The sequence below is a fragment of the Lutra lutra genome, chromosome 7, assembly GCF_902655055.1.
Source record: "Lutra lutra chromosome 7, mLutLut1.2, whole genome shotgun sequence".
NCBI classification, from domain to species: Eukaryota; Metazoa; Chordata; class Mammalia; order Carnivora; family Mustelidae; genus Lutra; species Lutra lutra.
This window is the reverse complement of record NC_062284.1, coordinates 106,556,963-106,786,884: the sequence shown is the minus strand read 5'-3', so window position 1 is coordinate 106,786,884 and position 229,922 is coordinate 106,556,963. Positions and strand designations below refer to the sequence as shown.

At 41.2% G+C, this 229,922-nt stretch overlaps 1 protein-coding gene, 1 long non-coding RNA gene and 1 pseudogene across 4 annotated transcripts; 1 reads left to right on the top strand and 2 right to left on the bottom strand.

The window, feature by feature from the left end:
• Nucleotides 1-26,944: 26,944 nt before the first annotated feature.
• DAAM1 (dishevelled associated activator of morphogenesis 1) lies at nucleotides 26,945-192,405 on the bottom strand. Of its 3 annotated transcripts, none has more exons than XM_047737013.1 (25): nucleotides 192,285-192,405; nucleotides 126,400-126,619; nucleotides 107,571-107,660; nucleotides 82,781-82,852; nucleotides 77,491-77,585; nucleotides 74,682-75,015; nucleotides 73,985-74,095; nucleotides 73,764-73,867; nucleotides 72,271-72,337; nucleotides 71,955-72,072; nucleotides 71,377-71,515; nucleotides 71,010-71,068; nucleotides 67,625-67,812; nucleotides 66,803-67,102; nucleotides 66,387-66,494; nucleotides 58,752-58,858; nucleotides 51,218-51,302; nucleotides 46,107-46,213; nucleotides 44,021-44,109; nucleotides 43,029-43,197; nucleotides 39,392-39,499; nucleotides 37,790-37,850; nucleotides 34,797-34,928; nucleotides 30,731-30,901; nucleotides 26,945-29,641 (listed from the first exon to the last, which is right to left on the bottom strand). In XM_047737013.1, the coding sequence occupies exons 2-25, from the start codon at nucleotides 126,580-126,582 to the stop codon at nucleotides 29,432-29,434; spliced, it is 3,207 nt and encodes a 1,068-aa protein (XP_047592969.1). In that variant the 5' UTR covers nucleotides 126,583-126,619; nucleotides 192,285-192,405; the 3' UTR covers nucleotides 26,945-29,431. The 3 variants fall into 3 exon arrangements, with proteins under 3 accessions (XP_047592969.1, XP_047592970.1, XP_047592971.1); XM_047737014.1 differs by lacking the exon at nucleotides 192,285-192,405 and adding an exon at nucleotides 192,139-192,263; XM_047737015.1 differs by lacking the exon at nucleotides 192,285-192,405 and adding an exon at nucleotides 144,304-144,326.
• LOC125104358 (uncharacterized) lies at nucleotides 177,578-184,716 on the top strand. Its single transcript, XR_007128651.1, has 3 exons — nucleotides 177,578-177,714; nucleotides 179,914-179,962; nucleotides 184,431-184,716. It is a non-coding gene; the product is annotated as an uncharacterized LOC125104358 (long non-coding RNA).
• Nucleotides 192,406-210,526: 18,121 nt separating the features above from the next.
• On the bottom strand, nucleotides 210,527-210,623 carry LOC125105777 (uncharacterized; annotated as a pseudogene).
• Nucleotides 210,624-229,922: the final 19,299 nt, after the last annotated feature.

Here is a 229,922-nt window from a genome sequence, read left to right as displayed (position 1 = left end):
GTCAGCACCCCTGGCAGGGAGACACAAGAGGCCATTATGGAGCCAGGCTGAGGCGAACTTGCCGTAACTGCAGTTTGCCTCAGTGAGGCCATCTGAGGTGACAGCCTGCGGCAGGAACTGAGCCAACGTAAGCCGCATCCTCCCCGGGGGATCGAAAGACAGAGGTCACCCCATCCCAGCTCCCAGGGAGCAGCGTGACCTCCCCACCCACCGTGTGAGCCAACCGGGGCTCCGGGCTGCCTATCCACGTGTATGCAAACAGCTCTCCGGAGGAACGCAAGCTGGCCACACTGGAACATTTTTCTCCCATAGTATCATCCATCTCAGTTCTTCTGCTGGGAAATCTGTGAAAAGTCAAGGATAGGTCTGGTGAGAAGAAAATCAAAACAAAACAGATTCATGTGTCTTCGTTCTGCACATATACCTCCCTGAATATTGTGATCCCCACGGCTATATCTGAGGGCTTCCAACATGGTGGTCAGAAGGCTCTCTGGAGAAGTTCCATGCTGCTGGCTCATGTGTGGTTTTCTTTCTCTCCGTGTGTGGTAGAAGGAATTAGTTGGCGGGGGTCTCTTTTGGAATAATATGTTTTATGTTCCCATTGGACCTTGGGTTTGAAAACACAAGTAAATGTTTAGGAGGAGTGTTTGCAGCAAGGTAGAGCAGGGGCCTGCTGGCTGACTGGACCCCAGGGAAGAGCTTTACTGCCTTCACTTATGCTTCATTGGATTCCCCTCCCCAGGCCCAGTCGGTACCCCAGCAAAACTGGAAGGCAGAAACAGGGTGGCGGCCAATTCCATCGTTCCCATGAAGACGTTAATGTCATTCCCACCAAACTCATTTTAACACCAGCCAGAAGATCCGGGGCTGGCAAAGCATCCCCTCTTTTTCCTAGAGGAAGTAGAAGGCCTCGGTGCCTCAGAAAATGTGAGACTTGAGCCCATCCCCGGATAATTATGGAATCAAGGCAATTATCGTATCCATCTGGTCTAGGCTGTTCCAAAATAAATGTGGCTACGAGTTTCCGCAGAAGAGCAGTGTTCTTCTAAAGCAGCATCCTCTCAATTTGTGTCCTGGTTTCAAAATAACCTACGTGGGGCGCCTGGGTGGCTCAGTGGGTTAAAGCCTCTGCCTTCGGCTCAGGTCATGGTCTCAGGGTCCTGGGATCGAGTCCCGCGTCGGGCTCTCTGCTCAGCAGGGTGCCTGCTTCCCTCTCTCTCTCTCTCTGCCTTCCTCTCTGTCTACTTGTGATCTCTCTCTGTCAAATAAATAAATAAAATCTTTAAAAAAAAAAAATAACCTACGTGTACCAACAGCCAGAGACGTGCGAGAGACACCTTGAAAAGACTGATTACAAACTTGGATGCGGCTTTAACAAATACTCTCTCAGTCAGTCTGCAGAACCACCGATTCGGGAGAAGACCATTACGAGCCCCAGCTGACATACTCGAGAACTGAGGGGCAGTAAAGGTTAAATAACGTTCTCAAAGTTGCTCAGATGGCAAGCTGGAGTGCTGGGAATTGAACATAGGGTTTGGTTCCGTGTGAAACCACGCCGCAACACCACCAAGAAGAACCCTGTAAAGGGCTATGGGGGCCCACGGGAGCGACATTCACAGATGGGCTAGGTGTGGGGGCTGCGGTGGAGAGAATTCCCCTAGAAGTCGAAGCTTGTGCTCCGTCCTGGAGGATGGGAAGGAGTCGGAAAGGGGAAGAAGAGCCAGAGGCAGGAAGTGGAGAGGTTAACCCAGAACGGGCAATGGGATGTGTGAATATACGGAAGCAAGGGAGAGTATTGCAAGGTCAAGGAAAACTAAATGGGGCGGGGTGCTCAGGTCATTGCATTTTGCTTGAACTGAGCAAGGGAGTGCGGGGCAGGGGGTGGTTGAAGCAGAAATAGGAATTAAGACTAGAGAACTTTCTCAGTCAGGCCAAAAAGAATTTTAATAGCAAGACTAGTTAAAAGACGATGCCTTAATCCCATAAGAGATGATGAAGGTTCGGACGGACGAAGAGAGTGGCGATGGGGAGGAAGGAAGGGATGGCCCAGAGAAATGTGAAGGGAAGTGGGAGGACTCTGATGACTGATTCAGTGTGGAAGGTACAGGACCGGGTGGGGCGGGGGAGGGGGTCAATGGTGAAGTAATATTTGTGTAATCCACATATACATGATGGTGGTATTTGTTCAGCTGGAGAAGGCGGGGTAGAAAAAGGGGACAGACCTGGGGAGGAGAAGGAGAATGAGAGCAATTAAGAGTATGGTGAGTTTGAAGTAATTATGAGGCGTCCAAGTAAATACTCCAGCAGGGTGTTGGTTGAATGAGTCTGGGGCACAAGGGAGAGGCTTGGACAAGGGAAATAGCTCTTTGAATCCTCCTGTAGTTTTTGAGACTACAGGTTGTGCCAATTTCTATCTCTCCATCCAAATTCACTCTCTGTGATCATGTTCAGATGCTAGAGCTGGGCCTGGGAAAACCACATTTCTGTTTTGCTCGTTGCCTCCTTCTTAATCTCTGCCAATAGAGGGAGGCTCTGAACTGGAGGAGGGAGGAGGTATGAGCGCCCTTGACCTCGCTACTTCACTCCGCAACTGCTCATTTCAGGATCCGATATGCAGCTTGTCCACCTTCTTCTTGTCTCTACTTAGAGACACTCCAACACCCAGCTATACCCTCCAGCCTCCCAGCTACCCCCCTTTCCCACCCTGCCCCAGGTCTGCATCCCCCCCCGACCCACAGGAAATTTTTCTTAGTTTTAATAAATCCAGCATCTTCCTTTGTTTCTTCTGCCCAGAGGTGGAGTTGCTTCCTTTGGGTGCCATATCTCTGCCATATCTTAGGATTCTCTTTCTACCCTTTCAGTTTCCTAGTTAACAACTTTATGCCTAGTTAACAATTCTTTGTATTAATTTCTTTTTTTTTAAAGATTTTATTTATTTATTTGACAGAGAGAAATCACAAGTAAGCAGAGAGGCAGGCAGAGAGAGAGGAGGAAGCAGGCTCCCCGCTGAGCAGAAAGCCCGACGCGGGGCTCGAACCCAGGACCTGGGATCATGACCTGAGCCGAAGGCAGTGGCTTAACCCAGTGAGCCACCCAGGCGCCCCTCTTTATATTAATTTCTCATCATTAAAATAACTGGTGTGTTTCCACCTCCTGACTGGACCCTGATGGTTGTAGGGTGACTATGGATACCCAAGGAAAGTATAAAGAGTCCTGAAGAAGACAGCTTTGGAAAGAACCCGAAACCACCTGCATTTAAAGGGCTTTCAGCCCAAGGAGTGGACCAGGGAGGTGTTGGGGAATCCAGAAGAATCCATGTCTGCTAAGGAAAAGGCTCAACCAAGAAGGAGAGAGAGAACTCCAGACCAAGGCAATAGTAATGCAGCAAGATTCCCGAGAAAGGAGTTGTTTCTTGAGATGAAAGGAAAGAGGGCACCTGGGTGGTTCAGTCATTAAGCGTCTGCCTTGGGTTCAGGTCATGATCCTGGGGTCCTGGGATGGAGCCCCGCATTGGGCTCCCTGCTCAGCGGGAGGCCTGCTTCTCCCTCTCCCACTCTCCCTACTTGTGTTCCTTCTCTCACGGAATCTCTTTCTGTCAAATAAATAAAAATAAAATCTTAAAAAGAAAAAAAAAGAAACGAAAGGAAAGGAATGAAGATGGGTAAGGAGTAAAGCTTTTGAGTCCGGGGGTTGTGAGAGTCCAGGATGCAGGGAATAGATGGGGTCTGAGGGAGGAGGAGAAGGAGGTTTGCAATAGCCTCTGAGGAGGAGGGAAGAGATGGCTGGCCAGGGGCAACCTGTGGGACAGAGCTGAGGGTGAGGGAAGGTAGGGGGGCACTCAGGGAACTGGAATTTGAGGTGACTCCGATCCACATGACTGGGTATGTTCTTCATTTGTTTTATACCATTAGGGCACAGCAACATTTTGTAGGGCATTGAAAAGTCAGACAATGGGATTAACCCAAGGAAGAAGTTTGCCTGGAGCTCAAGACAGATGGGGTATCAGCAAGAGGGGTTTAACGCAGATAAACCTGGGCTAGGTTGGTAAGAAAATGGAGTGAGGCTCATGCGGGGGCAATGTACAGAAACACACGACTATGTGTGAGCACATGGGGCTGCTCTGTATTTAACTGTCTGTAACTAAAGCCATAACAGGAAACATTTTCAAATATGCTCTGGCCAGAGAGAAGAAAATCCCCCACAGGGACTGGACACTAGTTTTAATCTTAATGAAACATGATGGTCCATCTTTAGGCCTAACCTAATTTCCCAATTACCTTTGTCAAATGGCTTACAAATCTGTATGGTTTAATTTTTTTTTATTTCAGGCAAGGAACTGTGTTTTGAGAAGTGTGATAAAGAGCTTAGAAAACTTTAGAACACCTCAAACGTGAAGATCAGGGATATTGTTTTAATGAGGTAGGTCTCCTTTGAATGCCATTTTTCTTTTTACTACTTTACATTTTCTTAGGGCTGAGATCAAGTCTGATAAGCACTTTAACTTAGGCAAATAATGATGGTAATAAAATATTATGCCACTGCAAAATACGCTAAGTGCCCAGGCTTCTGAACCTTTCCGATTTTTTTTCCTTGTAAATGCATTTGTAGGGGGGTAGTTTTCCCCTAGGACAGACCATAATTTTAAAAACTTGTATTTATTACAGCCCTATAAATTACTGTTTCCCCTTAATGTTGGCAAGTAGTGATTTATTTTAGTAAAACTGCAGACCTCACTAAGCCTGCTTTATTGTGTATGTACTTCCCTTGGGCAGTGAAACTTTTTTAGCATATTGTTTGGGGGAAGCATAAAAGGTATTAAATTCCTAATTTAATTAACACATGAATTCTTAGTATGCTCTGATCATATATTTTGAACAAAATGGTTCTTATATTCATAAGAAACTAAAATACACAACTATTAGTAATTCTCCTATGTTTAGAATAGAGCTTTATTGCGGCTAAATATTTTCAAATTTATCTTTTTCATTTCTGCAATCCTGGATTATCAAAGGTATTTATATAATAAGTTATATCTAAGACTCATTTTTCCACTGATGAGACTTATTTTGACCCTTCTCTCATTACAGATTTATCTAAGAAAGGCACAGAAAAGAAAATTAAACTGAAATAGGTATAGATTTAACTCAACTACAGAGGCTTTTGAAAAGGATATGTATCCAGAAGAATATATGGAATAGTGAATGTAGCATAAAATGGTAAAATGCTGAATGATTTCAGGGGAAAACAATTCAATATCCATGAATTGCAACTACCCCATCAGCAGAAGAACCTGAGTGTTGCTGCCTCAGGGACCCTAACAAACATTGCAGGAATCTTCAACACGTCTGACAGAAGTTATTTAGTAGAAAAAACACTCAAGCTAGACAGAGGTTCGATTTCCAGCTTGGTCACTTACTAGATATTGGCCTCAGTCAACTTTAACTTTTCATAGTCAGTTTCCTTGTCTGAAAATTAAGAGATAAGGGTAATTACCTCTCAAGGTCCTTGGGAGAAACCACTGTGATTCCAGGTGTTGAGTGCTTGACCTCCTATCGTTATGGTCCCTGACTTCCTCCAGCCTCAGGGTCTGACCTTCCAAACGAACATCTGGGGAGACACAAGTAAGCTTAAGAGGTGGATGCCCCCAATAAGCCATCATCCCTTGACTGATTATAAACTTGAAAATGTGGAACTGTGTATCCTTTGATGACCTGATGCAAAACGTATGATAGGAAAAAAATGAGTTTATTCCGGAACTTTTCTCCAACAAAGAAAGGGACAGTGGATGGAACCACTGGGTCTATACTAGTGCCTTGTCATAAAAGTCACCAAGCAGGGCGCCTGGGTGGCTCAGTGGGTTAAGCCTCTGCCTTCAGCTCAGGTCATGATCCCAGGGTCCTGGGATCGAGTCCTGCATCAGACTCTCTGCTCAGCAGGGAGCCTGCTTCCTCCACTCTCTCTCTTCCTGCCTCTCTGCCTACTTGTGATCTCTCTCTGTCAAATAAATAAATAAAGTCTTTAAAAAAAAAAAAAAGCCACCAAGCAGGGAGCACCTGGGTGGTTCAGTGGTTAGGTGACTGCCTTTGACTCAGGCCATGATCCTAGAGTCCTGGGATCGAGTTCTGCATTGGGCTCCCTGTTCAGTGGGGAGCCTGCTTCTCCCTCTGACCATTCCACCTCTCGTGCTCTCGCTCTCTCTCTCATTCTTAAATAAATAAATAAAATCTTAAAAAAAAAAAAAAAGCCAGCAAGCATCATGACTTCATTTGGACACATGGCTACAACCGTAGACTCAAAAGCAGTTAGAATGACCAACGCAGTTATTGGAAGCACACAGTAAAAATTCTTTTGTCAAAAAAGAAAAAGAAAAAAAAAAAAAAGCTTGGTTTAAGGAATCCTTTGCTATCCCATCCGATCCAAGGACTGGCCGTGTGATTATTTCATCTGACTGTTTATCAGAACTATAAAAAAAAAAAATCACAGTTGTACCGCAGGTTCATGAAAGGACTCCCGCGACCGTCTCCATGGCAGCTGTGCATTCCTCTGCTTCTCACCAGTTTGAGTCTTTGCAGTACTTGACAGCTTGTGAAGGATTTGCCTCTGGGTCACCTCTTCAGGCACGCAGGGCTGGTTTCATCGGTCTCTCCTCAGCTCTGCTTTCTCTTCTTTATGGCAATTGTGACTCTTCTGTGAAGATGTGTGTCACCCACATGCTCCCTTCCATCCATCGTCCTTGGCAGGTAGCTCCGGGAGCTCTAGCTTGGATTTCTCTTTCACACTCCAGTCCCTGTTCCACTTGTCTACTAGGCACCTTCGCATCAGTGTCTCACAGGTTCCTGGAACTCCTCAGAGCTTTCCTCTGAACGCCCTCTTCCTGGTGAATGGCGTACTACTGACTCAGGGACACAGGCTCAAAAATACTGGCTTCTCTTTTGCCTCCAAAATGTAAGCAGTTGCTATATTCTATATAGTTGGCCATATATAACCTTTTTAATTAACTCATTTTTTTAAAAAAGATTTTATTTATTTATTTGACAGAAAGAGATCACAAGTAGGCGGAGAGGATCATGACCTGAGCCGAAGGCAGAGGCTTAACCCACTGAGCCACCCAGGAGTCCCTCTAATTAACTCATTTAAATTATACCTCCTGCCTTACCTCAGGTCCTCTTTACCTTTCTCTAGGACTGCAGCAACAGTGATCTGAAGAGTAGCCCAATTTTATCCCATTCTACATGCTCCTGTGCAAGCCCAGGTCCAATGACGGTGCTTCCCTACTCCAAAATCTTTGCAATTTCTTTTTGCTTAGTGATCTAAATTCTAAGTTCATCCCATATCAAAGCTTACCACATTATGGATCCAATTTTCTTTCTGCTCCTCTCTACCTACCTATATTCCATCCAAAGCACTTGAAACCAACATTTTATTGAACGCTTCTGTTTTAGACACTGTGATGAACATTGAAAATGCATTATGTTGTTTAATCCTTAAAACATGTAATGGTAGGGATGCCTGGGTGGCTCAGACAGTTAAGCGTCTGACTCTTGATCTTAGCTCAGGTGTTGATCTCAGGGTCATGAGTTCAAGCTCTACAACGGGCATGGAGTTTACTTAAAAAAAAAAGTCTCAGTCTGTTAAGGATCTGATACTTGGTTTTGGCTCAGATCTTGGTCTCAGGTTTGTAAGATCAAGCCCCACGTCAGGCCCCATGCTCAGCGGGGTGTTTGCTTGAGATTCTTTTTCTCTCCCTCTCTCTTTGCCCCTTCCCCCACTCTCTCTCTAGAGTAAATAAATAAATATTTAAAAATAGGTATATATAATGATATTGCTTACCCATTTTGCAAATGAATAAACCAAGGCTTGGGAAATTCAGGTAAATTGTCCAAAGTGTTATGGTTAGTAGGGAACAGTGAGGAAATTTAAATCTCAACTCTCTACATATACCTTAAATTTTTTGCTTATCTGCCTCTATTCATGCATTTTCCTTCATGTGAATTTCTGCAATGTCTTCTGCACGTTAACATTTGTGTGTCAAAAACTTATTCATCCTCTAAGACAGATGGCAAATGCCACCTCTTCCTTGAGGTCTCTCCTGATGTCTGAGCTAGTGGTACTTTGTCAAGCATCTGCATAGCCATGCAAGAATACAGACCTGGCTTCAGTGACTGGTGAGCTCATCTCTGGTGCTATTGGCTTTGTGAGGACAGTGGGCAAGTCTTCATCATATTTTTACCACAAACTTCCCCCCTCGCCTGCCCCATGCTGCACTGAAGATAAATCCTGGCATATTCTAGGTATTCAGGGTGGGAATTGAATTGTCTCACAGATAAACAGAAAAGATGCCACACTAGTGTCAGGACGATAATGGCAAAACATCCCTACGTTATAGTCCCTATGTCTTCTCTGGAAATCATCATGTTCTTTCTAGCAACTGAGCAATTAAGTATGACACAAAGGAGGAGAAGGTATCTTACTGAAAGCTTGACTATTGACATTGAACATCTGGTTTGTGTGGTTTGTATGTCTGAATAACATAGACACTTTCTTAATCAGTAGACATGGTTACTGACCAGCTGATTTGTCTTCTTTAAGTCAGAGCTGAGTTATTACCCAGTTCTTGTTTTGTCCAGAGAATTATGTAGCTATGTTGGAAACAAAATGTACTCTTTGCTTTGTCCATGAGAGCAACACTAACCAATACTTTCCCCTGTGTTCATCAGTTATTAAATCTGGAGGTGTCCTCATTTAACCCTGGAAAGCAGTCAAATTGATAGGACCCCGCAATTCCACTTCAAATGAAATATATGACAACGGGGTGCCTGGATGGCTCAGTGGGTTAAAGCCTCTGCCTTCATCTCAGGTCATGATCCCAGGGTCCTAGAATCAAGCCCCACGTCGGGCTCTCTGCTTAGCAGGAAGTCTGCTTCCTCCTCTCTCTCTCTCTCTCTCTGCCTGCCTCTCTGCCTACTTGTGATCTTTGTCTGTCAAATAAAGAAATAAAATCTTAAAAAAAAAAAAAGAAATATATGAAAACACATGTCCACACAAATACTTGTACGTTAATCATAGAAGCCAAAAAATGGAAACAACCTGTTCATCAACTTATGAATGGGTAAACAAAAGTGGTACGTCTGTATAATGGAGTATTCAGCAAGAAAATTAGCAATAAAAAGGAATGAAATACTAACGCATTCTCCAACATGGATGAACTGGGAAAACATGCTAGAAGCCAGACACAAAAGAACATGTATTATATAATTCCATTTCTATGAAATGTCCAACGGGGCAAATCTATAGACACAGAAGGCAGTGGTTGTCTGCGGCAGGTGGGGGAAGGAAGTGGGGAGAAATGAGAAGTAACCGCCAATGGGCATGGAGTTTCTCTGTGGACATGTGATGAAAATGTTTTAAAGGTGATTGTGGTGATGACTGCACAGTTTGGTGAATATACCAAAAGGCATTGAAAGGCACCCTTCAAGTAAGGAACTGTATGGTATGTGAGTGATATCTCAAGAAAGCTGTTCTTTTAAGAAATAGTCAAAATGATATCAAGGACTATTATGGGATGAGGAGATATGTTAGTCAATGGCTACATAAGCTGCTAAAAATTCTGTCTGAAAGGGGAAATTCAACATTTGAAGAGATTCCCACCAAACTTTCTCTTTCTCCAAATAGATTACAAGGAGAAAGAAGAGATTAAAAAAGGAAAAGGCATTTGGTGATTGGCTCAGTCCCCTGGTACAATTTTGCTTTGATCAAAGATTATACTTGGGCGTAGTTCATTCAGGAGATATTTTAAGGGTTTTTTTTTGTTTTATTTTTACTCTTCTGTATCTTGAAAAGGTAAAAATGAATAGTCTATTATTTGGATAATGGGGGACGTGTGTTTTTGGCTTTGATATTAATTTTGAAAGGCACTTAACACAAATGAGCTTTCTGGCCCAGCTGGCTATATATGTTTTCATACAAGCAGTTGTAAACTTATCTAGGCGCATTTCACAATGGGCTGTCCACCGAGACCATAAAACGAGCAGCTGTAACATTAATGACTATTATGCACTCCCCGCCAGCTGGGACTTGACAGAACGCTGGACCACAGAAACCCCGCAAGTGAATAACATGGGAAACAGTCTATAAATAGGAAGAATATCAGTTATTTGCCAAAACACACAGATTCTGGTGTGACCACACAGAAAGGAGGAGGAACGCCATCAGGCTCTCTGACGATTTGAATGATCCTTGGACACAAGGACAGCAAAAAAGACATTATGTTCTCTTGAGCAGATGTTAGGGGCTAGCTTAAAGGTTCTCCAATTTGGTTGCTTTCCAGCTTTCCCAAAGGGGAAATTGGGGGTCTGGGAACCCTGATTGTTCGGGCGTAAGATGTAGGACTTTGCCTTTTTGCGGGGCTCTCCGTGTGCTTAAGAGCCAACACATAGGAGTAGGGTTGGCTGGGTCTGGTTGGCGGGGACAGTCTACTTGTTCCAGAGATGTTGAAGGAGTCTGAGGAGAACCCTCCTGACCACTGTGTGCTAAGCAGAGTGGTTTTGTCCTGCCCCATCATCCTGAGTGGCCTACTTGACTTTCTCCTAAAAGCCCTACCCTTGAGCCCCATGGGAGTTCTCATTTTCCAAACATATTTTGTTTGATACTGTTGTGTTTGGTGCCTATTATTCCTTTTAGTCAGAATCTGACACCTTTTACTCATCCTTTTAATTTTGTCTTTTCTGTGGAGCCCCCACCCACCCACCGAGTGGCCCCAGGCAAAATTAGTCATTTCCATCTCTAGCCTCCTAAAGCCAGCTCCGTTATAGCTGGGAAACCACGCGTGGCTCTCCCTCTCCAGACAGTATCTCAGATATAAGGATTACATCTATTTTTATATCACTATCACTTAGCGTATCTGGCATATATAAGTACTTAATCATATTTGTTGAATTCCACCAGATTGAGATCCTGATAGGTTGCCTGAGACTATAGAGATGAGGAAGCCAACTTCCTGGTCTAGAAGGAGTAACGCGTGTGTGTGCGTGTGTGTGTGTGTGTCTGTGTGTGTGAGAAAGAGAGAGATGAATATTAAGTAAGAAATTATTAAACAGAACAGCAAAAACCAAAGGACCAACTGTTTCTGATGGAGGTATTCCAGGCTTGACCAAAGGGAGAAAGATTTGTTGAAACCATACTCTAGTGGGTGTATTTGTTTGCTCTGCTGCCATAACAAAGTACTTACTGAGTAGCTTCAACAGAATTATCTCATGATTCTGGTGGTGAGAAGTTGGCAGTTGAGGTTTCATCAGGGTTGTTTCTTCTGAGGCTTCTCTTCTTGGCCTCTTGGGAATGGCCATCAACTCTGTCCATCTCCATGTGGTCTTTCCTGTGTGCATCTGTGTCCTAATCTCTTTTTATAGGGACACCAATCATGCTGAATTAGGACCCACCATAGTGACCTCATTTAACCTTAATTAAGTGTCTCCAAATACAGTCACTCTCTGAGGTACTGGGGTTTAGGTCTTCAACATACAAATTTTGAGGAGATGCAATTCAGCCCATAACAGTGGGTAACTACCTACTTCGCCTGAGGTTAAGGCTTTTCTTGTACATCAGTTCTGCGAACTCTTTTAAGCCTCTTTGAACTGATCTTCACATCTAAGCAATGTTGACAGAGCCCCTTGAAGTGTACCCTGAGATGGTAATTGAAACTGGCACGTGTGGAGTCTGGATGTTAAGGAAGATTCCCTTCTCCGTCTTCCCAGTGCTGCACGGGCTGCAGACACCGAGCCTGGGGCCCCTTTCCTAGGCTGTCAGAAGGTCCATGGTCCCTGAGTCTACACGCCACAGCCTACGTTCACAGACTATTCTTGTATCACAAATGAGTGTGCCATTGGAAGCCTCTGCCCGCATTTGCCGTAGCTGCTCTCTGGTTAGGGCCAACCTAACACCAAACCAGGTTAGGGCTCGTGTGTGAGCCTCGAGCGGAAAAGAAGACCAGCCCCGGTTTACACACGAGGACTGTGTCCAGCTCTAATCCAGCCCCCATGCTGGACGGATAGCTGGGCTGGTACTGTGCACCATTCGAGGATTCCCACCTCCGAGCGCAGGTGTCCACTTCAAAATAGTACAAAATGATCACTACCACACTGGGAGACTGTTCAGAGCGGACTCCTCCTGGAAAGAGCAGTACTGGAGTAATTTGCTGAGATAAAATAAGTTTGGGTTTACGGGGTGGCACGCCAGAGATGTTCTTTCTTCAGTTTAATATTTCTTCAAGTGAGGTCCCTGGCCACCTATGTTGGACTCACATGGTTTTTATTTTTTTTTTTTTAAGACTATTTATTTATTTGAGAGAGAGAGTTCAAGCAGGGGGAGCAGCAGGGAGAGGCAGAGGGAGAAGCAGGCTCCCTGCCGAGCAAGGAGCCCCACGTGGGGCTCCATCCCAGGGTGCTGAGATCATGGCCTGAGCCGAAGGCAGACGCTAAATGACTGAGCCACCCAGGCGCCCCTCATACAGGGTTCTTAATAAAAATGTAAGTTATTCTGCGCTGCCTCATGCTGAGTCAGAATCTTTGGGTGGACCTAGAAATCTTGAGTTTTGATCTTGCCTTGTGTAATTTTTTCCAAATTGACATGGGCACACCACTGTTTAGTAACTCTGCCTGGAAACGGAGGACAGGCACTGCCAGGTGTGTGGTTCTGTGTGGAACTGCGGTCCCACAATCCACGCAGCCTTCCCATGGGAGTGCTTCACCAAGACCCAGAAGGACGGAGGTCACCAAGTCCAGGGACCACGCACCCAGCTCTGATTCACCCTCTCCAGGGCTCTGCCCACAGCTCTAATTTCTCTCTCCTCCCTGTCCCTTTGTTCTTTGAAGTCACAGCTTGGATCACCCCTAACTAAAAAAAAAAAAAAAAAAAAAAAGTTTTCTAATCCAGATGTTGCACAGTGGTGATGACGGTGTGGTTAGTAGAAGGGAACACTCACACCGAGAGCAAACTGCTGCAACCTTGTCTCAGAGGGAATTCTGGCAAGCTGCACTGAGAGACCATGACTTCTATTTCCAGAAATGAACCCCCAGGGAAAATGAGAGATGCTGGCAAAGGCTTATATTGAAGAATATTAGTCATCAGAGCCTTGTTTATAATACTGATAAATATTTAACAGGTAGGGAACTTCTCAAATTCATAAAATTAAAATGTGAGGTAGTCACTAAATAGTCTGCCGTCACAAAATACCTACCAGGTTAAAAAGTTCTTTAACCTATTTTTTTTTTGAAGATGAAAATCTCTCTATAGAATAATTCTAATTTTCTTCCCACAAATCTCTCAATTTCTATCTGCAGAAAAGTTAATTATCTTTACGTCGGGAGCCTCCACAGGCAGAGAAAAGAGCTGGAACCCTGAGGACGATGTAACCTAAATCTTCAGCAAATTCACATTAATTTATTGCCTTCATCTTCACTCCAGTGGAGATCAGCCAGCTTGAGTGAATAGAAATTTGGTTTCGTGGTCAGGTGGAAGTCGGGAACACGTAGGGCGGTGGCTCTCAAGCCTCAGCATGCAGAAGGATCATCTGGGGAGCTGACTAAAATGCAGATTCCTTGGCCCCACTTCTAGAAATTTCTATGTAAGAGATGGGGCTTAATAACTTCATTTTAGTAATCCCCCAATATAGTTTTGCAGGGGACCAGCAGTAGGAGCATCTGGGGGGAAGGGGTCGTACAAGCTGGAGAGAGAACCCCAGGGGAGACCTAGGGAAGCAAAAAGCACTGGGAAGCTAGGGGGAAGGGCAAAGAAGGAGGTGTCAAACATTAATATTGTTCCCGTACTTTCCATATAAACTAGTACTATTTACTATAATATCAGGACTACTGAACAGTCTGAAAGCCCTTTGTAGGCTAAACGTGAGAACATGGCTATCACTTAACCATGATTTCCAGTGGAAAATATGTTTCAAGTTTTAAATGACTAATTTCCATCTGAACTTTAAGGATTCAATTTGTTCCTATACAGGCAACTTGTCTGTTACAACTTCCACACCATAGGGTTCCAACTAGAGTTTGGAAAACCACCCCAACCCTGATGTAACAATTTAGAAGTCCTTCAATTTTTCACAATGACTTTGGCTCATTTATCAAAATAGGAAGAAGAAAAAAGATAAACCTCATTTTGAGGCAAAAGACAGATACCCATTATCAAATAGAAGATTACACCCAATCTCAACTTAAAAACAACTACAGGGGCACCTGGGTGGCTCAATGGGTTAAAGCCTCTGCCTTTGGCTCAGGTCATGATCCCGGGGTCCTGGGATTGAGCCCCGCATCGGGCTCTCAGCTCAGCGGAGAGCCTGCTTCCCCCCTCTCTCTGCCTGCCTCTCTGCCTACTTGTGATCTGTGTCTGTCAAATAAATAAAAATCTTAAAAAAAAAAATGACTACAAATCAGATTTGAGCCTCCTTGTGCTTTACGAAGAGCTGTGGATACCCACCGCTTTGGGGGAGCGATTGCATGAGGAATGAGGGATATAGCTTAAACCTTCTGTTCAACTTCCTTAGATTTAGTTTTGAACCTGGAACAGTCCCTTAAAATTTTATACATTTCAAATTCAGCAACTCTAAAGAATAAACGCTTGAACAAATCTCTTTTGGCAAGCGAGGAGGAGGAGATAATGAACGGTGCCCATGCTGAGTATGTACACAGATGTGCTGCTGCACATTTGCAATTTGAGGACGATGATACGCTGTTTAAAAGGGAGTTCAGATGTGAGCTGGAACCAAGTTTGAAAACGTTGTCCGCAGGAGGTGAGTTGGGATGGCGGTGGTTTCCACGTCTGTGTCAGTTGGGTACAAACGGGGACAGGATCCAAATAAAGTATCCAAATAAACCAATACAGAAATAGGTTCCTAAAGCGCCACCCTGTCCTCACATTTTAATTCATTTCCAAAAGGAATATAAAGGCCCAAATGAAAGGCCCTGAGCTGGATGGTCAGTTTGAGCTGCTGAGGACTGAGGGTGTTCGGGCTAGATGCGTGATGATTCCAGTTTGAGCGATAAAACCCTTGGTTCAAACAGAGTCCTTTGCTGAAGCAGAAGTAGAAGCCTGGTGCCTTGCTGGCCTGGCCCCTCAGTCCCTTGACCACAACAGATCAGACACTTCCATCCGTCAGGATTCTTCAATTCCAAGCAACAGACTCTGACTTGGGCCAGTTTTCAGACTGCTGGGGGAGCAAATGAACTAAGGTTCAGAAAAGCCTGGAACCAGGAGAGCTCTGGAATTGTGGGTAGCCAGAACGAAAGGGCAGCCTCTTCAACGATTGTCGCTGGAACCAGACCTTGTGCTCCTCAGCTCTGGTCGCCTTGGTTGGGTCACATGTCCATCCCTTGATCTAGAGGCATGGGGACATCTTTGGGTAGGAGAGGATGGTTAGCAGGAGGGGCGATTTGATCACAGGAAACTAAAACATGTGTCCAGTACGGTCCTTCAAGGTCCCTTCCAACCCCAGGACCCAGGATTCTAGGACTTCTGTTATTATCACTCTTTCCGCTTGCTCTTATCACAACTAAAAATTTCTGTAACTATGTTTGTGGTGGGTGTTGACTAGACTTATTGTGGTGGTCATTTTGCAATGCACACAAACATTGGATCGTTATATTGTACACCTGAAACTTACATAATATTTTATGTCAAATAGATCTCAATAAATAATAAAAAAAAAGAAAATGTTTCTTAAAATTAAAAATCTGTACTAAGATAGTGATAAAGATGGGAAAAAATTTGACCCATCTTTCCCCTGCCAAAAAAGAAAAAGATAATTTCCATGCAACAGCAATCCAAAGTGACTTCAGTGAGTTAACTGTAGGCTTTGTTCAAATTTTAAATTTTAATCTCAGAAAAGAGTAGCACTAATACAGAAGTGAAAACAAAATTGGGGGGATAATAGCAACTTTTGCAATTGCTTGTTTATTGAATATGTGTTAAAGGCTAGGATTTTTTTGGTCTGATTTTGCTTGAAATTGTGTGACACTGGGTACATTTCTTAATCTTCCCAAGCCTCAGTTTCCTTATCTGTAAAATGGGAGTCATTGGGTTTTTATTGGGTTGTTTTCTGGGAAATGCTTTTTACAGTGCCCTGCCTTCATAAACGTAGTTATTGTTATTACCCAAAAAGGGAATTTTATCTCAAACATTAATCATGAATATTTATAGTCACATTTTATTGAGTTCATTTCATAAATTCATTAAAGCCGGGAGACAGAATGAACAGATAGATATTCTCAGCTTCTTAACAACCAAGCCAGGGGACTAAGAAAGTGAATGGTGGTAACTCCCTGAATGTGTATTCTGTGAACACAAAGACATGTCACAGGGGTTGTGCCGAGGTACACAGCTGGTATTAGCATTTGCCAACAGCTGGGGCTATGCTGCGGGAAGAATATTACACATGCTTACTTCAGAGATTTACCCTGCCTTTTCCTGAAACAGTTTCCTGCCTAGTGACTTCCTCAAAACGGCACGGAGTCCATATTTCTGTAGGATTGTGATGTAATCAAATCTGTACATCCTCCGCCCTTTGGCAAAAGGGCGGGATTGCTATGACTCTTGGTTTCATCATCGTGATGACTCAAGTACAGATGATTTTAGACCAACTGTGTCTCCTGGGAATTATGAAACCAGGCTTCCGGAAGCAACTCACTAAAGGATTTTAAAACAAAGAGGTACTGAAGTCTGGGGAGAGAATTCCACTCACTTAGTTCATCATAAGCACCTTATTAGGAATGGGAAATGGGGAAAGGAACTGCTTCTAAAGCAGATTTACAAATTAGGCTGGTGTGACGGGAGTTATGTCTGAGAGAGAGAGATTCCTGCCCTTCCATTGACGGAACACACTTCCTTCCTCTGGGGGTCGGGAGCTGCAAATGCTAGTTGTTCAGAAAACTCCATGCCAATTCTCCTGAATTCCCCCATCTTATTCTTTCTAAAACCGATGAACCCAAAGCATTTGTTTACCTTTTGATTCCTCACTGTGCTGCTCACCGGCGCTCTCAGAAGAGGAGGGTGATCCAGTACTTCTAGACTCTGCCTGGGGAGACACACGAACACACGGAGTACTAAGACCGAGTAGAAAGCTGTGTGACACACGCACTCATTTTTGTGGCTCACAGGCCTGGTGGGGCTGGACAGCTCCGTGAACCCGGATGCACACTTGGCAAAACCCCTTGCTCAGCTCGGGGAGATTTCGATCAGCGAGCTTATCTCTGCTTGACGAAATAGCGTCCACATTTGTCACCAGGCAACTTGTTGAAGTCATTTCGGATGCAGGAAATCCTGTGTTTACTACCTAGGAAATACTACATAAAGATTGGGATTTTTTTCCCCTTGTAATGCTCTTTCCAATTGAAATTCAGCAACAGAGCCATGGCTGATAAGAAGAACATTGGTCAGGAAATGACAATACGGTGATAGCCAACTGTACACAATAGGCCTTACTTCTTTGTTTCCAACCTGGTTCTCAAAATTGCTTGATAGAATCACTTCCTTCAGGGAGTCCAGTCACTCACAGGTTCATGTCTCTTGGGTGCTCATGCCTTTCGAGAGGCATTACCATCTCCCTGTAAATGTCTGAAAGGATGGGTGAGGGAAATGCCTGGAAAATACCGGACTCATCTGTAAAGATGCTGGGGGATCATGTATAAGAGGGACAGGAATATCCTCTAGGGCTCAGTTAACCTAAATCATCTAAAGGGGCATGAAATCATTCCCTTTCGAAGTCACCAGCTTAAACAATAATATCTGTACTTATGACTAAAGAGCTTCCTCCAGCCAAAAGGTCAGGGAGCTATAAACAAAATCTGATGGACATTACATAATGTGATGAAAAGATGAAGTAATATGTTTTAAGGAAAAAGACAGCAATAGGGGCGCCTGGGTGGCTCAGTGGTTAAAGCCTCTGCCTTTGGCTCAGGTCATGATCCCAGGGTCCTGGGATGGAGCCCCGCATCGGGCTCTCTGCTCTGCGGGGGGCCTGCTCCCCGCCCCCACTCTCTGCCTGCTACTCTGCCTGCTTGTAATCTGTCTGTCAAATAAAGAAATTAAAAAAAAAAAAAGACAGCAATAGAAGGTATTGATAGAGCACTAGAAGAAGGATGAGCAGATGGAGAGCGTCGTTGGAAAGTGTCCAGCCTTGGGGCACCTGGGTGGCTCAGTGGGTTAAGCCTCTGCCTTTGGCTCAGGTCATGATCTCAAGGTCCTGAGATCGAGTCCCACATCAGGCTCTCTGCTCAGCAGGGAGCCTGCTTCACCCCGCCCCCACCTGCTACTCTGCCTGCTTGTGATCTCTCTCTGTCAAATAAATAAATAAAATCTTTAAAAAAAAAAAAAAGAAAGAAAAAGAAAAGGAAAAAAAAGAGTATCCAGCCCTGTCCAGGAGTTGTCAGGCTGAGAGTATTACTGTCCTGTTGGCAAGGCTAGAACAGGCAAGATTCTGCCTTCAACCTAACTTAGCTGTGAGATAGTCCTGTACTTGTTTTTTTTTCCCCCCTTTTGTTTTATTTTGGTTGTTTTCTCATTTGTAAGTTAAACTTTTAGTTCATTTTTAGTCATTTCTCTTTTTAAGAAATGAAGGCACTCACAAATTTGTCTTTGCCTTTGAGTACAGTTTTTGCTATACTCTGTGGGTAGTGGCTCTATTTTTATATGTAATGATGTTATATTCATAATTTTATAAATAAGACGACAGATTTAGCAAATAAAAATATAAGATCTCCAGTTAAATTTTAATTTCAAACAATAAATTTTTTAGTGTATGTCCCAAATATTGTACAAAATGTACTTATACTAAAAAAAAAAAAAAGGATTATCTGATATTACAAGTTAACTGGGTGTCCTGTATTTTTATCTGGCAACCCTATTATAAATAGATCTCAGATGTCATTTGGGTTCACTGTGACCCAGTATTTTTTGGAAGATGTTCCTCTCAAATGATTATGATGTTTTTTGCTTAAACTTTTAATGTTAAATTCTTTTCTTTTTGTGTATGTGTGGTTCATTTATGGGAATGTAACCATAGGTGAGTGGGTCCCAAAGAGGGACAGTTTCACTCCCCAGGGTCACATCTGACAAGGTCTAGAGAAATTTTTGGTTATAACTCGAGGAGGTGTGTTAATGGGTCGAGGACAGGGCTGCTGCTTAATATCCTACAATACACGAAACAACCCTCAAAATAAAGAATTTAATTTAGCATAAAATAAAACAGCTACTGTTGAGAAACATTACCATAAACACTTGAAAAGGGGTCTATCATTTCAACTGTATCTTTGCTTAAGATATGTCTATTGATCAGTTTCATCAAATGTATTATTCACATCATCTCTGTTCGTATATTCAATCTCTCAGAGAAAGAGAGTGATCCTTTATTGACATCCTCCAGTATGTTAGACCTTGTTCCTGCTGCTGCAAACCTTCGGTAAACACAACAAATTTCTCTGATTTTATGGAGCTTTAATTCTACTGGGTTGAGTGAGATTAGGTGACATATTAAACAAATGATACTATATATATATATGTGCATATATATATATAGTATACACACACACACACACACACATATATGTATACATATATCTTATGAAGAAAATAGATCAGAGAGTAGGAATAGGTGCTGGGAAGGGTATAGGTTGAAGCTGTAAAATGAGCGGCAAGGAAGTCATTACCAAGAAGTTTATGTTGGTTTCCGTAGTGTAGTGGTTATCACGTTTGCCTCACACCCAGAAGTTTATGTTGGAACAAAGGTGGGGAGGAGGTGACAGAGAAAGTGATGTGATATCTGGGGGAGGAGTGGCTTAGGCAAAGGAAACAGAAACGAGCGGCTCTGCTGTAGGTCACTGCTTAGTATATGATCAAGGAAGAAGAGGAAGCCAGTGCCGCTGGAGCAAAGGGAGGAAGAGGGAAAGTAGCGAGGATGAATGGGGTCAGAGGGGTAATGGCGCTGGCAAGCATCCAGATCATTTAGGGTGTAGGAGGCCATTGTGAGAATGGCCACATTGACCTCTAAGTGAGATAGAAAGCCCCTGGAGAGTTTAAGTAGAGTGATAAGATTTTACATACATTTGGAAAGCATCCCTTTGGCTGTTCGGTTGAAAACAAACCACAGGGGGACGGGGAGGTGGGGGAAAGGCTGAAGCAAAGAGACCAGTTAGGAGACCATTGCTATAACCCAGAAGGGAGAGGATGGTACTATGTCTGGATGGTAACAGTGGAGACTGTGAGACTGGATTGAATTCATCAGGCACACGTACACACTGCTGGTAGAAATACAAAATGGCTCAATCCCTATGAGGGGAATTTAGCAATCTTGAACGAAAAGACTTACTTGTCTTTTCTTTGACCCAACAATCCCACTTCTAGGAATTTAAGCTAGAAATACACCTTCAACAATAACAAATAAAGAAGCACAAGGTTATTCACTGCAACATCATATATAATTGGGAAATATTGGAGGTCAGTTGAATAAGCAGTGTTACCTGCACACAAGAGAGTAAAAAAAAAGAGCGAGGTTGAAGATCTGTATGAGTTGACAGGGAGGGTGATCCCCAGCAGGTATTAAGTGTAAAAGACTCACTGTAAAAAAGCACACATGGCATGCTATTTTTTTGTGCAAAAAAAAAGGAAAAATAGGGCGCCTGGGTGGCTCAGTGGGTTAAGCCGCTGCCTTCGGCTCAGGTCATGATCTCAGGGTCCTGGGATCGAGTCCCACATCGGGCTCTCTGCTCAGCAGGAAGCCTGCTTCCCTTTCTCTCTCTCTCTCTCTGCCTGCCTCTCCATCTACTTGTGATCTCTCTCTGTCAAATAAATAAATAAAATCTTTAAAAAAAAAAAAAAAAGGAAAAATAAGTAAACACACACATATCTGTTTATCATTACAAAAGAAACAAAGGAAAGATAAACCAGAAAACACTTAATTTGGATAACTGCAAGGAAGGGTGGGGATACGGAGTCGGGTAAAAGGATATAGGAGGGTGACACTTCTTGGAATATACCTTTTCATACAGTTCTGGCTTTGAAATTGTTAGTAGTCTACATGTTTTATTTACAAGTAAATAAAAATTAAATAAGAAGGAGACAAAACCCAAGTAACACTGAAAGAAAATGGACACAAATAAATCAGAGTATATTTTAAATGATTACTGTAACCATAACAACCAAAGGCAGAGGAAAAAAAGAATGAACCCATCCTTGTAATTTATGAGCACAGTGTTTGGTTCTACATCTTGAGTCTGGAACAGAGAAGGATGTAGGGAGGGGAAGCAGAAGAGGGCAGAGGTCGCTTCTGTACTCTCCAGTAGGTTAGTTTTTTGTCATGCTATGTAAGAGGCAATTTTGAAACAACATTTTGTGCCTCTGGTTGGGATTCTGGTAGGACCAATGGTGCATTCCAGCAGATGATGGAAAAACCTCAACATAACAAAAAAGAAACATCAGACACACACAAGACAAGACAGAGTTCAGAAAAGGGGAGGTGGGCTTGTATTCCCTGTCTTGTGTGCCCTTCCATCTTCAAAGCCAGGAATCCCAGTATTCCTACCTCTGCTTCTGTCCTCACATCTCCTTCTCTGTCTCTGAGCCTCCTGCCTCCCTCCTTGAAGGACACTTGTGATTACGCTGGGCCTGCCTGGCTGATCCAGGATCATGTGTGTCAAAATCCTTACTTACCTACCAAAGAGGACACATGCAATGTCCTCTTTGCCACGTAAGGGGATGTGTTCACAGGTTCTGGGGATTAGGACATAGGACATTCTGCCTCCCAGAGGACTATTGTTCAAAAATGTCACTATCATAGCACAGCAAGATCAGAGAGTGTCAGAAGCTGCGAGATATGACAACTACAGCACTACCTGATCTTGAACTAGGTCTTTTTTGGAGGAAAGGCTCCAGGATATTCGTTTTTCTATCAACTGACAAAATTGGAACTTGGGTCATTGGTTAGATGAAAGTATCAATATAAATTCACAAAGTCAGTTAATGTACTGAGGCTTGGTAAGAGCACACTCCCTACTCTTAGGAAAGGCACACTGGAATACTCAGGAATTTTAAGGACCATGATGTAAGCAACTTGCTCTCACATGGTTCAGAAAAAGTCATTATGTGTACACACACAAACGGAGAACAAGAGAAATGATGAAGCGAAGGGGGCAAAATGTTACCAATAACGAACCTGAGAAAAACGGCATAAGGTATTCCTTGCTCTATATTAATTTTTGCAATTTTTCCTAAGCTTGAAATTATTTCCAAGTAAAAAGCTTTAAAAAAAAATCATCGATCTAACCTGTTACTTAGCCCCAAACTTCTGAGTTTACAGGTTTGAAGGCCTCTAAGGATGGGTGAATTCAGTATCTTAGGAGGCAGCCTGACCAATGCTGGTCAATTCAAAGAGTTTGAAAGTTCTCTACAAGATGAACTCTAGGGGCACTTGGGTGGCTCAGTCAATTAAGCGTCTGACTCTTAATCTGAGCTCAAGTCTTGATCTCAGGGTTGTGGGTTCAAGCCCCGCATTGGGCTCCATGTTGGGCATGAAGACTACTTTAAAAAAAAAAAAGAAAAAGTGAACTCAATTTTCTGGTGACTTTCACCAGTTGGTTGTAGTTCTGCCATCTGGTGTAGACAGACTAAGTCTTCTCATCTTCAGATATGAGGCAAGCTGTCAAATCGCCTGAGTAATGTTTTGCAGGCTTCAAGTTTCTTGTCAGTGGCTGCTTCTGAGTCTGTTTCTAAACCTCCTCACAGGGATGCATTTTCTTTTGTCAGAGTTGTTCTTAAAATGCAGTGTCCGTGGGGCGCCTGGGTGGCTGAGTGGGTTAAAGCCTCTGCCTTCGGCTCGGGTCATGGTCCCAGGGTCCTGGGATCGAGCCCCACGTCGGGCTCTCTGCTCAGCAGGGAGCCTGCTTCCTCCTCTCTCTCTCTGCCTGCCTCTCTGCCTACTTGTGATCTCTGTCTGTAAAATGAATAAATAAAATCTTTAAAAAAAAAATGCAGTGTCCGTGAGAACACAGCACTCCAGTTGGGCCCATCCACTCAGTTTGATTTTTCCTTCCTCTTCCAACCACACTCATTCTGGGTTACCACAATCTCTGCAGGAAAAAGCCCTGTTAAGGACAGACATTGATTTTCGGACTAAATCAGTGCACATAAGCGGTGCTGGGGCAGCCCCAGTGGGACTCCTACCTCAGGTACCTGGTAAAACAAAAGGAAACCCTCCCGTGAGCTTCTTCCATCTTCCCTTCCCACACAGCCAGGGCGGAGACCAGGCTTCTCTGGCTGGGGCTGGTAAACCGTGCAATTGGGAGAGTGTGTTTAATTTTAGGGAGGGAGTTGGCTGCAGCAAAGCCCTAGCTCCTGGGGACTTGGAGCTTTAAGGCCGGAGGACAACATCCTAGAGTACAAGTTTTGGAACTTCCCAAAAAAGGTGTTTGGGAGACTTGCCTAGGGTTATAGCTCACTTCTGATGGCAGCAGACAAACTCTGGAAGCGAGTTCTTAGATTCTGCTGTTGCTCAGAAATCAGTGCAAGGGACCTTGGGAGCCGTCTTCCGAGGGGAATCCTTTAAAGACTGTACCTAGTTCCAGGATCGATTAGGCTCATCTTTGCCACATTCTTGTGGGGGAAAGTCCATGATGAGGGTCACCTTTGGCATGTTTTTTTGAAGAAAGTCAATGCTAATTGCCCTCGAAGCATTATTTCCCCAGATCTTGTGAGAGAATCTCCTTTCCTGAGGGCATTAGTCCTTTAGCGGGGACCTCACTCCTACCGGTGCCTCTAGCCTACCTTTTAGTGTGAACGCACCAGCTGTAAAAATGTCAGGTCACTAAACAGCTGTTGCTTTTCAGGGTGAACTATCTCATATCTCATCTCATTTCAACTATATCATATCTCATATCTCATATCAAAAGAAGAGCTGTTTTCTGTAAAAACGCATTTTATGAGAGTTCTAAGTAATGAAGCTTTTATTATGGTGGAGGTTTGAGGGAAGAAAGACAGGGAAAGAAAAAGGACAGGCTCTTCTTGTGAGCCTTCAGATGACAGTCAACTTGCGGAAACTATCTTAAACTGGAAAACCTAAAGGCTTATCTCTGAACTGCCTGAGTGTGAATTAGCTTACTAGTGATTTTCTGACCGCACCCCCACCCCTACTCCCCTGCTTCTGAAGAGTTAAGGAATGGATAGCAAGATCCCTTGGGTGTAAGAGATAATCTGGAGGTTTTAGAGACGGGCTAAAGCCGCAAAGGGTCCTGGTCTGAACGGAAGTTCAAGGAAGCATGAGAAGCGAGCCTGTTGGGCTTTACACACAGGGTGATACACACGGATGTGCGTGAGCTGGGGAAGTCAAAGGGCATAGTAAGTCATTGAAATGAATTTAGCTTAGGGGATATGTGAAAGGGAGTAGGACAACTTGATTTGGTTGGAAAGAGTCTTGGTCATCCACATACGGGCTTTTCTCTTTTTAAGCAACTGGTGGAGACACTTCCTTCTCCCCCTGTGCCTGTCTTCCTGAGTCACGGCTCAGCATTATGATCACTTCCTCTCTGTGCACCTTTCCCATTCCAGGAAAGTCAGGGAGGTTCCTAAATCTGATTGGACTCAGGAAGGTTTCTCCACACTGGAGGTGGGGTGGGGGAATGGGGTGAGGACACTAACAAGAGATGCTCACCATCCCATGGGGGCCTGCAGGTTCCTTTGCCTTAGCTATGTCCCCACATGACCATGATGGGTGTAAATGAAATGAGCAATGGTACCGAAGGTCAATACAGAACTGTTTCTTCCTCCTTCCAGTAAAAGAAACTGTAGGCATAGAAGCATAAAAAACAAATACTTTATGTAAATGACATGAGAGAATTTTACTTGGGGACCTCTCTTTTTCCCAAGGGGGAAGAAAAAAACATACCAAGGCTTTGATAAAAATAAAGATCTCCTTTGTCAAAAACCCCTAGTGTGCAATCCTATGTACATGTTGTTTGTTTGACACCATGGAAACATAGCTGATTGCAGTAGACAAAAGCATGTCAGGGAAAAGGCCAAAGGTTAGATCAAGGTTTTCCCCCCAAGACCAGTGAAAAATAATCCTGATTGGTCTTTGCTATGGAAAACATGAAAATCCTTATAAACAGGAAACTCCTTCCTCCAGGGCTTCCAAACTTTCTCCAAGATAAAGAAAATTATAGATTTTAAACCATCTCTTCATGGTAGACTCAGCAGGTTTTTGTACTTCAGTAGAGTTCATATTAATAGGGGCACAGGGATGTAGAGACAAACCAGTATACATATCACTTTTGAGAAAATGAGCACCAACCCCAACTTGGTGATGGTCTATAAATGAAAGCCCTAGAACCCTGACTTCAGATGTACACACAGTCCAGTGGTTCTTGAAGCTAGCTAGTGATTTGGAACTGAATGGTATCAAGCAGCCATTAAAGCTTGGGAGTTCTTATTTTAGGTTTACTACTTGGTAGGAAACAGCTGATGTTATTAAAAAAAAAAAAAAAAGGAACAAGAAGAAAAATTCAGAAAACTCAGAACTTGATCTTTTGAATAACTGTGTCTAAACTAGTTTATTTAAGACTATCCTTTTGCCTCACATAAGCCCATGTTAGATTACAGAAACCCTGGAGGGTTCAAATAGCTTCATCCCTTTAACAGAAGCACATTTTCCCCCAGCAATGATTTTTTTAAGGGAAAATGAAAACATAAAAGGAAACATAATGATCTGAAAGTTTCATATTTTTCTCTACTTCTATCAATACTCCATGAACAATGGAGTGTCTGGGTGGTTTTATACACAGCTCCACACTCAAATGTACAAACTGTTAACTGTATGTTCAGTTTGTGGGACGGAATGAAAAAAACTGCCTACAACGCAGAAGGCTCTCTTCCATCGGAATGCCCTGTGCAAGAGAAAAGCAGTCGTCTTTGGATACCATGCAGTATCCATGGACTAGATGAAATATTAGATGGTTGACAATTTTAAGACTATCATGAGTCCATTCCAAAGATCAGAAGTGCTTAAGTCTGCTATTCACCACAGGACAATCTGTTTTCAGCTTGACTTCAAACTGGGCTGAGGATGGCCAGGCAATGTGGGGCCAAGAAAAAGCCCCAATTTTCAAAGGATATAATACACATCCGTTGCTCTGTATAGGTGACACTTCTCATATTGACCTATATCATAAATTAATTTTAAAAAAGGAAATGCTGGGCACCTGGGTGGCTCCCAGGCTGGGTTAAGGACATGACCAGGGTCCTGGGATTGAGACCTGTGTTGGGCTCTCTGCTCAACAGGAGGGGCCTGCTTCCCTCCCCACTCTGCCTACTTGTGATTTCTCTGTCAAATAAATAAATAAAATCTTAAAAAAAAAAAAAAAAAAGGAAATGCTTCTGAGTGCTTGGGTGGCTCATTTGGTTGAATGACTGCCTTTGGCTCAGGCCATGATCCTGGAGTCCCAGGATAGATTGCCGCACTGGGCTCCCTGCTCAGCAGGGAGTCTGCTTCTCCCTTTGACCCTCCCCCCTCTCATGTTCTCTCTCTCAAACAAATAAAATCTTTCCCAAAAAACAAATAAATAAATAAAGGAAATGCTTCAGAATGAAAAAGATTTTCATTCTCAAGACATTCTTTTCTGTACTGCCAGCTGAACAATTTCACCAGTAGCTATACTGAGAAACCGTAACTCTATGGAGTCATACTAAAGAGGTTATAGAAAAGTGACAGAAAGAGGTAGCATATAGTAGTCTGTGAACATATTGAATATTACCAAAGCAGAAAACTACCATTCTAGGTCTGGTACATACAAGCTAAAAAATATGTATGTGCTCTTGACTTAGGAAACAATTGGCAATATTTAAATTTAATAGTACAAAGAAGTTTGATAATGCTGTTTTAGTAACTCATAGAAAGCATATACATACACCCAATGAATTCATCTCTTTATTGCATATTGTTTTTTTAAAAAAATGTACAATCTCATAACACATACAACATTTTTTTTCTTGGTACTATAACAACAGTCTTGCACCTAGAGACTAAGAGGTTCCAACTACTAAGCTAATAAGATACAAGACATATAATTAAGTTTACAAATTATAATGCTTTCTTTTTGGCATTAATTTAAAAAAACAAACAAAAAACTTTAAAATACACACCCAAGAGAGAAAAGTGGCTACTTACACCAGCACCAATCTAAAAAGTAGATTTTTTTCAACAATGGCACATGGAATTACCTGCACAAAGCTTTTGGGGAAAGAAACCAAAATGGAAACGGTAAAGGAGGCCTACCAGGATGGCCGAATCAAAATGAGGATGATTACAAAGGGCAAGAGGGACACGCTATGGGCTTGCTCCTCTATGTGACTCTCCATCCACTTGTCCATTCCTTAAACTGTAAAACAAAGCCATTTTCAAAATACAGTTCCAAAATTGAGCCAGACCAAATTTCTCTTATTATAAATAGAAAAGAAGATAGAGGCACTTTTGTTAAGGAATAGACACATCCATCATTGTCTCCCATTCCTCATCTCCAAGCCTCTTGGAGCAAAGTCTCTGTCTGCACCTTTAACCTGGTGGATTTGCAGACCTTGGTTACTGGGGGCTGGGGGGCACAACCTCTGCTGTGAGTTTATGACCTTATTTGCTAGTCATTCACTTCCATAAAATGGGTACAAAGTCTCTAAGTTTGCAATGAGGGGGGAAAATGTAAAAACCACTGCTCTTGACCACCCTTAGAGCACTATTTCACAGCTTTCAGATAGTGCAGAGACCTTCCCATCTGCACTAAGCATTATAGTTTCTACAAATCATTTTTAAATAGCATGATTCCTGTACAGTGCATATTGGTATTCTGTTCACCCCTTTATCCCCATTAGAACATAAGCTCCTTGGGGCAGGGACTTTGTCTTGCTTCTCACTGTAGCCTACTAAGCCTGGCACATAGTAGGTGTTTAATAAATATTTGTTAATTGACTGAAAAACTCAATTTAGTGAGTAAATAATGTTCTAGTGCAACAGGACAAACTATTCTCTCCACAGGAAACCCAACCACAACACGAATGATAGAAAGAAAAGAGAGAATCTTAGCCCCCTCCCCCACTACAAATAAATAAAGCAAAGCCAAAAAAAAAAAAAGAAAGTAACAGTCCTCTTTATATATAATTTAAGGATATTAAGAGTTGGTAGGTTAATGGTAAGCATCTATATTTTATTTTCTAATGTTCATTGTTTTTATTCATTTCTCCCTGAGAGCTTCATCTTTTGGACTGAAATTTTACAGGTAGCTTTACTGACACACAATTTAAAATGACAACATATAAACAACAAACCACTTCAAACATACTTAGAGATAAATAGATCTTGGCATCTCTGTCGATGTTGACATTTTGTGCATCCACTAAGTGTCCTTTAGTCCAGACCCATATTGACAGAAGATGCAGCTTGTCCTAGAAAATAGGGAAAAAAAAAAAAAAAAGGAAAAAAAAAAGGCACCCCATAAAAAATTTTAAATAATTTTTATCCCGTCAGAGAATTCCTCCTTTTAGGTCTTGGGTGGGAAATTTTATTTTTAAAGTTTATATATCTATATTGTTAGAACAACAAGCACATTCTGGCAATCTTGTTCTTTAACAAGAGCATGAATTGCATTTAGATATATAGTGTTCTTTTCAAAAGCAATGTAAATAAATCTTCAAGAGCGCTTGGCAGAGAACTTGATGAAATTAGGGGAAAAAATTGATGCCCAAGTTTTAAATATACAAAAAAAGTCTGATTGACATTCTACATAATTCAGATTGTGTGCAAGATGTTCTCAATGAACATTTACAGAGTACAGCCCCACACCAATGTCGGAAATTCTAAGCTGGTCCTATCAATTACTGATGCAATACACCAGTGTCACATTGTCAACTATCAAAAACCATTTTAAATCTATATTTTTCCAACACTAGTTTTACCAATGAAAATAATTTCAAAGTATACCAAGCTTGGAAACCATAAAATATTTCTCAAGCCTTTTTTTTTTGCTTTTGTTTTTCCTTTTTACTCTAGGGAATGTCTCTGTCACCTCTTTCAGGAGATTGTATTGTGCTTCTGAACAGCCATGGTGTTCAGGGGAAGAAAATGAGCCATATTCAATACAAATGCATACACAAAGGGTTTCTGAGTACATACATTAACATAGATTTTTTTTTTAACCATACATATAGGTCTCCAGACAACACTCAGACTTCTATATACATTTTTTTAATATATATGTACACATACATTTACATACACACACATTCACACATTCACTCACAGATGAAAGAAGAAATTGCCTCTGTTTGGATTGCAAGGCAGTGTTATGAAAAGTTCTAGTCACTTCAAAGGGCTGCTAATGAGCTTTCTAAAAAAAGTATCCAAGGAAAATTAGAAATTAAGTTTTGTGACTGGTCTCTCTCGGCTGCTGTCCGTCATCTGGTTGGTAATACGCTTGCGATTCCGTTTCAGCTTAGAAAGGTCTTTGTCAAATACTTCTCCTGAGCGTAGAGCTGAAACCAGGTCATCGAACTCTCCACCCTCTTCACTATTCTCTTTTGCTTTCCTCATTTTACGTTCCCTTTCACGTTGTTCTTTGAGCTGCAAATAGAAAGCAACCTTTTACAAAAGTGTCAAAGTGTTGTTTTGTTTTCAGTGGAGATGAAGTCCTTGAAATATGGCCATACTCCAGTCACCCATGTGCATCCAACAGCTGCTAATGCCCTTGGACCTCACAAGAGACGGGGAACTGGGACTTGAGGTCTATTGTAGAAGCAATGAATAATGAAGATTAGACACTCACCATCTAGAATCTAGGTAAACCTCATGATATTCTAGTTAAAACAAGAGCAACTAGGATAATTCCTATGCCTATCATGGAACCAGGAAGTTATCACTGAACAGAGCCCAAATATTTGATTTTTTTGAAAATATTTTATTTACTTGATAGTATAGAGAGACTAAAGCAAACACTCATAAGGCCACTTTCCTCACATCAAAGGCTTAGCTTCTATCTCCTGTGGATGCCTGGAGCTGGCTACACATGAGTTATTATTAAAAACCAAATTATACGTGCATTATAGAAAATTTACACAATTCATATAAACAAAGGTGGGAAAACCATCCTTAATCCTACTGTTAAGAGCTAACCATTGTGAGCCTGCTGGGGGTATACCCCACCACGATCACTTTCCTTATTAACACTTACCTTACCAAAAAAAAAAAAAAAAAAAAAAAGATTTACACAGAAATAATTCTGTAAACTTTCTTTTATCATTAAATATTCTTTGAAAACATTACTTCCAAGGACTGCATATTCCATTAGGTAGTTATTACACCATTTAAAGCTAATGCCTGGTTGGTAAACATTCAGGTTGTTTCCATGTGAGGGCTATTATAAAGATTGTGGTTGGTTCTCTTTGGGCAAATTTAGGATTATTTCTTTATAATAATTTCTGGGAAATGAAACTCCAGATCAGAGGATGTAGAAATATATCTTTTCAGTCTTTGGACATACACTGCCTGACTGCCTGAGAGAAACTTACAGTGACTCAAACTCAGAGCAGCATTCTAGAGAGTACTTCGATGCCCTCCTTCCTGCTGGCACATCACAGCGCCGTCTACACACCAAGCAGCAGCCGCTCTGGGATTTCCAGGAGGTGGAAACGGCTGAGATCCTCATTATCTTACCTGAGCTTCCATGCGAGCACGGCGTTCCTCCTCCTCCTTCTTCTTTCTCATGTTTTCATTCTCTTGTTTGGCTTCTGACACAGCTTGAAGAAACTGATCAAAAATGCCAAAGAACTCATCCGGCTGGATTTTGCCAGCCTCCTCCCCAAAATGTTTCACTGCTTTAGTAAACTGGAAGAAAAAAAAGCGGGGGGGAGTCTTAAGAAGGTCAGGGTTCCAAAGGAATTCTGTGATCAAACAGAAATCTCTCTAGAAGCAGTGACGTTCAGAAAGACTCAAATATAACTCGCTGGAGTTCAATGAGCCTGTATTTATCTGTGGCTGCTGAACAGGCCCATCAATCAGTGCTGAAGTAAAAAATTTAATACTCCTCGGCTTTTGAAACTATTTATTCTTTTCCACCTCATTTCAGCTTAACACCAATGATTACCTACTCTGACTTTTTATTAACTAAACAGTAGTAAAAACGAGAAAGCAAAATATCACAGGGCAGAGCACTCAAGACGTAAAACTAATAGCAAACTCGGCAGGGGTAGGGAAACTTGTACTTTTAACTTTTCTTTGAAGCAGTTTAATATCATTTATTGGTGCCATATGGTTAATATCAAAAACAAATGGGATCCAGTGCTTCTTAGCTGCTTTTCCTAATCCTAAGTAACGCTAGCATTGTGATATATCCTGGGCCTCAGTTAGAAAACAGTCACGGACTACAGAATCATTAATGCAACACCGAATTTATGACTGAGAATACAAATTTATTCCAAATTCTTTGTTAGAGAGAATCCCTTTTGGTGCAAATCCTCTCAAAACAGCTAAAATGCAAAATATTAAGGTAGAGATAAAAAAATTAATACAAATATATGTCTCTTATAACAAAATAGTTATTTCCAGTCTCCTCAGTATTTTTTCCTCCTTTGAGTTGGTCAATGTGTCAGTTTATTTAAGATTTTAATTCTTTAAACTGAAGTATAATTAACATACAGTGTTATATTAGTTTCAGGTGTACAACATAATGTTTCACCAATTCTATACAGTATTCAGTGCCCACCAGGAAAAGTGCAATCCCCATCTGTCACCAAATGTTATTACAATTTTCCTGATTATATTTCCTATGCTGTACTCTCCTAGTTTTAGTTCTCCTGGTAGTTATCTTCATAACTCGAGACTGCGTGACTTTAGGAGTCTTAGCAGTATCATGACTATCCAAAAAAATGTTCAATGCCAGTCATATTGTTTGTTAGAAATTTTCTTCCCTCTGTAAAGATCTAATGCTGTTACTCCTAAGCTACTAAGGAAGGTGTTTCCAGCTTCGGAGTCAAATGAATTCTCATTCTCTATGCCTAATCAACTACTTAACATTTTCCAGATCTCTAATTTTCTTTTCTTTTTTTCTAATTTTCTTCATTTAGACTATGAAGTATTGGTGCAGTGCCCCCAACCCAAGAATTTATAGTTGCTTTTATTTTTCTTGCATTATCTGCCTTTATTGTATTTTTTTCTGATATTTCGGTAACACTATCTCCCTATAGGAAATGTTTTTAGTATTTATTCTTTTTTCCCCCCTAGTTTTACTGAAATATATGGACATATAGCTCTGTATAAAATTAAGGTGTACAGCATAATTCTTGACTTCAGTATATTGTGAATGATCACCACAACAAGTTTGGTTAACATCCATCACCCCATACAGATACACACAAAAGGGTCTACTTTCCTAGTAACTTTCAAACACAGCATGCAGCAGTGTTAACTACAATCATGATATTGTCCATTACAACCCCTATACTTATCTTAGCACCTTTTGGCTCCTTCTTCCAATTCCCTATCAATATTTATTCTGAGATAAAACAATTATAAAGTTATATGTGTGTGCATATGACATCTTATAGTTGTCATGTTATATCTTTAAATTTGTAATAAAAATGTTCTTTTGCCATTTCTCTCTTCACTGAGGAGTTGTTCTCAATGTTTTACTTATTTGGAAATATTCTATTAGAAACCAGAGTTCTGGGTTGCCTGTGTGCTCAGCTGGTTAAGCGTCTGCCTTCAGCTCAGGTCATGATGCCAGGGTCCTGGGATTAAGCCCCATGTCGGGCTCCCTAGTATAAGAAATAGGGCTCCTCCCTCTCCCATTCCCCCTGCTTGTGTTCCCTCTTGCTGTGTCTCTGTCAAATAAACACAGAAAATTTTTATTAAAAAAAAAAAAAAAAGAAATCAGTTTTTTTTTTTTTTAAGATTTTATTTATTTGACAGACAGAGATCACAAGTAGAAAGAGAGGCAGGCAGAGAGAGAGGAAGGGAAGCAGGCTCCCTGCTGAGCAGAGAGCTTGATGTGGGGCTCGATCCCAGTACCCTGGGATCATGACCTGTGCCAAACGCAGAGGCTTTAACCCACTGAGCCACCCAGGCACCCCAGAAATCAGAGTTCTTTAGGGGAAAATACTCTGTTTATACTCCACACACAAAGCTCTAGCTTGCCTTCATGGCTTTATAAGCTAATTTCTAAAAGTTCTGGTATGAACAAAATGGCATTGGATGGCCTACTGAGTCTCTAAAGCATTTAAGTTCATGCACTCCAAGCCATCCTGAATGATCTTTTTATCTAGGAATTCTAGTGATGATGAAGTCATGTATATTTTGGTCTGAAGAAAACTAGTCCCAGACTAAATTTCCCACACTAAAATTAAAAAAAAAAAAAAAATAGTAGGTTGTGCATGAGCGAGTGTTTTTATGCCACAAATTAACTGCAGGGTTGATTCTTATAAAAATGTTTGAGCCCTCAAGGAAGTAGATTCTATACTGCCTGGTTAGGGTGGGGTTGGGGAGTGTCTTCCTTTATAGATCTCTATCATCCAAAGTGGTGAGGCATATGTAAGACACGGGTGAGGGCGGGGGTTATCACAGAGGCTGCTGACATCAATCATGGGACAGCAGAAGCTGGATTTCTAACAGCAGTCCTCTGACCATACATTATCTTTCCATTTACTTGTTGTATCTTTCCATTTACTTGTGTTGGAGGTGTAGTTTACAGTTGAGACTAGCTAAGGTATCCTAATACAGTCTTTTTCTGAACCGTAAGCAGTTGTTTATGTACACTACACATAAGCAAACATCCATATCTATTAACTAAATAGACGACTACAGTGAAATGACTTCCATTACTCAAGTTAGCAAAAGAAAGTTAAAGCAAAAGGCTATTGTGGCAACTGAAAAATGAGCAGTGTGGAAGAGCTTGACAGGACGGGGTAGGGGTTCAAGATAACTTATTAACAATGGGGGGGGTGCGTAAGAGAAAAGATGTGTACATGCATATGTATATAAATGTGTATTCATTTTGGAGGAGGAAATGGGGGGTGGGGAGGAGCTGAAGTTCTAGTTATTAGCCAATGAAAATTTTTCCTTTAGAGAAAATCAAAATTTTGAAATAGCAAGAATCTAATAACCTAAAGCACTGTATTATTAAAACATATGCCTCAGGCGCCTGGGTGGCTCAGTGGGTTAAAGCCTCTGCCTTTGGCTCGGGTCATGATCCCAGGGTCGTGGGATCGAGTCCCGCATCAGGCTCTCTGCTCAGCAGGGAGCCTGCTTCCTCCTCTCTCTCTGCCTGCCTCTCTGCCTACTTGTGATCTCTATCTGTCAAATAAATAAATCTTAAAAAAAACAAAAAACAAATGCCTCTTGTCATGAGGCTCTGAATTAAAATGTATCTCCTTTAATAAGTTCTGCTGGATATTTTCAGAGGGAATCTCCTGCCCTAAGTCTGTCTCAGGACAGCATATAATTTATAGGTACTGGGACACCATGGCCTTGGTAATGCCTGATCTACTCTTTTCTGGTTCCCAGAGGTTAAGTACTTTAATCCAGTATCAACCATGAAAAAATTGCAAAATATTTACTGGTCTTACACCATCCAGATATCCTGAGGTCTTGCTAACCTAAAGGCAACACAGGCCAGTTAGACAAAAAGGGTGTGTTTCAATTGATCACAGTCCTAGATACAAAGATGTTGAATATCTGCAGGTATCAGGCATATTGAACAACACTCAGTACACAAGGGGACACTTACCAGGTCTTTAGCTTCTGCGAGAAGGTCTTCCACATCAGAGAAGCTGAAGCTGGCTACTGTGATGAACTGGCTGACAACAGACACAAACTTGTCCCCGGGCTGTGGGGGCTGAGATTTCTGATATTCTAGCTCCTTAAACACAGGAAGTGGACAATGTCAAGGAAGCCTTCAAATGCAGACACACCTTGCCTCATTTTCCATATACCTCGAATTTAACAAGTCAGAATGGCAAACACATCAACACCTACTCTGAAACACCTTGTGGCAGCCTAGCTCCCCCGGCTCTTCCGTCTACCACACCAGAGCCAAGCCCACATGCACCCACATTATTTGCAAATAGCCATTTAGCCGATCACCTGAGTACTTTAACAGTGTGATTTCTTATTACTAGCTTTAGGATGTAAGTACATGAGCATTTAGATAAAATTAACAGAAGTTAAATAAGGAGAGCAAATTGGATTCCAAAGGTGAGTGACTGAAGGCAAGGGAGTTTAATTGTTGATATTCTGTGCTCAGAATTCTGGGAATCCTGGTTCCTTGGTTTTTCCTTCTTTCCTTCTGGCCAAGTCTAATGACTTTCTACATGAGGGTATCTGGGTCAGTGGAATGTCAACTACATGCACCCTAATTGTCTACCATCTATTTTGTTTCCGTGAACAGGCAGGTAGGAGTATTAGTGTATTATTAATTACCCATATTCTCCATGACCAGGGTGATGAACACACAGATTATTCAAATCTAATGTTAGTAATTAATTTCAACCATTGCCAGATGCACTTTCTTAATCCCACCCTCTGAGTGAGGGATTATTATCCTCCTTGTACAGATACATAACTTGAGGTATAGAGGGATTAAATTATTAGCTCAAAGCTGATCTGTGATAGAGCCAGAATTTGAACTCAGGCCTGTTTGACTCCACAGTCTCAGCACCACCACACTGGGCACCAACTGACTTGATCTGAATCTATTTTCTTCTGTAACTGCTTTGGCAGAGGCACTAATGAGCAGGAGTGTAGAAGTCACAGGATGTGGGTTCTGATTCTGCTCCATCACTGATTTGGTTCTTATCTGTGACAAGTGGCCTGGGTCTCAGTTTCTTCACTTGTAAAAAGCAGGCAATATCCATGTCACCATGAGAACCAACAAAATAAGTGGAAAGATAAAATATGGAATCTGCTCTGATTGGAATAAATTGCCACAATTCCAGTACTTTGGCCTTGAAAGTCAGCAAGTATACATGTGAGATACAGAGATAGAAAAGCAATTTTGAAGTATTTCATTCATGTATAATCTCATTTCATTCAAAGACTGAATTAAGAATTTCATCTTTGATATCTTCATACTATATAATCCATTTGTGTCCAGCACAATTAGGACTCATGAATATTTAAACAGGCCAAGGTCTGCCTCCCAGTATTTCCTTCTGGTGCTACATTGTGACATGTATGCTATTGGGGGGCAGGAAAGGTCTCTGTGTTAAAGAGTGTTACAGTGTCCATGACCCAAGTGCTGGAGAGAATTCAGCAAAACTACTTTTAATAGGCCCCAAACCCAAAACTTCCTCCCCACCAGGACCCCTCCCCATGCCTTGCTTGAACTAGCTGAGATGCAAAGGTCAGAGCAACCATTACCAGGCTTTAAGACTGTCGTAACTGTGACCTCGTCTCAAGAGAGCCTTCCAGTGGGAGGAAATGGGAACGAAGTGAAGGCTATAAAACAAGTCTCATCCCCAACCACCCTTAACCAGCAGGCCTCTGTAATCTGAGAAAGACCATCCCACTTGCTCACTCAGTGCCTTGGTCCACTGGGGTTGGCAGAAAAAGATTTCTTTCATTCAGTTCATCTCCTTTACTTTTGAAAGAGCATTCCCCAACCCCCAAAAAGGAAAAAAAAAAAAAAAGAAGAAGCCGCCTTCTATGCTCCCTAATTTATTAAAAACAAGCAGAAAAATATCAGACATAACTTTTATTAGAGTTATGTCTTTAATGAAGTTAGCTGCTTTCTACGGCACAGTTTTACTATAAAAAAAGAGGAGGGTCCTCATAGCACTGCTGAGAAGTGATCTGAAAGAGACTTAAGAGAGGAGCACCCTTCCAAGCTGCCCGTGGAGCAGTGTCCTTTGTCGAGTGCCAGGCTGGATCTCCGACCACTCTCTTGAGCAGGCTTCTGGTCCTGACCCGCCTCCTGGCTCAAGGCCACACTGGGTGGGGCCCACGTGGCGCTCGGGTGCCGCGGTCACCAGTAAGCCCAGTGGCACGGCCTGCTTTCCTTCCACGGAGGCCTGGCCCCAGGGACAACCTCATTGCTGTGTCTGTGAGTTCACCCCACCCCTCTAAGTCACAGCTCAAAGTTCATCTCCTCCAGAAGAGAAGCTTCCTCTAATAAATGCCAGTCATTCCATAAGCTTTGGACTAACTTAAATCCACCCTTCTTCCTCAAGGCACCTCTGTAATCACTGTGCTTATCTGGATGTGTTCTCAAGAGCAGAACGAGTGCTCTTGGCCACTGCCACACCGGGAGGGCAAGGATTCTGAATCATCATGACCCCTGGCCTTGAGAATGGACCGTACACCCAAAAGTCTGTTCAATAAATCCTCCCCAGAGGACCAACTCCGAGACAACAGAGGTATTCCACTGCTCTGCTAAGAAAGAACATCGCTTATTAACAGAACCTGGACACAGAGAGGATCCTTGAGGATTATCTAGCACAACACACTTTAATGAGCCCTGCCTTACAGGCAGGAAACCAGTGTAACCCTAGGTCTAGCTCCCCAGTTCCTGCTCCCGCGAGACCCCTACGATGTCCTGGAGCTGAGTCACTAGCGTGACACAACCCACCTTTGCTTCTTTACTGCTCTTGTTTTCCTACTTTGTTATTTTTTTAATCAATATTTTGATCTACGCCACATTTATCCCAGGCATCCCGCCTTGCTGGACACCATCAGCACCAGAGATAGTGAAGAGATTGCGAGTAAGAAGAAACACATACTCACCAGCTCTACTGCTTTCAGGCCACTTCTCAGGGTACTTATTTCTTTGTCCAGCTCAGTCATGCTGTTGCAAATAGTAACATTTTAGTGACCAACATGTGACTTACACGTATTGAACAGATGATGGGTTTACATATCTCATGCCTGGAAGTCCACACTAGTTTATTTTAAGTGTTTATAATTCCCTTCCTGCTCCGATCTCACAGAAAGGTGACATTTTAAGCTTAGGGAATTTAGATACGGAATTATGGTTTCTGTTTTCCATGGACAGCAGGTGTATTTTATAGATTAAAAAGAGCAGAGTAGAAATGTCTCCCATCTATACAAAAATACTTCATGTATTTTTCAATCTCACAAGAAAATCTCACTTAAAGCAAATTATTCTACGTGGAAATTAATTTTTTGCCATACATGGCTCCCCTTGAACAAATAAAAGAAGCTGTCTTATCCGCATTCATGCTCATATTGTACTCTTTGTAATTAGAGTGCATTGCTTTTCACTAAAGTTGTGGTCATATGAATATTACAAGGTGATGGCTTAAACTTTTTTTTTTAAAAAAAAAGGATTTATTTTTAAGTACTCTCTATACCCATCATGGGGGGCGAACTCAACCCTGATATCAAGAGTGGCTGACTGTGCTGAGACAGCCGGGCACCTGGGGATGGCTTAAATTTCAATCACAATGATATTTCTTAAAGTTATACTAACTAGATTTCATTATCTTTTTGTAGAGAGAAAGTTTTCTGGGTTTCTCCTATAAAACTTTCTATTTGATGGCTTTTAAAACCTCAGAGATTGTAATACAATCCTCTTAGATAATTCAGATGTAAACAAATTCATCAATGTTTCATTTAACATTTTCATTTCATATCTCATATTTCTACCAAATTCTACAAAAAGAGGGAAAAAACTAGCCTGTTCATCATCATTCTTTTCAAATTCACTGCAAAAAAGATGCAGTTTTAAATACACATGTATATTTTTAAAGGGCCAAAAGGAGGAGGGAAGAACAACAAGGAAAACTGCCTGCTCTTCAGTCTCTGAAAAGTGGTGTGAAGTCTGTGGTGAAAGTTTGGCAACTTTCCATTTTATTTTTAGTTCCTTCATTTACATAAAGACTGCTTTCCATTAAAAGGCTGCCTTGGTTTCTGAGTGTGTGTGCACATGTGAAAATTACTAGCAATGCCCTGACATTTAGGTTCTATTTGCTTAGCTATGTATCCTCGTTAACTAAGGGTGTTCCTACCTGTATTGAATAGAAGGACCTTTTAAAAGTACAAGCGAAACCACATTCCTTTATAATCCTCTTAATAACTCAGAAAATAAGGTTTTCTGGAAGTTAAAAATTACATGCAGGAGTAGTCCAAAGAAGCTAGAAAAACGTATATATATACATATATATATATGTATATATATGTTCAAAACCATGTAGCATATTTCAGTGACTTGGATAGGATTCAAGCTTTACTTCATATGCTATTCAGGGGAAAGCAAACGGAAGGAGCCTCTTCATGCAATGCCAGCTAACTGCCTCAATGGCTAAAGCACAGTCCAAGTGATTAAAAAAAAAAAAAAAACTAAGACAATTCCATGGAAGGACTCACTTTACTTTTGCTGCGTGAGGAATGTCCCGCAGTTCTTCATTCAGATTGAGGACCTTGGGGTATTTATTTTCCACAATAGTTATGAGATAGTGCAAAAGTGTGATGTTCCTACAATTAAAAAAAGGAAAAGTATTAGGCATGCTTAATATCCGTACCTGGTTTGCCTGTGCAAGTGGCTGAACCTGCAAGAATGCCATATTCCTGGGTTCACTTCAGGATTTGGAGATTCTTTTAACAGGGATCCTCAAGAGAAGGGAACAGGGGAGAGCCTACATGAGATTTACACAACTTTATGTAAAAGGAAGCCAGTATCTTCAAAAAGGAAGGGGACAAGATTTACTACTTTGGCTCATAAAGAGCATCTTTCAAAATGTGGATGATGGAAATGAATAGGAACCCTTGTCAATAGGGACATACCTACCAAAGACAAGGTGTGCTCAGAGGCTCACAATAACCGGGGTGGGGGTGGGGCGGTAGGGACTGAGGGGTGCTTAATTTACTAAAAAGTACAGCTACTTTTTAAATATAAAAGTACAGAGCAGTGACTCACTGATAAGAATTTATTGATAATTCTCATTTAAGCTTTTTCAACTCTATGATAACTTTTCTCCCCTGATTCATTTATTTTGCTAGCTTTTGTCCCCTCGGACTCATGTATTTTGCTGGTGTAGCAAAGGGTGGTCAGAAAGCTAGAAGGTCACCTGCTTTAGGGCTGGGTCTGGACGTGGACCAGGACTGTGCCGTCACGGCAATGACATCTTTGCAGCCAAGAATCCATTTCCTAATGTTAGCAACACTTCAGCTCCTACCTCTACAACCCAGCTCCCTCTTTGGTGGTGACAGACCTGAACCCTGACTGACCTGGATTGAAACAGTGGATGCCTGATAACACTGCCTGTTAGGCCAAGCTGTGGTGGTCTGGTCCCGTTGTCCCCGACTCCAACGCACATTACAGTCACCTGGTCCCAGATGCCGGGGCCTGAGATGGGGGTGGGGCCAGGCACGGGTATTTTTAAAAACTCCCCAGGAATTCTAAGAGCCAGGATCACGAACCGCTGGTCTACTGAAAGTTACCATAATCAAGAGGACATAAATGTATTTCTTTAAAGACACGGTCATAATTTTTAGGCAGGCTGCTAATTTATGATGCTAAATCACAACAGCCTCACCCATCCCCACCTCGAATGAAGCAGACTTGGCAAATAATTTTCTTTCCCATAATAACGAAATGGTTTTCATTTCTGGTTGTCCCTGCATCTTCACAGAAGTCAGTGCGATCCCATTCCTCTGAGTCAACTGGCCCACGTGTGAGAAAAACTTTTCCTTCATTTTTCTTGCTCTCAATAAGTAATTAGAAAACAATAGCGCAGCAAAGTAAAGTAGTGGCTAGTGATTCTGGCCGTTTACTTTGTAGATATCAAGCTGTTAGCCTTCCATTTCAATTTTGCTGCTCACAGAATCTCGGTGTCCACCCAAGGGAGCCAAACCCCAGTGGCCATTACAAGAAAAGGTAGAGCCATTTTCTTCACTCTTTCACAGAGATGCTTTGTTATTTAGAGAAACTAAATCCAAGTAACCACATATACTTTTCTTAGTGTAGAAAGACTTCATGCTAGATCAGAACATTCACATTTGTTTGCTATCCAAATAATACCTTGTTGGATTGAATATAAATTCTTGAAGAATGAAAAACCAGCCAACAGCCACACACGTGATTACTCATCAGTATGACGGGAAACAAGGGAAGCAGAGTGAATGCACCCTTCATGGCTAACTGTCCCACCCTTGCGCAGTTTGATTAGCGTCAACTGAGTAGTTCCTGAGTGACTGCTTATAAACAAGGCACTCTGCTAGGCACTATGGGTTTACAAGACACCGGGGTACTATTTCCAGGGACAAAACATTCACAGGAAGAAGAGGAAAAAGAGATCAGAAATGTTTTTAATTTATTATTTTGAAAAGGCCTGCATATTAAATTCTACGGTAACTTCAACAAGCAGATAATCTCAGAGTAAGTGCCAGGTTATCAGTAATGAGGGGGCAGAGGGTATCAAGGGAAAGAGAGAGAGACAGAGAATGTAGAAAGGGAGGGGGAGAGAGAGGGAGAGAGAGAGAAGGCAGAGAAGGAGGAGGGAGGAGAGGGAGAAAGGGAAGGGGTAGGGGGGAAAGGTGGGGGGGATAGAGAGAGGGGAGGGAGGGGGAGAGAGGGAGAAAGGGAAGGGGAGGGGGAGAGGGAGGGGCAAAGAGGGAGAGAGGGAGAGAGAGAGGACTAACTGGTAGTGAGGGTCTCCTTCCTCTTTAACTTGCAAGCCGAGTTGAAGAGAACACCCTTAAAAAGGTGACTGCCCTTCATATGCAAGTAAGACGTTGCAGCTATCTACTACACCTTCCAAATAAGGTCCATGTGTTGCCGGAGTAGAGCTGAGGATAAGAGAACAGGTGTCAAATACCCGTGAGGCAAATACCTTGCTTGCGATCTTAGGCAAGCTAAAGGAGCCACTTGACACTGCCTCAGTTTCTTTATCTGACAACAGGTGCTACAGCCCTTTGGCCTGTGTACTCCGCACTATCAATACAAAAGTGCTCTGGAAGGATCAAGGGCTTACGTTAAAAATAAGGTGGTGATTGCACAGCTGCCCTTTGTTAATCTATCTCTACAGAATGCAAAATTAAGGTTTAGCCCTACAACTCAACATATTGCTTATTTCTTATAGGATCGATTCAGGGTGGCCATAATGCTCTGCGTCACTAATCTCACAGAAAACACAGAGTAAAGAGCCTTACTAGTCGGGAATAATTAGGGTGAACAGCCCATATTTCTAAGAAGAATTTGGACGCAGGGAAGTTCACCTTAGAAACAATTGTGCAAATTGCTCTGAAGTCAGGAAGAGCCTTGGCGGAACAGAGCTCCCTGGGAAACTAGTGTTTTATGCCTAATGAGCCTACCTGTTAATGACAGCAGAGCACTTTTCACCTCGGTGTTTCTAACAAGAATCCATTCACCTAAAACACTCTCTAGGAAACATTTAGAGGAGTCTTGAAAGGAGCAGCTTAATACCAACAGCCAAACTGCATTTATACCTCATAATTTTTTATAGCTGCTAGCGTCAATGTATAAAGGATGGAAGGCATACCTAAAACCCTAACAAACTTCACATTCTATCATCAGCTTTCAGTTTTTTTCTTTTCCCTGGAATGCAGTTCTCTGTGGAGGGGGTCATGCCTGGGAAGGGTCACGAGGAGACCATTAGCATGCGGGTCACAGTCTGTTTCTGGATCTGGGCACTAGTCATACAGAGGTTCAGTGTGTGAAAACTCATCCGGAGGTGCATTTCTGACTGACGACCTTGTCTTTAGTGTATTACACTATAATACAAAGTTTATCCAAAAAACCCCAAAACTTAGACTAGATGCTATCTGCCTGGGGACTGAAAATGGATGAAGGATAATAAGCCCGATGGGAATTCTGGGTTATTTGTAATTAGGAGAGAAGAGAGAAGTCGATGCTGTAGAGGGAAGGAGCATGCGCGAGAGTCAAGCACACCAGAGGCTGCAGCATTAGGGAGACTCAGGAGGCCAGGAGGGGTCCTGACTTCAGCTCCAGGGGCCTCCAAATGTTGGAAGAATCCGTACTTACTTGTCAATACTGGATTTTGTGTCAGCAATCTTGTTTAGGCTGGATATCTTGAATCCGTATGCATTGCCTCTTTGGCCTTTATTCATGTAATTTCCAAATGCCAAAACCACTTCTAGCAGCTGCTTCAAGGCACTGCTCCTGAACAACTCTTCTGAGCCAGAACGGATTGCTTCAAAATAAAGCACACGTAACCACAACTACCACCAGCGAGACACCTCAGTGACACCCATCCTAACCCACACACCCGACAGCAGATACTGAAGAGGTAAGCCTGGGTCGCTGGACGACCAGGGAGCACTTACAAAACACCTCAACTAGCAGCAGAGAGCGAGGGGAGAGCCAGTGATGTTGTTCAACAGACCCACGGTAGCTGCACAATCCTCTGCTTTCCTAGTCTTTTTCCTGGCTGATTCACTGACTGTATGCAGTTAAGAATACATAGAAAGGGACTGCATTTCCCACATTCCGCTGCAAACACTTTCTTGCCTGGTACGACTCAGATCAACAGGATTACTGAGCAATTCCAGTGACAAACCCCCCCGCCCTGGCCAAATGTGTTTCATGTAGCAGCTTGCGGGTATGACCAGGGACTGGGGCTTGAGCAGGGTCCTGAGTCCAGCCCGCATTCTGTGGCTGTGCTCTGCAGCTGCCCATGTTTCAAACACTTAAAAATTTAACAGCCTGAAATGTTCCCTTAAAAATACCAGTATAGCACCACTGTGATAAAGCTAGTTACAGACTCCTGGCTAGTGGTGGTCAAATATGTGTCTTACCAACACCCAGGAAGTTAAAAGCCCACTTCTCCAGAAGCCAGGCTAGGTCAGAGGGCTAGGTATGGACCTTATGTAATTAGCCACCACAAGTCCAGAAGATTTTAAGGAAAAAAAAAAAAAAATCACCCAAGGGATCCTGTTTACTATCTGCACTTGGACTGTACTTGCAAACAGGCACTTATGATGAACATCATTTTCAATCTGGAGGCCTGACTTTACCTTCTACTTTAGGTTTCACTTCTGCCACACGCTCTGCAAACTTCTTTTTGAAGTACAGCGATTGGAGTCTTTGCTGATAGTGGTTAATTCTATAAGAGCAAGCACGGACTGATGAACATTTATTTACTTATGACGTCTATGTTCACTCAGTGGATATGGAGGCGGAGGTACCTTAGAGTACACACCCCCCAACACACACACACATACACACACACACACGCACACACAATTCCTTGTTCCTCGTATGGACAGGAGCACAGGAAATGAGGCCACTTTGTCTGGAGAGCCCACTTCCCTCTGACCGCCGGAGTATTTGGGCAATGGCCGTAGGGTCCTTAGCTCTAAACAGATCAGGCAACTGCTGAAAGAAAAGGAAAGTTGTCCCCTCCCCTTCCTCAGAGTCCCAGGAACTCTTGTGAACAGAGGAGATAAAAAGGAATGAAAATGGGGGCACCTGGGTGGCTCAGTGGGTTAAGCCTCTGCCTTCGGCTCAGGTCATGATCTCAGGGTCCTGGGATCGAGCCCCGCATCGGGCTCTCTGCTCAGCAGTGAGCCTGCTTCCTCCTCTCCCTGCCTGCCTCTCTGCCTACTTGTGATCTCTCTCTCTCTCTGTCGAATAAATAAATAAAATTAAAAAAAAAAAAAAAAAAGGAATGAAAATGTAAAGCCTACCCCCTGTTCTGGGCAAGTGAGGGGCTGTTTCTTATGTTTCTCCCATGCTTAACTTTCCACAAAGTTTGCCTCCAGCAAAGCTACAGAGTAAAACTCGTGTCCATCAACCTCTCCTCATATCATCCTCTTCCCACTCATGTCCCCAAATGATCCCTTCTTTACAGCTAGCTCCCTTTCTGCTCTCCTCAGGGCTGGCAGGCTCTGCCTTCCAAGATAGCAACTAGTGACCAGCGATAAGAGGATGCAAACTGGCCTCTGGTCACCACTAAGATAAGTTGCTGCTGCTGAGAGGGGGAGCGCAGGCACTCTTGCCAAGACCTTCTGAACTCAAATCACTGCCTTAGCTGCTCTCTGTGGGAAACTTCAGCCCAGTAGCCCCATCCAATCAAACAGACCTGCATTTGCAGCCTAGGTTCTCCTCTTGGTAGGTGACCTTCAACAGGTAACTAAATTCCTCCATTAGATGGAAGAGAATACCTCCCTACCCAACAGCCCTCCTGGTGGCGCTGATAGAAGGATCAAGGGGGGTGATGCATGCACAGGTCTAGACAATTACAAAATGGCAGCCAATGTGGGTGACCATCTATTTATCCACACACAGGCTTGCTGGGCACACCAGTCAAAATTCCAAAACCATCCTTTGTCCTATAGCGGTATTCTTCCCCACAGCAAGGTGAGATGGAACAACAAAAATAAGTCTAGATATGGCAGAAATGTAGAGTGAGAGCCATGTTCACCTTGGCTACACTCATAGGCCTTTGGTACTTAGGGGAAGAGCTCTGCCCTGGGGTCGAAGGAGAGTCTCGGCACCACTGGTCCTTTTCTAATGCAGAATCAATTTTTTCAGGCCTGGGATGGCAAACAGACTCAAGCTCACATGCCAAACAAAATTATGAAGCAGTGGCTGCCTCTGGGTTTTCTGGAGAAGGGTTGAGAATGCTTGCCAAGACTCTGTGGGAAGTGTGCCATGACTGATTAGAGATGTCTGCATGTGTCATGATTTGACATCCAGACCCTAGTTGTTCATTCATGTGGGCTCCAGGTCGACACTGCTGGGTCTGCCCATTTTCTGAGATGCTGGGCTACAGAGAGAAGGGAGATATAATCCCATAGCAGTCAAAGTGCGGGGGTGGGGGGTGGAGGGAGACACTGACTGGAACCAGGAAAAGTTATGACTTGTTTAGGTCCAGAACCAAAGGTAATTATGAAGAAAAATAGCCCTGGCTCACCCATAGGCAAGAACTCCCATAAACAAAACAAATTCCACATAGTTCTGACTTAAGAAGATTTTGTAATTTAAAAAGGCTTTTAGTGAAGCCAGGTTACTGGCCCAATTAATTCAACCAGAATCAAAAGTTTATCTTCCTGAGAGAGGTAAAGGGCATGTTCATGTCTTAGGCGTTTTCAAACTCACCGGCTCATTTCGAAAAGGAATCTATCAGCCTTGGCCATCCGATCCAGTTCATGCTTATGTTCCTCCAACAGGTCAATGTCACTTTTTTCGGGAACAAATTTCAAGAGCTAAGAAGCACATGCAAATATTAAAACTGAGGTTTATAACTAAATTCTTGCAGTAAAATTTCACTCTTTCAGTTAATCTGCCCCCAAATGAGACTGTATCTTTTGTTTAATTTATAAACTCTGCTACAGGTCATTGTTAAGATACAATACAAATGACTAAATCTTTGCAGTTAGTTGGTCAAAGGTACCAACTTCTAGTTACAACGTAAGTTCTAGGGAGGTAAAACACAGTGTGAGGACTAGAGTTAACGCTGCTGTATAATGTACAGGACATTTGTTAAGGAGGTCGATTCTAAGAATTGTCATCACGAGGAAGAACTTCTTTTCCTTTTTTATTGTATCTACAGGACGTGACGGATGCTGCTAATGAAACCTATTGCCTTATCATTTCACATCTGTAAGTCAAACTACTATGCTGTATGCTTTAAATTTATAGGTCAATATGTAGGTCAATGATATTTCAATGAAACTGGAGAAAAAATCTTTTCTTTTTTACTTACAAGTAGTTAAATTGATGTAAGATTCATTCCTGGCAACTTTCTACTCTATATTGTCTCTCAAATCAGATTGTGGAAGCTCTTTACCAGGATCCATTTTGCATAGACCCTTAGAGGGACTTGGGAGATTCAACACTCTCATTAGAAGGTGATGCAACGGAGGTCCAGAGAGACAAAGCCACTTACCCAGAATTACAGAGAAAGTTCATGTAATCATCAGAAATAGAACTTAGGAGGTCTCTTGACTCCCAGCTCAATGCTTTTTTTCTATTACATCATGCTGGGATGAGTAATTCTATGTGTATTTTCCATTCAATTTGTTTATTTCTCTGGCTTATGTATTTCCATCTCATTTTTTGCTCCATGTCATGATGGATGAGAAGAACATGGTAGGATTTGGTTTTTGATTCTATTTTTTATTTTGGCAGAAGAAATGAGCGTGGAATGTGGGAGAAACAGCAATATTTAAAGTTGAAAAAGTATTCTGTATCTTATTTCAAATCACAAATATGTGTATATATACCCGCAGCCCTGTCCAAATGTGCTATTTTCTGGATCAGATGCCCTTGGATATATATACATTTTTTACTGATACTGACCCTCTAGACCCCAAGATCCTCCCTATAATTTGAAGCTGGCATTCGGATGATTCATTTAGTAGGTTTCCAAAGTTTGTTGGATTTAATGATGGGACCTCAGAAAAGGCAGTCTGTGCCACCGGCAGGGAAAGAGAATTAGAACTACAGGTGAATGGAAATATATTCCAGGCAGAGTGCACATTATGTGCCAGAGTCTGGAAAGGGTGGCACAGCATTTATGCCAGTAGAACAGCTGGAATGGCAGGGGGGTAGGGCAGCAGTGGTCAAGGTCAGGGAGTAGCAAGGACCTTGAAAGAATTTCAGTCTTTATTTTGCGGGCTCTGGGATAGGACTTAAAATATTAAGTAGGGGGACGAATTTACATTTTTAAAAGACCACTACGCTCACAGAATGGAGAAAGAATTAGAAAGGATCAAAAGTATTAGGGGGTTGTGATTAGACTGTTGGTACAGTAATCCAGGTGAGAGAGGATGGTGACCTGGATTGGGTCGTAGGTAGATTCTAGAGCTATTTAGGGGGTTGAATAGAACTGGCCTGACTTGTTGATGGATGATGGGTTGTGGTAGAGGGTCAAAAGGATGCATCCAGGCTTCTAGCTTAGGCAACAATGTATATATTGTATACAATGTATACAGAGTGTAATAGGAAGAAACCCAGGAAGAAATGGAGGAGAGTGGGTGGGGAGAGAGTGTTTAGTGTTTGAAATACTGGCAAGAGAACCAAGTAGAGATTCCTAGTTGGTATGTGGACAAATGGGTCTGACATGCTATATAGAGCTGTTTGGAAGACAGAGCATTGATACTGACTATAACATGCAAGGATATGAGTGAGGTAACTAGGGGAACCGTCAAGGGAAACAAAGCAGGGCTGGAGAGATGCCAGTGTCTGAGGAATGAGGACAAGAGGAGTAACCTTTAGAGGAGACAATGAAATGCCAAAGAAACACATTTCACCATGGAGCAAGTGGCCATCGGTGTCACATACCAGCAGCAAATCAAGGAAGATAAGGACTGCAAAGTGCCCCCTAGCTTTGGCAACAGGGAGGTGGTGAGTCCTTAGTGAGAACAGCTTTAGGGAGGTGAGGAAGAGTGAACAGGAGGTAAGTGTGGACAAGCTTTCAATAACTCTGCTTGTATCAAAAGAGAGAGAGGACAGTAGCTAGATGGGCATGTGTAGTATGAAAAGGTGTTTTGTGAAAGGCTGAGACTTGAACAAGTTAAGAATGAAGAGGAGGGGCGCCTGGGTGGCTCAGTGGGTTAAGCCACTGCCTTCGGCTCAGGTCATGATCCCAGGTCCTGGGTTCGAGCCCCACATCGGGCTTTCTGCTCAGCAGGGAGCCTGCTTCCTCCTCTCTCTCTGCCTGCCTCTCTGCTTACTTGTGATTTCTCTCTGTCAAATAAATAAATAAAATCTTCAAAAAAAAAAAAAAAAAAAGAATGAAGAGGAAAAGGTGTATGATGGGGGGCAGGCAGGATACTCTGATCCAGCTGGGTTCCTGAGCAGAAGGAAGGGCTGGGCCAGAGCAGAGGCCAGAGCCACCCCTCTTTCCTGATGGGATGTCATGGATGTGGATGCCAGTGGGTTCACTGGTCTGGTAGCCTGACTGGTTCTAGGCATTTATGTTCCTGTGTTCAAATGGTACCAGTGGACAAGACCAGTATCTTCTTGCTGTTCCTCAGTTCAGGGAGGAAGGTAATAAGGTAAGGAGAAGGGAGAAGCAAGAGAGAGAAAAAGCCTTGTTTTTTCCTCTTAGTTTGGATTTTTATCTACTGGGCAAGGAACTTCATTTCAAGTCTTAGGGATTCCTCCTCCCCCCATGACACACACACTGGTTTGTGTGCCCTAAGCCACAGGCCCCTGTTCAGGACAACACTAGCTCTTTTGTACAGAATGCTGTGAGAGGCACATGCTAAGGTTCAGTCCTTCCCAAAGCAGAGTCAAGTGACAGACTGTGTATGGATGGTTTTAGGAGAGGAATGAAGACTTAGACAAATACCTGGGAATGAGGAGAAAACTATAGGTTCCAAGAAAGAGGAGGGTATCAATCTCCTCTGAGTTCTGAGCTCAGCAGCTAAAAGCAGGAGAGGAGGGAAGGAATCTGATTCAAATGCAAATCATAACTAGGAGTAAAGAGATACTAGTTAAAAGTTTCTCTGGGAGAAGTGCTGTGTGAAAGAAGAGGAAGCAGAGGAAGAAGAGAATAAGGAGGAAAAGAAAGAGTATGGTAGGTGACCAGAGAGTAAGACCCACAGAATTATCAAGGTAGACCAGGTCAAAAGTATCCCACTTGGCCAGATTCTGCTTCAGTAGATTGATTTTCTTATGTATTTATTTGAAGTACATTCTATTTGCACAAGCCCTTTTGGCAAGATCTTGAAATCCCTTCCCTCAAGGAGGAATTTTGCTGCATGCAATTTCACAGTAAACAGATCTTGTGGAATTTTAAACATACGACTTTGTCAATAGGGTCTGAAGACCTAAGGACCAAAGCAGCTTTCTGCATAGTTCCTCCCTCTGTGTGAGCAGCTTCTGATGCAGGCAACCCAAGTGCAGGGTCAGCTGGGGGCCAGAGGGGGGCAGAGGGAAGCTGGGCCGCACTTCCGGGCAGAGACCCTTGTTAGGACTGGTTGCAGACGGAGAGGGAAGAGTGTGCAGAGAAGCTGTAAAATGCTCTAAACAATTAATTTTCAGTTTAGGAATTATGTTTAAACTATTTGTACACAAAAGAGCCTGACAGGCTTGGACTCACAGTCATGGGCTACTGGTAACTAAGTCAAACATCAAAAAGCACAGTCTGACAACTTATTCTATTGCTAAGTGTGAGGGCTTCCCCAGGATGAATGCAGCTGCACGCTTCAGGTGGAGCAGGTGCACTGTGGTGTGGTGACACCTCACACTTCAGTCTTCCCTGCTCTGTGTTGGAGGCCTTTTCCAACATCAGCCAGAACACTGTGGAAAATGCATAAGCACACAGACACTCCCCTGGAGCAGCCATGCCCTCCAAGATCACTGTTAACAGTGCAAAACAGCCTTTACTCTGCTTCTGGGAGCTGAGCATCCCCGCAACCAAGATCTCAAGTTCAGCCCGGCACCACGATTGTCCAGTTAACCTTCAGTGGACCTGGCACTAACATGGACCTCTAGACCAAAGTCACGCAAAATAGGATTTCGTACCAAGGACAATGAGACAAGCAGACAGAATAGTCTCAGAGCATGGAGATGATATCCACAAAGCACGGAAATATTCAGGGCCAGATTCAGAGGTAATAATCCCTGAAACATCTTCTAGTTCAAGAACATGGTCATTTGGGGGACAACTGCACAAAGCTGCTGAGACACACATAACAGAGTTGGAATGGCTCCACAGAACGTGTTAAAGGAATACTGCACAAAGAGAGGCTAAGTCACTCCATCCAGCTTGGCTAGCCACAGTTAATATGAATTACTTCGATGCAGATGACAGAGCTAAGGGGTTTAACGGTAACTACTGGGGTGCAGGAATGGTGCATCAAGGACAAGACACAAACTTTATTAAGGATTCAGTAATGAATCAGTTTATATAGTAGCCTGTGATCTCATGGTGCTGGTGAGATTCTCCATAAGCCTGTCCAACAGACTTCCCTAGAGTTGACAGATTTGTATGACCTATGAAGGTGTATAAACTGCAGCATGAGGAACAGAATCTGGCCTTGTGGGTCCCAGGCATCTGACAAACTTGTGACCTTCCTTTTCACCCAACATTTTGAGGAGCAATGAGAGAATAAAGTCTCTTAAGAGAGCCACATTCAACGTTGGTTCAGAGATGAGGAAATTATCCACCAGCAACAACCAGATTTTCTCAATATCGCACTCCCTGCTAGAAGCCAGTTGTCACCTGTGCTCTGAGATATGTCTGTCTGGCAGCTCACCTGTTCCAACATGTCCTTGGGCAGATCTTCCTGCTCGTCCATTGTTAGAATTGCCCGTTTGATTTCATCATTGGACAATTTCAACCTGGATAAAGAATATTTTATTTTGTTGTTAACAATATTGGCTTGAGTATTAAAACTTAATGCAAGATAATTCATTCTGCTACTCCAGCTGCTGATTTTCACGAACCGTTTTTCTCAAAATCTCTTAGTGAAAGCTTATTTCCTGAAAATATTGCACCTAAAAATAGTATTTTGAAACCGTTTTAACATTCTTTCAGGACTTTGTAATGTTCTGCTGACACAGAGAACATATCTGTTTTATTGTTTAGTTTCTATTGTTCTATTGTTTAGTTTCCTTAAGTAAGGGGTTGGAGGATGAGGAAAAGGTAAGACATCTATACCCACCATTTGCTTTACATATAGTAGCCATGTATTGTAGATGAGAAAGGAAAACTAAATTCCTTTTTTTTTTTTTTTAAGATTTTTAAGATTTATTTATTTTATTTTAGAGTGAGAGAGTGTGCAGGCAAGCAGAGGCATAGGGGGAGAAGGAGAGAGAACTTCCAGCAGGCTCCACACCCAGCACAGAGTCCGACCTCACAACCTTGGGATCATGACCGGAGCCAAAATTGAGAGTCAGATGCTTAACTGACTGAGCCACCTAGCACCCCAAAAAACTAAATTCTGAATTTGATAATTCATCAGGATTGTTTAAAGTTTGTTTTCAGATTAAAAATCGATTTTAAAAGGGTTGAAATCTGTTATTATTAAAAAGCTGAATAGTTAATACTCAGAGTAAAATGCAAACGGCACTTCATGGTGGAGGAGTTTTCACATATATTATTTTGTTGGAGGTTTAAAATAACTGTGATGGTCATTTTTTTTTTTTTTTAAATGGAGGTTGAAACTGAGGTGCAAAATGTCTAAGTGAATTGCCCAAGGTCAAACATACGGAAAGTGGCAGTATCTATCACAAAGAGGAAACTCTTGATTCCTAACCCTAAATTCCTTTTACGAATCTGCTTATCTAGTTAATATCTTTTAGGGAAGAATTTAAGTAAAACCAGAAATCTGTTTCTGTTTATCATAAACGTATATGATTTACTAATTAAGTTAAGGGTTTACATCTTGATTATGTCAGCACAAAAAGGTGTGGACTATAAAAAAGAGTCATGAAATTAAAATGCACTTGCAAAAATGTGTTTCTATCAGACACAACCAATAGTGTTCACTAGGGAGAAAGGTCCTCATCAGACGATTAGCTAGAACAACAGAGTCATTCTTTTGTTCTACTGTAAGCATCAGCTTCAGACTTACTTAAAGAAAAAAAAAACTTACTTCCTTATTAAACTACCACTAAAGTGACATATTAACATTATTTGGTCTGTTCTCGTCTATGATCTTCAAGAAAAATCACATTAGGCCTAGAGATAAAGATATAAACACACAAATACAGGGCAAGATATATAGCCTTCACAGGGAGCATCTGAAGGAAGGGGCTTTGGCATCAGGCTGGGCCCCAGTCCTGGCAGACAGTGCTGGGCCAATGTGACCTTGGATGAGGTGTTTTTTAAGCCTTCGTTTTCTCATCAAACTGCATCAGAAAATGCACATAAAGCACTGATCTCTCTGCCTGACCATGGATAAGGCTCACTAAACTAACTATAGGTATTACACTCCAATGGACTTTTCTCCAAAGGGGACAAGCAGCAGCAGTACTTTCCTAACCTAAACATTCACATGCAGTTACGTGATCATTACACCGCGCTTAGTAGAGTTATCACGAACACTACCCAAAGCACTCTCACAACCCATTACTTCTATCAGTTTCCTCTCTGTACACAACATCCATTAGGCCCAGGAGTATTAAACAAGAATTCCAAGACAGCGTTCTTATTTTCAAGGTGGTTATAGTGTTTGGGTGCATCAAACGATAAGCTGCAATACTCGTGCTCTCACAGATAAATGAGAGGGCAGCCTGAGTGCAGGGGTGGCCACAAAGCTCACGGAAGGAGGAAAGGACCCTGGGGTAGAGCTGGTCCACACACACCCCATTCTGGACAGCTCTGGCTTGTCCTTTTCGCTAGATTTGACATAATCTTGTGAAAACCAGCCATCTTGCTACGTACACTGAATGCTGTTTCATGTGCCAGTAAGTAGGAAAGGGAAGGAACAAATCCATGCATCTTATTGTACTAGTAGCATCCTCTTTTACCTCCTGTTGTCAAATCCAAATACACAGCGTCTAGGCAATATGTGAAACTGCTTTTTTTTTTTTTTTTTTAAAGAGAGGGAGAAAAAGAGTATGTGTGCTGATTGATACGGGGCTAGAACTTATGACCCTGAGATCAAGACTTGGACATTTAACTGACTGAGTCTCCCAGGCGCCCTGAAACTGCCTGTATTCTAAAAGGAGACCCATTCTATCACCTCGTCTCAGGTATGGTGCCATCATAATTCCCTGGACCTGCTAGGACCTCCTCAGGTTGTTTTACTCTTTCTTGCGACAATCATCACCCCACAAACATTTTCACCAGAACATCACGATGGAAAACCCCCGAACTTCACTGGAACCATTTAGCTGAGCTGGTGTGGGTAAAACATAGGATAAAAACTATCCTGGCTTCACTGTTCAGGCTCTGGGTAGCCCTCAATTCTAGGACACTAAAGGCTTTGAGTCCGTTAGGAGCAAACAGCACAGTTTAGCCAGGCACGGCCAGGGAAGAGGAACATTAAGGAAGGCTGAAACGGCCACTAATAAAAACCAACTGGCTGTGGAACCGCCTATAGCCATCCCGAGAAAAGCCCCACTTAGAAGAAAAAAGTAAATTAGTTCTGTGTGCTTTTCACACTGAGCTGAAGAAACTACTTTATGGTGTGGTTCCGCGGAGCCCTTCTGTTTTGCATTTAAAAGAAAAGGAGTTGAAAATCAGAGTGAGAACAATACTTGAAGTATCAGATTTGCATTCATTAGCTCCCCATATGGAGTGCAGAACTTCTTGCTTTTGAAATTGTATATATTTATGCTTCTCAACTCCCAGAGGCTGTCTGGACTAAACACTAGCTCTAATTCATAACAATTTTGGTTTCTCTTTATGTGTCTCACAAAGAGACTTGAGACTTTAATGGATAGTACTTAAGAAAATCTACCTGTCAACATACTGCCTCACACGCGGCCTGCTGGAGCAGACAAAGAGACTGCGCCCTCAGGGAAAGAGGAGAAGGGGACCCCGCCCTCTGGGACCCATCTGTAGGTTGCAGGTTGCCGGGTTGTCCGTATCATCTGACATCCACAGAGTGAGTTGCTGCTAAGCTCTGTAATTTAAGGACCCTACCAATTCTAACGTTTTAATTGCTTTTAAAGCTTGCCAGTGTTCTGGTGTGCTGGAGGGTGGCAACTTCTGAGACATCCACCTCAACTTTCTTTACAAGGCAGGAAACAAACCGGCCACTTAAAAACAGTAGTTAAGTCTACCTTGCGCCCCTCAAGTATTTCAAAAATTTGCCAAGAGAACTGGAACATCCAGGCATAATGAACATGAGTTAGGGATGGACGGCTAGGTCAGCCTTAGCTCTGCTTCAGTGGATTTAAGACAAATCCCCCCACTTTAAAGTAGCTTTTTGTGGTTTACTGCACCCCGGCCGCCATTTTAAGTGAGCATCTGGAAAAAAAAAGGATAGCAGAACACTTCATAAAAGTGTATTTAAGGTGGGTTCATTTTGCAATATAAACCAGCTTCCAAGTTCCTTTCTTTTTGGGGGGAGGGAGGGAGAGATCGGTTTTAGGGAATAAAGCAGAGTGAATTTTATTGCCCCATGTCACCTGGATAAACCTGCTAAGTTGGTGCTCCCTCTGCCTGCAGCCTGAGGAGGGGGTTCTTAGTTTGAGGAACATCACGTTCATTGCACTCGCAAGTCTGTGGCAAGCGGGGACCCTCATGGCCTGGAGCTTCTGTTTCAAAGTCACCTTCCAGGCAGTCTCTTTCCAGGAGCTGCAGGTAGTCCTGGCCACGAAGGCGGCGAGTCCCACGTACAGGGCCTACGCGTCCCTCCCCTGCTTGGCTTGTGGGGCAGGAAGGGCTTCCTTCTGACTCCTTTCTCCACTCCAGGCAGGACTGTGGCAGATGCCCTGACCAAAGGGTCCACTAACTTCTTCAGTGTGAAGGTAAGGATGAGCTTTTAAGGATAACCGAACACTGAAGACGTATGTGCTCATTGAAATATGCCCCACGGAATACAGCATAGGCTTATAGTGTGGTAGCTTCTGGGGAGAGCACTATGTTGCTGGGAATTAAATTCCTCGTCAGCAAGGTAGGAAACAGAGAGGGTCTCCAGGCTCAGGCAATGAAAAAAGTAGAAAAGAAGAAAGATGGTAAGTGTGGAAAAGAAGGAAATCTTGACACCTCTTGGAGACACTCCTATTCATTGTCCCCAAACACGACACTGGTGTCCAGGTCCTACCGAGGGTTAAGGCTCTCTCAATTCTGTCCCTCATCAGGTCTCACCTGGACCTAAGGAAGAGCCTGCTATCTGAAGGCTGCTCTCGTGGCCAGCTCTCCACCCCTTCCAACCTCTCCTGCAAACCCCAGAGAGCAGACTTCAGACCTTGTTAAAATAAACAACTGCACTGATTCCCGGTCGCGTGGGCATGAACACAGGCCATGGACTGGGCAATGACCAAAGGGTTGGAGGGGAGGGGTCCCTGCAGCTGCTTCACATGCACTGGGTCTAAAACTCCCACACTGAGAGAGCCCACTACAAGTCCCCTCCTCATCTCCATTTTATAGACGAGGAGGGTATGGCTTGCCCCTGGCTGACTGACACCCTCAGGAAGGCACCAGGCATGGATCCTGGGCTCTCTTGCCCAGTCTCATTTCTTATGACTGATGATACCACCATGCAGGGCTCTCCTTCTTAGCTATGCGCCGACCCCTCGGGTGCCTTGGCTTCCGCAGAGTGCCTCTTCAGAACTGCCCCCCGTACCCCTGCAGTGTAACTGTTATCGCTCTGTGAGGTCCCCTCCCTCTGGTGAGCCCCATCAGTGTCCTTCCCACTTGGCTGAGCATCTGGCTCCTTCTGGTCCCATTAGCCTAGGCCTGAGCTGTTCACAAGCTACCTTGCTGGTGTCATTTCCCTTCTCCAGTGAGCCATGAGCTTTCAAAGTCATGGTCTGTTCTGTTGCACCCTGCATAGTGCCAGGCAAACAAATGCGTCAAAGTGATAACTCCAAGAAAAAAGCATCACACACACTTTCATAGGTTTCTTCCTTCCTTCTAGCCCCTAGCTCCTTTCGTGTGTAGTAACGCACTGCCAATGAGGGGGGCGTGGGGGATGAAAGTAAGGTGAACTGCTGACCTGCTAAACAACTAAACACAACCCAAATTAAAACTAAATCTGCTTCATTTCTATTACCTTTACCACACAGCACACTACAGGTCAGTCCTATGCTTTCCTGACAGGAGTAAAACTATTGATCATGGAGCAGAAAAGCTTGTAGGGCTGAATCCTCAGTGGGAAAGAGGTTTTAGAACCTGATCCATAAGGTCTAATTACTGTAAGGTCAGCTGGGACTCAAAATTACCTTGTTATGTACAATCTGCTTTTTAATTATGCTCATTGTAATAACACTCATTCGTTAAATTGGATTTTAATAGCTACTTTTACAGATACAAGGCAATTTCTCAAAAATTATCTTCCAGAGAGAGTTTAGATACACTCAAGTTCTAAGTCATCTTAGGCTCTGACACTTCTGAGGTAACAAGGAAACTGCACAGCACAAATAAGAAATAATTCCTTCAATAATGAGATGGGAAATTTGCCAGAAAGAGCTGTAACCTTCTCTGTAACTGGTGTCAGTGTTATTATCCTCACTGACATCTCGTGCTGAGAATAATCTGTCTATGAGGAACTAGGTCACAGATTTTACTGTGATGAGCACTTAAGTACTATAAAAATTCAGAGTGATAGCTCCCTTTGTCAAGCTGTTTAAAAGTGTCCCTCTAGACTGCAAAAGCACAAAAAGAGGCAGAAATTCTAGGCTTTAGGGGAAAAAAAAACTTCCCTCCAATTTTCATTTAACGTCACTACTAAGAATGTGACTTGTAAAAGGAAATGACAGCAAAGCGAATTGTATATACTATAGAAGAAAAGTAAGTAGACCTTCAGTTTATTTCCTTGGTATCTTCCTGAGCATGTGTTCAGGGAGAAAAAAATGGGGCTAAGTACAGGGCCTGGCCATTTACATAGCTTCCAGCCAGAGGCAGAAATGAAACGCTAAGAGGATGGTTCACGTTACCTTCCTGGTTGTATTAAAATTCAGGGACCTCATTAAGCTTCAGTTTCTCTTCTATGAAAAGAAACATTTGCTCCCTAAAGTAATATATATCTGGCTAATAATCAAGCTCCATGCTGTAAACCAAGCAGCAGTGTTTTATGTTAAAAGAAATTCACTGTAAGACCATCTAAAAATAAAGACCGTCGGGGCGCCTGGGTGGCTCAGCCAGTGAAATGCCTGACTCTTGATTGCAGCTTGGGTCATGATCTCAGGGTCATGAGATCGAGCCCCACATTGGACTTGGCACTCAGTGCAGAGTCTGCTTGAGATTCTTTCCCTCTGCCTCTGCCCCTCCCCCTGCTTGCACTTTCTGAATAAATAAAAAATAAAGGCTGCCACTTTCCCTCTTTACTCTCTATGAAAATGAAGCCACCTTAAACCAGCTTTAATACCTATATAACATTCTTTCAGAATGTGACCAGGGGGGCTTATATTTAATGCCCCCAAATTTAGGATATTCATTTACCTCTTAAGTGTTAGGTATCTTTGCCTGACAGAAAAGTTCCTTCTAGAGAAAAGAAGAAATTAGATACAGAAAAGCTACTTGAAATGCCCAGGACAACCAGATATAGTGCCTGAAGCTATGGGCAGATTCCAGCCTCCCAAGTTTCCTTTCTTCTTCTCAAGTTCCCAGGCCGTGATGGTTCACTAATTATGTGAAAGATTCTCAACACGGCTGGAATGGATAAATTAGCATTTCACTCGGGTTTGAGATTTACATCTCTTTAGTCATAAAAATGTTCAGAAAGGACATGAAAATCATAAACTTGAAGTATAAAAAGGTGATTTAGAAAAGCAAAATGAAACAAAGAGCTTTCACCGTTGCTGCTGATTCTGGGACAGTGTTACTCAACAGCTAAAATATCTCTAAAGCCAGGAAATATAAATAAAGGTAAAGTCCATTTTACAGGCTCTCTGGAAAAATAAACAAAACAAAACATTGATTTGGGATGTTCCACTCTTTAACTTCAGGAGTCTGTGGAAATTAAACTCTAAGAAAGGAAGAAGCATCCAGCTCTGATATATTCCACACAGGGAAGTAGGGGCCATGAGTTCTCCTCTCCTTAGACAGAAGAGAATCCAAAGAACTGAATCTCAGCAGAGTCCGATTAAAAGAACAAGTACAAACATGTGGATGGGAGCCATGGGAGAGGAAAGTTGGTCCTACCAGAAATGTTTATTCAATATCAACAATACCTCGAGAGAAGGATGTTGCAATTCTGAGCTCTCCGACCATCAATCACTGAAAGCTCTTTGACTTTAAGTTTGGAACTCAGTGTGTCATCAATGGCATCTGCTTCTTTCTATAAAGAGCATGAAAGAAATCCATCAAAGTCAAACAGGGACATTCCGACTTCAGACACACATTTTCCTTTATATTTTCTGTTTACGCACACACATACACACACACGCGCGCACACACACACACAGGCGAAGCTGAGATGGTGAGGGAGGGAGTACAGGGAGGTGGTGGAACTGAAACGAAGGGCTAAAATCGAGTTGACAAAGGGAAGTAGTAAGAAAAGTTGACCACCCACATTTGAAAAAGCATTTTTGGAAGAACAAAGTGCATCTCTAAGTTGAAGATGTTAAGCGTGCATAAATTATCAGTGAGCGGTGCCCTCCTTTTGTCCCCCAAATCCCTATGGATAGCAGACAGAAGAACTGTCACTATGAATCAAGCTCGGCGGAGGCTTGCCATTGCTAGTCCTGGCCGTTTGCAGGGCCCATTCACTCCAGAACCATTTGCATCCTGAGCACTCAAAAAGCTGAACAATAAATCCTGCCAAACGTCCTCATGTGCAACAGGAAGCTCCCAAGCCCAGATGGTACCTTTCATCACCCAGGAGTCTGACAGATAACAGACAGGGGGCAGTTCAAGGCATGAGTGCAATTACTTGAATTAACAACAAAACACTACTTTGCGTACTCCACTGCTGTACAAAAAGCTGTAAGCAATGATGGCCCGTCCTAATTTATGGTGGAAGAGGCAAAAAACAATTATATATGAAATACTATTTATGTAAACTGGGCATCAAGGTGAAAATCCAGACTAACTTGATAAATAGCAAGTTTTAATTTTACTAGAGGTCGGAATCAATTTTAAAAATGGATCACGGCATTTTTAAAATGTAAGAAAACCAATGAGCTCTGGAACTGTGTAATAGTTTGGGAAAACAAAGACAATATGAGATTTATAGTAAGAGGCACCATGTGATCAAACGTCAACTGTCTTCTGTCATGCTGAGATTTTCAGGCAGACCTCTACGTATCAGTTAAGAGTTGAAACCCAACGCAGAATTACATAAGCCCTGAGTTACGCTATCTGGGAAAAAAAAAAAATTGGATAACTAAGACATTTTGAGCTTATGTTGAGCCAAGAAGTTATAGTAAGCAAAGTTTGGGTAGTTGCTTACTTACCTGCTTGGAGTTACTGTTCACAAAGAAATCCTACAGCCATGGCAGAGGCATGGAAAAGGCAAATCAGACATATGCAGTTCAGAAATCACAGCAACAAGTGGAAGAAAGCAGTCAAGGAAATCAGTGACACAGGGTAAGAGAGGATTTATGCCCCAAGGACCAGCCATGAGAGTTGATGAAGATGGGAGAGTCTGACTGAAGATACGATGAAGAGTGCTAACTAAGCATTCTGGGGAGAGAAAAACGACATGCGCAGTACACCATTTTCAATGCGGGCAAATCAAATTCAGAGAAGGAAGGACTTAGACACCCCAGAAAGACCCAAGTTGAGAAAGGAACAAATTCTCTTTGAAGGAGAAATGGGCTCCATTTATTCAACACGATGATTTTCACTTGAAGCAGAAAAATATCAATCAATTCCATCAACTTGAGGAAACTACTCCCGTGGTAATGTCCTACCAGCAAAATATGCTTTTTGGGTGGGCAGGGGTGGCGGGGGTGTTGAAATAATCTCCTGTCTTCTTGTGCCATAAGGAAGGATTAAAATACAAAAGACAAATTCAACAATATAGGTCAATAATGTTAATCCTCAGGATCCCCGAGTCCAAACAGTGCCTGGTGGCACTGTGGGTAGGTATGAGGAAAAAGACAGAATGTGCAATTAAGAGGCAATACATGATCATGTTGTGTGCAGGCCCTTGGTGGCCCTGTCCCAGCTGCCTCAGGGCTGTTCAAGCACACAAAGTCAGCAGCCTCTTCCTTAAATACTCCAGACAAGACTTGGAGCGAAGAAGAGAAAGAGGGAGAAGCAACTGACACGTTAAGAGAAAGTGCCAGTTTTCTTTACATGTTTCTGCTGTGCTGGAATGAGTGAAGCTTTGGTGTACAAAACACACGCCAGCTCTCAGGCCAATGGCTTGCACAACCAGCAGTTGTTCAGCAGATTCCTCAAGGCTGCACTGGCCCTGGCAGCATAGCTAAGATGAGCCGTTCCACATCATTCTTCCAGTGGGAAGCACAACGTGTCCCTCTTCTGCTCCACCCATACAAGGATGGATTGCTTTTCTAGAATGGCATTTAAAAATAAGTTGATAACCACAAGAAACCTTGCCTCCCCGATGCCACACTTTTCTTTTGTCCTGGTTTTAACAACCAGGTTTTCTACTCTGAAACTCCTTAGGACACTTGCCCTGTGAAAGCACTGTCTCCTTCCAAGGGCAGAAAAAACTATGGTAACGTGAATTCCATGAGGTCATCTTATCCTACTTTTTCTCTCTTAAAGAGACAAGTTGAATTTAGATCCAGCTCTTACTGTCTGGCCTTCAAAGAAAAAACTTCTATGAAGTTCTCTAGCAACTACTCTCCATAAGTTCCCACCACCAGAAAGTTAAGACTTCTGACCTTCACTGTAGTGCGCTATGGAATTAGGCAACTATCACTGACTGGGTATGAGGCTTGCAGCTCAGTCTTACTATCTGCAAAATGAATTAACAACTGGATTATTATTGTGATGATTAAACATGATGATTCGTGGAAAGCATTTTGTACAGTACCCGACACACATGTATGAGCTTGCTACTTGGAAGCTATTATACAATTATCTTTCAGGCTGATGATCAAGCCCATTTTTTTCTCCTATTGCTCTCTTTTTCCACAGAGTTGAAGAACAGCTGGTCCGGATTTCCCATTTATCACCAGCAGCAGGAGTAAGGGTAACAGTTAATAGCTAAGTAAGGTATCTTATCTTTCCAGAGGTGAGGATGAGGAAGGCCATGGGAGAGTTTAGTTAATTGTTAGCCTTAAGATTTACCTTCTTTAGGGGTCCTTTAACCAACACATTTTAAATAAAATCACAAAGCTTATTAGATACGGTATGTTAAAAATAATGATGTTTCCAGGCCTCTTTCAAGTAAGTTACCATTCTTCTTGAAACTTCTAAATTATTCCCTAATTGGCTTGGGCCAAACACCATAAAATCACCTATATTTGGTTCTACCTAATAGGATGTCTGATTTTTTCAGATGATTTTTGGTGTAGGCCTTTGGGAAACAGAAAGCTGGGACTTGCATTTTCAGGAACCAATGCTGACAGATTCTTAAAGATAAAGTTCTGCAATGGCAGGATGCTTCAACACTTCACAGATAATAATAATCCTTACCTGAATGGTTCTTAATCTTTTTGAGGTTGAGGTCCCTTTGTAAATCTGATAAAAGCTAGGGACCCCTCTCTAGAAAAATGCAAACTATTCATAGAAATATATACTATTTGTACAAAACCTTGCCTTTAATTAACTCTTACCATGGAGTCAATTACAGAGTCTCTACCTTTTACTTGGGTTTAAGAAAAACCATCATTCATAATGTTCTTTCTATATGTGCTGTGGCTAAGGGCCAAGATTATTGAAATAAATATCCTAATTCATAATTTTTCAATGTAAATTCTAGATCTACAGAATAATGAAAATGTAAAAAGAAAGAAAAATTCTTTGATCATTTATATTTAAAAAAATGAGAAGATAGCATTGAATGTTCCAAATGGGAGCCCAAGAATGACTTGTATATTACATATTAGCAGGAGAGGTCAGATTCAGGAGCTTGGGATAACAGTTATCCTTTTTTCCCTAAATCAGAGCAGAGAGGCTTTCATTGTTATACTACATGCTGCTAAAGGAGTGTCCTCAGGCAAAGAACTGAGAAGGAATGGAGATACGAGCTATTAATTTATCTCTACAAAGATATGACTCCCTTTAGGTAAATGGGACATTCACTTTCCTCTACCCAACTCCACAGAGAGGGAGAATGAATTTATAACATCTCAACAGGAAAATTTCCCACAAAACCAAAATGAATATTGTTTAACTCTATCTGAAACAGTACGACTATGCAATGCACATTGTGTATTAAAATAAGTCTTTTGTGTTTGGCCTGGAAATCACGCATAATACAGTTTCAATGAGAAAATAAGGTTCTGAGGTTCAAGAAATTGATTTTCAAATGAACTTCTGGAATGTAAGCAGGGGAATAACTGCCTGCTATTCCATTTCATGGGGCACATAAGCCTACGTAATCAGCTCTGCACACCTTTGCTATCCACAGTGAAAAAAAAAAAAATCCTGAATAGAAATGGTCTTATTCTTAAAACTGCAATTACAGACAATCCTTTACAAAGCCTGACTTTCATTACCAACAAGAGCACTGCGTAAGAACCAAGTGAAACTGAGAATTTACGCCACTTTGTAACCTGGCTGTGCCACCTGTTCAGACACTGAATATAAACTAAGCCCTATTTCTACTTATTGGTGAGATAGGAATAATACCTCATAGAGCTGGCATGAGGGTTAAATAAAAAAGTAAGTATAAGAGTGCCTCAAGAATTAAATTTTGGGGTTGATGAGACTGGGACTATGTATTTCGTATTCAGAACCAAAAATGTAATAGATACTTAATATTGTCATTTTTTAGTCTATATTATGGTTGTTTGCAGATTGTCCTCCACTTTGCTTTTATGTGGCAAGTTGCTTCGTACACCTGTGTAACAGTTTGATACATCTGTAACCTTTGAAGTATTTCATATACAAAGCAGACATTATAAATACATTTTGATTTTAATGATAAAATATTTCTCAGATCAATTGGGCATTTTTTGTGTATGTGTACATATATAAAATCTCTCCTAAATATCAAAAATCAGTGTTCACCTAAATTATACTAATCTCATATTTGAGATTTTGTTCAAAATCTTACTCTATGTAGTGTTCTTGTTACAGGCATGCAAGTAATGGCATTCAAGTGTTCTTCTGCCTGAGAAACTGACTTGCTCAAGCAACTGGCTGAAGTTCAGGCAATCTGACCAGGGTTTTATAACTGGAGAGAAGAAAGAGGAGATACCATAGAAAAAAATAGGCTCCCAGTATTCACTTGGGAGTGGAAAAGAGAGCAGTTCAAGTGTGATGATAATTACATAGTGCACTGCCAAGATTAAAATGAAAATGCACGGGTCTTAGACATTGCCATTAGATAGGAGACTAGGGAACACACAATGACAGATACCCCATTTCCTTTACTCTGTCCTACATATTTCTACTAGAATGTCTGCATTGTTAGATTTTTTTTTTTTTTTTTGGTCTCTCAACATGTAATAAACTCAATAAAATGGCTTGAATTACCTTCATTTGGGAAATATATCTATGGTTTAAAAATCTCATCTCAAATTCTTGCACCAAGAGGGGAAACAGACTTCAATTAAGCTGAGCCAAGTGTGTTGAAATTTTTTTTCCAGGAAGTGCTATTGAAAATGTCACAAATGATTCTACTTACCAGTCTACTTAGTGTTAAGTACAACTGAAATGTTCTGGTCTATACTGACAGGAATGACTACTGATTACTTAAACAGCAACTGGTTGCTAGGAGACAATTACCCAACTGCTAGGCTTTCTACAACCCCATCTCCCAGAGCTCTTGAGAACTGTCCATGTATTTGTCCCAGAGCACTTTGGCGGCATCCTTCTGCACCTTCTGTTGAAAGCCTGTTAATGACGAGTCTTGCAAACTTGGGTCTTCTAACCACCTGCTCTCATAATAAGTGCAGCCTACATGCTCAGACTTGAACAGCAGCATTTGGAATAACTGCTGTTTTCCCTTCCTTTAATTTACTTTTCTGAATTCCCAAACCTTCATCTTAGGCATCCAGAATGGGCCAGTAATACTGACTAAAACTGAAGTGGGAAATCAATTGGATGTGCAATGAGGTCAGAAGATCATTTGAATCTAACAGGAAATTTGCTAAAATGTCACCCAGAGAACACCTTCCTGGGTCAGCAGAGAGAGCCAGAGAGAGGAGGCCCATCTCAGCCAATCAGGAACAAGCCTGATCCAAGCACCTGCCATTCGAGGGCCCGAAAACATACCCTTTGGTTGTCCTTTGAAAGCTACTGGGCATGTCTTATCGTTTTTTTTCTTTGTTTTCCTTTATTTTGTGTGTACAACTGCTTCATACTTATGGGGGAGGGAGGGAGGTCCCAGCTGAGGGCTCCTGTTTTAGGGTCATGCTACCATAATAGACAACCATCTGCATTTTTATACTCTACTGGCATAGCATAAAATGCACTACAGAGAAGCTTTCCCTCTTGGTGAAATAGTCTGACTAAAAGGCATACACTACCTTTTCAAGTTCAGATGCATCAAAGGTTTTGAAATAAAAATGTGTCAGCTTTTCTTCTCCCCAGCCTCAGCCCATCTTCTCCTGATGCTTGCTTATTCTGTTCTGAGACACTTTTCCTTGGGAACCAGGCCCTGCCTAAGCAGACTAGGAAGTGCACAGCTTGTCTGAGGATGCCCCCCACCCTGCCTGGGCATGATTCCTGCAGGCATTAAAGACCTCCCAGCAAAGCCCAAGGAAAGCCCCTATGCAGATGCCTGTCATCCGTGCGTTCCTAGCAAGACCTGTTCTGCTCTCCGCAGAATCTCTTTGGTCACCCTGAAGAATCTTCCTGCTCATGCTCCAGGACACAATGTAGCCCTTCCCAGGTGTCTGACTGGGACCCTACTCCACTTGTTCCTTGTTCTTCTGAAATTCTTTGTACCCAGCCACCTTGCTGTGACCTCTTCTGGTCTTCTGTTAGGAGGATCTACTAAGATGCCATCTCTAGGAGTAAGAGGTACCACCAGATGGGACTGGGGCTTACGGCATCATGCTTGCTACCTGGTCACATCAACACAGCCAGCCAGCAAGCACCACATACCACTAGTATTCTCACTAGTATCACAAATGCTTTGCTCATGTTTCAGAAGCTTCTCTGGTCCTCTCTATCAGTACCATCTACCAACTAGCTCCGCCTTCCCAGCCCCACTTCTGAGTCTATCTGGTTCATGACATACAGTCAGAATTCTTCTCCAAGGTTCTAGCTAGCTGCCAAGTTAGAGTTATTTACAAACTTCTGCACTTCTAAAAGTTCCACCTACTTCAGAGCAGTCCACTTCTGATAATAACCACTTGATACATATATTTAAAAGCCAGATATACTAAAATGGCTTGAGAAACACACCTCGTGAGGGGACAATACAAGTTAGGTAGCTCTCCTAGTACTATTTTCTCCTGGTGACCCTTCTGGACTAAGTACAAGTGATAATAATAACAAGTCTTAAGAACTGCCTCCACCAAAGGAGATAAGGTCTTGAACACACACCAGGGTATGAGTTTCAACATGTTCACACACACAACTGACGGGCACCTAGACACATATGTGGACACACACACACCACGCTGCTTGGCAGGAACATACCAGGGTAGACCCAACAGCCTAGAACTAAGATGCCTATCACATCATGGGGTGACAGATGGATGGCCCAGGGACCAGGCACAAGGATGATTTTTTTTTATTCTTTTAGCATCTTGGAGAGCACGTGTTGTTACCTGCTGTCTTTGGTAGGCAGAGAATGTTCTTTCCAGGTCTTCAAGATCTAGAATTTTGAAGACTTTTGTATCATCAATTTCAGTCCATACTGTTCCTTCTAGTTTATTCTGCAAACATGTTAATAAGTGCTAGAGTTATAGTTAATACACAAAAAGAATAGACACGGTTATTTTTTTTTTTTTTTCAAAATGCTACTATCCCCAATTTCTCATTTTACCAGATGCTCAAAGTGGGCTGGCTTCAGACAACATGCCATTTAGTCCAGTTTTATCATGTAAATATCTGAGCTAGCGAGAACCCAAGTCCATACTAGAAAATGAAATCAGTTAACAGCCAGGACTGTTCCCTTTGCGGACACGACACGGTGAGCTGCTAATGCTATCCCTTAGAGGGAAAATTAGAACAGAGGGCTTACCTCAGGCAGCTTAGACCAGTTGAAGGATTTCAGGGCATTTGTGGGCTGCGGAATGTTTTTCTTCTTGAGTGCCAGCCCCAGTGGAGCACCAGGAGGTGGCAGGATCCCTCCTAAGGGAGGTGGCCCCGGGGGAGGGGGAGGGCCGCCTGGAGGAAGGGGAGGGGGCGGAGGTGGAAGCATTACACCTGGCAGGGGTGGAGGTGGTGGGGGCGGAACGAGGGACCCTGGTACAGAGGAAGGAAAGGGCCCCCCTGGGGCTCCAGGTGAGGGTCCGCCTGGGATTGAAGCACAGACGGCTCTCTGAAAAGGTAAAAAAAAAAAAAAAAAGACAAAAGGTCAGCGGAAGAAGTAAATTCATCAGGTGATTCTGAGAGTCTGAAACTTTGCCTAAAATGTATGTTATAGAGAAATCCACACTTCTGAGAAGATGGGTTTGCAGGGGCAGTAAATCAAATGGGCGTTAGGCTCTTCAGGGACAACTGAGTCAGCCCTTTGTATCTGGAACCTCAGGGCTAATTTGTAAAGCGCTCATTCACATACATCTCGCTTTTTGTAGCATCATGGTATGGTTTTCAAAAAATCAGTTTTCATTTCAAGAAGTCAGTGTGAGTCCCTCTGCTCTGATGAGAGGACCTGTATTAGAAACGCACACCCTCACGTCGCCTCTGCTGCCTAACCCACGGGATAGCGGAGGCAGCAAGTCTTCCGACCCCGGTGATAAATCACCGGGATTTATCCTCCAGGCAGAAGCTGTCTGCCTAAGGTGAGGGTCTCCAGGGTAAGTGCGGCCTCGGCCCACCGCCCGGCCCTCACCGCACTCACCCTGCTGAGCTCATGGAGCTGTGCTGTGAGATCCGCCACCTGCTGCTTGACTTGCTTATGCTCGCTAGTCTCCTTTTCAAGTTTCTCTTTCATTTTATTTAAGGTCTGCATCATCTCTTCCTTCTCTTGGGTCTTGGCATCACACTCGCGCTCCTTCTTTTCCAATTTCTGTTGTAATTCATTGTGCTCTGCACCAGAAAATAACGGGACATGAAAACAGGGGACTCTTCAAAGTGGAAGCGCTTTCTCTAAACAGAAAATTGGCTGCGGATGATTGTTGAGGCTCTTTATTAGGTAAATATTATTCCTCTTCTCCATCAAAGGGAGCAGCTCACAGGCTCAGTGGTGTTAGTACTTGGAGGGGTCCTTAGACAAACATTATTAGCTACAGAAGAGACCCTAAAGTGTGAGCACCTATTTGCAGAGGAGAATGGGGCCTGGTTGGTACTTACTTCAGGATCCTGTCATAAAAATGGCCCTTTAATCACTCTAGGGAAAACGAATATTAAAAGGGCCTCTTTTCACAAATTAGAAATGAGAACCAGAGAAGCCACTGTTTATTAGCCAGGTTGCTGGCTCATGTACAATGAGCACAGGGCTGAAAGGGAAGATCTTGCTCTGTGAGGACATGCTGATGTCAGACCATGTCTGTCCCAACACAGAGTCCCTTCTCCCGTTCTCCTCTCAGAAGGCTACTTGGACTTGAAGTATTTCATGCTTCTGACAAATAATTCTTTTTTTTTTTTTTAAAGATTTTATTTATTTGACAGAGATCACAAGTAGACAGAGAGGCAGGCAGAGAGAGAGGGAGGGAAGCAGGCTCCCCGCTGAGCAGAGAGCCCGATGCGGGACTTGATCCCAGGACCCTGAGATCATGACCCGAGCCGAAGGCAGCGGCTTAACCCACTGAGCCACCCAGGCGCCCCTGACAAATAATTCTTAAAACTTGTGAAAGCGAATGTTATCATCTCAGCATTAAAAACCTGAAGGGCAGAGTGTGAGAATCACCATTATCTGGGGAGAGAACTATTAGGTGTCCGCTGTAGTTTTACTGACTTCCAATCCTGCTCTAATGGAATAAGGCATCCAATTTAGCCTAATGCTTATTTACATTGCCAATATGCCTGCTGACTCCAACCCTCAAAGGAGTGAAGGGCTTTGGGAAAAAAGCCTAATGAAGTTTAGGCTGCAGATTTTTATTTCAAATACTTGGCCCCGATTCCTACTCCTTTTATTTAGTAATCCCACTAGAGATATAATCCACTGGGGGAGAGCTACACAGAATTGGTCTCTATTTATGAATCTGGTAACACATTTAAATTCTTGCTTTCTCTGTCTCTTACTTTCTGAGTCCTCCCAACTCAGTTCACAGAGAAGAGGTCAAGCCACTAGAAAGCCTTGGAGTCAAGATAACCACCAGTCCGCTTCTGCCACTCTGCGGAGTGCGCCCCTGACTTCCTCCGAGATGTGTCTAAAAATGACCTCACTGCACCCCAGTCTCCTCTTCTACCTCCACTTCATTCCTCTTCCACAATTGTAAGACTTGCCTCTGATCACTGATCATGAAGCTTTGACAAATCCAGCTGTGCGTCAGAACCACCTGAGAGATTTTAATGTTTTGGGAGTCTGTTCTATGGTTGGGGGGACAGGGCTTAGGAATTGGTTTTCAAGTGCCCATCAGATGACTTGGATATAATACCATGTCTGGGAAGCTGCTGCCAAAAGGCTTCTTTCCACAAAGGACACCAAGTTATTTCCACCTTCCAGGTCCAGAGAACTTCCCGTCTCCTCACAGCCTCCACCCTCCGATTCATCAAAGTATGCCCTCTTTAATATATCCTTGCTACCTGAAGCTTTCAGAAAAGAATTAATTTTATCTATAGTACCTCCTTTTTTACACTCTCCCTGTGACCTCACTGACCTGGGCCATTATCTCTTGTACCACCTAAGCGGGGAGAATCCTACCGCAGTCCCTATTGTTTACTGTGCAACCGTATGTGCCAGGCATTACATTAGAGCCTCTTTATTTGCTTTGTCATTTAATCTTTGTAACAGCTCTGTGAGCTGGGTGTAATCTACATCTCACAGAGGAAGAAGAGTGGAGAAGAGGACATCACTGCCTGCGCACGCACCCAGAGCCCAGCGCAGTGCCTGATACATACAGGCATTAGACAAGCATCCACGGAACAAATGAATGACTCCAAAGCTTCGGTCCTACATACTCTCCTCAGCTTGCACCCTTGAATCCCCATGCTCTAGAGGGCACCCCTAGAGGTCCCCCCACCGATCATCTTCTCTTTGGTATAATCTCTCTTCACCCCAACCTCTTAGTCAGTGTTTCTCTTCTTTCTATAACAGTTTCTGGAATCTATTAATAAAAAATGTATGTGGCAACCTTGCTTATGTGAGAGCAATGTTCCTTACGTGAGGAACCTGTAATATAAATGTACTTCACACATGGTATTTCCTGCTAGCAGTGGTGGCTCTGCTTTTCTGCTCAATGGAAAAGGACAAATGTGATGAGGGAAAAGGAAATGCTTTGGCATCTCTTGGACCCTCTTTTCAACACACTAAATATCGGGGTGAGCGCTATTGTGTTTTGCTGGCTGTGGCTAAATAACTTGGACCAGGAAAAGGAAGTCAGTTAACCAGCATAGTGAAAGAGCAGAGGCCAGGAACAGGACTGTTTTTACAAAAGGGCCAACTTCAGTTGTTGTATTCTGAAGGAAGTAGGGCAACTTATGTCCCTTCTCTGCGCTGGCACAGCAATAGGCACAAACAACCCTCCTGGCATTTGATGCTGAGTGTTAATACCAAAGACATATTCAAATACTCACCAAGAGCTGGTCTGTGAAAGTCTCATAATGTATATATCTACAACGGTCAGTGGTTTTCTACATGATTTTTCTTTTTATAACTGGTACCAAATTAAGGTCACATGGCGAATGGGGCTGCTGAAACCAAGTGGCCTGGGTTTCCCTTTTAAAATTCTGGGTCATTCCTGCTGTTCTTTATTACATTTCTTAAAACCTAGTGTGACTTAACGAACAGTTATGGGGCGGGGCAGGGAGGGCTGGAAGGAGCAGTAGCTGAGAAAATTTGAATCAATGAATACCAAACACCAAATGCTACAAGCTCTTCCAAAAAAATTTACATAATTATAATAAAAGGATAAAATACTTGGCAATCAGCATGACAACTAAAATAGCTCGATTCAAGAGAAAACAGGGCAAAAATGCCCCTAAGATATGGAAAAAGGAAAGACTGCTTGATGCACTAAAGTCAGGAAGAAGTATTAACGCAAATTTCTAAAATATACAGAGGGCAGAGCTGCCCAATTAACCAGTAACACGGCCTCTTCTCTTGTCGGGGCCTCATTATTTACCTTTTCTCATCTTTTCTGCTTGTTCTTTCCACTGTTTAACTTCATTTTCATTAACCAACCTGTATAATAGTTAAAGGAGTATTCATTACAAAAAAACATCAAAGGCCCACTGCCAAAATACATGCTCTCTAGGTACAAAAATAGTTCACTGCACAGAAAGCCCTCAGTATGCTTGAAACCCATTTAAACCCGGATGTTACTCAGATATATTACATATATATATCTATATATACGGATATAGATATATATACTCATGTTTGACGTCTAGAACATTTCAGTTCCCCCAGCTGCTATTTTAAAGTAGGGAAAAAAATAAATGTCTTACATGGTGACTATTATCTCACAGACCGCAAAATAAGAAACTTACATTCGCACGACATTCTTAATGTTAAAGTTTTCCAAAGGTGTGGTGTCGGGGTCCTGTCCTTTGTCATTTTGAATAACTATTTGCTGTATAATTCTATCTAGTAGTAGCCAGTACTGAACGGTGTTGCCACTTCTCTTATCTAAAAAAGAAAAGAATGGTAGAAAAATACTTCAAGTTGTTTCTAAATTAGGATGAATATTTTTCAATAGTGGTCACCCGCCAGGGCCACAGAATCAGAGATGTTTACATCTGCACCAGCACTTCCCAAAGTTTCTGGAATTCCGACATGCAGTAATCACTTATGTGATTGAGAGGCACTTTCTAGCCTTTTCAAAATGTGTTGTGAGGCATATATTTATTTTTAAAATCAAACTAGGTTATAATTCCCTTCAGTTTTGGAATGTCACAAGACACAGCTCACCACTGGAGCTGTGTGGAGACACTCTGGACTGTCACAAAACCAAGGTATGGAATCCCTGGTGTGCACCTGACCTAATCAGTACTGCTCAGAAGACAGGGCCCTTTGGATGATGTCCAAACACTCGGAAAACACACATGTAAGTCGCAAACACACTCACAAGGCATTTGGAGGCAGTGGTGCAGGATGGACATGAAGTGAGGGTAAGCTTCGCTATGGGTCAGCCTCTTCCTGGTCAGTTCAAACATCTGAGTCGCACTTTTTGTGTCTATGTGAACCTATTCCATATGAAAAAGAAATCTAAGTCAAATAGCCGATATCCTCAATATCTGCAAAGCAAGGTAAGCAAATCCAAGGCAACCAGCTAATCCTGCCATGTGGGCAGCAGGTTATACCCAGTCCTTGTCCACTCAACACACAATAGGGAAATTCTAGGAGCTGATGAATTAAATCAGAATAATTGTGAGCATACCTACCAGTTCAAATCTTTTGGCAAATTCTAGTTCATCTTCATTTCGGAGCATTTCAAAAAAATCTAAATGTCTGAAATCCAAAAAAGAGAAGCTATTAAAAGTAGAATATCCTACAAACACAAGCAGGAATTAGGACGTTAATACGAAGGCCTTTCCTGAATATTCATAGATTTCTCTAAAAGAAATAAGACAACAAAATTTGGATGCCTTTACTTAACTGTTAAAAGGAAAAAGACATACTCTGACTGAAATGAGATCACAATAAGAGACAAACCTAAAAACCTAGAATGGCTGGTATATAGTAGACAATAAATATTTATCAAATCCAAAAACAAGTCCAGATTCTGCTCACAGACTCCCTTATGGAAAAATAAGTCTGGGGGCGCCTGGGTGGCTCAGTGGGTTAAGCCTCTGCCTCTGGCTTAGATCATGATCTCAGGGTCCTGGGATCGAGCCCCACATCAGGCTCCCTGCTCAGTGGGGAGCCTGCTTCCCCGTCTCTCTCTGCCTGCCTACTTGTGATCTCTGTCTCTCTCTCTCTGTCAAATAAATAAATAAAATCTTACAAAGAAAGAAAGAAAGAAAGAAAGAAAGAAAGAAAGAAAGAAAGAAAAAGAAAGAAAGAAAAATAAGTCCATATATCTGCACTTGCCTGACTGATGAATTAAGACCATCAAAGAAATACTCATGCCATTCACTTATTCATTCAAGTATTTACTGAACCCCTACTATGTATTTTAGACACTGAGGATAAGTTCTATGAAGATAAGTACATCAGGGTAAAGGGAAAAGAGAATGATGGGAGGTGATGTGAGTTGTGTACACACACTGCTGATAAAGCTCTCTCTGAAGGGAAGAAGGGAATAAGCAATTTAGACATCCGTGGTAAGATCTTTTAATGCTGAGAAAATAGCAAGTGCAAAGGCCCTGAGGCAAAAGTATTTTGACATGGTCATAGACTACCAAGGAGAAGAGCATGTTCAGAGTGCATGAATGAAGAAGTAGAAGGAAGGAAGTAGAAGGAAAGGTCTGAGAGCTAGCTAGTGGGATAGCTTAGAAATAGTGAAATGATTACAAACAAGAGAATGAAAATTCACATTCACAGAATGCCTCTCATGGTGCCAAGAGATTCCATGTCTTATAGCCAATCTTCATAACAGCCCACAAAAGATAGTGGTCATCATTATTATCACTATTTCTTGGTGGGGGGAACCAACCAGTAAGATTCAGAAAAATTGACCACCTTGACCAGAATACATAGCAAGTTAGGAGGTAGGACGAGGACGTAGATTCAGTCTGATGCCACATCCCGCATTAAGTTCTCTATACAATGTCTTACTTCTTTCACTGACAAAGTCTTAACACAAAAGCACCATTCACTGAACTAATATTTGGGAGCCAAGTCCTTATGTTACAGAAAGGCCACATGCAAGTCACAGGCACTACGTACAAGGAAAAAAGCATGAGCTATCTCAGATGATACCAATCTGACTTACCTATCTAATGTTGAATTTTCATGTTCCCTTAATTTATCTATTACAGGTTGAATTCCTAACATCAGAAATTCATAGCGCAGATGAAGTCTAAAGTCCAAACTTTCCTGAAAGTGAAAGGGTGATAAAACACATATTTATGCTTTTTGGACTCACAAAAACCTTTTTAAGAAGATTATTCTTTAATAACACATGCTTTCAAGAGTAGTATGGAAGGTTCTTACCACTCCTGCACCTTGGCTCAGCACTGCATTGATGAAGGACATGATGGCAGTCTTGAGACTCACTTCATCTCGATACCGCCCTGTGCTTTTATCCAAGTCATTAATTAATGTCTACCAAGAATACAAACATAAAAACAAAGGATGGAATCATTACTAATCTTACACTCATTTTATTGATTTTTATACTCAGAAGTAAATGTTTTAAATCTTGTGTTTACTCAGAATCACATCGATCTATAGAAAAGCCACCTTTTATTTTTCTTAAAATATGTTCAAAACACTACTTTCAAAATTCCTACATCTCCTATGTCCATTTATACATGCACGCAAAGTACAAAAGACTGCTTTTGACTTAGCTTGCTTTTTATATTTGAGTATAAATACGGTGACATAATCTCACTGTTTATACTGATACTAAATCAGGAATGGTAACCTGTGAAATTTCAGGGAACACTGCATTTAGTGGATTCAAAAGATGTGTTGTAGGAAGCAGGGCCACATTTTCAAATTCAGTAAGTCTAAAATCCCAGGTTGATCAATGACTGAAAGCATATTCTACTCTGGTACTAAAACCCAAGAGGAAGGAAACACTTGAGTCATCACCACAGAGGGGAATCTTAAGTGATGATCCCCTTCAGGGCCAGGAAAGCACCCGTCAGTCGGGGTGGATGACAAAGTGAAGAGTGAGCGTGCCCACCTGAAAGCGGGTTCTTTCGCTGGCGTACTTCTGGTAGTGCAGCATGGCCTGCAGAACCTTCTTGTGGCCCCCAGGAACCAGGCACACGGCGCCCAAGATTTCCAGCACGGCCACCTTTGTTTTAATGTTCTCTGTGCTCAGACTCTGAGCAATCACATTAATACTCTCAGAGTGGGCCAGGACATGAGCCCGACCTTGAGAGTTGTTCATTAGCGCCTTTATACATCCAATGAGAGAGGTATGTATTCGAGACTCTGAGGTCTCGTAGTCCATGGTCTTTAGAAAGTTGAGAATACATGACAGGCCATCCAAGTCGATAAATCTGGTTACAAACCTGGCAGGAGAAGAAGGTTAAAATGGATCAGACTTAGGTCTCTTTGTGATTTTCTAATAGCCCTTACTGGAAAAGTTTTGCCCGGACAGGAGAAAGGAAGATGTAGTTCCTGCAGTATCAAAGACCTCATGAATAAAGTCTTCTGAATTCCTGACCCCTTCCTCAGCACAAACCCAATGGTCAGCTCTACCAGATATGTGAAATAATCTCTGTTTGAGATAAACAGATCTCAACCGATACAAGAAACAAAACCAATGAATGGATCATAGAGCCACAGTAAATCAAGAACAAGAAGACACTCAGAATATGTGGTCTTAAAGTCCTGTGTTAAGGGGCGCTTGGGTGGCTCAGGAGGTTAAAGCCTCTGCCTTTGGCTCAGGTCATGATCCCAGGGACCTGGGATCGAGCCCCGCATTGGGCTATCCGCTCAGCGGGGAGCCTGCTTTCTCCTCTCTCTCTCTCTGCCTGCCTCTCTGCCTACTTGTGATCTCTGTCTGTCAAGTGAATAAACAAAATCTTAAAAAACAAAAAAAGTCCTGTGTTATTATAACTTCCTAAACACCTTTATGTTAACCAATGACCCATATCAATGAAAGTCAAAGAACATCCTTAAGCTCCAGGATATTTGCTTGTCAAATGATAATCTATATTACTAACATTTTGTAGCAAAACCCTTCTTTTGTAGGACATGCTACGGGAATGCCTATATAAAAACAAATAAAGGGCAGCTGGCTGGCTCAGTCCACAGAGCATGTGACTCTTGATTTTAGTGTCATGAGTTTAAGCCCCATGATGAGCCTGGAGCCTACTTAAAAAACTAAATAAATAAACTGCTAAAATAAAACAAAAGTGAGCCTTTGTTACGGCACATTAATTGATACCCATGGCATTTATTTACTGTAAGCTGATGAGAAAAATTCACGATGCACATATACACGTGAAACTCTGAAAACTTCCAAAATAACATAACTTGTTTATATGACTACTCCAGAAATTTCCAAACTTACTTAGTTTTGGATACCTATTAACATCTGAGAATGCAAACACACACACAGAGGAAAATACTGATGTAGTTAGGATTGGTACAAAACCTTTGTCATACAACTGCATAGGATTTTTGATAAATCAATATATTTTTCTTAGTTAGCATTTTATAGTCAAATAAAGAAAAGGAGATCTTTATTTTCCAGCCATCTCATGCAGTGACACAACGCAGATATAGCCCAGCTGGTTAAATCAAGTGGCTTCATTCACAGCTCGCATGTTAATGAAATGTACCTATAAGGAATCCAACATTCCACCAAACCTTAAAGACTAATGGAAAATGAAGATGTGAGAGATACACAAGTGGAGGCTGACTGCTCATATTTTTAAGTAATAGTTTCATTGAGACATAACTCACATGCCATAAAATTCATACTTTCAAATGTACAATTCAGTGATATTCACAGAGCTGCGCAACCACTGACATCATCTGATTTCAGAACACTCTAGTCATCCCCGAAGGAGCATCTCCCCTTCTCCCCAACCCTAAGAAACCAGTAATTTTTCTCTCTGAATGGTTTGGTCTTTCTTTCTGTATGGATTGGTGTCTTCTGGACGTTTCACAGAAATGGAATCATGTCATATGCTTTCCTTTTTCATCTGGCTTCTTTCACTCTGCATAAATAACTTCAAGGCTCGTCCATGTTGTAGCATGTATCAATAGTCTACTCCTTTCTAGAGCTGAATAATAATTCATTGTATGGATAGATCACCTTCTATTTACCCATTCATCAGCTGATAGAATTTGGGTTGTTTCTACTTTTTGGTCATTATGAATACTGTTAACATGAACATTCCTGTTCCCTCAGCTATATATCGAGGAGTAGAATTGACAGGTGATAGGGCAACACTATGTTTAATTCTGAGAAACTGTCCAACTGTTTTCTGAAGTGGCTGCACCATTTTACATTCCCACCAGCAATGTACAAGGGCTGTGATTTCTTCACATCTGCACCAACACTTGCTAGTCTCTGTCTTTTTTTTTTTTTTAAGATTTTATTTATTTATTTGACAGACAGAGATCACAAGCAGGCAGAGAGGCAGGCAGAGAGAGAGGAGGAAGCAGGCTCCCTGCTGAGCAGAGAGCCCGATGCGGGGCTCGATCCCAGAACCCTGGGATCATGACCTGAGCCGAAGGCAGAGGCTTTAACCCACTGAGCCACCCAGGCGCCCCAAGTCTCTGTCTTTTTAAATTTATGTCATCTTAACAGCTGTCTGCATATCTTTTAATTGAAGAAAATCATGTATTGAATGTTCCATGATTAAAATATTTCACCCATGATTCAACCGAAGGTTTTTAAGACCTCCTTGAAAGTTTGGCTACTGCAGAAAAAAGAAAAAAGAAGGGTAGGAAAGAAGGGAGAAAGAAAGGGCAGAAGAAGAAAAAGAGAGAGAGAGAGAGAGAATACATGCTATCCAGGAAAGAATTACCTCATTGGCTTTGTCCTTAGTGCGGTCTTCAAACTTTCTATAGTTTTACTTCTCTCTTCTTCCTCTTCCTTCTCTAAAGCCAGGAGAGATTTTCTCTATGCAAAGAAAACTGAAGTTACCTCTTCAAATTCTATGATTTAATTAGGATACAAGCAAGACAAGTCCACAGATTACATGCTACTATCACTTTTAATACAAATAAACAACTAATAAATCTATTACTAGGATTACTATAAAACCAAAATATAGAGCAAAAGTACTAAGAATTCTTACCTCTACTGAATAGTTACCTCTACTGAATGTTCTTTCAAAATTTAGATAAAGCTTTAAGAAATGTTTAGAAATCTTCGGTAGAGATTAACTTGTTCAACTATAGTTATATAACTATAACTGCACTCTGATGAAAACACTACTATTTATATTTGATAGAAAGAAGGTTGGATCTGCAGTTAAATACAGCATTCTGGCAACTCAAGTTAGTGACAATATGACACTATCAAACCACGGCAGTCTGTGTAATCCTCAAGCCGAAAAGTAGAATCTTCTACACTTTTTGTTATGCCAAATCATTTAATAGGAACAATCAAATCAGACCCGATACTAAGATGAACAATTGTTTCAGAGTAAATACTTAAGTTCTAAAAATGATTCAACATCACTTGGAAATGAGGCTGTGGAGTGTGTGCTTGAGGGAGCGGGTGGGAGGCTTACACCCTCACTACCTGGGATCTGTTGAGCAGAGCTTCCCAAACTTTAATGCGGACATGGATGTCCTGGGGCTCTTGCTAAAACGAGGCCTCTGATTTGGTCTGTCTGCAGGGAAGCCCAAGACACTGCACTTCTGACTAGTTCCCATGCAGTGCCGATGCTACAGGTCTACAGGCCGCACTCCGTAGGGCAAGGCTCTCAGGAAGATCTCAGTTGACATTACAGTCACGAGTGCTAGTAAGGTTTATCTTTGTGAGAAAGTCTATTCCATTCCTTTGAGCCCATGATCACCTAGTTGTACTAAAAGTATCCTCCAGTCTTAATGGCCTCAGGGCTGCTGGTCCCTTGCCATCATCCTGTTCTGAACATGTGCTATTCTAGTCTCAGTCTCCCTTCCTGCTACCACTTCTGATAGAATGCATGGCTGGGAAACAGACTGGGGTTTTGTGGGGCAGCGGGGAAGGGAGGTTTGGCTCTTATCCCTGTGTCTCCATGATCTGGTCACTCCCTTTCTTTCAGGACTGCAGATCATCAGAGCGTGACTTGACTTCATTTTTTCAAGTTAATAGTATCAGTATTAAGTAACTAAATGGGAACTAAAACCTAAATTTGACTTCACAATTAGGAGGGTTAAAGCTCCAAAGAAATATATCAGTATCGTTTAAGGCAACTGAAATAAAAATCAGTAAAGTCTCGTTTTCAAACGTGTTACTGCTTCTGCGGACACTGTCCTCTTGCTTGTGATGTGCCTGGACAGCTGTGACCAGGGGACGGCACGGGAGGAAGCTGTGTGCAGAAATGGCCAATAAATTTCTTCACGGCTCTGTGAGACCCATTCCCTGGAAAATTCAGCCCGAATCCAGCCAAGTATGTTTAATCTCCTATGACACAGCTGAACTCGTTTAGACTCTGAAGCAATCACTTTGAATCTGCAGCTCAGAATCAAGCTGTTTATGAACATCACCGCTTGTTCCTAAGTTTAATCACACAAAACTATACCCAAATTGAAGACACACATTTCTTATTATGGTTCACTAATACCAAAGAAAGATGCACGTAATTATTATTTTAACAATGTTGGAGAGGATGGAACATCTGCATAAAAACAGACTACAGTAAGTCTTTTGCTAGGAGAACTGGGAGATTTATGAAAAGTCGAGAAAACTGAATTAGAATTTCCTTTCCCAGTGTAAGGACCATTACCTTCCTTTTAAAACAGAGGCAACACACTCTTTTCTGTATGTGATACAATTAGATTTGAAAAAAAAATTGTGTTTGTTATACCAAGAAAACTGAGGGTATGCAGATGAACATGATATTCTAATACGACTTTTCAAAATAAAATATATGAAGTCTAAAGTTTTCAAGCTTCACATTTAGGAAGAAGGCTTGATTTGCAGCTTTTCACAGATAAAGGAGACATCCCTACTTTCTAAAGAGAGCTGCTAGGCCAACCATCTAGTATGCCCCTTGGCATACACAGGTCAGGCTTATGGTGGCCTCCCTGGGTGCTCTCTGCACTCATTCAATCCCCTTTGCCTGGAAGTGGGCAAAGGGCAAAGCGCCTCCTGGTAGAGGATCTGATGAAAGCTTCTAAGGTGTGCACTGGAACATCCAGTTCTGAGAGATACAAAGTAGGCACAGAAATCATTCCTGTCTAGCTGTCTGGTACTAAGCTCCTGTTGGAAACATTTCACTGGTGTGAAATCAACAAGCCAGCTGCTCAGCACGCTGAACTTCACCTTGCATCCTTCCTCCCTGGGAGGGCACGGAGAACCCCATCCAAAGGAAGCCCAGGTCCTTCTCAAACCTATTAGGCTGTGCTTTTATGATACTGTTTTTCACTCTTTAAAAGCCAACAGATCACTCTGGGGTCCTCTAAAGAACAAAGCATTCTTGTCAAGAAGCTTACGCAGTCACTGAACTTGTTCTGCAGACCAGTTGAGTGCTGCAGTTCTGGACTCGGGCTGTTCATCAGACTCTGGAGGCATTAAAGAAAACAGATGCCTGCCCCACCTTGGAAAAGTCGGGGGAGGTGGAGGTGGGATTACCAGGCCTCTTCTACTTGCCAAAGGGTTTTAAAAAACCGTGTGAGAGGCAAATTAGAATGGAATCTTTGGGCTCAGTCTGATAGGTTTACATTCCAGCTCTCCTGTTCCTAATTAGATGACCTTGGGCAAGGTAACCTTTCTCCAAGTCCTAGACTCCTTATCTATAAACAGCACTTCCAGCAACCCCGCTTATAAGGATTTAAAACAACCAGTAAAGTGCCTGTTATGCTGCTGTCCCATGCTGCAAGCTCCAAGAGAGGTAGGGATGCTGAAGACAAAGGACGGTAACAGCGTGGATCAATCCCCTTCAACAAATCCCTAAGCTAGAGAGCTCAAGTTGAGCTGCCAGGCAGTGAAAGGATTTGGAGGAACTGTAGGTCTTTCTAGTCCCCAGGGACAATGTCTCAGGCTCTCTGCTGTATACTGTTGGGAAATCTCCAATACAGTTAGCAGAGAGACCAGCCAGAGCCACAGTAGAAGGCGGTAGCAACAAATAAGGTGAGAAAAACAGAAAATTCAGCATAGGGTTTTTGGTCTCACCAGACCTCCTTGTTCGTTACATACACAGGAGTTCTGCAGGCTCACTAACTCAGGAGTTATTACTGCCTTTTACCCTTAACCCTAGAAAGACACCACCTCTGTCCTTCCAGGAGCATTAGAAAGCTTTGTTAGGTGTTAAGCACGTAAAGAATAGCAAAGTGACTGACAATTTAATTGCCTTGAGATACTCTTGGAAAGGATTTTGGAATAGGAAGCAAATATAATTAAAATGTAGATGACTCATGAATGCAGCACAGGGTTGTCCAAGGAGCTGGCCGAAGGAGAAAGAAGGCTCTTAAAGAAGTGCTTCATACTGGCACATCACAGACCTAGTGCAGGAAAGGAGCCAGGGTGACTCCATACAAGGCATGGGTTAAGTCACTACAGGACAAATTAACCTAATTGCCCCCAAAGTGTGAAGAAAAAAAAATGCCATAGTATTTAGCACTTCTCCATTTATAGAAGTGAATTCATTAACGAAGAAGCAACTTCCCTTATTACATCAAACAATGCTGACTTAATTAGAAAGCAAGACTTTCTGCCCCACAGCTCTTTTTTTTCCCTACCAGCCAGGAACAAGAATTTAGAACTTAACCTTCAAACGCAGGAAATGTAAATGGCTCTAAGTTATTACTGCTCAGGCTGTGCACAGAAAAATCCCTGATGGTCGTCACAAGCCCCACACTTTGCTAACATATTCATACAAATGCTGAGATCACTCTTTTCTCATCTTTGCCATTATGTAGGATGCCTTGGACAAGGAGGCATTGGGTGTTATTTTCTGCAGTGCTTTTAAACTAGAAATCCTCGGGGCAAAAGCTTATGCAGTTTCTTCTATAATTTATACAGCCCTGTCCACATTTACTAGGCTGTTTATTATTCATTGTGCAACAGCAAAAGAAGCATCTTCAAAGAAAAAGCTAGAAAAGAGGAAGCTACTAAAAGTCAATGTCTCTAAAAGTTTAATAAAAGTGTGATTCACATATTCTAATCAGTTTTTAACTTTTGCAGCAGCAGCAAAATATTAGACAATTTTTTTTTAAATGTTTGCCTAAGTATGAGGCAGCTAATTATCCAAAAGGACCCTAGGAAAGGAAGAAGAGGAAGAGGTAGAGAAAAATACTTATTATGGAAGCTATCATCTTGCATGGATATTATAAACTCAAAGTTGAATCTAACAGAGTGATCTTAAAATCCTGAGTGTACCCACACAAGTGAACACTGGTGCACCATGGGCAATCACCGATTTTTATCGACATGAATAGGATTTGAGTTATTAAGGCTCAAAGTTTGAGGACTTGTTTTCTGCTGCATATTTTAGCTGGGATCAATACGTGCCCTGAAGGGTGCTCAGAATGCTGACATTACATGCCATCCATGTGATCAGAGGCGTATTTTAGGCACTGAAAAATGCATCTTAAGCAATTACTTAACCAAAGATTTCCCAAGGACATCTCAGCATAATTTTTGTCTTTTATTCACCACTTATTCCATAAACTCCCTTTGTTATTTACAAGAGTGAAGGAGCACCTGGCTGCCCTGTAACATCAAGAATCCAGGAGCTAAGCAGGTGGAAAGGAGAATGGGAGGAGAACAGTGAAGGAACAGTTCCATTGTATTATTGTAAAATGCTATTAACGTGTAGACTACTACTGCCGTAACAACGCTCCAAACGACTGGTAAGAGCAACTGCAAGTTAAAGTTGAACATAAGCCAGATTTAAGATTACATTTCCTCTTATAATATTAAACTCACGTATATTTTAGTGTGTGCTGATTTTATGTAAAACATACTGGAAAAAATAATTTCGCCAAGTACAACTCCTGCCCTCCTTTTCAACTCCCCCCTACCCCCGCAACACTGAGTGTTTGGAATGGAGTTTGGAAAGATAATGACATTTGGTAGTTCTTACTCAAGTGAATTTATTGTCCAATTGTGTGCTAAATTTGCCTTTTAAAAACTGTGTGCCATTGAACAGAAAGTATACCTACAGCAGCCATAGAATTGAGCTGATCGATGTAGAATTCAGGCCAACTTGTCGCTCCCTTGTTTTCTTCCTGGTCCTAAATAGAAAGCAAAAAACATAATATACCACCAGATATATATGCACAACAGCCATAAGCACATCTGACTTTCAGAGCATCTAGACAATGGCCTAGATAAGCCATTAGAAGACAATGAGATAGAAGATGTTGGTCTTCAAATGTTGCCTCTAATCATCAGACTGTTCCCTCACCAAGGGACAAGACGGTGCTACAGACAGACTTAGGTGTGACAAAGGGGACATTTTCTGAACGACGAATCAAGGGGAATTTATTATTTTAATCACTTTTTAAATTTGTATTTTTTAAAAAATTAAAAAACAATGTACATAAAATATTGTATTAGTTTCAGGGGTACAACATGGTGATGCAGCATTTATACATGATGTGAAACGGCAACCACAATAAATCTAGCTACCATCTGTCACCATAAAAGTTGGTACAGTAGAGGCGTCTGGGTGGCTCAGCTGGCTAAGTGTCCAACTCTTGATTTCAGGTCATGTCGTGAGATCAAGCCTTGGTCAGGCTGCAGCCTGGGCATGGAGCCTGCTTAAGATTCTCTCCCTCCCTCTCCCTCTGCCCCCGACCCCCACACCCTGGCTCACCCGCCTGCCCACTAGCTCACTCTCTTAAAGAAAGAAAAAAAAAAGTTTGTACAGTATTGTTGACTATAAAGGGGAATTGAAATGGGAACTTAGCCACACCATGGTATGATACTGTTTTCCTTCCGGGGCACAATAACATTGGGAAAGGCACAGTGTTTGTTGGGAGGACAAAGGATGTCTAGCTCCTATGAGCACTGAGGACAGCATTGCTCAATTATACGTCTGGATTAAATCCACAAAAGGAGGAAAAGTGTCTTTAATAATGACCACAGGATTTGGTCAGTTGTTAATTAGACTATTTCAGTTAGTTTATTCAGACTCCAGAAAACAGTAACAATTTTGAAGGGTTTCATTTGATGTAACCAAAACTAGGTACTGCTTCAGATGAAAAGGTAGAATAAAGCCTGACCCTGGATGGATAGAAGTAAAACGAGCACACACTATCCACAGGCCCAGCCCTCTTGCTGTGACAGCTTTTGAGTTTGAGAAATGCATCTGAGCTGACGGGAACTGGAACCCAAGGAATGCAGGAACCCCTTTTTAAAGGTTACTCTGGCCAGTCTTTTGTCTTACAAAACAGGGTGACCTGAAGCCAGCACCAGGGCCCTCAGGGCCTCTGTGGACAGTAGCCCCCCGCCTGAACCCTCACCTCCCCACAAAATCAGGGGGCTGTGGCTTCTGCTCCACACGAACACAAGTCCATCAGAAGATGGCACTGTAGTTGGAACTTCGCAGGCATGTCTGCACACCTATGTGGCTAGAAGTCATTTGTGTGACCTAATAGACTCGAAGAGGAAAATTTCAGAATTCTCTAATTTCACATTCAGAGACCACCTTAGTACAACTGTACCCCCTGTCCCCTTGGAAGAGATGCTGGGCCAGGTACATAGAGCTGCTGGGGGACAATGAAGTAGTTACTACCTATTTACTAAGGTCAGAATCTCAGTCTTTGGGATAGCAGTTTCAAGGTGGGGCTTTTAATTTCAGCCCTATACTTTACCTCAAAAACACTTTTCGAAGCGAATCTTTCTAGGTTGGTCTACTGCGGTGAGATAAAAGAAATGTAATTTCAAAACTATTCGTTAAGTAGTCACAAAAAGCAGGCAAAGTAACTAGTGCTTACGGTGCCTTAAAAGCCGGCAGTAACAGATATCTGAACTCGAGCAGTTGCACGAATTTCATCTGGAGACTGAACCAGCCAGATGATGGGGACAACAGCTAGAGCAGCAGCTTTGAAGTCAGACTGCATTACACTTGCATGGTTTTAAAAAGCTTAGGAAATCTGATGAGTTTTTAGAACAGTCCTTGGTTACTATTTAACATGTTAGTAAAGTAGCTACAATGGCAGTGTAAATGCTGAACCCTTCTCTCCTAAAATGGAGTATTAAAGTTAGCAAAACCCCGCTGTTACCAATGTATCCAGCAAGCCAAGACCCACAGCGATAGCCAACTAGCCAACGGTATTTGAACCTATAAAATCGAATAGAAGGTGCCAGATCTTTTTAGTCCCTCAAACTAGGGCAAGTTTCCAAAACTACAACAAAATCCTGTCCTGTGTCTCGGGTCCCCTGAGAGCCTGTCTACAGCAAGCTTAATAGTCATGGTTAACAGAACAGGAGATCATTTTAGAAGCTGAAGATTAGTATACAGAGAGAAATCTTTACACTTTGGAAATGCTTTAGTAATGTAAACATATTAAGAGTAGACCTAGATACTGTAGTCAAAACAGAGGAAAGAACGCTTCATTTTTACTTCACATGCCTCAGAGTTGAGAAAATCATATGAGCTAACGTATGTAAAAGCTTCTCATAAAAGTACTGTTATCACTATATTCCTGGGGGCGATCCTCAGAGTTCTTCATCTTGGCAATGTGTCTCCAGCTTCCTCTGTGCAGCCCTGGTCCTTCGATACAGATGTGTCCTCCAGTAGCCAAGTGAAACACATCTGTGAATCAGCTCTCTGCTCCTACTTTGTGCGGCTGCTACAGTCTGTATTTATGCAGAGCCACGAACCAGAAACAGATGAATGCAATTGCAGTCAGGGAGCGGGGGTCCCCTCAAGAGCACTGGACACGGAGACATGCTGAGGGGAAGAGTCTCCCCTAAGAAGTCCACGAAAGAAATTGCTGATGCAAGTCGAGATGTCTGATATTCCTGGAAAGCACCTGGGTCCTATGTGTTACCAGCCTCTAACGTGTTATTCTTTGAGCCATCTGCCACCCCTCTAGTTTCTTTGTTACAGAGAAACAAGTGGAAAAATAAGTAAGATTGTATAGAGGGCATTAGTTGTAATGAAAGCAACAGCAAATCTAACACATTCAGAGCTTACTGTGGGTCAAACATTGTTCTAAGCACTATGCTCTTCATATAATCTACTGGATGGGCGAGCCGCTGTTTCACTCATGTTAGTAAGGAGGAAACAGAGCAAAGAGAAGACCAGTAAGCCGCCAAAGGTCATCCCGTTGGAAATTTAGAGGCAGTGGGAAAGAATCAGGGCAACCTCTTTCCTAAAATTAGACCTCATATTAATCACAAGCAATATGCAGTAAGTACAAAGCTGGCCTTTCACTCTTAACCACTTAACTGTATAAGAAAGTCAGATGTGGTTAGTGGCCAAAAATGAGTTTGCTTTTCCCTAATCCTTTACTGCTATTTTAGCTACATTCAACATTTCTGAATATTATTCTAATTCTCAATATTGTTCTAAGGCCTGATGTCTTACTTGGATGACCTCTGATCCCTTTTCTCTAGACTTTTTCTGTGGGAACTCTTCTACCCCCTTATCAATGCCTTATCTATATATAATGTGTGTGCATACAGACAGCACTTATGAAGCTTTTCCCTAACCTGTTTTCCTGTTCTGTTACACACCAGTCTAATAACCATCTTCATAGGGATTTCTTAAGTGTGCTTGAACATGAGCTAACAGCACTGAGCAGTTCAGGACCCTGGAATTGCAAACAAATCCCTCCCCTAAATTATACACACCTAACCCTGCTTTTGACCACTGCCTTGACCGATTCCATTACAACTTTCTCTAATAAGAAAGAATATTAGCTTCATTCTATTCTTTAAAAAAGCTACTTTTCCTTCTTTTAAAACAGATTGTGGGTAACACCAAACGACCCCTAGAGAAGATTTTGCCCTATGAGAATACAAATTCTAGTAATCACATTAGATCCTTTTACATTCTACCTACAAAATGGCTAATTCATATTAAAATCTAGTTTTGATTTCTTTTAAAAGTGTTATAAACATTTATGTTTGTATGCCTATTTTTAGGTCTATTAAATAATTAGCACTGAACTGATACAAACATTTTATATTGCTAAATTTTCTGATTACTGTTTTTAGATAATATTTGCAAATATCACTTATTTTCAGAGCGATGGGATGGTGGAGTGATGACTAGATTGGCCATCTGAAGATGAGATTCCAGAACTTAACTTTTTGGTTTACTCAATCAGGATTTCTTGCTAAGTTTGAGTATCTCTGGGCCTCATTTTTCTTTCTCCTAATTGAGAGGGTAAGGCCAGACTGTTTCTAAAGTCCCTAGAAGTTCTAAGATTCTATAAAACTCTGATAGTGAGGTTTTATGGAAAACCAGTGTGTACTCTCCTTAGTTTGAGGGCCCAATTTCTAAAACCAATGATTTTTTTTTTAATTTATGTTGTTCAGTGACTCAATTACAAAATACTTAACTTTCAACAGCTACTTCTTTTATAAGGTAATTAGAAAGGGGGAAAAACATTAATTTTACTATTTCTCTAATCCAACTCATCCTATTTCCTTGGTAGGTCGATAGTCAAGCATAAGATAATACTGATGGGTTGGGCGCCTGGGTGGCTCAGTGGGTTACAGCCTCTGCCTTCGGCTCAGGTCATGATCCCAGGGTCCTGGGATCGAGCCCCACATCGGGTTCTCTGCTCCGCAGGGAGCCTGCTTCCTCCTCTCTCTCTGCCTGCCTCTCTGCCTACTTGTGATCTCTGTCAAATAAATAAATAAAATCTTTAAAAAAAAAAAAAAGATAATACTGATGGACAAAACTTCCCACTGGATGGAGGCTCTGACACTTCACTTCGCTTTCAACCTACACTAACTAGTTTGAAGCTCTTCTCTTGTTATCTACTTTGTTCCCATTATCTCACATTCTGAAGAAACAACAAAACAAAACCCCCTTTGCTAGAAAAGAAAAGTGGTACAGCATAAGGGACCTTCAAGAACATTTACTTTCTTTTCCTTTAAATCAGGCTTTAATTAACCAACTTATTTAGAAGATAAAGAAACAATAGTTTTTTTTTTTTTTTTAACTTGGCCTCATTTTTAACTGGCATATTTTTCATTCCAGATCTCTAGTCAGTGGCTAGTGAAAAAATTCCAAGAGATCCTCCCCGACTCTCTTTATGTGCTACAGTGCATTTATTTTTCTCAACATCACTTTGCCCATAAGAATAAATTTTGTACTATTTCTTTGTACTCTTTCCGAGGTAAACATTCACAGCTATGTCCCAGACTTTCTTCTCTCATGTCATGATCATCTCTCTCTTCCAAGCCAAGCTGGCTGTGTTCCCCTTCTATCACGATCGACAGACACATATTTAAATCCTCAACCACTCACTACTTATGGTAACTTATAGGCGGGCAAGTTAAGTGACCTCACTATGTGACTCAGTTTTAATCTCCTTATCTGTAAAATGGGTGCCTACTTCACTGGTCATTGTGAGGATTTAAAAGGTTATTACAAGTAAAGAAGGCACTGAGAACAGTACACACAGAACATGCTTGATAAATGTTAGCTAGGATGATAAGGATAATATTCCAGAATTTCCAGCTATGGACATTATAAGTCCTTATTATGCTAGGACTAAAAATTTGGAGGTACATTTGGCAGTGACTGTTCAAATTTAAAACACACCCACACAGACTGTGTCCTTCCTTTAAGTCTACTTTCACAATGATATACTCACACAATTATATATTTAGCCCACAATTATATATTTACACTTTTTTCACCACAGTGCTGTTTTGAGTCAGCAAATAAAGTGAACAAAAATATGGCAAGGGAGATGGCCTAATAAATTACTTTGTAGCAGTAACACAGAATGAAGGGGAATTATATAATCGCATTCAAAATGACCAAATATAGTATGGGGGGTGCAGGGCAGGGAGGAATGCCTCCGAACACCATTTCTCATCTGTAGGAAAAAAATGTACACATAACATACAAACATTTCTGGAAATAAACACAAGAAAATTGAACAATGGCTACCTCTGGGTAGGTCTTTTACTTACTAACTTTTGTATAATTCAAACTTTTATTTTGCCACAAACATTCACTATTTTTATAGTTAAAACAGAAGTTCTAAAGCACTGTATATTCTGTTAGGACAAATGCCTTACTTTTTCAGATGTTCTGTGTAACACAAAATGCATCAGGTCAACAAGATCCTGGCAACATTTGGGATGTCTCTGTTCTCTACACCGGGGGTACCCCTCTGTTCCCCAGAGCAAAAAGGTAAAAACATTTCGATGTTGTCTTCCTCATTGGATTTTCTATTTCTATAACACACTACAACCCTCACATCAAATGTTCATGTAAAGGAATTTTATGATTTGGACAAAGATTTATGTACCTGAAGGATGCTAAAATTTTTTAAATTTCTACCCCTACATATCTGTGTGGCAAACAATTTCTTAGTAACAGCTAAAGACTTTCAGTGAGACTCAAAGCACAGTTTTAAAAATTAAGTCTTTAAGTATAACTTCTTTTGAAATTACCATAGGGCAAATTTTTAATAGGATCATTTCCCAAGTAATAATATGTAAGAACTGGTAGAGTTTTTCTTTCATTTCAGATGCTGTTAGTAAGACCCCAAACAGGCTGTACAAAGGTCAATTAATTGCAAAGGACATGTTCTGTGGTTGTTCACTAGACCATAAATCACAGGCTGAAGCAATATGCACTTGGCCAACTAAAGCCATAAATTTCCACATTCACTGTTACAAACCTATGAGGTTCTTAGATAGTACTTATGGAAGACATATCCTTTCACGGTCTAGATTGGCTAAAAACCCTCTAACGAAGTATAAGGGGAACTCCAACTCAAATAGTAGAGACATACTAAGGTTTAACTAAATGAACTTCAACAGTAGAAAGGCACTGTTTCAGTATAATACAAAGTAAAATTCATTTTCGTAATTATTATTATAGGACAAAGGTTACTAAATACTAACAAAAAGCTGTCCCATTTATGAAGAAAATGGTACTAGAACACATGTTAACTGTGATCATACATAGGATCAAGAAATCCCATCCCTTGTTAACGATCAAAATAGTTACCTGTGGCATTAAATGGTCATTGCTATCTTGTTTTTCATGGACCCAGCCCCACATACTAATGAATGCAACAGATGTTAACTGAATTTACTTTGTTCCTAGAATTTTTACAGAATACGAAAGACAAAGGGGACAGACTGGTCAAAATATTTTATTCTATTAGGTATGACTCCCTGATGGGCGTGTCATCTACTAAACTCAAGTGCATGATGGGAAATAGGTGCCGAGGAACAGGTCGAAGGAACAGGGAAGGAAGAGCAGGTAAGATGGAAGATGGAAAAGTATTTTGTGGAAGTCCTTGCTGATTACTTCTGCTGACTTTCCCTTCTGGCTCAATAATAGTGTGATCAGCATCTTCTCAAAGGACAGTCATGGTGAAGCAGGGAGTAGCCTGACAGACCAGGGGTTGGCAAACTTCTTCTGTGTGGGGCCAGGTAAGTGTCTTAGACTTTGTCTGGCCACACAGTCTTTTGCAATGACTCAACTCTGCCCTGGTCCAGAGTGAAAGCAGCTACAGCTAACACTTCCAAGAAGAAGCACTGCCGTGTTTCAGTAACACTTTATTTGCCAAAAAACATTTAAGTGGCTGGATTGCTGTCACGCCCTGCGCTAGAACAAGCTTGGCTCTCAAGAAGGCAGGAATGCATCAAAGTTTGAACCTGGGCATCAATTTTTTTCCAGGTTATCTCCGCTCCTGGAAGCCACTCCCTTTCCAGGAAAGCCCATCTGTAAGTTAGGATCAGTTCGCAGAGTATGTGGAATTTGCCTGGTTACCTGTGTTGTTTTCTAGAGAAGTAGGATGTACCATGCCTGAAAAATCCACCATCTTCCCAAACTCACCGCTCCTTCAAAAGCAGTGTAATCCTACTTTTTCAAATAGGATAGGGGCACCTGGGTGGCTCAGTCAGTTAAGAGTCAGGCATTTGGTTTTGGCTCAGGTCATGATTTCAGGGTCGTGAGATCGAGCCCGGTCTCAAGCTCCGCACTCAGCGAAGTCTGCTTGGGATTCTCTCTCTCTCCCTCCTCCTCTGGGTCTCCCCTTGCATGTGCTCTTTCTCAAATAAATAAATGAACAAAATCTTTAAAATAGCATAGCATCTTTTGGTCTTTTAAATCCTGATTTTTGCCTCCAAATCTTTGTCTTGTTGTTCTTTCCCTGGGAAGAGAAACAGCAGCAGGCCCACGGACCTGGATTCCCGGGACCACCGCTTGCTTAGTCCTTCCAACAGCCTTCCCTCCAGCCCCTTGCAGTGGGCTAAAACTATACCCTACATTTGACGCTTGCCAGAAGGAGGCAGTTGGTTTCAAAAATGAATTCCTGTGCTGTCACATTTCAAGATAGTCATGCGGTCCCCGGGACAGCCCATCTGGTTACACTGCTTGGCCACTGTCACAATTACACATCAAGTGGATCTACTGCCCAAATCCGGCTGGGCCCACACAAAGAATGATTACAGAACAGCAGATTCTGCATCTGCCAGGAAACCCAACACCTCCTCCTAAGCCTCAGAATGTTAGTCAGTTTCTGGAAAGACTGGGGGCTGACTTGCAGTAACAAAGGCTTTCATATTTAGCACCTAGAACCATGTCAGAGGAGCAAGTCTCCTTCCTCATTTTTCCCGGTGCTGCAGAACATCTGTATGTTTTTAAGGAGAGCCGTCACATAATTATATAGCAAGGTCTCTGACCCCAGAGACACCCTAGTCCAAGTTATCCCTCACAGGGGTCCCTCATATAAGGTCACCAGTAGGTGATCGATCCTATGTTCTCTGAGAGAAGGCTTCAAAGAGTCCACAAATGTTTGGAACCAGCACCCTCACTGACTGTTAGAAAATTCACCTTAGACTGAATTGACAGATGTCTCCTTATAACTTCAGGGACTTGCTGGCCTTAGTTTTGCCCTTGGGAACTGCATGGAATAAGTCTAATTCCTATGTGAACAATAACCCTGAAAATATTTAAACAATTTGAATAAAGCTATTATGTCCTCCCAAAGTCTTCTCTTTACCAAGCCAAAAATTCTCCACTGGCTATATAGCAAAAGTTTATCCTCCTCAATTCATAAGTAAATCTCAAATTTTCCATCAGTTTATCACACCCTTATGTCTCCTTTTTGCAAAAATAACTCCAACAAATATATTTAAATTCCTCTGAAAGGGATCTGCTCACATGTCAATGATGCGTAACTCTAGACAGTCTTTAAGAGGGCATCTGGAAGATTTCTGACCAAAATATCTACCCAAGAAACAAAAGTTCTTGCTTTCTTTCTTTTTTTTTTTTAAATATTTTATTTATTTATTTGACAGAGATCACAAGTAGGCAGAGAGGCAGGCAGAGAGAGAGGGGGAAGCAGGTTCCCTGCTGAACAGAGCACCTGATGTGGGGCTTGATCCCAGGACACTGGGATCATGACCTGAGCCAAGGCAGAGGCTTTAACCCACTGAGCCACCCAGGTGCCCCAAGTTCTTGCTCTCTTGATGGTTTACAACAAATAACATTTATGATTTAGAATAAAAGATACATGTCTCATGAAGCACAGTAAAATATGTGTGGTTCATGTTTTATTAAGTATACATATTGTAACATCATTGGCCATAAACTCAGTAATAAAACAGGTCTTATAAGATGGAGGACACTTCATCTCTAAAACACAAATATAAATTAGCAGAATTTATAAAGGGTCAATAGGACCTAGGCTCACTAGCTGCTGAGAAACTTTCTGGGAACTTCAAGCTTCATTTATTAGATCATTGCTTTTCAAGTGTTTGGATTCTACTTACATGGCCTTTGCTTCTTTCTTGTATATCATCCTTTCAAACATCATAGGAATTTCTTCCTTGTATGTGTGTGAAGTTGAACACCTCTTCTGACCCCTGAGCTCTGCTCTTTCCAAATATAAAAAGGCTCACTAGAATCCATATACGATGCACATTTTCCCACAGAGCCTCCTGCTATCATATCATGTGCTCCAGTCTACAATATTATTCAAGATCTCGGATCATTTAAAATAAGTTAGGCCCTTCTCTAACAATTCTTGAAGTTTACAATTCTATATTGATATTCATAGAGGATAATTTTTAAAAGGTAAAAGCATGGCATGAACTGATGTCAAAGATTTTGCTGAACTCATTAATAATAAATGAGGGAACAAATAAGATGTTACAACAGGTTCAAAAGCGAATCTACAGGCAAAGGCGTATATAATTATGTAGGTGTAAATAAATGCAAAAATGGTCATCAGAACATAATCAATTATACTGCTACTGTTCTTTTTTTTTTTTTTACATTTTTCAGATTTCTTAAATAGTTCGAATAATGTAAAAGTGAAGAACACTCTGAGGAGTGCTACAGACAGAAATTTTCACTACATTCTTTTCCCATTTCAATATAACTACACTGTAGCCGAATAACAGATGCATGACTAGTACTTCCTGGTTGAAGAGGACACAATCTATAAATATGTAATGTGGAAGCCACACTGTATGACTAACACTGCTCTAGGCTCCTCACACCTAAATTACCCAGATGCTCAGGCGTGTCCAAAGCTCTTGCTCAAGAACACCTACTGTGTCCTGACCACTTCACCTCAAACTGCTGGTTTCCGCTGCCCTGCCATGGCTGTGTGGCACGGTTTCTACTTGTACATCACTGAGTTTCTGACTTGAAACCACTGAGACCACTCTACCCTGTCCGCCTTATAACCAGTTACACCTGGTTCTCTATCCTTCCCAGAAATTTGTTGGGTGAGTAGTTGGGGTATTTCTAAGAATTCTTGCCCAGCTCATCTGAGGGGGTGGGCAGGGAGCTGTGAGCTCAAGTGAACTTAGACCTGCTTCTCATCCCTCCCAATCCCCAGCCAGAAAAAAAGCTGTAATACTCGACCATGGTAGCCTAATAGTTTGGTCAGGAGCCCAACACCCTTTAGGAGTAACACATAGCCTCCACGGAGAGCAGCAGGAACACTATACTGCTGAATGCAGACTTCTCAAGGGCATGACAGCAGCAGAATCCCTCTGCTCGTCATGCCCAAAAAATCAGTGCTGAACTGAAACTGAAGAGGCATCTGCTTTCCTTCTCATTCATTTACCCACCCAATAAATAGTCATTGAGTTTTATAAAGGCCTAGGCACTGTACTAGGTATTAGAACCCATGAATAAAAGAACAAAGCTTCTGCTTTCCTTGTTAGTGAGGCATGAAAACAGGACACAGGAGACTGAGGAGAATATGATTTCAAACGTTAGATTTGAGTTTCTTAGAATATCACAAACTTCTGACAATACGTTCTCAGTTATTACAAATATAGTTACAAAGAACTATACTCATCTGTAGAATTTACTCCCTCTTTTCATCATGATAAAAAGAAACAGCCAAGTATTGTTAATGCTCCTGCATTTTTACTAATCTCCAGTCTCTATCAATGTATCTTCTAACTTCAAAATAAAAATCAAATGTAAGCATTCCTAAGCTCAACTGGGAAAAATGGCTTGAGACATTTCTTGATAGCACAAAACGTTACATTAGTGTTCTTTATCTGTCCCAAGCTTTATTTACACTGGTAAAAATGATCTAATATTTCTGAGTGGGCTAAATGAAACACTGCGTATTAAAAATTAGGCTTGTGCTACCTCTCAGCCAACTCTCATTTTTGTTCTCCCCCCAGATCACAAATCCCAGTAAAGAGTGCCCCTTGAAAGAGATCTGGTCTTCCTATGAGGACAGCAGCATAGGAACAAAGAGAAGAGCAACAATAGGACTTCAAGAGCACAGAGACAAATGGCATTTCTGAAACAGCTCAGGGGCTCAGTCTGTTCCAACACCTTGTTCTTTCCTGAAAAAGCCTTAGCTGACTTTCCAGAACCAAAATCTTAAAAGTCATATGCTACAAGATCCTGGGGGAAAATGCATTTCATGTGCTGATATATCTAAGAAAAGAGCCACAGTCTTTACCTAGAGCTAAAAGCGGAGACTTTACAGTCCACTTCCTAAACTACGAGGCATTTATTTTATTTATTTTAACAAGTCATTTCTTTGGCAAAGCACTTCACAGCATGGAATATGACTGGAGCCTAAAAATCTCCATCAGTATAACTTCAACATCTGAAGCCAATTTTAGATGACAATTCCCCCTCATTTTCATGGCAAAGAGAAAGAAACATTCTCCAATTATTATTTTCAGAAATGATGCACACTCACATTCCCCTGTTGCCTATGATACAAAGGTATACAATGACATAAAACAAATCACTTCTGTGTAGCTTGTTAAAAGTCAAGTCTTTGACCCACATGCCACGATGGAGTGCTACAGACCCAGGTACAATTCAGTCCAGCTGGCTGGTAAATTAACATGTTTGAACACACATCACTAAACCCATATGCAGTGTGGAAATCCAATCAGTGGTGTCAATGGCCTTTGTTGCCTCACATCTTGCTACCAGATTTGCAGCTACCAGGCCAGCCTTTCAGAATGTCGTAAAGCAGGTTTTGATGTTCTGTAACCTGCTCTTGGGAAAACAATCAAAGTGTGTTTATGATTTGCAATATAATGCTTAACACAAGGCTATAAAGAGAGGGCTTTGGAAAACAGTAATTAAACTAAGCAGAGAATCAGTAAGCCGGTAAAGACATATTCCATTCAGAGAGCCATTCTCAGGATGACTGTGAAAAATGCTAGGACAGGATTAATTGTTCCCAAGAAGGGGGGTCATAACCATACTTCTGATTTTAAGTTGTCACTTACTCTCGGCATACCACTGAATTAACGACAGCATTGGTGGCAGAAAAAATAAAACAGAAAAGCATCCGTTAGAAGATATCACCATCTCAGAAATGCGTAAATGTGAGGACATCGGGAAGTACATCCTAGAAACTGAGGAAACATAGCGTGTCTTCCCTTACATGGGAAGACAGATAAAAGGATACTATCTTAAGACTGCTTAAGACAAATGTTGGGGCGCCTGGGTGGCTCAGTGGGTTAAGCCGCTGCCTTCGGCTCAGGTCATGATCTCGGGGTCATGGGATCGAGCCCCACATCGGGCTCTCTGCTCAGCAGGGAGCCTGCTTCCTCCTCTCTCTCTGACTGCCTCTCTGCCTGCTTGTGATCTCTCTCTGTCAAATAAATAAATAAAATCTTTAAAAAAAAAAAAGACAAATGTTGTTCCCATACTGCATTGAAGAACAAGAGAATTTAAGACATTGTAATTTAAAGTTGGTATTCTTTGGTAGACTTTCTTACTGTAACCCACTTCTAGCTCCACAAATTACTAGGTTCCTAGAGTATAAGGAATTTGGAGAACCCCAAATTAGAAGTATTAGCAGCATATTCTAGGTTACACTGGAAGCTCAACGTTCCTTCCCCCTTCTGAGGGGGTGAAGCTCTGAAATGCACTAAGCAGAAAGAATACGGATTCACAAATACTAGGAGTGCTGGCGCTATTAGTGAAAAGAATAAAATAAATATGTATATAGGAAAAACTCAGGAAAATGGGCTTTTGTTCTTCTTTGATACCACTCCTAGAGCGGATACTTCCTCCCAGTGATGTCTTGCATAGACCTACCTCCAGGAGATGGTGACATCAGGCAGGCTTGGGGTATTCATTCTATGAAAGTAGGTGCCAGAGCATTTAGAGAGTCTGCAAAAGACCAGGGAAGACACCAAGGCGGGGGGGGGGGGGGGGGGGGGGAGCATGAAATATGATACTTACATCTCACTACAATCTAGGAGCAAGAGGAGCACTCCAAGGCAAGGATGGCAACATTGGCTACATATGCCTCATTCTCCCATCATGTGTCATGGCAGACATTGCTAATTAATTACCACACTGGTCTTACTGAATCCATTCATAATCTCTCAATGTTTCTCAAAGTGCTCCAGGCTTTTACCCCCAACTATTCAGAGCTGGTAATCAAGATAAACCTCTTTGCCAACTCTTTTTGAAGTTATTCACAAGTGCAGTCAACCAGGGAAGGAAGCCACAGTCCTAAAGAATGCTGAAACCAAGGATGTGCATCCATCTGGAGTGTCTCCTGTGCTGTAGGGTCCTCAGGGACGCACTGAGCTGGTGATAAGCAGAATAAGCAGCTAGTTCTGGATTCTCTGGTGTGAGATATAGTAATATCCCTTTCCACCAGAGATACAGCTATGACCGAGACACTCAGTGTGTATTTCCACACCTGCAAGGTGCAGAATTTTGGAAGTGAAAGAAGTCAGTGCCTCCGTGCTTCAACATACACAGCCAAGGGGCTCAAAGGGCCTCACAGAGCTGCATTTTCAGCCTTGGTTCCATAACAGCACTCTTGACAAGGACTCTATGGCAAACACTGAGAGCTCCAAGATAGTCCTGTACTCCTAATTCTGCAATTAATACATGAAGGAATCTGTTGTGTACTAGAGCTGTCAAAAGGAATCTGCTTAAGAATTAAGATTTGGAAGCCAAAACTAGCTGCTCCATGGCAGTTGAGAACCACTGCCCTCCCAGGGATTCCATTCAAACCCAAAACTACAAATTTTTTCCAGCGACTAGAGCTCAAGTAGGAGTGTTCTCTCCATAGCGCAGCACCAAAGGATGCATGAATGACAAGCAGAGAGAGAAAGCCGGGGGGTTGCTTCTCAAGCCCCCATTCCAGAGGGAAAAACAGATCACCACAGGACACAAAACACCCACTCTCCCCAGGACTCCACATTCATTGATTTGTCAAACCAAGATAGCCTACTTTTTTCCAGCTCTGTATCACTTACTAATTTTTATTGTTGTTTGAATGATTAAATGTGAACACAAATACAGGGTCATTCTCTCCCACCCTCTTCCAGCTTGGTGTTCCCTATTTACAGGGAAAGCGGGGTCTTTGAGAAAGAGGTATTACTGCAAAAATGCAAGTAGGAGGAAGCCCACGAGAGATGATATCCACAAAGCAGGTATAGACTCGCTGCTTGACAATGCTATCAAGAACCGGAGTATTTACAGACTGAGCAATCAACAAATCCCCAAGTCCGGGAAATGACTGGTGCACAGAAACTCGTTCAGAATTTAGGCATGGGGCATAGACACATGGCAATTACACATCTGCATTTCTTAACATGCAAAAGAATTGAAGAGTAGAAGAAAGGAGAAAGGCTTTCATGATTTTTACAAACACTCGAGATGAAGGCACTTGGGTTAGAGGAAGAGACACACCAACTGTGGCATTTCCAGCCACGGCCAGTGGGCTTACTGGTGCAGACGTGCTGGCTCTGCACCTGCACATAACTTGCCCCTCAGGAAAGCAGCCGGTGCCTCAGAGGGACTTCCTGTGTGGGGTGATGGCAGACATCAGTCAAGAGCTTGCTAAAGATGGAAACACAATTTGCCTGGGTCTGGGACTGACGGTGTAAAGAGGTCTAGAGGAGAGGAAGAGTGAACCACACACGGAGCAGTTTCCTTTGTAGTCAACCCAAACAAACATATTGCTGAGTGAATTGTCCATTTTTACACAATTCTAACGTTTTATACTTTTGTAGGGCTTTTTATGGGTATTTGGATGGAATGCTTTTCATTTTCCAAACCCTGAGTTTTTCTTCTTTAAATGAGCACTTTCTATTCCAGTAATTTTTACTTCAGTTTGCTAAGACATATTGGAGAAAATGGAAGAACCTGAGCGACAGCTTCTTGTATTAGAAACATTCAAACCTCAATGAAGCGATTGGCCAGGGCAACAAAATACCAGTTCCCTCCCCTCAGAGGTTGGCAACTGATCTGCGGCAGGTATAAATTGTTACAACAACTTCAGAGAGCAATTAAAGGTGAAAATGTTCTTAGCAAACAACCCAGTAATTACATGTCTTGGTGTTTATTCCAGAAAAATTCTTGAACACATGCACAAGGTTGTTCCTTGCCACATATCTTTTTAGATAATGAAAAATCGCAAATAAGCATTACCCAAAAGGGTAAAAAATAATTAAACTGTGGTGTGTTCATATAATGGAACATTGGAGTGCAGTTAAAATGAAATACCATATGAATATATCCATGCAGAGTAAGCTTATAAATACGTGGGCAAGGAAAACACATAAAACCTCCAGAATAGGTCACCTCTGGGCTTCCACTACTGTATTTATAATGTTTCATTCCTTTTTTTAAAAATCCATGGTGATTATCATAAAGTGTCAGCATTTGTTCAACATGGGTGTTCATTCTATTTTGTACTGTTGTGTATATTTAAATTTTCACAACAAAAATAAAATCACCAACCAGGAAATAACAGTTTATCCCATGAGTGGAAGGGAAAGTTTTCAGAAATTTGTTAGTTTTCTAACTTCTAACAAAAAACTTCTAACAAGGTTTCTAACTTCAGGGACTGCATGTTGATCACACTACCCTAGCACTTCTGATGTAAAGGGAGCCTCCTTTTGCCAATTTCGGGTGCTTCCAGCAAAGATTTCCTGGCTCTCTTCCCTCATCTACACTGTATCCTCCAAACTTATTATTTCTGCCTCCAAGAGCTTCTGAGGGCTTGTGAAATCTTCACTACTGTTCTACGAACACCAGGTATTAGGATTTAAGAATATGGAGATGAATCCCAGACTAGCACGAGGGGGAACAAGCAGAAAGTGAGTCCACACTACTGTTTTGATCACAGTCACCATCACTGAAGTTGACAGTGGCAACAGCTGTCACAACCATGCCCCAAGCTCTCTGGTAACTCTGAAATGGCATTATTGCCCTTTGTACAACCACTCTGTGACACTGGTCTCATTTTACAGAGGAGGAGAGAGAAATCAGAGGGGTTCGGCAATACGCCCTAGTAAATGGCACCCTCCCGCCCTGCTCACTCTTCAAATGGCCTTTAACTATGCCAAGTATTTTCTCATAGCTATTACTTGCCTTCTGTTTATCTTAGAAAAAATGGTGTTGCACACACATTACAATACAGTTTAGAACAACTATGGGGGGACAGCGGCAAATATAATTTTGGAAGCTGGCAGGCTTGACTGAACCTTGACTGAAAAGGCCTTTGGAGATAATCTGTCCCAAGGCAAGTCCTTTTACTGACAACATCTCAAGGCTGAAAAACAGAGGCCTGTGAAGAACCAGAATGTAAAACCCAAACGGTAGACTACAGAACTTGTCCAGAATATTTTAGATTTGTTCACTTCTCCAAACACCAAGGAAGAGAGAGAGGATTTGGTTCATTCTATAGGCAAGTTTGTTTACTGCTTCTTCAGTAATGAAGCTGGGTGCCTGCTGGGTATCAATACAAAACTATGAGCTCAGGACCATTCTGCACACTTTAAGACAGGGGTGGTAGCTAGCACAGCTGGAATGACAGAACTGAATAACCCTGGAGGGAAAAAAATGCCCAAAATTGATGTAATTGAACAAAGGATTATAGGACAAGGAGGCACACAAGTATTCATGAACTGATCACCCTTTTTGGAATACAGAATTGGTTTAAGGGCTGCCAGAAGCAGGGAATCCTTGAATTTTCTACCCCAAATCTAAAACTAGGTGTTCATTTTGATAGCACTGGTTTTTGCAATAAAGAGAAAATAAAGCAAGGAAGTGAGTCACTAGCTTTGAGATTATGCTACTTAGAGTGGGGAAGGGGAATGAGAAACATGGCTTCAGTGGGTTTCTGGGCAGAAAACGGAGGAAATCTCACCAGGGTCAAGGTTCTCATGTTTTCACATTATTGCCTAATAGATACATGGTACTGAAAAACCTTGGGTGGTTTACAGATTCACCTTTGTTTTAATGTCACCAGAGAAGAGTGAAAAGAGAGGAGACAGAAGGGAAAAAACAGGTCCCGGAGCTAGATAAAGGAGGGGTCAGGGAAGCCAGGGTTGCCATGACAACCTAAGCACTGGTTGCATTTTAAATAATATTTATTTTTCCTCCCAATTTCAGTATAAGTATGTGGTATCTTTGTAATGTTCGAGTTGGCTAGGCTAAACAATATGTTTTCTTATAGGCTTCTGGGTATGGTGAGCCACAAGAGAGATTCTCACAGGAGATGTGGAAGGCGGAAGTGAAGCAGCAGCCATTTTGTACTTCATACATGTTGTCTTTAGCTGCTGGCTCACTTTGTTGGTGTGGAATAGCTGGCGGGTCTGTAACTGCTCCACCTTCCCCTGGATCCTCCTTCAGCTTCTCCTGGGCCAGGTGTGTATGTGCTGAGCTCCATGACTAATGGTTCAGGCTTCTGCAGGACACCCCCACCAAAGTCAGAGGCGGACAGAACTGATGTGCACTTCAGTCTATCCTTGTGGACTCCAGCTTACCCTCTTCCAGTTTATATCCATCTTCCTTCCCAACTGTGTGCTCCAAGGAGCTCCAGCAACAGAAATAAAGACAACAGCCTTATGGAGAGTGCTCAGTCAGCTTCCATGCATATGTCAGGGTGAATTGCTGCTCTGTGTTGCTGCCAGTAATCCTGCTTCTCTGAAACCTGACCATACAAATACACTGTATGTACTTTTAAAAAGAGCAATTTTATTTTTACAACTAGGGGGAAAATATTCCAAAGTAAGGAGCAGAATGTACTGTAGAAAATTTGGGAAATATCTGTATAAAGAAAAAAATTAAATCACCCACAATCCCACCAAGCAACTGTTTCTGTCTGCCTACCTCTAACTTTACTCCTTTGCAAATTTTTGATGGTACTGCTTACGGTTTTATGCCTTTTCTTTCTTTTTTCTTTTTTTAAAACATGCTGAGCAGTTTTCCATGTCATTACAATTTCTTTGAAAATGTGACTTTTCAATGGCTACAAAATACTCAGTTAGGGTTGTGTACTACCATATAAACATCCTCTTTTAAGTTGGTTACAATCACGGGCTTTTAGGAGCAACACTACCAAGAACTGCCTCACCCTGGTATATTTCTCATCACTTCCATGGGATCAATTCCTAGAAGAGGAATGTTTCAGGCTGTGAACCCATATTATCAGATGGTTCTGATCACCATCTTCAGGTCAATCAGCATCTCATACTGAGGCCAACGTTCAAAATACTTATCAACCAGCATAGCATGGGCATCAATGAATTGGAATCAATGATGTAATGTGGGAACAGGGTCTTAGAGTCCCCTTTGTGCCATGCCAGTAGTTAAAGCTTGAGTCATTGGTGGGGGGGGGGAGTAGTGGACGCTTGTGGGAAGGGTGACTGTCACAAAGATTTTTATTAGGAGGGTTCGAGGCAGCTGCTTTTTACCAAGGAAGTTGGCAATATTTTGACAGTTACCATAGTTTCACTGAGGTATACCCAGTGAACATCAGCTTATGTTGGAGTTTCTTTTCTTTACTTTTCTGTTTTTAAACTATGTTGGAGTGTCTACATGACTTTCTCTTCTCCAGGCTGAACAAACCTCAGTTATTTCAGTCTTCCCCCACTGTGCCTTCTTTTTTCAAAAGTTTAGCCTTTCTACAGATTTCCTAACAAGCCCTACAAATTTGTGTGTTGTGTAGTGAAGATCAGATTAGGCCAACAGTCTAATGTTGACCTTTTCAATATTGGAAGGGACAAAGAACAAAGTACAAACCAAGAACAAAGTACAAACCAAGTACAGTGCACGTGAGCATAGCTCAACTGTTAAAAGGAGCCAGCGTCTAGATGATGGGATAAAAGCATGACAACATCAGCCCTCTCATTGCAACTCCAACTGCTGGATAGGACAAAGTGGTGAAGGAACTGTTGTTGTCTGAGTCACACACATCTACCCCCAAAGATTGGTGGCTCCTTCCTCTGTGCCCCAGAGCCTGTTTGCTTACCCCATTATGGAGCTTATGACAAGACTTGGCAATTACTTGATCTTATCTGCTTCTCCTACCAGGATCATCCACTCCAGGAAATATGATTTATTTGTTTAACCATCTTCAGAATTTAGCCAAGAGTCTGCCCTGGAGGAGTACTCAATACACCTTCGGTGAATCACAAACCATCCTGCCCTTCACCAAGAGCATGACTTCATGGAATGAAACCCCAGATACTCCAAGTCAGTTGTTTCTTAGTGGTTCAGCATGGAGTTATATACAAACTGTCATCTGTCAGAGTCAGGGAATATGCGGACAAGGCCAAGAGCTTCAGAGCCTGCAGAACCTGGAGACACCCCCCAATATCCAGCTACTGTGCTCCCCTCATTTATTCTTTTAGAGAAAGAATAAGGGCAAAATATATCCCAGTCTTATCTCTGATCACTTCTACTTCTGCCACTGTCTTCAAACCCTTAGCACTTGGGTGTACAAATGCCAACTGGAATCCATCGTCAGGTGAAAACTCAATGGCAGGAAACCAACCCAAGTACTTGTTAAAAAGGTCTAGAAATACAATTACTGACATCTAGGTTTTGCCTGTCAACAGACTCCCTCTCCCAAATCTTGATAGCTAACAAAGTGAACACTTGAAAATCCAAAGCTCACTCTATAGTGTGTTTAAACAATTACAGTAAAGAAAGGATACCTAGCTTCCCTTCCTTCTCGGGTCTTCCAATGCCCAACTACTGCTTCTCATCCCAGCCTACCCACCGCAGCTTCTCATTAGGATACTGGAAACAACTAGACGCCGAACGTATCATCTCGCCTCCTCGTTTTACAGCTGGCTTGTCTGACAGTTGTACAGAAAGCCCATGGTTCCTCTTGACTTAATTCCACCACTTTACCCTATGTTCCTTTAAACACAGGAGGCCCTTGACTCTCAAGTAACTGAAAGAGCCACACCCTGACCACCGTGCACAACACAACTTTAATCTTTGTGTGTGTGTGGTGAAAGGAGAATTGCTTTTTGTGGAGAAGAGTGGGGAAGTGATCCAATTAAGATATGCAAACCAAATGAAGGGAGTGAATGAAAAAATATCAGCTGCATTTTCAGCCCCTGTTCCTGCATGTCTTCAAAGGCACCAAGCACCAGGTCCACGCTTTGCTCACGTGGCCACATCTCCCCCCACAGCCAGGTCAGGCAAGGTTCTTAAAGGAGTTAATGAAATTTGAAAAACACACCCTCATCAGCAGAATAAAAATTCATCTTCTCTGCAGAAGACCCAAGAAGATAGAGACATGAAATACAGAGAATCCAAAGCCATTAATGAATGCTTGGCCTTAGAGATCGGAAACAAGAGGAGGGCAAGTAGTGCTCTCCTCAAATCCCGATCTTGGCCTCAAATTCCTGAGGACACTACAGCTAACGGTATCCAGCACCACTTGCCTACTCCGTAAGCGTGGAAGCCCAAGGAGGGGGAGCAAGTGTTTTCCGGAGGCCTGTAAGGACCAGGTTAGTGACACAATTTGTGCAAATCACTCCTGTGAAGAACCACAATTAAAGGTTTCTGCCAGGGCCCATATGATTGTCGTCACCGAGAGACAGTATACGCACCATTTTCATCTCTCTCTCCAAAGCCCTCTCCTTACTTTTCCCAGGGTTTAAAAATCATGTTAACAATAAGCAAATACAGCATAGCCAGATGCCTTTCGTGGTCAGATGGTTCATTGTTTAAAAAGTTTCAGTTTAAAATCCAAAAGATTGTTAACAGATGCAGTTTCTGGCTGGAGACTGGGAAAAACCTCACTTAAACAAAAGAGTATGTTGTGATTGGAGCTAAAAAGGGAATTACCTTTAAAGATAAGAACCACAAACATTTCCTATTTGAAAATACCTCCAGCCCCACCAACAGGACCTTTTTGTGGTCCTTTCATGTTTGCTAAAAAACATTTGACAGTGGACTGCCACAGAGGACCAACGATGGCTGACCAACCAGTCCAGTCGTTTTTACAGATTTGTTTAGATTTTCAACAAGCCCACAACATCCATCTCTTACTCTCCCCCGGATTACTTAATTAGGCAAGCTGCCAATTAATCTCTTTCCAATTCTTTTAGTCCTAGAAATACTTTTGCTGCTTTCATTTTGGCTCTGGAAATGGATTTTCAACTAGAGATGTAGATAGAGGCAAGTGTGAGAAACGAGCGCAGGGCTTGATAAGCAGACAGCCGCTGCTGGGACTCAAGTCACCATTGGGTGGAAAAGAGCCACTTGGCTGAGAAAGGCCTGGCCCCATCCTCCGTTCCCAGTCTCATTTGCCTCCACAACTACTATGCACTTTCACACAGAAAGCCTGCTTTTCACCAACTCATGTGTCTGTTTCTGTTGGCTTTCATGGCCCCTGACTCTATGGCATCACTATGTGTGAGAATGTCTGTAATGCCCTGGGTTCTAATCTTGAAAGATGGAAAAAGCTAAGAAGCCATGAGTCTGTAGCTTTCCCTTGGCCTGAGAAATGGATGTGGTTTGGCTTGCTGGTGACAAGCCTGATTTGAAAAGGCTACCTAAGATATGGTCCAAGAAAAACAGTCTGTTCTTAGTAATAAAGATGGCCACCATGGGCTCCATTTCGAGAATAGGCAACCTGTCCCTTAGGAGATCACATTATACGAAGACAGGTAAATATCATGCCCTTATCATGCTTAAGTTTTTATTCTCGTAGTCATTGTATTATTTCCCTATTTATGACAGCACCCCAAAAGGTCAGTTGCAGACCAAACACATAGCAGAATTTTAACATTTTGAGAAGCTCTAATCAAGAAAATCCTTAACTCAGCAACACTAGCATCCATTTTAAAGTGAGGCAGATCTGTGACCCCATGGAAATCCCTAAAGAGTTAAAATGGCTTTCCCACTCAGCCACTACTTGACTGTCACGTAAGGAATCCAGGCTGTAAGAATGAAGCTAGCAGGAGGACTGTGCTTTCAGGGATCTGTGCAGTCTGGCCAGGTAGTGGTAGGAAAGGCCCATCTGGCAAGAAACGGGATTCTGAGGCCAGTGGTCACATCCGTATCTATCTTCCTATGAAAAGGCAACCTCGCCATGAGCACATGAGACAGGGTTTGCAAGGGGATTTGATAGGCCTGGAAATTGAAAAATGATCAGCAGCTGCAAGTCCAAGGTCATTACTATCCTCCAGGGTTTGCCTTTTCTAATCTAAGGGGCAGTAGTTTCCATGATTAACTTTCAATTGCTGTCAGGGGTGTAATAAAATCTGGGAAAGAAGAAAACTTTCCCCTCAGTAAGCTGCTCCCATTTTCCTGCCCTTTCCTTTCCTCCAGTGTATATTCTCAATCCTCACTTCATACTGTTTCCTAACTTGAAGAAAAAAGTCTGCACTCAATGTCCTATGTGCATACAGGCACTAGAAGATTCTTCCTTTTCAGTTCCAGGGCGTAGGTCTTTAAGATGGCCTCGTGAAAAGGTCCCTTATTTTCCACGACCGTACAATGCCTTCACTTCCAGAACTGAACACTTTTTATTTTAAAATCCTTTCCCAGTGTATTACATCTGTTTCCTGAGCCATGACAATCAGTTCAACAAGAGAACCATGCACAAAGAGAAAAGAGTACACAGTCATTCACAAGCATGTTTTCCTGGTTACTACTAGATTAGGAATCCTTACAACTACAACTTGGTCTGATCTGGTAGCAGCTCAGAAACCATACAGAGAGGTTATAGCTGGACACATCTCTCAGCAAAGGCCCCCAAAACCAAACTCCACACATAGTTTTATCAACGGTAACTGCTCAGGTGGAAAACTAATTGTGCTTTCAATTTATTTTGATAGTTCAGTATAACACTAATGACAAATTAGTGGTTCAGTCATCATACACTTATTTCAATGTGTTCTGATGCTGGAGTTACAAAGAGGAGTTATACCATGGTGGCTTGCCCAGAGACACCAAGAGGGGCTGCCAAAGGGCACAGGCTCGCTATTGCAAGATGTTTCTGGAAGGTCAGCATGGCAATCAAATAAGGCAGCAAAGAGGCAGAGGGGCTGAGAGACACATGTGACTACATGTGCAAATGCACTAGTTGCATAAGAAAAGGGTCCTCGGACTCATACTGTGCCTTGAAAAGACATTGGACTGCTATAGTTTGTTCCTGCTCCTTGCCTTGAGGCAAGGGTGAGTAACTAGAGAGTCCACTGCCCTGGAGACAGGTAACATTTCCCTTAGGTGCTAGCCTGCCCTTCCTGTTTACCCCATCTTGATTCAAGTTTCTATTAGAACAGAAGAAAAAGTGACAAAAGATGGCCATGAACTTAATTGGTTCCAAAACTGGGGTGGGCACAGTCTGAGAATTTCCACAGGGTTTAAAGATGGCAGAGTGAACTTTATTGAGGAGATATGGTCCACGGGGTGATGCCCACACCATGAGTGCTGATATCCATCCTCCCCTTCTTCAACAGTAACAGGACCTAGAATAAAGGCTGCTTTCCTTGCAGGAGGAGGCCATGTAGCTAAAGGTAGGATGTGAGGGGAATTCAGGTGGATGATTTCCAGGACATGTCCGTAAGAGGGGAGGTAGGGAAGGGTGTTGCCTTCTTCCCCTTTCCTTCATCCTTAGTTTGGAATATGAAACAGCCAGAGAGATACCTGGGACCATGAGGACAATGCCACACCCTAGAAGCACTGAAATGGAAAGTTGCTAGGAGATGGGAAAGGAAGATTGAGGTCCCAGAACACTACTCCTAATCCACCGAGATACCGACTTTCATGTAAAGAATGGGTGGAAACTTTATTTTTGTGTACACCACTATGGTTTTGGGTCTCAGTTGCACAGGCTTACAAGTAATGGTTACAGGTGTGGAGGACATGGGGAGGTGTCCAACAAAGTGTCCATAAAAATATCTAAGGTGTCAGCACTGTGCTGCACACGTAGCAACAAGGCCACGATCTGGTTTGTACATTACAAAGAGCTGCCTGAATTTCAGTGGTGAAGAGGAAAAGCAAAGGGCACAAAAAAATGATAATTTCCCAGTTAACCATAAACACAATGAATCTCTTACCTTTTTCTTGCTACAGTATATTTGCCATTTTTTCTCAGCTGGAAGTGCAAACATGGCTTCCCTGTGTTTGTCTGTCAGGTCAAGTTCATCCTGAGGAAAAATAATAATAATTAGTATTTCATAGATTAAATGTTATTCCTATAGGAGAGGTTATCAGCATCATTACAGAATAGAAAAAAAAATGACATATATTTCAATGAACTTGGGAAAGACCAAGAAGGCAAGGTATGTGTTGCCACCGTTAAGAAAGCACATCTCTGGCATGGAGCTGAGTACTGAGCACAGAAAGGATGAGGCTCACCCTACACCTACTGAAGGGTGTGGAAAAGTGGGCTGAGCACAGACAGAGTACCCTGAGAGTGCCCGCTGAGCATTAAAGGCCATCAGAGCTCCAGAGTTTGGATTACTCCTATTATAGATGAGGGTTCACTGGCAAGGGGTGGGGGCTCCATAAACACCGAGTATCAGGCTAGACCTGAAGAACTTGGACATGAGAGGAGGAGACCAAGGGAACTAAAGGCGGGGCGCAAGAACAGACGGGGTGTGTTTGGGGGACAGTGAGTGGCTTAGCGGAAGCACGGGAATGATGCAGAGAGTCATCACATGAAAGGTTTGGGAGGCAGGGAAAGACCAGTTTGTGAAAAGTCTTAAATGCCAGAATGAAGAGTTTATTCTCTTGACCCATGAGAGGTGGATTTTCATCGGAAGATTGTGAGGAAGCACCTGGCATCTTCATTATCATAAATCCCACTAATACTTATTCAGCATTTTATGCACCAAGCATCATGTGGCATTGTCTCGGTCCCCACAACAACCCTGAGTCCACTCATTAGTACATCCTCATTGTAGTAACGCTGCCTGCTGTAATTCAGCTGGGGGAAATTTAGGTGGGAGATTGGGTAAGTAACTTGCTCCAGACCACACACCTGGTAATGACAGGGCCGGTTTTCAGCCCACAGCTGTCAAACTCCAGAACCCAGACTCGGCCTCTCAGATCAGTGTCTGGAAACATTAATTTTATAGGGGAGAACAGCTTAGATTGGACACGAAGGGAAGGCAATTTACAAACATCCATAACTAATTAATAACAACAACAGGATAATGAATATAAAGTGCTTAGAGAAAAGCTCTTGGCATTTAATAACTCAATCATCCCTGGTCTGTATTACTGGTGTGGAGCGTCTGGTACATTTTTCTTAGTAGAGGGAAAGTTCTCTAGGTGAGGGTGCAGACTGGTGGGTGTGAGACAGATGAAAAGGTGCTATAAACCAAGGCACAATGAGGCTTCGATCCCTGAGGAATATAAACACGTTCCCCCTCTGAATGCCTTCGGTATATACCTGTAATTCTGCCACCTGTAGACACACAGGCTTCAAACCTCATACTCCTACCTCCATTTATCATTGAGTGCCGTTATTTCTTCCATGAAAAGTGTCACAATTTTTCCTTTTTTTGATTCCCAATGAAACCACCCAGATTTATGCTCTAATAACCATTCTGTCAGCTCCTGGCAGTAGCCTCCCCACTGTTCGTTCTTGCCTTCTCCACCCTCCCCACGCACACACAGAATTCATTAAAGCAGCCGTACTTAAGCTGGAGAGAACCTCAGCATGATCTGGGGGGCCCCTTAAGTCATTGATCGCCCAGAGTTAAGGATGGAGCCAGTGGGAGCGAATGTGAACATCTGAGCATCTAAAACGTTTCCAAGTGTGGCTGATGCCACTGCTCTGGGCACACTTTAAGACCCGCGCCTTAAAAATTGAGCTCCTGTGCGGTTTTGAGCTCCCAGTTGAAAAAACTTCATTAGTTCCACACACTGACAAAATACATTATGTATTCCTCAGCCTGCCTTTGAGGTGTCCCATTTAAAACCCCAACCTCACTTTGCCAGGCTTGCTACAATTTAACCCTTCTGCCCTTATTCTGTTACCACCTACATGTAGGGCCCAGCCACTCAGAGCCCGATATGCTATGAGCTTCCTGGGGAAGCGGCTCATCTCCTTAAGTCTCTACTTCCTCATCTCCAGGATGGGCATATCATTCCTCTTGCAGGGCTATTGTGAAGATGAGCAACATGGACTAAGTATGGGGTAATGCTTGGCACAGGGGGGGTAGCTGGGTGGCTGCAGTATTGTTATTTCTCTCATCATTTACACATAGATCAGGTGCTATTTTCTTTTAAGAGCAAGGTAAATAGTTAAGTCACTAAAACACACACCCATGTACTATGACACCCTAAATGCAAGAAACTAGTTAAAAATTTTAACAATGAACAATCAGGGAAGGAACAAAAGATATTTACAGAAAATCCCACTGTGAGGGAACATGCTAAAAATGTTAAGATTTTTGCATACCACTAGTATATATGTGAAGTGATTATTTTTCTTACTTTCTTCTTTTTTTAATTTCCTGTTAAGTCATACTTGCTCTTACCTATTGATGAATGAGGAAAATACTGTGACATAAATCACTTCCCGACCACTGAGGTTTTTCTTTGGGTGGGGGTGGGGGGGTAGGTTCAGGTCAGTTATTCAAACAGCTCAATAATATGGCGCTTACTTTGGGGAAAAGGTCCGGGATTTGTGAGAGAAAACAATACTACTCCTATAACAGCACTGTTTGTGCTAACTGAGCAGAGGTATAAACAGGTAAAGCCTAAAACCTAGAAATTCACAGCAAAGAGTATTAATAAGTATTAATACTATTGTATTTTGCTGTTAGAGGTAGAATAATGCTTCACAGTTGAACTAGGACTTAGAAGCAGATGGTTTTAAGGAAAAAGAGAATTTCCAGAAAATTAAAAAAAAATTTAATTGCTACAGGGTCGTTGGATATAATTTTGAATTACAGTAAGAAAATGGGGGGGTTAGTGCCTGGGTGGCTCAGTCAGTTAAATGTGGAACTCCTGATTTTGGCTCAGGTCATGATCTCAGAGCCATGAGATCAAGCTCCATGATCCTGAGCATAGAGCCTGCTTAAGATTCTCTCCCTCTGCTCTTCCAACCCCCCCACTGCCACAATGCTTTCTCTCCCTGTCTCTCTCCCCCAACGCAAATCAATCAATCAATCAATCTTTTAAAAATATTACAATTTAAGAAATTTAAAGAAAAAGAAAATGGGGAAGAACTAAATGGATGCTGATAAAAGTAAAAGCTCACAGCTACTGAGCACCTTCTGCGTGCTCAGTAGTACTGTTTTATATGAATTAATTTATTTTCACAACAATCCTATTAAGTGGGTACTGTTACCCCATCTTCCAGGAAACTGAGTCCTAGAAAGATTAAGTAGCTTCCTCAAGGTAACTAAGCTAGTAAATGGTGGAGGAGGAGCTGGGGTTGGGACTATTCTACAGAGCCCACGTTCTTAACCACAAGACTGTCCATTCTGTTGATCATTCAGCAGGAGGTAAAATCACAACACTGATGCAAGTATGAAAATGTATCTATCTGTTGCACTCAAAGCCTACTGAGTGTCCACGAGCAAAAAGAGGAAGATACTGTCATCAGCCACCCCTGAGTTCCAGGTCTGGCTCTCACGGGTTATGCAACCTTGTGCAAGTGACTTAACCTCTGGACTTCAATTTCTTCACCTGAAAAATGATAATGATAATATATATCTGACAGAATTGTCTCAAGGATTAGCTCATGCAACCAAATTTTGTTTTGTATTTATTAAATGCCAGGCATTGAGCTAGGTGCAAGGAACAAAAAAGTATCACAGAGCTCATATTCTTGACCGAGAATAAGGGAAATAAGGATACGATCGATCACACAGGAAGCTGAGCTCTGACAGTCTGCCTGTTGTGGGGAAAGGTAGGGCAATGAAGACTGCCCCAAGGAAGTGAAGTGAAAGCTGAGAGATGAATAGGAACTAAATAGGTAAAAAGCACAGCAGGCAGTGAACAGTAGCTTTGAAGGATACTATGAACTTTGGTCTTTCTCTTAAGAGCAACCGGAGGTCACTGGCAGATTCTGGGTAAGAATGACATAGATTAAATTAGATAATGGCTGGGAGTGCCCCGGCACAAGGCCCATAGTGTAATAAGACCCCCACCCCTCCATTCCAAAAGTATCTCTGCTCTGACTCATTCCATTTTAATAATACGGCTGAATCAAGCATGCAAGACTCCAAGAGACTATCACGCCTTAGAGATCAGTCAACACTTCCTCGCTGTCCTACCCATTCCAGGACCCTGGCCAGACATTACAAAGAATACAAAGATGAATAACAGACCTTGATTTCATGGAATTTAAGAATCTAGTTAGGAAGACAGGATGATAGATAGAAAGCTTCAGTCGTTCCCTTTCTTTTCAGGATAAAGTCCAAAATTCCTCAGCAGGTAGGTAGAGGTCCTTTGTGATGCACTGACTTATCCCTTCTCCTTTTCTGCTGCCACCAGCCACCTTTTAGCACTTCTGGTCACAAGTTGCCAACTTTTTAAACTTTTGCACCTGCTGTTCCCTTTTTTCAGAAAGCCTTTACCAGCATATCTAAGGATCAGTCCCATTCATCCAAGCTCTGTCAAGGTAGCACGTATTTCCCTCCAGACGGCCCACCTTCACTCTCCTGGATGAGCCGCTCCCCTATTCTTGCCTCTGCTTACAGCACTTACCACATTGCGACTGTCACATTATTGGCATGTCTGACTCCTGTCCTGGACTCGTGCCCAGAGGGCAGGAACTGAATTTGCTCTATTCATCTCTGCCATTAATTGACTAATTATTGTTCTGAGACAATATGTGACATGGCTGGATTGCCCCCTCCCCGCAAAAAAGTAAGGGGACGGCACATGGGAAAGCCGGGAGGAAGAAAGGGAGGGACGAAGGGAGAGGATTATTGTAGGATAGAGTAATCATCAGCGTATTTCAAAGATTAACCCCTCCCCTTTTCTGAGCAGTAAAATGTACATACAGTGAAACATACAGATCTTAATACAATCTTCAGTTTGGCCAGGGTAGGCACTGAAGTGGCTGTAGCCCTCTACACTTGAGAAAATGATTGTGTCATCTCACTCTCCATTAGCAATAGATGGCAGCTCTAGTTACCCCACATTTTCACCAAAATCTGGTGCTATGTCTTTTTAATTTTAACCATCTAGTTTATTTGAAGAGTTATCTCAATGTAGTTTTAATTTGCATTTCCCTGATAACTGGTGCTGAATATACCTTCTCACATGGCCACTCCCACGTGTTCTTTTGTGAACTATCCAAGTCTTCTGCCCAGTTTCATTGAGTTACCTGTCTTTATTGCATTAGAGACATTCGTTACCTATTTTGGAAACAGCTCCTTGGTCCTGGGTATATAGAGACTATTTCTCCTAGGCTATAGCTTGCCTTTTTATTTTGTTAATAATCTATTTTGATCACTACATATTTTAATTTGGATGATGTCCAATTTATTAATTTTTTCTTCTAGAGTTAGTACTTTTCATCTTCTCTGAGGGATCTTTGTAACTTGCAGGTCAAGAAGTATTCTACAGTTTCTTATGGAAGCTGCCTAGTTTTAGTTTTAGCTTCTGTGTTTGACTCTTACTCCATGTCTCCTAGACCTGACTCCTGGGGTCCTTCTTTAAACACAGAACGGCTGGATATCTTTTGCCTTCTCTCTTTTCCAGCTACTGGCACTCATTTAGATATACTTGTGGACAAAGAGGACAATAAAATCACAGTTGACAGAGGAGGAAAAAGAAAGTCATACAAACTAATTTGAAAGCCACCTTGACATATCAGGTCCTTCAAACTCTGACATCACTTCAAAGTAATATCATAGATTACAGAGATTTTTCATTTTGACACTTAATCCAAATATTGAAAAAGGCAATCCTGGAAAACAAAGCTGGATTACTTTATCTCAGTACCTCTTTACATGAGATTTTTAGAAAAAGTACATCTATGGGGCAGAAAGCCAACAGGTGGTTGTCTGGGGCTAGAGGCAGACGGGACTGATGCAAATGGGCAGGGTGGTTGGAGAGGTTCCGGAGCAGGACAGTGGCAATCGCTGCACAGCTGCATCCATTTCCTAAAACTCACTGAACTGTACTCTCACCATAGGTGAATTCTATAGATCATAAAATTACATCTCAATACTCTGCTAAAGAAAGAGAATCAAGCTTGGTTGCTGGAACCCTAAGGAAAAGAAAAAATTCAGAGTAAATATAACCTTGGGTAAACCATAAGGAAGGAAATTTCTGACTGAACCAAATTTCTGATAAACCAAGGAGATGGCTTAGAAGAGAACCTGATTGGGGGGGAGGGGATGTAAAGAAAAGGAAAAATGTGGTCCACTTTAGGATAAGTCGTTTGCTCTGGGAACTGTTAAAATTTCAGACACAGCTTTTGTTTGAAACCAAAGATCACTTCCCTTGAAAATTATATACGGATTCTATTAATATGCATTCCATTTAGACCAAGAGATAGTATTTCCCCTAAGGCCCCTTAATATTAAATTAAATGATAAGTTAAATTTAATGATAAATCCTCAAGAACCTTCTCAGTGTTTTGTTTTTCATTTTTCCCTACTGGTGGCTCTACAGAAAAGTGTTGGCTCCTCTGTGTCTCTGTGAATTAATAAGCAAGTTTTCCATGGAGATTAACAAATGTAATTAGCCCAAATCCCAGGCAGCATCCTGGAGGCTCCTAGATCACCTTACTTTTTTTTTTTGTTTTATAATCATGCTAAGCCAGATATTATTTTGGGGACTGTCAATTAATGCCAAGACAAGCAGAACAGATTCAGCTCCTACTCCTACACCCCAGACTTGGATAGCCCAGCGACTTTCACTGGCCACAAAATTTTCTTTCATATTATGTATGCCTTGTTGGACAGAGTTTTAAGTTAAATGAAGGAAAATAATTTAGCCAGTGATAAAAGGAGAAACATTCACACAAAGCATCATTCCTCTTCCCCTCTGAACTCAAGCTTCTTGAAAACTAAAATCAGCAAACAAAAGCCTAGAGGCTTTTCTTAGAGAACATACCATGTTTTTAGTATCTTCATAAAATATATATTTGATATATAGTATCTTGGAAAAAGGTATAAATGATACACTTTTTATTAAGAAGAAAGTACCTCTGAGAGAAACCCAGCTGTGGGAACTAAAACTCTAGGCTTCATCACTAACAAAGCGTATTATTAAGACCCACTTCTAAAAGGTTCTGTACAAAGAAATCTCACTGGTCCTACACTCCACAGAAGCAGGCAGCACTGTGAAGAAATCTATATAAATCATAAAACAATTGGTACAGTACAAATAAATCTAAGGAAATGGATTGATTTGCTAGATAAAGCAAGGGAAGGGATTTTGAAAAAATATACAATAAGGGTCTTGAATGAGTTGAAAGAGCGCTTTTCAGAGACTTAGCTAAATTGAAATAGGGAGTTATTTATAAAACGTCCAAAACAATATTGAAAGCATTTACTCTTTGAAAATCCACCAAATCAATACATTTCAATGAGCCAACAAATACGTTTCCAGATTACAAGAGAAATCTTTAACAAAGGAATTCTGGATTTCTGTTTCTAATGAGTCAAGCTAACTCTTCACACACATACTAATGCATCATGCGGAGGTAGACGGACATGCAATTAATGCTCTGTCGGGCGGGGAGAGAATAAAAAAAACGAGGAGACGAGAAGCTAAGACAGGTCCTGGGGTCACCCTGTCAATCAACTTACTGCTTTGTATGCTTTTGTTTTTGCTTTTTAGTGGTCCTTGACCAGGTAACCAGCCATCTGACTCAATGTTCAGACCTCACGAAATTTCTAATTATTCTTACTCAGACAAAGCTAACTCCTTCAAACTGCATATACTTCAGGTATTTACCCACCGCATGGAGGCCCAATTCACCCACCCTGGCCCTACCCACCAGACTTCCCCAAATACCCCCAGGCAGCAATGCTCCAGGTCACTTCATGTACACCCTAAGTTAGCCCTTGCTGGATTTAACCCTCTCTGTCATTAACCCTCTCCCTCCATCCCATAACTCAACAGCACCAGAAAAAAGTCAGATGCTCGGAGGCACAAGGGACTAGGCCTTAAGTCATACGACATAGTGATAACTATAATGTCGTGGGGGAAAAGGCCAAATTAGTTTTACAAACCTAGAGAGAAAATGTACTGTTAGGCGGAGACATTTCATCAAATGTATGAACATCTAACCCCACCACAGCAAGTGACCGTCACATCCCTAAGTCACAGATTGCCAATTCAGCTCTTAAAATTTAACCACAGTGACCCTGAGAATAGTCCTTTACCTTCCCAGTGGTGGTCTGAAATCTGAAAATGACATTCCATATTAGTCATTTTAAAGAGAAGTACATTCAGTGACTTATTACCTTCTCCTAACCAGTCAGGAAAAAGATAAATGGAAAAGAACAAAGTGCTTTAAATCCCAAAATGGATGTGTACACACAAGAGAACCTTGAAGGTTTTCAGCCGGTAAGATTTCTGCCAACATTCTTAGTCATTACATGAAATACCACAATATGACTCACCTACACAGTCATGTTCTCTGTGTCTGATAGACATATTTTCATTCGATATATAAAAATAAGAAGTGAGATCCCACAAGCAAAGGCTGACTAACAGAAATAATTTTTAGTTCTTAATACCAATGGTTAAGTGTTTTATAATATTTCCTTTCCTTTCTTTAACAGTAGGCAATGCAAACCATAACCAGTTTGCTAGACTAAACCTACTACTAAACCTGTAGGCTTCTCATTCAGCTTCTCTGTGTTATTACAATCAGAAACTCATTAGAGCAACTTTAATTTTTAATTAGTATACATCACCAGTAGTGTTGCAGGAATCTTAAATAACTCTGTTCTAAGTATATGTTAAAATCATCTCCCAGTATCCATCCAGCCACCTAAATATCTAAATATCCAGTTTTTACATCTATAATCTGGTAGAACTTCTGTTGACAAGGCTTAATACAGAGAATTTCTAAGCAGTGTTTCCCTAACTGAATGCATGGAGGGACTTCATCTCGTGGGACAAAGAACCAGCGTAGAGTTTAAATAAGTTCCCCTTCCCTCAGTGACACCTGTACTGCTCTTACCAGCCCAGGCCCTTCCCACACCGGCTCTGCAAGCTCTTCAGAGACTTCCTGGCAGCTCAGCAGACACTTAAGTTTTATTTGAGTCAAAAGACATTTAGTAGAATAGGTCTCTTCCCACACTGCGGCTATTTATTTTATCAAGTCACTTATGGCAGAGAGACTGGACAGGAAATAATTCTCAAACATTATCAACCTTGTCCTCTCCAGCTGCTACCCTTGATGCTAGACACTTTGGTGCTCCCATATGAAGAATAAGACTAAAAAGAATGGTTAACAGGTGGATGGGGGACAGGAAGGGCACAAGGATCAGCCCAAACCTATCACTTTTACTTTGAGAATAATTCAGAATATATATACCCAACCACTGGAGGATTCAGCAGTCATGAATTCACGCACATATGCACACACATACACATTAAAATAGTTAATGAGCATCTCAGGTATTAACCTTTAGTAATTCATTACTCATCCAGGCCACAAGCATTTACTGAGTACCCACTCTGGGCCACACCCCACTCTGGGCCCTAGGGTTCCTGAGGATGAAAAAGCCAGATTACAATGCCTGTGTGTCATTCTGTTCTCTGAAAATGTAGAGGTGTCTATTCATAGATGGATTAACATAATAAGTGTCCACATGGGAATAAACTCATACCATCTGATTGTTTAAAAGATGGCAAAGGACTTGGCCTTTTCTTCTACATCCAAGAAATGCCCATCTTTCCTATAAACAACCTGTATATACATTCTAAGTGAGCTTTCAGTTATTTGGTTTAATTTAATTCTTAAATATTCCACTGCATAATGAAATAAACAGCAGCTGTAGGGTGTTTCCAGTGGATTCATTTAAAATTGGACAAGAGGAGAAAAACTACTACATTTTGAAATCTTATTTTCCAAAAAATATACACAGATGTGGTTCTTTATCCATAAGCCAAAAAATCATAACTAAAACATGTAACTGGTACTGGGCTCCTATAACACACACCAAGAAAGTGTCTAAAATTCCTGAGTAATTCTGGGAATTGAAGATGGGGGGCAGGATTCCAAGTACAGTGGATAAAATTGAGAACAGTTAGAACTGAAATACACCACCCACACACTGGGCATTTACCTCCCACAGGCCATGTGACATATGTTTTATGTGAACAAATGATGTTTCGATGAATCCCAATGCATTGATATATATTCTCATGCGCAGTTATTTATACTAACTACCAGATTGTTCTAGCCATTACTGAAACACATTTTCAAAATTACACTCAAAAGCTTACTAAACCACATGACTTGTGGAGATGAAATTATTTTCCCAGTCTTCTAAAACCTGGACTGATGTATACGGGGACATGTAGAGAGTTGGCAAGTCAATACTGGAGGCTGACTTTGCGTAATTTGCACATGGTAGCCTGAGGATTAAGTTAAATAATCAGATTTTAAATTGTAGTCAAAAGCTAAGTAGGTATATACTGCTCAGTCTCTTTAGAATTCATAGTAATGAAATTCATCAAGGCCAAGGCGACTTGTAACTATTGTCTAGCATTATTAGCTCAGAGATGGTTTTGCAGCCATTGTATTAAAAGAAAAAGAAAGTTTTCATGTTTCTTTCCTCCATCTCTCCACAATCCCCTTCCCATTTCAGTCCCTATAATCTAAATTAAGAAACACCCAGAAATAAGTGTATTGACTTATAACAAAGTATCTAACATGGAGTCAAAAATCTATACTTAATAGCCTATAGAAAAGGACACGTGGAATGATCTTGGTGAGATAAAACAAAAATTTAGTACTAGAAGGAATAAAATGGTTTTGTGATTTTACCTTAAGCTTTACTGTTCTTGTGTGGTAAATTAGAAGACAAGAAGGGAACTTAAGAGGCCTGCGGTCCACCTCACTGTCTTTAACCAAACAGGGCCTCCAACCAGTACAAAGAAATGTAGACTATCCATTGGGATGAAGATCTACTGCCAACCCTACTTTGATTCTTAGAAGTAATTTAATGTTCTGTTCAGAAGTATACAAGCAAGCAAAACCACCTACATTAACAGCACCCTGTATCACAAATCATTAGTTGTGTTCAGGGCCAAAATAATTTGCTTATAAAGTTCTGGGTTTGGGATCATTTTTTTGGGTCATCTGCAAATTGACCATGTATTGGCAGCCGTTCACATCTACTACATAGGAATTTCAGCACTGAACACATTTAAGACCGTATCTGCTTTCCCACTTACCTCTGTGATGTATTGCATATTTTCATACAGTTCTAAACATTTTTCTATAAACTCATCAAGTAAAGGTATCCAAAAATGCCACAGAGTCAGGGGAAGATCTACTCAATATATTTTCTTCTTCATTGTCAACTAACCATGTCCTTTAGCTAAACAGAATTTTCTCATTGACCATTATAGGTTTGTCAAATGAAAATAATTTTAACCTCATGGAAATAGAACAATTTTAATATCAGTTTTTTCACTGGATTCTGCTTTTTGGCTTCCAGACAACTGAACACTTTGAGACTATTCTAACATTTCTTTGAAGTCTTTATACGGTCTGATTTTCTCTGCTTAATTACCAAGCAATCCTTTAGACTCTAAGAAACAATAGATTAAAACTAGGATCCCTTATAACCAGTTTTTTTTTTCCCTCCTTCAATCAGGTTAAAATTAAATGTTCTTGCTACCCAATTTTTACATCTTTTTTTGGAGACAGGGAACTGAATAGCTCCTATGAGAAACTTTCTATTCTTAGTCATGGCCTTAGTGTGAAAGTCAAGTTCTAAAAACAAAGAGATAAAAAGTGTTGAAACTTGTCATCAATTCTAGTGATAATGGAAGAATTTTTATTAAAAAGAGCTTAAGATAGTCCTAGTAATAAAAGAAATTATGTTAGCAGCCTGGGAAGAGGAGTAAAATTTCACGTAGCTAGGAAAAGAACAAAATTTGTACACTGGTAAATCTATAAGACAAATTTGGATTCCTGTAGCTCCTTTCATACCAAAGTGACTTCAGAATATATTGAAAAATGAAAAGATTACTGATGTAGATTCCCAAGTGAATTCAGCTGGCACAGCTTACCTTGACTGTGAATTCATCTGACTCTGATATGTCAACTAAATTCTCTCATTCCTGCTATCTTCATTTCTCAAATTCTATGCTGGCTACTAATGTCCCCAGGAATCAGTAATAATAAAACTGACCTATAGTGAGTAATTGTATTTATGAGGATACAAATCTTCCCATCAACCTATGGTATCCATCATCACCACGTTCCCCACTGAGATTTGATTTTCATTGGCAATACTCAATAGCATAAATGGTAGTTTTGTGATCAATAACAAATTTTTTAATAAGTTTCTTAACATAGTTTACATTTCTTAGAAGGCACAGCACTCTATAGTCTATTATCCCAAAACATTAGACGGATTGGCCAAACAAATGAAGACAAAGGAGTGGATTCAAAAGAAGACAGATTAACCAGAAAAGTGTAAAATGTAACTGGTCACATTTCAGATTTAGGAAAAGTTGGGTCCATGATGCATATTTCCAACTAGTCATAAATTCATAGTGATGTACTTACTGTATTAGAAATGAAAGCTTTCCTCTAATAAATCCAAATATAGAAAACAATGTGTGTACTAGAAGAGTAGAGATTTGGTGCAAAACACTTCAAAACCATAACCAGGTTTGCCCAAAACATGGTTTCTCACCTAAAATCTCTGCCAGGCAAAGCAGTTGGACATCTGCATGTTCTATAAGGCAAGAGAGCTGAGGGAACCCGTTAGAAGACACCAGTTCCAATATCACTGTTGCTGTGGAATAGTCTGTAGGAAACCCTTAGCCCACCAGTTCCTGGTGTGTGGAGTCTATGCACTGGGTAGAAGAGCAGAAGGGGCCTCCTCCTAATTCTCTCTTCCCTTTTCATTTCAAAACTAAAGTACCCTGAGGAGGTATACGTTGCAGCAAGAAAGCATCTCATCTCAACAACTGGACTCAAGTGAAAACAGAATCTATTCAACAAGACAGGACACCTTTTGCTAAACTTATCAACACTTCACCGAAACTGCCAAGAGCAATGGTTATTTTGTATATGTAATCAGATAGCAAAATATTTTGCTGTACTTTAATATGTTTGGTTTGCTGAGGAAACTATAAGAAAGCAGAGATACCTTCCTCTCATTCAAATAAGAATCTAAGATATATAACTAAATCAATAATACAATCATTCCCATCTCCTTTTCCAGAACCTCTTCTCAGAAGCCTCTGATTTCATGTTCCATCTACACTCAGCTTTCTGTTCCTCGAGCCTTCTATGATTTTTCTCACCTCCCAGCCCCCTACATATGCTGTTCTCAGTCTGTAACACTCCTCTCTCCACTTTGCCTGGATATTCCTACTTGATTTTTATGTCTTACATAAAATGAAACTTGCCCCAAAGCCTTCCAAGACCCTTCCCCACTAGGTTAGGAATCTGTGGGGTTTGGGAGTAAGTGTCAGCAAATAGCAAGTTTGGAATTCACTGACAGTTAAGCTAAGGAGCCAAGCTAGAAAGGAAATCAAATATCTTCTTTTTCATGAATGCAAGTGGGGTTGAAGAACCCAACTTTCACCTGCAGACAAGTGGCCTTGCTGAGATTTCAGTGCAGAATTAGACACTTACCCACCAGCAGTACAACTGCAGAACTCCCAAGGGGGCTCACTCCTAGGAAATTCATAGCACCAAGGGGCACAAAATGTGTTTCCGGAAAGCAGGTTGATTCGTAGAGAAACTGAGGAAGAGAGAGGGACTCAACTATGCATATCCCCAAGAGGAGCTGGAAGAGAAGCTAGGAATTCCTGGACAAGAAAGCTAGGGTTATACACAGGGAACCTGTGAGTGGGACTCCCTCTTTGTGAAAAAAGGGGAACTGAACATGCTTCCCCAAAAGTATACACTGGGGAGAAGCCCCTCATGATCCTCGGGCACACAAGGTAAGATTACGTGTTCAGTTTCCCCCACTAAACCTTCGGTCCCACAAATTCGTGAAGAACCATGACTGCTTTGCTCACCAGTTATCACATGCATACACCCCAAAAGAAGTGACCAGTCAATTAATGACACATTTTTCTGTTCATCCCAAAGGAAATCTTCTAACATTGAAATGAAAAAGTTACTTGAATAAGAACCACTTACAGAGTTATAATGCCTAGGAGTCTTCAAATAGGTTGGCGAAAAAAATCTAAGACCTTTAAGAGCCCATGGAAAGACCATAGCTAAATCTTATCTTATGGGAACAGTATTGAGTCTTGTGTTGGATACGCTCACAGTTTGTGGCTAAAGCAAAGGACAAAGCAGAAAAAGTGGGGCGAGAAGGTGGGGGAGGTAATACAGGAGAAAAAGGATTGATGCTTGAAAGGCATAAAATACAAAGTTAACAGAGATTACATAAGCTCTCAACTGAGTATTTTTTAAAATATACCAAATCAGTTAAAAATTGTTAGCACAGAGGCTATTTCTACTCACAAAAATAATTTTGTGAGTATTTCTACTCACAAAAATAAATAATTAATTAGTTTAAAAAATGTCCAAGTTACATGCCCTCAGTTCTCCAGGAGCTATAAAATAGCTTTAAAATCAGCAGGTCAATCTGTAGGAAGTAATAACAAGTGTTGGCACAGATGGGGTCAAACTGGAACCCTCACACACTGCAGGTAGGAATGTGAAATGGTGTAACCAGTTTGGAAAACAGCTTGGCAATTTCTCAAAAGTTAAACATTATGTTACCATATGGCCCAGAAATTCCACACTTAGGTCTACACCCATGAGAACTGAAAATCTATTTCCATGCAAAAACTTGTATATGAATGAAGCTTACAGCAGCAATATTTGTAATAGCTAAAGACTGGCAACAACCCAAACGTCTATCAACGATGAATGGATAAACAAAATGTGGTACATCCATACAGTGGAGTATTATCCAGCCACAAAAGGCCATGAAGTACTGATACACACTACAACATGGATAAACGGAAAAGATCATGCTACGCGAAAGAAGCCAGTCCTGAAGGACCATATATCATGTGATTCCATTTCTATGAAATGCACAGAAGAGGCAAATTCACAGAAATGGAAGTGCATTAGATGTAGCCTGGCTGAGCTGGGGAGAAATGAGAAGTTGACAGTTAATAGGGAAGGGAGCTGCTTTTTGATGTCATGAAAACATTCTAAAATGTCTTGTGGTAATTGTCACACAACTCTGTGAATATACTAACAGTCACTGAGTTCTACACTGTCAATAGGTGAGTAATATAGTCTGTAAACCAGATCTCAATAAAGCTGTTATTTAAAAAAAAAAAAAAAAAAAGATACGCAGGCTTTTGGACTGGGGCCTCCAGGAACCACTACATCCTGAAATTGGAGCAAGTCTGACTCCATGGCCGGTGGCCGGTGCTCCTCACACCCTACCTTCTTTACAGATTCCCATGGCTGACCTCCCATTCAGCTCTGCTTTACTTATGAGATGATAAGGTTGCAGTAAGCAATTCTGCAACCTACCTGTTCAGCACCACGTTTAAAAACATTAATTGACTGCGTCATCAGAAGAGGCCAAGGAAACCAGCTTGTAACAACCAGCTGTGTCGAGAAGCTTCCCCTGCAAGTTAGGACCCACACTGGCTCACTCACAGCAGCCAGATTAGCTTTCAAGAAGAGGAAAAACCTGGCATATCTGCTTAGGGTGTTGTGCCCAGGAAATACCTGAATGACTTCCCATCCCTCTCACTGCACTAGAATGTGGAGTGTAAAGCACCTAACAGGAAGCAGCCTTTTTAAAGAAGTTATCTTCTTTATACCAAACCTCTCTGAGATACAGTACTATCCTCATTTCCTAGGCAAGGCAATAAACTTAAACTCCAACAGAAACCATCTTATAGTGGCGCCTGGGTGGCTCAGTGGGTTAAGCCGCTGCCTTCGGCTCGGGTCATGTTCTTGGGGTCCTGGGATGGAGTCCCGCATTGGGCTCTCTGCTCAGCAGGGAGCCTGCTTCCCTCTCTCTCTGCCTGCCTCTCTGTCTACTTGTGATCTCTCTCTGTCCAATAAATAAATAAAATATTAAAAAAAGAAAAAAAAGAAACCATCTTATAGGAAGTAACCACAGGTTGCAGAGTGGTCCGACCCCACATGCCAGGCGCTCCCCCCTTCCCCATGTGGCCCTCCTTTCCTGTGCATGGGCAGAGGCAGAAGTGCTTCTGTGAACACTCACTCAAGAGAACCCAGGGCAGAAGTTTCCAGTGGCTTTGAACCCACCTCTCTTGCCCCAGGACACCCCTGGCCATTGGATGGATTTGTGGTCTAAGTTCCTGAAGTCAGGAATAGATAGAAATCCATCCGTCACTCACCAGGACAGATACAAACCTCAACATAATTTGTTTTGCAATGGTTTCAGATTAAAGTTCTGGTTTGGCATTGGCTTTTTAACAACTAACAGCTGCAGGCAATTTTCACACAGAATAAAGACATCAATAAGGCAGAGAGTGGAATTTTCTCCCTTATGAATACAGAACAATGAGCTGTCTTCAAGATGTACGTGGAGCTGCCACCACCCGGGCTCTGGCTTCGGGCTCGTTTGGAGAATCTGATGGAATACAATTGAAAAGACGGTGGATGTCGGTGCTTCAAGGGTACTAGCTCTGCCCTCCAGCTCCACTACCACCAAGAAGGCCTTCATCTATCAGCGACATCTATCTCCTTAGGCTGACTTTTGGTTTTAAAATACTTTAAGTGGGAAATAAAACCAAGCCTGTGAATACATGTTAACTGCCCTTCTTTGCAGCCCTCATGGTAGATGACTCACTGCCTCTCTCTGGAAGAGGATTATGCATCCTCAACTCCCCACCCCCCCCCCCCGGCCCCGCCCCGCCACGCCCTCTGCCCAGTGGCCTCAGGAGTGGTCATGTGATTTTCACTGGCCAAAGAAAAGTGGGCAGAAGGGACATGTACCATTTCTAAGCCTGACCTTAGAGCCTGCTAGTAGTTTACCACATCTCTCCTTCCTCTTCCACCAGGCTTGGGTCTTGGCTGGAAGATGGTGAGGAACAGAATCACAGCTGACCCACAAAAGACATGAAGCATTAGCAAGTGATAAGCCACTGCCGTTTGTAACCACTTAGGGTTTGCTATCACAGGATGAACTAGCTTAAGATGACTGAGACAACCATTAACACTGACCCTCCCCACTTCTCACCTTCAACTGCTCCTCACAGCTTACCTCCACCAGAAAGCCTTCTGTGACTCCCTCCTCATCACCGTGTCCTCACAACACATCTATACACAATCTACGTAGAGGTGGGTTGTGCTTCTTCTTTTATGCCTGCATCAGTCCCCTTTTGCTACTGAACTATCAGCTGTTTAGGAGCAGGTTCTAAATGTTTTCCATTTTGAACCTCCCGAGTAACACCCAGAACAGAGTCTCTGCATGAGAGTCAGGAGAGGGGAGAGATTCCTTAAACACTGAAAATATTCATCAACATCATAACATACAAACATGCTGTCAAGAGCCAGCTCTTATCTCTCCCAACCAATTCGGGTTGGTAATAGGCCTGTTAATCCACTCAGGAGACAAGAACTCAAACATCAGCTTCACAGTACCCTCTCATATTGGCCTGACTCATACGATAAACTTATAGGTAAATTCTGGTCTAGAAGAGCTGAACTTGACCTGATCAGTTCAGAGATCACCCTTGATAGGCAGCAAGAAAGCCTACATTACTTTCTTGACCTAAGAATCATGCCGTATGGTAGCACTCTCTAATATCTGTTGAATGATATAAATGGTCTGATGAGAACTAACTCCATTACAAAATGCCAGTGGTGATGAAGGGAGGATAGAGTACTCATGTTACATTTATTGAGCACCTAATGAGGACCAGGCATTGGGCCACTCCCACTATGTAAATCCTTCTTAGATACTACATCAAACTGGGAGGAGGCATTATTTCTTTTCTCACATTCCAGAAAACAGGCTTATATGCTTTTTCCATACTTATACAGATAGTAAAGTCAGAACAGTAATTTGAATCAACGTCTTCCTAATCCCCATGCCACTACCCTTTAAACTATGCCATAATATCCCCTAAAACATAGAATGGAAAGAAACACTACTTCAGAAGTGCCTGAAAAGCCAAGCTCAAGAGAGCACTTTTATCTTTTGGTGAATGGGTCCTACACTAGATACATCTCTCACTTCAGTATAGTGGATTCTAAAATATGATAGGATCTATAAAAAGTTTCCCGCAATAGTTATTACTGCAATCCTATCATTAGGCTAAATAATTACACTGTACTTAAGTAATAATGTCTTTCATCAAAGGATCCAGGACAGGAGGAGGAGTATGACTAATTTTTAAAAAGACATTAATACTATACACTGAGAGTAGGGGTGGAGAAAGCAGGAGGGAATTGTGGAAGCTGTGAAGCAGACGAGGGAATTCTTTATTCACACAATATAGACTCAGACTGGAATGGGGAAGAATAGAAAGAGCAACTTAGGATGCAGTTCTGCCACATATTTTGAAGACCTAAGGTCTAAATCTCTCGACTTAAAGCAAAGCCCTTTGATGTAGCAATGCTACCCTCTTCTTTCTCTTCCTCTAGAGGCTCTGTGCTCACAGCTGAGGTGCCAATATAAAGGGGTCATTTCACTGAAGAAGGGCAAACCCATGGTTAACCAAACCAACCATGAACATCTCTCTCCTCTCCCTCCTGGCTCCCAACCACCGCCAGGAAGGAAGCTGGGGACTCACCACAAGTTCACTAAACATGACGTCCAGCTCCTCCACAGGGGGCATAGGCAATGCTGGCTCCATGGTCTGAAGCGCAAAGTTGCTATCGTTTCGCAGCCGATAGGTGATTTCTGGGTGATCATTATTTCGGAAACAGCAAAAGATGAACGAGATCCCCCGTCCACCTCTCTTCCTTGGGGCCATGACTGAATTCTGTTCTATTTCTTGAAGGGACTAAACTCTGCAAAAAAGAAGACAGGACATGGTTAAGGGTGAAAAAATGGGTAAAACGTTGTTTTTTGTTTTAAGTCAGACTAATTCAAGAAAGAGGCCTCTGCACTGGAGACAGCTGATATGCCCCTATAGGGCACAGAGAGGACAACCCCAGGAGGATCTGGAGTCTAGCTGGGCAAAGAGCACAGTTTTCTATTCACTTGTTGAATGTTTCCTATGACCAACTGCTGAGTAAACAGTACAACCCTACTGTGCGTGCCGCAGCACATGCCCCAATCGCATTGGGCTACTGGCCATTCTTTGCCTATCACATGCTCTTTCTTGCCAACCCATCTTGTTCTTTAACTCTCCTGCAAGAATGACCTTCTCTTCCTCACACCCCTAAAGGATCTCTTACCCTTTAAAGCTTGATATCAGTTTCTTCTTTTCTACCTTCCCAAAGTAGAATCAGTGATACGTATGCTAAGGCCTACCTATTCATTCCAGCTCATATCACATTCTAAGTTCCTTAAGAGAATACATTCCTGTTAGACCACGATGAGCTCCAAGTCAAGAGAAGGAACTGTGTACATCAAGCAACTTGTCGGCACTCATGCCCTGCACAGTGCCAGGGAGGAAGGAGGCACTCAGTTACTGTTTATCTTGTTGAATAATTTAAATTCATAACAAAGGAAGAGTAACTTCACATGAGCTAGAAGAGTCATAGATATTCAAACAGAAAAGATCAAATGAGTTCACCAACAAGGAGATGGTTATAGTATATTCACATAATAGAATACTGTGCCCTCATTTAAAAACAAGGCATATGTATATGTAGATATGGAAACATGTTGAAGATGCCATATGCTATATATACTACAAGATTACATTTTAAAGAATTCATATACATACTTAAGAATATATATAAGAAAAAAAAAGAATATATATAAGAAAGGGCTAATAGTAGCTACAACCTCTAAAATAAAAATAGGGGACTAGAGAACTGTTCTTTTTCATTTTGTACCCTTTTGAATTTGAATTTCTACTATAAAATTACATTTTTATTGATTACATAGTTTAAGATTATGATTATATATATTGCCTGGGGAAAATTCCCAAGTTATACTGACTGTTAAGTGAAAAAAGCAAATCAAAGAATGATATGTACAACATGATGCCATATGGCTTTTTAAAAATAATCTCAGGGACGCCTGGGTGGCTCAGTGGGTTGAGCCGCTGCCTTCGGCTCAGGTCATGATCCCAGCGTCCTGGGATGAAGTCCCACGTCGGGCTCCTTGCTCAGCAGGGAGCCTGCTTCTCCCTCTGCCTCTGCCTGCCACTCTATCTGCTTGTGCTCACTCTCGCGATCTCTCTCTCTCTGACAAATAAATAAATAAAATCTTAAAAAAAAATAATAATCTCATACAATGATATAAACTCTGGTAAAAGTTTTCATAAATAACTATGATTTACAAACACTTCTAGAGTCAAGATCTCTGCTTACTTAAAGGACAGTGGTCTCCGGAGGGTGGCATTTAGAAGTCTTTGGGATGGGAAGGGAGGGAAATGTTCAGAGCAGCATGTCCCTCGTGTAGCCCTATGTGATGATCCAAATGGCTCTGACATAAAGACTTAGCTGAGACATCCAATACCCCAATCTGTTGAAGCACACATCTCCTGGCCTACAGTGTACTTGTGCAAGGTCATGGGAGGCAATATGCAGTACCTGGGATTCCTCTGGCAAATGTGTGTACTACCTATTCTATAACAGGCACTATAAGCACCTAAAGATACATAAATGAAATGAAATTATAAGCTCACTAGGAGCTTATAATCTGGTGAGAGAGAGTAGTACACCAAATAGTTGTAACAAAAGTCCTATCGCATATCATACCAGTAAGTGCTATGTAATCAAGCAGAAAGTCCACAGGGAAGAATCTGAGAATGGTCCCCGATGGACGAGTGGAGCTTTGATAGATAATGGAAAGCAGAGCATTTCGGCAGAGGGAACAGTGCAAGCAAAGACACGAAGTGGGAAGGGGCACAGCGTGTACGGGGAATGAGTGGTACTCCGGCACAGTTTGTGCTGCAGAAGCCCATCTTCCCATTGTAAAGCCCTGGGGCTCTCATTTTCCTGATCCAAACCCACCAAAATCTCCCCAATACCAATATAATTAGCATTCAGTGCTCCACCAAATCGGATCCAATTCAATTTCTCTGTCTTCTCTATTTCCTGAAAAGTATCCTCCACTTAGCCAACAGACCATTTTCCATGCCCCATAGACATCCTCCCCAGTATTCTGCTCACTGCTTCTGCCTTTATCTTTGTCAACATGCTCCCACCCTGACAGTACCAATCCCAACAGCCCTTGGTACTGTGAGCCCATCCATCACTGGTGATAATGGAAATGTGGTTCAACATTTCTGATGGGCAATTTATCAAAGCCTTGAAATAGTCATACTGTTGAACTTCTAGAAACATATCCCACCGAAATATTCAGAGATACTATCAAAGATGTCACAAAAATTTTTAAAGTGTTAGCTATTAAGACAAATAAATGAGGGGATAAAATTGGTGCTGATAATAGAGGACTATACAGAAAGGGTAATCATAGTACAACTAGATGCCAGACCACCAAGCAGTTCTCTGTAAAAGAATATTTAATGATATGCAAATTAATTTTTAGGAAATATAAAGAATAGGTATACAATGTCCCATTTATGTAAGAAAAAGTATACATGTATGAGCAGGAAAAAAAGGACAAGAGAAATGCACCAAAATATGAGCCAAGTTAGCCTGTGTCAAATGCATGACTTACTTTTATAAAAAACAAAAAACTTTTCTATACTTTCCAAGTTGTTGTCACAATGAAGACCCACTACTTTCACAGTAAAATGGAGATTAAAAAAAACTCTAGATTGTTTATATGACAGATGGAAGGAGGAGAATGTGTATGCAAAAATGTTCTTTTCAAAAATATCCAAGTTATGGTGATCTATACACCCGCTTCTCAAACTATCTGAGGCGAAGGACTACTTGCTTTCCCTCCAATCTGTTAGAAACATATTTTTGTACACTATAGTACAAATATCTCGGCAATGTCAAATTGCTTGAAGAATTTCTCTACGTGTGCAATTCTTGTATTCTTTGTTAACCAGCATGGGGTATGCAGCAATAGAACTGATATATACCAGGAGATGGGAGTTAAGACTTAGCTCATTAAAATATAACTGTTAACCTTGGTCTCCAATGTATTTCCTCAGGGCAGGAGCCATATCCCCCTTGGTAGCCAGGCCAGAGTCCCGCACACCCTGTCAATCAACAAACTGAGGAGAGACTGTTCAGGGACTACTGTTAAGGTCTGCAAGATTAAGTGCCTCCATATGAGGGGAAGGAGACAATGTTCAGTCTACTGGAAGATGAGGGCAAAAAAAACCCACAAAAAAACCCAAAGTAGGCAAAAGCTAGCCCATGGAGGGGCATATGGTCCTCGCTCAGCTTTCTAGTTCATTTCCAGGCAGTCTTGCTAACCCACGCTGCTGAATGTGGTTTGGACCCTCTTAGCGTTTTGTGACCCCTATGAGGCAGACCCAACAGTTATAGTAATTTGTGGTCTGGGTCTTACTTCCCCTATTGAAGAGTCAACTCCATAAGGAAAAGTGCTCACGTCCTGTATCAGTGCCTTGCACACAGAGGAGTATGACCAAAGTGTTTGGGAAACAAATAGAGAGCAACTTTACTTTTGTACTTTATAGGTTGTTTCCCTTAAACCCAAGTTTTATTATATTCTGGCTATACTGAGGTGGGGAGCACAGGAAATACTGAGATCTAAAAATCAGTCCAAAGCATTTCTTAAATCTTTTTTTTTTTTTAAGCCAGCAGTTCTATAAACAAAAAAATATGAGGGTCTTGGCTAGTTTCTAAGATGGGTAATAAGATATAGAACCTATTACGTTTAAGAACGTAATTGAAATCATTTTTAATGAGGACCAAAATATTGCCTTTGACAGGTGATTTGTGTTTAAAAGCCTCAGTAAAGCCCAAAGGCCAAGTTTCTATGCTGGCTCTTCTGTGTAACCCCAAATATAAGGTTCTCCATTAAACCCATCTTTAGGGCGCCTGGGTGGCTCAGTGGGTTAAGCCGCTGCCTTCGGTTCAGGTCATGATCTCAGGGTCCTGGGATCGAGTCCCACATCGGGCTCTCTGCTCAGCAGGAAGCCTGCTTCCCTCTCTCTCTCTCTGCCTGCCTCTCCGTCTACTGTGATCTCTGTCAAATAAATAAGTAAAATCTTAAAAAAAAAAAAAAACCATCTTTAAACTGTAAATGATGGCAAAGCTTTGAGATTTCTAACAGGCTGCCATTTTTAATACATATTTGGAATTCTACTGTTCAGAGCATAGTCTCCCAGATATAGACCAAAATGGAAGCAAAATAATCATTCCATGACCCGTCATTGGCAGTAGACACTTCTGGCCAGCCCTCCTTAACTCTCTAACATGTCACTAATGAGCAAGTAACCCCAACAGCTGCCTCTGTGTGTTTGTGATTTTTACTAAACACATTCATACCCATCACTTCATTCCATCATCCTCTTTTCACATATTGGACCTAAGGAGGGACTTGGGAGGTTGTGGGGCAGTTAGAAAGAGAGAAATTAGCAACTTACTTTGCTGGGAAACATAAGGAGACATTGATTAGAGAAGACCAAGTGGTTAGGTGTGGGCAGGGAAGCCTGGCAGAAGTCAGGGAACCTGCATGCTTAATCCAACTGGAATCCAATCCCCACCCTCTCCAACCTCAAGGCCATGACCTCCCCTTATCTCTCATCAAAATGACTATAACAGTTTTCAATTCTCCTCCTTGGCCCATGGTTCCCCAGTATAGGGGTTGACAAACCTTTTCTGTAAAGGGCCAAATAGTAAATATTTTAGGCTTTGTGGGCCCTTAAGCTTCTATCACAACTAGTTAAACCTGCCATTTTATTATGAAAGCAGCGACAGGCATCTGTAAAAAAATGGGCATGTCCACGTGCCAGTAAGACTTTTACTGTGGACACTGAAATCTGAATTTCATAGGACTTTCTCACATCATAAAATATTTTTTAAAATTTGTTTTATTACTTAAAAATGTGAAAACCATTCTTAGCTCATGGACCATACATACAAAAATAGGTGGTGTGCCCATGAAGGTCCATGGGCTGAAAGTCACCAGTAGATGCCCTAGTTCATCATATTAATCATTTAATTCACTAAGTCAAAAGTGTGTTGAGTCCTGGGGTACCTGGTTGGCTCAGTCAAAGAGCATGAGACTCTTGATCTCAGGGTCATAAATTCAGGTTCTACAATGGGTGATAGTGATTACTAAAAAAAAAAATAAACTGTTAAAAAAAAAAAAGCTTGTTCAGTACTGATTATGTGCCAAACACTGTGCTAACTGCTAAGGAAAGAGGGGTGAAAATGAGATGATGTGCCTTTCAGAGAGTTTTGGAAAAATTATTTGCGAAAAGGCATGAAAAAAAAAATAAGTAAACAAAACTATAACTGTTAATTTTAGTTAGTGTTACAGGGGATTCAAGAAGCAAGTGAAAGAAAATGGTGGGATGCTGATGGTGGTGGCGGAGACAGCGACTTTCAATACTGTGATCACGGACAGCCTCTCCAAAGAGAGGGCATTTAAGCTGAGACCTAAAGAATAAAGGGAACTAGCCCTGCAAAGTGCTGGGGGAAGAGGATTCCAGGCAGAAGGAGTGTGTGCAGAGGCCAAGAGCAGGTGGGGAATTTGGCACCTCTGAGTCAGGGAAGGAAGAGCCATGTGGCTGGGGCATTGTTAGTAATGGCAGTGTTGAGAGAGAAGCTGGAGAGGGAAGGGGCCCGGACCCCGGGGCCTTGTCCACCAGAGTGAGGAGTCTGGGATTTATTCTCAGCACATCATAAATCTGATTGTGTCACTCAGTTCTGCAGTGTCTCCTGGACACAATCCAGCTTCTGGCCTGGACCATACAACCCTCCGTGGCCTAGCCCTTGCCTACTTGATTTTCTACCCTTGTCTCCCAATACCAAGAACACTGCCCGCCCAGGTGCCCCACACACCCATGTGCATACAGTAATCAGACCTTGACAGGAGTCGCACTTCTGAGCCCACACATCCACAGTTCCCTCAGCCTGGGTGCTCTTTTCCTTCTGTACCTAACCATCTTCCATTCACCATTCAAGACCCACTCAAATACTACTATTTTGATGGCCCTTAGGTTTCCCAGAAATAGTCACACATATCTTTTCACCCAAGCACCATATACATGGTGGAGTGTTTTTTGGTTGTCTGGATTTCTTTCTTTCTTTCTTTTTTTTTTAAATTCAACGTCTGTTTTCCCCACTCAACTATGAGATCCTGAAGACAGGGACAAAGTTTCATTCAGTCCCTAGCTCATGGTATATTCTCTATAAATGTTTGTTGAATGCAAAGACATAAATGCCTAAGTGAACAGATGGTTTGTCTCTGAACTTCAGGGCTGTGTGACTGGGTGTTCTTCCCACAGTTGTCTGCAGATCTGTTTTTCACAAATGCCAAGACACGTAAAGTCAATCACATCACCAAGTGCTCCTTAGCCACTTGTCAAGGTTTCCGATGCTGACAGTAGCCTCGCAAACAGACTGCATCGTCCGGGTGTCTACGGCCTCCCTCAAGTGAGGAGCTTCTTTCTGGCTGAGCTGGCTGGCGCCTGGTTTTTCCACCTACCCTCCAAAGTAAGCTCCATGGGAAACAGACCTGCTGATAGAATCTTTTCCCCATTCCTTACATTCAAGAAACACTTTGCCTAAGAAAGTATTCATTTCCTCAGCTATCACAGCTGAACCTCAATCAGCCACACAGAGCATGAGGTGCTGGAGACACAGATGAAGAAAATTCACAGATTCAGGGAGATCCTGGCCTAGTGAGGACATTCAGGGAGCAGCTAAGTTGCTAACTCTGTCCAGTGAAGACAGAATGCAGTTTCTGAAACCTGGGGCCTAGGCGTCCACATCTTGGCCCATTTTTAATCAGATCAGCCTGAGGGAAAGGACTAATTCCACCGTGACAGCTGGGCCCTCAACCAGAACACATCTTCTAATCTCAGCTTCTGGCACCATCGCAGAGGGGAAAAAGTCACTTCTGGGACATCCAAAATGCAATCCATCTATAACATTACAGATGGCTATGGCTATGCCGTGCACAAGGAAGCAATTAAAAAGCTACTTAAGATTCTGGAGCAGGTGCATTTTGCTCAGCAAAGAATAAGAAATTTAATCCATCTGTGGCCTTGCTAGAAGTTAAGAGTCATTTGTACTGCTCTTTAACAAAACAAACAAGACTCTCAATGTGGTAACAGTCAAAAACTGAGGGCCAAATTTTCGGGAATATAGATGATGATGATCATGATGATATAAAACATTGGAGAACTCAGAGTCTCCAAGAAAACCCTCCTTAACACTCTTCTCTGTTAATGCCAAGTCACAACACATATGGGATACGTAAGATCTGTCTTCCACAAAGCAACACAGTATTGGTACCTAATGTATGGGGTAAACTTGGAAGTCATGTTGACCAAAAAAAAAAAAAAGACGCATACACCTTTCTGGTTGCTTCATCAGGGACTTTTGCCACACATTGATAAGATGGCTGTCCAGCCTGAGGGATATGCTCAGTTATCACCGTTCTCCTCTAACCAAAGTGGTTCCAGGGAAACAACTTAGATCCTGGTCGAAGGCAACAAGGAGAGACTGTGAGTTCCTGCCAGCCACCAACTTGGTTAGACAGTCAAGAGTTTCTGAATGTACTTGTCAGGTGCGGTGGGGGACCACGTATACCATGACCCACCTGTTTGTTTGTTTTTTTAACCAAGATAGTAGTTCACGGGGCGCCTGGGTGGCTCAGTGGGTTAAAGCCTCTGCCTTTGGCTCAGGTCATGATCTCAGGGTCCTGGAATCGAGCCCTGCATCGGGCTCTCTGCTCAGCAGAGCCTGCTTCCTCCTCCTTCTCTGCCTACTTGTGATCTTTGTCTGTCAAATACATAAATAAAATCTTTAAAAAAAAATTATAAAAAAAAAGATAGTAGTTCACATTTAATTCTCCAGTTATAATTTCAACAATGTCATTGTTTCTGTATTGTAAGTGGTCTCTGGAATTTCTGAAACAATGTCACAGACATAAAAAGATGGACAAGCTAAACAAAACAAAACAAAACAAAACTGTATGCCCTAAGAGCAACTTCAAAGAGAATGGTTGGGGAACCCTCCGGTCTAATTACCATACCTATTGTCTTCAGAGCTGCAGTTTCCCCCACATTTCACAATTTTCCAAAGGGCCCTGAAATGCACTTTTGTTTTCAACAACATGGTAACATTAACCCAAATTCTCTTATCAAGAAGAATGTGAAAAGAAAAAATCTGCTTTGCTTCTTTCCTTGGCCATCTCTCTCCCCTCTCACATTCCTCATGTCTGGTTTCATTTCCCAAGCACACCAGATGCCAAATACTATTTAGAGCTTTAAAAAATCATGGGATACAGTCTAAAGGTAGTAGGAGGAACGTTTGAAAGGGGATGTGTTTTCCCCTTACTTTCAACATCCTCTCCACCAGGAAACGGAAAGGGCGTTTCTCAGTAAGTATGTCCAGCAGAGGGCTGGCCCTTTCCACACACTAGGTCCCAAAAGGATGTTCTAACAGGGCACTTCTGGATGTGGCTCTTGAAAATTCACCCTGTAGTCAGTCCCCTCAGCCCACTTACTCTCCCGAGGAAAGAGAAAAACAATACGGTCACCCCACCATTGACAGGAAAACACAAACCCAAACATTCAAAAAAGCTACCAGCATCCTGAAGATACTCCCTGCCCTACCACCTAAAGCAGGACAGTGAAGGCAAAGAAAGCACAGTCCCTCCTCTGTGTCCACTCTGCATTAGCGTGGGCGGGGGGAACAAAGTGGAAGCCAAAACTTGTCCCATTCCTTCCCCACTTCCTCCTTAGATAAGGGAGGAAGGAACCCAAGTGAAGTCCATGCACACCCTCAAGCCAGACCAAGCCTCAACCAGCACATAATTAAGCCTTTCTTCCAAGCCCAAGTCAGACTCCTGCCAGAAAACACCCTGCTCTTCATGTAAAGAGCAAAGGAGGGGACCTCCAGGTTTCACCCTAAGAAGCTGGCAATGACTTTTCTGTCATGACTCAATACTTTAACCATGAGTTTAGGCCATAAATCCCTAAAGCCAATACAACCCGGTTCTCAAGTTAGGAAGTGTGTGTTGTTCACGTGACAGAAACCAGTCTGAAAGCCAGGACATCTCGTCTCGATCATCTGGGAGAAGGGCCAAACCAGAAGTGTCACTGGAGCTCCCCACCAAAGAAAGCACAGCCCTGCCAGACAGCCTGTGCCCTTGGGCCTGCCAACCTGTTGCTAGTCTGTGAGTTAAGTCAATAAACAAGTTTAAGTTGAAGCTGAAAGAAATGCAAATCACTTCCCCCCTTTTGGTTTCTCTCTTCAGTATGGCTAAGGGATCCACTTAGATTGTACAAAGACAAATTTAAAGGAGGGGTTACACAAACATAGGAAGCTGCAACTCAGTGGCCACTTTTGTCACATCAAACAAAGCTCTCACTCTTCCAAGAGGCCAAGTTTTGATCCTTAACATGTAAAACAAGTAACTTTCCTGAATCACCCAGCAGTTCTTTCAGAAAGACTGGAGCACGGAGACCTCACAGGTGCCAGAGGATACCTGTAGGTCGCAAGACACCAACAACTGCCTGTAGGCTACCTGCTCCGGTCCCCCGCTGTCCCCACCAAAGTGACCCCCAAAGTCAGAGTCTTCACCGTGACCAGCAGATGTGGTGCCCCTTCAAACGCCTCCCCACTGCCATGACTACCTTTCAGGTACGTGAGGTTTCAGAACTTCCCAAACAAGCAGCCAACACTTTGGGGTTATCCACAACAAAAAATGTAAGGGATATTAAAAGACGCTGCCTAAAAACAAGTAGATTATTACTCATTTTTTGGGAACCTTCTCACAATTGCAATAATTCTGGCAAATCCTGAGAAAGAAGAGGTTGAATATACACTTAGTTTGAACAACTATGTGTTCCAGATCTTCAAGTAAAGTTGAATATGGCTTAGAGAAGATAAAGTGGAGGTACCCTGGGCCAGGCACTCGCCAACGCCACCTTCACAGTAATGTAAGTCCCTCTCCAGGGTGAGGCCATAACACGTGGTCCCTTGGGAAAGTGAGCTGTGCTACTGACCCGCACAGCCCCCAAACTAGAGGCTATTTGATCTTGTTCCCTCTCAAATATCATAACTACATTTTATCATCAAGGCATCAGACTGCCAAGTAGGTGTAATTTTTCTTGTACACAGGCCATTATGGAGAATAATGTTCACTGGCATCCTAGGGAATCTACAGTTCTCTGGACAGAAAATGAAGAAATAAACGCTTGCCTAGAGGGCTTTATATGTTCATGTTTACTGAAAGAAAATTTAAAACTCACTAATTACCTTCCTCTGTTCATCATGCTCTTCTGACTACTTTTATGCCAAGATTAATACAATTGCAAGAAGAGAAAAATGAAACACCATGTAGAACAAAAGTTCTTGGTTAAACTTAGCCTCATTCTCTGGTAACTATTAGGAAACCCCCAACTTTCTCATGGAAAATGTCTGTGTTTGGCAGTTAGGGGAAAACTAATGAACAGACACAACATGACACAGGCAGCTGTGGAGACCTGACCCAGGTTCAAACAGCGGCTCACCCACTCCTTTCCTGGAGGAACTGCAGGAAAGACTTCAACATCCTGAAGTCCTCTATAAATGTTTGATGGATTTTAAGTGGACATTACAAAGGAAAGTGAGAACTACATTAAAAAGCTGGAAGGAGGACTTAGATTTGTTAACTACTGTTCGGTGGAAATGTGTTAACCAGATTCCTTTCTCTGACATTCCTGTGTGTATCAGCAGAACAAATTCCTGGAATGAGGCTGGTTTAATCTCTACAGGACAGTTGTCATCACTAAATCAAGGGCTCTGCAGGTTAGTCAGTTTATCTGCAAATTGTGGGAAATTCTCTGAGAGTTTTAGGGGCAATGTGGGAAAAGGCACTTTGAAAAAGTCATAGCTTTCCCGTATATTTTGAAGCATTCGACGGATTTGGTGTTTCAAGCCAACCATTTACACAAGAGCTACCACAGAGCACACCCCACTTAGTCACTACAAGGACGCTGACATGGGTATTCTGACCCAATTCTCCTTCACATTTTACTCAGGCACAAATCTCATCTACTTATTATTCTAGTCTGTACATCTGAAGGCATCTTTCTATCCATGAAAGTCATTAGGAACTGATCCCCACGCTAGACAACCTACTGCAAACACCCAGAGCCACCAGCTTTCACACTTTTGCCTCGGAAAGGTCATCCGCACATGTGCGGACACGGCCATCATTTGCCATCACAAATGTAAAGAATGTTTATAGAAAGCTGGGTCCATGGTGACTCCTGGGTTTAAAATTACAGTGTGGTGAGTTGTTTACTAGAGTCTGAGTCTCTCCACAACGTCTGCTACTCAGAGGGATTCGCTCTGGGCAAGGCCAGCACCACACCTGTGCTCAGGCTATTACTAATGAGTCCTGCACATCACAAGGCGAGGAGAAGCCACCCAGAAACAAGGACAGATGATGGAGTCCCATTGTGAAAACTGGAACTCCCTTCAAAAGTACCACCCTGCCCTCCATAAAAATTCAGCCTACAAATTTTACATCATAAATCTTCAAGAGAGGCTTGTGAAAAGACGATGGTAAAAGCCTCAGTTGGATGCAAGTTCAGGTGTGGAAAAAGGGATTAAAGAGGCATTCCCGCTCCTGTTTGAGAGGTTGTGTGGCTCTAGTGGGTGTTGCTCTTCAACCCGACCTGCCCGGCCCTTCATGGGAGACACACATACCCTCTAACGATTGGAAGTGAAGGCATTACTCTGTCACGTCAGCCTATAAAACTCACTTCCAAAGCACACAGCACTAGAAACACCAAGAGAAATAAAGTTTTGACAGTGGGATTTCCCCAATCTCTCTTCATGTTTGGAACCTCCATAAGCACTTAGATGTACAGCCTTCCAAAATCAGAATAAACTTTTTCTTAATGGAGGCTGGGGCATGGGGTGGCACACCTCAGCCCCAGAATGAGCAATCACATAATCTGTGGATGGGAAAGTCAATTGTATCGCCTCAAAACGGAATGCAAAATAGCAATATCTATTGTTGTTTTTAATGTACTGGCCCTCTGATCCACATCTAAGAATTCCTAGATTCCACATGCAGGGATTAACATACAGGTATACTCACACATGAGCACAGAGATATAGTAACAAGGTTATTCACTATAACACTGTAATAGAAAACCCATTCATCATTTGTAATACAGAATCACTAAGTGACCTTCAACAGGTGAATGTTTTACTAAATGTTGGTGTGCCCACAGCGTAAAAACACTGGTTCTCAGGATGCCCCGGTGGCTCAGTCGGTTAAGCAGCCAACTCGATTTCAGCTCAGGTCATCATCTCAGGGTTGTGAGATCAAGTTCCACAGATTTCTCTCTCTCCCTCTGCCCCTCCTCCCCACCCAATAAGAAAACAAACCAGCAAACAAACAAAACCACTGGTTCTCATACTCTGATGCCCAGGCTTTATTTACTCCATACCAATTACATCAGATTTTCTGGTATTGGGGGCCCAGGCATGAGTATTTTTCCAAACTCCACAGGTGATTCCAACGTACAGATAACTTTGAGAACCAGCGCTACACAATCCTATTCGCAGGTTCAAAGAATGTCCTACGCCCGTGAATACTGACATGGGAATGATATTAAACAGAGGAAAAAAGGAGAAAGAAATCTGGCTGCATAGCAAAACATATGTACCACCATTTATGTTAAAACTAAAACCTGTCTTTGTAACAATATGCACATCTATATATGTGAATGCATAGATATCCTTCCAGAACTGGAAGTATAAACTGTAAAGTTGTTAAAGAACTTAGTAACCAAATACTTGGCACATGGATGATACTCAGTAAATGGCGGCTGTTATTTCCATGTGCATCTGAGCTTCTGGAACCTACAGTTTCACATGCATAATGAACTCTTGTAAGTGCATCATACAGTATTCTACTGAAACTAGAAAGTTTGCAAGCTTTCCAATAACCCCATTAAAACTCTGAGTACATACCTGAATAACTCGTTAGTCTCTATTTAAAATTACAGCTTGCTTTGTGCATTCTTGGAACCCATGCCCAAAAATGCAGACAGCTTCATTGTCATGCTCTTGATTTGTCGATCTACAAAATGGCCCATTCCAAAGCTGTTCTACATCAGCCAACAAATGTAAAAACTTCCATGTAATGCGAGCTTCCACCTTGAGGAACACAGAGAGGAAGAATATTCCCAAGGCTGCGTGTACCAGCCACAGGGGTGACAATGTGACCAACTTTTAAAAAATGTTTCGTTTCATCTTAAATTTTGCATACCCCAAGAGTCAATCAGTGGAGAATTTCTGGTTCACTAAAGCCATTATGTTGGAAGTTCTTCAGTTGGTCACGGGGCCAGTTAAAAAAAAAAAAGTTGGGAAGTTCTCCTATTTGCACTTTTTATGTAGCTGTTTCACTTGTACTTCTACTGTGGATCAGAAATTATAAGAGCATCACAAATATAGCCCAGAACAAGAGGCTTAAGTATGTTCATACATGCAATGAAACTTAGTACTTGGTACAGCCTTAAGATGCAATCAAATATATTTAAAACTATATTTTTATAAAAGTAAATTCAGTATAATTTGCAAAATTCTTCTCTATTTTAGGTAATTTTAAAAAGGTATGTGTGCATCATCCACATTTACTTGGGCACTGAATATTTGACTACAACAACTTTAGAGTTGGCTTGCAGTAGTTTTTTTCCCCAAGTATATAGTTCCTGAGGGTATATCTTTAAAAGGTGAAAAGTTTGGGGTCCTCTTTTTTTTTTTTTTTTTTAAGATTTTATTTATTTGAGAGAGAGAGCGAGCGAGCATGAGCTGGGGGAATGAGAGAGGGAGAAGCAGAAGCAGATTCCCTGCTGAGTGGGGAGCCTGACATGGGGGTTTGATCCCAGGACCCCAAGATCATGACCTGAGGCAAAGTCAAATACTTAACTTACTGAGCTACCCAGGCACCCTGGGGATCCTCTTTATCAATCACTAAAAAGGCACCACAGTGTTTACAGAACCAAATGAAAACACGGTGATTGTATGAATTTATAAATGGCAAGAGATGGTCTTTCCTGGACCAAGATTTTATCAAGGAATTTTATGATATTGAGGTCTGAATGCTGATAATAGTCCTACAAGATAAGATTCTAATTATTTCCTGGCTACACCTTCCAAAGTTTACATAATTGAAACCTGATTCCGTCAAATATCACTAAATATTCATTGCAAACAGCTGGAAAGGAAATCTATGATTCTGAGAACTGCAAAATGGTTACCGGTATACTGGTATCAGTCCCGGTGAAACAAAGTTACCATTACTTGGAAGCAATGCACTGGAAGCATACACTGGAAAATATACACTGGAAAAGGGAAAAGTAAAATGGATTTTTCTGAGACTGTCACAAGGTTATAAAAAATAAGTACACACAGCTCATAGGACAATGATGATCAGGTCTGAACAAATGGTCCAGCATGAGTTAATGCAGTAGGCTTATCAAACTTCAGGAAAATATCAAAGATTGAAGGAACTCAATTTGATACCTCTTGAGTTAATAGTGGTTCCATTGGCAAGTGAGTTCCAAGTCAATTCCAGGAATCCCAGATGACCTTGCAGAGCAGGATAATGATAATGATAATGAAATTCTTCTGAAAATTATTAAGTCATACAGAGATAGAGTCTTAAGGAAGTACAAAGGAGGCATGTGCTCTCAGAAAAACGTTTTCCTTTTAATATGAACTTCAAAACTGCCTAAACTATACATAATAAAAGCAATGCATAGACTTTAAGGACAGAGATGGGATAGGAGAAAGTTGTGAGAGCCAGCAGGCATTGCCAAGGATAGGAGAACACATGTGTTGAGTGAGTGAACTGGTGAACATGTAACATTCCTTTTCATAAGCAAAGCTAACAATCCACCAAAACAGAAATAACCAGCAGCTACAATAAAGACTGTTTTCTCCTTGGTGATTTTTCTCCATGTGACAAACATCCTTGGGAAGTTATTCACATAGCTTATGGATTCTGAAACTGCATGAGCTGAATGTGTAGTGAAGAAAGATCTTCACTGAATTTTAATTACTACACATGGATTACTACACTCTTCATTTAAAGCAGGCCAAAAAAAGGGCCATTCTGCAGTCATCAAGGGGGAAGTGTGAAGGAACCTGATACTAGACAGTGTGCCCACTCCACCCTAATCTGTAATTTGCTATATAATTAGGTGAGAACAGTAATTGCTTTATTGCATAACAAGAAGACTAGACACCGAAGAGACTGCCTCTCTTGCAAAATTTCTTCTAAATGCAATAACAAAAAAAGCTGTTTTAAATTGTTATTTCAGGGGCACCTGGGTGGCTCAGTTGGTTAAACATATGCTCAGTCATGATCCTGGGGTCCTGGGATTGAGCCCCACATTGGCCTCTCCACTTAGTGGGGAGCCTGTTTCTCCCTCTCCCTCCACCCCTACCCACGCTCATGCTCGCACACACTCTCTCTCTCTCATAAATCAATAAAATCTTTAAAAAAACACAGAACTGTTACTTTAACTTATACAAAGCCTGGAGCAGTTGGGCTGAGGATAATATTTGGACTTCATATTCTAAGAAATACTGTTAAACAGCCAAAAGTCATCAAGTAGCTAAAGTCATCAAGAAGCTGTCAACAGAGGACTGGTTAAATGACGCAGGGCACCTCTGTATGATGAAATACTACGCAGCTATTAAAAGGAACGGGAGGGGCACCTGAGTGGCTCAGTTGGTTGAATGACTGCCACTTGATTTCAGCTCCCGTCATGACCTCAGGGCCCTGAGAACAAGCCCTGCATAGGGCTCTGTGCTCAGCAGGGAGTCAGTTTGAGATTTTCACTCCCTCACCCTCTGCCCCTCCCTAAACTCCTGCATGCACGCAGGCTCTCCCTCTCTCTAATAAATAATTCTTAAAAAAAAAAAAAAAGAATGGGACATATTTTCTACCATTAGGAGGTCCAAAGTATATTAGAAGTCCATGTTGTGGAATCAACATGGTATACCAAAATGTAAAAAGAATATACTTATATGAATATGCAAAGAAATTGTCTAGCCTGTGGTAAAATAAGAGCTACAAAATCCCATGAAGTAGCTCCTCCTAGAGAATAAAACAGACACTGGAAAAGGAAGGAAACTTGTTTGCATTTCAGTTCCTCCTATTCTAATGTTTTGGGAAAAAAAATATGGGCTTGGGTTACTTTTTTTTTTTTTTTTTTGCCTTGATTATCAAATTGTTTCTGAAAGTTTAGAAAGTAACTAGCCCTTTTTAAAATTAAGTGACTTTCTGGGGCCCCTGGCTGGCTTGATTTCAGTGTCATGAGTTCAAGCCCCACACTGGGGGTAGAATTTACTTAATCAAAATAAATTTTTTTAAATGGCTTTCACTTATCAGCTCTCTTCAATATGCCAGCCACTCTCAACATGCTTTACATCCACTTATTATCTCAATTAATAAAAGAGATAAGCAGCGAATCCTTAAGTGTCTCCCTCTGAGAACACAGTCCACAGTCAATGAATTTCTAGACTCTGACTGTAGTTGCTTTAATTTCTGCAATTTTCCACTTCACCACACCCACCCCTACAACTGTTAGTTCTCAAAATGAAAACAATCTGTTCAACCATAAAACACCAATAATGAACAATGACTTTTTTCCCTTTATACTTATAATAAATTTAGAATAGGAGGTGGCGGGAGAAAAGGAGAAGAAGCTACCAAACCATTTCCTAAAAACAATACTGTATATATCAATGCAATGACAACTCATCACCATAACAACAGAATACATAGCTGCTCACTTTTACCAAAATAGTACAATTCAAAATCCCCTTAAGCCCATGGTATTCTTTGCTACAGGAGTAAATATTGGTATCTTTATCTTCAAAGAACCCACTTTCTAGGTGGCAGCCCAAGCAGCATTACATAGAAGACTAGAAGCTAGTCTAATGATGGAACTTTTTGTTAGGTATTTATTAGGAAGTTTGACCCAGAAGGCATGAACTTGCTTAGTAATCTTAAAGCCCTGCTTCCTGAAGTCCGATTCTAAAGCTACTGAAATAGTAGTACAGTGTATCCTCTTACATTCATGGCTTCTGACCCAATCGTAAATAAGCAAATACAGTAATGGGGAGTATAAATTACAAAAGGGCACCAAATTGTAGCATGCAGCTGATCACAGAAGATGAAGGCAAACACTGGTAACTATTTTTTAAAGAAGGACAAGAAAATTAATGTCAAAATAAGAGTGGTATAAAACTAAGAGAGACCTTAGAGTAACAAAGTCAAAAAAGGCTACGCATTTTAATAGAACATTCAATCTACATGATGATGATTAGAAAAATTGCTCAATTTTTATTTATACATGATTTCTACATATATACCACCACCTTTCTCCTGTTCCCGCGTCTATCCTTTTTTTCATCCTAAAATCATCATTTACCTTACACACACCACTTTCCATTCCATGAAAAAAATCAAATGGGACAATCTCTTGTTGGTAGGTCTCCCTCCAATTCATCAGCAGTAGACAGACTTGCAAGAAACACTCTTGCTAACCCAGCTACTGGCTCCTTGTGGTTTCTCCTCTTTTAAACACCACCCACCTCACCGGGGAGTGACACGTAAAGGGAAAAGACAGTCTCTTTGTGGAAGAGCTGGTTAACAACTGTACTTGCTCAGACTGGAAAAGCAACCAGGACATAGATGCCCACAGGTAATCAAACCAAAACACACACACACAAGCGAGTGCGCATGCACACACACGCACGCGTGTGGGTGGCAAACTGGTTTTTCCTCATAGGTACAACTCCCAGGCAGCCAACAATCACTCCCTTCCCCCACATACATATACACAAATCCCAAGTTCACCATCCTGTGTAATAATTTACACATTTTTATTCATTCACTCACTCACTCATTCATTTATTCATTCATGGGCCTAGTGTGTGCTCACTCTTCTGTTTAGTTTTGGGATACAAAGATGAACAAAACAGATGTAGATCTTGCCCTATAGCACAGCTAGTTCACAGGCACACAAAAGCCCAAGGCTTCTTAAGCTATTTCAAGGTTCCAGACTCTGGCTCTGCGGGGAGACAGTGAGTAAATGGAGTAATTGATTTTTCACCTCATCTTTGATCAGGAAGAGCAGATTCTACTTGCTTTATATAACAATTCAGTTTGCCAGTAACTTCCATATTCCCTTGAATATAGCTGAGGAAAGGAAGTAAAAGGAAGCAAAGGATGATGTCTATTCTTAACAAAGAGGGGACACGGAGTACCCTGCTAAGGTCTGGAACCTCAAACAAGACACTGACCTTCCACCTCCATCCATGAGGGATTAATAGCTACAAATAACTAGAAAAGTGGACAAAATCCATGAAACAACTGTATTAATTTCTAGACAAAGGCCATGCAGGTCAGTGATCCCTGAGGGAAGGAAATTCCAAGTGAGATGAGCTCTCCTATCACCCCAATTCACTAGGCAGTAGGGCAGGAAGAAGGAACTCAAGCCAAGCCAAACTCAGGGGTGTTGCTAAGCTAAGGAGTCAAAGACGAAAAGTTCAGGGAGAATGAGGCAGCAACTCTGGAAATCTACAAAGGGGTCCCCTCGAGTCATTGTCTGAGTACTGCTCTGCACCAAGACCTAGGGTTCACACCAGGATGGGAATAACTGGCATTCCCACCAGCCTGAGAAGAAAGAGCTAGTTTACATAAAACATCAGAAAGTCGGGCGCCTGGGTGGCTCAGTGGGTTAAGCCGCTGCCTTCGGCTCAGGTCATGATCTCAGGGTCCTGGGATCGAGGCCTGCATCGGGCTCTCTGCTCAGCAGGGAGCCTGCTTCCCTCTCTCTCTCTCTCTGCCTGCCTCTCCGTCTACTTGTGATCTCTCTCTGTCAAATAAATAAATAAAATCTTTAAAAAAAAAAAAAATCAGAAAGTGTACCCGAAGAGTCCTAGACACAGGCTACACTGGAAAGGGCTTCAAAGCAGCTTCAAAAGGGTCTCACTGATCCCAAGTAACTTGACTATCTGCCAGAACAAAGGCCAACACTCTTTCAAGGGAGTCCTTTGGGCAGAGAGAAATTGATACCGGATAGAAATTTGGATCTATACAAAGTAATGAAGAATGCTGGAAATGGCCAACCTGTGGGTAAATATAAAACTAGACACTGCCTCAGAGTTTCCCTCGCCACTGACCTTCAGGATGTGTTTTTGTAGGAATCCAATGATGACCCTAACAAGGTCAGAAGGAAAGGATCCAAGTAGATCCTAGGTCTACCACTATCCCTCTAAACTGTCTCTTAGAGTCCCTTGGGTCACTATTTCCTCTGAATAATGCCCTCCCTTGAAATTATATATTATACATTATATAATGACTAGGAAGGTGCTTTGGAACTTCTAGGGACTGAGCAAATATTTATCGAGTGGCTTCTATGCATATTTTAGGCTCTTTGTTTCTGGAGTTCAGTTTCCTCATCTGTAAAATGAAAATAATAATAGTACCCAGTTCAGAGGGTTGTTGTTTGGATTAAATAAGTAAATCTATATAAAGTATAAAGAATAGTATCTGGCCAGGGTAAGTTCTTATAGACATGATTATTATTACAATCCTCCCCTTACAACTACTACTATTATTGCTGCTACTGCAGCTAATTAATGCTACTACTGGGCATATGATGATGAAAAAGACCAATTGGGTTCTTGCCCTCAGAGTCCACATTTGAGCTATGCGATAAGGAAAACAAGGCTTTGGGGATAATTTGTTAAAATTTTGCCTGAGAAAAAAGTGGGATAGCTGGGAAAAAATTACTAGTCTATAGGGGTCCCTAGAACTTACTTCCAACTCTGTTCCTCAAGTAGCCTGGGACTCAATAGTTAAGTTATTTAGCCTGCTGGAGACTCAGTTTATCCTTACAGAGGCAAGTGCGAATCTTCAAAGATCCCTTCCAGTTCTAACATCTGATGAAGTGAACCAGAGGACTCATTTTAGAAGCATGTTGCTCCTGCCTTTGTTTGAGCAATCTAATCCTCATAGCATCAAATCCCCATATAGGAAACAATTAATCTCGAGGAAGGGATTTTGTGATTTAAGAAAGCCATAAGAAATAAGCTCTGGATCTAGGATCAGTGCAAAAGTCTGCACATAACTCCCAAACCTAGAACCAAGGCCACCAATTTATCTCTCTAACAATGGGACTGAGTGCAATTGCCCTGTTGTTTCCATCTATTGCTGGTAAACCACCAGTTTAATTTTGAGAAGCTAAAATAATTCAAGTATCCAGGGAAGCTCTTTCTTTTGGTTCTGGTGTTTGAATTGGCTCCAATCAAACAGAATTCTCTTTCCTGTCTACATTTCTACAATTAAGAAGAAAAATGATAGCACAAGGTAGAAGCCCCTATGCCTGAGAAAAAGAACTATGTTAATAGCTAGCTTCTTCAAAAGGTTGTTTATACCAGCATGCACCACAATTGGTAAGCTATCAATTACAAACACAAAAGCCCCCCCAAAATTAACTGATTCAAATTTTACAAAATACAGCTAATCTTAGCCAAGTCTCAAAAACCAGTATTCTCTTTTTTAATAAACATCATTCAAGATAAAGATTCCACTGGAGGAAACAGGAAGTGGTGGAACCCTAAGAGAATGAATCTATGGCTGATCTTCCAAAAATAGTGGTGAAAGGAACTTTCCTGAAGTTTTCCCAACGTGTTGCAGAAGATGAGCCAAAGAGTTTGCAGAACCTTATAAAGAGCCCCCATTAACTTTATTGGAGAGAACATGTTGCACAACATTAACTCGGGGAAAAATATTTTTCTGTATGTACATATAAAATGCTGTGTATCATTTCAGGCAATTCCCAGATCCCTTGCAGTTTACCCCAGGCCTCAGCCCAGAAACTTTAAAGTAACACACAACCAAAATGCATTAAAGGAGTCCTTAAAGCATACTTGCTGGTGCCTATGCACACATGCATGGGTGAACACACACACACAAATTTGAGAGCATGCTGTATCTGTCTTGGGACCCTTGATTGCTATCTTTAATGGACACATTTCTTACCGATTTGTCTAGTCGCACACCTGTGCAGATGTCATTTTCTCCCCATATGATTCTAAAGGGGTAATTAACTAAGAAATCTTGCCTCTCTATTGATAGAGGTGAGCACATGGCAATGGCATAGCCAATTGAGGCACTCAATCCCCTGGGCAGGGACTGATCTAGAGATGGGCACCCAAAACAAAGAAAACTAGAAGTCTTTATGTGCATTGATGCTGTAGATGAGAGAATTGCTTTCTTTTTCCTGGAATCATGAGGAACAAGAATCATAAACACCTGGAATTTAGAACAGTTGCCTTTTCCACCATGTGTTGGAAACGCCTAAAAATGAAGCCAGCATAGACAAAAGCAGAACTCAGAAATGGGACAAGAGGAATGGGGAGGTGAGGAGGTTTTAATGACAGCATCTAACTACTAGATCCAGCTAAGTCTCGAGTCAAACATCTCTAGACCTTCCCAATGCATGTTTCAAATGAACTTTTTTCCCTTAGGCCAATTTAAGTGGGTTCTGTCCCGTAACATTACAAAAAACAAACAAACAAACAATCCTGATTCGTGTTCCACTCGACTAAATGAGATGGAAACTATCACTTACTGAATGCCTCCCAAGTGTCAGAGACCATGTGGAACTCAATACGCATTTTTATCAGATGTCAAATTTTACAATAAATAAAGTGACCAAGAAAATTCATATAACTAGGAGGTGTCCGCAAGGATTTAAACCCTACCTGTCTCATTCCAAACCCATTTTCTTCCCACTAACCTCAAACCACAAACCCGTGTCTCTCAAGCTACAGCATTATTTCCCAAGAATTGACCTAATAATCAAGCTGACAGTCAAGCCATAAATCCAAACAACCAACGTCTCATTTTAGAGAAAGCTCTAAAGACATCGCTGCTCACAGATCAATATGAATAATGTAACACCTCTTTTCTCAAATGATTCCTATTTTTGGAAACAAATTTTGCCAGAATGACTTTCCAGGAATCTTAAATGAGCCTATGGAGGACTTATTCTCTGAAGCTTGGAAATAATAGAAGTTTTTGTGTGAATGGTGCCGAAAAGACAGAGTACAAAATGCAAAAGTCATCATCACACCTAAGCAGGAAGCGTTCAGAAATAACCACTCCACCTCCCTTTCTCAAAGACAGGCCACAATCCAAAATTTTAGTCATTCATCTCTAACTTTGTTCCCAGGAGAAGAGTTTGTGAGAGACAGACTCTGTGGCAAGGAAAGCAATCTACAAGAGTTGGGGAAAGCACAAACAAGGCACAATTTTAGGAAAGTATCAAGAATCTGAAAATTCCAAAAAATCCACTTAAAAAAAAAGAATCTGAAAATTCCACCATTAGGCCTTGCAAAAGAATGTATCAGAGGTAAAGGTGTCAAACCAGTTGAGGGAGGTGAGAAAGAAGGGGGCAGAGAAACTGGAACAGGCAAAGGTGTGGTCAATAGAATTTAATGTTCCGCTGTAGGCATAAAATTCATTAGCTACATCTCTCTTTTTCCATCTAGGAAAAGAACTAGGATGGTAATAAAGAAACTGTGACTAACTAACCGGGAATTACCACCCCTTTTTTTGCAGGACCTGAGTATAACAGGTGGAATTGAGATCCTGTTTGGGTAACAGCCAACTGTCCTAATTATAGGTTGGATTATTTATTTTATAGAACCACGAGAAAAATGGAAAGCTAAAACCATAGGATATCACCCTATTTCGTAACAGGCAATAGTATATTCCCTTTGTAAGGTAATGTGGTTTTCTAAGTACTTGTGTATGCACGGTGCCATCTGATTTTCCCAATAACCCTGAGAGGAAGAGAAGCACAGGCAACCAGATACTGTTTTCACTTCTATTTTCCAGATGAGAAACTATCATTGAGCACACAAGTGACCTCCACAAGGTCAAACCACTCCTAAGCAGCAGAGGAAGGACTTGAACTTAGGCCATCCTTCTTCCAGTATTCAGAATTGCCAGCCAACCATCCCAGAATTATCAAAGAGTAGCCTTGGGCTCTTTTGTTGAAAGCTTCAGATGGAAGAAACATCCTTCAAGTTGTGTTTCAAATAGATGATTATTATGGGTCATCAACGTATGTGGTTTTTAAGGGCAATACACTGTACTTCCAAGAGGTGTGTATAGTGGCAAAAACCATACAAGTGTAGATAGCCCAGTGTTTTATTGGGTCAACTACAGCTTTACTGACTCTTCCATTCATCTAAACATTAATTAAGCAGCTATTTATCAGGGATTATATATGAGGAATATAAAATTGAACAAGCCAAACTCTGTGCCTTTCAGAAATTAAACAGATAAGAGGGAGAGGCTGACTTGTAGATGTGCTATGAGAACACAGAGCAAAGAGAAACTATATCCAAGACTATCCCCCACAGAGTAGGAAACAAGAGAAATCACACTTGGTTCCAGGCATTAAGGAATTGACAATCTAACAGAGACTCATGAAGACAGCAAAATACAGAGCAATAGATATAAATGCTACAAAAGAGGTATTAAGTACTCTAAGTGCTCAGAGGACATAAAGGGCACTCTAATTAGGTTGACCTCAGAAATTTTTTGAAAAAGATGAAATATGAATAGGCCTTTAGAAAACTGTTGTATCTTAGTGGAGCCTGAGGAAAAGACTACAAAAGCTCTGCTCCCCGTAGACACACCCTGAGAAACTCCAGGTTCCATTTGTCTATGACAACCATCTGCCAAGGACAATGGTGCTGCTAAAGTCCCTTGAACTTTCTCTCATTCACGAGGTCATAAAGACATCTCAGCAAACAAACAAACTGGATGCAAGACATCCAAGACCATCATCTCTCATCTCTCTAGGACTGAGCCATTATGTTAAGAACAGGAATCATTTGAGCCTCCAGTATTTCTCTCTAAATAGCCTTTGGAGCCACTGATGGAAAGATTACAATGTAAAGAACAAATATCTTACTCTTCAAGATTGTCAATTATATCCTCACAAATCATGCTCACCAGAACATGTAGTTCTGAAGGAGAAACAAGTTATGACACACACTAATTTGAAGAGAGAGAAGTTATAAATAAGACTCTGGGGTGGTTCTAAACAGATTCTTAATCACTGGAAACTCTCACCTAGCAAATTAATCTCAAAAACCCATACAAATGCGTTTTTTACCACACTTTAAAACAACTGGAAGTATAAAACAAAAAACAGAACAAAACAAAAACCTATACAAATGTTTTCAGTTTATTAACAATGCTGTTTTAAACATCGTTTGGATTTTATCAAGATTTTTACAATCTAATTCTAACTGCTTAGTAGAACAAGTCAACTTTTACTGCTTTTCTTTAACTCTTTGAGTCACAAAAGAAAAGGAGACACCCAGTTCCAGAAGCAAATTATAAGGCTATCATCTGTGACTCTGTAATCCTTTAAATAACAGAAGAGCTAGTTCAGAGATTTTCCACTGACCGGCTAGTTCCTGCTCTGGGCAGCAGGGTGGGAAGAAGGGGAGAAGGTAGAGGACTAAGCTTCCTTGGCTCTTAGGAAAGTTCAGACATGGGTTAGTGTCTTACTAGAGACAAGAGCCTGTGTTGGTCCTGGTACAAAAACATTCATAAATTCAAGTTTTCACATGTATGCCCAATGGCATTCAGGTATCCTTGAATTATTCTTCCTTCTAAAGAAAAGTATGTAAAGTTTGCTGTAATTTCAGATCATCCCATTTCCTAAATTTGCTGCTTTAGGCTAAACTAAACCCTATTATTAGCCTAGGTTAGCCAGGAGAGGTCAAAATAAACTTTTTCAATTTCCAAATCTCTTCAATATTTCTCCTGGTATTTCCTGTGCAGTGCTTGATCAGTACTCAATTTTTCTGCTGCAACAGTGTTGAATATGTATTTCACCCTCTGTGGGATGTCTCTTTTGGAACCTTACAGTCACACTACAAATAAGTTTCATTACACGTTCTCCTCTAGAAGAACAAGAACAGATGTTCATATTCTCTTAGTTGTAAACCAAATGAACATACAGAGCCTCCAATTAAGACATCTACACTTGGGGCACCTGGGTGGCTCAGTCAGTTGGGCGTCTGCCTTCGGTTGGGGTCATGGTCCCAGGGTCCTGGGATTGAGCCCCACATCAGGCTCCTTGCTCAGCGGGGAGCCTGCTTCTCCCTTTCCCTCTGCCTGCCTGTCTGCCACTCCCCCTGCTTGTGCTCTGTCTCTCACTCTCTCTCTCTGTGTGTCAAATAAATAAATAAAATCTTAAAAAAAAAAAAGACATCTACTCTTCAAACCTCACTCTTTCACATATATTCTAGAATATGTAGGTTAAAATAGGTGGACTCTACATAAAAGGTGGGCAAACTACAGCCTAAAAGCCAAATATGGCACCCCACCCCTCACCAACAGTTTGTGTAAATAAACTTTTACTGGGTCACAGCCACACCTAGGTTTACAGACTGCCTGTACCTGCTTTCTGAGTAGTTGCCACAGAACTATTTTGGTCCTGAAAACCTAAAACATTTACTATGTAGCACCTTATAAAAAAGTCTACTGACCTCTGGTCTATATTAAGTACACACACAAGTGTTTGGGGAATGTTTTCAAAAACACTTACATTCAAAATAAATTCATTCATTTAACAAATATAGATACAGCATATATTAATTTATCTTTGGAAACTGTTCTAGGGGATGGAGACCCATTAATGAACTGGAAAGATGAAGCCCCCGTCTTCATGAAGGTCTTATCTTAGAGGAGACAGACAAACATAACTATTGTAATTCCAGATAGATAAAACAGGGTATTTGGAGAGAGAAGGCAAGGACTCTGAAGGGGTAGTAATTCTTCAGGAGATGCAAAATCATGAGGATGACAGCTCAGGAGATGACACTGGAATGGACATTTGAATGATGAAAAGCCAGACATACAAAGACCTAAAGATTACCCAGGCACAAGGAATACCAAAGGCTCAAGGGAAAGAAATGCTAGGCCTGCTCAAGAAACAAAAAGGTGACTAAGGTACCTGAAGCACAGTGGACAAGAAAAAGAGGCACAAGGTAGTAAGGTCAAGGGGTCAGCAAGGGCCAGACCATGTGTGATGAGTAATAAGCAAAATCATGATTCTAGTAAACTTCCATCGCCAGTTCTTTAGCTATTAAAAAACACTACTAATTTTTAAAAATCTAATCATAGTATAAGGATTGCTTTGGCAGCTTCATTTTGCCACAGCTTCTTCCTTTTGAGCTGCTGAAAATTACCTGAAGCTCAAATGCCTAGGAGCCCAAGAAAGAACACTTTGTTAAGAGACAGTTTCTAAGTAAGTAATTACCCTCTTCTCCCTGCACAACCCCCCTCCCAAAAAAGCCTGACTACTCCACTCATTGGAAAGACATAAAGTGACCATCTCAAATGAGATTTTTTTTTAAGAAAGAGAATTTCCCGTTATTAAGCATAATTAAGCCTATTTTCCTAAGTCTGCTAGGCTATTCATTCAATGAAATAAGGTCTGTTTCCTCGCCACCTCCAAGAACCAACTGTGTGCATGTCCACCAGAAATCTTTTAAAGGAGTTGGCTGGTTTGGACAAAGTGTAATATTCCTTGAAAGCCAGGAAAGATACATCATATTGCTTGATTTGCCATCTCTAGAGTAAACGGAGGACTGTTTCACTGCAGAAAATTTCAACATGTAAAAGAAGTCAAGGGCATTCAGAAGAAAGGCCAAGATACAGGTGCTCTGATAAAACCATGACTCTTAGTCAAAACTACATTTATTTTTTTTTTTAAGATTTTATTTACTTATTTGACAGAGAGAGATCACAAGTAGACAGAGAGGCAGGCAGAGAGAGAGAGGGAAGCAGGCTTCTTGCTGAGCAGAGCCCGATGCGGGACTCGATCCCAGGACCCTGAGATCATGACCTGAGCCGAAGGCAGCTGCTTAACCCACTGAGCCACCCAGGCGCCCTCAAAACTACATTTAGGAGAATGAGTAGTTACAAGATATTCTGGAGGTATGACAACCAACTGTCCTTCACTAAGACGTGACAATGCGCAGATCTGCAGGACAAGGCCCGCTCATCGGTGAACACTGTGTGAGGACAGATATGGTATGGATGTTTATAAGCAGGCTTGAACTGCTAGAGAAGATCAATGTTGAAAAATATGTTGAAGGATGAACCTTCAAGCAACAGCAAAGCCAGAGAAAAGCCAGCACACAACTTCCCAAAAGAATCCGTTTCCTCCCCTGTAAAGCAGGGATAAAATAGTAGTAACCTTCAGGCTGATGGACACTTTACTAGGTGCTCAATAAATAATATACTAATCAAATGCACCAATCACTTTACATGCTTTACTTTACTGAATCCTCTTAAACTCAGACGTGGGTCCTATTTTGCCATACTTAAAAATTGATTGGAAACAAATGCCCATAGGAATTATATAATTTGCCCAAAAATACTCATTTAGTAAATAGCAGCACTTAGATCCAAAACTGGCTGGCTCCAAAGTCTATATGCAACAGAAGCTGCATATCGATGGTCCACCAACACATTGTCTTAGACCTACTCAGTGCTAATAATATAGTAGCAGCTAATGTTTGTTAAGCACTTACTATATGCCAGACACTGAGTTATTCTAATGGACTATCTCATCAAGTCCTATGATGTGCTTTTTATTATTGGCCCTGTTTTACAGCGAGGCTCTGAGATTCAAAGATTGCTCAAGGTCACGTAGTGGATAAATGGTGCAACTGAGATTTGAACTCTGGCCGTCTGGTTCCAGACCAAACTCTTAACCACTAGACCAAACAGTCTCTTTAAAAAATAATGTCTTAAAATGTAGTTTTATTAATTGCCTAGTAGTTGGACATCTTATTAACACAGAACTTTCATTCCCAAGCAATGACAATTTGATGCACAGTCTGCCATCGTCCCAGCACTGCCTACTCTTCTTCCAACACCAAGGCTAGGAGTCAGCTGCCATTTTTCATCATTATTGTTTGCTCTTTATTTTTTTTCCTCATAGAAGAATTAGGAGGAAGGTAAATAATTATTGGGCTTGCATTTCCATCAAAACTGGGAAATAGAAGATAGTGAGCCACATGTCCAAAGAAAAATGGGAGATAAATGGAAATGAATGTTCTTGTGTATTTAATATGCAAAATGAACGACTGCTTTCCTTCCTATGCTAGGTCATATTACCTACCTGATAGGAACATTTAAATTTGATCTGTCTTAACCTCAACATCACTATAAACAGCAAAAGACATGCTGACAGCAAGTGTACAGCTGTTTAAGAGAAAAAAACTTTTAATTCTGTCAACAGGATGATGGAAGGAGTCCCACATGTCATAGAATAATGCTGCTTAAATTCACATGACTTGGAGTCTCTGGTCAATTTAATATCTGTTGTGTTTTGTAAATGTGTATTTGCTTGAATAGAAAGAAACGCAGGCCCAGGAAGAGGCTCCATGTTACCCCATGGAACACTGCTACCTCCCTGGGTAAGGGACCCTTATTTAGAAAAAAAGTCCTCTCAACCCCATGTCGTCATCTTTGTCATCACCACCACCGTGCTTGCTTTTGCTTCCAGTCATACCAGTTACTGTACTGCCCCAGTCAGACTTCCAATTGACAAAGGCTACCTAAGTCTAGTTCCACTATGGTCTCACTGGGGACCTATTTGTAAGGAAGTTGTAAAAGGCCCATCCAGATACCTGCTTTTTCACAGAGAAATAATGGATTTGTCATGTGGTTTGCCTCATCTACATCTCAGCTGAAATTCCATTTGCAAGGGAAAGAGAGTTAATGATGGGCCTTAAATTTCTAAATCACTAAGGCTTTTATACCAGTAAGCTGACAGCACTGAATTTACCCCACTGCTGTTCCATTATCTCATATATTCTACTATTAAAATGGGGGTTGGGGACAGAAACTTATTTGGCATTCATTTCAACCCAGTGAACTATTTATTGGCAGGAAAGTAGTCATGGCCACCCCTCAGGATGGAAACCACCATCCAGAGCCATGGCTTTGCTGAAGGGTCTCTGAGGATTTTCTAAGAACAGAAGCTGACCCACATGGTGGGGTTAAGCCTCCTTCCTTTGAGTTTTAACCAAGAAGTTTAATCAAGCAGCTTTTATGCAAACTTACTCTTACCAACTTTCTAGAACCTATGACTATTACTGTTGACCCATTATAAGGTTAAAAAAAAAAATTGAAATCTTTCTATTTTATTTACTTCAAATTGAGAACAGAATGAATATACAAAGAGCCAGGAGTGGTCACAAGTAAACATGGGTCTTCCTTTTCATCTTATTTGCATGTTTTGTATTCTTGGTTTAACCTCCCTTTGGAGCCATGTAAAGTGAGTTTCAAAATCAAATTTACAAAAATCAAACCTACAACTCACCAAAATCAAAAGCTAAATGATACACTGGTGTCAGGAAGATTTCTTCCAAATATAATGGAAAACAAACTACAGAAAGCATCCTCTGCTCAGTGAGAACCAAAAGTGCCATTACTAAACATGCTAAATCAGTAACTGCCACAGCTGACGTGTCAAGCTGACGTGTCAAGTGACAAAATGGCATAAACCAAAGAAATACCCTGGGAGGAATTTTTCAAATCAGTCCACTAATAAATGCTTCTTAGTTTCAATACTTGCTGGCTCATCACAGCTACAATACTCATAATCCAACCTTCATTTTAAAAAAAAATCTTATTAGATGACTCCTCTAACATTTTCTAAATATAACAGAACTTTTAAAAAATCAATAAAAATTAAGGTGTTTTAGAATTCAGAGGAGAAAAATGGAGAATATTCATTCTACCAACGCATTGCCATTTGTAACGAGAAGAAATGAATTACTTAAAACCAGAGTGGAGTCGAAAACAAAGTGACCTTTTGATCTACAACACTTAGGGGAAGGACAGTGGGAAAAGGCAGGCAAGGAAGACAGGATTTATTCAGATTACCAAATGACATGTGTACTGAGTGTGCTGGCCTCCAGGTGGTTCTGGAGTATAGACAAGAGTAAGGAAAAGCCATCAAGCACAGCACACATAAATATGACCCTGACCCTAGGGGGAAAAAATCTGAGTAATGAAGCCCAAATATAGGAGCACAATCTAAAAATAACCCTTCTGCTTTTACAGAGGTGTTTTCCTGTTAGTGTTCATTTGAAATGTGTGGGAAGACAAAACAGTTTGAATTAAGTGATTTTCCAGATATTATCAAGTCAAGTGAGGCTCTAAACCATATTCAACCAGTAGTAAAAAATCAATTTCTCCTTCCTTTAGTTTTCTTGGGAGCAGAGGAACACAAAGGAAAATAATGGGCAAGAATGTCATTTCTAAATTTTATGAGAAGATGATACTATCCTTAGGTAAAACATCTTAATATCTAACTTATATCATGGGAAACATTAAATCCTTGGAATTGTGTGAGAACCACTGTAATTTTTTTTTTCCATAAAGAAAGATGAATAAAAGATGACAGAATGTTGACACTGTGGTTACATTTTCCTGTCATGTCACAAATTTAAAAGATTTCAGTATCACTGCCTAGGGCATTTTCCCCCCCTTAAAATTAATCAAACAAACAAAAAAAAGTGATGTTAAGAAAAACCAAAACACACAACTTACCGGTTGACATATATAATTTCAGCACTTCTTCAAAAAATATTTAAAGGGTATCTACTAGTAAACAGATTCTATGCTCCACACCGCATCCAGCTGAGGTCAATCTTTCCCCAATGGAAGGTAGAAAAAGACAGCCTTACTTCTTTTTGCCACACTACTTAGAATTATAGAACTACAATGGTAGTGCAAAAATGAAAGAAATGGATTACCAAAGGATCCCTTTTCACTATATAAGAGCAGATTAGGCATAAGAGTATGTCCCTTTGGTCACATGGGAACAATAGTCCCACCTTGATTACTTCAGTACAAAACAAAGACAGAGCTTGGTGGTAGTGACTGGGCCTAAGAAGTCACCAAGTACACTGTGACAGCCTGCCTTTGGAGCTATAAGTACCACTCATTCAATAGTCCTGGGCATGCACATGGGTGCCCAGCAGTGATGGTAGGACAGAAAACAAGAACCTATCCCTGCCCTCAAGAAGAGTCAAGTTTTAGTGTAGGAACTTATAGGGCAAACAATTTTTCCTAATCATGTTTAGGAGCACCAGATCTGGTCTGGGATGCCATGGAAATCTACACAAGGATGTGGTTACAGATAACCTGTCTCAAAAATCCAGGCCCACATCTGAACACCCGCCCCTTCTTTTGCTTACTTTATGCAACATAGAATGAACACTTACAGGGATGTTCAGAGTTGTGACAAATTAAACTTGCAAATCACACTTCTGACACCTAGCCATCCCAAACAAGTCCTTTAGGATCTTCACACAAACGTAGTTCTCATAATCTCATGGCCAGTTGTCTCAGCTAAACAATGTAAGAAAACAAGAAGGTGACCTACATAGGTAGTCTATAATGGAATGAGAGTTGGAGACTTGCCCTTCTTTCACTGAAAGCACATTTTCAGGAGTGTGGGACAGAAGGAAGGAAATGAAAGGTACACCACACCTTTCCTGCTCATATGTAAACCCATTTCTGTATGGTGGTTCACTTTCTAAAGTACCCACTGTATTTGCAATAGAGTCTGTATAAAGAATCAGAAGCTAAAATTAGAACATAAGAGAATTATTTTAAAGGCATACCATGTATTAAACCATGGAGAACTGAGTATTTTGACTCAAGAGTAGTTAGCTGTTTAACTGGAAACAGTGGACCTACGCTGAACACTTTTTATGAAAATATAGAAGTGAGAGAAGAATCAGACAGAAACCTGAATAGAGACCATGACTTTGTATAACTCTGGGGCACCACTCACACTGTACTTTCTGTTAGTGGAGCTGGGCAGCACCACCCACACGGTGACACACGGTGCCCCTGAAAATGATCCAGGGACGTTATGGCTATTGAGTACCAAGGCCCACTCCTAGATTTTAGGGGAAGTGTCCCATATTGTATTTTTAGGACAATGCCTCCCAATCTACTGACGATACTTCTTTCTTTGATCTCTCTCAACTTCTATTTCTCTCGTTAGCAAAAGGGGGGTTTAACCCAAGCTGGCAGATACATGGTTAAAATCATGTTAAGCAGCCCCTGCCCACCATTTCAGAGAACTGAGAATCCTGTTGAAATCTAGTATTGTTTTTTCCTGCCTAGCATATGGATTTTACAGGGAATCACCTACCCCTATTCCTTGCACGCTTGGGGTCACACTCCCTACCCCTCCAACCATGCCAAAAATGTGCCAATGCTAAACAAAGACCTAGGATAGGCAAGCAGACTTTCTCCTTGGAATTCTAAGTCTCTAGAAGTACCAATGCTCTCCACCTTTCTTATAGGTACAAGGCCCACCTCGTATTCTTTTTTTCTTTTTTTTTTTTACAGCTTTATAAACATTCCCCCCATCAACCCTCAGTTTGTTTTGTGAGATTAAGAGTCACTTATGGTTCTACAAAACTTGGGTATTCATCCTTTCTTTTTTCTTTTTCTTTTTCTTTTTTTTTTTTTTTTACAGCCACCTCATATTCTTCAGGCAACATTTTTTTCCTTTTTTGTTTAAATTTAGTTTCTCTTGCTTACAATCAAAATAATTCTGATGCATCAGCTAAAAGAAAAAGAATAAGGAAGTAGCGCTATTGGTCCTACTTGGTGGCTTCTCTATGAAGCTGGCCCACGACAGGCTCAAACCCAGATGTCTGCCCACCGAACACCGCACTCTCCTGCATACCACGACGAATCCAGAATCCTAAAGCCACTACATTTAGTCTCGGTGGTCCTCACTGGTAATGAAAGAAATGAGGCTAAGCAAATCTGTGGAATAAGGTGGAGAGGGGAAGCAATGAATGGCAAAGAATGAGACAGCCAAGTCCTATTCTGTGTTAGAGGAAAAAACGGCTTCATCAGGGTTGCTTCATTAACTATATTAGATTTTTGACTTCATCATAAAAGTATTAATTATCATTAATAGACTAACAGTAAGTATAATTGGAAACAATGAGTGTGCTTAATAAAGAAACCATGTAATAGACCAGATCATTGTTCAAAACTAGGCAAACATCTTTAATATAGAATATTCAATTTTAGCAACTTAAATGTTAACGAAAATGAAAAACAAATTAAAGAAAACCACACTGAGCATGTTTGCTCTAGAGTTAATCAGCCAATTATAGTTAAGTACTATAAATTAAATACTTATAGATTAAGTACAGGTAGTACATATACTGCCCTTGCCTTTCAGGAGCTTAAAATTTTAGTTAAGTTCCATGATGTCCAGAGAACGGAGCTATCGATTCCCTGACTTCCATGGATCTCTCCCCCAGATCATTCTATCTCCTGCCAAAAGCTTCTGGTAAAACAAAATCACAGAAGGAGAGGCCTTGAAATGTGGATCAAATGCTTAAAATCAAGAACTAAATCCAAGACAATACTTTTCAATGTGGCTCAAAGATGAGTAATATAGATGCCATTCCGGAAAATGTGTTTTTCAAAAAGCAGTTACCTCCATAGCGGGAATCACACTTGGGTCCAAAGACAATCTATGGCTAGCACCCAGCCAAGGCAAATGTATGCATTTGGAGCAAGATATTAAATCACAGTTAAAAATTAATAAAAGCATGGCTAGATGTAGTACAACAGTCCCTGAGGCAGAGGAGCGGACACCTAAGGAATACTAGAGAAGCAGGACCTTGAGAACAAGAAGCCAGAGTAAGCACTCAATGAATCAGAACACATGAGAGCCAAGTTCATGTTCAAACTAAACATGATGTGTTTATATGTTCATGAACATCTGAAAGACATTGACACTAATTTTTTACTAGACCTAAAATCCAGTTCTGAAAGGCAGAAATTCCAATTTTCTAGACTTTATCCCAGGTTTTACTCTTGGAGGACAGAGTATTTTATCAGAGTTTACATATAAATTTACCATGGGCTTAAAAAAAAAGGCACTACCAACTCTAAGCAGGCGTGAAACATAATAAAAGAATAAAGAAAATGAGTGATTGTTCATGAAATAGAGAATATAAAAGCTGCTTCTTGAAGTGCTGAACAAGAATAAAAAGTCCTCTTGCCTGTCCCAGAAGACAGCAGAGAACAAGAACCAGGATACTCATAGCACAGCATGGCAATGGTTTCCCCAGGTGGTTATGCCAACAACTGGCTAATTGCTATGGAGTTTTTTCCAGCCCCCAGGAAAATATTATTTATTAAAAAAAATTTTCATACAACCTCACTTACAAGGTTTCTGAAAATAGAATACTGATGGTGTTGGAGAGAGGGTGGGTTCTGGCAAGAGAGAGTGTTAAATTTCTCTTCAGTATCACACCCTTCACCTAAGAGGAATTTAGATATAATTTTGATGTACACACCATCATCACCAAATGCCCACATTAGAAAGAACACAATTATATATTCTTAAGCCACTGAGAATTATTCAAGATATTGAAGTTAAAGAAAGAATGCTTACATTGGCTAGGAAAGGTCTTTCAGTTAACTGCCACTCCTCTGTCCACTTACCAGAACCTTCCTGGAGAGCTTACACATTGTGTGCCTATGTTCTATGGCATGGATGTAGTCAGTCCTTGGATGTCAGTTACACAAAAGCACCAATTTAATAGTCACTTGTGGTAGGGTGAGGGAGTAGAAGACTTGCGCCTAATTCTTCTGTTCATAAATTTATAACTTGTGAATACAAATTTCAAGGTAGATAAATATAGTTAACAAATATCCAGTCTTAAAAGTAACTCCAAAGAACTAAAAGTCAATAGACATAAATTTAAACCAAAATGAAACCTAACCTCCCAAAAGTCAAGTAAAATTTTACTTTACCCTCATCTCACTCCTGGATGATGAAATTAGAGGTATCAGGTTTTTTGTTTGTTTGTTTGCTTGTTTTAAGGATGTTATATTAATTAATTAATTAATTAAAGATGTTATTTTAAAGTAATCTCTATACTGAATGTGGGGCTCAAACTTACAACCCAGAAATCAAGGGTCCCATGCTCTACAGACTGAGCCAGCCAGGTGCCTCTAGAAGTACCAGTTCTAATGGAAGGGATGTAGATAGTAATTATTTATACTGTTTCAGAATGTCTAACATGCATTGGAATATGAGCGATTCTGATTACTGGACATTCATAGCCCTTTGGAAACTGAACCACAGCAAGGAAACACTGCCCAGAAACAACTGAAGCATGAATGACACATCCTGTTACTTCTCTCATTTAGGCTAGGAATAGACAGCAGCAATTTACCAGCACTTAAATTCACCTAAGCAAAGCTTTCTCTTTGCTGTGGTTAATGTCTAGCTTGGACCTTATGGGACAGAGATAAGTTTAGAATCACCCTAGTCCGTGCTGACACGCTCTATCTCTGCACAGTCCAGGAGAATAGCCACCAGCCAAATGTGGCTAACGAAGGTCTGAAATGTGGCTAGTAAGAATGACAAACTCAACTTTTTAATTTTATTTTTTTTAAAGATTTTATTTATTTTATTTGACAGATAGAGATCACAAGTAGGCAGAGAGGCAGGCAAAGAGAGGAGGAGGAGGAAGCAGGCTCCCCGCCAAGCAGAGAGCCCGATGCGGGGCTCGATCCCAGGACCCTGGGATCATGACCTGAGCCGAAGGCAGAGGCTTTAACCCACTGAGCCACCCAGGCGCCCCTCAACTTTTTAATTTTAACTAATTATAATTTAAATGCCCCAGATGGCTAGTTGCGACCATTTTGGACTGCATAGGGCATGTTTTATTTAGAAGAATCAAATCTCAGACTTCTCGTAGTGTCAGTCACAAACCACACTGATATACTCAGAAGTCCATTAAAGGTGAAAATATCACAAAGAGATGAGAGGATGATTTTCCTTTATCAAATAATACTGGTCTTATATTGAAGAAACTGTAATGTAGGTAAATCCACTCCGGTACTCAAGTTGAAGGTAGCTGTATGAAGTGTTACGGTGACTGATGCCTCAGAAATCAGTTAACAGACACTCACAGGAAGCAAGGCCTGAGACCCGGCAGGTCAGACAGGCTGCCTCTTTGAGTTCACCGTGGCCGGTGACAAAAAAGGCACAGGTACAGATTAAGCCCCACCCGCAGGAGAACCAGCCTTTTTCAGACAGTTCTCCTTCTCCCAAAAATGTCAGATGAACAAAGGTCTGTTCAAAAAATGTTTAAACTGTAGGAAACTCCAATTTGGAGGGAGTATGGGAAGGCATTATGAACTCTCAATCCAGTCAAAGCATGGCTGGACCATAAGAAGTCAAAAGAAATGTATGTGTATATATTTAGAATTCAACTCTTTGCAGTTCCAATAAAAGTAATTAAGCCAAATACACAGATTATTACAGAAATTACATAGAGGCACAGCTAACAAAAAACACATCAACTGCTACTCTAAAGTTTACCAATAAATACTTCACAGTGATGTGATATTGACCCTTGAATTAGCTGACTTAAAACCTTTTTTTGAGGGGGCCTAATCTAGGACATACAAGCATAATAAAATGCATAGGCAATCTGCAGGGATGTAATAAATAGGCAGCTGTCCAAAAATCACCCACTCACACACACTCACAAGGCCAACCTCATTTTTAATAATGAAAGCAAGATACTGACTTGATAGAGCTAACACAGGACCTGAACGTATGTGCCTGAGATGTGCAGTTCTTAATGGAGAGCAGATAGGAACATGAGGTCCTGTCCTGATTTGAGTAGGTCATTTCAGGGAGGGATTCTGGCAAGTCACAGGAGGTATGACTAGACAGTGCTCAGAGGAGCAGACCAGCTAAAACAGGGTTGGCAAAGCCCCAGGGACCAACACTCACCTTCCAGACCCTCCCTGTGTCACAAGACGAGTGAAAGAGGCTCACACTGGGTGTAGGAATGAAAATCTAGAGGCATCTATGCTCGCAAACATCATTCATAAAGTTCTATCCGGCGAGAATAAAAATGAGGGAATGGGAAAAGAGGAATCATCAGAGGCAGGCCTTCTCCGCTACAGTAATCTGACTGCTCACTGCCAATACATAACCCAAAGTAACTGAGAGTGGCCAGAAGGTAGTGGGAGTTAGATCTATGCACCAGGACGAAGAAATGACAATTCATTTCTCCATTTCTCATTGTTCCCTTCCCTGCCTACTCCCCAGGTCCCACACAGAGCAAAGGATCTGGGATCTTGCCTTTGGCTGGTGCCCTGGGCCATTTCCAGGATCTCTGAACTTGCCTGTTCAAGGCCATGGTGGATTATGAATGTGGTACACGCAACCACTGCCGCGTGCAGGCCTGTAATAAGCCTGAGACGCTGCGGCCTGCAGAAAGCATGGTCTAGGCCAGGCCTGCTGGCGGCCCTGAGCCAGCTGACCAGCATCCAGTCACCGTCTCTTTTCCAAACACCGACTGAACAAACCTTGATTCAGCTCTTATGTTACGCTCTGGTGGAGAGCTGCACAGAGGAAGCACCAAGAGAGTGATTGGAGAGAAACTATTCTGGGCATAAACCAAGTACATGTTCCCGTGGAATTGTTAATAACTCAGGGGTCTTTTATGTTTGTTTGAACCCTCCATGTCTAGCTGAGGAAAAGACATATTTCTTTTTTCTCCTTAGGGAGAATAAAAGCAGGAAAGTAAAATTCCTGGTAATGTCATATCCAGTCAAACAGGAAGGTTTGTAGGCTCAGGGCTGAAAGGTTTCCAGAACTACACTGAGCCAATCTGAAAATAATTTATTTCATTTTCATTTGTTTCATTTCCTCCAAAATTATCACTCATCTCCCTGATCCCATATCCACAAAGACAAGAGGAAGCATTCTGCAAACACAACAAAAATATGGTATTTAAGAAACACCTGAGATGTAAAGAAATTGGAACCCTCATTCATTGCTGATGGAAATATAAAACGGTACAGCCACTTCAGAAAACAATTTGGCAGTTCCTCAAATGTTAAACGTAGAGTCTCCATATGACCCAGCAATTCTATACTTAGATATTTACCCAAGAAAACTGAAAACATATGTTCACGCAAAAACTTGTACACAATAGTGATAGCAGCATTTTTCATAATAACAAAACAATGGAAATGACCAAAATCTCCACAAATAAACAAAATGTGGTATATCCATAAAATGAAATATTATTTGGCAACAAAAAAAAGAACTATTGTACTGATACATGCTATGACACAGATGAACTTTTGAAAACAAGTTGTAAGTGAAAGAAGCCCATCACAGAATGCCACATATTGTCCCATCACAGAATGCCACATATTGTCCCATCACAGAATGCCACATATTGTATCACTCCATTTACATTAAATGCCCAGAACAGGACAATCCACACAGAGAAAGCAGATTCATGGCTGCCTGGGATGGAGATGGGGATGAGAGTGAGGATGGGAGGACGAGGAGGACGACGGTAGTCATGGATGATTGCTAATGCCTATGAAGTTCCTTTCTGGAGAGCTGAATATGTTCTAGGATTAGGGGTGCTTCGTTGGCTCAGTCAGAAAAGCATGCAACTCTTGATCTTAGAGTCGTGAGTTTGAGCCCCATGTTGGGTGTTGAAATTACTTAAGTAAATACAAAACTTTTTTAAACCATTGACGAGATCAGGTGCGTTCAGGGTGGTATGGCCGTAGACTTTAAACAATTGAAAATAAAGAGAATGTTCAAGGATTAGATGGTAGGGATGATTGCACAACTCCGAATAAGCCCATGAACAGGGAAAAAAACAAATTTACTTAAAACACATGACTTACATATGTGAAATATATCTTATCAATAGAGGAAAGTAGGAAAGGAGGAAGCAAGGATGGAAATTAAGAAGGAAACGAAGTCAGACCTGAAATGTCTTACCTGGAAGGATAATTGTTCTCAAGGTTTTTCTTTTTTTTTTTCCCTTACCTTGTCATAACCACAGACTATAAGAAATTGCAAAAAAAAAAAAAAAACAAAACCCCACACTCACAAAACAAAACAAAACGTACAGAAAAATTCCCTGCTTCCCTCACTGGTAGTATCTTCTGTAACTATGATACATTCTCAAAACCAGGAAATTAATACTGACGCATTACAGTTAACTAGAGTATAGATCTTACTCAGATTTCTAGAGATGCCTTTTATTCATTTATTTTTTTTAAGAGAGATTACACAGATGCAGGGTTGGGGGAGGTGGAGCACAGAGAGTGGGAGAGAGAATCTGAAGCAGGTTCCACATCCAGCATGAGCCCCAGGCCTGGATCCCAGGACCCTGAGATCGCCCCCCAGCCGAAATCATGAGTCTCACTCACACTGAAGCAATTGAGCCGCCCAGGTGCCCTTCTAGGGATGCCTTTAAAAAAAAGGTTCTGAGGAATAATCCTTGTGATAATACTCTCACCCTTTTTACCAGTCACTCTGGTTGAATTATGGCAAACTAATCAATAATTCCAATGACAAGGAGATGAGCGTGGACATTTTAACACCTCCCGGTTCTTTACTTGCCTCTGGAAGAACACTTAAGTTACCGTTAGTGAAATATTCCTAGCAACTTAAGTCCATACACACTTGAAGGGCCCTTCAAACTTGAGTGACTCACGAAGCTTCTGCCCTGGAAGGGAACTTGGACAGTCTTTCTCTAGAGCAGCACTGAGGGTGATGTGCTAAAGTCACTAAAGCTCTCAGAGTCTCTCCTTAGTGGACAAAGAGAACCTGTAATTTGCCATCCTAATTCATTCTGAAAGAAGAGAGACTGTTGGAGAGCTAATGGACGAGAGAAAGAGGCAGCAGACAGTTGTTGCAATTGCCATGTGGAAAATGGCAAGAAACTCCTACTGGAATTTCATGGAAAGTCTTTCATGAAGTTCCCCAAATTTCCTCTACCTCTCAGCTTTACGATTAGGAGCAAAAACTACTGCTTAATTACCTAATAGCCGGTTTTCCATGGAACATTCTCTTATGTTCCTTTTTTTTTCTCTTCCCTTTCTTTCCTAACTTTTCGCTCCACTGCTTCAGTAAAAAGTGAGCCAGGCCAGAGAAAGTCCTTTCCCTTTCCCATCATTGTATCTACTGAAACATATGGGAAAGGAAGAGGTTGAAACTACTGGCCCAAGTGAGGCATTTGGCGTTGCCGCAGTGAAAAGAAAAGCGTCTCCATAAGAGAGGTGAGGATCTTCCTGGGTGGGTGAAGAAGCAAGAGGCCTGTCGGGGATCTGCGGGAGCAGTCAGCATGGCCATCAGTCACCAGACACTCATTCCAGTTAACCTGGATGGCTGACAGCCCTAAACAGCCAAGGTCAACAAGGACAGCAACTCCTAGAAATCATGGCGGGCTTCAGGGGAACTTTCAGCTTTGCGCTAATACCCCAGACCGAAAAGCGTAGCCCAGGTCGGGTATGTTAAGCAGCCTATGTGGCTGGTATCTCTATGGCATGTTGATTTGATCATGGAAGAGGACCACTGCAGAAAAATGAGCCCTGAACTTAGGCTGTCCTTTGATTGATGGCAAAAATCTAGGAAAGATACCAAAGACTCTGCTTGGACAGTGCTTAAAATCAGGACAAGGTAAAGCATGCCCCCCAAACACAGCAGGGAAGGAGCACAGCACTGGAAGAAGAGAGAAGGGAAGCAAATCTTCTGCTTACCACATCGCTCTTCACTGTTTTAAAATAACATTAAAAAAAAAAAAAAAAGCTCCACCATCCCTCCACCCACCCCAAATAGTTAGAGAAGCCCACACCCAAACAAGACAAACATTTACAAATATGTATACCACATAACCTTGTATTCAAGGGTGGAAAGAGAATTTGTCCCTCCCCTGGTATTACAATGTAAACAATTTTTCTTTCCATATAAGTATGTGCTCCACTCCCAGCGGGCAGTGGTGTCAGTTTACAACCTCCACTGCTCCTATGAATAGCAGCTCCCGCAGGGGGATGAAGAGTGGCCTGCAAGTGGGACAATCGGGGTCCTCATCCTGGCTCCAGCGTTTACAGGGTAACTCCAAAACACTCTGTGTAAAATGGGAACATGAGATTATGAGGGTGTTTCAATTTTTTTTTTAAGCTGTGAAACCCTTCATCCAAATGAAATCCCATGGAGGATCCCAATATATAGAAGTTTTAAGTAAACAAGCGGGTTAGAGCTGGAAGGGGTGTGGAGATGGCGGACTCTCCCCAAGGCACCTCCTGGAATTGGGACTCCATGGTACATAGTATAAAACAATTGATGAGATCGCTAAAAAAAAAAAAAAAACCTCAATCCTACTTTAAAAATTTAAACTGAGAGGCCCCAGAGGTGGCTCAGTCAGTTAAGTGTCTGCCTTCAGCTCAGGTCATGATCCCAGAGTCCTGGCATGGCGCCCTGCTTGGCAGGGAGTCTGCTACTCCCTCTCCTTTTGCCCCTCCCCCTGCTTGTGCTCTCTCTCTCTCTCTCTTATTCTCTCTCATGAACAAAATCTTGAAAAAATATACTTAAATTGAAACCAAGAAAAAAAAAGACAAAAGACAAAGTGGTAGAGTAACAGTTTCTAATGCCTAACTCTTGATGGGTGGGGATGGGGTGGGGAGGGACAAAGGTAATAATTCATAAACATGTAAATGTCTCAAACAGATATGCATGCTCATTTTTCCAAGTGAATCTATGTGTTGGGACTAACGAAACAAACTCATTTAAAGGGTTACTGAGTTCATGGTCATGTGGGAATCCAGAAGTTTTTTAAATTAAAAGGAATCATCACATTGGGAACCCCTGCTAAAGAGAAAGCCATAATATTCCACTTGAATCAAACAAGTAAATCTCCTTAAAAACAAAAAAACAAAAAACAAAAAACAGTGACCTTCAGTGACCTTTTTATTTTAAAGATTCTACTACCTATCATGTCAAACTGGTTAGATTTCATTGTCTATTAGTTGTGCTTATTAGAATATTGCTTCAGGAAGGGCTCTGAGGCCATGTCCAGGCTGAGTAGGAAAGAAATGTCACATTAGATAAGCATGAGGTAAACATGTCTGCCACAGCTGTGTAGGGGATAGGAAGTGGAGGTAAGGACATGGGTATGTGACAGACTGTGTCAAATAGGCATCTAAGAGATTAGTGGAGACCTGAACTCTCTGATTCTATCATTATACTAAATGTATTACTAGGCAAATTACTTATCCCACATAACAATTTGTTAGCTCTAAAAAGGAGTCAATCCTGACTTCTGATGCAGAATACTCAGGGTCAACTCAAGACAGGGAATGCTAGACTCTTCAAAACCACTAGAGACAACAGAACTGTCACAGAACTGGTGAGCTAATTCAAGCCTCGCCATTTTACTTCTGAGGAAACTGAAGCCCAAGAGAATGTTGGCCAAAGTCACACAAGCAGACAGTAGGCAAAAGAGTCTGCATTCCCCTACAGAGAGTTTTCTACAACATGAGCTGTAATAATGTGTGGTATGAAATCTTGATTTAATTACTTGTATTAGTTCTCCTAATACAATAGAAGGGCTTTCTATTCGATACTATAAAAAAATTTTTTCACTTCAAAAAAATTCATGCCTCTCAACTAGATGATTGTACTAATAAATAAACTCTAGCGTTGTTGCCATAAAATGGACCTATACTTTGTCCCTTTTAAGCCAAGGTTATTAGAAAGGTTTCTTCAAGGGGCACCTGGCTGGGTCAGTCAACATAGCATGCAACTCTTGATTCGGGGTTGTGAGTTCAAGCCAAATATTGGGTATAGAGAATACTTAAAAGAATAAAATCTTTTTTAACAAGAACAGTAATCAAATCAAATAAAAATGTCTCCTCAATAGAAGGTAAATTACACATTTAAGAATCTCAGTTCTTAAACCAAATAATAAATAAACAAACCAAATAATAGTTGCCAATCTCAGTAGAAAATTAATGATGTTATATTTTACAAACTGTCAAAGCTTGACCTACTTAGGACCAGTCCCTTTAAATAATGAAACCTACATAAAGTTACAAAATGTGACTCCATCAGTCATATATTCTACCTAAAACTCTTATAATAAGAGTTATCAGGGACTGGCTAGATCAAAAAATGACAGAGCAGGGGTGCCTAGGTGGCTCAGTGGGTTGAGCCTCTGCCTTCAGCTTGGGTCGTGATCTCAGGGTCCTGGGATTGAGCTCCGCATTGGGCTCTCTGCTCGGCAGGGAGCCTGCTTCCTCCTCTCTCTCTCTCTGCTTGCCTCTCTGCCTACTTGTGATCTCTTTCTCTGTCAAATAAATAAATAAATAAAATCTTTAAAAAAGAAATTACAGAGCAGCATTTTATATTTCTTAAATCATTTTAGTAAATTCATAAAATAATATGGAACTCTTTACCACTAATAAGAAAAGTATGTTTGACTAATCCAGAACTTTATCAGCCACAGAATAAGACTTTATAATCTCTATTCTGTTTCCTATAAGATTTTACCACTGCAAATCAAGATTAAGATAAAATATGTCATGGTCCATTTTGCATTGGAGTTGTCATCTGTCCACAGAATGTGTGAACAGTATCTGATTCTCTACTTACTAAGGCATTTGGTACTCTTAGAAATTCTGGTCTATCAGTTGATTCTTACAACGAATCAAACCATTTGCGATTTGAATGGTGCCTAGGAACTAACAAATCCACTGGGGAAAAATAGCCACTCTTCCAGGTAAGAAAGATATAAAGTGATGTTTCAGAGAGAATGCAAAAGGAGCCTTCTCCTCAGGATCTTGGTCCCTTACTCCAGAGAATCCTCTCAAAGGTCTCTACACCACTGGGTCAGATCATGTCTCTCAAATGCACAGGGAGTACTACCTGCCAACACTTGCCTTTCTAGAAAGCTCCATGGGATACGTTCTTCAATTTACTTCTTAAAGGAAGACAGACAGCCACAGTGCCTCAAAACAGAGTCCCAGAAATAAATAAATAATAAATAAACAAACAAATAAATATCGTGAACAGAGCCATAGTAACACTAAGTTGTCTTCTCTAAAGTATGCTGGTAGACACTGCATTATATTCTATCACTAGGTTACCATAATCATCTGAAATTAGTTTGAAAGCATGAACGTCTCTCTCTGCTTGGAAGAGGATTATTTTCTGTTTAAATTAGAACAGACCTAGAGCACTTAGGGTAGGAGAAAATCCATTTCCCCTACAATATGGACTTATGACACACTGACATGAAAATAATCGGTCTGTGCTAAATACTGCATTTTCGTAATATTGAGTGCTGTACAGGCAAATTGCCTTAAATATTTTAGCTAAGCATTCAAATATCTATTTTACAATACCATTTATAAACAAAAAGTACTGGGTATAACATTTCTTTTATCCCATAAACCACTCTAATATAAACTTCTGCCTCCCTCCTCATAATATTTGGATTATTTCATTGTTCTACCTCCTATTCTTCCAAACATGTTCAGTCCAATGGAAAAACTACAGATCATGTCCCTGTCCTCTCTGCCTTTAGAAGTGCCTTCTCTGTAGCAGAGCCTCACTCTCATCAGCAAAAGCACAGTTAAGAAACAACTGAGGCAAACTCCAGGAAATGCAAATTAGCCATAAAATGACAGAAGCTGACCTAAGGTTTTCCTTCACATAATGAGGAAAGGGCTTGTTAAGATAACTAATTATGCAGATCTACAGCCAGAGACTCTTAATCACAAATAAATATTTTAGTTCATTTTAAATGTGCCTGAAACTCTCATAAGTTTCCTTCTAAGGGTTTCCATGATCGTTTACCACATTTATGTAAAGTTCTGGTAGCTTCATATTTGCATTGGTAATTAATTTTGTACAATCTATTTAAAACACTGAGATTTAAACAGGTAAATGGACAAGCAGGCCATTTGAGAAAGGAAAAAAATACAAATGATCTGGAGAAAAAAGTTCTACTGAACAAATATCTAAAATGCAAATTAAAATACAATGTGACAGCATTTGCCAGTTGTTCAGTCACAGATAATTCTAAGATAATACCCAACATAAACATGTGTGAAATGAAAAGAAGCTTTAATACCTTGATTCAGTGTCAACTGGCAAAACCTTTCTTAAGGTGGTATTTACAAAAAACTTCAAAAATGATAGACCCTTTGACCCATTTATTTTGTATCTAAGAATATATCCTAAAAAAAAAAAAAAAAAAAAAAAAAAGAGAAGCAAAAAAAAACCCCTGAAACACAAAAATGATGTTGAAATGGTTTTTAATGGAAAAACATCGGGAAAAGATTGCCCTATGCAACACATAAAAGGAAGTAAATGCTGCCGTCTTAGAAGTTTATCAAGAGTTTTAAGAACCTCATACTCATTCAGATGCTTACCAACAAAAATAACCACAAAACGCCCAAAATGTTAATGAGGATGTGTGCACTTTTGTTGGTGGGAATGTAAAATGGTACAAGGGATATAAAAAAAAAATAGTATGGCAGCTTCTCAAAATATTAAGAAAAAGAACTACCATATTCCAAGCTCAGGGTATATCCCCCAAAATTGAAAGCTTGGTTTCAAAGAGATTTTTGCACACTCGTGCTCATAGCATCACTACTTGTAATAGCCAAGAAGTGGAAGCAACCCCCATGTCCATCAATGGCTGAATGCATAAACAGAATGTGGTACAAACATACAATGAAATACTACACAGCTTTAAAAAAGGCAGGAAATCCTGCACATGCTACAAAATGGATGAATCTTGAGGACCTTATTATGCTAACTAAATAAGCCAGACACAAAAGAATGCCGTAGAATTCCACTTACATAAGGTATCTAAAGTACCCACATTAATAGATAAAGAGAGTATAATGGAGGTTAGCAGGGGCTGAGGTAAAGGGAAGTGTGAGGGGATGCAAAGAGGAGTTGTTTAAGTGGTAGTGTTTCAGTTCTGCAAGATTAAAGATTCTAGATATCCGTTTCACAACAATGTAAATACACTTAACACTCTCAAACTATATACTTAATAAGGGTTAAGATGGCTCTATGACGTGTTTTTTATCACAATAAAAAGAGTGTCAGTTTTTAACTTCAATTTTTTTTTTAAAAGTTTAGGTAACATGAAATATGCTTATGACTATATTTGGTTGGGGAAAGGATGCAAAAAAGTACAGGTAATATACAAACAGAATTTTTCCCCCAAACTTCTCAAAGATGTAGTCCCATAATGTTAACATTATTTGCCTCCTTGCTAAGACTTCTCTTATCCCTTTGCAATTCCTATTTTTTTTCCATTTTTTCATATAATAACCTGTATTAATTTTATAATAAAAAAATAAAATAAGTTTCTCACTTAATAGTTTCTAAACAGCCTTGATAATGCCCCATGCTGGGCAGGATGATATTTTATCAAAGGAGGGACTACTGTTAAGAAAAAAACCAAGATTTAGAAACAGGCAAAATAGATTACTGGGTATCTTTTCAGTAGAATGCTATTTGTGGTCTAGCAGGTCCTCCAGGGATTATCTTTGACCTTTTTTTTTTTTTTTTTTTTTTTTTCCCTTTTAAATAGGCCAGTGGTTCTCAAAATGCCGTTTGGGGAGGCCTGGAGTGCCTCAGGCCCTGTCAGGGTGTTTATGAGTTCAAAACTATTTTCATAATAATATCAAGATGTTATTTGCCATTTCTCTCTCATTCTATCAACAAGTACACAGTGAAATTTTCCAAAACTTTCAATACCCATGATGAAGCCATTAGTCAGATGATAACCTAAAATAGGTTTCATTATTTTTTTAAATGAAAGAATAGTTTTAAAGTTTCTCAATTCTGATTCTAATCTAATTAATATATTACACACACAAATTTCTTTGGGGTCTTCAATACTTAACAGGATCAAAGCATCCTGAAACAAAAAAGTTTGAGAACCCACTGGGCCAATTTCACAGCTCTGTAGGGGCAGGAAAGTTAATTTGTAGGTAATACACAGCAATGTAATGGCCCTTATCTATAGAAAAGCAAGCAGATTTTGCCTGGTAGAGGTACAACTGATTTACATACATGTAGAAAGAAAAACATTAATTTTTATAGTCTTTTAGGATATTAACTAGTTTTGTATCTGCTACAAATTTATTTCAGCATTTCTGATTGTGGACAGGTAGATGGATCAGAGGATGTACAGATAGATATGTTATCTTTTTTTCAAATTATCTTTTGAACTAGTCCTAAAATCTTACTGGTTCCTGCACTAGTAAGTTAAATAAAATCGTTGATGTGTTTATTATTTTGAGAATCTTGTTTTTTTAACTCTGAAAATTATTCTTTAGCATCAACTATCCAGAAACAGATCAGTTTCTACATACAGGCCTTAATACTAATAAAAAACAGAGAACTCAATAATTAATAACCTTCTAAAACAGAAAGCACCAGGCCCAAATGGGTTAACTGGTGAATTCTACCAAACATTTAAGGAAAAAAATCAAACCAATTCTCTATAATCTTTCAGAGAATATAAGTAGAGGGAATATTTCCTAACACATTCTAGTAAGCCAGCATTATGCTCATAACAAAACCAGACAAATATATTACAAGAAAAAAATAGGGCAGTTATCTCTGAAGAACACAGATATAAGACTCCTCCAAAAAAACTTAGCAAATTGAAACCAACAACATATAAGATGAATTATACACTACAGTCAAACAACAACAACGCGCCTGGGTGGCTCAGTGGGTTAAGCCTCTGCCTTCCACTCAGGTCATGATCTCAGGGTCCTGAGATCGAGGCCTGCATCAGGCTCTCTGCTCAGTGGGGAAACTGCTTCCCCCTCTCTCTGCCTGCCTCTCTACCTACTTGTGACCAACCTCTCTCTCTCGCTGTCAAATAAATAAATAAAATCTTTAAAAACAAAACAAAACAAAAACAAACAAACAAAAAAAACCCACACAAAAAAAACACCTCTCTGTAAACTAGAAATAAAAAAGAACCTTCCCGAAATTCTGGCATGTGCTACAACATGGGTGACCCTTGAAGACATGATGCTAAGTGCCAGGAGCCAGTCACAGAAGGACATTGTACGATTCATTTATATGAGGCAACTGGAGTAGTCAAATCCATAGAAACAGAGAGTAGAAGGGTGGTGGCCAGGAGCTCAGGGAAGGGACAATGGGGAGTTAGTGTCTAAAGGTAACATTGAGGGGCGCCTGGGTGGCTCAGTGGGTTAGGCCGCTGCCTTCGGCTCAGATCGTGATCTCAGGGTCCTGGGATCGAGCCCCGCATCGGGCTCTCTGCTCAGCAGGGAGCCTGCTTCCTCCTCTCTCTCTGCCTGCCTCTCTGCCTGCTTGTGATCTCTGTCAAATAAATAAATAAATAATCTTTAAAAAAAAAATAAAAAAAAATAAAGGTAACATTGACCTTATGCTATGTTTTATCACAGCTAAAAATAAATACTTAAAAAAAAAAAAAAAGAACCTTCCCAACTCGATAAAGACTATCTACAAAAAGCAAACAAACAAAAACCAGAAACAAGAAGCAGGTTGCAGGATACAAGATTAATAACGAAAGTCAACTGATTTCCAATATGCCAACAATGAAAGAGTGAAACGTGACTTTACAAACAATACCAGCGACACTAGCCACCCCTCAAAATGAAATATTTAGGTAGAAGTCTGATGAAACATGTATAAGATCTATATGAAGAAAATACATAACCTTAATGAGTGAAATCAAAGAACAAAATAAATGGAGAGAGACTCCATGTGCGTGGGTAAGATGACTCAGTATTGTCAAGATCTCACTTCTCCCCAATTTATGACACCCATTTGTTTACATGCTGTCTACTGCTATTTTTCCTACAATAATGACAGAAATGAATAGCAGACAGGAACAACATGGCCTACGAAGCTGAAAATTTGTACTATCTGTCCCTTTATGGAAAATTTTCTGTATCCCCTATTCTAAGTAATTATGGTCTAATTAAGCTGTTACTTATCTCAACCCAATGCTATTTTTTCCTTCAAAACAAAATTTAAGTTAGATAACCTCTTCTTCCTTTCAATGGCAGTCATATAAAATTGTTCTCCTAAAACAATGTAAGTGTTATATTTTTAAAAAATAAAATATTTCAATTGTAAGAATTTTAAATAAATGTCATGTTCTTTGAGGACAAAGGATAGGTCTTTGGAGAGCCTACAGATAAATAATTAGCAAAGCCCTATTACAAAAAAGTAATTATTTTATGATCTTCACAATTTTTAAAATCTGGTTATTTCTGAAACTCAACACTGAATTATCTTTCTCCTTAGGAAATTTTTTTTCCTTTCATGGAAGCTAAAACCAATTTAACAAAAATACTAGGCCAAAAAAACTAAACAAATCTAAGTATCACTTAATCTGTATATTGTATACTTCCTATAAGAATTTAACCTGTACTAATTCATGCACTCTAAGTATATAACACTTAAACTGCTCCCAGTAATAGGAGTCCAAAAAACCTAACATACTTGCTCCACTCCCAAATATTTTTCTAAATATCTATACAAACACGAATCTAGTAAATTATCTACATATTCCTTTCACTAAATAAGCTTTTCTACTGCTAGTGACCCGGCAGGTTCAGGGCATCAATTATTTTCAATCTTAACTAATTTACAGGAAATGGAGGAAACAGAAAGAGATGTTGTACCATGAGATCTAGACAGTGGGAAATTCTATAGGACAAATAACCCAGCTCTTTCCACAAGTATGTTGGAAAGAAAAATGTTGCATAGGATTTAGAGAAGCTTAAAGTATATATATATATTTAAAAAAAAAAAAAAAACAAAACAAAAACAAAACCTGAAATGTATGAAACTTACTAGAATCTTGAATTAACAAGTTTTTAAAAAGTGTACATTTGATAGCTGATGAGATGTTTGGTAATTTTAGAGCAATAATGTAAATTATTTTATGTATGAAAATGGTATTTTAGTTACATTATTAGAGTCCTGATATTTTTGGATATAAATACTAAAATATTTTGGGTTAAAATTATAAGATGTCTGGAATTTGCTCTAAAATAATCTCAGAGTTGGGACACCTGAGTGGCTCAGTTGAGCATCCAACTCTTGATTTCAGCTTGGGTCATGATCTCAAGTTCAGGTGACCATTGCATATAGCTCCACGCTGGGCCTGGAGCCTGCTTGAGATTCTTAATCTCTCTCTCTTTTTCTCTCTCTCTCCCCAAAATAAATAAATAATCTTAAAAAAAAAAATCCCAGAGTTGATGTAAAGTAGTTGTGGGCAAAAATGAAAGAGTCACCATGAATTGATGAGCTGTGGATATATGTAAAATTCTCATATTAGCTCTATTAGTCATTCTATGTGGGTATATGCGTATAGGAAATTTTCAATAATAAAACATTCTTAAATTATCTTCGTTTTCACTCTACTTAAAACAAGAAAAGTAATAATGGAAAGCCATTAATCTGAGAGGGAGATATTTTAGGAAGACAGAAGGGGTCCAGAAGCATATTTGTGAGGTGTCATTTTTAGATTTTAGATGTTCATCTTAATAATCATGAACAGTAAATCGGAATTTCTGCTATCTGGTATGACAGGCAGAACTTTAAGCGACACTTCCTATTACCCTTTGAGAGTGGAACCTATGATTATGATGAGTCATCACTCTCATGGTTATGACACATTGTATGGTTAAAGGGAGATTATCCCGGGTGGGTCTGGCCTAATCAGGTGAGACCTTAAATTTAGACTTTTCTCTGGCTGATGGCAGAAAAGGAAGTCAAAGAGATACACTCCAGCTAGCCTGCAGGAAAGGAAACATCCATGTGTGAACTGCCAAGGTGGGCCACGTGACATGAAATGCGGGTGGCCTCTAAGAGCTAAAAACAGTCCCTGGCTGACAGCTAGCAATCTTCAGTTCCTAGAGTCATAGAGAAATAAATTCTGCCAACAACTATGGAGCATGGAAGAATCCCTGAGCCCCAAATGAGAACTGCAGCCTTAGCTGACACGTGAATTTTAGCCTGCTGAGACCCTAGACAGAAAACCTAGCCACAGCATGCCCAGACTTCTGACCTGGTGGGGTTTTAAAGCACTAAGTTTGTGGTAATCTGTTACATAGCAATAAAACTAATATGCCTGGATAAGCATCTGATACCCGAAGAGTACACCACAGTACCCCCGAAGCTCACCTTCTGCACATGAGTTTATGATCCCGCTGGCACTAAGTGAGTACCTAAACATTCAGCAATTTCACTTTTAATGCAGTGTTTCTCAAAGGATCATGAATCCAAATTTGAGAAACCTTGAGCTACATAATCTCTTATAAATGAAATATTCCTTATCCAACACACACAGTTAGCTTTACAGGCAAGATTACATACTTGAGTGCTTTTTACAGTGTGAAGACTTCTACAGCAGAAAAAGCCTGCAAAATAATCATATGGAACAAGTTTAAAGCAAACTGTGACTAAGCTAAGTGTATCACCAAAACCTTTAGCTTTTCATCACAGTAGGTATAAAAGAGTACAGAGCCTTCTATCCTTTAACGCAGTAGTCCACGATTAGGAGGTGTGAAGAAATAGAGGCCAGAGTCCATTTCTTTTTTTTTTTTTTAATATATTTTTAATTTTTTTTTTATAAACATGTAATGTATTATTAGCCTTAGGGGTACAGGTCTGTGAATCGCCAGGTTTACACAGTTCACAGCACTCACCATAGCAGAGTCCATTTCTTTATAACAACATTTCCAAAGTCTCAGGTGGTCCATAGATATTAAGGAATTATCACAACTATCCTTTGTCCATTTTATATATGCTATTTAGGGGAAAAAACTGAGAGATACATGAAGAAAAGAAACAGGAAAGTATGTCATAGGTATTACCCTAAGGTGTACAATTCTAAGATTGCACTTAGTAGGATTCTTTTTAGCCTTTTTTTAAAGTAACAGCTTTATTGAGATATAAAATTCATATGCCATATAATTCAACCAACTCAAATGTATATAATTCATCCATCTCAAATGTATAGTGTAGTGGTTTTCTAGTATATTTACAAACTGTACCCATCACCATGACTTTTAGAACATTTTCAACACCCCCAAAAAGAAACCCTGTACTCTATCTTTTTAATTGTCATTCCTTCTTTAATACCATGTAATTTTTCTCTGGTACCAGAAAACAATGGTCACCTGAAACACAAAGTCAACACTTGAGAAAGAACTGAGGGTAGATTTGATCTACGGGCATAACAAATACTGGGAAAACAGTGATTTGGGATTGTAGAGAACTGCTTCTTATAACTGATGCTATGAACATTCCTTTGAAAACACAGACATGATCCAAATACACAAACATGAAACTACTTGCCAGTGAAAGCAAAAAATCTCTCACTGGAGAGACTCTTCCCCTATTGCACAATGTAATTTGCTTATATCAGAAGCTGAAGACAGAGGATGATCTGAGCTTTATTTAACCAAAACAAGTGTTCTGTATTCCAAAGGAAAAAATCTGGAATTTAAAATAGCACTCTTAAATGTTCACACCCGACATTAAAACATATTTGATAAGCCAAATGAATAAATGAATGAATGAATGAATGTTTTAAGATGTTTCCATGGCTTATGAGATGGTCTATAAAATGCCCACTATATTTCCCCCTGAAATTAATCACTCCCTTGCCTCTGCTATGCTTGATAGAAATCTGGATCTGAAATTCTAAGAAGAATCCAAGTAAAAGGAGCCACTTTATTCTATTTTCCACCTTTGGCAGTTATAACTGGGACTTCACAGTCTGGTCTCCACAGTGGCGCGTGGCATAAGGAAAGAAACTTGCAACAAACAAATCTACCCTCTGTTTATGAAGCCAGAAGAGTCTGATGAGAAACTCACTGAGTGAAACACAGCTGTGGATTTTTCTAGAATAGAAGCTAGTAAGAGCATTCACTACTACCACTCTTCCACCCACCTTACCTCAAAGACACTCCTGGTGTTTGCCATTTGTAATGGGTGGGTTCTGTTTCCTTTTACTTCAAACAATAGGTGAATGTGCAGATTGAATCTCCTAGGGAATCATCTTGAAAAGAAGAAGGTGATGTCTCCTGTTTTTCAGATCTTTTGCTCATCCACTTGTTTTCAGTCCTGGCTAAATATCATAATTACCTGGGGAGCTTTAAGAATCCTGGAGATTAGGTCCAAACCTGGACATCTGCTAAATCAGAATCCTGATACCTCTCCGTTTTATATCCACCACAGAGGATATTCTGACTCCCATCCAGGGCTCAGAACCAACAAACATCATTCAGTAAGAGGCATGGACCCCTTCAGAAATCCCACCTAACCTCTACGAAGGGACTTTGACTTCTGTTTTAACTGAAACTGTGTGCTTTCCGAGCATTATCTTTGTGTTAGTTGCTCAAGACCTGAGCTTGGGTTGGTTAATTAGAACTTAACATTCCCCTTATGTACACTGAAAATCTTACCAATGTTTTTCTGAGAGACCATTTTGAGTGTTGCCAAAGCCCAAGTTTTAGACTCAACTTTTAAAGACATTCTTGGTCGAGGGAGAGGAAAGAAAAATGAAACATCATTTTGTTAATTTTTTTCGGAGCTCTTCCCACACTGCTGTGGGAAGAGATAATGTGAGATAAGCTGTCATTTTTAAAGGCTGAAGCCCCCTCCCCTTTTCTTTTCTTTTTTTTTAGATCATTTTTTTTGAAGATTTTATTTATTTATTGGACAGAGAGAGAGATCACAAGTAGGCAGAGAGGCAGGCAGAGAGAGAGGGAGAAGCAGGCTCCCTGCTGAGCAGAGAGCCCGATGAAGGGCTCGATCCCAGGACCCTGAGATCATGACCTGAGCCGAAGGCAGAGGCTTAACCCACTGAGCCACCCAGGCATCCCCCCCCCACCTTTTCTAAGCATTTTGGCTTTTGACAATAATGACAGAGCCAACTTTTCTTTCCCCAAAGCCTCATCTTCCTATCCACAGATAACATTACTGACCAATCAACACAGGCCATGGGCTTCAAAGTTGTTTACCCACTAGCTCTGGTGGGTTTGCCCTGACCCAGCATCAGTGTCTCATGGAATTCCCTGTTGCGACCAAGACTATGTCCTTAAAATGTGGCTGGCCTCCCAGGCAGTGGTCATGGAAGAATGGAGAAATGACCTCACAGGGTCCAATCCACTGACCTTTACTTTGCTCTCACCAACTGCCCAAATAAATAAAAACAGCAGGGTAGCTCAGTTTCCCAGATGAATTCTAATTTATCCCTAAATATCCAAGCCTCATCCAATGTTTAAAGTTCTCAAGCTATCCAAAATCTGTCAGCTGGATCTCAACCAAGGCCAATTTTGCCCCCCTTGGGGACATTTGGCAATGTCTGGAGATGGTTTTGGTTGTTACAGCTGGGGGAAAGGTTGCTACTGGTATTTAGTGGGTAGAGGCCAAGAATGCTGATAACCATCCTACACTACACAGTATCGCCCCCTACAACAGAGAATTATCCTGTGCAGAACACCAATAATGCTGAAGTGGAGGAACCCTGGGTTAGGTCATTTGCCAGTCCACTGGTTTGAAGAACTCTCATCACAATTTTAATTTACTTTTAAAAAAAGGGGTCACAAACTCAAATGCCTTCAAGGTCCAAGGAGATAAAGAATTATCACATAAAGTGGCTGTGAATGAGGCACTAGGGTATGAGGGACGGGAGGGGGGGCTATACCAAATCAGAGTGTAAATGCTCACTAAAATCATTTTTTAAAATGATACTGTATTAGCCAAATGAAACATGACAGCACTGGTAGTCAAACTCTGGCTTAAAGAGTTTATCAATTTGACCAGAATTGGATGATCACCCCAAAATACTGTTTAGCCTCACCCCTTACATTCTATGGAACTTCCTGAACCCTAGGACTAGGGAACATAACTAGAAGCTGTTAAGGACAAACTAGGGATCAGATTATAAGGGTTTAGCTTCAGTTTATCAGATACATAGTGCTAAGAGCAGGGGCCAACGTTGGAAACTCTGAGGGTGAAAAAATGGTGTTCTTCTATCCCTGGTCTCCATCCTAGGGACACCCAGCGGGTATGACATCAATATTATACAATGCCATACAAGTATGGTCATTATTTTACGACACCATTCTCACAAAAGTTCAGAATTTTCACATTATTTCTCAGATGAGGAAACAGAGGCCGAAGAGATTTAAGTGAATTGCTAAGATTACCCACATCTGAACCTAAAACTAACTATTGTTTCTTTTTTCTCAATGCAATTACATCACAGCAAATAAAAGGTGTGAAGATTTCAAGGTGTCAAACATTCATGACTAAACTCTATCAACATAAAAAAATTATACATAAACGTTAAATTTAAACCTACTCATCACCGTCCTCTTTTCCCATCAGAAAAACATTAACATGTTTGCCCCCAAGTCCCTGTTTTAAGATCTCTTTTCCACATAACGGAAGAATTAAAAACAGGTTAAGTATCTCCAGCCCTCCCTTCGGATCAGGCTGTAGAGAGGAAAGCCAAGTCAGCAAAGAGAACTCAAGAACAAGGAAGCCTGATCAGATCTGAATATCCCCGGGTGTATGCATGCTTTCTGTGGAAGAATTCCTAGCCTGAGGAGACAGTATAAACAAATGCAATCCAGAGGGAAACAAGCGATAAGATAAGTGAGACCCAGTAACCCCCTCTGTCCTCCCTGCCACCTACTTCCCCAACTTATCCCATCAGAAAAACAATCTAGCTTGGGAGGATTAAAATATAAGTAGCCCCCTCTCTGCTACCACATAGCTCCCAATTCTTAAGTAAGAGGTTAAGGGGGAAGACTCGCTCCTTTGTGAGGTCAGTGATTGCGGCTCCCCTCGAGTGAAACCTGGCAGAATGGGGACAACCTGCTCCTTTCCCCATGGGGAGGATGTGAGTGCAGACCTGACAAGGAGGCAGTTCACTGCTCCTCCAGACTCAAATTACAATTCAAGGAGTGTAAGAGGAAAAGATGGAGTATGTTAGAAAGGTAGCTTCAGTCACAGCCTGAAAAGAAACTGGGTCAAACTAAAAATAGTATGTATATATATTTTTTCTTTTTTGTTTAAAATCAATCCCTTAGCAGAAAATGTCACAGGCAAGGCAGTTTCTCACCACAGTTCCTGGAACTTCTGTAGCTGGAAGTGTCACCTACACACAGGCTGTCAAGCCCTAAATGGGTCATAGAGGTTTTCTAGTCCAATCCAATCTCCATTCTTGATTTTTTTTTTAAGATTTTATTTATTTATTTGACAGACAGAGATCACAAGTAGGCAGAGAGGCAGGCAGAGAGAGAGGAAGGGAAGCAGGCTCTCCGCTCAGTAGAGAGCTGGATGCGGGGCTCAATCCCAGGACCCTGGGACCACGACCTGAGCCGAAGGCAGAGGCCTTAACCCACTGAGCCACCCAGGCGCCCCCCATTCTTGATTTTTAAAATGTAAAAATATAACAGGCCTTTCATTTAGTGTTCTGAGAACACGATGCGGTCTCAGCCATCACCTTCAATTCTAGCCCAATTCATTCCACACTGTCTCTGACTTTTTGCCAAATGACCAGGAAGCCCTGAGTAATTGCGGGGGTGGGGGGGTGGGGGGAGGTGTCAGGGGAAGCTCTCATGCAAACGAGGTTGCCACACCTTGTTTGCCACAAACAGAATAGGAAATAAACAGAAATGCTATTGTTGTTTCTTTTGCCATCGTCCTAAATCAAATAACCACTAATATGAGGTGCATTAAAAAAAATAAATCCTGTCACTTACCTTGGATGAAACCATATGACATTTTCTGTATCTACAATTTCACCAATTTTCGAGAGTAGGGAATCGTTTAATTTTTCTGCTTCATTTCCTTCAACTTTTAGAATATTTTTTTGTAATAAATTCTCAGGATTTAGAAGGGTCCTTAGTCTAATTCTCTTGTCACAGAAAAGAAGATGTGGTATCTATACACCATGGAATATTACTGAGCCACCAAAAAGAATGAAATCTTGCCAGATGCAACAACATGGATGGGACCAGAGGTTATTATGCTAAGCAAAATAAGTCAAAGAAAGACAAATATCACATGATTTCACTTATATGTGGAATTTAAGAAAACAGATGAATATACAGGAAGGAAAGGAAAAATAAACTAAACTAAACTAAAAACAGAGAAGAAGGCAAACCATAAGAGACTCTTAACTATAGATAATAAACTGAGAGTTGCCTGAGGGAGGTAGGTGGGGAAATGGGCTAAATGGGTGATGGGTATTAGAGAGGGCACTTGTTGGGATGAGCACTGTTCTATGTAATGACGAATCACTAAATTCTACTCCTAAAACCAATTCGACACCATATGTTAACTAACTTTAAATTTTTTTAAAAAGGAAAAAAAAAGAACTACAGATTCTAACTTAACTCATGTCCTGACATTTCACTGCTCAGTCTTACCAAATCTCTGTGAAACAAATACAAATTTAGACATATATGAACAATCTTACTGATGTGGTGAATGATTTTGATCACCATCCTTCCCTCTTCTTCTAGGATGCAAGTCTGCAGAGGTTTTATGAAGAATAGCAAAGCCAAGAAATGGCACCAAAACATCCATGAATGATTTGTCACATCCTCAAGAAACAGAAAAGACCAAGGCTAGGGGGCTTTGGCAAAGTTTTCGGAAGCTACTCTTAGTTCTAACCCACTCTTCACAGGACACACCCATCAGAAGCATATAGTTCCTCGGCGAATTGCTGGCAAAGCCTTGCCTCTAACGTATGGGGTCTGAAAAACCCAAGATCTCCAATCAGTTCATCTGATAATATGGCACCATCTTTTGCCATTGTGGTGACAGCTATGCATTAATATATTCATAGTGCACTGTCTAGTCTTCTATGTTGCCAGGAGCATGATGAATTTTTTTAAAAGGGGAGGGGGTGCCTGCAGGGGAGGGAGTAGAGCATGCAACTTTTTCTTTTTTATATAGATTTTATTTATTTTTTGACAGACAGAGATCACAAGTAGGCAGAGAGGGCGGGGGGAAGCAGGCTCCCTGCTGAGCAGAGAATCCGATGCAGGACTCGATCCCAGGACACTGGGATCGAGACCTGAGCGGAAGGCAGGGGTTAACCCACTGAGCCACCCAGGTGCCCCCTTCTTCTTTTTTTAAAAAAGATTTATTTATTTGAGAGAGAGAGAAAGACAGCAAGTGCAAGCAGTGGGGAGCAGAGAGACAGACTCTGACACAGGGCTCTCCACAGGGTGATCTCAGGATCCTGAGATAATGACCTGAGCCAAAAATTAAGAGTCCAACACTTAATTGACTGAGAAACTCAGGTGCCCCTGAGTATGGGACTCTTAACCTCAGGTTTGCAAGTTCAAGTCCCACGTTAGGTACAGAGACCACTTTAAAAAAAAAAAAATTAAATTAAATTTTTAAAAATTTAAAAAAAAAAAAGGTTGACTAAAATTACAGTACAGTTTGTAGCTCCAAAACAAGGCAAAACTAACCCATGGCCTTGATCTGGTTTGTATATCACTAACAAACTGAGCTTAGCCAAAAAGCAGAATATAAGAACCCATTTCAAAAAACAAAAGATGGGCATCTCTATTGCCCAGACAATGACCAAAGCTGGGATCTGGGCTATCTACTCTTGGAAACCTGAATTCAGAAAGCCCACCAGATGCACAATGTTTGCCAATCGCACAAAATATTTTTTTTTCCCCCAGAAATGAAAAGGACAAAGACCAATTTAATAGTTGACCCTAATTATGTACCTTCCAGAATACAAGGTATCTTCAATTCTGCTCTTGGTGCAATTTATAGAACAGAATGAACCCAGGTTATTACTAAACTGATTGACATTCTTAGGAAGTGTAACAAGATGAATGGGGGGGGAACAAAAATCTTCTGAAATCAATGTCCATTGAATGTTTGAGTAGCCTAATGGTTTATAAGCCTTTTGTTTTCATTTTCTTTTCCTGGCAATATATTGTTAGGGCATAACTTTCCTATTATTTCCCTAAATGACACGGTTTGAGTTTTACTCAACTGTCTTCGTTAAATATTGTCAAAGTGGGACTATATCCAGTTTTAAGCCAAAAGGAAAAGATCTATTGTAAGTCAGGAAACCGTACCAACTACATTGGAAACTGAACCTGCTTCCCTCTGTTTCCACATTGAATTCACAATAGCGGCTATGGTTTAGAAGAACTGCAATCGTGTATTTGACACCAAATTTGCTCCACTGTAAAAATAAATAGAAGGCTCCCTTCTGAGGTGGGAAATAAAAAAGCTTATTTTAATATCTAAGGATAACCCAATATTAGATTACATGTTTGACTACTACTCAAGTTTTCACTATTTTCCTTTCAAAAGAGCTTTTACAATTTATGTTAAAAGACAACAAGGAGGTGGGAAGCTCAGAAGTTACGGGAGTTTTAACTCACCAGGCAGGCTTCTGTGGCTCTGCTCTGGGTGAGAAGGGTTTTTTCAGATAAGAGAGTCAACCTATTGAAAAGTTATCTCAGTTAACAAATACAGTCTAATGCTGGACAGGCACCAAAAGGATTTAGAGATGGCATATAAGAGCATTTCTTTTTTCAAATAATTTGCCTATCACCCACAGAGCCAAAAGGAGGAAGTTCAGAAGTATTATCATCCAAATACACAAATGCAACATTTTTTAATCTCATGCAACATTTGCTGCTCCAGAAAGTCAGAGTTTAAGGAACCATTAACTGTAGAAACATTTTTACTCTCAATTAGGCCAGCATTTATTGACCGCGCACTGTTTCAGAATTAAGAGATACAAAGGAAGTTGTTATTCCCCCTAACTGATGGAGAGAAAAGAATTAACACATAGGAAAACCAGAGGCAAAGTAATCCTGTGGGGTGTAAAGAACTAGGCTGTCTGGGTCCCTAACCTAGTCATTGACCCTAACAAGCCATTGACCAGTTGCATGACCTGAGCTAGGCAAGTTCCTTAACTTCTTCGTGCCTCAGTTTCTTCATTTGTAAAATGGTGATGATAGTATGTATCTCACAGAACTCTTGAGAAGAGTCAATGGTTAAGCCCATGTAAGATATTAGGAAAGACCCTGGCACAAGGTAAGCATCTCACATACCTTGACTATTAGCATCATGTTACCTGTGTTAAGTTCTATGGTCAGGTAAAGGGCTCGAAGGAGGAAGGAGCAGAAGGGGTTGGTAAAAGCTGAAGCAGGGAAGGGTTCCTGGAATGTGGGGCACTCAAGATGGATCTGAGAGCACAACGAGAATTTAGAAACTCGGAGGAGCACCCATTGCAATGAGGGGCTATTACTGCAGAAAGTCACAGATGGTGTAAAAACCAGGAGTGCTTAAACATCAACAAGGAAAATAAAGCTCACCAAAGCGGAGTATGTATTTGGTAACCTCAGATTAATTGCGGGCGGAGCAGGGGGAAGGACGCAAGGAGAGGCCTCCATAGACTTGCTGCAGTGCTCCTGGATTAATCTGTGTTTAACTAATTTTTAGACCTGTGTACTATGAACGCAAACTCACTTTGAAATATACTCAGTTCTCTTCTCCTGGAACAGTGGAAAGGATGCTAGAAAATCAAAAGGTAAACTTTTTCTTTTTCCTGCAAAAATAGGCTGCTACATGGAATGTAGGTCCCCAAAATCAACTTGCACCTCGTCTGCATCTGTCCCTCTTTCAGTGGGGGTACTAAGCAGTGGCTTGGAGGACCTGGAGGGGCAGGGAGGCACTTCAGATCCATCCTTCAATTCCAATCTCTATCAGCTGCCCTCAGCCACTCCAATAAACACAATCTACAGAAAAGGACAGTACATTTGCTAAGCAAATGTAACCTCAAAGGAGGTATCCTCTATCCCGGTCTGCCCCATTGACCAGATGCTACCCCCAAGCCACACAGAAAAACTGCCCTCCTTACTGATTTCTTAAATAGTACCTGTGCAATTAGTTGCCTCTCAACTGAACTCTCGGGAAAATTACTAAGAACAGATTCTGTGAGTGCTTAGGATACATACTCATTTGGAAGGTTTCCTCCACTGCCAAGTTTGAAATCGTAATGCCAAAATAAGTGACCATAGTCCACATCCCTTATTCAAAGAAGAAAAATCACAAAACAGAATAGAAAAATTTTCATTTTGACTGTGCCCTCTCTAGAATTTAAACGAGTTTGCTAACCTAAATTGGCAAAGTTGCTTTGTTTCCTGCAGTAGAAGGACAGGCTTAACACTTGGAACTACCAGGAGCATGACATGAAGCCAGGGAGGGCCCCACAGAAGTTACAAGCTCTGTGATTATTTCCTAAACCAAAGACCTAAGACACTCAGTGGTACCAAGCTTTGTTGGAAGAGCTTGTTTCCCCTGATCCAATAGCTGTAACTTTTTAAGTGATTTCACAGAAGACCTCAAGATTCTCAAGCCAAAGCCACTCTTTATAACATCCCCCAAATATTTACACAATGAAACACTTTCAATCTTAACCATGTTTTGTTTGTAAACACCTTATTTGTTCTGATGACCACAGTACCAACACGAAAAGCAGTCTTTTAAACAAAGTAGCTCCAATAAAACCACACACAGACTCACAGGCATTCTTAACGCCCAAAGCCTATCCACAGAGCAAGAAAGCCAGGATTCAAATTCCTTGGCACCTACTCACTGAGCTCCTGTAAGCACCACCCAAGGACACGACCCACTGCACCCTCGTTACTATCATGCCTCCCTACTAATTAATACTTCTAAAAACCCACAATCTGATTACTGGAAGATAACTGAATGTTACAAATATTGGACAAATGTTTCCTACCCCCGTTTCTTCTCTCACATTAGCCAGCATGGGACAACTGATCCTGTTTTGAGGTAAACTCCACCCCAGGTTAGAGAGCCATTGTCCAGCTCTTCTACCCAAATGGTGCCTCAGGTACCAGAGGTGGCCTGGCAAAGGCCTCTAGGTATCTTTGCCTTGGTGTGTGTGTGTGTGTGTGTGTGTGTGTCTGTCTTCTGTCATACACCTCCTAGGAAAGTTATCTGGGTCAAGGATAACATAAGAGAAATCTAGAAATACAAAAATCTGCTTTGGGATAAAAATCGTATCAAGAACTATAACAAGAATTTTAAGGGGGGAAAAAAGAACTCTGTGAGTGAATGTATTCCAAAAGCAAATACTTACAAAATTCATCTATTACAAACTCATGAAGGCCTTTCATACTTCGAGTTATATGCTACATGGGAGTTTTCATTTATGCTAAGATGAAACTACTTCACAGAAAGCTACAGGAATATTACAATTGATGCCAGAACTATCCATGGAAAGAATCTTGAATCTCCATTCATGGTTCTACTATTGACTTAACAAACATTTACTAAATACCTACCAATGATCAAACACTAATTCTAGAGAGACAGGGAAGGACAAGACAAAGACCCTGTCCTCAAAGACCTTAAGGGAGTGGAAAAAAAGCCACACATTTGAACTGCTGTCAGAATTATAAGGACTCGAGAAATAAACAGATAACTGAAGGAGATTTCCAGTCAATGATAAGCTCTAGGACAAAAATAAAGAGTGAGTGACAATTTCTGATTCTGTTTCCTCGTGAGGATGTAACCACCTATTTAAAACAAGATGATGAATGTCAACCACCTGGCACTCAGCATCCCCAAGCATTTACCTGCACATGAAGGCACATGCATACACACTCACAGATACAGCCTTTCCCCTGCTTAACTGCAATATCTGTGATAATCTACCTTGGTGTGTAATAAAAGCAGAAAGTAAACAAACTGTGTAATTCAATTACGCTTAAAACTGCATTCATCGGGGCGCCTGGGTGGCTCAGCGGGCTAAGCCGCTGCCTTCGGCTCAGGTCATGATCTCAGGGTCCTGGGATCGAGCCCCGCATCAGGCTCTCTGCTCAGGGGAGAACCTGCTTCCTCCTCTCTCTCTGCCTGCCTCTCTGCCTGCTTGTGATCTCTCTCAAATAAATAAATAAAAATCTTTAAAAAAAAGCAAACTGCATTCATCAAGAATCTATAAAAAGGCAAAACCTGAACAATTAATTCTAAGATACCTGGATAAACAGAAGTCCAGATACAGGGCTCATACTAGTAAATATTAAAAATACTATCGTAAATAGTAATATGGCTGCTTTGCCCACTTTGGAGGACTGCCATGAAGTGCCAGTCAAATCATACAAGTAAGGCTCAGAGATATTAACCCAAAGCCACAGTGTCAGAAGCTGAATCTAACCCATCCTATTATTTTGGAGAAAAGACAATGACCAAGTCCTTCACAGAGTCACAAGATTTTATACCTAGAATCAACTTTGGGAATCCCCTTCTCTCCCTCCCCCATATTACTATTGACCGAGGTCCCCTCAGGTAAAGGGTTAACCCCAGGGTGGGGTAGCCAGCAATGACAGAGCCAGAGCAGGACCCAGGCCTCCTAGATCCCTGCCCAGTCTCTTCATTTTCAAGGAAATGCATCCTTTAAGCAGGCGGCAGGCTTTTAGATTTTATGAGAACCACAAGGACGATACTGACTTCCATAATTCAATTTCAGTCATTAATTGTCCCTATAAACTTCCAGAGAGCTGCACCTAGAGCAAACTGAGGCCCTTTACTGGTGGCCAGAGAGCTCTCTTCATGCAAAACGGAGGACACGCCCTCCTCGAGAAAGCTGCCTCTAACACTGTCATGTACATTATTAGTTAAATTATGCATCTAGCCTGAAAGGCGAAAAGATCATTCCATTGTAGTTTTCAGAGCTTGCCTCAGGAAAAAGGCTCCAAACTATTACTCCTGGGGAGGAGCGAGTCCAAGTACAGGCACATGAGGGTAAAAGGGGTCTTGAACTGTGTCCAGGCTACTTCTAAAAGAATGGCTAGAGAGGCCTGGTTTGTGAAACCGGTGAAGAGAGAGCAGCTGGGCCCGGAACGAGCATTTGACCACACCCACTGGCCACGCCCTCCCAGCTGCCCGCAGAGCCACATCGAATTGAAACAGCAGTGGGAGCAGTTAAGATTCCGACGGCAGGAGTCGCCATGGCAACGGGATTCATCTTGCAGACAAACTCCGCTTGAATACACCAGGTCCTTCTCCAGTCTCAAGAAACTACCAACTGGAAGAGAGCAAAAACGGTCACGGGTTGTATTTGCTCTTGATGCTCTCCTGCTGGTGGAGATGCCGTGCGGGTCCGAGTTGGAGGATATAAAGCGTAGGTATCAATTCATAGGCCCACTCAAGTATTTTATGGGGGGGTACAGAACACCCCAACGCCAGGCTATGAGCAACTTGAGAAGAGCCATTCGCAGCGTTTGATGAATGAATGAGTATACGAAAGAATGAGGGTGCTAGGGAAAGGAAATCCAGAAGACTTCATCGAGTTCCCGGGACTCGAGTGCGTCTCAAGTAGAAGGGCAAGCCCATCACGAGCAGTTGGATTTTCGACACCAGCTGGTTCCTATTGCCCAGCCCTCCTACCCCACAGCGAGCCTCATCGTTAGATGATTCGACAACCTGCACCGCCTTACCACCTCCCAGCCCAGGGCTCCGGGCAGATGCTTCGCCCCCGTTCAGGTGTTCTTTGTGGAGGAAGCAATCAGAGCAGGGGGAACCAAGATGCACCTTCCCCAGGCGGAGATGCAGGAGCGCTCTGCGACGCCTCGAACCCGCTGCACGGGCGGCGCAGCCTCCCCTCACTGCTGTCCGCTAACACCCCCAATGCTCCTTCCGCAGCGCGGGTTTCCCTCCTCTCCTCTGAGACCTTTAGCTTCTAACTTTCTCCCAATTACAATCAACCCGTCCCTTTGGAATAAAGCTTGAAGTGAGGGCTGCAGGGATGTTTGGGCTTCTGCTCGGACGCGGGCCGGCGGGTAAACGAGTGCCTCCTTCCCTGTCGCCACCTCCGAGTCCACCACCCCTGCCTCGGAGCCTCCCGGGCCAGCAGCTCCCAAAGGCGGCAGGGCCCGCAGCCCCTGGCCGAGGCCACAATCCCCCGGCGCCCCAACGCCGCAACCTCAGGACCCGCAGCAAGGCGGCGAGTGGTACCCTGCCTGCTCTTTTGGCATCCCAGCGCCTCAGAAAGAAAGGAGGGAGGGACCCCTGTCCTCGGGGGCGCCTTCCTCCGGGCTCGCCTTGCTTTTCGCCGCGCTTGCAGCCATTTTCCCAAACCCAGCTTGGCAGCCGGGAGCTGTCTCGGTCCCGTTCCCACCCAGACCCAACCTGAAGGACGGGTTTAATATTTACCTACTGGCCCTGGGGCTCCGGGGAGGCAGCGGGAGGGCGCGCCGCGAACCCAGCGCCGGGCCCGAAAAAGCGCGCCCACCCCCGCGCCACCGCGCGGTGCTACTTAATGAATGAGTGCGGCGGGCCAGGCGGCACGTCCCCCTTACCTGAGCAGCCCCTGCATGCTGGAAAGGCGGCTCAGCGCTCCGGGTACAATGGGATCCGGTTAAACAGTTTCCTTCACAGCCGCTCGTAGGTTACCAACTCGCAGGTGACATCACCCTCTCCTCGCCTGATAGGATACAATGTGGCGCCCACTGCGCATGGACTCCCCTGCCGGGCCCGCGCACCCCTGGGAGTTGTAGTCTGAGTCTCACAAGCACAGCCTGGATAGCTACGCTAACTGGGGCTCGAAGAACTACACTTCCCGAAGCAGTCCTCGGCCGCTTCTTCCCCTCCCCTTAGCCCCGCCCCCGCCGGACCCGCCCCCTCCCCGCCCTCCAGCCTTGCAGTGTTAGCGGTGGTCGTTCCAGAAGCTGAGTTGCGGACAGCACGGTCGAGGGAGGTGGGGGGAGGGCACCCTGCGGTCGTGCCCTTTGACTTGACCTCCACTCTGCCCAGTGCGGACTCTGAGGGCCACCAGGGGTACGGCGCTGATGCGCACGGGCCAGGGGGCTCTGATCAACCCGGCTCTTGGCCCCGGCTGGAAAGAGAAGATTAAACCTTTCACGGCCGTCCTTGCGCGTAGAAACTAATTAATAAGACGCACTGGTTTCTGGGTTAAAAGCGGTCCTGGAATTCCCCCACGTCGCGGAGGATGAGGCGATGCCGGCTCCGAAGAAGAGAAATCCCCGTATGCCCCCACTTAGTACAATTCACCTTTCTGTCCTCTTTCCTTCTCCCACATAACGGAGTCCGGATGACCAACCAGAACGCAGGCAACAGCTTAGTTGGCTGAGCTGACAGAATAACGGAGGCTGTCACTAATAAAAATGCGGTGTAATAGACAGTCGCCACAGCCCTCCGTCAGGGAGCCTGCTGCCGCTGCAGAGATAGTACTATCGCGCAGCCATGCTTTTGTTCTTCCCTGCAGCCGACTTCCCGCTCTGATGGCTCTCAATTCCCAGGAAGACGACGTCCTTGTCTGAAGTTTTAACAAACAACACGTATGTATACATGTACTTTTAAATCCACAACACTCTCCCCTCATTTTCCATACCTTCCTCGCAAATATTTTTTAAATCACCTAAACCAAACAACATCGTGCTGTTCAAGACTGCCGTGATCTTAATACAGCCAAATGTTTAATTCAAGGTAAGCAAAAGGTGTGTAGCAGAGATCTGACCCCTTAGGAGATTTTATTTTCAATATGTAAAATTTTTCCGTGACATTTTTCATTATTCAATGATATCAACTATTATCAAAAATTAACACACTAAGAGCAAATCTCCAAGTGTCTTTTTAAGTGAATAAAAGAAACCAATGTATCTAGTTATTCCAGTTGTAAAGGCAAACTATAATGGCTCACACCCTTATTTCCACTAACAAAATCTCTAGAAGACTGCACATCTTGCAGGAAAAAAAAAATTTCACAATTAAGCTTTCAAACAACACCTAATTATTGGTAGAAAGCTTATCACTTTTTTTTTCCATTTCATTATGCAACACCAACTTGGATTCAAGAGAAAAAATATTCATGAAACTGGTTGAGGGTCTCGGGAGAGAGAGATGCTTTGTTTTGCTGAGAGAGGAGTTTTAGTGCTGAATTCTGATTTTCTTTAAACAAGCCTACTCCTTACAGACGAGACACATTTTTCTCCACTGAAGGAAGATAACTTTGAATGTTCTGAGCTATTCTATCCATTTCAAATATTGTGTTAAATGGAACCCAGACAATGCAAATGTTCCCTTGGCCATCAGATCAAGAGTATAACCAGTGATATTCTAGTTAATGGTAGCCTTAATGTATTGCAGCTCATTGTGGAAAAATATTCAGAAAGAAACATGACCTGAAATGATTCTAAAGGCTCTCCAGTTTTATAACTGTGTAAAGCTTTTAGATGGAAACATAATCAGTGAGCCTGAAATTTATTGAGTCAATAAATTGGATGTGGAGACTCTCTATAAGGCAGAGCTTATCCTTATAGATAAAAGTATATTATTAGGTACACTCTGAGGAGTAACTTTATGGGACAAATCACTTTACAGCAATTTCTCTTGGGTTTTCAGCAATGAAGGAGAGGATGGAGCCTGCCTGCAGAAAAGAATTCCATTCTCTATAGCAATTAATGTTATAGGGATGTGCCATGTTACACAGATCCTTTCCATATGTAAAAGACATCATATATGGTCAACTCTAAGCACAAAAATGTGTGGATATGCATATGTGAGCGGTCCTTCCTATTCAATAGATATGTCAATAAAAGATACAGAAAGTAAGGTGTTGGATGTGGAAGCATTTTTCTATAAGTGGTGATGGATTTGAACTGATCCGTGCACACTGCTTCATTGGTAACCAAGGGAAACAAAGATGGCTCTTCAGCATCAGAAATGCAGTCTGTGGACCTGGGACCAGAGGAAGATTAACAACTTCTATGGAGACAGAAGGGAACTGTCTCTCTCTTCCTCTCTACGAGACACATGCGCATACATTCACATACACTCATTGTGTGTGTTTGTATCTAAGTAGCCTCATGAGACATCAAAAACATCCCCGTCTAGCTTAATTTATATGCTCAAAGGGTTTCTTTGTGTTTTTTCCTTTTCTTTTTAAATGATTGCTGTTGTTCTAGAATGATCTTATGAAAGACACTGCCTTGCCGCGTAATCATTGCCAATTAATTAGGAAATTGTGGGACTACTGAGAGTAGATTTAATTGACCATCTACAGGTGGAGGAGGGGGAAGGTGTCTTAGGGTATTTTGCTGATCTTTTCAAAATAACCTCTCTCAGTCTGGTTACAAGGTTTTACTCTACATGTTGGGTTTTAGATAAGGGAGGAAATGAGATATAAACAGTGAAAGAATTTTAAGTTTGTAGCTTTGCATTTGTTTTCACACAATAGCTTGGTGTTTTGCAACAATTGACATTATGTGCTGAGCCCTGGTTTGGGATCATGCCATTTTACCACTTTTGAGCAATGTGACTTTGCTTATTCTGTGCTGCTTACTCCTTCTGAGCCTCGATTTCCTACTTCACAAAAGGTTTTTGAGCATTAAATTAGATGAGACATATAAAAACACTTCTGCCATTGAAAATTCAAATGCTGGTTCTTGTTATCATTTGCCATTTCCCCCTGAAGATTATCTCAAATGTCAACTATAATTATGAAACAATTAAAAGCTACTTAAATTTTTGAAAATTTGTTCTTAACAAGAAACTATTAGAAACTATGTAGCAAGCACATACTATCTCACTAACCTATAAGTAGGCAAAATGTACTTTGAAAAAAAAAAAAAAACCCACAAGAAATCCAAATTGAAGAGTGCTTGTACTTAGCTTGTTTTCAGATCCGATGGTCCCAAACTGTTCTCACTATCACAGGCCATCTTCCCCAGGCTCCTGAACAGAGAGAGGCACCACTGAGAGGTTGGAAGCAAGAGCAAGCCTGAGACCTAGGTATTTCTCCACTAAAACTTCCACAGAGTAGCACTGGCTGATGTTTCTGGCAAGGGCAGCAGCATTCCCCACGTTGGGCTGGCCCACCGTGGTTCCAGCTTTCTCCAGTTCACCCCAGCCTCTGTTAATGCCACCTTCTCTCCCCTTGTCCTTCCAGCCTAGGGGTGGGTAGAGTTAGCTCCCTGCTGTTGCTAATCTCTCATTGCTTGTTTGACTTCTCAGATTTTCTGTCACCACCGTGACCAATTCCCTGTATTGTATTATGTCTTTCTTAAATACTTAGTATGGTTTTTGTTTTTCTGGTGAAACCCATAACTGATATACTTGCGTCTTAATAGTTCAAGTTCTTAATTCTTGTATCTAAAGTTGTGTCTAAGTTCTTGTCTCTAAAGACACAAGTTCTTGTGGCTAATACTTGTGTCTAAAGTTCAAGTTCTTTTAGGGGCAGGCAACAGAAACATTTCGATGGAGAGTTAATGGAAAATAACTTGAAAGTGATAGGATTGAGTGAAAGGTTTAAGTAACCAAGACTCCACCTACTAGCTTAGAGAACTGAAAGGGTGATAGTTTTTGGAACTTCTCTCCAGAGTGCAGCTCTAACAGTCCTCAGTCTCCACATCCTTTTGTTCCAAGTCACAAATTCCTGAGAGAAGCTAATAGCCCTATCTCAGAGTGACTGTCCCTGAGTTAATATCTACAGCAGTGGTTCCTAAAGTGTGAGGTCCCAGACCCGCAGCATCAGTATCACCTGAGAACTTGCTATAAATGCAAAAGCTGGAGCCCCACCCACAGACCTACTGGAAAAGAAACAGCAGGGATGGGTCCCACAATCTATGTTTTAAGAAGTCCTCCCACTGTTTCAGACCCACATGAAAGTTTTCGAACCACACCTCTGTAGAAAAGATGACGGGGTCATGTGGCTTAGATATGGTCACTCAGGACCTATCCCTGTGTGTCTGGGAGCCTTCCCAGAGAGGAAAAAGTGTTATGAACTTGGCAGCCAGCCCAAAAGGTGTGGAGTAAAGCTGGTAAATCTGTCAAGGTCTTCACAGTAAAATTTGGTTCTTCCTGAGAGAGAGGACTTTGGGGTATTCTGAGCCAACGAATCAATTCAGTCACAGCAAAGTCACTTGGAAAAGATGCACTTACCATGTTTAATTGAGAACTCAGAAAAGCTGAAAAACCAGCATGGGGCAGTACGAAGGAGATGCAATCTTACAGAAATCTAAGAACAGGAACATTAATAAGATCAGACCATAGTAAGAGGGGACATGAAAATAGCTCCAGCCACTCAAAACTCTTCAGACCAGTCTAATCTGAAGAGCTCCTGGGAATTCAGAAACAGAAACTCTCCTTTGAGGGGCGCCTGGCTAGCTCAGTTAAGAGAACATGTGACTCTTGATATCCAGGTCATGAGTTCCAGCCCTACGTTGGGTATAGAGATTATTTTTTAAAAATCAAAACTTTAGGGGCACCTGAGTGTTCAGTCGATTAAGCATCTGCCTTCAGGGCAGGGTTCTGGGATCAAGCCCCATATCGGACTCCCCAGTCGGCAGGGAAACTGGTTCTCCCTCTGCCTGCTGCTCCCCATGCTTGTGTGCTTGCTCTCTCTCTGACAAATAAATAAATTTTTTTTTAAATAAAAAAATTTAAAAATTTAAATTTTAATTAAAAAAAGGAAGAAACTCTCCTTTGACTATCTTAGCTAGAATCCTTATACTAGTTTATTTATAACTGGCTTAGGGTTGGCCCATCTATGAAAACTATACCATTCAATTCTGTAGCCACTGGCCCCATGTGGCTATTTAAACTTAAATCAATTAAAATTAAAGTGTAACATTCACTTCCTCAATCACAATGGCTCCATTTCAAACAATGAGGCTACATGAGGCTAGTGGCTATCATATTGAGTATCTTAGATACAGAGTATTCCTGTCATTTGAGAAAGTTCTATTGAACAGTGATGACCTTCATCACTTTATGAATTTTCAGAATCTGTCATACTGAAACCCATCTTCTTTTTTCTTTTTTACATCTTTTCCAGGTCAAAGTTCAGAGAAAAAGAGAGGACGAAAGAGATAAAAACAATCAGATTTTTCCAGATCATGCCAGATTAAACAGATCACACCATAAATCATTGACTAGCATGAAAAAGGCAGATAACCCAACAACAACAAAAATGGCCAAAAATCATAAACAGGCACTACACATACATATACACATATACATACCATGTCAAAATGGTCAATGAGCATGTGGACATGTAAATTGTGAAAATTCAATGTTAGCATGTGAAATTGAGCATATGAAAAGGTGCTCAAACTAATTAGTCATCAGGGAAATGCAAATAAAGACAACAGTGGAATACTACTACACACCCATCAGATCGGTTAAAATTAAAAGGACTAACTATATTAATGACTGGCAACCAAATCATTCACTGCCAATGAGAGTATCAATTTGAATAGTTTCAATATCAATTTGAATAACCGCTACTAGTGTCTGCTGAATGTGAACATGCACATAGGTTGTAGCTCAGCAATTCACTCCTAGGAATATACCCAACAGAACATGAATACGTGTTCACAAAATGACACATATCTGAATGTTAATAGCTATGCTATTATAGCCCAGGGTGGCCAGACCATGTTTGAGATATACTAAAAATATTGTTGGTTTGTCTGAAATCCAAATTTCACTGGGAAGTCTGTAGTTTTACTTGCTGAATCTGGCAAACCCATCATAGCCCCAAACTAGAAACAGCACAGTTGTTTATGCAAAGTAGAATGGATAGATAGGTTGTGACATAGGCACATGATTAATACTATATAGCAGAAGTTGGCAGACTTTTTCTGTAATGGGCTGGATAGTAAGGTCTTGTGGGCCATATGATCTCTGTTATAACTACTCAACTCTTCCATTGTAGCATGAAAGCAGGCAAGATGTAAAGAAATGGGCATGGCTATGTGCCAATAAAACTTTATTTACAAAATCAGCAGCTGGCCAGTGAGCCATAATTTGGTAACTCCTGCTACCTGGCAATGAGAATGAATGAGACATGTCTACTTGTAAAAATATGAATGAGTCGCCACAAAAACAACATTAAGCAAAAGAGTATATATTAAATATATTTACATAAAATTAAAAAACAAGTAAAAATAGTAATGGTGTTAGAAAATAGAAGAGTAGTTACTTTTAGAGGATAGTTACAGGAAGGAGCATGAAGGAGAGCTCTAGGGCGCTAGTATTGCTCAAATTTTTTTGTCTGGGAGCTCATTACGTGGGGATTTCACTTTGAAAATTCATCATGCTGTACCTTTGTGATGTGTGTGCTTTTATGTATGTGCATTGCTTGAAAACAAAATCATTATATAAATTTAAAACTAGGCCAAATTATCTCAAGATCATGCCCATAAGAATAATTTTATGAGGGGCGCCTGGGTGGCTCAGTGGGTTAAGCCGCTGCCTTCGGCTCAGGTCATGATCCCAGGTCCTGGGTTCGAGCCCCGCATCGGGCTTTCTGCTCAGCGGGGAGCCTGCTTCCTCCTCTCTCTCTGCCTGCCTCTCTGCCTACTTGTGATTTCTCTCTGTCAAATAAATAAATAAAATCTTTAAAAAAAAAAAAGAATAATTTTATGAATTCTTATACCCAGGGCTTTTTTTTTTCTAATTATAACAGGAATTCATGGGTTTTTGTAGAGAATTTAGAAAATACTGTTACTTAAAGCAATAAATATCACCTGTAAGTCTACAAACCAAAGAGAAGTATTAACATTTCTTCCCCTGCCCTCCTCTTCCACACATGGGATCACCTTATTTTATAATTGGCTTATTTTATTTGAAACTATATCTTGGGAGTTTTCTATGTCAGTACAGAAAAATTTTTTACATCTACATATTAAGGGCTACATGGCATTTTATTATGTCAAGATAACCATCCTTTATTTCATCAATCATCTATTATGCAATAAGTCACTTCCAATTTTTTGGTATTAAAAATAACTCTGATGTACCCCTTACTTCAATTTTTGTGCCCATCCATGAGTATGTATTTAGTAATAGAAATACAATGCAGGAAGGCATAAAGGGTTTTCATGCTTTTGCTATGTATTGCCAAATTTCCCAGACACTTGTTTTTGTTATTTGCAGATGTTAGGGTTGATGTATTCACTGAGAGAAATGAATCACGTCCTGAAAGGAACTTAAGCTGGTAAAGATGAATTCTAATAATGCCAATGGGGTATTTGAAGGAACTTTCGGATAGGAATGCACGTCTGAAGGAAAAGGAAGCCCCTTCTGTTGTCCATAGTTATCTGGCCCTCTAGGATATGCTAGGTGTGTTTATTTGCTAGAGATGCAAAATAAAGTACCACAGACTGGGTGGCTTAAATAACAAAAATGCACTGTGTCATAGCTCTGGAGGCTAGAAATCCAAAATCAAGGTGTGGGCAGGGTTGGTTCCTTGTGAGGGCTGTGAGGGAAGATCTGTTTTAGGCCTCTCTCCTTGGCTTGCAGTTGGCCATTCATTCCCTATGTCTCTTCACATAGTCTTCCCTCCCAATCTCCCCTTTTTATAAAGACTCCAGTCATATTGGGCCCACTTTAATGACCTCTCTGTAGCTTGATTATCTCTGTAAAGTCCTGATTTCCAAATAAGGTCACACCCTAAGGTACTGGGGGGTTAGGAATTCAGCTCAAGAATTTGGGGGTGTGGTGGGGCTGGAGAGTGGGACAAAATTCAACCCAGAATACAAGGTGAACCCACACAAGAGAAAATTGGCTTTGTTAATCTTGGCAGTGTTACACATCGGCATGTTATAGTCACATAAATTTAAGGCAGTTGAACATCCGATTAAGAAATAAAGATAGGATCTAAAAACTGAAGTTAGCAACCTGAAACTTATCAAGCATAACAAACAGAAAATGCCAAGTACTTCCAGCATCACAGGGCTGTCTTCATGCTGACTATTTCTGGCTTCCAAGGCTGAAGTCTTGCCTCCAGGTACACAGTCCTGTCACTCTGGATCAGGAATTCCCATGTGAAGACTCCACTGACCTTCCATTGGTAAAAATTCCCTGGCCATGCACTTTAGATAAACCATCCCAAGTTAGCTCTCAAAATATCCCCTACTGAGTGTGTCACATAATTTTCATTTTCTTTTTCTCTTTAAACATCCAATCTCTGCATGGGCTCTTTAACCCCCAAATGGTCAGTCTCCACGTGGCAAAACCTTCTCTACATGTAGAAGTTGGGCTGGGTGTTCTCTGGAGGGAGAGAATTCGACTTACTTTTTCTGTAACTTTCCTTTTTGGGAATGATCCTGGCAGAAATAATCTCCTTTGTAGCTGAAATATTACAGCATGTAGGATTTATGTAAGAGCCTTGTTTCACAGCAGGTTATGCTAGCACTTAGACACTGGATTTGGAGATTAGGGGCGACTGTAGTCCTGTATTACGTGAGAACCTTGTGATGTGGAATTTCTCATGGAAAGCCACACTTCAATACAATATGTCATGGCATATTATCTTTGTGAGAGTGTTTTCTCTTCACCAAACTGTGATTGTAACCTTTTCTCTTGGGTTGTCTAGGCCCTCTCCCTGTGTCTCAAGCTCCTAAAATAATATTTTGGGTTGTCAGAAGACTAACCACCCAGCTAAAGTGGAAGAGGAGTTATTGAAATGCTTTATTCTGGTTTCGCTTTCCTGCGAGTGACAGGTTTTCTTCTCTGGGATTTATGTTATTGTTTTAGGAAATTATACTTATTTAAATCTAAACATAGTTAAAGCAAGTAAAATATAACCCCATTACTTTTCACTCACATGTAACAGCGATTCGGAATAACAGGGTCTTCTCCCTCTTGACTTACGCATGAAAGGAAACTATGCTGGAAGCTATGGCACCTCTGGCTACAAGCCCACCAGAATTTGCAAGTTGAAGAGCTTTGAGTAAGGTCAACACTAGGATGGGAACCTCCAAAGAAAACCCAGATGTCTCAGATGAATATATGATTTTAAACATGTTTGACTGTATCCCTAATACTCTAGTGGTGCATCCCTTCAGCCATCATCTTGGAAAGCCTTTTCAGGATTCATAACCCTACTTAAAATGTGTAGGGGAAGAGTCCCCTGCTCAAGGCAGATGTCCATCAGTGGTATGCCCAGGCCCCATGGCACGGCCCCACAAAAACCCATGTTAGATTGCAGGAATTTTGTGAGCCAGTTGGTTTTGTTTTGCTTTTTGAGAGAGAGAGAGAGAACACATGAAGTCAGGGGATGTGGAGAGAATCTTGAGCAGAATCTGAATGTGGAATCCAACCAGAGGGTGAATCTCGTGATTCTGAAATCATGACCTGAACTGAGATCAAGAGTCTGATGCTTAATCAACTGAGCCACCCAGGGGCCCCTGTGAGCTGGTTGTTAAACACAGTTAATATTAAAAACTTAAGCATATAAACTTTGAGTTAAAGAAATTATATTAAAAACAAAGGTGATAAACAAAACAAACTGAGGGTTGCCGGTGGGGGGCGGTAGGAAGAAGGAGGTTGGGTTATGGACATTGGGGAAGGTATGTGCTATGGTGAGTGCTGTGAAGTGTGTAAACCTGTCAATTCACAGACCTGTACCCCTGGGGCTAATAATACATTTTATGTTAATAAAAAAATAAAAAATTTTTTAAAACCCAAAAGCTCTATAATGAAAGTGTAAGCAAACTACAAAACAAAAACAAAAACAAAGGTGATAAATACTCAAAACTCATCACATGTTTTGTTACTACATTTTACTGTTAGATCTTGAGATTCTGCCTGAATCTGAATGGTGCCAATACTACGTCATGGTTTACTGGTGTACATCCCTACCCAATGGCACTCTGGTCAGTCCAGTTGGGGACATCACACTGGTAGCCAGAAGGGAAGAGTTACATCATGGAAATCTGTAAATGCTACAAATTAGAGCTGCCCCTGCAGATCCCATTGTTAGCCATTTACTGGCACCCTCCATCCCCTGCATTGGTAATAAAACAGAACAACCCTCCTCAAAATGCTATGCAAAGCTTTGTATTTTTCTCTTGTGGCTCCATTCTGTGGAGTGCCAGACATGAAATACATATGTCATTTTACTCAACTTGGGCAGAAGTGTGGCATCAGACCCTGAGCAGAGAAAAGACCAGTTCCTTACTGGGTGCAGGGAGCCAAGAATTTTCCCTCAAACAGGAAAGAGAAACATGGTGATAGGCTTAGCAGGGGTGAGTGGTTTTGAACCAGGAAGAGAGGAAGTCAGCCTGGTGTTGTAGGTATCATCAGATGGAATGCAGAGAGAATTCTGGAAAAACCACACTAGTACAGAGCAGCAGCTTAGAACAGGGCCCCACATGCTGTTCTTAAAACCATTTTCTGTGGTCTGCAGAGTAATGATAAAAATGATCTTAAAAAGATAATGTTTTTTTTTTATGAAACGAATTTTTGTTCATTAAAAATTACTTTTTTATTAAAAGATCATAAATTAATCATCTCAAGAGGATGAAGATGACTTTATTAGAAGCATGAGGCTATTACCCAAACTATATATGGGTAGTTTCTATCTTAAGAATTATATTGTCCCCAAAGTCCATTTTGTGCCTATTTCACAGGCTTGCAATTGAGAATACTTGTTTTTTCTTAAAAAAAAATAATAATAATAATAATAATTAGGGGCACCTGGGTGCCTCAGTGGGTTAAAGCCTCTGCCTTCAGGTCATGATCTCAGGGTCCTGGGATCGAGCCCCGAATCAGGTTCTCTGCTCAGCGGGGATCCTGCTTCTCACTCTCTCTCTCTCAGCCTGCCTCTCTTCCTACTTGTGATCTCTTTCTCTCTGTCAAATAAATAAATAAAATCTTAAAAAAATTTAATGTTTTAAATGGTGATCAGGTTCCCAGGCTAGACCAAAAAAGCAAACAGACCACAGAATAGAGCTAGTCATAGCATTAATCGTGCTAGCGTCTGAATGGTGGGGAAAGTGGACAGTCTTCAGGAAGACAGAGGGCAGAAGAGAGGAAAGAGTACTCTTTTTCCTTCTCCTGAGCCAATCGGTGGTGCCCTAGGAGAATCTGAACCAGGTGAAGTGCGTCCTAATCCATTTCCTCACCTTGCTTTGGGCCCCTCTCCCTCCCTTCTCACCAGGCTTGCATTTCCTTGGGGGCACTAGGTGTTCTCCACCATGGTACCTTCCAAGGTCTGTCTGAATTCCGAAAGGGCTCCAAGTCCCACAGATTACTTGTCCTCTCCTCCCCTCGGTCAGAGCCCCTCCATCTTTTTCTCCAGCACAGCTGATCTTAGGTGTCATTGAACAAGTTCACACAAATGTGTGAATGGCTAATAGCTCCTAAGTTTCTAGAGTCATTTTAATTTTTAAAAAATGAATCTTGCAAACACAGGTTATCTCTAGTTGGCCCTGGGTTGCGACATTTAAAAACAAACAGTACGAAAACTAAGGCAGAGTAAACATTGGGGGTTGCAAGGGAGAGGCATTGGAAGAGGAGGGAATGGGAGCAGGTCTCACAGAAACACTGCAAATGAGTTGCTTAATCCTTTAAAATGTGTTTGCGATTTTCACAAACTCCTCCCTTTGACCCACAGCTTCCCCGCCTACCAACTGGCCAAAGTCGGATTTTAGTTAATCCTTGTTTTGGTAATTGCCCACTGGTACAAGCAGCAGCAGAAGAACGAATGTTTTAAGATTAAACATTATAATCCTCTAAATTTTTTCAGATTCATATTTGAAAAGCTCCTTGTTTCCCATGAGGGTTTTTTATGGGAAGTGTGGAGCTTTAAGCTGTAGAAGGGGGATAGTGTGAGGCGAAGTGTGTGAGCAACGTGCCTGTGTGTGTGCACGTGCACACGCATGTTCTGGAGTAGATGTATGTACACGTGCACAAGCTATAATTTAAATAGGAAGAGCTCAATGTGTAATAAAACACACAAAGAGCTACAACAGAGTCCAGCTTTGCCCGACTTAGGAGACTGTCTTAATCAGCTCTAAAACCTAAACTTAACATCTAAAATTCCTTCTACGGAGCTATTCCCTTCTCGGGCCAAAGTCTTCCTCCTGTGGTTACTGAATGCGTACTCTGAGCAATTCTAATCTCACTGCTTCTTTTTTTTCCTGGTTAAATGTATACTTACGACCCTATGCTTTGCACATAAGAGGTGTCTTCTGGTGCTTGAATTGCCTTTTGATCTATTGTTCAGAGTTAACTAGAACTCCATTATCATCTCTCAATCAGCCTTTACTCATTAGCAATAAATGCTCATCAATTAGCTATGGTTGTTCATCGATAAACCTGAGCCCTAATGAACAAACCACAAATGTTGATGAACACCCATCAGATAGGAACAATAGAAGGGAGTTTGCACAGATGGTGATCGTTGTGGGTCACATCTTTATCTTTCATTCATGGTGAGGGAAGAGCCATGCAAAACACAGAAGGCACCATGGCCCCTGACCTTGAGGAACTGAGAGATGAGAAAAATGAATGTAACAGTGCATCTCTCATTTCACCGCAAGCAATGTCACCAAAGGAAAGGAGAGAAATCTTGGCAACCTGAGAGAAGTTCAGAGAGAGACATTTTGAAATGGAAGCTGTGCTTCTGTTTGGGATAGGTTGAAAAGCAATAGAGTACCTGTCTCCTACTTACATTTTTTGTTAGGCCGTACGTGCTTACTTTTTCATTCCCAGGCGCTGCTGTCTGATAGGAATACAGGTCACATATATATTTTGAGGTGTTCTAGCAGCCACATTAAAAAAAAAAGGTTGGAAGAAACATAACAGAGCAATTTTAATAATATATTTTATTTAACCAAATATCTTTTCAACATGTAATAAAAAATTAAGTAATTTACATTTTTTAAAAAACTTTATTTATTTGACAGAGATCCACAAGCAGGCAGAGAGGAAGGCAGAGAGAGGGGGAAGGGCAGCAGGCTCCCCGCTGAGCAGAGAGCCTGATGCGGGGCTCAATCCCAGGACCCTGAGATCATGATCTGAGCCGAAGGCAGAGGCTTTGACCCACTGAGGCACCCAGGCGCTCCAATTTACATTTTTTTTTTTTTACACTGTCTTCACAATGTGTGTATTTTACGCTTATAGCTCATATCAGTTCATACTAGCCACACTGCAAGTGCTCAATAGCCACACGTGGCCAGTGGTTACATAGAGAACACTGGTGATCTAGAACATTCCACCCTGCAGGGTGCTCCATGTGCACTAAAACTCGCATTTACTGGGGAGGAGACATTTTGCTTTCCTGTTCTGGCTCTACATCCTACAGTCAGAAATTGGTTGGAGGCAGGAAAGGGAGAAGGCAAATCATTTTTAGAGTTTTCTAAGGACTATTTAGCAGGGCTTGTTATCATCCTGAGTTACTTAGGGACTGAAGACAATCCTTTGTCAAAAGCAGACTTTCTTTGTGATGCAATCAAAAGAATTCTCTGCATTCTGGGAAGTTTGATTTATGTCCTTACATGCTCATCACCTATGTGATAGGCCTGGCCCTGGTTCCCTGCTCCATTCCTTGGTGCTTTGGATGGAGAGGAATTCCCTGACCCATACTATCTCTCCTATCAGGGGCTACCTAAAGATAAGTCATTCTGGAAGCATTTCCTTCTGTCTCTAGTCACCTGTGAAATGCCAAGGCTCTGCCTCTGAGGGAGCGTAACTGATAACAATAGCTTCTACCTCTCTGGCATTGGGACTCTTCAAAGCGAGCTCAAAGATGCTGCTGTGTGCTATCCTCACCTCAGTTGTTAGGACTGGCCCTTTAATGAAGAATCTAGGCTTCTGAAAAATCCCGGTGATTTGGTGATTCGTCTCTGGCAAAGGTTTTTGAGTTTGAGAGTGCATTAGAAATCTTCCAGAATATTTATTTCTACTGGTGCCTGGGCCTCTTGCCCCAAGGGTCAGGCTTTGTGTGGAACTTTGCTTTTCAAGAGACCCTCCAGGTGATTCTGAGTCAGGTGGTTTGGCTTTCTATGGTTTAGAAATTCTAGTGGCTACTGGAAAGCAGGTTCCTATACATGGAATGCATCGCTGTGTCCGCAGCTATCCCACATTAGGAGATAATGCAATAAATCACTTGCATTTTCATCTGAAATCATGTTTGCAATCCTTTTTTGTCCATCAGAGGGGTTCTTGTGGCAGCATGAAATTCTGGGTGTCTTTTTGGGAAAAGCTGCTGGACAGTTGTGTGTGTGTGTGTGTTTTAAGATAACAAAAGGGAAGCATAGAAGTCAAATAAAAATCAAATTATCACCTAGGGCAATACTAGGTGTGCCATTGACTTATCTTTCTTCCCTGTCCTTGCTAGATTTTTTTCCTTTTGTCAGTTTTATTTTTTAATTAATAAGGCTCTCTTCAAGTAAGTGAGAAAATACAGATAAACTATATGACACTTTGGCATAGATCCATCTTTCAGAAATGTTCGTTTCTTTTTCACAAAATGGATTCCTAACATTAATTCTGTTTGCACCTGCTTTTTTTAAAAAAAGATTTTATTTATTTATTCATCACAAAGAGAGAGAGCGAGAGAGAGAGAGCACAAGAAGGAGGCAGGGGAGTAGAGGGAGAAGCAGGCTTCCCACTGTGCAAAGAGCCTGATGATGCGGGGCTTGATCCCAGGACCACAGGATCGTGACCTGAGCCGATGTAGATGGTTAACGACTGAGCCACCCTGGCGTATCTGCACCTGCCTTTTTATTTATTTTTTATTTTTTTTAAAGATTTTATTTATTTATTTGTCAGAGAGAGAGAGAACACAAGCAGGCAGAGCGGCAGGCAGAGGCAGAGAGAGAAGCAGGCTCCCCACTGAGCAAGGAGCCCAATGTGGGACTCGATCCCAGGACCCTGGGATCATGACCTGAGCCGAAGGCAGTGGCTTAACCAACTGAGCCACCCAGGCATCCCTGCACCTGCCTTTTTAAAAACTTTAATCTTGTACTTCCCTGTAAGCTTAAAAATATCTTCATATTATCATTGTTTTTAACGATAGTTTCTTCTACCAAAGGAAAGGTATACCATACATTTCTTCTACCATATTTTTATTAGCCCTCTACATTGGAACTTTTAAGTTGTCGTTGCTTTTTTTTTTTTTAATAGACTATTTTTTTAGGGTAGTTTTAGGTTCACAGCAAAATCAAGAAGCAGGTACAGAGATATCCCATATACCCTCTGCCCCTACATATGCACAGCCTCCCCGTCATCCACACTCTTCACCAGAGCGGCGCACTTGTTACAATTGCTGAACCTACACTGACACATAATTATCACCCAAAGTCCTGAGTCTACATTAGGATTCACACTTGATGTCATCTGTACTGTGGGTTTGAACACATATAACACGACACATATCCACTATTAAAATATCATACAACGTGGTTTCACTGCCCTAAAAATCCTCTGTGTTCCTCCATCCCTCCTTCCCCTAACCCCTAGCAGCCAGAATCATATACGATACTTTCAGATTCTTTTCTTTCTTTTTCCCTTCCTTCCTTCTTCCCTTCCTCCCTCCCTCCCTCCCTCCCTTCTTCCCCTTTCCTGCTCCTCCTCTTTCTCCTCCTTCCCCTTCTTCTTCAACAAGGCTATGGCAAAGATTCTTTTTTTTTAAGATTTTATTTATTTGACAGAGAGAGACCAAAGTAGGTAGAGAGGCAAGCAGAGAGAGAGAGAGAGAGAGGGAGGAGGAAGCAGGCTCCCTGCCCAGCAGAGAGCCCAATGCGGGACTCAATCCCAGGACCCTGAGATCATGACCCGAGCTGAATGAAGGCAGAGGCTTAACCCACTGAGACACCCAGGCAGCCCGCGAAGATTCTTTATATACATCTCTTTTGGGGATGAGCTTGAATTTTTAATAAATAAAACATAAAAAGCAGAAACTAATACCCATTTCCCATTACCCAAAATTAATTACTATTGATGTTTCAACACATTATTTCCCAGCTTTTCCATGTATATAAATATTTTTCAAGTATACATATATTCTTTAAAAAAAAGAGAGGAGGAGGGCTGGAGCACCTGGGTGGCTCAGTGGGTTGGAGCCTCTGCCTTTGGCTCAGGTCATGATCCCAGGGTCCTGGGATCAAGCCCCTCATCTGGCTCTCTGCTCAGCGGGGAGCCTGCTTCCTCCTCTCTCTCTGCCTGCTTCTCTGCCTACTTGTGATCTCTGTCTGTTAAATAAATAAATAAATAAAATCTTAAAAAAAAGAGAGAGAGGAAAATGAAAACTCCCTTTGATGACTGTCTTTTTTTTTCTTTTAAAGATTTTATTTATTTTTCTGACAGAGAGAGTGAGATCACAAGTAGGCAGAGAGAGAGGCAGAGAGAGAGAAAGGGAAGCAGGCTCCCTGCTTAGCAGAGAGCCCGATGCGGGGCTTGATCCCAGGAGCCTGGGATCATGACCCGAGCTGAAGGCAGAGGCTGTAACCCACTGAGCCACCCAGGTGCCTCCTGATGACTGTCTTCTAAATTGGTCCCCTCCTTTCTCTGCAGAGGAAATAACTATGATGAGTTTGGTGCACATTATAATCCATTTTTATACATAATATACATATATCATATATATATATCAAAAACATTTAGTAAAGTTTTATTTTTTTACACAAACAGTATTGTTCCACATGTATCATTCCGTAGTTTGCTTTTTCAATCAGTAATCTTTTTGATAATCTGTTCCTATGTAGTTCTACAGAAATCTAATTCATTCCTTTATATTACAATGTTACTATCTCTTATTTATCTGTTCCTTATGTATGGAAATTTAGGCTGCTCCTCCTCTTTTTTGGGGGGGTTTATTACAAATAGTAGGTGAACATGCACATGCTTATTTCTTTCTCTTTGTAGATTTGTATCTCTTTCTCTAGGTTAGACACCAAAGGTAGAGTCATTGGGTCGGAATAAGCATAGTGTTTTGTTTGTTTGCTTGTTTGTTTGTTTTAGCATAGTGTTTTTTTTAATAGACAGTGTCAAATTTGTCTTCCAAAATGGATATACCTAGTTATCTTCCTATCAACAACCTATATCTGTATTTTCAGAACCTGTACAATGCTTGAATTTGGAAAAAAATGTTAAGCTTTGACAGTGTCATGGATGAAATATAGTTTACTGTTTTCAATCCAGTTTCTCAGATTAGGAGTGCAATTAGGCATCTTCAATGTTTAAACGTCTCAATGTTTTCAAAGTAAACATACACTTATGGACAATTACCTGATTATTTCTCAGGGAAAATTCCTATCTGATCAAAAACTGTATTCCAAGGCTTTCAGAAGATATTTTGAAAATTCTATCTAAAAATTTGTAACTCTTTATATTCTTATTGAAACCATGATGAAATATTCATTTTCCACACTCTCATAAAATTCTGGATTACTCAATCTGTGTCAATCAGATAAGCAAAAAGTATGCCTTTTTGTTTTAATTTTTCATTTCTTTGATTATTAGCAATGTTAATTATTTTTTTAAAAATCATATCCACATTTTTAAAAATTCACATTCTTATTCATATTTCTTCTCTTTTAGACTATGGTTTCTGACTTTAGCCAACTTTTATATTGGGATATTCTCTTTCTTATTAACCCACTGTCATATAATTTATAAATTCTTCTCAGCTTGACATCTTTTAACTTTGCTTATGATAGTTTAGTTATATACATGTATTTTAAAAATTTTAAGGGTATAAGTATTAACATATTTCCATTGTATTTTCTGCCTTCTCTTTTGTTTTTAATTATTTTTTTAAAACATGGACCATAAAATATGGACCATATAAAATATGGACCATGAATATGCATGTCCTCCTCATGCAAGGGCCATGCTAATCTTCTTGTATTGTTCCAAGTTTAGTACATGCTCCCAAAGTGAGCACTGCCTTCTCTTTTAAATAACTTATGTTTCTTATGTCAAAATGCATGTGCATTATGAAAATTCATTAAAATACAAATAAAAGAAGAAAGTAAAACTCATGAAATTTTACCACCTAGAGATAAGAATTGTTAATATTTTGAAGTATATCCCTCCAGACTATTTCTAGCCGTCTCTACTACACATATATATTTTCCAATAATTCTGCTGAACATGTGACTCAGGAATAATGTTCTAGGCCCGTGGTTCTCCAATGTTGGCACATACCGGAATCACACCCGAAGATGCTTGTTAGAATACAGACTGCTGGGTCCTACTCCCATAATTTAGTGAGGGGAATTTGCATTTCTAACAAGTTCCCAGGTGACACAGATGCTGCTAGTCTTGGTACCACACTTTGAGAACCAGTTTTAGGCTCTCCCCATCTAAACTATCACATTGCAGTCATTCCCTACTTAAACCCTTTTTATGGTTTTTTTCCTGTCTACAGGACAAAGTCCAGACGGCTTGGCAAGGCCCACAAGTCTTTTATGATGGGCCTGAGCTGCTTCCTCTCCAGACTCACTCTTCACACTGGGCCTGGCTCTCCACCCCAGGAGGCTGACCCGTGCGGACTGCATCAACAGGTTCTGTGCTTTGCCTTGTGGGTCAGCTGACAGGAGACAGGAGGGTGGGAAAGACAACAATCGTGGTATTCCCTCCCTTGCCCTACCCTTGGGTTTCTTTCCTCTCAGGTTTGGCAGTGGCTGCCTTCCTCTACCTAATGTCCAAATCAATTTGATTCTTTCCTATAGCTATGGTTCTCACTAAGCTCTGGCCATTTTCTCCTCCATTGGCCCCTTAGGCTTCGGGACCATAACAACTTCCTGCTGTTGTTGGTCTGAGGTGAGCTTTATCATCCCCTTTGGGTTCTTTTTACCTCTGTCCACACCTCTGTGGTCAATCTCTTTATTTCATTCTCTTTAATTACCCCTTTTTGGTCACTCCTTCTCTATCCTGAAGGGACTGGCTAATCCAGGCCTTCCTTTCCTTTCTTACCTTTTTTTTTTTTTTTAAGATTATTTATTTATTTGAGATAGAGAGAGAGCATGAGCTAGAAGGGCAGAGGGAGAGGGACAGGATCTTAATTAAGCACACTCCCCACTGAGCGCGGAGCCAGACACAGGGCATGATCTCATGACCCTGAGATCACAGCCTGAGTCAAATCTAGGAGACAGAGGCTTAAGCAAGTGAGCCACCCAGGCAAATATCCTCCTTTCTATTCTTATTTCCCATAGGCCTTTTTTTAGGCAGGACTCAGTCACACATTTCCCGAACATAGCTGACCCTTGAACAACATGGCAGGGGCTGGGGTGCTGACCCTTGCGCTGTTGAAAATCCATGGGTAACTTTTGACTCCCCCAAAGCTTAACTACTAATATCCTACTGAAACCTTATTGATAACAGAGTCGATAAACACCTTTCAGTTATGTTATATACTATATTCTTACAATAAAGGTAGATAAAAGAAAATGTTGTTAAGAAAATCACAAGGAAGAGAAAGTATATTTACAGTGCTGAACAGTACTTATTGGAAAACTCCAGGTATAAGAGGACCCACAAACCAGTGTTGTTCAAGGGTCAACTGTACCATGTAGTTCACAATCCCTTGCTTTTCTCTTTGGCTGAAAAGTCCTTTTACTTTATGCAGAAAACTGCTCTTCTCCCTTTAATCCATAGGTCAAATTCATTGTCTTCATAAAGGCTTCCCTTCTTTTCAAATTTACTTCATATTTCTGGGACTTTTTCATATACAGATATATGGAGATATGTTTCACAAAGCATAAAATTCACTCATTTAAAGCACATAGTTCAGTGGCTTCTAGAATATTCTGAGTTACGCAACCATCATCACAATCTGATTTCTGAACATTTCATCACCCCTAAAAGAAACCACGTATCCATTAGTGGTCACTCCCTCACTCCTCTCAGCCCCTGAGAGGGGCAAACCATTCACCTACTTTCTTTCTCTGTGGTTTTGCCTATGCTGGATATTTCACGTAAACAGAATCATACACTCTACTTTTGTGACTGACTTCTTTCACTTAGTTTAATATTATTATGGTTTATTCATGTTGCAGCATGTATCACTCTGCCCTTTTTATGGCCAAATAATATTCCACTATACAGATATGAGACATTTTGTTTATCCATTCACCAATTGGTAGACACGTGGGTTGTTTCCATTTTTTGGAGATTATTAACAATTCTGGCATGAACATTCATGTACAAGTTTTTGTATGGACATGTTTTCACTTCTCTTGTGTATATACCTAGGAGTGGAATGTCAGGGTCCTGTAGTAACTCTATATTTAACATTTCAAGGAACTACCAAAGTGCTTTTCAAAGTGCCTGTATCATTTTACATTCTCACCAGCAGTGTATGAAGATTTCAATTTTTCTACAACCTTCTCAACAGTTGTTATTGTCTGTTCTTTTAATTATACCATCCTAATTTACATGATGAAATATCTCCTTGTGATTTTGACTTGCATTTCTCTAATGATTAAGGAAGTTGAACATCTTTTTATATGCTTATTAGCCATTTGTGTGTCTTCTGAGGAAAAATGTCTGTTCTGGAGTCCTTTACATGTTCTGGATATTAGACTCTTATCATAGATTTGATTGCCAAGTATTTGTTTCCATGCTGTGTGTTGTCTTTTCACTTTGTTGATGGTGTCCTTTGAAGCACAAAAGTTTTTCATAATTCTGATGAAAAATTGATTTATTTATTTTTAATTTGGTTGTTTATGTTTGGGATATTGTATCTAGGAAACCATTGCTTAACCCAGGGAATGAAGGCTTATTCTAATATTTTCTTTAGAGTTTTCCAGCTTACTCTTACATTTAGATCTTTGATATATTTTCAGTTAATTTCTGCATATGGTGTGTGAGAAAGGCCTAACTTTTTTTTTTAACATGTAAATATTCAGTTGTCCCAGTACCATTTGTTGAAAAGACTCTTATTTTTCCCATTCAATCATCTTCACACCCTTCTTAAAAATCATTTGAACATAAAGGTGAGGGCTTCTAGGACTTTTTGTATACAACTTCACTACAGCACTTACCACATTGACTTAATTTAATAGAATGTAAGCTTCTTGAGTCCAGGAATGGTCCATGTCTGCTAATGTAGGTAGAGCAAGTATTTAAATGCATCTAGTTTTTAAACACACTATTTAAATACATCTTAGTGTTTTCTGCTAAAATGCAAATGATACTTAGGAAAGGACATTATTAATTCCTTACCATGAAAGAGTTCATCAGATTAAGAGAGAACAGGAATTCTAGGGAGGTAAGCACAGGGCAGGTGGGTTTTGATAGAGGAGTTAGGAGAAAGGAAAATTTTCAGTATCAGTTGCATAGGTTTCACTTGGGTAAGACAATACCTTGGGCAACTGAAAGTGCATTTCCTGGTGTTGGGTCCTTGAAAGGAGCTGTGTGGAACCAGAAAAAAAATAGAAATTAGAATGTAAAAGGAATAAACTGAAAAAGAATTCACCTAATTAACAATTTTGTCAAGGGCCAGCCCACTTTCTGGGAAGCACAGAAGTCAAAAAAGTTATCAGAGAAGCTTGGATATTCAGTGAAGATGAGCTGGTGGATGCTGTGATAGAGCACTTGTTTACCTGTTTAGTCAAAGTGGCAATAAAGCATTTAAAAATAAACATGGAAACTAACACGATTAAAATGAACCATAGCTCTATCATAAGTGAGGATTCTTTGGGAGGAGGTGTTTAAATAATAAAGGATACAATAAAATCAACATGGAGCCCAGAACATTTTTTTTTTAAAGATTTATTTTATTTTATTTATTTGAGAAAGAGAGCGAGCATGAGAGGGGAGAGATCAGAGGGAGAAGCAGACTCCCCACTGAGCAGGGAGCCCGATGCGGGACTCGATCCCGGGACTCCAGGATCATGACCTGAGCCGAAGACAGTTGCTTAATCAATTGAGCCACCCAGGCACCCCCAGAACATTTTTTTAAGGCACAGAATGTTTGCTATCTAGGCAGTTTACCCTTAAAGAATAACCCTTCATGTTGTAGGCGAAGACGTTAATCAGTAGACAAACAAAAAAGCAAATAAAAAAAGCTCAAAACTGAGCAAATATTACTAACATTTTAAACACACTCCCTAGCTTCTTTTCAGACTTGGGTATTAAAAAGTAAGGCAAATAAAATTTACTTTCTGAGTTTTGTCCTTCAAAGTTATTTCAGCTTTCCTTTTCTGACTACAAAGTATGTGGTACTTTGAGTTCTCTTCTCAACCAATTATAGTATCCGGCTGGTTCCCTCAGTATTAGGGAAAAAAAAAACCAAACAAACACTTCTCACATGTTTATTTTATACTTGTATCAGAGGCATTATTTTATCCTTGTGTAAAAGTATTCTTTGGGGCGCCTGGGTGGCTCAGTGGGTTAAAGCCTCTGCCTTCGGCTCGGGTCGTGATCCCAGGGTCGTGGGATCGAGCCCCGCATCGGGCTCTCTGCTTGGCCGGGAGCCTGCTTCCCTTCCTCTCTCTCTGCCTCTCTCTCTGCCTGTCTTTCTGCCTACTTGTGATCTCTGTCTGTCAAATAAATAAATAAAATTTTAAAAAAAAGTATTCTTTAAAAGATGACACACAGAGTCCCGCCACCTTTTTCCACATGATTTTGTGACCAAGGATGGGAGACAGCAATTTTCATCTCTAGACTAAGAAATAGAAATAAAATCTTTTACTTTTCCTCAGCACTCCCTCATCCTTGGGGGACCATCAGCTCTCTCATAGTCAGTTCTTTGGGGTATTAGAAATAATTCTAGTGTTTAGACTTTTATGAAGAAAAAAAAATCTAGAACATAGTAATAGGCTCCAGCTTTGTCCATCTTAAAAGTCAGATTACTTTATTTCCTTAGTTTTCCCTCTACATCTCATCTTGATCCTGCTTTAAAAATTTTTATTTCCAAAAGATTTTTATTTGTTGTTCTTTGATTTTAATAGCATTCTCTTCTTGTTTCTTGGGTATATCTTCCCTAATTTAAAAAAAGATTTTATTTATTTATTTGAGAGAGAGACAGAGTGCAAGAAAGTAGAGGACCCAAAGGAGAGGGAGAAGCAGGCTCCCAGCTGAGCATGTGGGGCTCCATTCCAGGACCCTCAGATCATGACCCAAGCTGAAGGCAGCCGCTCAACTGACTGAGTCACCCAGGAGCCCCTGTATCGTCCCTAATTTCAATAAAGTTATTAATAATCTCTTCAGAAGAGCTCTTCTTACATTTTTACTTCCTCAAAGTACTATTTTTTTTTTTCCCCAGTTTGGGGGTTTATCTTTGATTTTCATCTTAGGATGAAATCTCTCCTGAGAGAGTGGCAGTCTCTGGATCCTCATGTTTGAGAATAGACAACTGATATGTGTTGCTTTTATGGGGCCTTCTTCCCTCCCCACCCTCCTCTTTCTAACCCACTCTCCCCTACAAGATTCAATTCAAACACTACCTCTTTTTTGGAACTGATTCTGGTGTCCCACCCTGCCTCAACCCTTTCCCATCCCCCAACACCACCCTACATAGACTGGGAACAAGTCTGGCTCTGCTCTTGGCACAGTCACATACAGCAAGCATCTGTAGAAATAATGAATATAGGAATGCCTACCTCTGATATGTCCTTTATTTGCATTACTCATGGTTCTTTCTCAATTGTGGAAAAATCAGAAGCCCAACAACTGATAAAATGTTGAGCAAATGGGGGCACCTGGGTAGCTAAGTTGGTTGAATATCCGATTCTTAGTTTTAGCTCAGGTAGAGATCTTGGGGTCCTCAGTTCAAGCCCCACATCAGGCTCCGCACTCAGCGCAGAGTCTACTTGTCTCTCTCCCTCTGCTCCTTCCCTGGCTTGTGCTCACACTCTCAAATAAACAAATAAATAAGTAAAATCTTAAAAAAAAAAAAGTATTGGGCAAACGAATGTATCTATAAGCAAAAGAACAGTCTTCATATTGCCCTGTAGGTCTAAAGCAGAGAAAGAAATGGAAGGGCAGTGAAACTAAATAGGGAAAGGGAAGGCCTCACATATAGCTGGCACTGTGCTAAGTAAGTAATTCATGTACTTTAAGTTATTACAATGATCCATGGACAACAATTTATGGACAAGAAGTTGAGGTTCAGAGAGATTGTGATTTGCCATAGGTCACACGTGTATGACTTGGAATCAGGTCTCTCTGGTACATCTAAGCCTGTGATCTGGGGTGTCTCTGGGGGATCAAGACAGGTAGGGTGTTGGCTTTCGTTGGACTTTTGGTACCCTGATGGAATGAATCCCTCCCCAGCCCACTTGACTCCCTCAAGCCTACCTTTAGTGCATTTATATACTTTCTTAAAAAGTTTTTATTTAGATTCCACTTATTTAACCTAGTGTGATATTAGTTTCAGGTGTACAATATAGTGATTCAACACTTCCATACAACACCCGGTGCTCCTCACAACACATGTGCTCCTTAATCCTCATCACCTATTTCACCCAACCCCCACCCTCCCCTCTGGTAACCATCAGTTTGTTCTCTCTAGTCGAGTCTGTTTCTTGGTTTGTCTCCCTCTCTCTTCTTTTTTTTCCTTTGTTCATTTGTTTTGTTTCTTAAATTCCACATATGAGTGAAATCATATGCTATTTGACTTTTTTTGCTTAGCATAATATGCTCTAGCTCCATCCATATCATTGCAAATGACAAGATTTCATTCTTTTTTATGTTGAGTAATATTCCATTACACACACACACACACACACACACACACACACACTATACATATATGTGTGTATATACATCATATATATCACATCTTCTTTATCCATTCATCAGTCAATGGACACTTGGGCTGTTTCCATAATTTGGCTATTGTAGATAATGCTGCTATAAATATTAGGGTGCACGTATCCCTTCAAATTAGTATTTTTGTATTCATTGGGTAAATACGTAGTAGTGCAATTGCTGGGTCATTTGCAGTAGTGCAAATGCTGGGTAGTTCTATTTTTAACTTTCTGAGGACACTCCATACTGTTTTTCAGAGTGGTTGCACCAGTTTGCATTCCCACCAATGGTGCAAGAGAATTCCCTTTTCTCTACATCCTGTTGTTTCTTGTGTTGTTGATTTTAGCCATTCTGACAGGTATGAGGTGAGATCTCTTTTGATTTGTATTTCCCTGATGATCCGTGATGTGGAGCACTTTTTCACATATCTGTTAGCCATCTGTATGTCTTCTTCACAAGAATGTCTATTCAAGTCTACCACTGATTTTTTAATTGTATTATTCGTTTTTGAGTTTGGTAAGTTCTTCATAGATTTTGGATACTAGCCCTTTCTCAGATATGTCACTTGCAAATATCTTCTTCTATTCCACAGATTGCCTCTTGGTTTTGTTGATTATTTCCCTTGCTGTGCAGAAGCTTTACATTTATGCAGCAATCTCAATATTTTATTTTTGCTTTTGTTTCCCTTGCCTCAGGAGAAATATCTAGAAGAAAAGTTCTTATGGCTAATGTCAAAGAGGTTACTACCTGAGTTGTCCTCTATGATTTTGATGGTTTCATGTCTCACATTTAGGTCTTTCATTCATTTTGAATTTATTTGTGTGTTTGGTGGAGCTCCTAGCCTCAGCAATCAGACAACAACAACAGCAGCAGCAAAAAGCATCCAAATCAGCCTGGAAGAACTCAAAATTTCACTTGCAGATGATACTCTATAAAGAAAACCCAAAAGACTCCACCAAAAAATTGCTAGGACTGATACACAAATTCAGTAAAATCACAGGATACAGAATCAACGCACAGAAATCTGTTGCATTTCCATACACCAATAATGAAGCACTAGAAAGAGAAATTAAGAAAGCAATCTCATTTACAATTGCACCCAAAACAATAAGATACCTAGGAATAAACCTAACCACAGAGTCAAAAGAACTGTACTCTAAAAACTATAAAATACTTTTGAAAGGAATTGAAGAGGACACAAGGAAATGGAAAGACATTCTATGCTCATGGATAAGAGAATCAGATATTGTGAAAATGTCTACACTACCCAAAGTAATCTACATATTTAATGCAACCCTATCAAAATACCAACAGCATTTCTCATAGGACTAGAATAAGGAATCTTAAAGTTTTTACAGATACACAAAAGACCCTCAATAGCCAAAACAATCTTGAAAAAGAACAGCTTAGCTGGAGGCCTCACAATTCTAGACTTCAGGTTCTATTACAAAGCTGTAGTCATCAAAACAGTCTGGTTTTGACACAAAAAATATAGACACATAGATCAATAGAACAGAATAAGAACCCAAAATAACCCACAATTATATGTTCAATTAATCTTCAACAAAGCCCGAGAGAATATCCAATGGGAAAAAGACAGACTCTTCAACAAGTGGTGTTGGGAAAATTGGACAGCAATTTGCAAAAGAATGAAACTAGAGCACACCATACTTTTATTTAGGAGGTTGCTTTTTTGGATCGAGGTTTTCAAAAAGCCAGGGGGCGCCTGGGTGGCTCAGTGTCAGTGGGTGAAGCCTCTGCCTTCGGCTCAGGTCATGATCCCAGGGTTCTGGGATTGAGCCCCACATCGGGCTCCCTGCTCAGCGGTGAGTCTTCTTCTCCCTCTCCCTCTGCGGTTCCTCCTGCTCATGCTCTCTCTCTGTCCATGTCAAATGAATAAATAAGATCTTTAAAAAAAAAAAAAAGGCCAGGAAAACAGCTTTACAAAGTCACTTTAACTGAAACCCAGGGATCTTGTTATCTGTGTCCCTCGTAGTGAATGTCTGTATGGCTCAGGGCATAACGCCTTATAAACATCAACTTTGTATTTATCAGCATGGCTCTTAGCTATAGCAATCAATAAGACATACCCTTCTTTTGCTAATGGCTATAGTCAATGGCGTCTGTCCCTTTACATTAAGAAATCAAATTACAGGGGCGCCTGGGTGGCTCAGTGGGTTAAGCCTCCGCTTTTGGCTCAGGTCATGATCTCAGGGTCCTGGAATCTAGCCCCGCATCAGGCTCTTTGCTCAGCAGGGAGTCTGCTTCCCCGCCCCCTCTCTGCCTGCCTCTCTCTGCCTACTTGTGATCTCTTTCGAATAAATAAACAAAATCTTAAAAAAAAAAAAAAAAAGAAATCACAGTACACTTGTCTGCCAATTGACTGAAACAAAAAAGCATTTCCAACAGCAGTACCTCTTTCACTGCTGTTGCTTTTTCTTTCAGGCTTAGCACTAAAAAGGCAGATAAAATAAACAGGATGGGCCTCCTGGTTCCCTCGCCTTACTTATTCCTTACATGGGCACTGACCATGAAACTAATGAATAAATGAGCTTTTCAGGCCTAAATGTCATACACGGCACTGCAAACAAACAGGAAAGTTCTAGAACTTTTCTACAAGCCATCTCTCCACTTAGCAGTGTCAGAGAACTCACCCAACAGATGAGGTCTCTGAGTCCAGGGGCCTGAGGAAATGGAGCAGTTGTGTTATAGGCTATAGTTTTTTATGTTTTTTTTTTTAATCCCAGGTCATTGGATGTGGGTCCAACCTGATTTGGTAGGTCCAAGGCTCAATTACAGAGTTATCATCTTCATTAACAAAAAATATTGTGAATTTTTCCCATACCTGATTAATGGATTATTACCTTATGTATACTGCAGCTTTCTTCATCATTTAGCCTCTCATCACTTAGCCTCTCCCTCAGGCATGAACCTGGGCTTTGCTTTGCTGCTTCTTGAGAGAATTCTTTGGATAGAACAAGTCATAAAAGCTCAAGTGTATTCATTCCCTTTTCAATCTGTGAGTTTGATCCACCATAAAGTATTCTGACTACATGGAGAAAGGAACTGTGTAAAAAGCAAGTATTATTAATGTAATACTTCCTCAGGCACATTTGCCAACCAAAATATTAAGCTCCCTTTAAAGAAAGGCTTGGGTATTATAGTTTATCGTTCAGTGAAGGGTTTCTCTGTGTTAAACTATTTCAAGCAAGGTTAATGTCCCTGCAATGTAATGTCATATGTAGTCTTCCAGAAGGAACACTTTGGGGTCTGCAATTTCCCCTGTTTGGGAGGTGCCCTAATTTTTCTTAATTACTGGAATGCCAGAAAAGTGTGCTTTTAAGTTACGAGGTCAGTCTCGGATACCGTGTGTCAGCCATCTCTTTATGCTGAAAATGGAAGGTTTCTATTTACCACTTTTCCATTTAAACACATCGCCCATATCTGCTACAAAAATAGATGAACTAAACCAAAATGCTTATTTAAGTCGAGATAACAATCACTGGCCCAATTTTATTTCCAGAAGAGCTCAGAGTATTAGTTCTAGCTTAACCTCCCTCTTTCACTCTGCTCCCTTCCTCTTTCTTTGCTCTGAATGCAACCCTTGAAAAGTCATCTGTCCTCTTTTTGGGGGTAGAATTGGAACCAACCCCTCCCACCATCCCACCCCCAAGCAAGGTTCCAGTGAGTTTGTGGCTGGACAACAAGGGACCGATCCCATCCACGCTCCCAGAGGGGCCTGGACAAGCACAGCTCACAACAATCCAACAGCTGTTGCAGACAACCCTCTTCCTTTTCCAGCAGAGCACGGAGGGGGCTGAGTCTCCCCAACCACATGGGACATCCAGCTTGTTTTTTTCTCTATAAGGGCAGGTGGACTCCATCCTACCCTTTCCCCCTTAGCCTGCACATCCCCAAGCAGAATGTTAGTCACTCGAGACTTTGGACATGAAATATGATGCAAGGGCAGGCAGGGAAATCTTAGACATGGAACAAAGCCATTGGAGAACTATTGCATCAGCCTAGGACTTTGATTTTTGTGTTTGTGTCTTAAATGCTAGTTACTATAGCTACCAGGAGCAACAGATATAAAGGTGATAATGGAACCCGGCAGTGGCTTTCCAGGAGGCCTGTGTATCACATTTCCTTTTTGTGCTTTTCTGGCGCTGAACTTTCAGCCAAGGATACCTACTTTAATTAATGGTTAAATTGGAATTGAAAATGAATCATAATTTGCCACCTGATGTTGATCATCTGGGACCTCAGAATTCCAGGATTCCAGTTTTCTGCCAACGGAGGAAGTCTGCATGTTATAGAGCTAATCAGAAAGAGGGTCTCCATGGGGTGCCTGGGTGGCTCAGTCAGTTAAGGGTCCGCCTTCAGCTTGGGTCATAATCTCAGGGTCCTGGGATCGAGCCCCAGGTCGGGGTCCCTGCTCAGTGGGGAATCCACTTCTCCCTTTCTCACTCTCCCACTGCTCTCCACCCCCTCTCAAAAAATAAAAATCTAAAAAAAAGAAAGAAAAATGGTCTCCAAAGTCCATCTGAAGACTTAGCAACATTGTTATTTATTCTGATTTAAATGGCCAAGGTCAGATTTATCCTATTAACTTTAATTTGAAGAAACAATTGGTAGCAATCCCCCTGCTCTCCGCTCTTCCTGAATAATTAGATTAGCATTTTTCCATCCCATTAGACATCACAAAAATTCAATCCTATGAACCATGGAGTCTCACGTAAAAGTTATAAAGATTCTTCGTAAAAGCTGGAGACCAAACTATATGATTTTACGGAGTTTCTGTTTGGCCATCTATTTTCTTTTTATTGGTCCTCAGATTGTCTAAATAGCCATTAAAAACTTGTAACTTCCCTCTCCCTGAATTACCCAGTTCTGTTGTCAGAGGCCGGGCTATTGGCGAAATTTCCCTTTAGTAAAGCCTGCCCTGCAAAAGCAAACAACTCTGAGACTTATAAAAGAGCTCCTCGAACTTAACAGAGAAGCAAAAAGCAAAACAGCTACTCTGCTCCTGATGGAAATGATTACCAATTCAAGATTACCCACAGAGAAGCCGCTCTCCATGATGCATGGAAAAGTTTCCAGAACATAATCTAATAATAGCAAAAATAAATAGAAATACTAAATAAATACTCCAACAAACCCACAGTTCACATCACAAATGGAAATCCAGAGTGCTGACAGTGTGCGGGTTTTTCCTGTGACCCAGAGCATGCAGGAGGTTCGCACCCCACCTCGGTGATAGCGTATCAAGGTGTGGAATGTCACTGTGCTTTTCCGTGTGGAAAAAGTGATGTACAGAAAATGGATATGGCTCGCCCAAGGTTATCTCGCGCAGAGGAGAGTGTGTGATGGACGCCAGTGTCCTCGTGCTCAGCTGAGGCCTGCTCTTCTGTTACATGGCCTCTACCAGCGCACAAACTCACTTTCACTGGGAAGCCTTATTACGCTTTCCTTACATCTCACTGAGCCTAGTCTGGTCGTGAGAAAATAATTATTGTAACAATAGCTTTAAAAAATGTATGGCAGCAGTGGGGCCCCTGCCTGGCTCAATGTGACCCTTGTTCTTGGGGCTTTGAGTCCAAGCCTCATCTTGGTAGAGATTAGTTAAAAAATAAAGTCTTGAAGAAAAAAAAGCATGCCGGTAATGTGTGTTCGTTATAGAAAGCCTGAAACTATATTCAAGAAAAAAGAACATAAAAATCAATTGTAGTTCTATCATTTGCATTTCAGTACATGTCCTTTTAGACATTTTCCTTGACATTTTCATGATATACAAATAACACGTAAATAGGTAATTTTATTCTTTTACCAAGATGGGATCATATAATACATAATTTTATTATTTCGCACATGTAGATTGCTCATATACCAATGTGTTAATAAACATACTTCTACAACTTTTTAAAGGCTAAATAGTATTCTATTATGCAGAATTTGGTAATTATTAACTGCTTTTTTTAAAAAAAGATTTTATTTATTTATTTGACAGACAGAGATCACCAGTAGGCAGAGAGGCAGGCAGAGAGAGAGAGAGGAGGAAGCAGCTCCCTGTGGAGCAGAGAGCCCGATGCAGGTCTCGATCCCAGGACCCTGAGATCATGACCTGAACTGAAGGCAGAGGCTTTAACCCACTGAACCACCCAGGTGCCCCTATTAACTGCTTTTTTATGAATTATTATTTTATGAGGTAGGCATGCTGGGAAATACTGGGGTGAACATTTTTATAATTAATGTTTGCACACATCCTTAATTACAAATGCTTAATTACTCATTGATCAGTATCAGTGTACTGATGTTTTTAAGCCTAGCAACTTAGAGACCATGTGCACCATAAAAGCATATTCCTTTGGAAGGCTCCATATCCTGCCTCCCTAGGGCACCACATAAATAGTTATCTGTTGAAAGAGACCTTGAACTTTGCAGTCATTTCTATTTTGGCAATATAGGCAGGCAGGATTTTTGCATCGGGGAGACAGGAGAGATGAACAGTTGAAAGCCCTGGTAAATAAGAAGATTCTTCGTTACTGGAAGCATTCAGTTCAGTCCCATCTCATACAGGAATGTTCTCTAAATGCCATGGTGATCAAAAACAGGACCGGTGCAAAGGGACAAATTGTGGGGAATAAACTGTGAAGGTCAGATTATCTTCTGAGCAGCCACATGGAGAAAGAAAACTCCCGATGACAGAATCCCATCCACGAGCAGATCAACCTTGAAATATGAACCTTCATGGGATATCATGCATCCTTCTAGGAACTGCAAATCTCCTTGATCTTTCTGCCTGCAGTGTTTTGGAGATGTTTACAGTAAAACTGTAACCTAAGACTTGCCTTTCAGGAAAAGAATAACTGGTAATCCGATCCTAGAAAGCTTTCTGCACTGGGCTTTTTAAATAGTAAGTGAGTGGAAGGATTTCCATTCCCCGCCATGCCCCATGCGGCAAAGGGGAAGGGAACTTACATGTACACCGTGGCTTCCACAAGCTGAGTGCTGTGGCAAATACTCAACGTGAATCATCTCCTTGCTTCCTCCCAATTGCCTCAGAAGTGACTCATTGTTGTTCCATTTTATACGGGGAGAAACTGAGATTTGGGTGGATTAAAACATTCATCCCCAGTCACATAGTTGGCTAGTTGCAAAGACTAGGCTTGAACACAGTGCTACTGAACTGCAAGTCACATGTCTTTTCTACCACCCTTATTATTTAAAAAATCTTCCCCACATCTTACCCAATATTGGTGATTCCTCTTTGCCTCAGGCCTCAGCCTTCAGACCTTGTGAGTTGGGATTCCCCTTGCACGTGGTGGCAACCCTGAGAATATAGCCATGAGGTGATCTCGAGTGTGACTAAAACTCTACCTTCTTCAGGTGACTGCAAATTCTGAGGGGCTCATAAGCCTGTGTGCTCTGTAAGTGGCACTCACGTGGAAGCCTTTAAACTGGGTGTTCTTGACTAACTTGGTTGGGAGACAAGGCCCTCATTTCAGCTCTCTATTCATAGAAAGGGGCTTGGAGCCAGCCACAGGCTGGGACAACATTGATGAGATTCTGATGAGAAGGACTGCAGAATAATAGTTAAAGATTATTTCAACGTCTATTTCAAACTAGATTCCAGTAACTCAATCAATTAGGGATAATCTTAGTAATAATAATAAGAAGAATTAAAAGCAATAATAGCAATTAGCCTTTATTAAGTTCTCACAGGTTCCTGTTGCTGTCTAAGCATTTTGTACATTTTCTGACCCCACCTGGTGTACTGTAATTCAGTTCTGGCTCTAACCACCCGAAGTTAGCACAGACCCCACATGTGAGGGGTCCGGTCCTTCACAAGCCTGCCCTCACTTCAGATGTGGGGGTCCCCAGGCCACCGTACTTCTGACTGACTGGCTACATATGTGGGGGTTCTCACAACCTTTGCAGGCTTGATAATTCACTAAACCAATGCACAGAATTCAGGAAAACACTGTATTTATTATTAAAGTTTTACTCCAAAGGATACAGATCAGGACCAGTCGAATGAAGAGACACATGGAGTGAGGAATGGGAGGGTCCCAAATGGAGAGCTTCTTTGTTTTCTCCTTGTGGAATCAAAGTGTGTCACTCTCCTGGCATCAGTTGTGTTCCCCAACCAGGAAGCTCCACTAAGTTTTGGTTCCCAGAGTTTCATAGCATATTAAATCATTGGCCACATGAATGAACTCAATCTCTAGCCCAATCCGCTCCCTGCCCTCCAAAAAAGTCAGGAGATTAGGCTGTTACCACATGGCCCAAAACCCCAACCCTCTAATTACGTGGTTGGTCTTTTGGGTAACAGCCCCTATCCTGACCCATCTCCATCTTGATAGCACAAACTCAGGGGTAGCCCAGGAGGCTCATAAGTAACAAAGACATTTGAGAAATTCCAAGGATTTTAGAAGCTCCTTGCCAGGAATCCAGGACAAAGACCAGAAAAATTCTTTATTATCCAATAGTACACATTATTTAATTTGCTCCTTACAACATTTCTATGAGATAAAATTATCTCTATTTTTAGGAGAGAAAATTAATGTTTAGAGGAGCTATGCATCTAGTCAATGATAGAGCCAAGATTCAAACTCAGGTCTCCCTGGCCTCAAAGTCTACCCTTGATCTTAATCATTAAGCAATAATGCCTTCTATGTAAGACCCTAATTACTCTTAAGAATGCTATGTAGGAGAGCATGTATGCACACACATGTATTCTGAAGCTTATCATTTAATTACCACAGAAATGTTCTAGTTGAACCCCAATATGCATCCCTCTTTGAGCAAGAAAAGCCCCTGAGTTTTAGATTTTCCCTGACACCATTGCATCTAGCTGTGAGGATACAGAATGCATGTAATTTCTGGGGCACATCTTTGAAAAAGATGTTCGTTGCCCTCTATGTTCTCCTTTTTTGCTTTGATAGCTGACACATGGTCTGGTGCTAGTGAGAACCACCATCGATCATGAAAATGAGAGCAACTCCCTAAAAGGATGCAGGGCAATAAAATCAAAGCCACCTGGCTCCCTGTGACCTTGAACTGGAGCCACAAACTTGCCCTAGAACGCTCAACTGTTTCTGGCCAATAATGTGTGAAAACAATAAACTCCAATCTTCCATAAGGCACTGGAGCACTGGGTTAGAAGATCTTGACCCCTACTCTAGCCAGCACAACTACTGGTCTCAAGGTTTTTCTCTGGACTTCCAGTATTGCATAGTGACAGGAAGAGTTAGCATGCCCATGAATGTTACCTGTGTTCGGCATTATATCAGGCTCCATTCCTACTTGTCGCCTGAGTGCTTTAGTGGTGGGTACCCCTTGTCTACACTCCTTTATCAGCTTGAAAGGCTTATGTGTTGACTTGGTTGCACACACGATGAAGCTCACCGTTCCTTCTGTACAAATGCATTCTGCTATTGTATGACGGTCATGTTTTTTTCTTCTATTGTGAAGCACTGTTGATAAATCTCAAAATGAAGGGGGAAATGCCATGAACGTTCGTTCTTTCAGTCCTTCAGACTTGCACTCAAAACGCTGCTGGGCAAAATGTGAATTGTGCAGTTTCTGCTCTATGTCGTGGTACTGTCCCTAAGCTGACCTTGTTCCTATGCCAAGTTCAGGCAGTTTTGCTGGATTTTGGTCTTGGAGGTTAAAGTTTGACTGGAACACATATCCAGGGCCTTTGCTTAGATTTCTCCTCAATAGGCTCAGATGCATTTAAAAATACAACTTAACCCAATGCATCTAACTCAAAAAGAAATAAGAAGGGTAAAGAACACTAGTTCACCATTTTAAGCTTATAAAATCTGCAACTACTAAAAACCCACTATGTAGCCTTTTAAAACCCAACCTCATGTTTGTCTCAGTGAATTCTTTTATAGCTGGTCCTTAAAAGCAAATACTAACAACATGCTATAGGGCTGTTTCTGAATTGTGCTCACTGAAAAACTGACCCAGAGTTTCAAAGCTGACCACTGTTTTCCACCGTTTTAAGGAAGTAGTTTAATTTATGTATAACTGAAACTTAGAGAAGGGTGTGTTTATTTACTTAGTTTGGGATTCCCAAATTACTTAACAGTACTCAAAGCCAGAGAAAGGATTCTGTGTGATGGGAAGACACAATGAAGAAAAACAAAAGCTATCTTCCTATCTTCTTTCTGGGTTTCATGAGAAGTGCCTCATGGTAGCAGATGAAAAAATAACAGTCTGTGAGGTCTATGTATAAGATATCAAAGCACAGTCAGATTTACGTTTGAAGGGCTGAGACTAACCAGTCAGAGAAAAGTGGATCGGAATGGATGCAGTATATAGGAAGATGAGGAGGCAACCTTTCAGAGATGGGGTGCCCAACTGATCCCCCTAATTATCTGTCATGGAGTAGGAAGGCCATGAAGAAGACAGCCATGCTGAGGGCCCCTGAGGATCCTATTTCATTGTCTTTCTTTCAACATTTAATCTAACATGCTTTTCTTTTATAATATAACATTACTATGAACTACTTTTATCAGCTAACTTTTCTTAATTCCTAGCAAAGGAAAATACCCTGAAATAGAATGAGGAAAATGAGAATGCAACATTTTATCTCATTTGGTTTACAGGGTACTTGATAGGAGTCATGGAGAGTAAAACCTACATGGTATTTTAGAAGAGGCTTTGCACAACAGAGGACAACTTGGGGAGACTCAGCAGGGAGTGTTGTGAAGATGGCAGATCCAAGGTCAAAAAGGAGACAAGAAGGCAGCAAAGACAAGTTTCCTCCTACTCCCTCTTACTTAAGTAAAATTAGCTAGGTTTCTGGTGAAGTCAGAGGTTCAAAAATCTCTGGCTGTGCCTGTTCCCATAAAACTCTTTCACCCTGGCATCAAGCATTTAAGGAATATACGGGTAGGGGTGCCTGGGGGGCTCAGTCACTGAAGTGTCTGCCTTCAGCTCAGATCATGATCTCAGGGTCCTGGGATCGAGTACGGCATCGGGCTCTCTGCTCAGTGGAGAGTCTGCTTCTCCCTTTGCTGCTGCCTTTTGTCCCCCCTGCTTATCTTTTCTCTTTCTCCCTGACAAATAAATAAGTAAAATCTTTTTTAAAAATGTTAAAGAATATACATGTAAAAACAGAAAAAAAATCAAGAAAAGACTTTACGTTTGAATTATGAAAGCAGGGTTAAAAACAGATTAATAAGACATACCAGATGTTGGTTATATACAGTTTGGTTGTTGATATTAGAAATGCAAGTTCGCTGAATGAAAGAAAAAAATTGGATGGCAGCATCTTTTCCTGTAAATGTAGTGTAATTATGGTGGATTCATCTTTATAAAATGAGCAAATCAAGTGAATAACATAACTTGACTGAAATATCCAGGAACTGTCACTGAAGTCCAAGTCAGTTTATGTAGACTTAACCTGTTTAAACAACCACTTTGGTGCTTCTTTTGCGGTAAGTGTGAGATTAGTCATTCCATCAAGCCCTGCATTGTTGCAGTTTCTCAACCCTCTTCTGTGTACTGAAGGATTTACATGCAAATAAATGGTGGGCATCTGTGCTTAGAAAACTCCTCTCTTGTTACAACATAAAATGTTATTAATAAGTAAAAGTCTGATTTTTTTTTAAAGATTTATTTATTTTAGAGTGAGAGTGAGAAAGAGCTTGGGGGTGGGGGGCAGAAGGAGAGGGAGAGAGAGTCCTAAGCAGACTCCGTGCTGAGTGCAGAGCCCAATGCGGGGTTTGATCCCATGACCCAGAGATTATGACGTGAGCTGAAACCAAGAGTCAGACGCCTAACTGACTACACCACCCAGGCACCCCTGATGTGGATATACAAATAAGACCAAATCATTTGAGGGACAATCATTCACCTCTCTGTTGGGAACAGTCTCTCAGCCTTGGGCAAGAATATGATCAACATCATCAAACATTTACTCAGTCCCCCGCAGGAATGCTCTTTCTGCACTGGGCTCCATGCCTGCTTTTGCTGGGGTTTTAAATAGAGTTGAAACTTCAATCTCTCAAGGAAAATTGTAAGAAATCATTTGTGAACCAAGCTCTAAAAATTGGTATTTTTATGTACTTACATCCATGTAACTCACTTATACCGGAGCCAAACTCCAAAAGTCTAAATTTTTAAAAACACCAATATTAAGGTAGACTTGATCTTTGAAACTAAATATCAGGTGACTGAAAACTTTCCTTTCAAGCTTTTTTTTTGGTGGGGGGGAGTAGGTTGGGAATGAGAAAAGTTGTCAGGGCTCTGGATAGACTATCTCTGTCACCAGTTTTATACGTATAATATATACCTATATACACTTTACACACATATAAATATATATAACGTGTTTAATCTTTAGGTGATTCTATTGTGGGTACTGTTTCAGATTTTTAATTTGGGGGGCATTCTTAATAAATAGTTTTATTCTCATCTCATTTTCCTGAGTTGCATGGAATTATACATCTTTACTAGGCTCAGTG

Coding starts and splice junctions, on each gene's coding strand:
- DAAM1 (XM_047737013.1), bottom strand. CDS start 126,582: ATGGCCCCAAGGAAGAGAGGTGGACGGGGGATCTCGTTCATCTTTTGC. Junction 107,661..126,399: donor TCATGTTTAGTGAACTTGTG/GTGAGTCCCCAG, acceptor ATTTTTCCTCAG/GATGAACTTGACCTGACAGA. Junction 29,642..30,730: donor GTGCTCGCATGGAAGCTCAG/GTAAGATAATGA, acceptor TTCTATTTGCAG/CTCAAAGAACAACGTGAAAG.